The sequence below is a fragment of the Desmodus rotundus genome, chromosome 11 (genome assembly GCF_022682495.2).
Source record: "Desmodus rotundus isolate HL8 chromosome 11, HLdesRot8A.1, whole genome shotgun sequence".
NCBI classification, from domain to species: domain Eukaryota; kingdom Metazoa; phylum Chordata; class Mammalia; order Chiroptera; family Phyllostomidae; genus Desmodus; species Desmodus rotundus.
In genome coordinates this window covers 4,213,297-4,485,979 of record NC_071397.1, presented here as the reverse complement: position 1 = coordinate 4,485,979, position 272,683 = coordinate 4,213,297, and the positions used below count along the sequence as shown (strand labels likewise).

Genomic DNA, 272,683 nt, shown 5'->3' with positions numbered 1-272,683 from the left:
GGGTTGCAGACCAGGTCCCCAGTTGGGGGCGTGCAAGTGGCAACAGCATATTGATGTTTCTCTCCTTCTCTTTCTCTTTCCCCTCTCTCTAAAAATAAATAAATACATATTTTTTTAAAATTATACAATTAAATCATTTGGGATTTACTTTAAAATAATTGAGGGATGGAGGAATGAATGGGGCATGATGAAATAATACTGGCCCAGCCCAGTTTTGATTACTGTTGAAGTTGGTGGGGAACCACTGGCTCATCCTATTCTCTCTACTTTTGCTGTATTTAAACAAATGCCATAAGGAACCATGGGGTAATTTCTAAATAATCTCGGAGCAGGCGCATCCTTTCTGGGCATATCACAGAGCATTAGAAGCCATAAAAGAAAAGATTGAGACATTTGACTATATGGAAATTTATAAATAAAAAAATAAAACAACTAAATAACAAAAAGTCACTATTGACAAATCAAAAGGCAAAGAAACTGCAAAGAAAATTCATGTCACAGAAAATAGGAATTCCTATGACAAGTTCCTATAGATCAGTGAAAAACCAGTAATGCATCATGAGAAATTGGCATCATGTATGAATAGACAAAAAAATTCATGCAGAAAAACTATCAGTTGTCTTTGGCTGGTCTGGCCCACCAGCCAAGTGGATTGAGTGCCGGCCTGCAAACCAAAGGGTCGCTGGTTCAATTTCCAGTCAGGGCACATGCCTGGGTTGCAGGCCAGGTTGCTGGTAGGTGGTGTGTGAGAGACAACCACACACTGATGTTTGTCTCTCTTTCTCCCTCCCTCCCCCTCTCTCTAAAAATAAATAAATAAAATTTTAAAAAGAAAAAGAAAAAATATCAATTCTTTAAAAACATGAAAAAATGTTTATCTTGACTTGTAATAAAAGAAATAAAAAATAAAACTACAATGTAGTTGTTAGGTGGGAGTCACTCAAGAAAGCGGACGGATGCAGCGAGCTAAGGAGAGCAGGGTTTATTAGCGGGAATAAGAGGGAAAGTGGAGCCAACTGAGGGAGGTTGGGATTTGCTCGGCTGTTCTTAGATCAGGGTTTTTAAGCACAAAAACCTGCAGTTGGGGTATCCGAGTCTGATTGGCCAGAGCTGGTTGCTGGGTGAACGCTGCATCTTTTTATGTTGAATAGGCCGACCCCAGACCCTAATAATCTTCATCTGTTTTTCCTGGGGAGGGTCCGCAGGCAGCTTTGCACAGTGTCATTTTCTCGCCTGGTGATTTTCATTCCTCCTAGGTCTGCCTAGATCTAACAGTAGTTATCCAATTAGTAAAACTTAATAAATAAATAAATAAATAAATAAATAACTTGCTGTGTAAAGGATGTAGGAAAACACTTTCTTACCGACTTTCATCATCGGTAAGAACATAACCTGGTATGTCTTCCATGAAAGGAAATGTCGTGAAATCTACCAACATTTAAAATGCAAAAGGTTTGCTCAGCAGTTTCACCTTAGTCACTTGCCGTACAGGCGATGCACGATATAAAATGATGACATAAAAGGATATTTATTACAGCATTGCCCGTTGTAGAAAAGGACTGGAAACAACCTAAAATTCATCACCAGGGAACTGCTGAAATAAACTCGGATATACAGCAACAATGGCCGGCTGTGCCGCTGCGAGGGAAATGAGGAAGGTCCAGGTGGACTCATGCAGAATGACTTTCAAGATCTGTTGTTGAATGAAAATAGTTAGGTGCGAAACAGTGAGTGTAGCATGCATGAAAAAAAAAGCATGTGTGTGTAGATGAACTGTACGCTATGTGAATGCACACGCATTCATACATGTTTGTAAGTGCATAGAATATTTCCAACATCACCAGACGGCAAGGGGGTGGGGAGAGGGTGGAGAGGGTAAAGTGGGGTTGAATGGTGATGGAAAGAGACTTGACTCAGGGTGGTGAACACACAATACAATATACAGATGATGGGTTATAGAACTGTACGCCTGAAACCCATGTAATTTAATTAACCAATGTCACCCCGATAAATTCAATTAAAAATAATATTTCTGACAGAATATGCAAGAATATACTGGGAGCAGCTGAGCTGAAGAGAAGAAGTGTTGAGATGAAGGAGGGAGATTCATGTTTCACTATTTATTTTGAACCGTCTTCACACGTTACCCATTCAAAAATATATTTAAGAATAACTTGTAGAAATTCAGAGAGAGAGTGATGAAGAAAACATGGTAAAATGTTAATTTTTAAGATGCGTTGATGGAGAGCACATGGAAATGGTTTTACTATTTCTGCAGCTTTCCTACGTGTCTGAAATGATTTCAAAACAAAAACCTTCAAAATGAATAAATTTAATGTCTAAATAAATATATATTCTCACAACCAACCATCCTTTTATCTCCTTTTTAGCACTGAAGAAATTGATACTCAGAGAGTTTCCATAGCTTTATTGAACTAAATGAGGCATTTATTTTTTATTCAGCAAATATGTATTGAGTACCTAATATGTGCCAGACCCTGTGCTAGACACTGAGAATACAAAAGTGGGGGAAAAATACCCTAAATAAAAACCCCATACGTGATGTAATGGCTGGTAGCAGTAAGTGCTATGAAGGAAAGTAAAGCGGAGTGAAGGAATGGAAGGGTGGGAGGTGTGTTTAGAGGGCCTGGCGCAGGACACCTGTCTGGGAAGGCGATGTTAGAACAGAGTATGTGAGGAGGAAGAGCGGGAAGAGTATTCAGGGAGAGGGAACAGTGAGCGCGGCGGCCCTGAGACAGGAGCCTGCTTTGTGAACCTGAGGAGCCTCCAGGAGACCAGTGTGGCTGGAACAGACAGCAGAGGGAAGAGTGGAGATGAGGTCAGAGGAAGCAGACCGCCCGACCTATCTGCGGGCCTCGAAAGGACCTGGTTTGAGTCTAAGTGAGATGGAGGCCCTTGGAGCGAGACGTGACAACGCAGGTTTTAAAAGAATCCCTCTTGCTGCTTCCGCTGTGGAGCACAGACTGTACCAGGCGAAGACAGAAGCAGGGAGAGCAGTGAGGAGGCTGCTGAAACAATCCAGACGAGCAGTGGTGGCGTCGGCCAGGAGGGCAGCGGTGGAGGTGATTGAGCTCCGGGTATATCCTGAAAGTAAGGCCAACAGATTTTGCTGCTGGATTTGGACAAATGCAACAAATCCAGGATATTTTTTCTCTCCAGCGAGGGTCTCTCTCCGCTTCTCTTTGACCAGAGTGAAATTAGATCTTTAAGACCCAGCCCCCAGGATCTCAAGGCAGCCTCAGCTTACCTGTCCACCCCACCCCCACCCCCATCACAGGGAAGGCGGGGATCACAGCCCTGCTGGCCCTGGAGTGCACAGCCTGGCTTCACCCTCTACAGCAGCCCGAGGGGGAAACTGGCCCCTGAGCCATAACTGGGCGTAACTGAATAGTACTAAGAAAAAAGTTAGATCCAGGCCTTTTTGGAAACAGTGGAGCTCATTTTAAAATACAGTGTAGCTGGACGTAAAAACACGGAGCTCAGAAACTATATTTTACAAAAACTGAATTAATGAACAAAGATCAAAGACAATGAGACCATTTTATGAATGAGACAGTTTTTGCATTCATGAATTCTCAATTTCCTGAAGATACATGGAGTCCCTTCATAGTCTAGTAAATCCCAAAGCAGGGTGCTCTCCGTTCTGCGGTGCAGTGGCAAGAGCTGGGTTCGAACTAGGAGACCTGGGTCCCCCTGCCTCCTGCTGCTGCCTCTAAAAGGAGTTTGTTTTGAAGTTGCATCTACATAGCACGCTTTACATAAGACTGAGAAAACCTAAGTCACAGCAAAGACCACAGAAGGTGACAGGTCCTCCCCAAGCCTCCTCTTAGAATGGTCGCAGTGGGGTGGCCCTGGGCGAGGCACTTCCCCTTTCTGGTTTACTGAGCGGGCAGTGTGGCCTTGGTCATCAGGGTGGATATCCTGGCTCCCCACCACTTCCTAGGGGTGTGACCCTAGGCAAGCGACGTAAGGGCTTGTTGCCTCAGTTTCTCCTCCATGAAACAGAGACAATAATGGTGCCCGCCCTGTGGGTGTGTTACAAGGATTTGATGCTATAATCATATCGAACATTTGGAGCCATGTCAGGCAGGTGATAATCAGTGTCAGCGGTTGTTATCTTTGGGACCCTGTCAGTTTGCAGGCGGCCTGTTCATGGGCCAGACTGACTGTCAAGTGATGAGAAGCAGGGGCCAGCAGCCACGGTGCTGGCCTGGGGCAGGGGTAGTAGGGTTGAGGACTGGGTCTGGGGTGGGGTTTGGAAGATGAGTGCTCAGGGAAGGAAGGAAATTCAAGCCATGGCGGATCGTTTGACAACTATTTATTGAGCACCTACTATGTGCCGGGCACTTTCTAGTTACTGGGATTCAGCAGCAAACGAAATAGGCAAAGACCCACCCTCACGGAGCTCCCATTTCTGTGGGCTGGGTGTGGGAGGGCAAAGGCCCAGTGATTTTTGCCAACATGCTGGCCTGGGCACTATGCTGGCCAAAGGGGTACAGTGGCCACTCGCCCCCCAGGCCAACATCTGTGTTCACCTGAAGCTTTGGCAGCTTGCACCCTTCTGGTTTTCTCCGGTGTCTCGGGAACTCGCTTCATCTGTGAGAAGTAACCTGAACTTGACCCTGGCGGCACCCCTCAGTCAGTGATGGGCAATTCTAGGGCACATTCCACGCGGCCTCGTCAGGCCCTGAGCGGGTTTAGGTCCCACCTGCACACATCCGAACTTGCTCAGCAACACCGTTGGTGGCTTTTCCTTTCCTCCCTCACAGTCTCCACGTAAGCGCCCTGCACACAAGTCCTTGTCTCAGGTTGCTTTTGAGAGGGAAAAAAATCGAGGACAACTGGTACCAGAAATGGCAGGTGGGCTTCTGAAAATGGAGCCCTTGCCAGTGAGATGCCTGTGGGGACCTGACCGCCAGTGGTAAGGAGGGTGGTGATCCCAGGCAGGCTGCTGCCTCTCAAGACCAGACTCAGCTGCATGAGGGGCCCTGGGGTGAGTTGCATGGGATTCCGGGGCAACACTGACCTAGGCAAGAGGGTGAACCCTCGAAAGATGTGGGCAATGCTAATTATGAGGACTGTGGGGCTGGCTGGCTTTTGGTAACTGCCCTAGAGGCCTTGAAGAAAGCTAACGACAGGCTTAACCCAGGGCAAGTTGTAGGAAACTAGAGAAGCCCACAAGAGCATTCTATTGCCTCGGCTCTTGTGGCCCACCGGCAGGCGGTGCTGATAAGCAGCTTCAGGGAAGCTCCAAGAGAGACTGAATGTACAGCTGCAGGCGGAGGGAAAGGGTCAGGCAATGAGGCCTGGGATGGAGATACTTGGATGTATGCCCTTGAGAACCTTGGACCCTCAGCTTTCCCTGAGCCCTCCATCCTGCAGAAGTGCCCCTCTCCCCTTGCTAGAGCAGAATCCTCTCCCATTACCTGCATCTGCACAAAGATTCACCTGGATGCCTCATAAGGTGATGCTTACCTTCCTCAAGAACCACCCCACCCCTTTCACTGCCTGCAGACCGGAGATAGCAAACGTTTTCTTCAGGGACAGAGTAAATATTTTAGGCTTTTGGGCCACGTGGCCTCTGTGGCAACTACTCATGTTTGCCTTTATACAACTTAGAATAATAGTGCAAAAACAGCCATGGACAGTAAGTAAGCAAATGGGTGTGTCTACATTCCAGTAAAACTTTATTCTAAAACAGGCAGCTGGCTTCTGAACTGCCCCTTCTCTAGACCAATAATTAGGGTTGAGTCTCAGCATTGCCCAAGAAGGAAAGTACAGTCCCTTCTACTAGAGGACATAACTTGCAAAAAAAAAAAAAAAAAAAAAACCCTACAGGTCTGGCTGGTATGCACTGGGAAGAATGGGGAAGCACATACGGGAGGAGATGTGGGGGTGTGGGAGAGTCGGGCCGGAGAGAGGAGGAGTACAGGGCTGGATAAAGACAATGTTTATGGAGGTCTCTCCCTCTTGATTCAGGATTGAACACCTGCAAGGCCCTCTGGTCCTAACACACTGCTGAACTGGTCCTTAAAGCTTAGGCACAGTGACAGTCTACAGGGGGCAATGCTGAAACTGCCTTGGAAGAGTACTAGGGAGGCTTAGAAGGCTCATAGGGGTGGACGAGATAGAATGGGCCTCCTGCATGAGAATCCACCAGCTTACTGTCTCCCCAGCTTACTGCCTAGAAGACCCTCCCTTCTCAAAGCAGTAAAGGGTGCACTAGTGAGAAGGAGCCAGTGCTGGCTGGGGAGGTGTGGCCAGGGAGTCCACGGCACTGTCTGTAGAGACACTAAGATCCACGAGGCGCAGAGGCCACTGAATCATCAGAGGCAAGGCGGGCGTAAAGCCTGAACGGTAACCAGGGGTCCTTGATCTGCAGAGCCCTGTGGCAGTGGTGTCCCCAAGGGTAAGGGAGGTGAGCATTTAGTGAGGATGTTGCTTGACTTAACCACAACAGATCGAGGTGGGTGAGCAGAGGCTATGATAAAACGTGGCAGCCTCCACTGGTTTCCAGGTTGGAGGCAGTTCTCAGGCCCAGACCCACGATGCCACTGAGAGTGTATCAACTAAATACCTCCTCAGTTCTTCCCCCCAAGCTGCCCTATTGCTATTTACCAGAATAGCCGTACAGTATGGAAAGGGTGTGACCAAGTTTTTTGAGGTCTATTGGATAGAGTTTGAGCTTACCCTGGTTCCAGGGAACCCAAAATAGCATTATACCCTCCTTTTAGAGTGGGGGACATATGGAGTCCTGCTCAGCTTCACCTCAGACTCCAGTGGATCTGTGAACCCACTCTGTGGTTATTTCCTAGCCCCTACGTACAAATTGGGATGAATAGACTCAGCAGATGGCAGAACCCTCACACCGCTTCCCTAATCTATAAAATAAAAACCATTATGGAAAGAAGAACCAAGTAGAAGTCTATACAATTATTCCACTAGTCAAGCTAGTAAATCAGAAGCAATACCACACATCCCGGGTGGACTTGCAGAGATCAGTCCTATCTCGAAGGACTCAGGGTGGCCCAATCATATCCCCCATCCAACCCACCCCATTCAGCTCCTGTAACAACCAAATGAAGCAACAGGGTAGCTCTAATTGCAACCACTATGTCACATACGGGATCTTTGCTAGAATCGTCTACCCAGCCTTTGACTGTGAGAATCCAACAATCGGAACACTGCATTCTTTCCAATCCACATCAGGAAAGGAACGTATCATGTCAGTTACGTTTTAAGTGGTCAATGAACTGGGGCATGCTGGGATATTCCTCTTATGGGAAAGGACAAGTTACTATACTGGGGACATTCTACCACTAAAAAGAGGCATAGCCCTGGCGGGACCAATGTGGATTTGGGGAGGCCATTGGCTTATACTCCAGCCCATCGACTGGATGACTTGGGAAGCTGCCCTGTTTGAGTGGAGTCGAGAGCCAAAGACCACTCTGTGACGGGCCCATGCTGAGGGACAAGCACCTGGGCAGTACAACCCAGCACTTCCCACAGAACCAGAAATCTACACGGGAGATGAGTGAGCCACGTGAAGTCTCCAGAAAGCCCCAATGGGAGAGCCCCATTCTGACCCCTAGGGTTCTGGAAGAAAGCCATGCCCTACAGCACAGAATGATTTAACATTTGAAAAGTAGCTCTTGGCCAAACTGCATAACCAGAAGGAAATAAAAGATTATTGTGTTAAGCCACTAAGTCTTGGGGTGGTTAATTATGAACAGATAACCAGAATATGTGTATAACAACACTTTGGTCTTGTAATGTTGTACAGTATCCCACTATATAAAGATACACAATTGACATTTCTACTCTTCTGTTATGAACATTTAGGTTGTTTCCAGTGTGAGTCTGTTAAGAAAAATGCTGCTGTGAACATGTATTTTGGTGGGCGTCTGTACTCATTTCTCTTGAGAACAGATACAGGAATAGAACTCCTGGGTCAGGAGGTAGGCAGGAGGGGAGGCATCTTTAGAAGATATTGCCAGCTTTCCATGCAGTTGAAATATATTCCCCCCAGCAAGGTGTGAAAGTTCCAGTTGCTTTATACCCTTGTTAACACTTTGCATCGTCAGCCTTTTCATCTTAGCCATGCTGGTAGGTGCCTAGCGGTATCTTATTGTGCTTTTAATTTGCATTTCCCTGATGAGTAATGATGTCAAGCTGCAGTATGTTCTTTACTAAAAAAACCATGCAACAAGCCAAAATATTGACAGGGGTGATCTTCGCAGAGGTTATGCTTTACTGTTTTTATTTTGTTCTTGTTTGTCTGTTTTGGTTTTTTGGGTTTTGTTTTTTTTTTTTTTTTTTTTGCCTCATGGCCCTGTTTGCTAAGCCTTTTGCATTTTTTTAATGTAAATGGTTAATTTTTAAAGTTATAAAAACCACCAAAAATATCCCATATACTTATTCTTAAAAATAACAAGGTATATTTACAAGTAAAGTCACCAAGAAATATTTATTGATTTATTGAGCACCTGCTGTATACCCAGCACTGGGAGGGGGAAGGGGGGAGGAGCGGGGAGACGGCTGTGAAGGACACAGAGCCATACAGGATGCGGCCCCTGCCCTTGAGATGTGTACAGTCTAGGTAAAGACAGGAGAACCAGGACTCGTGGGGAGCCAGAGAAAACAGTCCGGGCCAGGTGTTGCGGGAGCTGGAAGTCCTTTGGGGCAGCCCCACCCGCGAAGTGCTTCAGCACCTCTAGAGGCTCCATGTTCAGCATCAGGAAAGGTATCTCACGACTCCCAGGCCCATATTGGCCCCCTTGGCCAACCCGATCCACAGCCTCCACGCCCACCATTTAAAACACCTGACTCCTTGTTCAGCTGCTATTCAAAGTGCGAAGGAACGGGTTTGGGTGGAACAGATGGGGAAGGTCCCTGGACGAGTTCCAGGGGCTGGTGTCATGCTCCCCTCCCAGAAAAATCTGCTCCCCCCACCTATACACCCCTATCACAGACAGAGCCCCACTCAAGGAGGCCTGTCCAACCTCCCAGGACCCCTGCCCCCAGAGCTGAGAGGAGGGGGTGCTTGCTGCTCCAGCTGCCTGAGGTAGAACCAGGGAACCTACTTCTAGTGTGCCCCTCCCTTCCAGTCCACTGGGCTGGGGGGACGAGCACCCCAGAGCAGCTGCCCAGGGCTCAGAGGGGACTAGAGGGAAAGGACATGGAGGAGGGGAGAGGAGCAGAGGGGACTTGAGAGCCCAGCTGGAAAAGAGGGGAACCTGAGGCTCCTAGAAAAGTCCCAGGGAAGCCAACAGAGTGGCAGCCACCCCTGTGGTCAGCGGGGGGCCTGAGGGGAGGCGGGCACTTTGCTACAGGGCCCTACCTGCCCCGTGCCATCACAGGACAGAGTCAGGTGTCAAGGGCCAGGAGGGCGCCGGTTCCCCGCCCTGTTCCAGGCTGTGCCCACTTCAAGGTCACCACGCCCAACCTTGGAGGAAGTGAGGGAACTCCCAAGTTTCGATTATGTCCTCACTCTGCTGGGTCCTCTTCAAAGTGCTATCTCTTTACTTCTCAAATTATAGGGAATTTGGGTCTGAGAATGAAGGACGGGAGTGGAATTTCACACTGTCCATGAGACAGTGACCAGAGGGAACCAGGCCCCTCCAAAAAGCACCACCCACCAGGTGAGGGTCATGCCGGCCTCACCTGACCTCAGGGAGGAAAGAAACAGAGAGCATAGAATGAGGAGGTTTTAAATAAAAGTTTGCATAATAAAAATATCTGGCCATCTACTGAGTGTATCATTCTGCTGTCTAATGTTTTCTTTAAATAATTCTAATGCCAGCTGCTGGCAGGGGTGGGAGGGTGGTGACAAGCAGACTATGTACATGAGGAGGAGTTTAAATTAAAACAGACATAATAATTAAGACACACAAACTGTAGGACTAAGTCAAAAGATGTAGAACGGGCCTGAGGGGAGCCCACGTTCCCAGGAGCGAGAGGCTTCCAGCTGGCAGGTTAGGGCTTCCTCTTGGAGAAGATCAGCCGGCGTTTGGAGTGGTAGAAATCTAAGGGAAGGGAACATAAGTCAGCCAGGCCAGGAGGAGGAGGGCAAACTGCAGAGGGGCCGGGACCCCTCCCTCGGGCCAAAGGGACACATTGCCAAGTCCAGGGAAGAACTCTGGCAACTTCCACCCCATCTCCCAGGGCGTTTACAGAGCAACCTACTGCAGGCCCACAGTCAGATGTGACTGACTGTGGGCCTGCACCCCTGGGCCTGCTCTGACCCACACTGCCCAGTACCGTAGCCGCCAGTCCTGTGTGGTTATTTAAATGAACTAAAATACGATAAAATGAAAAACTCCCTCTCTTAGTCACCCTAGCCCCAGGTCAAGTACTCGAGAACTCTCTGGGGCCGGCGGCACAGTATATGTGCATCACGGCAGAGTTCTGTTGGATAGCACAGCTGTAAGGATTACCATCAGACCATCCACTACAGCGTTCTGCACAAGGCCGGGGCCACATAAACCTTAGCTGTTCCTATTATCCTTATTGTTAGCTCTGAACCAGCTGCGAATGTGCTGCGGGACTCTTGGCTGAGTCTCCCTGAGCCTCACCTGTAAAATGAGGACGACACTGGTATGCTGCTCTAAGGGTTGAATGGAATGCTCTCTACACAGGTTTTGGTCGAGGACCCGGCCTACTGTGTGCTCAATGTCAGCATCCCTCATTCATTACTTATCAAGCACCTACAATGTGCCATTCTAGGTGCAAGGGATTCGGTGATGAGCGAGACGGATATAGAACCCTTTCTCGTGGAGACAATATCCTATGGGGGGAGATGGGCAATATCAAGATAAGGAAGTAGCTGTTGACGGTAAGAAGTACCAAAACGAACAACATAGGCAGGGCAGAGGGACAGGAAGTGTGTGTACATGTGTGTGTGTGTGTGTGTGTGGAGAGGGGAAGGGGAGTTAAGTTTGGATAGGGCAGCCAGGAAATCATTATCATTAGTCTTCTCTTCATTGCAAATTCACTGTGTGACCTTAGGAAAATCACTCTCCCTCTCTGAACCTTGTTTCCTTGCCTATAAAAGGACAGCAGGAATGTCATATGGATTGCTGTAAGGACTAAATGAAATCCACCTAAGAAACGTAATGAAGGGCTTGGCATTTAATAAACATTCCCAATAAATGATAGCTAGTTCTTCTTGGCTGCAGACTGGCTGTGTGACCTCAGGCAAGTCCCTTCCCCTCTCTGGGCCTGTTGCCCCCTCATAACGAGCAAGTGGACCAGACAGGTCAGCCCTTGCACCATGAATTCTGAGTCTTGGTCCCTTGCAGTGTCATTCCCTGCATTTGTCCTCACCTGTCATGCTGGTCTGCCGCCGCTTCCGGCCCTGAGAGGTGCTAGGCCCACCTGGGGAGCCCTCAGGCCTCTCAGGGGAGCGAGGCACCAGGGTGCAGGACAGTGACAGGTCCAGGTGGTCCTCCTGAGCGGTCCCCTGCAGCAGGGCAGGGGAGCTGCTGCACCGCCTGCCTCCTCCCAGGTTGTCCTGGATCCCCCGAGGCCCCGGGGGCAGGTAGACCTTGGGCAGGCCCGGGCCCCACACACGCTCCCAGGCGAAGTCACCCTCCAGTGGCGTCTCCGTGACAAAGTCGAAGTTCCATCGCTCACACGCCTCCTGCACGCAGCTGGCCATTAGCGCGTCACAGTCTCGACGCAGCTGCTCGCTGTCCACTGGGCCGAAGAGGCGACGGCAGACCTTGCTGCCACGGGGGTTCGGGCGGGGATCCCGGGATGGCTCGGACATGGCACCTGCTGCTGAGACACAAGAAAGGCCCTGGTCACTCGGGAAATGGGACCCCCTTCCCAGGCCCTGCTCAGGTGAGGTCTTCCTACTAGAATAGGAGGTGAGAGGGTGTCCTTCTCACCTCTGGCTCCTTCCAGCTGATTTTCCACCACCTCTTTCCCACAGGGCCCCCAATCTCCCACCAACAGACACTGGGTGGGGTAGAGCTCAGCCAGCATGGCACCCCAGGGTGACTGGGAGAGCGGGCAGCTGAAGGGCAAGCTTATGTCAATACTTTATTGCAATAGCAGGGATCAGGGGTCTGTTTACCACCCGGTTTTATCAGCTAAAATCAATTTACTTTCCTGCCCCTGAGGTGTCCCTCATGGGTGTGAATGCCCCAAGTACATGCGAACTGTGAGTCCAGCAGTTTCCCAGCCTTGGCCAGGAGGTCAGTTCCCAAATGCAAATGCACGGACAGGCCGACAGCTCCTCCAGCCTCCTGCATCCCCTGCCCAGGTGCCCGTGTGCGGCAACCCTGCTCTAACACAAGTACCCGGGACTTCGGGATGAAAACCACCTGGGATCTAGGCTACCTTTGCTGCTTACTATCTAAACTTTACAAAGTCAGTTAATGCTTCTGGGCCTCAGTTTCTTCATCTGTAAAATGGGGCTTCGTGAAAGTTTAAAGAGCATGGCTGTTGAAGTATGACGGAGCAATTGGTCAGGAGTCCCTCTAGACAAGGCAGGCGGAACAGAGCTGGCAGTCTGTACTTTGTGGGTAGGAGCCAGGGCTCTGGAGCAGGACTGCTGGGGTGGAATCCAGGCTCTGCTGGCTGACCCTGGACAGGTGGCTTAGCTTTTCTGGTCTCTGTTTTACTCATGTGTAAAGGGAGACAACAGTAAATGTCTCAGAGGACAGATGGGAGGATTAACTGAGTGGGGAATGTGCTGAGAGCAGCACCTGGTATACAGAAGTGCTTGGAAAACAGAAGTATTATTGTTTCTCTCTGCCTTCAGTTCTGGCCGGGCCTCCCCAACCCACCCCGCCACCCCCCAGGCCACCACCTCCTTCAGACAACAGCTGACAGGTGCTGTAGGCTGAGAGCCTTTCACAAGGATGTCATCAGGCCAGTGGCCTGGGGCTGAGGAGGGGCTGGGCAGGGCAGGGCAGGGCAGGGCAGAGCCTTGGTTTCTCCCAGGCTGAGCCACTTCCTGCCAGACCCACCAGGTGATCTGAAGTCTAGACAACCTTGAAGGCCCTGCCCTGGTTTGCCTGCATCCAACGAACCTGAACCCGTTTCACAGGCAAAGAAAATCAAAGGTGGCTGTTCTACCCAGTCCCTCTCCTCCCACTTCAGCAGAGGGAACGCCAAGGGAGCACTGGCACCCACCTGCCCCGCTCCTGCCTGATTCCAGGGCTGAGTGGCTGCGTGACATCAGCAGGGATTAGATTTTCCTGGGGACAAGTCCCGATTTGCAGGTCTGAGGGTGAAAGCTCTGCTGAAGGATGTCCTGGGGCAGGAAGCTCTGGACCCGTGACACACTCACTGCTCACAATGAGTGCAGCTCAGGTCTCAGCTGATAGGGGAGGGGAGGCACTAGGTGACCTCAGACCAAGTTTAAAGGCCAAGATTTTGAACACGATACTTGCCCCCAAACCACACAGCTAAAAAAAGGCCACTGGAGAAGTTACACAGTGCAGAGCCTTCAAATAACCTTTGTCCACTGTCTCTAGGGCAAGGATTGAAATTTATTTATATATGTTTATGTGCCAGGGATGTTCTAAGAAGTTCATAAATATTAATTTTCCATAAAAAGTGGGTGTATTTAGCTCTTTTTTACAGAAGTGGTAACCAAGCCTCAGAGAAGTTAAGTAACTTTCCCAAGGTCACACAGCTCACACATAGCACATCCAGAATTTGAACCCAGGCCTATTTGCCTTGAGTTCTGTGCTGTGGTGTTGAACCCTACTCCCTCACTAATTTTGAGGTTTCTTAACCAGAAAATCCCACCCAAATCACTTGGAGAGCTTTTTACAAAAATGTAGGTCAACAAGCCCTTCCCTCCCCAGACCAACTTAATTCAAAATTCAAGGGGATTTAAGCAAGTATCTGGCAGTTCCCCAGACGGGCACACAAGAGAGGACACACAGGAGGCTGGAATGGACGTTCTTGGTCTCAGAGCCGTGGAGTGCGAGGAGGAGCTCCCCTGGGGCTTTATCAGGAAGCTGGATATTCCTTGGCTTCTGGGCGCTGACGATAGGACCAGAATCCAGGCGGGGACCCTCTCTCCTTCTACCACCCCTTCCCTTACGACTCTCACAGCGGCCCCATCAAACTCTGCTCTCGCGCCCAGTATCAGAACTCCCAGCTCAGAGGGAACTCACAAGCACAAACCCTTGTTTTACAAACAAGTAACCGAGAACAGTTTTCTTCGTTGGCCTTAGTGCCTTAGACTTCAACCAGTTTTAATTCCCAAGTAAATATTAAGCACTCAGCAAACACTGTTGAACCAATGGGGTACTCTTTTCAGGGGGCGTTAGAGGGCAGAGTGAAGGTGGGGGGGAACGACCTGGGATGAGCCCAGGAGTAGCCGCGGGAAGGAAGGCGGGTGAAATCGCGCTCCGCGGGAAGGCATGTGTGCAGTTCGCTCTGGGGCCGGCAGGGGTCGCTGGCCTCCAGGAAATCACGCGCGAGTGGGCGGCGCGAGGGCGGCGCCCGGGTCAGCCCGAGCGAGCTGCGATGAGTCAGTTTCCTGCAAAGCGCTCCCTGCCCGCCAAATCTTAGCTTCCACTCTGGCTGCGCGTCATTCTCAGCTGGGGAGGGGGGGGACGGGAGGGGACCGGGGGCCGCGAACACGTCACGCTGACCCAGCCAGGCTTCCGAAACCCCCGCCACTGTTGGGAAACCGCGAGCTCTCGCGCCGTCGCCGTCTGTCTCTCTCTCACATACACACACACACACACACACACACACACACACACACGCACACTCACGCACGCACACAGGCGCGCAGTGATCTAGTCCCTCCACCTTATCTCCACGCCCAAAGCAGGGGATGAGTCAGATCCCTGGAAAATAAAAATAGACGGGAGCAGAGAAAACAAAACCGCTCGAAAGTCCGCCCCGAAACGCGGCACGGAGGGAGGGCGCTGCCCGGGCACCGTAAGTGCCAAGCCCAGTTCCAAGATTCTTCTCCGCGGTGGGGCCAAGCGTCCCCAGCGGGCCCGGGACTGGGCGGCGGCACCCGAAGGGCGAGTAGCGCCCCTGCCTGTCTCGGCCTCGCCGCCCCGGGACAGGGAACCCCGGACGGGGTCCCGGACGCCCCGGAGCCCGACACAGCGGGCAGAGCAGCGTCGCGCCCCGGGAAGCCTCCCCACTCCAAGTTTCGGCCCCACCCCGCCTCCCACCCGGGCGTGGAGCGCACACCCGGTCGCCCAGCAGACCGCCGCCCCGACGCGCGGGCTGGCCCGGCCGGGGTCTTCGGGAGGCGGTGCCGGGGAGGCGGGCGGGCGCCAGCGCTTCCCGCATAGACTGGCTGCAGGGAGCCCGCCCAGCGCGCGGCCGCGGCCCCAGGTCCGCAGGGCAGGGACCGGACGCCGGGTCCTGGACCTCCCGGAGCCCGGGCTTCCCCGGGAACACTCTGTCCAGCCAAATAGGTCACCGTGCCGATGGGGGGCGGGGGCGCTGACAGAGGCTTCGGAGGGGCAAAGAAAGGAACTTCTGGGGCGCAACGGCCCCGCGGCTCCGGCCGTTTTCCGGGGTCCCCTTGTCACCGTGATCCGCCTCCTCGCTGGCCCTTAAAGGACATGCCCGGACTTGTTCCCAAGCTGGGGACACAGCCCGCGCTGACCTCAACGCCCAGCCGGGCGGCGGACACTCCGGCGTCGGCGACGCGGACCTCAGAGACCGGGGCGGACCCAAGAGGCGCCCGGGACTGGGTCCCCGATGGACCCCCTGCTGCGCCGGGCGTTCCCGCACCTGCCGGCCCTCGGCGGACAGCGGCTTCATCCCCACGCCGCGAGCCAGCCCTCCCCATCCACGCCCTCCCCGTCCCAGCCGCGTTTCCAGGGGAGGGGAGCGTGGCAACGCATCCCTCGGACGCGGGTGGCTCTCTGTGCTGCGAGTCTCGGGCACATCCCGACTCCCGTCACACGCGCGCCTCCACACACCCGTGCGAACAAAACCGGGACCCACGCACATCGTTCACCTGTGGGGCACAGCACGCCCGCGCCCGCAGACACGCAGGAGGACAGGCGCGCGCGGACGCACGCCCCCAGCCGCCCGCCCGGGCGCGGCGCGCTCCGTCCCGCCCCGGCTCGCTCACCTCCGGGGGTCTCTGCGTCTCGGTGAACCGCGGCCGGCTCCGGATCTGTGGGCCACTGACTCGGGCAGCGGCTTGCAGCTCGGCCGCGGCGGCGACGGCCCTTTTATAGCGATGACTGCGGTAGGCGGGGCTGGCCGCTCGGCTCCTGGAGCCTGGAACCGCCCTCGGCTGAGACACCCGCGCGTCCCCGTCCCCGTCCTCGTCCCGGGAGACGCCACTCCTTCCTCGCGCCCTCCGATCCCCTCCGCCCCGCACCCCGCGCTCGCGGGTCCCGCGCTTGACCACTTTCCCCGCGAACTGAGCCTCGAATGTGTGGGGGTGGGGGTGGGGGAGTGAGTTGGGCACACACCGGGACGGACGGCGCGATTAAGATAAGCCATTTTCTGGCCCTGCGAAGATCACAAGGAGTGACATTAATAGTAAATAAACATCCACAAATAATAATGCGTCTCACTTTTGAGCTCCCAGAAAGCCCCACACGATATCACCCCTAGTCCCGCGGGTCCCCCACTGCGCCACCTCACCCCAGCACCAGGGACGCCCAGACGCCCCACAAAGCCTCCTTCCTGAAGGCCCGAGGCAGAGTCAGCCCCTTTCTTTCCCAGATGAGGCCCACAGAACCAAAGGGGTGCAGAGCTGTTGCTTGGCGATGCCTCAGGAAAGGAGGGAACTGGGGGTGCCTCTCAGAAGGGGCATCCTGGTGGTCTCCAGGGGAAAATCCACCTGGAGCAGACCTCCCTGCACCCTCCTCCTCGCTCTGCACACTCGCCTCTCCCACCTCGACAGAAGAAAGCTCTGTGACTGCCACAGGCTTCATGGCTAGAAGGGCAGAAGGGCTTGGTGAGGGGTATTCCCCACACAGGCCCCACACACGGAGGAAACTGAGGCTCACAGAAGTTCAGTGACTTTACTCAGCTCACCCAGCAAATAAGTGGCCGTGGCTGGATCACAGGCAGGGGCCTCCTGCCCAGAGCTCTCTGCTTATTGCCCTCTCTATTTCAGAGGCTCTAGGATGAGGGAAACGCCCAGGACCCCTCATTTCCACACAGCTCAGGGAGGTGACACTGATGAAGAGCAATTCTGGAAATGCCCCCTGCTGCCTCTGACAGATACAGAAGCAACTGAGGTGCCCCTACATTCCCATGAACCTCCACATCTCTAGCTCCCCTTGGACCCCCACCTTTCCCTGCTTCCTTCACCTAAAACATGTGCAGTTCCTGCTTTTTAAAATGTGCAGAGAACAGTGTAATCTGAATAGAAATCCCACTAAAAAATAGAATCCAGGCTTAGAGCAGCTGTAATTATTGACATCCAGGGCTGTTCAGTGTCTGCAAATCTCTGCCCGGACATGCCCAGTCTTCTTCCTCCAGCACAGCTGACCTCAGAGAGGACAGAACTCCTTCTCCTTTTGCCTCCCTCCCCCCGCCCCCTGCCCCCAACACACAGACTCCCCCACCACCCAAAGGCTGGGTTGTCAAAAGCCCAACAGAAGACAGACACATCCTCCTACCGCCCGCCTTGAATCCCCTGGGCTTTCAGGCATTTCAAACAGACTTGACATTGTCTGGCTATTTACTTTGGGGGAAAAAATTTTAATGAAGGCTTGTATTGAACTACTTACAGTTTTGTGGCATGGAGCTTCACAGTGAAATAATTCTTTTTGTTGTTATTGAGAAGTGAGGTTTTTGGTGGGTTTGTGTGTGTGTGTGTGTGTTTTATAACTTCTAGCTCAATACTACCACCACCACAATAGAATTCAACAAATACTTATAAAGCACCTATTGAGGGTTTCCAGCCATACATTTGAATGGGTAGCCAGGCATGTTCTTGAAGGAGGACTTCTGCCCTGAAGAGGGCAAAGGAGCAAGTTGTTATAAGTCACACAGGAAATCTGACTCCCAACACAAACAAACAGACAAACACAAAACCACACACAGGTGTGTGCACACAGCAACACTCAGGCCATTCCCAAGGGATATGCTGAAAATCACATACTCTGTGCAGAAAAACTCAGACTAAGGTCTCCCTGGGGTCTCTGGGGTCTCCTGTCTCCTACTACCTACCCCCAAAGCAGGCAGCCCCAAAGACAAAACAGCCATCCGCCTCTTCTACAGCAGGTCTCGACATGCTGGGACATGTTCCTGAGGGCCAAGGGCCAGTCAGGGCCACTGCCTGCTGCCTGGGCAAGCTCCCAGAAAGCAGGCAGCTTAGGGCTGGAGCGAGGCTCAGCCAGGGGGACAAGAGGGTCCGGATCCGCCCCAACCTGGGAGGGAGCTGATGGAAAGGAAAAGCAGAAAGCCCAAGCCTGAACGAGGAGGATGTGAGGAGGACTCAGTGGGGGCTGCAGGAACTTCCCAAGAAGGGAGAGGAAGTGCTGGGAACCATGTCACCATTTCTCAGAAAAGGCCCGGGGAGTCCCAAATTGGGGCAGTCAGCTTTCAGAGAAATTTACCTCCACAATGGCTCCCGAGAAATGAGACCCCTTTTTTTTTCTTTTTTTTTTTTTAGGGAAGAATGAGATTGGGAGCCGCCACCGTGACCCGATGAGGACTTTCCCCAGCCAGTGAAGGTCAGGACCAATCATAGAGTGAGGCAGAAAAATTTGTGACAGAATTTGTGCTACACAAATATTTCCAGCCAGCATCCCTGAGCTGGATATTTCATCTTGCCTAAGCCTGAAATTTCACCATGAGAAATTCATTCCTTTGGCATTAATTCTGTTCTTTATTAAATGAGATCATATAGGCAAAGTGCTTAGTATAGTGCCTGGCACATAGAATCACTCTATGAATATTAGTTATTATTATTGCTACACAAACACCTCCAAGGAAGGCATCCGTTGAAATTTAGTAATTGTTTCACTTCAGTGGTATCTTTGGGAGGTTTCCCAGAATACACACTCTGAAGTGGAGACTTGCTTGAAGGACGTTTCTTGGAGAGTGCATGTGCAATCAGCACCTAGGATATAAAGGAAACAGGATTGGGCTGAGAGAGAGGAGTTGAGCTGTGATGGAGATTGGAGGCCCGAGAGGCCTCAGCTGATCCCATAGGGAGCTCTGGAGCTAGGATGGTCCTGCAGAGTTCCCTGAAGTGAAGCTAGAGGCAGGGCCTTTATACGCCAGTCATTGGATGTGGCTACCCCTGGAGTAGGGGGTGCATGACCTTGGGCAAGAGAGTGCCCTTATCTGTGACTGATTCCTAATAAAAGACTCAATTGTAAGCACTAGCAGCCAATACTCCCAACAGCCAGCAGGGACAATGAGTGCCTGGGTCCGCAGAGGGTTCTGGGCGGCACAGCATGATGTGAACGAGTCGATCAGACAGTTAAGAACTAGAAGATGGTGAGGAAATGCAGTGAACACAGGCCACCTGAGGAGTGAGGGGCTTGCACAAATAGTTCCCTCTTCCTGGAATAACTGTTCCTGACCCACCTACACCACCTTCATTCCTTTCTCCACTGAACTCCTATTGATCCTTCATGGCCCAACTCACATGACCCTTTGCGGGAGGCCTTCTCAGAGCTCCCTCTGGCTCCTAGAGCTCCTGGTGAGCAATCTGCTCCACTGGGCCTTGCTGGCCTGCTTGGTGTATGTGCCTACTGCATCAACTGAGCTGGGAACCTGGAGGGGATGAGCCCATATTTTATTCATCTTTGTACCTTCAGGGCCTAGCAGCCTCAGCTGGAGCTCCGTGAATATTTATGGAAGTGCTGTTTTGAGCCTGCACTCTGTGGTTAGGCTTCAGGGTCTTCGCAGATCACTGATACCTTCCTGTAAATTTCTCTCCTGTCCGGACCTCTTCCTCCCCTACCTTGATTTTTAGGTTGAACTTTCTTTTGTTTCCAACAATTTTATCACATGTGGCCAAGACAGTAATTTTAATACTTACCCATTTTTCTATGTGCTCTTCTACATTTCCCAGCAGCCCCATTGCAGGTTAGACAAGGTCATGTGACTCATTCTAGCCAATGAGATGTGAGCATAAGTGACATTGTCTCTTTAGGGCCGAGACTAGCAGAAATTCTCCAGCCTTTTTGTCCTCCATGGGTGTGGCAAAAGTGAGGTCTCATCTCACCATGGGGGAGCCTCCATCAGCCTGAGTTCCTGAGTGACTGTGTGGAGCAGAGCACCCCACCAACCTGTGTGGGGTATGTATGTGAGAAAGAAGGAACCCTTTGTTGTGTGACAGTCCCTGAAATGTGGAGGCTGTTTGTTATTGCAGCATAACCTACCTAAGACTGAAACATGTGGCTGTGGGTGGCTGTGATTTGGGGAAGTCTGCAGCACCCAAGGCAGTGCACTCTGGGGAGGTGCCCTCTTTTGCAGTTGCCCCCCCCCCCAGATATGTGTGACTTGTGCCTCCTTTAGCCAACAGAATGGGACAAAAGTAACCCTGTGCCTGTTCTAGGCCTAAGCCTTGAGAAGGTCTAGCAACTTCTGCTCTTGCATGTGTGGGGACCTGGGGCTCCACGTGAGAAGTTTGATTAGTCTGAGACCACCATGCTGTGAAAGGTCACGTGGAAAGGCCACAGGCAAGACCACAGAGCGTCTCCCCCTCAACAGGGCCAGCTGATCTCCCAGCTGACGGCCACAAGTGGGACCATTTTGAAAGCTGAACTTTCAGCCCCAGTTGAGCCTCCCCAGTTGAAGGCCCATGAAATGGGGACAAACCATCACCAATGAGCCCCGGCCTAAGCTGTAGAACTGTGAGCAAATAAATGGTTGTGCTTGCACTATGGTCTGTTATGCAGCAATACGTTACAAAAACAGGGGTCATTTTCATGTCATATTTAACATCCCATAATCCCTTCTCCTGTCAATGGGACTTAGTTTTTTCCAGTTACATATTGGGCTGCTATGATTATTCTCACCCATGTCTCTGGGGCACACGTGCAAGAGTTTCTCTTGCATGTACACTTAGGAATTGCAGAATTGCCCGTACAATTTCCTCTCATGCCCAGTGTTTGGGTCTCACTGTCTGTCACTTTGGGGATTATTGGAACAAGTCTAAAGCATTGAACACACGTTAAGGAGTATCATTGCCTGCATTTTTGTGGAGGAACAAAAAGGAATCCAAAGGAATGAAGTGGTAATGGTGGAATTTCAGATATTGGGACACCTGAGAGTAGATTTGGTGGCAAGGGGAACTGCTCGCAAACACTGCCCAGTCCTCTGAGCTGGCCTTTGAAGCCCCCAAGACACCCCTCTCTCCAGGATCTTTAGCTCAGAGCAGCTCCTGGATAATCCCAAAAGAGTAGGAATTATGCATTCTTTCATTCTTCTTCCCTAACTAATGATTTTTAAGCCCCTCCCAAGAAAAAGCCCCATACACATCAAAGTTCTGAGGGTCTTGGGTTTGGACCCTCTGATTGCATAGCAGTGTGGAGGCTATCAAAGTAACTTTGGGATTTCAGATTTATTAGCTCACTCTTCACCCTCCCACCCTCTCCTGCCCCCATCTGGGACAGGTGTTTTAGACTCACAGTACAGAGGGACATGGGGGCCCCAGGAGGGTCTGACACAGGGCAGACCCAGGGCTCCAGCTGTGGCCTCACCCTTTCTGCTCCCCATGCCCCATATCAGCTGCTTGTCCTTGTCTTGGCTTCCCTAGGATAGTTCTGATTGTCACACATGGTCACAATGCCACCAAAGCCACAGTGAAATGCAACAGCTGCAACCCCCAAACCCCACACGCTGGTGGCCCTACTGGAGCCAAGGTCAGAGCCGGGGAAGAGATGACAGCTCCCTCCCCCACCCTCAGTGGCTTGCAACAGAACAGCCTTGCCCTCTGCTGGGAGGAATGATTGCCAAGGGATCCTCTGGAGTGAATGGGTAAATGCCAGCAGCTCAGGGCCAGACTTAGGAAGAAAGGTGGTGGTATGTGTTAGGATGACACTGGCCGTTGTGACAAATACTCTCAGACCTCAGCGATAACCCAACGGAATTTTATTTCTTACTCACATGTAAACACAATTGAAGTGTTCCAGTTGGCTGGCGAGTGGCTGACCTCCAGGGGCTGATGCAAGAACTTTCCATCCTGTGGCTCCACCTTCCCGAGGGCCACAGGATCTCTGCTTCCCACTGGAAGGGAGAGAAGGTCCAGGAAGGCATGTGCATTTCTTCACACCTGCCTCAGAAGTCACTGGGAACCAATTCCCACCCACATTCCATCGGCAACAACTTGTCATGTGGCCCCACCTAGATGCAGAGGTCCATGTGGTCACACAGCAGGGGAGTGAGGTAGGGGAGGACCCTTCCTTTCCTCCTCCTTGGGTTCCTGCCCAGTGACCGGACACGGCCCCCACAAAAACAGTGCCCGCTGTAAGCTGAGTGTTCTTGGGCCTCAATATCTTCAACCCTGAGAGGCTGGAAAAAATGAAGTAGACGTGAAGTTCCTCCAGCTCCCAAAGGAGGAAACCAGGGACAGAGGACACAAAGAGACAGTGTGATTTGCCTGAAGGCACACAGCAGGACCCAGTGTCCCCCTTCTGGCACACAGGTTTGTTTTGTTTTTCCAAGTCAGCATCAAAGCCTGTGGAGAAGCCACTGGACTGCAGTGCAGGAAAATCCCTTCCCCCGCAAATCCATCAGAAGACGTCCTGGGGCCCAGGAGGATTAATAAGAAAAGGCTTTTTATTGCCCCAAACGCAGGTACAGAGACCCTGACAGGTTCCTGGTGGGGTGTGTGGGACCCAGCCCAGGCCTGGTGGTGGGGAGGGGCTTGCTGTGGTGAGACTTCAGGGAAGACCCGGTCATCCAGTACCACCTTAAAGACGCCTATACTCCCTCCCTCAGACCTTCCTCCCCTAGCTCAGTGATTCTCAACTTAGAGAGCAGGAGGAGAGGGAACCCCCTGGGTGAAATGCTCTGGTCCTGCAGGTGGACTCCCTCTGGAAGGAGACAAGGGAGACAATGAGGGGTTGCCTTTGGAGGGAGGAGCAGGCCCACTGTGTTGCTCACCTCCAGGGGTACCACTAGCACCATTGAGTCCGTGTGGACAGTGCCCCCTGGAGGTGTGCTGTGCAAAGCCAGCCTGTCTCAGGGTGCAAAGTAGGTAGGCTTATTTCTCATAATATAGTTCTTAAATAGTTAATACCATTTCAAATAATAATTAACACAATTTTTTAAACATTCAAATGTCTGATTTTATCTGAGCCTACTGAATTAAAATTGAGTGAGGGTCAGCCTGCGTCACGAGTGCACAGATATTTTGAAAAATCTTCCCAGCGACTGAAACCTCTTCACCCTCCACCCTCAGAGCTTTGGGAACCCTGACTTAGTCTATGCACGCTCGGGGTCCCCTTCTCACCTCTAGAACCTCTCAGCAGACCCTTCCATCTCGGTGAGATGGAGAGAACTGGGAATAGCTGGGGTGTTAGCTCAAGGCTGAGTGAGCAAGAGGCCAGCTTTGTCTCCGGGACAGTCGGGTCCTCCCCCCCTGCAGCCCTGAAGCAGCACCCTCCCTCCCCCTCTCCGCCACAGAGCCTGCATCAGCATCTCGGCAGCACAGCTCAGGCTGGCCTTGCCCGGGCTTGCCTTTCCTTGTGTCAGCCTCTGGCCTTGCCGAGTGTGAGGGGAGCAAGCCTCCCACTCACCGCAGGATAAAACCAGCTAATTATATCACCCAGAGACCCGGGGTGGGAGCACGTGGGTATTTTTCAGCTGACCTAGCCTGTTTCTACTTGTTGTGTATGATTGGTTTTGACTTTTCAAAATCAGAACTACCCACCAGGAAAGAGTCGCCTGGGGCTGTGGAGCATGCTGCCGAAGCAAGAGCCGGGGTCCATCCACCTGCTGCTGCTGGGGGAGAGACCTGCTCGAACTCTGAGCTTAGAAAACAAAACGCGAGCCTCCTGACTCCCTCTCGGGCTCAACAGGTGAGGAGGCCCTGAGGATGCACCCGGGTCAGCAGAATCTGAAAGGCAAATGTTGTTTTGACAGCATCAGTAACAGCAGCACAGTGATTTCTTTCTTCAAAAATCATTGAAATTCCACTTCCAGTTTGGTCAAAAGTGCAGAGTTTTGTTTTTCCTTTATTTCCTGTATTTATTTTTTGAAGAGATAATACATTCACATGGTCAAAAGATGCAAGACGATGCGCAGTAAAAAACAGCCCCCCCCCCCCCCCCCCGCCACTCATTTCCCTCCCAGAGACTGTGGCTGGTTGCTGGGTCTCCTTCCAGAGACAGTCCCCTCCTTCATCCAGCACCCTTGGGGACAGATGGGTTTCAGAATCCAGAACTTGTCGGGTTTTAGACAGGTAATAAGGCGCACAACGCGTTCCCTAACACCTCCGTCAGCTCTGCATACAGTGACCCATCGTGTTGCTTTGAGCAGTTCCGGGCCCAAGGAGCTCCGCAGTCCCCGGCAAACAGGACGACTGGCCCCCCAGGGTCCGTGGTGTGAGGTGTCCTTACTAATAGGGATACATAAAAACTGCCAACGGCTACACATCCTTTCAGCTCCAGTTTTGCTGCCAAATAAATTTGCCACACACCAAAGAAAAACCTTGGAATTGTGCATGAGGGATTGTGGACCTGTAAGCAGATACGCATATATATTCTTTTCACTTGCCCAAATGGAAACAGTGTCGGTACCTTGCTTTATTTATTTACTTATTTATTTGAGAGAGAGAGAGGGGGGAAGGGAGGGAGAGAAACATTGATTGATTGTGTCTCCCACATCCCACACTGGGGACCCAGCCCACAACCCAGGTAGGCGCCCTGACTGGGAATCGAACGGGTGACCTCTCGGTTTGCAGGCCAGTGTTCAATCCGCTGAGCCACACCAGCCAGAGCTCACTCATATTATCTTAAATCCATTCCACATTGGCACAGGAAAAGCCCCCAATTCCTTTGTACTGCTGCATCGTACTCCTTCCTGAACAAGAATAGTCAGACTGGATCCGGTCTTGCTATCACAAATGCACGTGGCTGTAGATGTAACTAACTACACAGGGGCTAGTGACAGAGGAGGAATGGGATGCTCACTTCCAATGCTTATTTGTGACCGAATGTTTAAGTCCAAGCCTGCTCGGCAGTTGGGGGGAGAGAGAAGAAGACCTCTGCGGTCTCCCAGATTGCCTACACCTCTCCAAACGCTTAACATCGTGAAAAGTCATTCACATCGAGGAACATTTTTCCAGGCAAGAAAACAACTTGCACTCACACCGATTGTGTTATGGTTCTCCAGAGAAACAGAATGCGAATATATGGATGCAATTGTGGAGCCTGGCAAGTCCGTCGCTGCGGGGCAAGCTGGCAGGCCAGCCACTTCGGCAGGAGTTGGTCTGAGGGCACTCTGAAGGCAGAGTCCTTCTTCCTGCTGGTTGGGGGGCACGAGTGGGGGTGGGGTGAGCCTCAGTCTTTTCTTGGGTCTTCAACTGATGAGATGAGGTCCAACCACATCATGAAGGGTAATTAGCTTTACTTAAACTTAGTGATTTAAATATTAATTACAAATCCCTTACATCACCATCTAGGCTGGTGTTTGACCCACAAATGGGTACTTAGTTGACACAAAATTCCCCATCGCACCTGTTCAACACCCCAGCTCCTCAGCTTTCGGTGTTTGTCAGGGTGGGATGTGGAAGTCCCCGCCTTCCCAGAGTTAATGGTCTCCGAGGACACGCTGGCCCGATGAAACAATCACACAGGGTATGTAGGCGGGTCTAGCGTGGGGTAAGTGGCAAGGTTCTGAATTCGGCCTGGAAAAGTTCTCTCAAATGTAGTCCAGAAAGCCAGAGAGACACTGGGAGTCCCTGCCTAACGTCGGTACAACCGGGCTCCCTCTCCTGTTGATTTTACTCACGCTTAACTAAAAACATACATTGTTAATAAAGTGCACCAGCAAAGCAGCATTCATAAAGCCCAGATGAAAGGAGAACAAGCTCTCAGTAAGGCCCCATGACAGTTCCTCAATTTCAGCTCCTGGACAAGTCTCTCCAGACTTAATCCATTTTCCCATGGAGATGCAATTGTGTGCCTAAACTTCAGTCACTCTGGAATCTCAGAGGCTTCTTGTTCCTCATCGATTTTTTTGTTGTTGTTGTTGTTCCTCATCGATTTAAAAGGCTTCCAGCTTCTCCTGTCTGCTGAGGGCTTTGTTCCACCCCAGGACTAAGCAATTTACCCTGCTGTTAATTTTCCTTGAAGAACAAAACAGACTCAAAATATATTTGTTCATTTGTTCTCTACCCCCAGGCATTGCAAGTTTGTTCATTCATTCATTCATTCATTCATTCATTCATATTAACACCAGCCCTAATGGTGACAGGTAGAGGCTGTAGCTCCTCCGGTAGCTACAGGCGGAGACATGAAATACTATGCATCAGTAACAAAGGAAAAGAAGTTCACATGGGCAAAAATGCCACCCGGATAAGTCCCTGGTGACCAGGGCCAGTTAAAGAAAGGGGCTGGATTTCGGCACATGGGGCCTTGAAAGTCTAAATTGGGAGTCCCCTTCCTAAAACCAAGGGAGGATCCAGTTGGGGTCAAAGCTGACGCAAAGATGGAAGTCTCCTACAAGAAAAAGACTCAAGTATAAATATAATACTGCTCAGGCATTTCCCATGCAAATAAAGAGTCCTGGAAGCCTCCCTTCATTAACTTCACCACATGTGCGCCTCCGTGTGTGCCTAAATAAGGATCAGGGAGGTAGCGGTGGGTTGAAGGAGTGGCACAGTTTTAAAATTTAAAGGACCAGAATACCCCAAGCTGGAGGAGGACACAGGAGAGGCAAGAAAGAGAGGGTAAGGCCCAGCTCAGCCCATCTCGTGCACCCTGGAGCCCCCTGCTGGCTCTTCACAGGGTGCTCTGGTGTTTCTCACCCCCATTCACTGCCTCCCCCAATAGTAATAGTAATAACTAATAATAATTAGTATTATAGCAGCTCCCACTTACTGAGCACTTCTTATGTGCTAGACACTCCTCTAAGTAACATATTTTATCCATAATTACGCAGTTAATTTTTATAACAAGTCTACAAATGAAGCACCATTTTTTTCATTCCCATTTTAAAGATTAAGAAACTGAGGTAGAGACAGATGAAATCATTTGCCTAAGCCCGATCGAGATAGAACATGGATTTGAACCCAAACAGAGTGACACCAGAGACAAAGCTCTTAACCACTAAGAAGCAACAGCTAACACTTCAGTTGTGATTATCCAGTGGCAGGCGCTCTGCTAAGTGGTCACGTGTACCAGCTCAACTAATCCTTGCAGGTACTGTTATTATTCCCATTGTACAGATGAGGCAACCGAAACACCGAAAGGTCAAGGCACTTGCTCGGGTCACACAGCTAGGAAGCTGCGGAACAGGGCAGAGCCCAGGCAGGGGCCACATTCCTTCTGCACGGAACCGTACCCCGGTGCTATGCCTGGATGTCAGGGTAATCTGCACGTGGTAGCCGTGGCTTCCATTTCTCTGCATGGCTGAAACTGTAGGATCTAATAAGCACTCGATTGATTTTCTTCTAAAATAACACTTTCAGATATGTAGAAAAATCACATTTCAAGTTCATTATAGAATATCTGGACCACACAGACAGGCTCCAAGAAGAAATGCAAGTCATCCTTACTGTAGCAGGGATAACAAGAGCTCATGTTCTGGTGTCTTTCCAGCCAGTGTTACACAATGGGGATCCCACTCTATGTCCCGTTTTGTAACCTCCTTTCTTCTCACTTATCATTACATCGCAAACATTTTCCCACGTTCTTTCTTCGGCAACTTCCACAGAGGAGTAATCTATGATTGCTCAACTGTCCTGCTCAGGGTGCCACCAGCATTGAACCCCACAAACAGCCCCCTGACCTCCCCACCCTCCACGGATGCCCACCCTCTAACGCAACCCTCTTCTTGCGGGCAGCGCTGGAAAGCTCATGGCATTCCCTCCGCCTTCCTCCTTAGACGAAGGGCCTCCTCCACTCCTGCCAACAGTGTGTCCCCATCTTTCTCAAAACCCCACATCTCTACTATCCTATCTCCCCCGTCCGAGTCACTCTGCACCCTCTCACGCGCTCCCTCAGTCACTCTCAAAGTTCCCCATCCCGTTCCCCATTCTCACAGGAATTGCTGCTACTGTCCAGTTCCATCAGCAAGCTGGCATTAGGCAACGTCTGTTGCAACGCGCAGAGTGGCAGGGGAGACAATGCCAGCTAGGGTACTGGAGGCTGCAGTGTGGGAGTCCCTCCTGGGGACACAGGTGACTTTTGAGCAGGGGCCTCCAAGGCACAATGCCTTTACCTAAAAGGGGTCTGTCTCTCCTGGTGCGATTCGAAGCTACCAGACAGGACCTGTGAGAGCTATTTTTGTGCAGGGAACTCTTTTGAAGTACTTTAAACCCTAAAAGGGAGGTGGAGGCCTAATCCACCCAGAGGGTGGGGCAACCTGGGCGCCTTGCCCCATTAGGATGGAATGAAAGGCTTTTGAAGGTGGTGGCTCAAGACAGGTGGCTTCTTGATTCTAGCCAAGGTGTCTCAACCAAGATGGGGGATGGAGAGGCCTGTGCAGACAGCTGGCAGGAGGGGGAAAGCCTGGGTGGGGGGACCAGAGAGCTGGGACGTCTTCCGGACACGTTCTGCCTGTGACACGTGCTGTGTGGCTTTAGGCAGGTGTCTGTGCTTCTCTGGCATCATCGTCATAATAGTACCTGTACTACCCACTTCACAGGCTAAGTTCAGTAAAAGTGCTTTTCAATGGTAAAACCCCAGTCAGGTGTGGTTAAACCTCTCTGCCTCTTTCCTTTTTTGGGAAGGTGCTGACAGCAACTTCGTTTCAAATTCCTCCCCAGCTGGACTTCCCCCCGCCCCCAACCCCAGACAAGGTGGAACCACGCCTGGGGCTCCTAAGCTCCTGGCCGCGGTGGCCGCCTCTCCCGGCCCCCGACCTGCTCAGACTTTATTACTGGTAGTAACTAGGGGTCCAGGCCTGATTCATTTAAATAATGTGTGGGGTGACTACTATCCTGGGTTGCCCGAGATTGAGGGGTTCCCCAGACGTCGGGGGAGGGAGGTGGCAGGAGGGCGGTAGCACCCTAAATGCCTCCGCGGCGGGTTCGGGGACGAGCCGCCACGACCTGCCCAACCTGGAGGTCTGGCCGCTGCGGCCGCCGCCCGGGGACCCAGCTGCGGGGCATTCTGGGAAGCGGGGCCGCGCCCGCCGCAGGGGCCGCTGGGAAGCGGCGGCGGCAGAAAAGGCGGCAGAAGAGGCGGCGCAGTCCGTCACCGCGCTGCTCACGTGCGGGGAGGGGGGGGCTGCCCTCTGTGAGAGCCGCAGGGGGGTGAAGTTGTCTTAGTCTTGGCTCCTGGGGGCCGGGCGCTGTGCCCGGGGCGTGTGTTTCCCGGTTTAACCCCCACAGCCAGACCCGCAGCGCCGTTCTTGCCCCACCGCGCCGGCGCGTTACCTGGCCCCTAACGCCCCAGCTTGCTGCGAGGGAGTTCACAGCGAGAAACATGGAATTCCCTGGACGGCCTGACCCTGAGTTTTCCCCCAAACCTGTCGAAAGGTGTGCTCCGCAATCTCTGCTGAGACCTTTCTGAATGTCTTGCCCCTGATGGAAAAGGAATCTCGTGCCTCGAAAACACGGTTGGGAGAATGAAGATGTTATATAAGCTCGTGTGCTATATATAATATGATACTTTCCAGGGAGTATGTAGTTGAATAATAAAGGAGCTAATTGTTCAAAATTATATTTCATACCCATTGCGGAGTGAAGGATTAGCATCTCTTTAAAATCCACACGGTCCCCCTTCAGATGTGCTTCTGGTGGGATTTACCTCCTCCTCCTTCCTTTCTTCTGCCGTTTTCCTGTGCATTCGATGTGTTAGGTAGGCTGTGTCACATGATATTGCCCTTGACATAGATCAGAACTAGTTACATATTGGAAGTTTCATGTGTTCAACTTAATACACTTTGGAAAGCTCTTTTGCATTGTACAACGTGCAAGGGAAATGTTTCTGTTTGGTTAGCGTTGTAGAAGTCCTGAGATTCCCACTGGTTGGAGCAGCTCGCAGTAGGTATTGCGGCTGGAGGAGGGAGGAGCACAGAGGAGTCCTGGCTCCCCACGTGGTTGTCAACTAGTCAAGAAAGTTGCAAACCAGTTTTTAAACCATTAGTAGTGAAATTGGCCATGGAGGGAGGATGGACGGTACACCGTGGAAAGTGGCTTCCCTCCCCACCCTCCTGGGATCTCTTAGGACAGGTGAAGTCAGTTTCCCCAGAAGCCTATAGATCCCCAAACAGAAATCGAGACTGCATGCTGGGGAGGCAGCCAACAAGCTCAGTAGTTGTGGGAGGAAACATTGAAAACGTGGGGATGAGCCATCACTCATAATTATAGTTCACGTTAGTTAATAATTATTGAGCATTTACCATGTGCCAGGCACTGACGAAGCACTTTATATGTGTTAACTCATTTGATTCCCCCCCAGTGACCTGGTGAGGTGGTGACCGCTAAGTATCCCCATGTTTTGGATGGAGAAACTGAAGGGCAGCGAAAGGACTTGGCCAAGGTTCTACACTCAGTAAGTGGCAGAGCTCGGCTTTGACCCCAGGTCGTCTGACTCCAGGACACATGCTGCTAACTACTATACTACCCTGCCTGTATTATATCCGTTAGGTTACGCTGCGGGGACAACCTCCAAATCTCAGTGTCTTAACAATAATAAAGGTGTATTCTTGCTCATTACATACTGGCTGTGTGTCAGCTCTGCTTTTGCCTTGCATGACTTGTTCTGGGATCCAGACTGAAGGAGCAGCCCCGGTCTTGGCCTTTCCCCAGGGAAAAAAGCAATTCCAGTAACACTGTGACCATTCTGAGGAGTCGAGTAGTGTGTAGCATACATTGCCTCTCGTCACATTCCATTGGTCTAAGCATGTCACATTGCCGCTTGACTCAGTGGGGGCTGAGAAATAGGTTCCCCTACTCCCCCAGACACTGCAAGTCATGTGGCAACCTGCTCAGCAGTGAGTGATTGGAAACTGTTTTAGGTTCCCGAGAAGTAGACCCTGAGTCAAGGATTAGTGGCAAACTGTTTATTAAGAAGTATTCCTACGAGAATCCAGAAAAGGCGTGGGGAACCAGGACAGGGAAGGAGACAAAGCTAAGGCTGTAATTTCAGATGGAGTCCTGGGCTAAGCCTCATCCTTCAGGGAGTTCTGGAGGGTAAATTATACCTCAGAATCTAGCCCAGCTCAAGGCAGTGGAGCTAGACTTCCATATGGCCACAGCTGTCAGTCATTGGTTGAGGACTGCTCCAGGCAGCTGGGCACTCGGCTTCAGAACCTCGGTGAAGCAGCTCTAGCAGCCCTGTGGGAGTAGCCCTGCACGGCTCTTCGAAGCAAAATCACGGAAATTGGGAGAAGGGACAGAACTAGAAAGGAGATCTGAAAAGATCTGTACGGAGCACCAGTCATGTCCACTAAAGGAACATTAAAGCCATCTGCCACACTGCCTTTATACTGCCGTATTCTGACATCAAAGGTATGACATTGTTTCTCCTATTGACATGTTCTTCTTTAAGATTTTATTTATTTGTTTTAGACAGGGGAAGGGAGGGAGAAAGAGAGGGAGAGAAACACCAATGTGTGGTTGCCTCTTGAGTGCCCTCCACTGGGGACCTGGCCCGCAACCCAGGCATGTGCCCTGACTGGGAATCAAACAGGTGACACTTTGATTTGCAGACTGGCACTCAGTCCACTGAGCCACGCCAGCCAGGGCTCCTACTGGCACGTTTTTGATGCAAGCAGAGGAGCCACAGTTCACTCCTATGTAAAGAACAGGCAGCCCTGACCAGGTAGCTCAGCTGGTTAACACATCCTCCCGACACACCAAGGTTGTGGCTTCGATCCCCAGTCCAGACACTTACAAGAACCAACCAATGAATGCATAAGTAAGTGGAACAACAAATCTGACATTTTCCTCTGACTCAAAAATTGGTAAATACAAACAAAAGAAGAACAGGCAATGAGGAGTCATTCCAGACTTCTCAGTAAATTAGCGTGGTATTTGATGAGCACATGTGTGAAACACTGAAATCTTTCCACAGTGAAGAAAGATGTGTGCAGTCCCGCAATGCGATTCTGCAGTAATAACCCAGAGTTGGCACAGCCTCCCCAGGAGAAGGGCACAGTCCCTAATAAGACTGCCCTACTCAGATCCAGCTGCAAGTTCAAGGTCCCCAAAGCCATCCTCACTTCTGACCAATTGGCTACAAATCTCATGACCCCCTCAGGTACCATAATTTGCTAGGATGATTTACAGAGCTCAGGAAAGTGCTATACTTACTATTACAGTCTTGTTGTAAAGGATACAAACCAGAAGCAGCTCAATGAAGAGACGCACAGAGTGAGGTCTGGGAGGGTCCCAAATGTGGACTTCCCATGAGCCTCCTTGTGGAATGAGGATGTGTCACCTTCCCTGCCCGTCGGTGCGTCACCAACCAGGAGGCTTACCCAAGCTCTGGGTGTCCAGAGTTTTTACTGGTGTTTCATTTATATGCAGGAGTGATTGTACTCGATCTCTAGCCCCTATCCCCACCCCAGAGGAAGTTGGGCTGATATCTGGGAACTCCCCAACTCTCTAATCACATGACTGGTCTTTCTGGTGTGATGAGCCCCCATCCTGAGTCATCATTAATGTAAACTTAGGTGTGGTCTGAGGGCCTCACCTTGATTAACAAAACACTCCTATCACTCAGGAAAATCAGGAAAGGTTCAGAAGCTCCCTTCCAGGAACCCAGGACAAAGACCCAGATACCTTATTAAACGGCATCATAGTGAACCCGGAGCAGAACTTTGTAGCTCCATGGGTAGACATACATGTAACAACAAATGCAGTACACCAAAGATGGGACAAATCTTAAATGCAGCCAGGGAAATAAGACAGATAACTTACAAAGGAACAAAAACAGAGTAACAGCAGACTTCTCTTCAACAGCAAGAGGCTAGAATATAATGGAATGATATCTCCAGAAGAATTCTAAGTAAGGTAGGTCGATCTTGCTTCTTGGAAGGTTACACATAAAATAATTACAGGATACTATAGTAATATTTATCTGTCATCATGAGGGACAGTTAATCTGTTATTGAAGTTATCCATTTGAAAGTCAAAACATTGTTAATGATTTTTGATGTAAATCATTCCAAATATGTCATCCCATCCCTCCATTCTTTTTTTAAGTATATTTTACTGATTATGTTATTACGTTTGTCCCACTTTTTCCTGCCCTTTATCCCCCTCCACCATGCACCACCCCACCAGAATTTACCCCCCCCCCCCCCCCCCCGCTTAGTTCATGTCCATGGGTCATACATATAAGTTCTTTGGCTTCTCCATTTCCAATACTATTCTTAACCTTCCCTTGTCTATTTTGTACCTACAAATTATGCTTCTTGTTCCCTGTACCTTTCCCTCATTCTCTCCCCTTCCCCTCCCCGCTGATAACCCTCCCTGTGATCTCTATTTCTGTGAATCTGCTACTGTTCTAGTTGTTTGCTTTGTTTGCTTTTGTTTTTAGGTTCAGTTGTTGATAATTGTGAGTTTGTTGTCATTTTACTGTTCATACTTTTGATCATCTTCTTTTTCTTAGGTAAGTCCCTTTAACATTTCATATAATAAGGGCTTGGTGATGATGAACTACTTTAACTTGACCTCATCTGGGAAGCACTTTATCTGCCCTTCCATTCTAAATGATAGCTTTGCTGGATAGAGTAATCTTGGATGTAGGTCCTTGCCTTTCATAAGTGCAAATACTTCTTTCCAGCCCCTTCTTTCCTGAAGGTTTCTTTTGAGAAATCAGCTGACAGTCTTATGGGTACTCCTTTGTAGGTAACTGTCTCCTGTTCTCTTGCTGCTTTTAAGATTCTCTCATTATCTTTAATCTTAGGTAACTTAATTATGTTGTGTCTTGGTGTGTTCCTCCTTCGGTCCAATTTCTTTGGGACTCTCTGAGCTTCCTGGACTTCCTGGAAGTCTGTTTTCCTTCATCAGCTTGGGGAAGTTTTCCTTTAATATTTTTTCAAATAAGTTTTCAATTGCTTGCTCTTCCTCTTCTCCTTCTGGCATTCCTATAATTCAGATGTTGGGACATTTAAAGTTGTCCTAGAGGTTCCTCGGCCTCTCCTCATTTTTTGAATTCTTGTTTCTTCATTCTGATCTGGTTGAATGTTTATTTCTTCTCCTGCTTCAAACCATTGATTTGAGTTCCGGTTTCCTTCCGGTCACTGTTGGTTCCCTGTACATTTTCCTTTATTTCACTTTGCATAACCTGCACTTTTTCCTCTATTTTGCTACCATACTCAACCAATTCTGTGAGCATCCTGATTACCAGTGTTTTGAACTCTGAATCTGGTATGTTGGCTATCCCTTCATTGCTTAGTTGTATTTTTTCTGGAGCTTTGATCTGTTCTTTCATTTGGGCCATGTTTTTTTTGGGGGGGGGGTCTCATTGTGCCTGTTATGTTGTAAGGGGCGGAGCCTTAGGTGTTCACCAGGGCAGGGCAACCCACTTCATTGTGTTGTGATGCTGTATGTGGGAGAGGAGTCTGAGAGGGAACAATGCCACTTGCTCCGCTCTCAACCAGCTTTCAGTCACTTCCCCCGATACCCACAAGCAAATCGGGCCCTTCTAGGGCTGAATCCCAGGTGGGTGGGCTTGTGCATGTTCTAGGACCCTGTGGGTCTCTCCAACAAACCCTCCTGTGAGTCTGGGGGTTTCTCCCGCTGCCGCCTCAGCCCCCACAGGTGTTTTCAATCAGAGGTTTTGAGGATTTAGTTTCCCGCTCTGGAACCCTGGGTTGTGTGGTCTGTCTCACTCCCCAGTTGTTCCTCCTGGTTTATCTGCACATGAATGTAGGCCCGCTTGATCTGGCAGCCATCCGAGTCTGGTCAGTCTGTTGCTATGCATCCTCTCTGCCCCCACTGCTTGTCTCCGCCCCTCCTACCAGTCTGGTGGAATGCAGACTTCCATACAGTTCGATTTTCTGGCAGTTCTGGTTGTTTTGGGTTTTTAAATTGACTGTTGTCCTTCTTTTGGTTGTACGAGGAAGCAAAGCATATCTCCTTATGCCTCCATCTTGGCCAGAACTCATCACTCCATTCTTAACAGAGGATTCAATTCAACATTAGTGTGCTGTTAATGATTAAATGGCCCCACACTGCTTCATACTTCTCCCTGCTTTTCACGATTCTGTCTCACTGCGGCAGCAGTTTTACTGAGCCTCTTGATCTGTTGCTGCAATTAATATGCATTTGTCTGACTAGGAGTCAGGGGCCTTATCCGTCTTCCTAATGTCTGTAGCTCACTGGTTATACACGACAGCTTATTTTCCAAAAATGGGCACCGCCGTGTAGCCCCTCCAACATGCGCTGCTTACAGTAAATGTTGACATTCCATCCATCGGGTACGCTTTATCCCCGTGAGTCTGAGTGGGTCCATGATGCTGTGTGACCAACTCATTAAGGTGATACAGCTTCCACGTGGTCCTCTTGGAATACTTGTTCTTGAAACCTAATCACCATGCCACAAGGAAGGGGCATGGGGCTTACATGGAGAGGCCACATGCGGGTGTCTGGCAGACAGCCCCGGCTGAGGCCCCACTCAACAGCCAGCACCAGTGTCCAGCCAGGTGAGCAAGTGAGACTTCAGGTGATCCCAGCCCCAGCCTTCAAGCCACCCCAGCTGACGCCCAGTGGAGCAGAAATGAACTGTCCCTGTTGACCCTGCCTGAATTACGGATTTATAAAAACAAGAAAGATGGTTGTTTTAAACCTGTTAATTTGGGGTGTTATCATTCATAGCAACAGATAACCGGAAAACTACGTGACCACTTTTTACTCGCCGCTTCATGGCTTCCCCATGCGACTGAGTTAGGGCCCTTTGGGAGCGCTTAACCCAAAGGTCTTCTTTGCCAATGGTAAAGAAGTTCAAACCTTATAAATTATTTCAAGTTTCCTCTTGCTCTAGACAAAGCTTCTTTAGTTTCAAGGAAGAGAAGAAACATTCAGTTTACCTCAGGAAAGGGGGTTTAATGAAAGGCTGCAGAGGGCTCACGGGGATCCCGGAGCAGGAACTGTGGAGGAGCCCCCACACGGCGTGGGCGCCCATCCGCCCCTTGGGGCGCACAGACTGCGCTTTCCTCCGCACAGAGGCTTGGCCTATTCGTTCATCCGCTCAGGAGGGGATGGCTGGTCACACCTTCCCCCACTTCCCGGTCCCCTTTCTACATCACAGCATTTACATTTCCAGTGTCTCTACTGATTCAGTGCCCAGTTTCCAACTTTTGGCAAGGCGTCTGATGGAAAGAGCTCCTCTTTGCTAAGCAAGGTCCCACAAAGCACAAGTAGCTGAGCTAATCACATCTGAACTGACCCAGGTCAGACGTCCATCTTGGGGCCATTTGCTGGGACCCTGGAGGGCAGGTTTTGAGGCAAGGAGTCCCCAGGAGAGGTGTGGGTGGGCCATACAGTGATTGACACTTCCAGAGCACCGCCTCTTTACAGCAGCTGACTCCTCCTGGCCAGAGAGTGAAAGCTGAGAGGGGCTGAGAGGGACAGCGTGACCTCCAGAGGAGAGCAGAACATAATCAGGACCGCCAGCCCAGGGGACCACCAGGGAGGAGGGAGGATGAAGAGAAGCCATGTGTGTCAGCAGGCGGTGGTGGGACCTACAAGCCTCGGTAAAGCTTGTAAGGAGCGTGTCGCCCTTGAAGGCTCTGTGGTGTCCCACACACAGTCTCAGGAGTTCAACAGATGCTGAGTTCAAATTCCAGGTCAGCTAATTTAAAAGCCATGGGACCTCAGGCAGATTTACCTGCTCCGGGCCTGGGTTTCATCTGTAAAATGGGGATAGTAGTGTCAGGCTCCCAAGGCAAGGCTGGGAGTAAAGTGAAATAATGGTTAAGTATTTCACACAGGGTCTGGCTCTTTGCAGCCACTTACTAAATATGAACTCCGTTTTTTCCTCCACTTGGAATTTGGAGTTCCCCCTTCCAAGTTGTGAAATGTGCTGGGACAAAGATCCTGTGTCCAGAGGTGAAAAGGCTTCTCACCCCAATTATTCCCTCCCTCACAGGAGTTCCCTGCCTCAGGGCTCTGCACCTCGCAAAGGTGCAACAAGCCTGCAGGGGTCCAGAGACACCCCGACAGGGCGACCAGCCTCAGCCTTTTTCGGTTCCTAAAAACCTGCAAGACAGAGAATGACACCACAAATGGTTTGGCGGCGTAACCGAGAAGTGTGCCCATCAGAAATCCATGGATAGAAACACATGGTGCACCAGCTCTGAAGCAACGCTCTGGGAAGAGCCCCGCTTGTTTTAAGAGTTCGCTGAAATTACGAAACCATCGAGAGATCACTTGCTGTCCTTAGGCCGTCCCCCAGCTCTGCACGGCAGCTGGAGGATGCCAAGTGCATCGCACGTCCAATGCCAGCACTGGGGCTGAAGGGAGGAGCCCTGGATCAGGAGGCCCGGGCCCGGGGTTCCATTCCACCTTGCTACTGACTAGTTCCTGTGTCCTTGGCCAGTCACTTTCTGTCTCCAAGCCTGGGTCTCCAAGGCTATAAAATTGGAAGCTTGGCAGGGAGTGGCGGGGGCAGGGGGAGGATGCTGGTATAAGGGGGCTACGTGGTAATAGAAAAAAATACAATAGAAATTAAATTAAAAAATAGGAAGTTTGGACCAGGGCTTCTAAGAGGCCTCCAACTCACACAGGGAAGGGGCATCTTAGTGATTAAAAGAACCCCCAGAGTCACCCACATGTCACTGGAAGTCCTGTCTCTCTCACTATCGGTGATGTGACCTCAGGCAAATTGCTTAACCTGTGTATGCCTCCGTTTCCTCATCTATAAACTGGGGATAGTTTATAGTAGAAGGTTGTTGTGAAGATTAGAAATATAATCCAAGAATGCATGTGACACAATGCCTTGCCCGTAGTGAGTTGTCAGTGAATGTTAGGTATTGTTGTTGTTGTTAGTGAATGGGGGTTTTTAAAAGATGTTTTGGGAAGCACAGCTGCATTAATCATGTGGGCCTCCGAAGCTCCGCAGGCCAGAATCGGTGGGTTTCTGGAGCGTCACAAGAGGAGCAAATTCCAGTTTGCACAGCAAAGTCATCGCTCTCCTTCAACCAACACGTTTCCCTTCCCGATGTTTAGGGTGGGGGTGCTCAGTCATCCGGAAGCCAGGCTTTGGGGAGGAGGAGATGACTTTACAAATGTTTGCAGCCTGGAGGAGTTGACCGCGAAGGTTGCTGTAAGCCAGGCTACACAGAACTCAGGATTTCTCTAACTTTCCTGGGAGGCAACCAAACACGGAATCTTGGGTCTTGCCCCAAACCTCCTTGATGGGACTCTCAGTGCCCCAGGGACTGCTTCTTCCCAGGGAAGTTTAGGAGACCCTGGCAGAGAGGCCCTGGGCATGGTGGGGACAGAAGGGCAGGTGCAGGAGAAGCAGCGGGCTCTGCGTGAGAATTGACTCCGATGTGGTGTGGGGAGGCTGGGGAGAGAAGGGGGAAGTGGCCCTATTATTGAGACGACTGAATATTACCTGTTAGATGCAGGTTCAATGGGAACTAAGAGGCCTAATTGACTAGTGTCCCCTCCCTTCCCAGCTCTGCTCCCTGAGATGGGGCACCAGAGGCATATTAAGCCAGTAACAGCTAAAAAAAAGGACCGATATCTTCTTTGCGCATCTGAGTGTCTCATGAATGAATTGTTGCTCTTACTTTGTCACGTCATTATTGTCATCAAAATGTCACATCATTGTCATCAAGAAGTCTCCAGCTCTGAAGCCTTACAAGTCTGAGGTCACTCAGGAGCTAAACCAGGGTTGGGCCCCTTTACATCCAGGAAGCTGCCCTTTGCCCTTGGAGCAAGAACCAGAAAGGCCGATTCCAGTTTGGCTGGGAAACAGTTCGGGGGGCAGGAGGCTGGGGATGAAATCTTCCCCGAGGGATCACACAGCCACTAAATTAAAGGGTGAGCCCACGCAGATGGATTTTGGAATCCCCAGATCGGTGTGCCTCCCTGGCCTTGGCATTCTGGGTTTGCTTCGGGCCTCCTGCTCCTGGGCTGAACGGGGGCTCTGCGCACATGCTGAGCGGGAGCGCCTTCCTTTCTTTTCTAGTCGCATCTCACCTTGCCCTGGCACAGATGAAGGACTCTGAAATTCTGGACGTCTAATCCTTTTGCTTATTAATTGTGGAAATAATCATAATAATAAACTCAGACTCCAATCATCATTTATACTTGTTACAGTGTTTTAAAGTTGTGGTGAAATACATGTAACAAAGTTACCACTTTAGCTGATTTTAAACTGTGCAATTCAGTGGCTTTAGTACAGTATTGTGCAACTATCATCACTATTCATCTATTCCTGCGTGTTTTCGTCACTTCAAAAGTAGTCGCTCTCTGTTCATCCCTGTCCCCAGCCACTGGCAGCTGCTTATCTGCCTTCTGTCTCTGGATTTGCCTGTTTTGGATATTTCATGTAAATAGGATCATACAATATGTGGCCCTTTGTGTCTGTCTGCTTTCGTAAGTGAAACGTTAGCATAATGTTTTCAAGGTTCATCCACATTGTAATATGTATCAGTAATTCATTCCTTTTTAGGATTGATTAGCATTCCATTGCATTGATACACCGCACTTTGTCCGCTCATCAGCTGACATTCTTTACACTTTCAAAGTACTTTTATATACATTACGTTACCTGATTTTTTTTTTCAAAAGCGCTGGGAGGTAGTCAGGACAGGTACTATTTATTATTATTGTGGTTCTTTCCAGTTTGCAGATGAGGAGCCTGAGGCTCATAAAGGTGGAATTACTTGTCCAAGGTGCCACAGCTGGTTGACGGCAGACCCAGAATCAGAACCCAGGTCTCCTGAGTTTGGATGACCAAACCTGTGTTGGGCAGTGTGCTTTGTAATCACTAGTGGTGTCCTTCCACGCAGCAGATTCTGCTTGGACACGCGCTCACTACGAAAAGGCAGGTGAGGACCACTGAGGGTTCAACCCTTGGACGGTCCTAATTTTGGACAGGTCTAATTTTGTCCATTGGTGAAGCTGGTCATTGCCTACAAGGCCAGATCTTGCCAGGCCTCTCCTCAGACCTCACCTTGGACTCCCCTCCCATCTCTGTACGAAATGCCCTTGCCTTAGAATCCCACAGGTGGCTGGAACCCAGAGAGGGCAGGGATGGGGGCGTGCTACCCTTTGCTCACCCAGCCCCAAGCCGGGCTGTTGGGGCTCCAGCAGTGTTTGCCCGCTAAAATATTTTAAGGGGCTAATAGTGCTCTGACTTTTCCTCTCTCTCCCCAGAGACATGTCACCAGCAGCAATCTCCCCTCGTCCAGAGCAACGGCTTTTGCTGTGTTACTTGGAATGAATAACAAGCAGTTAGGAGCTCTAGCTCTTTTTTGTTTCTTAAAGATTTTATTTATTTATTTACTTTTTTAGACAAAGGGGAAGAGAAGGAGGCAGAGAGGGAGGGAAACATCAATGTGCGAGAGAAACATCGATCAGCTGCCACTCAGACACCCCCAACTGGGGACCTGGCCAGCAACCCAGGCATGTGCCCTGACGAAGAATCGAACCAGCGACCTTTCACAGGCTGGCGCTCAGCCCGCTGAGCCACACCAGCCAGGGCATGGAGCTCTAGCTCTTTAGCACAAATTTGCAGGCCTTTCGGGAGTGAAATCCTGCTCTGCAACAACGAGGGTTTTATTCCTGCTAAAATAACAACAAAACCACATGATGAAAAGCTTGGAAAATGGAACGAGTCAGCAAAAAAGACCCATAATCTTACTACCCTCACATAACTGTTATTTTGAAGAATTCCCCTCCACTAGAATTCCTTCCTTCCTTTTGTCATGAAAACAATACAGAATATTTTAATATTTTAAAAATCACCTAGTATCTCACATCTAGAGACAACCACTGTGAACATATTTTATTTCATTCTTTTTCAGTGCCTTCTTTTCATAAATATGATTATACACATTGTATAATCATATACACAATTATACAAAATACACATGCAATTTTCTTAGTATATTTGTATATTCTGTGTCACTAATAATTTTTCAAATAATAAAAGCAATATCTATAACTGAAATTTCTGGGAAAATACAAGAAAAGAAGGAAATGAAAATTACCTAGAATGTTTCTTCCACAAATAGAAATTTCAATATGCATTTATTTTACATAGTTATAATCCTACTAAATACAGTTAAAAAAAATTTCCCACCTTCTCCTGGCTGGTGTGGTTCAGTGGATTGAGTGCCAGTCTGCGAACCAAAAGGTTGCCAGTTCGATTCCCAGTCAGGGCACATGCCTGGATTGCAGGCCAGGTCCCCAGTTGGGGGCGTGCCAGCAGCAAACAATCAGTGTATCTCTCACACACTGATGTTTCTCTCTCTCCTTTCCCCTCTCTCTAAAAAAGAAATAAATCTTTAAAGAAGAAAATATTAAAAAGGAATAAATCTTTTAAATTTGTTCCACCTATATTATAAGCATTTTCCCATGTTGCCTCATAGTCTTTAAAATTAATTTTATTTTTATTTTAATTTTTAATGGGTAACACATTTACATGGCCTAATATTCAAGAGATTCAGATATTCAGTGGAAAGATTTCATTTCACCTCGTTTCCCGTTTGCTCGGTTTCCTCCTGTGGCACTCACCGGGGCCCTTTCCTGTGAATCCTCCCTGCAGGGCCCTCCTGCGAGCATCTCAACAGCTACAGGTGTACTTACTTGTGTTTCTTCCCCAGCACACGCCCCCACCCCTTTTTTAAACAAAGAGTAATGAACGACCACATTCTTCCTCACCTTCCTTTTTAAATTAGGTGTTTCTCAGAGATCTTCCTTTTCATATTCAAAGAGAGCTTCCTCCATCGGTTTTTTACGTCTCAGACCGCACAGGCGAACATTTCAGTTGTTTCCAATCTGCGGCAGACAGCGCTGCGGTGACTGACACTCTACCTACATCACCGTACCTGTGTGAGCATTCACCTGTCAATACGCTCCTACAAGTGCAAGTGTGGGGTCAAAAAGAGAATGCCGGCATAATCCTGATGGTCATGGCCGCACTGCACTCTGTCGGCCGGCAGCTGAAGCTCAGTCTGGAGCAGTGTGTGGCCTATTCACTGTTCCCATCTTTGTTCTCCCTGAATAACAGAGCCAGGGCCAGCTTCAGGCATGAACCGATTTCCCTTTTAACCAGATGTCTTCTGCAGTGTACTGAAGGCCTGTTCAAGGATAGGCGCTTGCTGGGTGCTGAGAGACAGAGGCACAGGGGACACAGTGCAGGCCTTGGGAGCTGGTCTGGAGCAGGTGCGGGCTGGCAGGCTGGAGGTGCTGGAAGAGGAGGAGTTGGGTCTGGTTTTGCTCTCCTTACAACAGCACGTGGCTGAGCAGGGTGGGTAGCCATCGATCAATACGCATCAAGTGGATAAATGATTAATGAACTGAGCGTCTGATGTGGAGGATGGGCAGGGGCTGGGTTGAGTGGGGGCTTCGGTCAGGGCAGGTTGCACAGAGGAGAAGGAACATCTCAGGACCTCTTTTTGAAAGATGAATTTCATCAAGTGAAGTTCTGGGCCAGAGGGGCTGACTCTCTGTTGGCCTTCTGACTCTCAAAAGGACAGTTTGTTGAGGCAGTGCCAGGGGTGGCCTGGGCACAGGTTGACTGGGTGGGGTTTGGGAGTCCCGCTGACCAGGCCTGGACAATGGGCATCTCCAAAGTAAGGCAGGGGTTCTCTGAGTTGAGACGGAGGACAAGGGAGAATAGCTAGTGAGGGCTGCTAAGGAGAAGTTCCCCACTTGGGGGCTCTGGCACAGAATGCAGCTGCTGCGTGGGGAATGACCACTTTCCACCCCCACCCCAGACCCAGGTTCATCCCATGCAGGCCAGAGTGCACCCCTTGCTGGTGCAGGCTGCAGAAAGGACGCCCCCCTCTGCCCACCAACCAGACTGCAAACCCCAGAAACTGGTCCCATGGCTCAGAAGCTCTGGCTGCCTCCCCAGGAATGCAGGTGCCCATTTCTCTCTTTGGGACAGAAGCCTGCCCAGTTTCAGCTCCTGTAGTTCACTTCCTAGACTTTTAAAAAGACAGAACAGTTAAAGATCTGACTCGTAAGAAAATCAAGTAACCCATCCTCCACCAGCCCACCCATGGTACAGATGAGGAAACTGAGGCCCAGAGAGGTGAGGGTGGACTGCCTGAGGTCACACACAGTTAGAGGCGGGGCTAGGTCCAGAAACAGGACTCCCGATTCTGTACCCCACGTTCTCTGCTCCCAACAAGGGGACGGAGGATGGCGACTTCGACGTGACCCTGGGGCCGGACAGGAAAGATGAGGGCCGGAGCTGGAGGCAGAGTCGTAGACAAGGTGGGGGTGAGGGGCAGCCACGCTCACGGGTTTTGGTTGCGGCATTATAAGTCTTCTAGGAATTCCAGGTATTCCACTCATGTCCAAGTTCCCTGCATGGAAGCAGATTTGCCAACATGGGTTTCAGAGAGTCTGAAGAAGAAGCCCAGAGAAAAGGGGCTGGACTGAGGGAAGGGGTGGCCAGGACACAGGTTCAGGGAACCACCCGGTGGCGGGGACCTGTCCCCCCTGCCTTCACTCCTGGGGCCCCAGGATGGCTTCTAGCAATGGCTCAGGGCTTACAGGCACTGTTCCTGGAAACCCAGCCAGAGTACAGAGGGGCAGCAGCAGGCCAGAACTCCTCTGTTTCCTGGGCAAAGGGCCTCCTACAGCTCAGTCCACCCTCCCATTTCAAGGGTGAGGAAACCGAGGTCCAGAGCACAGGGCGTGAGGCACATTGTGTCTCTGCCTGTGAAGGGCTTGTCTTTTCCCTGTCCTCAAGGCCCTGCGGCGTTGCTGATTTCTTTGTGTTCCCATAGGCCTCTGCACGCCATTCAGAATGGAGATTCAGGTGTTTCCGGGGGACTCCAGCCAGAAGACACTGGGAGGAAATGGGACAGTGCAGGGAGGGGCCTCGGCCTTATGCCCTGACCTGTAATGTGTAAAGGTGTGCACCACACCTGAGGAAAAAGCAAGCACTCCTAGAGCACGAGCATGCAGGTTATGAGCATGCACGCGCACACACACACACACACACACACACACACACACACTTTTAAATTTTCACTCCGTGTTGCCCTTCAGCCAATATGGAGTCAGTCTCAGGGGGCCTTTCTCTCCCTGAGCTTCTCTTCCTCTTCTGCTGGCATCCACTGGAATTCTCCAGGTCCTCCCATGTTTCCTCAGGTTAGGTGTTGGCTAGACAAACCAATCTTTTTCGATTAAAATTAATCACCTTTGCAAGTGTCGGTTATTTTGCAGAAAGACCTGTCCAACGGTGTGCTAGTAAATGTTGAACAACCAGCTGTCCAGGGGAAAAAAGTAGATGTATACACAACTTTGAAAGAATTGATAATAGAAAACATTGTAATAAAATATTAGGAAGTGATAAGTTTTGAGTACATGTGACTTTTGTTTTTAATTTATTTAATTGTGAGTTTTTATAGCATGCATTCTCAACAGCAGTGACGATTGGTTCCTGGTGGGGGGGGAGTCTTATTCTTTTTATGTATAAAGCACAGATATATATCCAGTACATAAATAGACACACAGTATATCTGTGATTTTAAAGTCTCATGGGGAGGGTGGTAGGAAAAAAAATGTCTGGAAAGGCTCATTGGGAGGCAATAATGAACAAAAGGTTCATATAATTTAATTTTCAGTGGTGGCTGGGATTAACAGCCAGCTCACAAAATTCCTGAATATTTAACAGCTGGCTCTTGCAAGCCTGTGGGGGCCGGCTGCAGCACACCCCAGACCTGCCCCCCTAGGGTGAGGCTGGAGGGAACAAAGCAGAGAAGGGAGAGGGGAACCCCCTCTGCCACCCAAGAAGTACACCCGGCTGATGGGAAAGATGGCGTGCCACGGGCTATTGAAAGGACAAAGAGAGTCTCCGGACCTTCAACAAATCAGTGGCGCTGCCCCTCTGTCCCTGGGTCCTGGCCCATGCCATCTCATCGGGTGGTTCCCATGTCCTCCAACAGCCCCAGGGCCTAGTCGTTGTGGCAGGCGGGGGGTGGCGTCTTGCAATGCCCCCACCCGACAGGGTGCAACAGAGATTTGTGTGCACGCCCTCACCCTCGGCCCAGAAAGGAGCCTCAGAGAGTCAAACCATCTTTGTTCAATGCCTCTGGTGGAGTGGTTCTGCTGAAAGGAACTACCTCAGGCCGGTGTGGGGGCAGGAGGGGAGGGGCTCAGCTTCCCACTGGGAGCCAGAGGGGCCCATTTAACCGCGTTCCTCCTAAGATGTTCTCAGGGAGAGCAATGAGGATGACACAGCCCTCAATGCTTGATTACGGTGGGCCCCTGGAAACCTGATGGCTTTGGGAACCCTTTTAGTGCGGGAGGCTGGGGACCCCAGGCATGTCGTTCCCAACAGACACCAGCCCGGGGCCCCAGTGGGGCCTCCAGCCGCAGATGGCAGGATAGGGGAACGGGAGGCCCTTCCTAGGGGCATGGAGGGTGGCTGCTCTAATCGCTTCAGGGGAACCAGTCTGGAGTCAGCCAAAGGCACTTAGTTTCCTGCAAACAGAGCAGAAATAGTAACCTAGGAAGAGACAGTTCCCTCTTCCCTCCAGTCTGCCTCTCCCCCTTTCCCGGCCCATGAGGAAGCTAGGGTCTCGCCCCCTGAGTCCAGAGGCTCTCTGGGCCCTGCACAACACCTGTGCACAGTCCTCAGAACCTCATTCTGCAAAGGCCCGGCTGCATTCCAGAGGGCCAGGCTGAGAAGCCGCCCCACACAGCGTGTTCCTCTCCTGCCTTGCCTTTTCTTTTTCCTGCCTGTAAAATGGGCCTGATCATTGCCTTCCCACCCAGCCAAGGTGTAGGAGTAAGTGGCTGTGCATTGAGTGCTGTGGGGAGGGGTCCATCCATCATGGCCCATTTGTGCCCCCAGCTGCCCCGGGGCCTCTTTTTACAAAGGTCATTTATATGGTCATTCATTCACTCACTCTCCAAAAACTCCATGGGGACTTGCTCCACTCACTACCCATAGGACTGCCCTTGCCTATCCCTAGGCCAGCTTCCAGCTGTGGAGCTTTCTCAGGCCTCCCTCAGGAGTCCCCTGAGGCCAGCCTGTTGGGAGCTGAGGGAGGCTGGGACCCACACTAGCAGGTGATGGTCGGCCTCCAGCGTGATCTAGAAGGGTTGGCCATATGACTCCAGACTGGAGTGGTGGGGGTCCCAACAGGCAGGCTAGATGCCTGGGAGGGCTGGCCAAGGTCAGCAGGCCAGAATTCAGGAGCAGGACTTGGAATCTTGTACTCACCATGCCCTCCCTACCTCACAGGCTTAGCACAGGCTGTTCCCTCTACCTTCTTTCTTCTTCTTCATTTGATTAACGCCCATTCATCTTTTTGGTACTAGCTCAACCGTCACTCCTCCAGGAAGCGGCCTTCCCTCATTTCCACAGTTACGACAAATCTCTGTGATTAATGAGTTCAGAGCAAAGGGAACCTGTTTGAAGCTAACTTGTTCGAGTGTGGAAATTTGATTAATGTCCATGTCTTCACTAGAAGGCTCCCAAGAGCAGGTAGAGTGTTTGGTTTTGCTCATCGTTACACCTCAGTCTAAAGATGTATCGAATGAATGAATGAATGGATGAATGAATGAATGAGTGAAGGGAGCTGGCACCCTCCCCACATGAAGTTCTCCACTTTGCACTGCAATCAACTGTTTACGTGTCTGTCTGTCTCTCCAGGACTAGAGGCAACGACAAGACTTGGTGAAGAATACCGGGGGGTGGAGCCACACTGATTGGGTTTACATTTGGGCTCTGCCACTTACCAGTTAAATAATAACCTTAGACAAGTTACAAGTGTCTCTGGGTGTCATTTCCCCATCTGTAAATCGAGGGGAATAGTAAATGCGTTAATGCACGTGAGATACTGCAGCATTTCCTCTTTGCCTTTTCAATCCTTCAGTCGCTGATTGACAGTTCTTCATAGTAGGTTCTCTCTGTTGAAATGCCTGGTGCACTCTCTCTGTCTCCTGACGGCACCCTGGCCAATCTCATCATCAGATCCCTGGACCCGAGTGTAACACAGTCAGACGTGGGCGCAGCCCCGCGACACCTCGCCTTGCCTCCACTCAAAGGACAGATGGCTGCTTCGGCCCCTTGCAGGCGCTGCTGGCTGGAGTGCAGGGGGAGTATCTAATCAGACTGGAAAAGCGGGCCAGCAGTTAAACCACACAAAGGGGCCGCAGCTCCACATAAAACTGCCTGCTTGGGCAAATGCCCAAATAGTCGCATGCTCGGGGCCCCCAGGGAGGCGGCTTGAGCAGGGGCTGAGTCCCCAGAGTCTCTCCTTCCTGGACTCTGAGTCTCCCCCTGTCCCTTCAGGATTCTCTGCAGAAGCTGCCCTGTTCTACTCTAGAACCTTCTGGTAAAATGTGGAGTTTTCCTTCCTGGTACATGTCAGAGAGAGTGACGTGAACATGGGGAGCTTTCAAAAATACCCCAGAGGGTCAGGCCTGGCCCAGCTCTGGTATTTATTAAAGCTCCCAAGTGATTCCGCTGTACAGTCAGGATTGGCATCCACAGACTCTAAAGGATGTATTCGAACAGCAACTCTCAAACTTGAGAGTGCGCCAGGCAGGATTGCCACAGCCTGCCCGGCCTCCCCCAGGCTTCCCATTCAGGAGTTCCGGGGCGGGGCCTGAGAATGTGCATTTCCTTTTTTTAACTTAATTTAATTTTTAAAATATATTTTATTGATTATGCTATTACAGTTGTCCCATTTCGCCCCCTTCACTCCACTCCATCCCGCCCACCCCCTCCCTCCCACATTCCCCCACCTTAGTTCATGTCCATGGGTCATACGTATAAGTTCTTTGGCTTCTACATTTCCTATACTATTCTTACCCTCCCCCTGTCTATTTTCTACCTACCATTTATGCTACTTGTTCTCTGTACCTTTCCCCCCTCTCTCCCCCTCCCACTCCCCTGTTGATAACCCTCCATGTGATCTCCATTTCTGCGATTATGTTCCTGTTCTAGTTGTTTGCTTAGTTTGTTTTTGCTTTTATTTTAGGAGTGGTTGTTAATAACTGTGAGTTTGCTGTCATTTTTACTGTTCATATTTTTTATCTTCTTTTTCTTAGACAAATCCCTTTAACATTTCATATAATAAGGGCTTGGTGATGATGAACTCCTTTAACTTGACCTTATCTGGGAAGCACTTTATCTGCCCTTCCATTCTAAATGAAAGCTTTGCTGGACAGAGCAATCTTGGATGTAGGCCCTTGTCTTTCATGACTTGGAATACTTCTTTCCAGCCCCTTCTTGTCTGTAAGGCCTCTTTTGAGAAATCAGCTGACAGTCTTATGGGAACTCCTTTGTAGGTAACTGTGTCCTTTTCACTTGCTGCTTCTAAGATTTTCTCCTTATCTTTAATCTTAGGTAATGTAATTATGATGTATGTGCCTTGGTGTGTTCCTCCTTGGGTCCAGCTTCTTTGGGACTCTCTGAGCTTCCTGGACTTCCTGGAAGTGTATTTCCTTCACCAGATTCGGGAAGTTCTCCTTCATTATTTGTTCAAATAAGTTTTCCATTTTTTGTTCTTCCTCTTCTCCTTCTGGTACCCCTATAATTCAGATGTTGTAACGTTTAAAGTTGTCCTGGAGGTTCCTAAGCCTCTCCTCATGTTTTTGAATTCTTGTTTCTTCATTCTTTTCTGGTTGGATGTTTCTTTCTTCCTTCTGGTCCACAGTGTTGATCTGAGTTCCAGTTTCCTTCCCATCACTATTGGGTCCCTGTACATTTTCCTTTGTTTCTCTTAGCATAGCCTTCATTTTTTCATCTAATTTGTGACCAAATTCAGGCAATTCTGTGAGCTTCCTGATTAGCAGTGTTTTGAACTGTGCATCTGATACGTTGGCTATCTCTTTGTTGCTTAGTTGTATTTTTTCTGGAGCTTTGATCTGTTCTTTCATTTGGGCCATTTTTTTTGTCCTGGAATGCCTGTTATGTCAAGGGGCAGAGCCTTGGGTGTTCACCAGGGCGGCGTAATGCTGGTCTCTGCGCTGTGACACTATACGTGGGGGAGGGGCCGAGAGGGAACAATGGTGCTCACTGCACTCTCTGCCGGTATTCAGTCACTTCCCCCGCTACCCACAATCAAAGTGGGCCCTCCTGGTGCTGATTCCCTGGTGGGTGGGCTTGTGTACGTTCTGGGCCCCTGTGGGTCTCTCCAACGAACTCTCCCATGAGGCTGGGAGTTTCTCCCGCTGCTGCCTCAACCCCCACAGATGTTTTCAATCAGTGGTTTGAGGCTTTATTTCCCCGCGCTCGGTCTGGGGCCCCGTCCACCAGCTGCTGCCTCGCCAGCCAGCTGCAGCTTTGCCCATCCCACTCCACAATTTGCCACCTCGCTGGCTCCGCCAGCTGCTGCCTTGCCGTGAGTCCTCTCCGCCCAGCTGCCCATCTCTGCCCCTCCTGCTGGCCTGGGTGAGTGTTTCTTCTTTATCTCCTTGGTTGTTGGACCTCCATACAGTTCGATTTTCTGTCAGTTCTGATTGTTTTTTGTTTTTAAATTGTTGTTGTCCTTCTCTTGGCTGTGTGAGGAGACACAGTGTGTCTACCTACACCGCCATCTTGGCTAGAAGTCCAGAATGTGCATTTCTTACAAGTTCCTGGCTGATGCCCTTGGTCTGGTGACCACACTCTGAGAGCCCCTAGCTGTGGAGTCGGGCAGCCGAGGTTCAAATCCCAGCTCTGCAAGATGAGGTTGACAACCTACCTAAGGGGGCTGAAAGGTTGGATGAAGAGCCACGCACAGTACCTGCCCCTAATCATGTTCGATGAACTTGTTTTCATCTCGAATACAGTGATTACGAGGCGAGGCTACGGAAACCTTGAGTTATAGCATCATTTTAATCAGAGCCTCTGCTTCCCCATCTGTAAGATGGGAGTAACCGGCACCCTGGCTCAGCCCCCTGTACAGGTGGTGGAAGGATGGGAGGAGTTCCCTGGCATGAAAGTGTTTTGGATGCTGTGAAGCCCCGCAGAGTGTTTCATTGCAAGGAGTCGGCCCCACCCTGGAGCCACAGGCAGGGCTCACCAAGGGCATCTGAATCAGCAGCTTCAGCTGCCAGTGAGAAGGGATCCCAGGGCCTCCTCCCCCTCCCCCCGCTGCCTGCGTGCTTCCCTGCCACCCTCGGGCTTTGGCACGACTGGGTGAGGGAGTGGCTGGTATCCTTCAAATATCTAAGGGCACTGCGGGCACAGCCACCCCCACCTCACCGGTGCTTCTGCTAAGACAAGGAATGTGGCAGCAGAGACCAAAGTTGTGCTGGGTTTCTCTCCCCAGGCCCTCACCACTCAGTGGCCATCCAGCTGCCTTCCTCCTCGATCCTCCCGCTCCCTCTCCCACCTGCCCACCCAGGCATCTCTGCCCACCCGCCGCCATGGAGGGAACATGGGCAAAAGCTGCAGTCCCCAGAGAGCCAGAGGACTGGAGGAAACGGCTGTTCCGCTTGGGTTTGGAACTTGTCTGTTTGGCTCCATCCATTTTCGGTTCAACTCACAGATACATAGGGCACGTCTGCTAGGATGAGGCTGCAGGCTAATTAATATTAATGCTTCCTGCATTAAAAAAAAAAAGACGTATTTGGGAAGAATGGCCTCACATGGGCTGAGCGGGGGTGGGGGAGCTGGGGGCCATGGGCAGTGAGCACCTGAAAAGTGAGTCGCCCCCACACTGCCGGCGGGGAGGGGCAATCAGGCCTCACTCTACTCAGGGCGATTTGGCAGAACAGGTCAAAAGCCTCAAATGTGCTTCTCTGACCTGGGGGGTCAGGTTTAGGATTTGATCCCAAGGAAATACACAAAACGACCAGCCTGGGCTGAGTTTTGGCTCCAATGGTGGGTGATTTGGGGCAAGTTATGGCCTCGTTTCTAAGATGGGGCTAATACCCCCACCGCACGGGGGGGTGAAGAGGAAATGAGACAAGGCCTCGAATGCTGTATGTAAGTGATCGCCGACGTTAGTATCTTGGTTGGGGTTACCCCAGATGCAGACCCCAAGATGGGGTTTGGGAGGTCAGCCCAGGGAGCCACGGGCTGTGGGGTGATGTCACAGGAGGGAAGGAAGCCCCGCACAGCGCATCTCCCCAGCTGCACACCGGATGCTGCTCAGGAAAATGCCTGGCGGGGGTCAGGAAGGGGAGGGGACCTGGGCATCTCTGTTCCTTAGAGTCTCGCATTTAAAATGCTCAGGACTGTTCACCTCCAAAATTCTTTTACATGAGAGAAAAATACAGCTTTCATTGGTTTCAGCCATTTATTTTGCTTTTCTGTTACACACAGCTGAGTTTAATTCTTATGTGAAGCTGGAGGCCAGGGGCTCAGGGAGTTGTCCAAGACCCGATGGCACAGGCAGGCACTGTGGTGCCAACATCACATCAGGAAATGATCTCTCCAGGGGGCCCTACCCACCCTACCCCCTACCCCCTGTGGGCCTAATGCCACAGAGAGAAAGGTCCTGCTAGGCAGGGCTTCACCCCTTTTGCCCCAATCCCAGGGGTGTCTCACACCCCCTTGCTGCTCACAGCTGCCATGGCGCCACTCCAGGCATGTGGTCCATGCCCCCAACCCTTCCTAGGTGCATCTACACCACTTACCTGCGCGTGTGCCCTTGCCTGTGGTCTCTGCTCTGCTAGGCAGCAGCCAGCATGTCTAACAAGTGACTGGGTTAGTGTGTCGCTCTCCCAGGCAGCAAATGGGAGTTTTGACAGGGCCAGAAACAAGGCCACGCTCAGAGCCGAATGACGTGCAGATCACAGTCCGGTTTCCTGTTCTCTCCTGTTTCCTCCCGCACCCCCTCCCCTCCAGTGGCACAGCTGGCCCCAGCCACGGCTCCGACCTCAGCAAATGCCAGGGCCCCACCCTCCTCCTCCGTCTGGCCTGAGCTGCCATACAGAAAGCGAAAGGAGGAGTTGGAACAGAAAGAAAAATAAGCCACTGAAAGAGAAGAAACAGCTGGCAGAACATTGGAAAAATTCCCAAGCGGGAATTCCCAGCCCTCAAGGGCTCTGCCAGGCTGAGGACATTCTTAAAGGTTGATCTTGAAATTCCTTAACTTTGTTGCCAGTTCGTGGGAGTACCCACCCCAGAGGGGGTGGGCATATGTGCATGAAGTTGGAATTTTTTTGAGGGTCAGAGCAGAACTCGGGTGGGAGGGAGAGGGCAGGGCCAAAGGGAAAGTGGGGGGGAAGGGCTTGGATGCTGGAGGCGTGCCAAACAATGCCTGCGGGCCCAGGCCCTTTAGGGAGGCAGAAGGAGCCAGGAAGAGGGCTTGACAAAGCTGTGTGGCCAAGAGGGGGTGCGTGCAGGTGTGGGGAAGGGCTTTCTAAGAGGCTTTACTGGCAACAGTCAGGTGGTGGCAGCCAAAAAAATAAAGGTGGCTGCCCTCACCTAAGCCAGAGTGAGATCCTACATCCGTTCAGGAAACGCGCGTGAAAACTGGGGGAGACTGAATCGGGGGTCTGGCTTGTGCTCCCGGGCGTCTGGAGCAGGCAGGCAGCGGCGCCACCCAAACAAAAGCATGCCCCCAGCCACACGGGACCTGCAGGCTGGCCACTGGCAGGGGCTGGCACTGGGGTTCCCGATGAAGAAATGTGAAGGGTCCCAAGGTGCAGGGCTGGGAGGGGACAGGGGCTGGGGGAGAAGAGCAGAGGGTCTGCGGCTCACCTGAACACCGAGTTTGTAGGTTGGCTGACAGAATTTGAGAAGAAGGACCAACGCTGAACTTTGTACACACCACAGCGTCTTCTTGCAGAGCCTGGGAGACCCTTCGAGCCACCAGTTGTAGACTTTGGGCCCAGCACACTAGCAAGGCCCCTCATCCCTCACGAAGCACAATTAATGATACAGTGAACTGGTGGTCAGTCTCCTTTGATGGGAGGGAACGATCTCTGCCCATGGACTCTGTTCATGGATTCCAGGCAAGGTATGGCCTGAGGCATATTCCAAGCCCTGTCCACTGATTCTTCTGTCTTCACTTCTCTCCTCTTCCTGTGTGACGCCAGTGGGCTGCACAGCCCCTCAACCCCCAAGTCCCTTCAGCCACCAGCCCTGCAACTGACTCCATACGTGCCCCCAGATTGATTTTCCGAAAACCCTGGGTCCCCCACTTTCCCTGCCCAGAGTTCACCACCCTGCAAGCCACCTCCCAATACCTGCAACCTGACATCTCACCCTGCCTCACTGAAGGGAGTGGGGTGTCAAGGTCAGAGCACGGGCCACGAGTTGGAATTCTGCCTTCACCACTCTGCCTATGCTTCCTCGCCAGTGAACTAGAGATAATAACCATAACTACTTTATGGGGGTGTTTTGAGGATTAAATGAGTAAATAAAGTACTTCAAACAGTGCCAGGCATGCAGTAAGTGCTCAATACATTTGAGCTATTACTATTTATCTTGTTGTTACTCATAGAATGTCCACAGAAGACAGGTTTTTGCTTTGTTCACCAGCTTCATCTCGGTGACTTGATCAGTATCTAGTACCTAGTAGATGCTTAATGAGTGTGTGTTGGATTTATTTATTTATTGCTGTAAACCCTCTGTGCCAACCTGTAGCATATTTTACACGCCCTTACTTCCACGCCTTGGCTCGTGGCATTTCCGCCTCTCCAAGGGCCCTACGCTGCCAGCCCCGGTCTCCCCACCCTTAGAGACCCTCCCTGGACTCAGAACCTGCACAAAACAGGCACTCGGAAGAAGGCTTGTCCATTTGTGGCTGGCATTTTTTATGTTTGGCTATGAAACAGTTTCCTCACTGACTTGGGTGGCCCCCGAGAAGTGCAGCACCCTGACTACTGTACATATATGTGCTTTATCTTGTGGCTTTGACATTCAGAGGGGGCTTGTCAGGTGAAGCCACCTGAACAGCTAGACATCACCAGACACGTGGTCTCCAAACCACAGTTTCTGGGCTTCCTCGCGGTGAGTTGAGAGACATGGCATCTGTTCACCCAAGAAATACGAGCCCGGCAGCTCCACATCCACGGGCTGCTTTCCGCCCTGGACGGGGCCACGGCTGCCTCTGACTTGGCTGTTTATGTGCTAAAAAAAGAAATTCCATGGTGACCAGTTGACTCAAGCCAGCTCCCAATGTGAGGCGGTAGTTTCAAAGTAATCCCCGATGACACCAAATGTTTTCCACCCAGGCCTTAAAAAAAAAAAAATGAGAGCAAAACTTGAGCAGGAGGCTGTGTGAGTCAGTATGCTGTGGGCCTGGAGTGTGCCATGCTGGGAACTGGAGACAGATCTGGAGTGTGTTGGCCCAACACCCTCTCGGGGGCCCAGCCCCCAGCTTCCTGCGAAGGCCCATTCCACCTCTAGGAAGGCCCTGTCTGGAAGGCTGGGGGGCAGAGGACTGGTCCAGAGTGGCCGGCCTGCACCAGGCTATACCCAGGTCTTCTCGAATTGCACGATTTCACGTTTCCTCCGCAACCAGCAGGCGAGCACTCACCACATTCCAGGCCTCCTTCGAAGTGCATTACATACATAGCTGGCTTTTAATCCGCACACACAGCCAGGAAGGCAGGCCCCCTTTCCTGCCACTACACAGGTGGAGAAACTAAAGCCCAGGGAGGTTAACTGCCCTGCCTGCACCACTGGAAAATGGCCAGGCTGGGTGGAGCTTGGCTGGGCTGGGCCCAGCACCCCGTCTCTGAGTCTGGGGCTAAGCAGAATTTAGTGCTGACCCTCCGTTCCCACTGGAGCACTCCCTCCTCCCCTCCAATACTGCTGCCAGGCTTCACGCCTCCCGGTCCCCACTAATCTGCGTGAACTTTGCCCTCTACCCCAGTTCACCCAGGAGAAGGGCTCACTGATAAAGAGGACATCGCCCAGGTTTATAGTTTCCGCCTAGCCTCTCTGGCGACACCTGAGACTGCTGCTCCCCCCTTCCCCTCCCCCCACTCACAGTCACACTTCACACTCATGTAGTCACCCGGCCACCCTCAGTGACTCTAGGCACACACGACACATTCACACGTCACATATACATACTCAGAAGCACATGCGCACACACAGCCACCCACCCCGGGTGGTTAACGGCTGAGGACTAACAGGCTTGAAGATTTACTTTCTAGAAAATCATGCTTGCCTCTCCTTGCCAGCCAACCTAAACGTCCTTTGCATGGGGCAGGGTCAGCTCTTCCCCACACTGCCACCTTGTGACCTGAGCCCAGAACTGCAGGCTCTGTGCCCGGGGACGACCACTTGCAGGGAAGTTCCAGTAGCCAGGTGGGCGGTTAGGGGAGGTCAGTGTTTACAGATGGTCCAGCTGAGGGAATGAAGATGGGCTCTTCATTGACCTACATCCGTTGTCTTCTTGACACTCTTAGACTCATCCTAGTAGTGGATCTGGCCAATCCTAGGTGAGCAAGGTTTGACAGCAGGTGACTGTGTGGCCCCTGACCCAGGAGCCGCTCTTCCCTCCTGCCCTACAGTCTATGGGCAGGAGCTCGAGCTCACAGAGCTGTGACTGACTCTCACCTTGAACTCACTAGCCCCACCCAGGGACACTCCTCCAGGTCTCTGCCTTTGGTGAGGCCGCCCAGGATGTGTCCCCACACCTTTCCTCCCTGAGCTCAGAGCTGTGCATTTCAGGCAGAGTCACTTCATCGTCTTGTTTTTTACTTTTTCTTTTTACTCAGTTCAATTTTTGGCCCTTGGTGCAGTGAGATGAATGAACCCTACTCCCTGCTCCATGGGGAACCATGGGTCCAGCTAGCCCCCTTGTTTTACGTATCCTGCCTGCCCCCAGGGGTCACTGCCATTCCCCTGCCCCACAGGCAGCCAGGCCCGTAGACCCTCTGTGTTGTAAAGCGCGGGGTTCTGCGGGTGTGCGTGGTCACGTAGCACTAACCATTCTTCAACGATGTTATTTACTGTGTTTGGGGACAGGGTTGATAGATACACGTTAAAAAGTGACAGCACCTGCAGGTCGCTGGGACTCTGCACTAATGATTATGGAAGTGACTGCGCTGTATCTGAGTTGTCTCCTAGAACATATAACCTCTGGATTGTGGGCCACGGGCACCCCGACTGGGCATGGCTGTCGGATGCCGGCCCCTCACCTCAGCTCGGCCCCAGGCTTACTGAGACTCCTGAGGGTCTCACCCATTGAACAGCAGGTTACACTAAGGCTCCCCAACGTCCCGTCTACCTGGAATAATGTTTGCCACTAAGAAAGCTGTTGTCTAGGACTGACGAGCCCTAGAATTCACTTATTCATCTAATAGATTCTTACTGAGTGTCTACTCTGATGCCAGATGATTTCGGTTCCAATCCCAGCTTCCCCACTTGCCATGTGACGTTGGGCAAGTGACTTAACCTTTCTGTGCGTTTCCTAAAATGGAGATAAAAGCAGCACCTATTCTCCAAGGACTGCCGAGAAGGTCAAGTTAATACAGGTGAACGGTGCCTGGAACTCCCAAGCATTCAGTGAAGGTTTTTCCCCTTTAAACCCTATACCAGCCCAACAAAGCACTGTCCTGCTTTACCGATGACAAGAGCAAGACTCAAGGAGCAAAGGGCTTGCCCCAGCTGCATAAATGGTGCCCAGGAGCCAAGCCCGTGTCTCTAGACTGAATGCGGCGCTTTTCCTACCAGACGCACGCAGCCGCAGGGCCTCGATCCCCGACATACAACCTGCAAACGCTCTGCAAAGCCTCCCCGGAGCCGATCTGAGTGACAGGAGGCCACCCAGGGGCCACTGGGGAGACAGCTTTGGCGCCGGCAGTCTCTACTCCTCACGGATATCCTCCTCCCATACCACGACCTCTACACCCACTGGCCCTGAGAAAGAAACTGCTACCTCCAGGGGTTTGGGGGGACCCCCATCCACCAAGAAGCCTCTGGGGCAATGTGAACCCCGATGCAGGCCTAGTATTAGCATATCCACACAGCACAGTGCTGGGGGAGCGTGGGCCTGCGGGGTCAGGCCTTGGGTGTCGTCCCGGCTGTGGAAATCCTCACTCTGGGACTTCCTCCTCCTCTAAGCTTCAGTTTCCACATCTGCACAATGAGGGGAGTAACTCTTAATGGGGTCGTGTGATGACTACACTTGTGTGGCCCCTAGAACAAAAAGCCTGTTAGGTGGCCTGACGCCGCCCTGGACAACAGTCACCCACCGTATGCATTTAACATTGTTCCCTTCCCCTCCAGGAAAACGAGTCTGGACCCGCCACCCTTACAAAGAAAACCACCTTACTCTTCTTCTGCAGAGGCCAATCCTAGAATTTCAGTGATGGAAAGGACCTTGCAGGCCATCACGTCCCAGGGTGGCATTCTTGCCTCAGCTGGAGGGACACTGTGGTCCACCTGCTCCAGGGTGCAGGCCGCCATGTGAGGAACATGTCAGCGCTGGCCCAGCTGCCCCCGCCTGCAGATGCGCAAACCCACTAAGTGAAAGGAAGTCCCTTCTCTCACCTGATGCTCCGGACTACCGGATCTGACCGCCGTGCGGGCAGAGCCACGCGTGTGCGCCACCTGGCCAGCACAGGGCGTGGCCCACATCACACGCGATTATGTGCAGTCACCACATGAGGGTTCGTGGACTAATGTCTCTTTTCGGCATTCTTTAAAATTATACTGATAGATTTCGGGAAACAATCTGCCCACAATCCACTTGTCCTCCACCTCAAGGAGTAATTTTAACCATGAGAGCAGTGTTTATTTGTCACTTTAACCACTAAAAAGGTACCCATTTGCTTCTCTTAGAAAAGAATGGAAATACTCGCTGGAAGCCCAAGACAGCCAGCTCGGGCCAGAGGAAGCAGAGGAGAGAACGCCTTTTTCGGCGAGGGGAAAGCCCAGGACACCACTTCTGTAGAAATGGCAGCGGGCCTAGGGACAGCGCAAACCCAGGAGCCCCGGGAACGCAAAACTGGGGGGGCCTAAAAGCCCCACCTGCCCACTCCCAGGACGTTAGGGCTGGGTAGGCCACAAAGGAGGAGCTTGTCTTCGGCGGGGAATGGTCAGGACCTCAGGTTGTCAGGAGGGAAGACGGCATCGCGGGCACAGGCTCCTCACACGTGCGAGTTCAGGGGCAGGTGCGGGCACCTCCGCGGCCCCTCCTCCTGTCTGGCCCCAGTGCTGGGCTTGGACTCAGAAGCTGTGGGCTTCAAACTGGCTTCAACTTCCTACTATCTTCCCGACCTCCAGGGAGGCCCTTCCTCTTTCTGGAATTCAGTTCCTCATTCCCACGGTGGGGCCTATCACCCAGCGCCTGCTGCACACAGCCAAGAAACTCCCAACTCCCAGCACCAGCAAGGACACAGGACAGAAAGGACTACTCGTGAAAGCTGAAGCTATCGGGCCGCCTCTTCCCTTCCCTGTTCACATGCGTCCTTTCGTCTTCCTACCTTGCTCATACATGACCTTTGAATTCAAAGTGAGCAATTGAAGGGGATGAAGGGGAGCTAACACAGCGGGAAACGCTGAGCCTGTCAACTTCCAGCGCCTCCTCTGTGCCAGACACAGGTGTTGCTTCGCACGGTACCCTCAGGTTCTGGTCCCAGCAAGCCTGCAGAGGCGGTCGTGTGGCTGCCACTTCTCGGCTACACAGGGTGTGCGTACCTAGAAGTCAAAGGCTGCACTGTCCTCAGGCTGTGGTCACGTGCGGGCCGAGCTGTGGAGGCCAGCCCTCCAGCTCCAGGGAGAGGGGGACCTGCGCCCTCCCAGGCAACAAGGCCACAGTGCACAAAGCCCTCCCATCAGAGCCACACTCCAGGAACCTGCTTCTGGGGGACCTGCTCTGGGTCAAGGTCAAGTAAATTAATTATTCAGTAACAGCCTTGTGCCCAGCCAAAGTTTTCAGTGTATGAACTTACTTTTTAAATGTTTCTGTATAAAAACACTGTGCACACTTGGTATTCTTCATTAGTGGCAAAATATATTCTTTAGACAAAAATGTTAATTATATTGTGATAAGAAACGTCTCCTAATGATTTAGGTTTTTTTTATTGTCATCACATCAGCCAGGGAGCTTAACTGACCTAGGACTGGAGACACTAGATGTCTGTCACACAATGTAGTATTTCCTTTTCTGAAAAAGGAAAAAAAAAGGGCAAGTTAAATTTCTAAACATCCTGCAATTTCTAAGAATATTGCCTCTTTCCAAAGACAAATGCTGATAAGTGGTATTTTTGAAGTCCTGGGGCTAGAGCGTACCTGCTCTGCCATGCTCGAGCCACCACCCCCTTCGTGGTCAACATGCCTGCACCCTGGTGACACCAGCACCCCACCCCACGTCAACTGCACCGCGGGTAGTGAAACTGATGGAGCAATGCGGCAGAGCAGTCCCTCTGCAGCCTGGAAAACCCACCTTAAAAGACACCATTCTCACACTCACAGGTGGCCGCCTGTTGCTCAAGGAGCCCGATCTGGCGCAGTGAGGAAGGGGCAGAAAGGCGAGATCAGGGCAGTGCCTTTGGCCCAGGCACTGGCACAAACCACTGGGCGGGTCAGACGTGCACCACCCCCTGGAGCCCGTGCTGTTTGCGCTCCGTCTGCGGCTTTATCTGCCAGGGAGATGGGCAAGTGGCCAGGGCCCTCTCAGGTAAGGGACAGCACAGCCTGGCTGTGGCGTGCTGCCATACTGGACGTCACAACTGGCCACTCAGGAGCACTGGGCTGGAAGTCAGGAGGCCAAATGTGGACCCAGCTGGGTTCCAGGGGTCGCAGTGCCTGCATCACAACACCCGCCTCCCCGCCTCCCCACCTCCCCCGCCCCCGTCCTCCCTCTCCTTTGACTCAGGCTCTCTACCTGCAGAGCTACGGTGGGCGAGTAAGGAAGTCTCACACAGCCCTGCGCCAGCTGTTCACACATGATTGTCCTTAGAATACATACATCAGTCTCTCAATTTTCAAAAAACATCTTCTCAAACATAAAAACCTATTGAACCGTTATGTGTATTTTAACATAATGAAGTAAGTTTGTTCTTCTGGGTTGTTCTGGGGGAAGACCTTCCTATCTTGTCACTTCTGGGACTGCAAAATGATGTGTTAAAAAATGTTACCACTTGCCATTTACTTCTCTGTACAACCAAGATACAGGAGAAACTGGGTTCTGAGGTCAACCCAAGACTACGTTCATCAAAACATGTTTTCTAAATCAGTATTACCGACTAGATCTTTTTATAGCAGTATCATTTAAATTGATATTTTATATTTATGTATTTATTACATAAGTTTTCACTCCAAAAAAAGGTTTGGCTAGTTTTCCGGTCTGAAAATCACCATCCCTTAATGAGCTCTTAAGTTCTCCTCTGGCTCAGACCTTCTATTCATCTCCAATTCTAAACGCAGAACAAATTTATAGGGTCTTAAACTCGCCAGCCCACATAAAGCCTTGAAGTTTCTTCTCTTTGCTTTTGTACGCACATGGTTTTTTCCTGTATATAGCCAGCTTTGTAGCCAAAACCCATTTTCCAACACTTAGCTCAAGTACAACCTCTTCTACACAAAACACTTCCGTGGCTCTTGTACCTAATCCCGTGTTTTCGTTGGTATGAGATACCAGAATCTCCCACGTAGTGAGGTTTAAGTGAGCTGGTGGTTCGTGTATGTATGTAAAATGTTTAGCAAAGTGCTGGCCCATGAGTTCAAGAAATGCTAATTATTGTCATTCTTGTCATTATCACTGCCTTTACTGTTATTGCCAGAGTGGAAAAGACTGCAGTCAATGGAGACTCAATCCTAAAAGTGTGACTTCCGGTAAAGGATTTGGCCTCCAAGTCTCAATGGGGCAGTACTGCCTCCTAGTGGGTGGTTGGGAAACTGATGTGGGTTTTAAGTCATCACACTGGCCAGGGAGCCTAACTTTAGGGATGGATGTGCTGTTAGGTTGATGTCTGCCACCTAAGAATTGCCCACAACCACGGGACTGAACCTACTACAGGTATAAAATATTTAAAGTACTTGCATAGCCCTGGCCAGGTGGCTCAGCTGGTTGGAGCATTGTCCCATAAACTGGAAGGTTGTGAGTTCAATCCCTGGTCAGGGTACATACTGGAGGTAGCCAATCCATGTTTCTTTCTTTCTCAAATCAATAAACATATCCTCAGGTGAGGAGAAAAAAGTAAAGTAACTTGCCTAAGGCCGGATAGAACGACTAAATGGGATAAAGACACTGCCTAGATGTCACTGAATAATCCATGATTCTGTGCGTTTGCACTACTGTTTTTCCTAACCAGTTCTTCCCTTCTGTCAAAGGACGTATACTATTTAACGGTTTCACAGTATTTGGTGCCAGGAACTGTTCTGAGCACGTCTCATGTATCGATTCAAACCTTCCTAACAACCCATGGGACAGGCATTTCATTTTCTCCCTGCCCCATGTTATAATAGGTGAATTATTTTTAATAGTTTGCTTTTGAGAGAAAAGGGGAGGGAAATATTGATGTGTCGTTCCACTTACGCATTCACTGGTTGCTTCTTGTATGAGCCTTGATTGGAGATCGAATCCACAGCCTTGGCTTACCAGGACGACGCTCTAACCAAGTGAGCTACCCAGCCAGGGCCTTCACATAGCTTTCAAGGCCAGCTTATTTGTGAGAGTGTTATACTTCGTTTCTCCAATTCAGCAGTCTGTTATTTCTCTTGGTGTGTTCTCTACTTCAATTAAGCTTTCCCCCTCTCTCATCATATCCAAGTCAGTCTGTCTATTGTCCAAGGCTCTAGTTTTTATTTTGGTGTCTACATGTGCCTTAACTCTTAACTTTTCTGAGGGCAAGTATGAAATGGCTTCGAATCGGCTCAAGCAACAACTTATGTCTTCCAGTGGTTACACATAACACATATCCCTGGATTCAGAAGCCTGTTTCTTTAAATCTGCCCAGACCCCTTTAACTACAATGGTACCTCTCCTGACCTTGGACCACTCTTATCAGTATCCCCTCAAACTGGACAATGGACTCAAAAGTATGGTAAGAACCAGAGTTGGGGGAAACACGCTCCCAGTGTGCAGGGGGAATGCAAGAATGCACAGGGGGCACACTCTTGCCTGCCCAGCAGCAAAAGGAGTCAGTTTTGCTAAAAGCTTCTGTGAGTGCTTTGCTGCCTATCAGTTCCTGTGAGCCTGCCACACGACAGCCATTCACTGAGCACCGTGTCACGATGCTACATCCTTGCAGTATTAACAGTAGCAGGTAGTTGTTCCCTATGGTTACCCCTATCTGGCAGTTAGGAAAATGAAACCCTAGATATTATGCAGCTGGTCCAAAGTCACCCTGGCTACTAGCTTCAAAGCTGTAGTATCATACCGCTCCCCAGACTTGCACCTGGATTAGCTGTTGTCCCATTTCTGCCATGGTGCCCATGTGAACTTGGGCAAATCCACTCTCTCATCTCTAAACATGGGCTGAGACTGTGGACTCAAAGCCTTTTCCAGCTAATAGCCACCTGGTCCTGCAACCTACCATATTTTTCTAACTGTAAGATGCACTTCCCACCCCTGCCCCCGTTTTGGGAGGAAAATGGGGGTGCATCTTACACTCCGAATGTACCTTGCCTGGTTCGTGGAGGAGAGGGTGGCTGTGGATTCCCCCACCCCGTTTTCCTCCTCTGAAACCTAGGTGCGTCTTTTTAGCCCAAGAAGCACAGTAAGTTACGTTGTTCCAGTTCAATCACTGCTGGGCCTCGACCTTGGACAACTTGTCTAGCTTTCCGTGTACTTCAATAGTGACATGATCAAATCTGCTGCCCTGGCTGGTGTGGCTCAGTGGATTGAGTGCCAGGCCTGCAGACCAAAGGGTTGCCGGTTCATTCCCAGTCAGGGCACATGCCTGGGTTACAGGCCAGGTCCACACCCCCTCCCTGCCCCAGTAGGGGGCACGAGTGAGGCGACCACACATTGATGTTTCTCTCCCTCGTTCTCCCTCCCCTCCCCTCTCTAGGAATAAAATCTTTAAAAAAAGAAACGATTGCTCATCACATATGCCTCTCTGGAAGACAGATTGTAACAAGTTGCTTCCAGAAAACCTGAAAGAGGTCATTCTTTTCTAAGGTAGGTACAATTTACATTTTTTTTACAACTAAAAAGATGTCCTTTAAATCCTGACAATCACAGAATGGCAATTAAATGGCATTTTACCATTGAGCTGAGAAAGTAAAAATGTAGTGGAAAGGAAAACAAGGGCTTTAACATCAAGGCTGGCCTGGGTTCTGAATACACCACTTGTTTAGTAAAATGAGTAATTAATGTGAGAAATTACCTGGCCTCCCTTTACACGATACCTCTCAAGTGGTCATGTTTCACGTAAGAAAATAGGGCCTGTACAATATCTGGCAAAGTACTCGAAAATGAAACTTCCTCTCCTGGAGGCCACAGCAGGGGCAGGTCAAAAAAATTAAGATTTTATTTCTTTTTAGAGAGATGGAAAGGGAGGGAGAAATAGGAATATCAACATGTGAGACAAACATTGATCAGCTGCCACTTGCACACCCCAACTGGGGGACCTGGACTGCAACCCAGGCATATGCCGTGACTGGGAATAGAACCAGCCACCTTTCAATTCAGGCTGGCTGGCGCTCAACCCACAGAGCCACACCATTTCCAGCTAAAAAAAATGATAATAAAAAATAAAAAAAATTTTTTTAAATGAACTCTCTTTCCTGACTCATCCAACACTTCCTGGAAGCTTCCAGCACCCTCTGGCAGGTTTTTTTTTTTTTTTTTTTTTTTTTTGCCCTCACCCAAGGACATTTTTTCATCAATGTAAGACGTTTCCAGACACTGGCTTCCAGGACCAATGACTGGTTGCCTCCCATTTGTGCCCAGACCAGGGATCAAATCCACCACCATTCGGTTACAGGACAGGGCAGGCCACTACTTCCAAAGATTCGGTTCTTAGCCCTCTCCAAATAATCACTGTGGCTCATCTATTCCTTAATACTTACAAAGTGGGCAACTTCTGCTCTTAACCTAGCTTCTGGAAGCCCATTTCGTGTCAACTAGACAGGTATACGTTGTCAACACGAGTCCTACCAGGACAGCCAGTTCAACGTCTTGTCCCCATCAAACCCCAGAGAGCTGGCACACAAGCGCCAACCATTTCATCAGAGCAGTCTAACACTCCCAGCTCCTTGTCCTCCTGCCAGTACTGGTCATATCCCACACCTGTTATCTGGCAGTATGGCCAAAAGTCAAATCAGACCAGACTGGACCCACTTCAAGTTTTAGAATCCTTTTGGCTTTACCTGTAAAATCTGAGTGCAGATGCAAATTCAATTGTCCTGTCCTGTAAACTTCAACTTCAGATTCCTTATGTAACAGCCTTTCTGTGAGCTCTCCTTTACCACCCGGCCCCGTGCCAGGACTTACTTTAACTGGCTTCTAGCTAAGTGGCTTTTCAAAGGGCCCTCAACCAGATTTGTACCCCATCCCCCACTAAGTGCCTGTGTGTCGTGGACTGCCACGTAGAGAATGAAATGACCTTTAAAAACGGTCAGATGACAATCAACATTCCAATTTGTATTTACTTGTAAAGCACTCTTGTTGAAACTTAACATGGATGGTTTTATCTAAAAATAAATTTCCTCATAAATTCTGGTGGCACAACCAGCTGAAATGGGGTAAAGCTGCCAGTGGCCTAAGCTTTAAAGGATTACAAATTGCTTCCTAAGGGAAATTCTTTCAAAAGTTTTCAAAATTTACATTTTCATACTGATTATTTCCATTTTCTTATCCAAATAACAAATAGTAACCCCGCCCTACCCCAAGGAAGAGTGCATTCGGCAACTTTCTCCCTTGGCTCTGATTTGAAGTTTAGGAGCTTGTTAGGAAGTAACAAAATACTAAAAAGGATGCCTAACTGACCCCAAAAGAAATCTGAGTTAAGTATATACTAACACTAAGGCGCCTAATTCACAGAAGAGAAAGACTTAAAAAGAGGGGAAAGCCACCTAGCAGACTACTTTTCTGGAGGACTTAATTTTGCTCTGAAAATGAAATATTCTCCATCTCAGGATCTCTCTGAATGACCATCACAAAGCAGCCAAGTATCAACGTTTCCAGAGATTTTTCACTTCAGGACTAAGCACATACACATACTAACTCATAAGTAAAATAACTAAATGGCCAGATTCAGATTCTAAGACCTTAGTAGAACAGTCTTATTCAATGCTTTTTCATGTATGTCAGAACTAAGGAAAAACTGAAGATGAGGTAACTAATGTTCTATACAAATTTCATGTTAATCTGGGAAACTTGTTTGCAGTTGTTAAGTGTTCCAGAAAATTAAAGAACTGAGATACCTAAGTGATGTCTATATACTGTATTTTGAATTTCTGCAATTAGGGCAGAGTTGCATGAAAAAAAAATTAAGCTCTCACAAGAAATTTCCAATCTTTTCTCAGAACCTCACAAGTGTACTACAGTTGGACTCTTTTTGCGGTATCCAATGAGTCTTTAGCAAAACAGGATGGAAGAATTTGTGGACTATAAAATCGTTATTTCACACTATCAGATTGTTTTGGTAAAAATATACTGCAACCCAGTTTTTTCTTCAGCTACTTTAATTATAAAAATCTTTCATGCCCCCCCAATGTAAAACAGTCCAGTACAAAAATATACAACTGGAGGACATCACCAACTAGACCTTGCAACTAAATCACGTTCAAGATCCAGAAAAGTAAAAGCACGTAAGACAACAGCACTAAGGCAGCAGCTCTTACATAACCAGAGATTTTTGTCACCTGGGGGAACTCCTCCAAACACAGGACTTGAGACCACTGTGGAAAACTGAGCCAATGAGCCTGGAATCAGGCTGCACATGCCGTGAAAAACTTCTGTGGTCACCACTAGTGTTAAAAACCATTATACTAATGTGAACCACGACTCTACACTAAAAAGCGACCAGGACCCCCCACCCAGATATGAGCATGTCTAACTAAAAGGGTGGAGATGCCATCTTCTGATCACATGATGTTTTTAAGGAACTGTAAGAAGTATATGACCAGTAGGTTATCTCATAAAATTAAAAATTCTCTGGCTAATTTATCTTTGTCTATCTTTGCTTAGTTAGACATGGGAGTTCAGAAGTAACCCACAATAAGCTGAGAACCAGACTGTCACATGCTCCTGAAACCATAAAAACCAGTATAACCCTAAGGTTTCCTTAAGTCACCAACAGTGACTTCTAGTGAACACCTGTAGTCATTACACCACAAGTCAATTTTAGTGACTGCTGTTATCATTCAGGACACATGACCAAACTGGCTAACGGAACTCTTAATAGTAACTCCAGAACTTTTAACATAGCCACAAGCTGCAACCTAAATGTACAACTTAAAGAGTTTAACACTTTGTATCGTCCGTATTTTTTGCAAGCCATACATAGTATTTGTGCTGGGGCTTTTAATTATTAAAGTGATCGCAGATTTGTAACTGCCCAACCAACCCCCCAACCACAGCGAGCCCAAGACTGACTTTATCTCAGATCCTCCATCAGCTACATTATACCCATAATCTATTATCCTCTTTATAAAAGCTTTTCTTACTCAAGACTCTGGATGTTGTATATTGCCCCCAAAAGTCCATGTAAATGTCCATGTATAAGATCAGGGTGATTAATGACATACCATTATTACTTCCATGACTTTTTACAGCTATTTTGCCTTGTTCCTAACAGGGAACAGTATTTAGGCAATGAGAAATCACCAAAACACCAAAGCCCAAAACCAGAGCTTCCTGCAAATCAACAGGTAATCTGAAGTGTCTTCTGTAAAAAGACTCACACTGAAGTTCACTGATTACCAGCTCTCCCTTAGGACACCGATGACTCTCCTCTCTTGTTGACATATGCATGACAGGTAAAGGACCAAAGGAAGAAATCTGTTTAGGACCTCTATCTTATAAAATATTACTATAGATTCAACTCAACACAATGACTGCTTTTTTCACATTAAAGTCACAATAATCCAAAGCAATCATAAAATAGCACATTTAAGGAAACTAAGCCACAAGACTGTTGTATTATTATGATTTAATCTAATTGCACAAAATTTTGAAATTACAGCTCCTCTGGATTTCTAAGAGGAAGGTTATGCATGCCTCCATATTCAAGTCTGCACTGTTACATTTGAACCATATAGTGAGTTTTACATCATAATGGATCAATTTAGAATTCCCATGCAACACCTCAAATTATGTAAAATGGAAGCAATTTTTAAAGCTTTGTGGAAAGTTCTCATGCTAAGCTAAAAGCCTTTTAATGGGCAACTTTGGGTTATAATGTACTAGGTTGCTAAACTTGAAAATGTTAAGTCACTGAGTTATCACATGGACTTTTTGAACTGGCTTCCACTAAAAAAATAACAAAACAAAAAACACCCCCCCCCCCAAAGTGGTAAGAACTAACAATCACTTAGGTGGCAATCAAAAATTTCCTTTACTTTAAAGGCCTCAATTTTGTTTGTGAGATTTGTGTAATCAACTACTTTCCATGGGACACAAACTATGGTAATAGTGGGTTTGACTATTACACAGGTATGCTATTATTTTATTAATTCAAAAGCACTTTACAAGAAAATATAAGTATGGCTTCCAATAGGAATGTTACACCTGAACTTGATACCAAGCTCACAGATTTTAGTTTTGCAAGGAAAAACAGGCTTTCATGTTAAACAACAATTTGTAACCAAAACTTTAATCCCAAGGATTCTCACAAAACATATTACAAATGACAGCATGAAAAAAACTTTTGCACAGTAACTCAAAGTTCAGCTCTACAATGTACCCTTAAACTGGCAGGACACTGGTATCTTGAAGTCTCAAATTTCCAAATGAATAATGTTACAAAGAGCTATGTATTCTCATACAGCAATCACATAAGAAATTTATGACCTAAAGCAAAGAAAGGTAAACTAACTTTCTTGAAACTTCTTAGGTTCTACACTAACTGGACAACCTCTGCCCAGTGTAAAGACTAGTCGGATTTTTTTTAAACCTCTAATCTAATTTAAGGGTGCAGCTTTAATTTTTACCTGCTGGCTTCAGTTCACAGCAGCTTCTGAAGGCTGCTTATTCTACTACCGCTGCATGTTATATCCCAGCAATGGAAAGTCTTAAGTTCAATTTTTACAAGTTTAGTTTCCATAATACTATACATCACACTTTAGCTGGGAGGAGTTAAGAGATTTATTATCAGTCTATGCAAGACTAAAGTTCAAAGCAAAACCAATTTTGCTTAAGGGAACATTGTAAAGTAACAATTCTTGGTATTACATGCCTCATATGATCCATTTCAAACCATAGAGAATTACATCTTTATGTCACTGTTCCAAGACAAAGGCGAACAGCTAAAACATCTTAAAAATGCACCAAGCTTATGAAGTCTCAAACAAAACTTGAATTTTCTGTACATACTCCTGTCAAATGAAGTTATTTCCTGTACACCACTCCTCTTGAAAACTGGTCTTCTATTTCCTTTCGTTTGACCTAGATCGGCTAAAAAAAGAAAAAAAAAAACAAGTTCCACCTGTAACTTGGTGACAGGGACAAAACATCAAAACACTTTCATGGTAGAATAGGCTTAAGACCCATTTTCTTGTTTTTAATACATCATGTATGCAAGGTCTTAAAATGGCTCAAGTCATTAAAAAAATCTTACCTACGAGACCTAGAGAAAGATCGGGACGGCTTGTGATTTCTCTCCCGAGACAGTGATCTCTCTCTTCTCCTATCTCTAGAAAGGGACCTAAAAACAGAGAAAAGAAAAATACGACCATTAAGAATTAAACCCAACAAGTATTTGTAGTAAGTCTTTGAAAACTAAGAGCTGGTTCATTCTTACAACTTAATACTGGCTCCATGCACCACTTCACTCATTACTAAAGCCAACGTCTACTACCATGTATCAAGTCTTTTGGAAAACAGCTTAGTAATAGCAGTTAATACTGTCATTTCCCAGAATGTGACCAAAAACCATTTACCTGCTCCGGCTGCGGGAGAAGCTTCTCCGTCTTGGAGATCTAAAAGCAGAAACAAGAAAGTTAGGCTAATTGCCAATTAGTATTTATGGCGTGAGGCATTTCCCAACTTTTCAAACTCACTGTTGGGCCCAGTGAATGTGCCGGAAGAACTGGCACCCATCGTCCAAAAAAAAGAAAAAAAAAAAAAATAGAAAAAAAGGCACAGAAAGATTAAGGAATCAAAAGCTCAAGTGAAAAGCAGGTATTCCAACCATGGACTCACTTTAACAAAGAATGCTTCACAGCAGATCTGTCCAATGCAAAACTTCATGTCAAACTAACTTCAGTACCCAAAACACCACACCAAAATGTAGTCCCACAAGTAGTTCCAAAAACAGTACCATAAACCAGTATTTGGAACCCATGCAAACCTGTTAAGTCTATGACAAGACTTAGGTACCAGGTGGATAGTGTAATTTTGTGAAAACGCGGTAGGTGTAAATATTGATGCCATTAAGTGCTTACATTAGAACTGCATTTGTGATCGTCACATTTAAGAGTGTGTTTAGACTTATCAAAATTACCTTAGCTTGGCCCGCTTCACCCCCAAAATTTTAAAATTTTGAAAACTGTTAGTAAAACCATTTAAAGGTGATAGGAGTCAACAAAATTTTGCTAGAAAGGAAAGCTAAATCTGTTAGTTATTAAAATTTTTAGTTTGGCATCTCACACATGCAAATAAGTTTCATTTGAAGGTCTAAGTTACATTATGAGTTCCCTATCACCCTTAAAAGTTTTATTCAAGCAATATATATGTACATTACCATTCAATTATGCACAGCCAGCCTTTGATCCAGAAAAAAGAATTACTTTAAGCCGCTTACTCCTTATTTTAACCAGCAGTAAACTGTATTAAGCAGGAAAAACTTACTAGTTTTGGGTTTCAACAAGCTAGAAATGGTGAGGTGAGGCTGCCGGACTGACGGCCAGGAAGAATTTGCTGAAAAGGTTTTGCCAGATGTTGCGTTGGATTTAGTTGGTTGGCGAAGGGGGTGTTGTGGATTTTTCCTGCTTTTTTGTTAGCCGAAGGCTGCTGCTGTAGTTGTTGTGAAGACATTTGGTAAATAAACAGCTGAGCTGATTGGCCAGGAATGTGTGGGCGGTCGAGGTGGCTGCTGCCGATTTGGTTAAGGTTGGAGAGAAGGCTGAGAGAAAACAGCATGCTCGGGAACCAAAGGGCGGTGCAACCTGACGACTGGCCATGCCTGGGTCATGTGAAACGACACCAGCCAAGCTGAAATGGGGCGCGCTGGTCACATGACGCTGAAAGGGCTAGTTGACTGGCTAATGCAGACTCAGAGGGTGGTGAGAAGAGACATGATGGTGACTCTGTAACGGGGTTCATTTTTATTAATAGATGGACCAAAAAGCACAAAAAAAAAATGAAAAACAAGCCATCAGTACAACCATCTATTAGCTAACAAATACTCTTTATTATGATGGGCAACAGTGTGTTGTTTTTCAAAATAGCAAAAGGGGCAAGATTTTGAACTCCTATCTCCTAGAAGGACTTCACTCACCTGTAAGAGGTAAATTCAGTCCTATAGAAACTATTTTGGAGGTTTGAGGAGATGTGGAGTTAGCATCCAGACAACACTGCCTGGGCCAAGAATGATGCCATTTTCAATCATAAAAAAACTGATTTCTCTTCTATTTGGGTCTGAAGAATAGATGACTGGGATTACTTTTTTTAGCCCCCTTTATTGGTCAGTGACTTAAAGTTAGTTTCAGAAAGATTGCTATTTTACCACTTGTAACATTAAAACAGCTGCCTGATTGATAAATATTACAATCGTGCTAATAGTAGAAAACACATTTTTGTGAAGAGCTAGAGTTGAATGTAATGTTTGTCATTATGGAGTCAAGAAATGGAAAAAGGCCTAAATTGATGTATAAGGGAAGACTTGGAAAGATGCAACTAGAAGATGAACTAGAAGACAGATCCAAGACAGAAGTTACTGACTACCAACATGAACCTAAAGACAAAAGCCAACACTCAGCACAACTCACATACCCCAAACTACACCCAGCAAATGTTTCATAAAAACCTCCGATTCTTCAGTAAGTTTATAACCCACCAACAAACTTTAAGAGAAGTACCTGCTCCTATTAGCTACTCCATTACACCAAACCTCTAAACACGCTCTCAAGTACCTGCGACGAGGTGGAGGACTTCTTCTCCGATAATCATCTCGAGGGCGACGACCCCAAGAAGGAGGTGGGCCACGATTTCGACTCCTCTTCTCACCATTCGACAGTTCCACTCTTACTCGGCAGCCACATAGTGTTCTAGGAAAAACCAGTAAATTTAAAGCAGCCAAACTGACTTCCTAAGAGATGGGTATTAAAAATAAAGGAAAAAGCACTTCTAGTTAGCTTCTTAGCAAGGAATACTTTGATCTCACCCTATTATTTGCTTGTCTTCCCACCCCCACCGGTGTCCATGTAAACAGCAGTAAATAGGACACTAGACTTTTGGCCATTTACATCACCCTCCTCTTCAATCATCGCACGACAGTGTGTGACACAAAAAACTGCAACCACCATTAAGTTTAGATATGCTACCATATTTGGACAGTGATTTGGGAAGAGGTGGGGCCCTGAAAATGCTTCTGTCATCTGCTTGGGTAGGGAAGCTTTTTTATACAGCCAACCCTCAGACAATTTAATTTTAGGATCTTAAGGATTAAGTTTTCCTTGGTTTCACAAGATCCAATGGTTTCAAATGCCAAATAAAAGGGCAAAGACAATACCAGCTCACTATTAAGACTCAGGTATTATCAGTCAGCCAGTACCATAATTACTAAGGAAACCTGCACACTTCCTAAAAGCGGCGTGTCAAACACGTAAAGGTGATAAAACAAACCTCCATGAAACCTTAACTCGGCTACAATTAGTTCATAGCCTTATTTACTTATAGAAATAGGATCCCACAATTGTTTTTAGAAACAATTCAAAGGTGAGAACACAGTTGACACTAGAGAATAAGATTAAAATGTTTTGACCATTTTTTGGATGCAGCTACCCACTCACCAAAAATTGACTATTAAAAACTTTTATTATTTTCTTTAATGGCCAACTGAATAAAAAAAAACTTCCTACATCTCAACTAAAACTGTTCAGTCCTTTTTTTTTTTAACGGCAAATAAGGTTTACGTAAATCTGCAGTAACATCAACTTCAGATACTCAAGAAGCCACTCAGAACCACATACGCCTAGAGATCTTAGGGACTCAAGGAACATATTTAATATTAGGAACTCAAGCAACATATTCGCTGTTAGTATAAATCAATGATTAAATTACCTCCCATCTAGCTCTCGGACAGCATCGGCTGCATCTCGGGGATCTTCAAACTCAACAAAAGCAAAGCCGGGAGGGTTTCTAGCAACCCACACACTTCGGAGTGGTCCATAATAGCCAAAAGCTCGTTCCAATTCAGTCTTGTTACCGTTGTTTCCAAGATTACCTACATAAACCTTACAATCCAATGGACAGGAATCACGATGCATTTCTGTTTAAAAGAAAATTTAGTATTTTACCCAAATAATCCACACAATGAAAAAGAGCCTTGGGAACCATTGCCAAAATAGTAAAAACCAAGTAAGTAAAATCATCACCCTTGAAACACCCATTTCTCCCTAATTCAGGGGTGTCCAACCATTTGGCGTCCCTGGGCCACACTGGAAGAAGAGTTGTCGTCTTGGCCCCCACACATTAAATACACTGTGACACGTAATCACAAAAAATCTCATCGTGTTTTAAGTAAATTTACAATTTTGTGTTGGGCCGCATGGCCGGACACAACTGTTCCTGGTAACTGTCAGGAAGCCAGCACCAACTGCCGGAGGGGAAAAAGCCTCCGTGGAGAGTGAGGGGAAAATAAACACTGAAACGCTGGAGGAACATTTACTACAGTGTGGGCACTGAGTTAGGGACTTTACATGTTATTTCAATTAATCTCAAAAATAAAGCACTTCGACAAGGAGAATAAGCTGCCCAAAAGCAAATCCTGAGGCTCAAAACCAAAGGAAACAATGCAGAGACAGTAGATCATGGCTAAACCACTAGAAAAGTGATAAAAATGTGTCTTGTAAGCCCAAACAAAGCATGAACCAGCTTCATACCTCAAGCATCAAGACAGTGTTACGTTTTTTAGTTAACAGCAAAAAGATATTAGCCCAAATGTCCATCGACGGATAAGCAAAATCGACTATCCACACAACGGGCTACTATTCAGGGAAGTACTTATAAATGCTACAAACGTGGGAGAAAACATGCCAAATTATAGAAGCCAAACACAAAAGTGCGTATGTTACGACTCCAACCATTATTAACTGTCCAAAACAGGTAAATCCAGAAAAAGATTAGTGGTTACACGTTACTTAGGAATTAACTGCACTTTAAAGGCTTGTATTTAACTTCTTAGAGTCGCTAGGCAACGATCGCAATCGCCTTGCAGGCTAGTTTCAATTGCATTAAAAGAGCGGCCTCTTCAATAACTGGGCTCAAGGGCTTTTTCATAAACGCCACGTTCTTCTCCCTGTGGGCTTATCCAATTAAAAAACACACAACCACCCAGATACATCCTATTTGCGAGACCCCACCCTGTGCCCCGGAGTCGAGACCGAACCACTAGTTTCAGGGCTACGGATTAATGGGAAGCCGCTACAAGAAAAACGCTGCCCACAAAAAATTGGTTTAACGGGGGGGTGGGGGGGACTTAGGTCCAACGTGGAAAAAACGAGGTCAAATTAGAATAACATAAACACTTATATGCACCGAAATGCCCAGTCTTGATTAGGGACTTGAAGAAATCCTAGCAGCTTAAGAAAACGTGGTGCCAAAAAAGGCGCCATAAATTGAAAGACCGCGCGGCCTGGAGTACTGTACGATCACCGGCCCTCCTCCCCGCCTCCGCTCTCGGGCAATCGCAAACTACGGCTCGCCCCCCAGCAAAGATTTACAAACCCTACTCCTCAAGGCCGGGATACGGCCTTGGGTGGGCATTAAGCCCCCGCCACCGCCCCGTGCCGAACGTCACAAAATGGCGGCGGCGTCCCTTTGTCTCAATCTGGCGCCGCCATTGGGCCTGGCCCCACCTCGGCACTGTTAAGTCTTCTCTCTCCACTCGTTTGGACCCTGGCCTCTTACCGAGATCTTGAATCAGGGACGCGGCGGCTTCGATCCACACACCCTCCTACTGCTCTTCCGCTGCCCTCCGCCCGGCTCCCACAGATGCCGTCCCCTGCCCGGCGTCCACGAAATGGCGGACCACCGCCTTCTCCTTGCCCCAATTTATATGGCATGCTGGAATCACATGATTGGACGGGCTCGCCCAATCAGAGGCCGAGAAGGCCGTGACGTAGAGGCTACAAACGCAACGAACCGCCGTTGCTGGGAGCGCGCTCAGGCCGCGCCGCCCGAATTGTGGAGGTGCGAGCCGCCGCGGTGCCGTGCAGTTCCCCGGCGTTCGGTCTCCGAGTTATTCCCCGTCCCTCTCCCTCGTCTCCAAACAGGCCGGAGTTGTTAACACGACTGCCATCACTTCCCAAAGCTCCTAATTAGATGTAGCTATTAGATGCATTCATTACTTACCCTCGTCCGCGGTTTCGTCTAAGACCTTCGCGTTTACAAACGTGCTTCAGAGTTGCGTCCAAGGTCACCGAGTTAACGTGACCGAGCTGCCACCAGATTGTGCCCGCCACGTGCTACACGTAGGGGAAAAGCCCGATCCTGGAAGGTCTGCCCAAGTCTGGCCGGTTTCCCGCCTCTCACCCAACCTGCGGGATTTGGCAGAGACGGTGGCGTCGTCAGCCTGGCCTCTTAAAGTGCTTCAGAGAAACTCAAAAGACAAATGATCCCGCTCAGCCGTCTGGAAACTATCACCTTTGGCGAATAACAATAAAAATGAAGCTCCCGAAGAAGATTGAATGTAAACTCTGAGCTCCCGAACAAACGCCAGAAAGGCACCTGTGGGTTTCTTCCCGGAAAAGGGGGGTAAAAGGGTGGAGTCCGCGGGCCGCTCACACCGTGGCCCGTCTTCCACCCCCTAGGGAGACAGGGCCGCGGGCATAACGAACTATTAGGAGAGAAATTCTGCAATCGTGTTAGAGAAATCACCCGATCGCCCTCTTCCCCACCAGTGAGCTCAGCGAGGAAGTTTGTCCGGTGCCCTCGAACCTTCTCCCCTACCCCCTTGCAATACAGTCTGACTTACAGATTGCTAAAATATATTGAACTCTGCTCTCAAGAAAAAAAAAAAAGCAACAATAACCTGTATTTTCAGTCACTAGCTGAAAGGTATGCCAATTATTTCTCTTATCGTTCCTAGATGTGTCCTTTGAAGCCTTATCTCTCCGAAAGGTTTTTAGGTAGGGAGGGGGAAAACGTGAAGATTTAATCACACTGGCCTTCGTTTTCTCCCTGGTAAAGTGGGAGTTTCATACCGCAGAGGGGGAAGGGGACTGGGAACTCCAGTTGCTGAGCTAGGCCCTGTGCTGACCTTACCTGGGGTGTGGTTTTTTTTTTGGGGGGGGGGGCGGGATTCTAGCAAACCCTCTCGTTCACTTTTTTCTTTTCTTTCATTCTCCAAATGTTTTTCTCTTCTGGCTCACTTAGGTTTGCCTTTGCTTGCTCCCCTCCCCTGGGTAAGCTTTTCTCTTCTTTCTGATTTTTGCTTCTGCCAAAGCCACGTCCGCTAGTCCTGGGTGTGGACGACCTGCCCCGCTGCCCGTGATGCTGAAGCGTCTCGGAAAGAATCCCCGCACCTGACGGGTTGCGTTCCCTGTCTGTAAAATGGGATGAAAACGCCAGCCTTGCGGGGTTGGTAGGGGCTGTTGCCTCCCCCGGGAACCTCAGCTTTTGTCTCTCGTGGTCCCTGCTGCATCTCCAGGGCCTGCAAACACACCTGGCACACAGCACAGGCCGTCCATACAGATGTGCTTAATTATTCAGTTAATTAAAAGAAACACGGGTGTAAATCACGGGGTGCAATCCTTGTTCAAAAAATGCTGACTCTCTTTACACGTCTCAGTAAACCATCCTTTCCCACCGTTTTTCCTGGTTTTGTTTTTGTGCAATACTCGTCTAGCACGCATCCTTCAGTGAAGCGCTCTTAATCCCTCCAGCTGTGTTTGTGAATAACATTCGGAACCTCCTCTTAGCCCACATACTTTCCGTCTTCTGTTAACTGCGGCCAAATGAGTTATCCATTTAAATTCTGGAATATTTTAATGTTTCTGATTTTTTTTAATTATATTTTACCACTTATGCTATTACAGATGTCCCAATTTTTCCCTTTGCCCCCTCCACCCAGCTCCCCCGCCGACACACCCTCTGATCCTTTGATTTTATTTGATCACCAACCATTCTTGTCTAGATCCTAGAAGCACATGAAGCTTCAGGAGGACCTATCAGAATTTCTTGGTAGGGACCGGGCATGAGAGCACACGTTGTAGTGACCATCTCTCGATTTTCTTGGGGGAACTAACTTTCTCAAAAGTAGACCACGTATTGATTCAGGTGTGGCTGGGCCCTACCACCCGCTTTTTCATGGGTAGGGACATGACCATCCCTGGTTAATTAAATCATTCCGGTTCTTAGCCCCCACTTCCACCCCCATTAAAAACGATGACTAATCCAGCCCTCACTGGTGTGGCTCAGTGGATTGAGCGCTGGCCTTCGAACAAAAGGGTCACCAGTTCAATTCCCAGTCAGAGCACATGCCTGGGTTGCAGGCCTGGTCCCCTCAAGAGGACCAGGCACTCGAGAGGCAACCACACATTATTGTTTTTCTCCCTCTCCTTCTCTGTCCTTTCCCCACTCTGGAATAAATTCATAAAATCTTTTAAAAAAAAAAGATGACTAATCCAACAGAACAAAGGTGTGCTCACTTTCCCTGATAGTGGGGTCCTGAGCCAGGGCAGCCATCCTGTTTCTAGAAGGGAAGAAGCAGCCTGTGGTGGACCCAACCTAAAGGCAGGGAAAGCTGAGAGATGGGGAATGAAGAGCCCTGGACTTGTCCTTGACGAAGCCTGAACCTAGTTCCACTTTTGGAATTCCGTTATTTAAACATGCAAGTTCCCTGTCTCTTCCCCCAACTTGCCTAAGCCACTTCAAGCAGATTTCTCTTTCCCATCAAGCGCGTGCAGAAAGACTCCAAACACAGAAATTACTCTGACACACACTCTCTCACTACCTCGAGTTGACAACCATGGCACTAAGTTATCTTCCAATTCTAAAAAATTCACCCATTACAAGTAAACTCAGTACATTTTTAATTTAAGAAGAAAAAAGTGACTAATAGCCAGGCATAATACCTACGTCTAATAATTGACACTTTAAACACTGTGGTTAACTTCAAGGAAAATCCAGTAAGATTATGGAACATAACAATAGTTCAGCCCTGGCTGGTGGGGCTCAGTGGATTGAGAACCAGCCTGAGAACTAAAAGGTCACTGGTTAAGGGCGTGCAAGAGGCAATTGGTGTTTCTCTCCCTCTCTCCCTTCCTTCCCCTCTCTTTAAAAATAAATAAATAAAATCTTTTAAAAACCCTTACAAAAACAATAGTTCATTAACTACTTGGTTCAATGTCCTGGCAGGAAGCAGATAGCACAGTCAACAAAGGGTTGGTTACAGAGGTATGGGCGGGGTTAGGGAAGCCCACAAAGGAAGGGAGGGCTCCCAGAGGCAGCTCTTAGGCCAGAAGAGGCAAGAATGAGCAGGGTTACCAAAACCAGGCACAGTTCTTAAGCAGAAGAACTGTGGCAGGCCAGTTGTGTATGGGGGGGTAGCGGGGGGGGGGGGGGGGGCAGTGTTTGTTTTTGTTGTTTGTTTGGAAGGGAACAGGATCAGGGGTGGAAGAATTGGACTACTCTCTCCCCATAGTCCCATCGTTTAGTGGTACCTCCCATAGTCCAAAGCCACCTGGAAACCTGAGAGCAAGAGAGCTGGGTGACGCAAGCCTAGAAGGGAGCCTCCCAGGACGCAGAGCAGAGAAGACTGGAGAGCTAATCTAGGACTGTGCTTTTTAATACAGAAGCCATTAGGCACATGTGGCTGAGTCTGAAATGAGATGTGTTACATTGGGTTGGCCAAAAAGTTCATTTGGTGTTTTCCATAAAATGACTGCAGTAGCACTTAGTTGTCTTTAGCTTCATTTGAAACCATGTGGTTAGATTGTATTGTGACAAGTGTCATATCAGCATACATTTATTTTTTTTTTAAGATTTTATTTATTTTTAAACAGAGGGGAAAGGAAGGAGAAAGAGGGGGAGAAACATCAATGTGTGGTTGCCTCTCGTGCGCCCCCTCCTGGGGACCTGGTCCGCAACCCAGGCATGTGCCCTGACTGGGAATTTAAGCGGTGACCCTTTGATTCTCAGGCTGGTGCTCAATCAACTGAGCCACACCAGCCAGGGCAGCATTATAAATTTTTATATTGATACATATTGATATAATATTTTTGATTATAAAATATTCGATTTAACAACTATATTATTAAAATTAACCATCTATTTCTACTTTTTTAACTGTGGCTATTAGAACACTTAAAATTATATGTGTGGCTCACAGTATATTTCTCTTGGGTAGTGTTGCTCTACCAGGAAAAATGGAAAATAACCACACATGATTACAACAAATTTAAAAACTCATTTTAACTGTACAGTTTTACTTATATGTGGAATCTAAAAAAAAAAAAAACCAAAAATGAACAAACAAAATAAAACAGACTCATAGAAACAGGGATGGTTGCCAGAAGGGAGGTGTTGCTGGGGGGTGAGTGAAAAAGATGAAGGGGAAAATAGCCAAAAATATGCTAAGTTTAAAGATGGAGGTGTAGGTAGATACACTGTGCCTCCTCATACAACCAAAAGAGGACGACAACAAATTTGAAAACAAAAAACAACCAGAACTGCCAGAAAACCGAACTGTATAAAAGTCTGACAACCAAGGAGTTAAAGAAGAAATTTTCATCCAGACTGGTAGGAGGGGCCAAGACGGGCAGCCAGGGCGGAGAGCACCCATGGCGTGGCAACAGCTGAAGGACAGGGTGGGAAGGGGCTGGCAGAGTGGGCAGTCTCACATCTGCATGTGGATAAACTGGGAGGAACAACTGGGGAGTGAGACAGACCTCAAAACCCAGGATTCCAGCATGGGGAAATAAAGCCTCAAAACCTCTGACTGAAAAAACCTGTTGGTGTTGTAGCAGTGGGAGAAACTCCCAGCATCACAGGAGAGTTCGTTGGAGAGACCCACAGGGTCCTAGAATGTACACAAACCCACCCACCTGGGAATCAGCACCAGAAGGGCCCGACTTGCTTGTCAGTGGTGGAGGAAGTGACTGAAAGCCGGCTGAGAGCAAAGCAAGTGGCATTGCTCCCTTTCAGACCCCTCCCTTACACACAGTGCCACAATGCAGGGACATGAGTTGCCCTGCCCAGGCGAATACCTAAGGATCCGCCCCTTACAACATAACAGGTGCTCCAAAACAAAGAAATATGGCCCAAATGAAAGAAGAGATCAAAACTCCAGAGAAAGAACTAAGCGATGAGGAGATACCCAACTTATCAGATGCAGAGTTCAGAACACTGGTAACCGGGATGCTCACAGAATTGGTTGAGTATGGTAGCAAAATAGAGGAAAAAGTGAAGGCTATGAAAAATGAAATAAAGGACAATGTACAGGGAACCAACAGTGACAAGAAGAAAACTGGGACTCAAATTCATGGGTTGGAGCAGAAGGAAGAAATAAACATTCAATCAGAACAGAATGAAGAAACAAAAATTCAAAAAAATGAGAAACCTCCGGGACAACTTTAAACCTTTAAGCATCCGAATCATAAGGGTGCCAGAAGGAGAAGAGGAAGAGCAAGAAATTGAAAACTTATTTGAAAAAATAATGAAGAAGAACTTCCCCAATCTGTCAAAGGAAATAGATTTCCGGGAAGTCCAGGAAGCTCAGAGAGTCCCAAGAAGTTGGACCCAAGGAGGAACACACCAAGGCACATCATAATTCCATTACCCAGATTAAAGATGAGGAGATAATCTTAAAGCAGCAAGAGAAAAAAGACAGTTGCCCACAGAGGAGTTCCCATAAAACTATCAGCTGATTTCTCAAAAGAAACCTTTCAGGCAAGAAGGGGCTGGAAAGAAGTACTCAAAGTCATGAATGGCAACATCCAAGATGACTCTATCCAGCAAAGCTATCACTTAGAATGGAAGGGCAGATAGAGTGCTTTGCAGATGAGGTCAAGTTAAAGGATTTCATCATCACCAAACCCTTATTATACGAAATGTTAAAGGGACTTATCTAAGAAAAAGAAGATGATCAAAACTATGACCAGTAAAATGACCACAAACTCACAACTATCAACAACCAAACCTAAAAAATAAACTAAGCAAACAACTAGAACGGAACAGAATCACAGAAATGGAGATCATATGGAGGGTTATAAACAGGGTGGGGGAGAGGGGAGGATAGGAGGTACAGGGACTAAGAAGCATAAATGGTAGGTACAAAATAGACAGGGGGAGTTAAGAATAGTACAGGAAATGGAGAAGCCAAAGAACTTATAAGTAAAACCCATGGACATGAACTAAGGGGGGAGGGATGTGGGAAGGAAGGAGGTGCAGGGCGCAGAGGTGGATAAAGGGGAGAAAATAATGGGACAACTGTAATAGCATAATCAATAAAATATACTTTAAAACCCCTCACTGAGCCTGTAAAATAAGGATAATAGCGCCTCAGACCTGGTGTGAGCAGTTTGTACCAGGTGCTTTGATGTGTGAAGCATCTATAGAAGGCTTTAATCAAGCAGAAATTTGGGGAAGTAAAAAGTATAAAGAAGGAAATAAAAATCACCTGTAGTCATAACTAAAGAAAAAAAGAATTGTAATTAATTTTTAAAGAATTATAAGCCCTGGTTGGTGTGGATTGAGTGCTGGCCTGCGAGCCCAAGGGTTGTTGGTTCGATTCCCAGTCAGGGCACATGCCTTGGGTTAAGGGCCGGGTCCCTAGTAGGGGTGTGTGCAAGAGGCAGCCACACATCGATGTTTCTCTCCCTCTCTGTCTCCCTCCCTTCCCCTCTCTAAAAATAAATAAAATCTTTATTAAAAAAGAATTATAAGTCTATGCTTATGATTTTCAAGTCCCTATGTCTTAGAGATACATGCAGAAATACGTATACATGAAATGATATGATGTTCTGAATTTGCTCCCAAGTAATACAGGGATAGGGGAAGGGGATTGAGGGTAAAACAAGATTGACTGTGAGCTGGGAATCACTGAAGCTGGGTGATAGATAAACAGTGTTCATTATACTCTCCCGTCTACTTTTGTTATATGTTTAAAATTTTCCATAATAAAAAAGTCAAAAAGTGGGGCGGGGGGGCAGAGAGAAGCCACAAGAAATGAGCAGGAAGAGAAGGAGAAAAAGAATGATTATACTCTCGATGTCTTAATAGTGGAGTATTTTATAGATTACTGGACATTTACATTCAGTATTCAGAAGAGACAGGTTAACTCCTAGCTTCTTCCCTAACCCCTGTCCTGCCAGCCACACATCTCCGCCTGCTTCCAGAGGGAGGCCTGCCTGGCACAGAAGACAGTAGGTATTTATTCATCAGAAATGAGCATAAAAGCTCTCATTCCCAGCCCCGCCTTGGCCTTAGAGCGGAGCCAGACTCGGCTCCATGGGGACCACTGGCCCCTGCACCCGGTCCCTTTCCAGCCCACCAGGTCCAGGCAAAAGTGAAATATACCCAGATAAAGTCTCACTCCCCAGACAACCTACAGTTTGCTTCATGAGTTTCTGTTGTTTGCTTCTGTTTCTCAGTTTAAGGGGCAGCAAATGAACACTGTTCATATTGGTTACAGTTCATAGTTCTATTGGGGTTATATTTCCTCTCATTCACCATGTTGTGTCCTGGGAAGGTTTGGTCCTCTCAAAGTGTCACCGAATCAGAAAGCTTGGGAAACACTGGCTCAGCAAAGGAATTCTGTACGTAGGAAAATAGGCACGGCTGGTGGCCATTTTGCAGGTTTTAAAAGGATTCACTACTATTCTTAACTCTTCCCCCCCCAAAAAAAACACCTACAAGACCCCACACAGGTAACAGTGCAATGCAGACATGATCCGTTTTTCAAATATGTGTTTATTATATGTTGCATATAATATAGTGTGTGCATATATATATTAAATGAAAAATAAAAAAAGATATATCAAATCGATAGCATTTACCTCTAGTGATAAGATGGTTGAGGATTTTTAGCTATTTGTTTCTCTGTGTGGTCTAATTTTCTATAATTACATTTTAATGAAAATGAATAAAGTATCCTTTTATTGAAGAGCCAAAATACCTAAAATATAATTTGGCTTTAAAACTTTCATTTTAAATTGGTCCTCAGTTTCCAATAATCCTCAGTTAATTATCTAGTATCTTTCTAGTTCGAGCTAGTAAGTGACCCCTCAAGTGTGTGCGTCAGCGGAGAACATCTGAGCCATTCTGTTCCCCTCATGCTGCCCCCACCAAATATGTTCCTCCACACGCATCAACCACCACCAGCCCAGCACACACGATTTCCACCCTGTGGTTTCCTCTGGAATGTACCTGATTTATAGAGTGGAAATGCAGCACTCGAAACAAGTGGAAACTGGGATGCAGAGAGGTTAAGGAACTTGCCCAAGGTCGTACTTGTCAGGGATGGAGGTGGGATTGTGTCCCCAAGCCCCACTCCGCAGCCTACTGATAACTGGAGGAACGGGAAGCTGCAATGCTCAGAAATGTGGCCGTTTGGGAAGATTGTGTTTACCATTTCTGGGGTGTGTGTTTGTTTTTTCAGCTTCCCACATTCCTCCGGAACCCGAAGGAACAACATGTTAAGTGAACAGATGTCCTCCCTCGCTGTGCCCCATCCCCTGAGGCGCTCGGTTCTTGAGCCTCCTTTTCTGATTTCAGCTCTCCCCTCTCCCCCCCCACCCCCGTTGGTGGCCCTGAACTTCAATGCCTTCCACAGTGTGTTACCTTATTTGGTTCTAGAGCCACAAAGAGGTCTGGAAAAGGATCCGGGCCAGAATAAAGATTGCTTGTGCAGCCAGGGCTTCAGAAATCTTTTTTCAGTGACTCAGGCTCACGCTCAGGAAATCACAAACACAGGGAAACAAGCGTGGCCTCAGAAGCAACTATCAGAAGCAACTGAAGAGGGCAGAGTGGGGGGTCAAGATGTCAAATGCTAAATGTGTGCTTAATCCTGCGTTTTTCAATGGATTTGCTTTATTCAGCTCTCCTTCCTTCTTTCCTTCTCTCCTGAGTGTCTGCAGTTTACACATCAATCCAGAAACATTTAGGCAGCTGATGCCATAGCTATCATAATTTAGCATGTGCTCAGATGTAGCCTTTACAACCTTTTAAAGCTGATTCAGAGGTCTCTCTTCCTCCTTCTCCCCACCCCACCCCGTCCTCTCTTTTAATTCTGAAACTCTCCGAGGCAGATGTTCTTATGATCTCCATTTGATGAAAAAACTGAGGCACAAGAGGTGAAGTCACTTGCCCAAGGTCCCAGAGCTCAGAATGACCAGAGCCAGTGCAGCCCCCCGCAGTCAGGATGCTCACCACAGGTCCACACTGCTGCTGAGCCCCCCAGGTGTCTGCGTCCTTATCACTTGACCCATTGCATCTCAGCCTGCGGGTCCCTTCCTCTGTGATTTCTGTTCTCTCTCTTCCAGTTTTGGAGTTCCCAGCTCTGGCTCCGCTTCTCAGTGACCTTCCTAGTACTCATTCCTCTACTGCTTGCTGATGCAGGAGCCCTCGACTTCCCTCCTGGTCTCTTCCTGGCTCCCTGTGTATCTCTGTCCATGAGGGACCTAAATTCTTTGCTTTATCTTTGCTGGAGTGCCGATTCCTTTACTCCTGAGCCATGCACCCAAATGCACATGCTTCTTTCCTATGCCACCAGAGTTCCTCAGACTCCAGTTCACTATCTTTCCATCCCTGACTCCTCCCTCATCTGAGTCTCTCTGCCTCCAGGGCACACTCCACTACCATGAGCCTCAGGGTCTTCTTACCTGGCCCTGCTTATCTCCTAGTTTTTCCTTTCCAGAAACAAGCTGTGTACCTCCGCATAGAGTCCCTTTTGCCGGGAATGCCCTTGCCTGGGTTTTTCAAACTTCTGATCCCAACAGTAAGAAATACACATGACATCACACACCAGTGCCCACAAGCACGTGACCCAATCATAGGCAGAGACAGCCCAGTCTAGGCTGTCTCAACCGTGGTTGACAATATGATGTTCATGCTCGGTTACTATACAGGTGCCAGGTCACACTGTTACTGGACAGGCACTGGCCTAGAGCGGGTCTGCCTCAGGCCGGCCAGTAGTGCGTGGGCTCTTGACTTTGTGTAGGCGAGATTTCACACCGTGAGCCCAGGTGATTTTGAGAATCTGTTTATTAAGGCTAGGGACAGAGAAACTAAGGGAAGACTTAGGGTGAAAGAAGTAACAGGAGAGAGCCTAGGTGGGGCTGCTTTGGCTCTCTAGAAAAGTTACAGGAAAGGAGTGAGGCAAGGCGGGGCTGCTGTTAGCTTACCTGGAAGTAAGAGAAGAGGGGGCCCTGGAGACAGGATCGGGGCTAAGCCCGGGTAGAGCTGCCGGTGCCCACTGCTCCCCTGGCTACAAGTCTCCTCGAGACCCTTACAATTTAAGAAGAAATAAAAAGTTCAGGCTTCCAGTCAAGATGGAGGTATAGGTAGATGCGCTTCACCTCCTTGTACAACCATAAGAAGGTTCACAACTAACCTCAAAACAAAAAATACCCGGAGCTGCCAGCAAATCGAACTGTATGGAAGTCCTACAACCAAGGATTTAAAGCAGCCATATTCATTCAGATGGGTAGGAGGAGGGGAGACAGGGAGCCGGGGCAGGGAGGAAGTGGTGTGGTGGTGGCGAGGAGGTGGCCGCGGCTGGCAGAATGGCTGGTCCCACACACACGTGTGGTGGATAAAAATCGGGAGGGACACCTTAGGAGCAAGTGAGCCCAGCCCCAGGCCAGACTGCACAGCCCAGGGTTCCAGTGCTGGGAAAATAAAGCCTCATAATTTCTGACTATAAAAACCAGTGGGGGTTGGGGCAGTGGAAGAATCTGCTGGTCTCTCAGAAGGGTCCCTTTAAAGGGCCTGCATGGTCCTAGAATGTATGCAAACCCACCCACTCTGGGAACCACCACCAGGGCAGCAGCTAGAGGGACACCAGTCATATGAGAAGGGGGATGAAATGACTGGAAATGGGGCAAGTGCCCAGCGAGCCTTCAGAAGCCAGACAGCAGCATTGTCCCCTCTCGGACCCCTCTCCCACATTCGGAGCCACAAAGTGATGAAACGCATTGCCCCACCATGGGGAACACCTAAAGCTCTGCCCCTTACAACTTAACAGGTGCACTAAGACAGGGAGTCAATGCAGCTCTACCTAATACACAGAAACAAACATGGGGAGGCTGCCAAATTGAGGAGACAAAGAAATGTGGCCCAAATGAAAGAACAGAACAAAATCCCCGAAAAAAGTACTAAACGAAACAGAGGTAGCCAACCTATCAGATGCAGAGGATTGCTGGAGGGAAGGGTGGTACTGGGAAGAGGGGAGCAAAGGGGGAAAAATTGGGACAATTGTAATAGCATAATCAATAAAATATACTTTAAAAGAAGTTCATGCCTGAGAAGGGGCGTGGAGATAGGTGTTGAGCTATCTGCGTCTTTGTTCTTAGATCTTTTTATCTTTTTTTCTGTGGGTGAGAATCTTAGGGGAGTGTTTCAGCAGAGTATTCATTAACTTTCCAGGTGCATTTTTAATATGCCTCAAAATGAGTGCATGAGGAGTTTTGGGAATATTCTTTGGTCTGTTATACTGTTTTACTTGTATCTTGGGTCTGTCTGGGTTTTAATGGGGTTTTTGTTGTTCGGTCCCCTGACTTCATCTGTCCTTGGGTTTAGCTGGCACAAATGACAGTTAACTGGATCTCTGTTCTCTATCTTCCAGACCAGGGAGATTTAGGCTATGGTTCTTTGGTTAGGAAGGAGAGGTGTAAACCATTTACTCTTGAGTGTCCTTGGTTAGGGGAAATGCAGTAAGTTTTTGCAATTCACCGGCTGGCTGTAAGTTGCTCAAACTGTTTAATTTTCTTATTCCCTATTCCACTTGCCCAGGAATTTTCCTAACTTCTTACTATCCTACCTCAACGGCCATTTAAAATGGTAATCCAGTTTGTGTCCACATCCAGAATAGTTATTCAAAGTATTTTGCATCTTCAGCCTGGATTCTAGCTAATCACAACAGTCTGGGAGGGTGGCAAGGGAAGAGACTGGGGGCTGTGGGGTTGGAAGACACGTGGGGGTGGGGTTTCTCAGAGCAGCCGCTATTTACCAATGAGCACAGAAGTATTTGAATATTTAACAACTGCTACCTCTGTTCTAAAGCCTTCCAGCTGACCGCCAGCCCTGTCTACCTCTTAGCTTCCATGTCCCTGACTGACTGCACCATCTAAACTCACTTTCAGATTCACGGCTTTTCTGCCACTTGCTACTTTCCCCATCCTTGTTTGGAAAGGAGCCCAGGAGGTCACCCCTAGTTAATTCTAATTTCTGAAGGAAAAGCAGTATGCTCAGAAGGAAGTCAGTGAAGGGGGCTTTCATGGCAAAGGAATGTGTTGTGTTCCAGGACTGTTGGGCCACGTGTTCAGCTTCCGCCCCGTACCAGCAGGTGCTGGGCCAGGCCCACAGCTGCCTGCAGACACCGCGAATGCACGACCTTGATGCAAATGAGGGCATTAATGGCGGGGAGATGAAATGTTTCTCAGTAGACTCTGACCATATTTCTAGGAAGCAGGTCCCAGGACATATTGTGACAAGTCTTCAGTGTACATTGACTACTGAATCCATTTGTTTTAGAAGCAAACTCCTACCAGGTTTCTTGATTGTTGGCTGAGATTGAGACCCTGAACAACTTCCCTAAGCAGTTTCAGGTCTCACAGTCATATCTTTCGTGTTGCAAAATGGGAAAACAAGAGTGACCTATCTGAATCAAAAAGGTGTATGACGCCCTGGCTGGTGTGGCTGTGGATTCAGAGCTGACTTGCGAAACAAAGGGTTGCTGGTTCGATTCCCAGTCAGAGCACATGCCTGGGTTGCCGACCAGGTCCCCAGTAGGAGGCATGGGAGAGGCAACCACACTTTGATGTTTCTCTCCCTCTGATTCCCCCTCCCTTCCCCTCTTTAAAAAGAAATAAAAAAAATCTTTTTTGAAAAAGGTGTATGCGGATTACATTCTCAAGAGCATTGGGATCTCCTTGGAATGCCTTGGGGACTAACTCCAGTAGACAAGAGCTGAAAAAATTAAACACCTAATCTCCTTTTTTAAAATCCTCACCCGAGGATATGTTTATTGATTTGAGAGAGAGAGAGAGAGAGAGAGAGAGACATGGAAGTGAGAAACATCTATTGGTTGCCTCCCACACACACTCCGACTGGGGATCAAACCTGCAACCTTTTGGTGTATGGGACAACGTTCCAACCACCTGAGCATCCTGCCAGGGCTCTCTAATCTCCTTTTTAGTGGGAACCGCATTTAAGGTAACTACATAATCTCAGTTGATGAGAATAAGAGGAAGTTCTATTTTACTGAAGAATGTCAGCTAGTCCATGTAAAAATAATGTTAGAAATATAAAAGCATTTTGCAAGCTCTAATGAAATCGGTTCAAGCAAGGATTGTGAACTGGTGCTAAAATCATTTCATAATCCACCTATTAGAATGGCTAAAGTTTAAGAACCTGCCCACACTAAACGTTGGTGGAGATAGGGAGGAGCTGGAACCTCATTCGGTGCTGGTGGGCGTGTGAAATGTACAGCCACTCAGGAAAACAGCTTGGCAATTCCTTAAGAAGTGAAACACATGCACCTTTCATGAAAAAACAAGGGTGACTGGGAGGACGGAGTCTTGAATCCAGAGAACAGAGCTGAGAACCACAGTGGATTATTTCTAGGCCTTGGGACCTGATGGAGATTACCTGGCTGGATTGCAAAATTTTGAGGGGAATCAGTGATTCCTTTACATCTTTTACCTTTTTCTGTTTTGAATGGGAATGTCTATAACTGTTAAACCTATGCTAGACCCACCATTGCCTTTTGGGAACAGAAAACTTATTTTCTGGTTTCACAGATCCACAGATAGAGATGAATTTTGCTCCAGGATGGATTGTATCCAGAGTCCTACCCATATCTAATTTAGATGACTTCATTGAGGAGAAGTAGATGAGATTTTGGACTTTGTTAATACTCTAATGGCTGAGCCTTTGGGGGATCTCAGAACAGGTGAATATATTTGGTGTATGGGATGGGCACAAATCTTTGAAGATCACAGAACAAGTTGTGGTAGGCAGAATAATGGTCTCTTAAAAATATCCACATCCTGCTCCCTGGAACCTATGAAGCTACCTACATATGTTACATGGCAAAACAGAATTCAGGTAGCAGATGGAATTGAGGTTACTGATCGGGTGACTTTAAAATAAAGAGGTTATCCTGGATTATATGGGTGGGCCCGGTCCTTAAAAGTGAAAGAGAGTCATGTTGACTAGGAAGAATGGTCAGAGAGGTATAACACTGTTGGCTAGATATAATTTTTAATTTACAGTCAATCCCGGGTGCAAGAAACACACTGGCACAGGAAGTAAAAGTAAAATAAAAACCTGGAATGTTCTACAGGACAGCTGGCCTTTCTGAAAGTTAGTGCCGCGACAACGGGGTTAGAAGACAGGGCCGCAACAGGCAGCTCGGTGAGCAGTCCTGTGCCACCTCTGGGTCCAACACATCTGCTATAAAAGACAATTTGGGGGAAATTTGACAATGGTCCGGATATTAGACAAAATGAAAGCTTACAAGAATGAAAAGGAACAGCCCTGGCCAGGTGGCTTTGTTGGCATAACATAACCTCGTCTGAATGTGCCAAGGTCACTTTTCGATCGCTGGGAAGGGCACACATGGGAGTCAGCCAATGAGTGCATAACTGAGCAGGGCAAAAAATCGGTGTTTCTGTCTCTCTCTCCCTCTGTCTCTGTCTCTTTCTCCCCCTACCCCTTCCCCTCTCAAATCAATACATAAAATTTTTTTAAAAGAATGAAAAAGAAGACAATGTTGACGAAAAAAATATTATAAAATAATATGAAGAGCCCTGGGAGGTGGCTCGGTTGGTTGGAGCATCATACATTACACCAAATGCACTAAAAGGTTGTGGGTTTGATTCCCAGTTTCCCAGTCAGGGCACATACCGAGGTTGTGGATTCAACCCACGGGGTGGGGGAGTGGGGAGAGTTCAGTTTGTTGTTCCACTTATTATGCATTCATTGGTCGATTTTTGCATGTGCCCAACCAGGGGCTGAACCTGCAACCTTGGCATATTGGGACAATGCTCTAACTAACTGAGCTACATGGCCAAGGCCAGAACTATTGTTATATTAATTTTTCAGAAGAGGAAATTCTGGCACAGAGAAGTAAATAACTTGCCTAAGCACACACAGCTAGGGATGAAGTGGGAAGACCAGGACTCCAACTCAAGGAGCAGATCCAAAGCCTGGCCTTTGACCATGCTCTCACAGGGCCGGTCTCATCTGCCTAGCCACGTGGTGCTACAGGGGCGCCTGCTGACATCTGTGTCTGAGTCCCCAGAGGGGCGATTCAAAGAGTAGTTCAACAGAGCGCTCTGTTAAGGTTACTGGAGTGCTCCACCTGGATTGCAGCAGACTTAGGGAGGAGAAGTTGTATTTCCTGACTCCTGAATTCCATGATGAACGACAGTTCTGCGTGAAGAGCACAGATTTCAAAGTCAGATGATTCTGAGTTCAAACACTGGCTCCACACCAGGGACAGATCCAGGTTTTGTGGGGAAAGCTCCCTCTAGGGCACAGGTGGCAAACACAAGGCCCGTGGGTCAAATCTGGCCCTCCACCTTGTTTTATCCGGCCCGGCTCCTTGTTTTTACCTGGTGGCGGCACCGAGCTCCTTGCCCCTAGTTAAGAAGTAGTTACATGTACACAGTCCTAAAGTTACATTCGGCCCTTCAAAGGCAGCTGCGAGGCTGATGTGGCCCCCGGTGAAAATGAGTGTGACACCCCTGCTCTAGGGAGAGGAATAAAGCCTATGGACACAGAGTCAGGTACAGGACCTTGAAAGGGGCCCATAGCCGAGAAGGCCTATGGCCCGGGCTTCATTAGCTTCCTACTGAAGTAGCCTCTGTCTGCCCTTCATTGGCACTTTATTTCTGACACTCGATTCCTGTTTCTCCGGGATGCCAGAGGATCAATTGAAAGAACCTAGTTGAAGGGCCTGGTGCAATGTTCATTGAGTAGGTACCCAATAAGTGATTGTTAATAATAATGATGATTTAAATGAGAACACTTCAATTAGAAACCAGCTTTTAAGCAAGGTTTTGAAATAAAAACATGATATGGAGAAAAATTATTTTGTCGTTTCATTTAAGCCTCAACTTGGCAGTTCAGCTCTCCCTGGAGTCCAATTATTTGGGTTTCTCCAAAGCAATCTCTCCAAGGAGAAGTCTAAGCAACAATAGGAAAGAAGGGCCTCAAAAAACAAGGGTAGATGGAGAGAGTATCATGGGAGACAGTTGTCTACGGGGCCCCCAAAGGCGCTTACTGATTGCCACTGTGTGGATGTCAGCAAGAAGATATTTAACCATTTTAAGTCTTTCTCAACCAGCCAGGGGAAGGTGGATTTCAAGGTGCACTTTGGTGTTGAGAGAGAAGGCAGCTGGGGAGACTCCCTCCTGTAGTGTCAAATTCCAGTCACCTGCAGGCAGACAATGTGTGCTTGTCATTCTGTAGTGTCCTGAGTGATTATCAAAATGCCAGAGGCCTCTGGAACGGGCTTCCAGCCCCTGAAGAGCCAGCACTGTTTGCAGAAAAGCACGAGGTCACTGCCTTCCACTTCGTACCTAACATTCTCCTCTCGGGATCTGATCTTCTAAAACGAGGAGGCATGTTAACGCAGAGTGCCTTGAAAATGTAATGGCAACTTTTTCAAACGTGTCTTTTCTTGGTTATCTGTGGGCTTTTTGTTTGGGGTGGTGGTGGTGTTTCATTTAGATAACAAAAAATGAATCAGGATCTGTGGGAAGAGAAAGGTCAAAATATGGTAGGAAGTAATTGGATTAATTAGGTAATTAAGAGGAGATATGTGGGTGATTATTAACTTTCTTGCTAGCTACATTTAGGCACAAGTGCACATTTTATTTTTCTTAATGTTGACAAATGACTCATACCTTTTGCTATTCAACAATCCCCAAATCTTCACATTTCCCCCAAGAACTTCCTCTGTGTAATGCCAAAGATGAAACAGCCCTTCTTTTCTTACTCTCTGGAAAAGTGATTGTTTTCCTTCTGCTATACCTATCCCCTACGGATGTCAGGAGGTTCTGGGTTCATCTATTACCTCTGATTCCGCAGTTCCTAGATTCTCTATCCACAATACTGTCACGAGACTACTTCAGAGTAACCGCTGATGGCTTGTGCTCCAGGATTTTCTTTTCGCCATGGCCTTTTCCTCATTTCGTGTCCTAAATCTTTATTATCTTAACTCGGGGAAGGATAAACCCAGCGGGAGGGAAGACCCTGTGGGAAACAGGAGTCAGGTGCAGACAGCACGCAAGGCCAGCAAGAGTCGACTCCACCTCCAGATGGGCTCAGCATCCCTGGACTGGGGAGAAGGAGACGAGAGAGGCAGAATCCAGTGTACCCCAGGCCCTGTGCAGCGCCCCAGACCTGGGCCAGGTTCTGGGCTGGGAGTTAGGAACCAGGGTGAGAGGAATGCCCTGATGTAACTGTTTTGGTGCTTTTGGTGGTTGTTCGGTGAAACTTCATACAAAGAGTCTGTGTGGCTGTTACCAGGCCACCCTCAGGGACTGCTGCCTTAATCATTTCCAGTAATCACTGTGGACCAAGTGTGGAAATATGTGAGTAAAAAATCAACATGTGAGGAGAATGGAGGGGAGGCTTCAGATCCCTTTGTACGATTACTCAGGAGGCTCTGAGCTCTCAGTCTGTTTCAGCCAGGCCAGCATGACAGGTGATACTCAGGAGCAGAGGGCCACCCTCCCCTGTGTTTTGGCACCACAAAAGTCCCTGGAAATTAGATACAGCTCGGGAGAAAGCCTAGGGGTATAGAATGACCCTAACACAACTAATTGCAGTCTGTGATAACTGCTCCTGAGACAAAGCACAGGAAGCCTTGTGGACTGGCCTGAGGGGACAGGGAAGAGTGCCCTCAGTCCAGACCTGAAGGGCAAGCTAGAAATAACTAGTTGTTCATGAGGGTAGAAAGAAAATATGGTCCCTGGGCTGGCGATTCCCCACCAACCACCCAGAACCGTTTGTGAAATATTGTCGGGGGGAAACAGCAAGGAAACGAGGAGGGCCTGGTTAATAGCAGCAAATACCTACTTCAGAGAGCTCCAGCAATGTGAAGACCATTGGATTAAAGGATCTGGGAGACATTAGTGTTGATTTTGTCAAGAGTAGCTTCAGCAGACTGTGGGAAGAGAGCTCAATTGCAGAAGGCTGAGATGTACTGTGAAGATGGCAAACAGACAATTCATTCATGAAATACTGGCCTAGATAGGAGAGAAAAGCTGAGAATGGAAATGTCTAGATTTGGCTGCAGGAGGTTAGAGATCTGCCTAATAGTCTCCATGAAGTGGGAACTGTGAGATCTGCTCTTTGAGGTGGTGGGTTGGGTTGGTGGGTGGGAAGGGTTAGCAGATCAAAGCACTGAAGAAGGCGGAAAGATTTGAAATGGATACTAGAGTGGGTACTAATTCCAGATGCACGAGAAAAACGTTTTATTTCAGTTCCTTCCTTCCTTCCTTCCTTCCTTCCTTCCTTCTTTCCTTCCTTCCTTCCTTCCTTCCCTCCATTGTTTCTACAAAATTACTTTATCTGAAGGAATGGTACAAATGAAAGAGTGAAGTAGATGTTTTGGGACAACAGTACCTTTTTTCGATTTTCAGCTCTCATTCCTCTAGGTGGCAGATGCTTCATCTCAGTTGATTCAAGGAGAGATTACAGGACAGGCAGGCAATAGGATTCATGAGTCTGGAGCTCAGAGGAGGGTATGTGCTGAAAACATCAGTCTGGGGCTCATGGGAATACAGTTTGTCTCCAGAGTCCTGTGAGGCATTGACATAGCTCAGGAAGAGAGAAGAGCATGAAGAACCAAATTGGCAAAAATTCCAACATTTAAAGGCCCAAAAGAGTAAGAAGAATCAGCAAAGAGAATTCAGAAGGTAGGAAGAAAAGCAGGAGAATGTCGTATTGCAGAACTAAGGGAAATAAATACATTAAGTAAAATAAGAGGTCAAGTAGGATTAGGATTATAAAAATAATAATAATACCTACTATTTATTGAGTACATAGCACCTGATTATATCATGCAACCAACCCATCAATCAATCATATGAGGCTTTTCCAGAATATATCCAGCCATGCCATATGAAAAGTGAGACATTTATTGAAGACGATACAAGATACAAGAAACATTGCACAGAGGACAATGCTGCCTCAGTCCCCTTCAAAGTAGGCCCCTTGGGACCTCGCACAGTTCTCCCAATTGCCATTAGCTGCCCTGTTGTATTTTCCTGAATATCATCGATGATCTGAAATCTCTTCCCTTTCAAATGTGATTTTAGTTTTGGGAGAAGCCAGAAGTCGCAGGATGCGAAATCTGGGCTGTAGGGGGATGAGTCACCTGGGTGATTTGATGTTTCGCCAAAAACTCTGCATGAGATGTGATGTATGAGTGGGCACATTGTCGTGATGAAGCTGCCCATCACCAGTTGCCCACAGCTGCGGCCTTCTGAATCATCCGAATAGTTTCCGTGGAGGAATGTTCAAGCTTAACGCAAAATTTGATGCAGATTCACTGCTGTACTCACTCAGCCTTTTCGAATGCCACGGCCACACAGTACACATGCTCACTCAGGGGTATTTACCGCCCCCCGCTGACTAGTACAGTGAAGTCGTCACTGTTCACACATGCGCATTCCAGGCCACTCGCCTTGGCCGCCAGGTTACATCGATGGCACGCAAACCGTTCTCGTTATATTAACAATGGCTGGACTTTTTCCGGGCACACCTCGAATATTAACACCATATGCCAAACTCTGTGCTAAGAAGAGTGTTTCCTCTCATAGTGCTCATTAGAGCTTCTCGACCTTTCTGTCACACATGACAGACAGCAGTGTTTGTACATCCCTTGGGGTAAATGGATGACCAGGCTCGTCAGGGCCGCCTGATCCGCCTGGGCCACTCTGCGGGCTGGGAGATCAATGTCTCATGATCACCTGCCTCTGAGCAAAGTTCCTTCCTTCCTTCCTTCCTTGCTTCCTTTCTTCCTTCCTTCGATTTTATTTGTTTATTTTTAGAGAGAGGGGAAGGGAGGGAGAAAGAGGGGAGAGAAATATCAATTGGTTGCCTCTCTCACACATGTTGACCGCACCCTGACTGGGGACGAGGGACAAACCCACAACCCAGGCATGTACCCTGACCAGGAATCCAACCGGTGACCTTTTGCTTTGCAGGACAATTCCCAACCAACTGAGCCATACCAGTCAGGGCCAAAGTTCCTTCTGCTGCCTATAGTGAGTATAGTTCTAGATGAGTTTTATTGTTACCAGGGCAGAGCTGGGGACCAACTAGGTAAGAGTTGCTAGTGATTACTAGGGGTTAGTCAGAGCCTTGGAGAATGAGGCAGGTTTCAAAAGCTTGGTGAAAAAAAACAAACTACATTAGATTTTTCAGTTTTCAGTAACAGACGGAGGGAGGAGAGAGAGAGAGAGAGAGAGAGAGAGAGAGAGAGAGAGAGAGAGAGAGAAAGCGAGAGAAAGCTTGTTCTAAAGATTAGGAAGAGGGGAAAACTTACTCTGAAAATTAAGAAGATTAAGCTTTGAGGATCTTAGAGCAGTCTGAGCTTCAACCTTCATATTTAGGAGGCGAAAACACTTGTTTGGCACAAGCTGCTCGGCAGGCGCTGCGATGCCTGCTCCGACCGCGGTGCGCACCAAGGAAAACACCCGTGAGAGAATCTTGCTTTCTGCAGTAGAGAGCGGCTGGCAACAGGACTTCAGGGATCAAATCGGATTGCAAACAGGATAATGGAGTTCACTAATAACAAGAACCCCTTTAAGATCAATTCATTCTGGCATATACATTGTTGGAAAATTATACAACCCTCAAAAAGGAATAAAAACAAAATAGGAATAAGGCAGTTCTATTTGCCCTGATATGAAGGATTTCCAAAGTATCTTTTTCAGTGAGAAATACCAGGAGCAAAAACAGTGTTTGGAGTGCTATTTTGGAGTGCCCTATGTAGATACGTTTGCATATTCAAAGTCTCAGGAAGGATACACAAGAAGCCGAGGACAAAGGCCCACCGGAGGAGGGCTCGGTGACCTGGGATTAAGGTGAAGCCTTTTTGTTTTATGCTCTTTTGAATTTTGTACCAAGTGAGTATACAAACAGCCACTCCCTAATTTGCTTTGGAAATGTTGACATTTGGGTACTGGATTTTCTTAAAGCATGAAATACCAGAGTCTACAAACCACACCCTGCTTGCTCTCAGTTTGAGGTTACTGACTAAACCAGCCATGCAGGTGTGACTTTCCAAAAGGCCAAACGTTGTCAAGAGAGGCCGAGTGAGTGGCAGGGGGCTGGAGGCATTTGCAGCCTCCAAGAGTGTTAGGGGAACCTGGAGAGAGTTGGTACAATCCTTTCTTTATAAATGAGGAAACTAAAGCCTAAAGGGGAAGAAACTTGCTTGCCTAGTTAAGAGATCATGCCGTGTGTGTAAATAAGGGAGAAGAATAAGCCATATTTGCACAATAAACTCGGGAAGGACGCACAAAGCACTAACGTCAGTAGCTAACCTGTAGGGAAGGAAGGTGAGATGTAGGAGCACGAGGAAAAACAAGAAACTGGAGCATGGGAAACAGAGGTGGGGCTGAGATCTTCACTCTGAACCTTTTGTAAGTGAGAAATCTATTTACTGAACAATGCACACCTATTTAAAAACATTTTAAAGGGAGGCGGACCGTGACATTGACATGATTACAGCTGGGATTCCAAGGAAAACATCATGAGGCTCCCGGCTCGGGGGTAAATCAGGAATCCACTGGGGAAAGTCCAGGTCAAATCCTGCTGCTTCAAATGCCAGTGGCTGGATTGTTTTATCGTATTGAAATTTGCTTGACTAACACGGGTTATCAGCTGGGTTTAGACCTCATTTTTGATTATAGGCAGATTTGTCAACATCGTGCAGTCACAGCCCGTTGCCAGGCTGCGGCGGATTCAGTGGTGCGGAAAGGCACCACAGAGCAGGAGGAAGATCAGTGGACAGGAAGTCAGGAAAACCTGGTTCCAACCAAGCTTTGCAATATAATTCACCTGTGACTTCAGAGAATTCCTCTCCTGAGACCAGTTTTCACACCAGTAAACGGAAGGATTAGATAAAGTAATCTCTAGGTTCCCTTTTACCTCTGATGTTACTGGATTTTGAAACAGTTGGTAGTAATTTAGAACTAAAGGGGAATTTATGAGATTGTTGTCATTGGAAATCAGGCTCTTCTATGGATTCACGAGGAAAGCGTTCCAAGGACCTACATGTGGGAAGATTGTGATGTGGCAAGGTTTATTCGTGTGGACAGCTGCCCCTGGGCTTCCAATGTCCCATCTTCCTCTGTCCTGCCATGGAAGCAGTCCAGCCACATCTTCAGCAAGGCTAAAACAAAGACCAAGGTCCAGAGTTTCTGTTTCATATTAAAGCTTATTCCTTCGGAGCTTACGCAGGCTGCTGTGGGCTCTGGTAGCTGCTAGACCTGCATGGTCGAGTGCTCCCAGGCAAGAGAGCCGGCAAACCAACAGGAGCGAATGCAGGTCCCTGAGCTAGAGAGAACTTTGTTTCCCTGGGGTTATAACCAGGAACTTTTTCAAAATAGCCAATAAACTTCCCAAGCTTCTGTGGGCTTTTGATAGGTCTACGTCCTGGTTAGACGGAGAAGCCTCTATGATTAAGCATCTCTTCCTGCTCCCCACAACAATCAGGTACTGGAGTGGGGAAGGAGGGGTGTTATTCCTCGCTGGGGCAGTGCTGGGCCTGGAGTGTGTGAAGCTGTAGCTTCCTGGTGAAGTAAACAGGCTTATGCTTCCTGTTTTATTAAACTCAAGGTCTTGCCCTGCCGGGTGGCTCACTTTGTTGGAGTGCCATCCCGTACGCCAGAAGGTTGCAGGTTTGATTCCTGGTCAGGGCACATACCTAGGCTGTGGGTTTCATCCCTGGTTGGGGTGTGTATGGGAGGCAAACCATTGATGTTTCTCACATCGATGTTTTTCTCTCTCTGTCTTCCCCTGTAAAATCAATAAACATATCCTCGGGCGAGAATTAAAAGATTAAAAAAAATAAATTCAACGTTTAATTTCTTTTGCTCTCTTTCTTATTAATAACTAGTTAACTATCTATGGTAACAAGACCATCTTTCAAAGCCAGGAGGTGGTAACTGGCTGTTGGGTCTCTTTTTGCTTCTCTGACCTGAAGCTACACAAGAACCGCAAGTGCTTTTCTCGGCCCCTTTCTCCTACTACCCAGAGCTGCGCTCCTCGGAGCGAGGTTTGGTAAATGTTAATCAATGCGTCATAAAATATCTCTTAACAAATTTGGGTAATCCTACAAAATAAATGCTCCTGATGGAGAGGCACAATGCTAGTAAAGGTGCTGAGAAGTCCTGCAATAAAAAACTGACATAACTTTACTTAACCCGGCATTTTCCAAGAGTATGAATATGGAGCACTTTGGTGTGTCTGTTTACCTCTATTTGGAACCAATGGGATTCACATGCCTTCATTTTTAGGGAATTTATGAGATCAGCTGTCAGCTGGCAGTTAGGGTGGTTCTGGGGCCTCTGTAAATATGGGAAGATTTTTTAACATATTCCTAAGGGAGCCTGAGAGTCTTGTGATTCATACTGCTCTCCACCCTGCCCGTTGAAAGAAACCCTTTCAACACTGGAGCCTTGGAAACTGCCTCGTTTTACAGGAAGTCCCCATCTAAGCGCAATGAAGTCAGTGGGTATCTTATCCCTTTCACCTCTGGCTTTCAGATTTATTTTTGCTTTGTGAGCTTTTTGTCACTCTTTTTGTTCAGCAATTATAGCTCTCTTTCTCTCCTTGCTCCATAATGTTTGTGTAATTCCTTCCCTCCTAATAGTTTCATTCCCAAACAGGAAGGTGGGAAAAGTTTATGTATGATTTGGGAACTGGCCCTGCCTTGCTTCTCTTCCTCCATTAGTCTGAGATTTTTCACCCTCAATTCCCAGAGAAACATTGACTCATCATGCACACACACAGTCATCTGGGAATCAATTAATTTAAAATCTGTATTTCTGAGAAGTTCTCGATTACTTTGGCCCCATCATTAAGCATCCAGTTTAAAGAAAATGAAAATCTCTAAGCGGGCAAAATCGTGTGAGCAAAGCCACTGTTGTACTATGTGCTGCCGTATCTGTGGGTCTAAAACGAAGGCACACTATGGAAAGCCACTATTACATTGTAGCGCTTTCTTTGTTTGAGGTTTCCAGGTTTGTAGCCTAAGCATTAGGGCAAAAATGACCAGATAGATGTTACAGACCCAGCTAATTACATTAATGCTCCACTGAAGGATGGAGCTGCCAGTACATTCTCTCTCTCCTGGCCAGGCTTGGCTATTGGCAGTTATCCCGGAGAATGTGCTGTCTGAGCTCTGCACTCTCTCCTAGGACTGTGAGAAAGAAATGGAGAGGAGAAGGCTGCTGGGTGGGGGTGGAAGAAGTACGCACTGACTCTCCCGTCAACTTTGTCTATCCCAGCACACTTTTCTGATGGGTAGCTTTAATTCACCTGGGAAACATTTACAGAAAGCTATGGTTGGCCATGAAATTGAATGGGAGGGAGACTAAAGAGAAAAATTGCATGGAGAGGAGGGATTCCTTCGGAGGATGAAGGATGTGATGGTTAATTTTGTTCCACCTGGGTGAGGCTATGGTGCCCCGTTTGGTCAAACACTAGTCTAGACGTTATGGTGAAGGTATATTTTAGATGTGATTAACATTTACAATCCCCGGACTTTAAATAAAGCAGATTACCCTTCATAATGTGGGTGGGCCTCATACAATCAGTTGAAAGGCCTTACGAGCAAAGGCTGATGTTTCCCAAGGAAGAAGGAATTCTGCCTCAAGATGACAACATTGAAATCCTGCCCGAGTTCCCAGCCTACAAGCCTACCCTGTGGATTTCAGACTCAGGACTGCAATACCAACTCTTGCTGGAGTTGCCAGCCTGCAGCCTGCTTTGCAGATCCTGGACTTGCCAGCCCTGTCAATCACGTGAGCCAGTTCCTTAAAACTAACCAAGTTTGGATTTCTGTTCACGATGGGCATAGGTAAACACGACTTTCGTTGTCCCACAACCACGTCAACATTACAACTAAAATATAGAACAACCATCACTTAGAACTGTCAGAAATCAAATTGAATGGAAGTCCCACAGCTACAAAATTAAAGAAACCACATCCAATTATGATGGATGCAAAGAGGCTCACTCCAAGACACATCATAATTAAAATGCCAAAGGTTAGAGATAAAGAGAGAATCTTAAAAGTAGCAGGGGAAAAGCAGTTAGTTACCTACAGGGGGAGAAACCTGTAGGTAACTTACCAGTTCCCATAAGACTGTCAGCTGGTTTCTCAAAAGAAACTTCGCAGACTAGAAGGGATTGGCAAGGAATATTCAAAATCATGAAAAGCAGGGTCCTACAGCCAAGACTGCTCTACTTGACAAAGATATCATATAGAATCAAAGGGCAGATAAAGAGCTTCCCAGACAAGAAAAAATTAAAGGAGTTCATCATCACCAAACCATTATTATATGAAATGTTAAAAGGACTTATTTAAGGAAAAGAAGAAGATCAAAACTATGAACAATAAAGTGGCAAGAAATACATATCTATCACTAGTTGAATGTAAAAAAACAAATTAAGCAAACAAGAAGAACAGAGACATAATCATGGCTACGGAGAGGGTTTTGATAGTTGCCAGATGGGAGGGGAGTAAGGGCAATGGGTGAAGAGGTGAGGGGATTAAGAAGTACAAACAGGTAGTTACAGAATAGCATAAGGATGTAAAGTACAGCATAGGAAATGGAGTAGCCAAAGAACTTATACGCATGGCCCATGGACATGAACAATGGTGTGGGGATTGCTTGAGGGGTGGGGAGCTGGGTGGTAGGTGGCAAAAGGGGAAAAATTGGGGCAACTGTAGTAGCATAATCAATAAAATGTAATTAGAAATACAAATAAAAGCACTAGATAAAGAAAAGACGATTTCTCTCTGGCTGTAGCAAAAGTAGATTTACAGTTGTGAATACGTGAAATACAGAGTTTATTCTTGGATTATTATTTATTAGCTATTGTATTACTTTCCATATGAACGACTATAAACCTACTTTTGCCCTACCTTGTATATGTGTGGATCTCCTACTGGTTCTGTTATTGTGGAGAACCCTAACTAACACACAAGGCTCCAGAAGGATGACCCTAGAGAAAAAATATGGAGCTGGTAGACCGTGAGTTTGACCATAATCAGAAAAGTTTTCCATCCTGGCAAAATCTTACAGACAAATCAGTGATAGACACTTTAAAACAAAACTACACAAGGGAAAAAATCGAGGGAATTGTTAACTCTGAGAAAAACAAAGAGGGATATGAGAAGACAGTAATTTTTCTGTCCCACTTGGCTCAGTTGTAAACACTGAATATTGATTTAAGGAGAATGGTGGTGGTAGAAGAAGTTATGTGGAAGTTGTGGTGTGAGTTAAATCCTCACCTTCACTGAAGACATTAAAAAATATCTAAAACGGAAAACTTAGGACATAGCAATATTATTGAGAAACAAGGAGGTAAGTAGCAGAAGAAACAGCTGCAAGTGTTGAAGGCAGCTGCTTCTTCGGAGTCAACCCAGTTGGAACTGCTGTTTATTGTTCTGATTTCTAGATCGGTTAGTGTTTTTCAAGTCCTTACATGTATTACTTTGATAACAAACAACAGTGAAAAGTTATGTGGGTCCAATATGAAAAATTGGGGAAGTGCAGAAAAGTATAAGGAAGAAAACAATATGCATTCATAATTCTTCCACTCAGAGAAAGCAACTGTGTACATATTAGAAGAACAGGATTATTAAATGAATTTGTTGAGATTAAATTATCAAGCTTGAAGATTGAGAATAGTGTAATTTAGATATAAGTGAATACGTAATAAGAACACAATATCGTACGCAGAATGTGGTAAGCACAATTATGTACAGTATGACCACGTACAGTATGATTCTGTATGTGGTCACGTGTGTATTAGAAAGTAGTCTGGAGGGATACCAACCAACACGTTACTGGGCAGTGAGCAGGGCAGGCACTAGGATGGGTAAGTGGGGAAGGAGCCTGGGATGCACTATGTGAGGTGCTCACTCCCACGGTTGTGCAAGTTCGGGGGATGCACCACCTGAGCTTGAGTGCCTCCTTCACTGTCGTGCCCAAGGTGCCTCATCTGACTCATCAGTGTCTAGCCCTGGTAGGGACCAAGGGTTGTTGGATCAAGGACACTTTGCCCCTTCTTATTTTACACTTAGATCAAGTTCTTTTCTACTTTAAGTGCAGGACGTGGACCGGAAGCATTAACATCACCTGGGAGCTTGTTTGATGTGCAGGATCTCAGCTCTGCCCAGACCTTTGGATCAGAATCTGTACTTTAACTGAATCCCAGAAAATTTGCGTGCACATTAAAGTTTGAGAAGCACTGGGCTAGCTGGCACCGGACGTCATTGCCCCAAAGGGCAGGGCGCACAATGCCTGACCTTTAGAGGACTGTGGTCTCTGCTGACAGACTGAGCTTCTGCTGGTGAAGCAATGGAAGGTCAGCCTGATGGAGGATAAGCAGGTGACTGCCCTTGGGAGAAAGAACAATTGGGGGCAATGTTGAAAGAGAAGGGGAAGGCTAGTCGGTCTGAAACTGGAGAAAAGAACGAGACAATAAAGTGCTAATATTCAAACCAAGGAACTCAAGTCCCATGGGGATGAAGAATAACTTAGTATGCTATAAAAAAAGGTTTCCCCCAAGATGTGGTTAGAGAAATCTGTTATAAAATTGGGAAGCTCGGATTAGGGGAATTATACTGTAATTAAAATTATATAAGTGCAGAGATATTATGCTATAAGGCAAGGTGAGCAAGAGACTCACCTCCTCCTCTTCCTCCACCCATAAAAGAGTTATAAAAAGAATCTGGCCAAGTGTGACCAGATAGGTTGGCAATATAGAAAATATACAGGAATTGACTCCGTTCAGTGTTCCCGTTACCCAGAAGTCAATTAATAAGGATCCTGCTAAATGTTAGTTCTCCATTTATATTAGCAAGTTAGATTAAAAGAGAACAGCAAAGTAATATATATTCATTCTCAATCCCTTTCTTTCTTGCCTGCCTTCATTACAGAGCATAAAATAGGTGAGTACTGCCCTGGCCGGTGTGGCTCAGGTGGTTGGGGCATCAGTCCGAAAACTGAAAGGTTGGGGGTTGAATTCCTGAACAGGGCACATGCCTGGGTTGAGGGTTCAGCCCACAGTCTGGGGAGCATGTAAGAGGCAATTGATCAATGTTTCCCTCTCACATTGATGTTTCTCTCCCTCTCTCTCTCCCTCCCTTCCCTTCTCTCTAAAATCAATAAGCATGTCCTTGGGTGAGGATAAAAAAATGAAAGCTGACACAATTCTGGTCAACTTGGAAGTTGTTTGGAGCAGCCACCCCCTCTGCAGAACAGATTCGGAGTAATCTTCCCAGGACTTGGAGCAGGGTGAGGGAAGCAAGACTTCGCCTTGGTACAAGATTGATGAAGGCAGCAAACAACTCAGTGATCAAGATATTTTATTGCAGGTTCTGGCTGGGTAGCTCAGCTGGCTAGCCTGTCATCCTGATACGCCAAGGTTGTGGGTTTGATCCCCAGTCAGGACACATAAAAGAATCAACAAATAAATGCTTAAGTAGAACAATAATATTGATGTCTCTCTCTCTTAAATCAATAAATTTAAAAAATCATTTAAAAAGATGTATTTATTTATTTATTTTTAGAGAGGGGAAGGAAGGGAGAAAGGGAGGGAGAGAAACACCAATGTGTGGTTGCCCCTGGTGCACCCTCCACCGGGGACCCAGCCTGCAACCAAGGCGTGTGTCCTAACTGGGAATCAAACCAGCCACCCTTCAGTGTACAGGTCGGCACCCAGTCCACTGAGCCACACCAGCCAGGGCTATAAAATCATTTAAAAATATATTTTATTGCAATATTAAAACATAATTTGTAATGCAAGAAAACCCCACGATGGACAAAATATCAACATTTAAGGAAAGGCGAAATCTGGCACCACCAGTGCTAGAGCGAGGCAAGTGATGGCGAGTTCTGCAAGTGGGATCAGATCAGCCTCGGTCCGACTCACAGTCCGGGGTGGGTGATAGGTGGCACTTAAGTTTTGTGCCTGCTCCCTAGCTGCAAAGGAATCACGGAGAGTGGATATTTGGAATTTCTAGTTTTAGCGAGAAGCAGGAAGCACATACACGAAAGGTTTTCAGGTAGTCAGAAAGAATGAATGACAAATGTCCACTACACTTATTGGAGTCAGGGTAAAATGCCATTGTTTACATCCCTGCAGAGAGAGCAGCGTATTCTGGCTGAGCTATTTTGAGGAAGACTCCAGTAGTTATTAGAGTTGAGGTACAGATGAATCAATATAGGAATATAGTGAAGAGATAATGAAATCCCTCTTCTGAAACTGTACAGGCTCCAAGGAGAAGATAAAAGTTTGAACTGGGCTCTAGAGGGAGGGAAGGGGAAAGCAGAAAGAACATCGCTTTTGCAGTCAGAAAATAGGGTTCGCTCCTTCACTACTTGCTTACTAACTGTGAGAATTTAGGCGAATCATTATGGTTCTCTGAGTGTTACTTTATCTGTAAAAACTCACCCTAAATTGGACAGAGAAAGACAAATACTGTATGACTTCTCTTATATGTGGAATGTAAGATACAAAACAAATGAGCAAACAAAACAAAATAGAAACAAACTCACAGAGAGATCGAACTGAGGATGCTGCCAGAGTGGAGGGGCTGGGGAAAGGGCAAAAAAGATGAAGGGGGTTAAGAAATACAAACTGCACCCGGGCTGCTGTGGCTCAGTGTTTGAGTGCTCGCCTACACATCAAGGGGTGGCTGGATTGATTCCCAATCAGGGCACACGCCTGGGTTGCGGGCCAGGTCCCCAGTGGGGGGCACGCAAGAGGCAACCACACATTGATGTTTCGCTCCCTGTCTCCCTCCCTTTCCCTCTCTAAAAAAATAAATAAATAAACATCTTTAAAAAAAAGTACAAACTGCCAGTTACAAGTTGAGTCATGGGCATGCTATGTACAGCATAGGGAATATAGTCAATAATGTCGTAACAGCTGTGCACGGCGGCGGATGGATACTAGACGTATTGTGATGATCGCATCATGAGGTATATGAATGTCCATCCACTACGTTGTACGCCCGAAACTAATGTCAACCATAATTTAACAAATTTGAAAAATTGAATAAAAAACCCCAGAAATACTCATTCCATGTAATCTGCCCAAGAGCCATGAGGATCCACTGAGAAGAAAATGAGTGAGCGGGTTTGTAAACTGCAAAGCTTTACGCAAATGTCTTGCGCTGTAATGAAGTCCTTCAGGATGGCTAGGACTTTGACAGAAGGCGCTGAGCGAGAAGGGCCTCTGGGCAGAGACAAGGAAAGGAGAGGTGGTCTCTGTAGGAGCGTGGGCAAAGGGAAACCGGCTTTGCAGTTTAGTCACGTGAAGGCAGCCAAGGAAGGCCTGTGTTTTCAAGACCACTAAGGAAACAAAGCCTGGGACTCCAGGCTTGAAGAATAAAACCACGACCCATGGTCTTACAGTTACACGAGAGAGAGCACCGGATGTCACAAAATGCCCTGAAGAATCACTTGTACACACGCTTTCTCACTCCCTAGATAGCCTCTTGGGAGGCCGGGAGGGACCTTCTTTGTTTCCAGGAGGTTTAGGGCACTGTGCTCCTTTCTCAAGGAACGAGTGGCCAAAGGCTAGGTAAACTCGGGACCTCTCTACCCTAAAGGGTGGTACAGGCGCGGTTGAGTAGCCTTGAAAAGCAGGCTCTTGTGGGCGCACTGGGACGCCCTCCGGTAGCTCTTGTCCAAATCTAGGAGAGCAAGCCTGATCCCAAAGTAAGGCATGTTAAATCATTACTTTACTGAAGAGTAGGTGGGATCAAGGGCTCCAGCATGCTTGTGTTCCAATGCTGGAAAGTCGAGGGAGGGGCAGGGTACGACGACCGCACAGAACCACAATGGGGCGTGGACACGCGCGCAGGTACGCGCAGAAATGGGTGCATGCCAAACTGGTTAAATCCGAGTGAGGGCTGAAATGCAATGACTTGTATTGGTCTATTTAATACAAGTCAATTGTGCCAGTGTCAATTTCCTGGTTTTGATAGTGTAGTCTACGTATACGAGATGTTGAGGGAAGAGAAGCTGGGTGGCTGATGGGGATACGGGACCTCTTTGTACTGACTTTGCAACTTTTTGAGTCTGATTATTTCAAAACAAAAAGTGAAAAAGCAAAACACAAAGGGAACCTCCCCCCGGCCTCGCCCAAGCTGGGACCGCCCCCCACCTCACAGCCTTGCGCTCACCCGGACCCCGCGCCGCCGAGGCGGGAAGGTGTGGGTGGGTGGGGCAGGGCCGCGCACGCGCAGTGCCGAGGTCCCCCGCCGCGTCTCCGGGAAGTTACGCTTGCGCATCCCGGCCCCAGGCCTCCCCGCCAGCCCCTCGCCGCGGCGGGGGACCGCCTGCCTTGGCCCCTCCGTGCTGCCGTCTTTTCCGGCAGTTGGGGAGCTTCCTGTTGTTCTCGCCCGCGACCGTTCCGAGCGCCCTGGTTCGGAGCACCTCGGCCGTCCCCTCCGCTCCGCTCCTCAGGCCGGCCGGCTGCTGCCGCTGGGGCTTCTGTCCGCGCGTCCAGACCTGCGGCCCGGCTGGGTCTGCCGCTGTCCGCCGCCCGCAGCTCGGCCCCCGGCGGGGCTCTGGTGAGTGCTCGCTGCCGCTGTCTGCAGTCCGTGCCGGGCTTTGCCCTTCTCCGCTCCTCCCGGCTCCTTGGGACTCTCCCCTCCCGCCTGCGCCCTCCTCCCTGCCCTGCCCTCTCGGCCCCTCGGCTGCGCTCCGCGTCTCCCGAGTCTCCCGGTCCGCGCTCTCCACGGTTTCCCAGCCCCAGGCTCCCCACCCCGTCCCCTCTCTTTCTTCGCGTGCAGCTGGGGCGGGGAGCCAGGCCCTCTTCTTTGCGTGCCGCCAGCTTTGTCTGCTCGCCGCCGTCTCCCAGTCCCCTCCGGGATCTCGCTCATTGCCAGTTTTCACCTCCTTTTCCTTTTTTCTGGAGCCGAAGAACCCAAGAGCTGAGTGTGAGGCAGGGATGTCGAAAGTCCACCTTTGGGTGTGGTACTTTTGAGCCTGCCCCCTTTCCCTCGGTTAGCCTTTGGGTACTGGGCTTCAGATAATCTTAAAATCACAGGAAAATTTAGTGAGGACTCTTCTATTAAGAAGAGAGTAGAAAAAAAGGAAAGTTGATAAGGACTTACTTTAGTGGCAAGTCTGTGTCAGAAAGTGTGCACAAGGGCTGGTAGAGAGAGACCAGATCTCCCAGTTGCACTTTGAATTGGTTGAAAGACGCGAAGAGAAACTTGTTACTTTTGAAATGCACAGAGGAAGGCTGGGGTACAGTAGACCCTGGGCTCCCTCTCCCTCTCGGCCCCCTTGGCTCTGAATTAGAATCAGCCAGGCAGGAGCTGTGGTTTCCCTGAACATAAAAAACCGTCACAGTTACAGGTTCCACTCGACCCCCGGACAGGTATCAGCTTCCCGGTGAGAGCGTGGGAACTCTTATCCTCCGACTCTCTATGGAAAACCATCCCTGCCACACACATCCATATTCTTACTTCCTAGAAATGGACATAAACACGAGTGTTCTCCTGGTAAGCTTTTTATAAGGTGCTCGCTAAGTGCACAGCATTGCCCATGAGGTGGAGGAAGGCTATTCAGAGTTGGAAGATGGGATACTTGCTTTCCAGTGGCTTACAGTTTAGTAAGAGAAATTAATTAGGTGGGTGACTCCTAAGGACCAGTCTTAGCCCCACTATTGAATTGTCCAAATGAAAGATAATGGATTGTCCAGCCGCAGAGAGGTAAGTGAAGACTTGGTAACAGAAGAGGCATTTATGGAGATAACAGGGCCCTTGTAAAGTCACCAGGTGTATAACTCTCTATACTGAGTAAACAGTGGTTTTCATTTGATCCCCTTTTATGTTTGCAGTGCCTACCCCTGACTTTTTCTCACCTGCCGGTGGTTCCCTAGTTCTGCAGAGTTGGAGAACGTAACGAATAGACCAAGGGCCCCCTGGTCTGTAGGTCAGGGCATCAAGGCTTGGATTATCAAACTCAAGAGGGAAAGCCGAGTCTTACACACAGCGTGTTTGGTTGACCCAGTGAACCTATACATTGCTGTAGGGCAGGAGTCACTGTATCTTCAGATGAAAGGCCTTTAGAGTAAATGAAGAGCAGGGGAGGTTTTGGAAAAAGGTCAAAGACAAGGACAGTGCAACCTTTGCCTTGCGTTAGGAACTGCATGTGACGGTCAGAAGCCATTCTGCTTGAAAACTTACTGGCCCACTAACTACATAAGCATCTTTGAGTGACCTTAATCTCCTGTTACTCTTTTTAAAAGTTTAGTAAATCATACCGTGACTTAAATGGGTCAAAACGGTCCCCCGCCAGCTTTTATACACTCATGGATGGAAATGTAATTTTGTTCTTTTAGCTTTGTTGACAACTGAAAAATCACTCACTCAACTCACATTTATTAACCACCTGTTACATGTAAGGCATTGTTTGTCTCGGGCTTAACTCTCTCTAGTTGTATTTTTTAAGTTGAAGCAGTGTCAGTTGTTAAAATGTATAAGGGGTATCCAGAAATTTTCAGACATGGGAGGCGTGGAGTACAAAGTGCTTGCTTGCTTCAGACTTGTTTTTAAATCTGGTTTTAAAATTTCTTCACCAAACTTAGAGTACATGTGGTTTTCATTGTGGGTGGAGACAGGGTACAGGCTGGCAAATAAGGAACCACACCCAAGCCCCAAGCTTCACAAACCAAACAGGGTGTTTTTTTTTTGTTTTTTTTTTGTTTTTTTTTTAATTCTGATATCCTAAAAACACTTGAGTTTGCTTTGGTATTAGCAGGAACTTTCCATGAAAACAATAACATTTTATAATAAGGTAGAACTGAGTTCAGAGTCTTGAATTTGTGATTACTGATCATTTTGGCACATTGTGAATCAAGATGTTTGACTCTGAAGCAGAGCCCGGATTTTGAATCTCTTTGCTCCGAAAGGGTTAGTCTCTGTTTTTGTCCCCTGAGTGTCATTTTAGAAAATTGTTTAACGCTGTCCTTTTTCTTAGTCATAACAAGTGTTTGCACATTCCGTACAGGCCTTAGTTTGCTACACAAAACAGAAAAGCTACTAAAGTATTAAGAGGAGAACCTTCAGAAAATTTTTCAGGAAAGGCACTAACTTTGAAAATGGACCTTGGCCCCTCTCCTGATTTTTAGTCAGCTTTATGTTGGGATAAAAAGACAGGTTTAGAGGCGGCTGTGCGGGAGGAAGGAGGCATGATGAAGATATAATATTGAACATTATTGCCAGAGCGGGAGCGAGTCAAGGTTGGTGAGCAGTCTGGTCAAGTGCGACGATGCAGGTTGGCAGGAATTTCTGGGAAAAAAGGAAATGTAAATATAGGAAAACATGTTCAATCAGCTATTTAAACTTCGTTAGTATTGGCTTTCTCGTGTGTACAACTGGGAACTTAGGGTGCCTTGTTTTTTATGGCATCTTCCGTCACTAAACTTGGGATTCACTTTTTTCTTTGTAATATGTTTCCATCATAGGTCTTTGTTTTAACTTGTAAACTCACATAGATAGCAAGCATTTATCAAATAGACATGTCAGAGAACATATATATTACAGACGAGCATTTTAGTCAGATGTTTTTAAACTATGGAAATTATAAATTTAAAAGTTAGTGGTAACTTAACTGGTAATAGTACATGGTTATTGCAGAAACTATGGAAAATGTGGAGCATAAACAAAAATAAAATGATCCACTCTCACAGCCTAGAGTTAAACCACTAGTAACATTTTGATGCAGTTTTTAATAATTCTGTGCACATATAGTAAACACATAGACATAATTGAGATGGTATACGTTCTGTTTTGTAACTTACTCTTTTCACTTGGATTGGAAACATTTTCCCTGACATTAAACATTTTAACATATTTTAATTGTTTGCATATTATTTCATTATAGGACTTTTTGATAATTTAATCAGTTTTCTTGCTGGATATTCAAGTTGTTTCTAGTTTTTCTTTGTTTACAATGCTGCATCAAACCATCTTGCGTATGAATCCTTATGGTTCTTTGAGTTCTCCAAGGTAGATTCCTAGATGGCAAAGAATTGTACTGTGTCTACATTATATATTCTTTTAAAAAAATATGTTTTTTAGTAAAGATTTTATTTGTTTTTTAGAGAGAGGGGAAGGGAGGCCAGGAGAGAGGGAGAGGAACATCGATGTGGGAGGGAAACATTGAGCAGTTGCCTCTTGCACGTCGCTGACTCGGGGCCTGGCCGGCAGCCCGAACACATGCCTGACTGGGCATTGAACTGCCGACCTTTTGGTTCATAGGCTGGCACTCAACCCACTGAGCCACACTAGTCAGGGCTATATTACATATTTTTAATTTACACACATGGTGTTGTAATCATGTTCTTTTCCTTTTAAAAAATACAACTGTTTAAAGATACATTCATCCTCACTTTTAGAGGTAGATTTGCTTCTGACTGCTCCATGGTATTCCTTTGTGTGTATCCACAGCGTTGTATTTATTTCTTTACTGAATTTCCTCTAACTTCCCGGAACAAAACGGTGGCATGACGACCAGCTCCTGTAATGCACGTCCTTGTGCGCATCCCCGTAAGGGCCTGAGTGACAGTTTCTCTAGGCCTTTTACCTAGGGATGGCACTTGTGGGTCCTAGGACGTTAGTATCTACTTTTCACCAAGTGCTGTTATTCACGTGTTTGTCCTCCAGAAAAGTTGTCCCAACCTGTAGTCCTACCAGTAGGGGAGGAGAGCGCACAGTTGGTGGATTCTTACCCCAAGACTAAAACCACTTCTTTTCCTTTTTCTAGCAGCCATGGCAATGACCGGGTCAACACCGTGCTCATCCATGAGTAACCACACAAAGGAAAGGGTGACAATGACCAAGGTGACACTGGAGAATTTTTATAGCAACCTTATTGCTCAGCACGAAGAACGAGAAATGAGGTAAAGACCTTTGTTGAGGAAAACTCTGCCGCGGCTTTGGCGTTTATGTGTCATACGGTAAAGCACCTTCACAGCACCTTTTCTCTGAGAGGAGACAAGAGCAGCCGCAGCCGTGTTTAGCTTGTCCCATCAGACTGCAATGACCGTGTCAGTGGTGTCCAGAGCCCTTGCTGTTGCAGCCCGCGCGCCCTGGAAGTAGTCTGCTGAGTGTACAACATTGCCTGGTAGCATTAAGCAGTGGGGCCGGAGCCCGGGGGTCCTCGGGGCAGCGTGACCTATGGAAAGAGCAGCTCCTCCGTAGCCAGAATCTTCTTGGGTTCAGAATCTGCCTCCACCGCTGCAGTAGCTGTATAAGGCTAGAAGGAGTTCCCGAGTCTGTCTGTCTCTCCATTCCCGCATCTGGAAAATGAGGGGGTGGTTGTGGGGTGAGCGTGATGCGTGTGAGCACCTGCCGTAGCGCCTCACACATGGTGACCGTGTAGCTAACGGTGGTGGTAGCCGCGGTGTCTACTCTTCATGTAGAAATTCATACTAGAATTTATTTCTAGCGTTTTATTATGACAATATTCAAAGTGCAGATAAGTTGAAAGAATTGCACAGTGCATACCCATAAATACATGTAGATTCTACAGTTATCATTTGTTGTTTTATCACGTAGCCCTGTATCCATCCATCTGTCTGTTCATTGATCTATCTTAGTTTTTGCTGTACTTAAGGTATGTTTCAGATGTCGGTATATTTTACTTCTGAATATTTCTGCTTGTATAACACTCTAGAGTTCAATATTTTAAGGGAGTAAAATTTGCATGCAATGAAATGCATAGTCTTAAGACACAGGCGGCAAACATAAGGCCCACGGGCCGAATTCGGCCCTCCACCTTGTTTTATCCAGCCTGGGACCTTGTTTCTACCGGGTAGCAGCAAGGAGCTGGGTGGCACCATGCTCCTTGCCACTAGTTAAGGGTAGTTACATTTACACAGTCCTAAAGTACATTCGGCCCTTTGGAGGCAGCTGCGCGGCTGATGTGGCCCCCGGTGAAAATGAGTTTGACAGCCCTGTCTTAAGGGTTACCTGTACCCCTTTGGCAAATGCATGCACCTGTATAACTTAAACCCCTATCAAGATATAAAACATTGCCATTATCCCAGAAAGTTCTTTCATTCCTGGAAATGCTCCTTCAATCCCAGGCAATCACCGTTGTGGTGGTGTTTTTACCATTGATTGGTCTTGCCTGTTCCATACAAATGGAATGTGTAAACCAATTTGTATGGTGACTACTCATTTGAGAAAGGCATCTTTCACTCAGCCTAATGTTTTCAAGATACATTCATGTTGCTATTGTATCAATAGCGTATGTATATTGCTGATATAAACCATTCTGGGTTGTTTTTTTTTTTGAATGCATCCAAAATGTGTTTATTGGGATGGTTCTCCACTCATCCTGATCCTGATTCGGGGTGCCGTTAGTGCTGCGTTCTTCTGAAGGAGCATCCTTCTGTAAGCCTTGCTTTTCCTCCCGTGGGCTGACAGAGGACAGTGCATCAGCCAGCACACAAAACTACCCTTTGTGCTGGCCAAAGACGGTGGTGACTTTGTAGTACCCTGGGCATTGCACATCCACGAAGTGGGAGTTGGGGTTCTGCACCAGGTGGTTCTCCTCTTTTCTCCTCTTCTGGAGAGGGATGAAGCTTGTTGTCGCGGGGAGGTTTTCACCACCAGAAAGCCCATTCTGTTCTTTGACTAGAACTCAGTTTGTTTATACAGTCTTCTGTTGATAAACATCTGGGCTTTTCCAGTTCTTGCTACTTTGAATAAGTTTCTATTAACAATAACATTTGTTATAGATCTTTTCGTGAACATTTGTTTTCAGTTCTGGGGTAAATTTAGGAGTGGAATTGCCGGGTCATAAACATACATAGGCATATGTTTAGTTTTATAAGAAATTGCTAGACCTGCCCTGGCTGGTGTGGCTCAGTGGACTGAGTGCCGGCCTGTGAACCAAAGGGTTGCTGGTTCGATCCCCAGTCAGGGCACGTGCCTGGGTTGTGGGCCAGGTACCCAGTGGTGGACGCATGAAAGGCAACCACACACTGATGTTTCTCTCCCTCTCTTTCTCCCTCCCTTCCTGTCTGTGTAAAAATAAATAAATAAAAATCTTTAAAAAAAATTGCTAGACTTTTTTCCAAATATTACCAACAATGGATGAGAGTTCTAGTTGTTTTACATTTTTGCTAACATTTGTGTTGTCAGTCTCTTAGCTTTATTCTTGTGGATGTTAGTGGTATTTCACTGTTGTTTTAATTTGCGTTACTCTGATTATTAATGATGTTGAACTATTTTTATGTGCTTTTTGGCCATTGTATATTTTCCTTGTGAAAATTTAATCAAATTTTTTGACCACAGAGTTGTAGGAATTCTTTCTATGTCCTAGATACTGGCCCTTTGTCATCCATAGTTTCTCCCAGTCTGTTGCTGTTCTGCTCATTTTCCTAACGATGCTGTTCGATGAGCAGAAGTTTCCAGCTCAGCCTGCTTTTTTTCTTCCTTCCCAGTGTTTGCATCCTGTGACCTTTAAGAAACCTTCGCCTATCCCAAGTCATAAAGATACTCTTCTCTGTTTTCTCCTGGAGGCTTTATGGATTTGGTTTTTACGTTTAGTACCATGACCCATCTTGAGTTACCAAGCGTGTGATATAAAATGGGGGTTGAGACTTATTTTGCTTTTTATGGATAGCCGGTTACTTTAGCATCATTAGTTGTAAAGATTTTTCCTCTCATTCGATTGCTTTGATATTTTTGTCAAAATTTAAAACCATGTGAGTGCGTGTCTGTTTCTGGATGCTCTGTCCTATTTCATTGGTCTTTTTATCCCTATTCCGGTATCACACTGTCTTGATTACTGTTGGTTTGTGGTAAGGGCTGAAGCCAGGTAGTGTAGGTCCTCAACTTTGTTCTTTTTTTCCTTGTTTTTCAAGCTTGCTTTGGATATTTTAAGTTCTGTACACTTCCATATAAATTGTAGAGTTTGCGAATTTCTACAGAAAAGCCTGGTGGAATTATGATTGTAAGTGGATTGAATCCATAGATCACCGTAGGGGAGAACTGACAGCTTAACAATGTTGAATCTTCAGATGCATGAATATGGTACATTTTCCCACTTTGTTAGGTCTTCTTTAATTTTTCTCAGCAGTGTTTTGTAGTTTTTAGTGTGGAGATCTTATGTGTGTTCATCTTTCCCTAGTATTTTGGTGGTTTTTTGGTGCTATTATAAGTGGGTATTTAAAATTTCATTTTCCCAATCTTTGCTATAACACAGTGATTTTTTCAAATTGACTTTAGATAGAGAGAAGAAGGGGGTAGGGAGAGGAGAGAGAGAGAGAGGATACATTGATTTATTGTCCCACTTATTTATGCATTCATTGGTTGAGTCTTGTATGTGCCCTGACCAGGGATCGGAACCACAACCACAGCGTATCGGGATGGTGCTCTCACCCACTGAGGCTCCTGCCCACGGCCTCAGCAGCAGCAGTTTCCACCTGGTGTGCCGCCGCACGCTGGTGCGCCACAGCATGCTGGTGTGCCACAAGAATTTTTAAAACATGCAGTTTAGTCAGGGGCACTGACCTCTTTTCCCTTAGATTTTCAAATAAAAATATGACAACAACTAACACAACAATAGCCATCTGGTGTAAGTGAATCAAAATTATACCTATTATTTGTCAGATTGGCAAAAAAACATAGTATATGGAATTTTAGTAATTAGTTTATGTGTGCCATAAAATGAAAAAGGTTGAAAATCACTGCTGTCGCATGTGGAAATGTAACTGAATTTTGTATATTGACCTTATGTTCTGTAACTTGCTAATTTACTTATTCTAGTAGCTTATTTTGGTAGATTCCTTAGGATTTTCTATGTAAACAATCGTGTCATATTTAGAGTGTTACTTCTTTCCAGTCAATTTATACAGCTTTCTTTTCTTGCCTTATTGCATTGGCTGGAATTTCAGGTATAATATTCAATAATAGTAGAAAGACGCCTTTGTTTGGTTCCCATTTTAATGGGGAAGCACTCACTATTTCACTGTTCATTATTACATTAGCTGTAGGTTTTTCAAAGATGCTCTTTATACATTGGGGAAGTTGACTTATGTTCCTGTTTGGCTGGGAATTATTGTTGGTTTTTTTTAAGTCACGAGTGGGTGTTAAATTTTTTCAAATGCTTTTTCTGCATCTTGGGAATGATTACATTGTTTTTCTCCGTAGTCTTTTAATGTGGTGAGTTACATAGACTAATTTTTTAAAAAGATTTTACTTATTTTTAGAGAGGGAGGGAGAGAGGGAGAAAGGGGGAGTGAAACATCAGTGTGTGTTTACCTCTAATGCACCACCTAATGGGGACCTGGCTTGCAACCCAGGCATGTGCCCTGACTGGGAATCGAACCAGCGACACTTTGGTTCATAGGCCTGCACTCAATCCACTGAGCTGTACCAGTCAGGGATGTGGACTAATTTTTGCATATTAAACTAACCTTGCACTCCTGAGGTTAAAAAAAACACTCTTGCTCATAATGTATTACTCTTTTTATATGTTGCTCACTTCAGCATGTTGATATTTTGGTAGACATTTTTGCATCCTTGTTCTTAATGAGGATGTAAATCATAACTTACGTGGGATATATGATTTGACCTTAAATACATAGATCCGTATGCAGACTGGCAAACATGTCTTGTAGCTGGTGGTAGCTGGCTGCTGTGCACTGGGACAGGTGCTTGCCTAGTACCCGTTGTTAGGATCGTGGGGAATTAAAAGATAAATTTGCACAGTTTATCTCTAGCCGAGTGAGATCTGAGCTTCTGGTGTTGTAGTTACAAAGCAGATGCTTATGAGTCTTAAGTTATTTGTTTTAGTTGATAATAGTCCATTGGTTTCTAACCCTACTGGCTCTGCCCTGTGTATCACATTCCCCCGGAACAAGATGATGCGCGGTTTTATTTGCACTGTTAATGTGTTACATTGTGCTCTGCACTGATTGTAGCCTAAAATGGGTTGAAATTAATGCTTTTTTTGTGGGGGATTCTTAAGACGGAAAGAACTTCCAAACACCTTTGTGGCTTTTGTTTTTCTTTAAGACCAAATTAATCAAAAGACAGTAAGGAGAGAATCTTAGACATGTAAGAGAGGTAGAGTGTTTGTTTTTGGTAATTTTTGTGGTCCTCAAATCACCAGCATTTTTCGTTTTTACAAAAGCAGCAGATACCGCCCTGGCCGGGTGGGTCAGTTGGTTGGAGAGTCCTGGTTATGCCAAAAAAGATTTTGAGTTTGCTTCTGGGTCAGGACACATACCTAGGTTGTGGGTTCGATCCTCGGTCAGATGTGAGCAGGAGGCAACCGATACATGTTTCTCTCTCACACAGACGTCTCTCTCTCTCTCTCAACGCAATAAAAAACATCCTCAGGTGAGGATTAAAAAAAGTAAATAAATAAAATTAAAAAGCAGCAGATACTCTGAGCTTTTCAGAATCAATATTTCCATGTTAATCTTTTTTATTTAGTGCCCTCTTTTAAAAAAGATTTTATTGATTTATTTTTAGAGAACGGGGAAGGGAGGGAGAAGGAGGGGGAGAGAAACACTGATGTGCAAGAGAAACAACAATCAGTTGTCTCTTGTGCGTCCCCAACCCGCGACCGGGCCCCTGTTTGCCCCCAACCCGCGACCAGGCCTGTGACCCAGGCCCGTTCCCTGAGCCCGATCCAGCAGGAGGGTGGTCAGCCCACTGAGCTGCAGTTGTAGTCTGGGCTTATGCTCTCTTTTTTGGACATGAGTAGATGTTTGGTTTTGGGTTTGTTGATACAGTTTGGTAAGGTGATTATAGGTTTTTTTATTCCTAGAAAGTTAAAAAATCACAAAAGAAAACCAGTTATTGGCAGGATTTACTGAAGTGGAAGGTAAACTAAAATTAGAACTGTCAGAAATGGCTCTTTGATATGAGGGAAACATCACAGACACCTGCTAAAAAAGCAGAATTTTTATGATGTGAGACAATTGATAAGGAAATTTTATTATGAGTATATGGCTAATATATGATAAGTGGTTTGAAATAATAAGTCTTGGGCTAGTGAATGTTGAGACCAGGTTACAATACAAATTTTCATTTTGTTTGTATGTGCCTCATGTGATGCCTTTAAAACCTCTAGTCTTCCTGCTATGTAGATGTTCCTTTTGTGCTGCTCCATGTATGGGAGAGCTCCGTGTATGGGGCAGAGCTCCGTGTATGGGGGAGCTGCGTGTATGGGGGAGAGCTCCATGTATGGAAGAGCTCCGTGTATGGGAGAGAACAAAGGACTTCCTGCAACAGGAGACCAAAGCCTAGAAGTAGAGGGAAGAATAAAAGTCATTTTGTTACTGTTGCCTGTGTAAAAGTAGAGTATGAGAACATTGGTTGCTTTTACAGAAACGCTGCAGCAAGCTCTGCAGATGGATGGAAAAATAACTAGACCCCGAGTCCAGTCCCCATCACAGTGTTGCAGAGTCTGTTTGGTGCTCTCCTGGTGATGCTGTTGGTAAAAACTGTACACTGAGTCCGCCCGGTAGTGGGGCAAGTCATCTTTATTTAATCTGTTTTGCCTTTCATAGTGGCCTCTATGGTAACCTTCCCTAGGAACAGCATTTCTCCTATTTTCTCTCATGTGATGTAGGTTCCCAGTAGGTGTACATAATTGTCTAGTTATTCATAAAAAAATTAATGGTTTTAATAATTTATAGCAGCCTGAAACCAAAACTGAGGAAACTTCATTTCTTCTTACAGATATTCTGTGTTGTTTTTGTTCTTCATAAATACTGTTCTGCTGGATTCATTAAAGCCACAAAAACCTGATTTAATAGGCAGTGATGGTCTACATCTCCCCCTTCCCCAGAGTCAAATCAGAACTTCCTTACATTTTATTCTCTGAGAACCAGCATGTGCTGCTCCTCCTCTTAGATGTTGTTACCAGGTCTTCCTGACCGATCTGATGGTGAGTTGTAATACCTGGTTATCACTAATGAGCAAGGGTCAGTTTTAGTTAAGCCCCAGGGTTGGGTGAGTCTAGACCTTGTAATGGCATTCACTGACTAGATAGCAGTCAAACCAGAGTAATTTGTTGAGATTTTAAAAACATCTGTGTAATCACTTTTAGGGCATTTCTTGAGAATTTTCTCAGTTTGATCGTGGAGGTAACGACCACTGTTTATTTCTGCACTGTCTTTCCTGGTTTTAAGAGCCCCATCAACCGAAATCGTCTGCTGTCTTATAAACTGTATTTTAAATCTAAATTCAAAGGGGGAAGTTTTCCACAGCTTTACTGGAAGTGTGACTAAATGGGTTTCAGTAGAGTACCTGCCTGAGAGAGTACAGTTATCAGAGTCAGCTCCGTGGACACAGAGTCTCTCATCAGAGGGCATACCCAGACAAGGCCTGTCACACGGAGAATCATCCCTGGTGATCATTTACTGGGACCGAGTCAGCAAAGGCCTTGGAAACTCTGAACCAAGCTGTGCTGGGACAGGAGCCTAAATTAGGCTTAGAAACGGTGGCTAGCTGAAAATAGTAGTCAAGAATGGGTCTGCACAGTTACACATTCTGAGCTCTGACCTTTAAAAAAAAAAAAATGTAGCAACATACATTTCAAAATGTTAGTCTTACAAAGCACTATTCTTAGTGGAAGTAGAATTCAGCTGAGGTCCCTGCCTTCAAAGGAACTTACCTGGGGCCCCAGCCGGGTTGCTCAGTGGCTTAGAGCATCGTCCTGATATGTCAGGGTAGCAGGTTTGATCCCAGGTCAGGGTACATACAAGAGCCAACCAGCCCTGGCTGGTGTGGCTCAGTGGATTGAGCTCTGGCCTGTGAACAAAAGGGTTGCTGGTTTGATTCCCAGTCAGGGCACATGCCTAGGTTGTGGGCCACATCCCCAGTAGGGGACACGTAAGAGGCAACCACACACTGATGTTTCTCTCCCTTCCTCCCTCCCTCCCTCCCTCCCCTTCTCTCTAAAAATAAATAAATAAAATCTTAAAAAAAATCAACCAACAAGTGCATAAATGAGTGGAACAACAAATCGAAGTTTCTCTCTCCCCTCTCCCCCTTTCTCTTTAAAGCCAATAAATTAAAAAAAAAATACCCATGAGTTCATACAAAAATGAGCGGAGCTCACGGAAAGCCTTGCGCAGTGGAAGTGGCCTGTCTGCCCCCCAGGGTTATTTATGGTCTGGAACGTCGGAGTTGAGTGGAAGAGCGGCTTCGCTGAAGGCTGGAGGGCCAGCTAACCTGGCGCTGTGACCAGATACGGGCCTGCTTTTCTTTTCCATTGCGAGTGCTTCTAAATACACACGTAGGAAGAAAGACTGAGGCGGTCAGCCCCCATTTGGTCATCCCTCAGATTCAGTAACTGTCAAGACTTCGCTCAGTTTGTTTCATCTATTACATTTTATTTTTTCTTGCTGTTGTATTTTAAAGCAAACTTCAAATATCTGTCTTTCAATCTTGTGTACTTCAGTATGGTCTTCAAAAAATATGGCCGTTTTCTTGTGTAATCCCAATGCCACCAAAAATCTAACAAAGTTTGCAGTAATTCCATGGTATCATCTCACAGAGCATATCTCTCGGAAGCCTCATTTCAGGCTGTGCTTGCCGTTTTTGGTGTCTTCAAGGCCTTGGCTGACTTGGTCCCAGTAAATCATCACCAGGGTAACTCTGCATGGTAGAGCTTTTCTGGGTATCTCTAATGAGAGATCTGGTCGCCTTCAAGGAGCTGACTCTGATAGCTGTACTTTCAGGTAGGTATTCTACTGAAACCGATTTAATTAATTACACTTGCAGTAAAATGTGGAAAGCCGCTCAGTTTGGATTTAGGTTTAGAATATAGTCAGAAGGAACTGTCTCTGTGATACACCTTGTGTGAGAGCGCTGGGACTTCTAGCCCAGTCTGGTGTGGTCATTCAGAAAACGTGGTCAGAAGGTGTGATGGTGTTTGGTAATCAAGGCACAGAGAGAACTAAACATGGCTGAGTTTTCGTAGCTCTTGCCATTGACAGTTTGACTCTTATTCTTCCCTACTTCAACTATTTAACCACTGAAATGCAATTAACTTACACTTATGAAACTACCAATAATACAGCCTTTTCACGCCAATATGTGACCACACATACATGCACATCCCAAGATATTCTGGGAACTAGAAGAAGAAAAGTGGGCAGCCTAACAGTCACGTAGCTGCTTGTTTCTTCCCATCAGGGGCAGACTAGGTCTATGGATTTGTAATATTGTTTCTTAACAGTATATCCATGTAAACTCAATGTTATTGTTGCAGTCCACACTCACCGACCAGAATGAAACACATTACCTTTCCGTCTTCATTGCTGTGTGTCCTGTCTTGGTCAGGGCATCATTGTCCTTCCACACAGGAGGTTCTGAGACTTCCCTTGGTTCCTGCGGCCCACTGGCCGGTCATCTTTGCAGGGGCTCTGTTCATTTCACTCTGGGTGTCCAGCCCCAGTTCTGGGTCTTCACTGCACATCCGAATCCTCCTGATAGCTTTACATTTGCCTCAGTCTGTCAGGTGCTTTTCCTGCCAGTCCACTAGCTCATTGCTGCTGGTTGCCATTCTGGAATAGAAACCCATCACATCACTTCTCTGCACACAAGCCTCTGCCAGTTCTTGGTCAGTGACTCACTAAGAGCCAGGCACACACAGCAGTGCTGTGTGCGTCAGCCACGCTAGACCGCGTGCTGTCACTTCACGTACCCTTGTTCTTCCCTGCCCTGCTCGTGTGGCCTGTCTTCTGGAATGCTGATAAGTGGTGGAGGAGAGATTCTCGCCTATGTGCTTTCATTTATTATGCTGAATAAATAAAGGTTATAAGGAAGCTTTAATTGTTTCTTTTGGTTTTACCAAATCAATGTGAAATTGTAGATCAAAAATACTCTTTAAAAAACTCCCCCCCCCCCGCCCCCCCAGCTGGTGTAGCTCAGTGGATTTTGTGTGGGCCTGTGAGCCAAACTGTCACCGATTAGATTCCCAGTTGGGGCACATGCCTGGGTTGCCCGCCAGGTCCCTGGTGGGGGTGTCAGAGAGGCAACCACACATTGATGTTTCTCTCCCTCTCTTTCTCCGTCCCTCCATCCCTTCCCCTCTCTCTAAAAATAAGTAAAATTTTTTTAAAAAAACCAAAACTTTTTTTATCCGTCCCAGAACATTTTTTTTCATTGCTTTGAGAGAGAGGAGAGGGCAGAGGTTGGGAGAGAGGGGGAGGGAGGGGGGAGAGAGAGTGGGTGCACGTGTGCTTGAGAAAGAGAAGGAAGCAGCGTCAGTTGCCTTCTCCTGCGCTCTCTCGCTCTCTCTGACTGGGGGTGGAACTTGCAGCCTGGGTATGGGCCCTGACGGGGGATTGAAGCCGCCATCCTCTGGTCTACAGGACGATGCTGCAACCAACTGAGCCACACTGGCCAGGGCAAAATATTCTTTTTAAAAAAAAAAAGATTTTATTTATTTATTTATTTTTAGAGAGAGGGGAAGGGAAGGAGAAAGTGAGGGAGAGAAACACTGATGTGCGAGAGAAACAGAGGTGGGTTGCCTCTGGCACACCCCAGTCAGGGACCTGACCATGTGCCCTGACCAGGAATTGAACTGGAGTTTCGGTTTGCGGGGTGGCTGCCCAACCCCCTGAGCCACACAGTCAGGGCCAACAATATTTTCGAATACAGTTTCTGCAATGCAGTACTCCAAGGGTTTAGAGTCCTTAAGTTTTGTAGTGATACCAGTTACCTCCCTTGAATACCCAAATTCTGCCTTTTACCTTTGTTGTTTATTACTCTTTGTGGCAGGGAGGGGGGGGTGTGAAAGTAAAGGAAGTAGATTTCAGCAGAGAGAGGGAGGGAAACACCCTGATAGGAGGTTATCAAACACCAGCTGTTTTGTGGTTTGTTGAGGAGGAAATAGTTGTGTCAGGAAAAAAAGAACTTCTCATTTCAAAATAAGATTCTTTGTTGCATTAATGTCTTACACATTCTGTTTCAAAGTGTAAAACTAACAAAAAAAAGTAAGAATCTTCAGTTGTCTTAGTAACTGTAATTTATTGCTTTAATGAGATCTTTTAAGATTCACCTGTTTTTATCATTAACATAGTAATTTTTATATTTGTATAGACTTCCCAGAAATTATCATTTAAATGTTGTTTCACATGTCTTTATTTATTTTTAGACAAAAGAAGTTAGAAAAAGTGATGGAAGAAGAAGGCCTAAAAGATGAAGAGGTAATTAAAATCAGCATTTTTTTTCCCCTTGAAACGCAGCACGGCAGGCCACATCTCGTTCAGCAAATTGATGGTCTTGGTGCACGGGGGAGGCTTTTGGCTCAGTGACAGAACCTTAGGGGGGCTAGTGTGCTTCTGGGTTTAGGTGTTCTTGCAGAGGGAGAAGTTCGGTACTGAGCATTCAGGAGAGGAAGATTTCTCTAGTTCCATAGTTAAAATAAGTTCATTAGAATTAATTTAGAAACCCAAGAAGAGGAAGAGATGAAACCAAATTAAAAAGTTAAAAAGCAAATTATAGCATTCCTGCAGAATTCATTGAAAAGGCTCCACAGAAATGGGACGAATTTCTGAAATAATTATTACGGAAGAAGATCTCCCAAATTAGCCCTTTCCTCCAGTGCCCGCAGATGTGGTTGGAGGAAACCCAGTTAACAAGAGCCTGTGTGAGGAATTGGAATGGCAGAGGAAACGCTTTCAAAAACAGGAATGAACCACAGGACCAGGGAAACGGGGATGAGCCTCAGGACCCAGAGAAGTGGTGCAAGACATCCCGCATTTATAGGGAGGATAGGAAACTAGAGTGTAAAATGAACTGCAGTGAGTAAGAATCCCGGAGGGAAATTTAAAAGCGCACACTTTTATTTTCTGTAGCAAAGGTTGAAGGAGAATGTGGATCGTTTACCCCCCCTTCATGAGCAGGGCTAGGCCAGTGGGTCGCTGAGGAGGCGCCCCTCTGCTGACCACGGTACCTGAATGCCGGGGACGGGAGAAGTGACCTGTGTGGCGGGCCCTTCTCTGATGCTTTCACGTGTGAGGGATTAGGCTTCCTCCCAGCCTGTGTTCCAGATGGGTCAAATCACAAATAGGACTTTGTTGCAGAATTTCAACTCCTCACCCACCCGTTCCTCTCTCCTTTTATTTAAATGTCAGAAACGACTCAGGAGGTCAGCTCATGCTCGGAAGGAAACAGAGTTTCTCCGTTTGAAGAGAACAAGACTTGGATTGGAAGATTTTGAGTCCTTAAAAGTAATAGGCAGAGGAGCATTTGGTGAGGTAAAAAAAAACAAAACCAAACCCCACAGCTACAGTTACTTACCCAGTACAGAAATACCACGGGACTTCAAAGCTTCTAATATACCAAGAGCTTATGATTGTTGATGGACCTGCATGTGGGGAGGTGGGTCCAGCATGCCAGCCCCACATCCTACCTGCTCTGCTGGCCTCTCTTCCCTCTCCGCTGTCCCAGATCTCTGATCGTTGTTCTCTCTTTTCCAGAGATGATGTTGATGCTCTAAGTATTGACCTAGAGGGAGAGTTGGGAGGTGGGAGGAAATGAGTAGTTACTATTGACTGTGTTTTCTGCTGTAATCACGACAGTAACTCATCATAGGTGCCCTGGGCCGGTAGTGTTGCAGCCTCACACAGCCGCGGAGCACGTGGGGCCACAAGTTGGCCCAGGCTTCCTGATCTTTTTTAAAAAATTCTATTTATTGATTTTAGAGGGAGAGAGGAAGGGGGTGGGAGGAGAGAAACACTGATTTGTTGTTCCACTTATTTATGTATTCATTGATAGATTCATGTATGTAATGTGACCGAGGATCGAACCCTCAACCACGGCATGTTGGGATGATGCTTTAATCACCTGAGAGCTACCTGCCCAGGGCTCAGGTTTCCTGATCTTAAAGCTCTTGTTCCCCAGTACCACACTGCCTCTCCAGGAGTGAACTAACAGGATCTCTCCACCCTTTATTTCTTCGTGCCTGATTGGTACAGCCCTAAAAAGAGGGCCCTAGGAGACAGGATTTGTAGGAATGAGTTCTACAGGTAGTGGTAGAGAGTTGAAAGAACTCGTAGCTTTGTCCCAGCCAGTCTTGCAAACACGGCCTGCCTGGTCACATGAGTGATCTGGTGGGCGGGATTTGCAGGAACCCATGCAAGGTCATTCCCTAAAGGAAAGCATCCAAAGTGGTTGACTTACTGATGCAATAGTTTCATTATCTTTGTATAAAAGGAGCATCATATTATTGAAAACCCATACCGCGGGGAGAATATAAGCGCATACAGAAGCACAGGTGGGAGATTAAATTGATCCCTCAGCATTGAGAATCCCTGTTGGCCTATTAAGATAGGGAAACAGACAGTACCCCCCCTAAATTGCTTTCTGTTCAGTGAGGAAGGGACGTGGGATTCAGCGAAGAAAACAGAGGTTCAGGAAGGAGAAAAACATACATAGCTTGGGTGAGGAAGGGGAGAATGTGCAGGAAATTGCCAAGAAGTTTTTTGGGGAGTTTGTACAATAGACCATTAATTTTATTTTCACCTATTTATCTATTCTCTCTTAAAAACATTGGAAAATTGAAAGGGAAACTGCATAAATCCCTATTTCCCTAATTATACATTTTAGATTTTTTTCCTTCTAGACATTTTTTTCCTACACATGAGCTTTTGATATTGTTTCAAACATTGTGGTAATCATTTACTTAGGTTGTCTGAGCTGCTGCATGACATGTGCCATGGGTTTAATGAGCCCTTAAGTTAGAAAATGAGGGTTTTAAAGTAGATGGTTTTGTTCAGCTAGGGAGCCGTTCCCGTGTGGAGGTGTCTGAGGGCGTCTCCGGCACTGACTTCACTGGGCGTAATATGTCCATTTTAATGCAGCAAAAAGCACTTTCTCCTGCTTTGTTATTGCTAGTTGCTTATATAAATTGTGATACTTTTTCAGTTTAAATATTACTTCCTATAACACTTAAAAGGCTTAGTTTGGCATTGTAAACTTTTAACTTGGCATTTTTTAAATAACTTTTAGGTGCGGCTTGTTCAGAAGAAAGATACAGGGCATGTGTATGCAATGAAAATACTCCGTAAAGCAGATATGCTTGAAAAAGAGCAGGTAAAACACAATCGTAGTAGGGATTTGAGTTAGTTATGAACTTGTTGTCTCCTAAAACTGTTCTTTTTGCTTAATGGGAACGTATATTGTTATTACAGTTTTCTCTAGCTTTGTCAAGTATGTGTATGTATATGTGTGTGTGTGTATATATATATATATACACATATATGTAGTATTACTTTTCTTATCCAACAAAGAAGCAGTTACATATATTTTAAAAGTATAAATAATGCCTGTACATTTTGTGCAGTCTTCCTAAAGTTGAGAACCTTCAGAGAGCACCTGCTGCTTGTGAGTCCCAGCTGACCACAGGTTGCCTTGCGAGCCTTCTTTGAGGTAACAATTGATGCGGTAGCACGGTCCTTACTGAGTGCTGAGAGAGAAGTTGCAGGTGCACTTCAAAATTGAGGCTTAGGAATTAGAATTTGGAATTTGCAAGCTAAAGTGTGTATTGCTATACTTTATTTTGTACACTGGAACCAAAGTTGGGTCTCCTGAGTAGCTCATCATTACCTTAAAGGGAACAGTCGTCTTCTTGAATGAATTTGAAAAACATGTAAACGGCAGGGCAGTGCACATTTTTCATTAATGATTAAGAGCACTTTTTACAACCTAAAAAGATACATAAGTAGTTTGTGCAAAATAAGCTTTAAATATTAAACAATATATTGAAAACGAGAATGCAGAGTTTCTATAAATCTAGTTTAATTTAGCCGGTTACTTAAGAACAAGTTGTGGTGAGTGATGCCCGTAAATATCCCGTAAAAGATCAGACGCTGCAGGAGGGCGACGAGAGGCCCTGTGACCAGGAGGGCTCTGGGCACAGAGCCCAACAGTGGGGGAAGCTGCTCCCACACTCAGTCCTTTCTGCCTCTGGAGAGGAGGTGTAATCACTGAGGTTTCATTTAAATTCCAGCTCCATACTTGGAATTTATATTTTCTCTTTAATTTTCATGTTACCCAGAAGCTTTAGACTCCCAGGAATTTTGACTGAGAGTATCAAATACGCTGGCAGTAAATCTTCAGACATTATAGTTTATGCTAACACCAACCTTACTAAAAGTGCACAACAGCTCTATTTATGTGTTACCTAAAAATTAGTGTGTGGTGTGGGTGTAGGCACCGAAAGAGTTCCAGCTGATCTTGAAAAGGAAACTAAAACTGTGTTGATTAGTTAGTATATTTTGTATTTCACAAGTAAGTTTTATTTTTACAAGCCATTTTTCCTATAGGTTTACCAGGGCTCAAAATCTTTTCTTTATCAAACAGTTACACTCAGAATGAGATTGTGAAGAAGCGCCCGTCTTGGCCCTCACTTATTAACCCTTGATAACTTGTGCCAGTTCCCAGCATGGTGACAGGTGGTCCAGACATTGTGTAAAAACATGTTCTCAAATATGGTGCCTCCTTCAAGATTAATTCCTAAAGCTTTTCTAAATGAAAGTAAAGGAAAATCTCTTAGGATTAGGGTTTGAGTCCACCTTGCCATTGGACTCAGCTCCCTGGGTTGGATCGCAGTGCGGTCCAGCGAGGGTTCCGGGCCGCAGTCTCTGTGGGTCGCCGTCTTGGACAGGCGAGCAGCCGTCGCGCTAGGTGAGCGTGGAAGTAGACCAATGCAGGTCCGTCACTCTTGGGTGCGGCTGACAAAGTTTAGATTCAGAGCCTAACTTCTTGTAGGTATAGGTGCCTTTTCAGAGGGAAAGTTTTTTGTTTGCTTTTATTAAGCCGAGCAAGAAGGAAAGCTACCCATGGAGAGTTCAGGTTGCTATTTTGTCCCACAGGGTGGAAATTTTTGCCACCTGGAAAATTTTAAAGGATAAGAGACCAGCATTTAGCTAATTTCTTCATGTTTCTCTTTCAGTGAAAACCTGTAATTGTGATGCCGGTCCTAGTGTTAGGATGGGACAAAAGACTGACTTGTATCTGCTTCCCTAGTGCCCGGGGTAGCAACTGGCATACAATTCCCCACCCCATTAAATATGTATGGAACAGGGGGCAGGAACTGGAACCTCTGGTGTGAGTTGTACCTACCCTCACCCTACTGTACTCCTGGATTTAAAAAAAATTTTATTTATTTAGTTTTAGAGGGAGGGGAAAGGAGGGAGAAAGAGAGGGAGAGAAACATCTCAATTGGTAGCCTCTCGCATTCCCCCACCTGGGAACCTGGCCTGCAACCTGGCCTGCAACCCAGGCATGTGCCCTGACCGGGAATGGAACTAGTAACCTTTTGGTTTGCAGGCCGGTGCTCAGTTCACTGAGCCACACCAGCCAGGGCTCCACTCCTTGATCTTGAGGAGCCTAGCTGCTAATTCGGCCCCAGGAGAGAAGGGCAAGGTGAGCTCAAGTGGCTATAGCTTTCCCCTTGACAAACAGGGAATGCCATAGTCACCAGTCTGTCCTCCAAGATGAGTGACAAGTGGTAACAGTAGTGCCTCACCTTTTCTCTTGCTCCCTGCGGTAGGGACAGGCCTTAACGGGAGCCAGGGGAGGCAGAGGCAGGCGAAGGCTGCCTTGTACCATATTCGTGGCTGGTAATGGCTTGGTCAAAGCCATGGCTGCCGTTCAGCAAGTGGCATTAGTGTTTCCCAAAAGGTTGCTACTGTATTAAACCTCAGTAAAGGCAGAGGCTTTACTGGACTTGGCCATGGTTCATAGCACTGTTCTTTATCACCCTACGCTCCATTTTTCCCACCTCTGTGCTGTTAGTAGAGGTGTAAAAATGTTTCTGCTATTTAAAAATTTATGGAACAATTTTAGCAGCGTTTGGAAACTCAGTAAGTAAACTCAAATGCCTTCAGGCCCCTAGGAATTAGCATGAAAGAATGAGGCAGTTTAGGTCTAAGACAGGAGAGGGGTAGGATTTGTGTCCAAATGGAAGACTGCCTGGCTTTGCTAAAGACATTCCAATAAAAAAAAGCAGGGAGAACATTGTATCTAACAAAACAACACCCACGAGCGGCGTTGCGAAAGGAGCGCTGGTTGGTGAACTTCGATGCATCTTTACCTCCGAAGACGTCGTAAACTCAAGCCCTGTGGCATCTGTTAAGACCAAACCCTCTCTTCAAGGACTGGACTGGGCTTTATACGTTTAGATTTTATGCGGTCCAACTTTGCGTTCTGTGATGCACGAGAGGAAAGGGGGCTGGATTTGATAATGTGCAGCACAGTTTTGATTACCATTATACATTACAGGTAGATAAGGTAAACTTTACAGTAAAATGTTTTTTAATGAATTCTGCCTGTTCTCCCAAACCTTTGGCAACTTGGCCTTCTTAGCTGGATATTTCAGTAGGAGTAGAAAACTGGAAATGCCATAAATTTGAACCTAAAACTTTTCTGTGGTACTCACGTGTTCCAGTTCAGTAAGAATGGTGTGAGCGCACACTCCCTGCACAGCAGTGACCTAAGTGCTGTGGTGTCAGAGTATTCTGGAATCGTCAGCGAGGGCACTGGCATTGCACAGACGTCCGCACACCTGAGCCAGGACTTCTATTTTTAAAGATTTGATTTATTTATTTTTAGAGAGAGGGGAAGGGAAGGAGAAAGAGAGGGAGAGAAACATCAGTGTGTGGTTGCCTCTCATGCACCCCTTGCTGGGGACCTGGCCCACAACCCAGGCATGTGCCCCAACTGGGATTCGAACCGGAGATCTTTGGTTCGCAGGCCTGCACTCAGTCCACTGAGCTACACCAGCCAGGGCTGAGCCAGGACTTTTTAGAGTCTCATCCTGAGATTACTTTTATCATAAAAGATTATACTAGTCCCCCCTTATCTGCAGTTCCACTTTCCGTGGTTTCAGTTGCCTGTGTAAACTGTGGTCTGAAAATACTAAACGGAAAATTCTAGAAATAAACAGTTTATAAGTTTTAAACTGAGCACCGTTTTCCGAGTAGCACGGTGAAATCAGGCACCATCCTGCTCCGTCTGCCTGGGATATGAGTCCCTTCGTGTGTTGTATCTACACTGTCCATACTCCCCAACTGCTGGCCGCTTAGTGGCCATCTCGGTGATGAGATCGACCGATGTGGTGTCCCAGCGCTTGTGTTCAAGTTCAAACCATCCACATAACTCTTTTCACAGTGTATTGTTATAATTGTATTTTATTATTAGTTATTGTTGTTAACCTCTTACTGGGCCTAATTTATAAATTAAACCTTATCGTAGGTGTGTATATGTAGGGAAAACACTGTACAGATAGGGTTCCATGCTGTCCTGGGTTTCCGGCTTCCACTGGGGGTCTTGGAAAGTATCCCTCTCTGATAAGGAGGGAGTACTGTATTGGAACACAAAGGTATGAAAAACAGTGGTAATTTTAACTAATCACAGGTTCGATTTTGAGTGCCGTTAAAGTTACCGTTTGCATGACAGCCATTCATTTTGCCATTTTTTAAGCCTTTCATCACTTCAGTTTTCATTACTGAATGCTGCCAAGTCAATGTCAATGCTGAGTTAAGGTTGGCCTAAGCATAAATTAGATCTTTTGCATCATCACAGTATAATACGCAAAGTAGTATTTGAATTGTTTAAACAAATACTCAGTCTAACGAAGCAGAGCAAGTCTTGTCATTAATCCAATGCATATACCTCCAGGTCGGCCACATTCGTGCGGAGCGCGACATTCTAGTGGAGGCAGACAGTTTGTGGGTGGTGAAAATGTTCTATAGTTTTCAGGATAAGCTAAACCTCTACCTAATCATGGAGTTCCTGCCTGGAGGTAATTACTTGTGATGAAAGGTCATTTTTCCTTTTTGTTCTGTGGCTTCTTTCTCACCTCAATTAACCCTCCTTTCTAATCCGTGCTCACAAAGTTACTTTCTATGTCTTTTTTAGGTCTGTAAGAAAGTCAGTAACCTGTCTGGTACTGGGTGCCTTTCTGCAATTCTTAGCGCCATAAAAATAACCTTCTCATTCATTCTTATGATTTCAGATGGACATTTCTTTCCTTTTTTCTTTCTAAATGCATAAGATTAAACTAGGGACTCTGCCCGCTCTCCTGTCAGTGGGCATCATGTATAATCAGTTTCCCAAGTGACAAAATGGAAACTGTAACATTCTTTGCTTCAACTCTTTGTTTCTTTTTCTATAACATATTAATGAGGAGGGAATTTCTCACTACCTATACTAGTAGCCAGAATCAATTCCTCATTTCTGAGACTTTTAAGTTTCACGTAACTTAGCATGTGCACCTCCTAAGACAGCTCCAGACACACCCAGAACAGGGCCTACCATCTTTTCTGGGAAACACAGCCCATTTCCCCGCGAGCACATGAACTGTGAGCAAACTCTGGTGGGGAAAAAAGAAAACTTTTTCTTTTTTGGTTCTATAGCAAAGCAAATACAATTGTGGCATAATATTTTGATCTTGTGACAACCTTTAATTTAAATCTAGGATCATCAACAATTTTTTTTATTAACAATTGATGAAGTTTAAAAAGAGATACAGAATGAGGGGAAACTTTTTACTATTTAGATGCCAGTTCTTAAATAGGGTTAAGAACCAGCTCAGTCACCAGCCCCTCGACATGTGTCAACCTTACCGGCACCAACTTCCATAGCTTCTCATGTCTCCTGGACCCTGCCCTGTGCACCTGGTGGAGCTGGCCTGCGGAGCCTCAGAGCACCTGGCCTGAGCTCTCTGATCACCTGGGCAGGCCAGCCCAGGGGAGGCCACCGGCTGCCACGTGGCTGCCTTAGAGCCGGCCTGGGCGCGCTGTCCCTACGTCACTAGTGTGCCTCCAGACTGTGTGTGTGACTGCCAGGGGTGAGCAGGGAGTCGTAGTTTTCATGTCTTGGGTCAAAAAAGAGAGCATTTTAATAAAGGCTTGAATTTCTTTTGCATGGGGTAAAATATCCACTTTTCTCTAAGAATATATATAAAAATGCCCAAGTTATAAATGAAATTAAAAACATAGCATGATGCTCTGTTAAAATCAGTTTTCTTTCTCTTTTCCCTATTTTCTAACATAAATGGCTTTCCTGCATTTCTTACCTTTAAACTACACATTAGACATACTCGCTTTTGTCTTAATTGTTGCATTAGGATCAGAATCTTTGTTTTGCCATTTTATGTTGCTCGTATAGTGAAATTTTGACTTTGCAGAAAACAGGGAAGTTACCTTTTAATTATTAAACTATTGATAATGTGTTGTAAAAATTGCATAAAGCATATCAGTGTACCTGTAATAAAACACTGCAGGAAAAAAACGCACTGATCCGGGGAGGTGTTTAGTGCGTGCGCACTTTGGGGAAGCAGCTATCGCGCTTCCAGTTTAGTTTTTCAGTTTCGTTTTAGTTTTGCTGACTAGAACTTTGCTTCCTAAATCCCACTTTTTTGTTTATGTTCTAGTGCTTTGTGCATAGAAATTGGAGAGTTCGTTTTCAGCCTCCCCAAATGCGTATTGTTTGGCATTTCAGTCTCTCCGTATAACAGTGGCAACACAACTTATGTGAAAATGCCATTTGGTTCTAGGAAGTTTGCAGACATTTGTGCAAAGTTTAAAAGGAAAGTAGCTTTTATCCCCAGGTCAAAAATTTATCATAAGCAAACTTACTTGTTTTTAGGTGAGAGAAATTTTCTTTTTCTCTCAAAGTAAAATGGAAATCATAGCTCAGTGGTGAGCGTCAGCGAGGCTAGGTGACAGTGCTTTGCTCTCCATGGCTATGAATTTTACCTTTTAAGTGTCGCAAACTGCCTAGCATTTCTGCCCGTGGTGGCAGTGCGGCCGGTCTCTGGAACAGAGCAGAGGCCTTGTGTCGGCAGACAGGGAAGACATACCTGAAAACTGGCACTTACTGATGTGTTTCGTGTGTGTGGTGGTTTTATCTTCTTGTTTCCAGGGGACATGATGACTCTGCTGATGAAAAAAGACACCTTGACAGAGGAGGAGACGCAGTTTTATATAGCAGAGACCGTACTAGCCATAGACTCCATTCACCAGCTCGGGTTCATCCACAGAGACATCAAACCAGACAACCTCCTCCTGGACAGCAAGGTGCGGTGGGTGCTGGGGTAGCAGCGTGACCGAGTGTATTTCCCAGTGTGGGGGGCCTCTGCCTGCGCTGCCTGCGGCAGTCCCACTAGGGAAGCTGTGGAGCTCTAGACCACCTTGTGTGTTTCTCTCTCTCTCTCTCTCTCTCTCTCTCTCTCTCTCCCCCTCTTTTTTACGGGTGAGTTTGCTGTTACTTCCTTTCTTTGAAAGTCTTATGATTCTCTCATTTGGTTGCATGTTCCTCTTAGAAATAACGGACATTTTGAAAATGATTAAGAGTAAAATTTATTTAGAAGGTTATTTTGTAATAAAGCCAAAGATAGTCATCCTCCCTTGGCATGCAGTTCTACTGAGGCGTCACCCCTGCTGGGCAGCCTTGTCAGGTGAGGGGTCCAGCCAGGAACCAGGAAGCAAGGCACAAGAGCAACACACAACCCTCTCACAAGGTGTAGGTTCCAGGTCTTATGCCATCTGTCTAAAGACGAGGCCTGCTCAGCCTCGGAACGGCCTTTCTGTATGTACCAGTAGATGTGCAGATGAGCTTAGTTGCTTGGCTCTTAAGCTCACAGCAGATTTGAAGAGAATCCTTTGTGCTGCTGGATGTTTTCTGGAAGTCTTTACCTTCTGGACCTCACTTACCTATAAAGTGAATATATTGATTCAGAGAAGTTCCAAAGCTCCTTCCAGCCCTAAAATTGTAGGGTGTTGCGTGCTGTTACACAGAATTGTTGTCTAGACTGAAATTTTCTTTTAAGTAGAAAAGTATTGGATTGGCCAAAAAGTTTGTTTCTTTTTTTCTGTAAGATAGTTCCAGTGGCGCTTAGCCATCTTTAATTTCATTCAAAACAATTTTGTTAGATTGTACTGTGACAGCTGTCATATCAGCTTGCATTAAAAAAACTTATCCACCCTGGCTGGTGTGTGGCTCAGTGGATTGAACGCTGGCCTGCGAACTAACGGGTTGCTGGTTTGATTCCCAGTCAGAGCACATGCCTGGGTTTTGGGCCAGGTCCTGGGCAGGGGTCGTGCCAGAGGCAACCACAAATTGACGTTTCTCTCCCTCTTTTCCCCCCTTCAAAATAAATAAATCTAAAACCAAAACATCCAAATTGGTGAATTTGTGTAGCTGTTTTAGTGTTGAAGATGGGAAAAATAAGTAACCCTTCAGCATACTATGCTTTATTATTTTAAGAAAAGTAAAAATACAACTGAAATGCAAAAAAAAGATTTGTCCAGTGTTTGGAGAAGGTGCTGTGACTGATCAAATATGTCAAAAGTGGCTTGTGGTGGAGGGTGGGGGAAGAAAGGCAGAAAACTGTACTTGAACAACAATTAAAAAAATAAAATCTTAAAAATAAATAAATAAAATAAAATAAAATAAACCCTCATCTAATAAAAAAAAAAGTGGTTTGTGAAGTTCCGTGCTGGCGATTTCTCAGTGGATGCTGCTCCGTGCTCGGGTAGACCAGATGGCGATCAGGTCCGAGATGTTAGTTGAGAACAGTCAGTGTACGTGATGCGGGTGGTGGCCAACATACATAGTCAGAATATCCAAATCAGTGAAGTTGTTGGTGAAAACGAAAACTGTCTTTTCTTTTGTGGAAAAAACCATACAAACTTTTTAGCCAACCCAATACATTTAATTCTAGAGTATTTTTCTTTGTTGCTGTCTTTTGACAGTTATCTTGCTACTGTTGAAAAACCTGAATTTTTTTCTCTAAAAACCTGTATCTTTCTGTGTTAGGAGGGCAGGAGAGTTGCGAGCTGATTTCTTGCGGTTGGCAGCTGTTTGTTCACTGTGAGAGTAGTGCATGTGCGTAGTAGAACATTTGAACGGTACGGGGAGTACGAAGGAGAAGTGTGCCAGTAATCTGACCCTTCAGAGATAAGCACTGTTCGGTATAATAGCTTCAGTACTTTTTCTGTTTCTGTCAATGATTTATGTATAGTTAGCATCCTTAAAGTAAATAGCTTGGTATTTAAAATGTTAAGGTATATGAAAGTGTTTTTCTGTGTTAGTAAGTTCAGATATATTTTTAATGAGGCACGGGCTTTACCTTGTTGGTCTTGGGTTCGCGTGCCCAGCCCTGGACCCGAGGTGCCTCAGTACTGGCTTAGTTGTCCCCTGTAGTCAGGGGCCAGGTTCAGCAAATGTCGAAGGCTAAGGACTTGGGAGTCAGTCTCGCTGAGGAGGAATGGGGACCCTGCTAGGTGCATGTCTGCTTTCTGTGATATTCTAGCCCAGACTTGTAGAATAAGTGTTCTCACAGGCGAGCTCATTCGTGTATTCAGCCGTGTATTGTAGAAGTGAAAATACAGAAGTTTTGAGTGACTGCCGTGTACTCGGAATAGCTGCAGAATTCCTCGAAAAGCTAGGCTGGAACAGCATTTGCCCCAGGCACTGCTCTTTAAGACACACTTCTGTCTTAGAGGGATCCAGGAAAAACATGTAATTATGAGACTACCAGTTAACCTCTGTTCCTCCACTTGTAGAACAAGTTATTTGCAAATCTGAAAAAAAAGATAGGGTAACCGGCTCAAAGCTGTCTTTGTTCGGCAGTTTACCTTGTTGCCTGCTTGCACACGCGCAGTTGAACTTAACGGGATTTCTTGAAAAACAGAACGAAATAAAGCCTGACCCATCTGAGCAGGGCTTCTGTAGCCTTGTGCCCTGGGCAGTTTGCGTGTTAGGGCCTGAAGGAAGGCGGCGTCATGGAATGACCACACGTGTGGAAGTCTTTGGGGCGCAGACATTGGCCACAAAGCTTCTATTGAGTAGCTCTGTGCCCTGGAGCAGCGTACATCCCTGAGCACCAGGGTTCCCTCCCCTGTTTCTGGTTTTACCTCCTGTACTTAAAATTTAACCACCCTAAGAACACCTACCTCTTTCTTAGGGCCAGTTAGGAGCCCTGTCTGCATTAATTCTCACCATGCCTACCAGGGAGATGTCATTATCCCCAGGTTCCAGGTGAGCTCAGAGGGTTGCAGAGGTTAGCTACTCCTGGTCTGGGGAGAAGAGCGTGTTGGTTTCTGGTTTGGTTTTGCCATGTGACCAGCCAGCCTTTTCTGGAGTCTTGGTCTGTGGAGTGTGGCTTCAGAGGTGTAAATGAGACAACACATTTAAAGCGTGGTGTGAATTTTCCTTGAAGGGGGTGATAGAATTGGAGACGTAAGATTGAAGTGCAGTCTGGCAACATTTATTAAGAACTGTGTAGTAAGGTTTATTCCTTTTGTCTTTGGAATAGTGTACTCCTTGGAACTTACGCCAGTGAAAGAATTCAGGAGAAGGAGAAGCTATATGAACAAAGATTTGTTCATTATTTAACAACCACGTGTTAAGACTGTCCTCTGGACCGGGCATGGTTGGGGAGGGGAACAGAGGCCCTCTGGGTCACGGGTGCGTGTGACCTGCAGCACAGCGAGAGTGAGGGGATGGGGATGAGTGAGCGTGCGGCGTGAGGGAGTGTGAGCTAAGCAGTGATGTACTAAGTCATTTGGATATTATCCATAAACATTAAAAATGGTAATTTAAAAGACTATATAAACAGAAGAATATTTGAGTTAGTTTAAGAAGTAAAATTATCTTTAGATGCTGTGGAGGGTTCAACTATGTTTAAAAGTTTATGTTTGGACAAAAACAAAGATAATATGCAAAAATGAAAATACTTTGTTAGTACAGTAGAACTTGGGGTAATCTTCTAAAAATGTGTATTATGTGTATTGCTATTATGTGTATTTCCCTGTAATGAGAGAAAAAAAGGCGGCGTACTTTGGCTGTGGAGCTGAGTGGATGCTGCAGGGAGCTGGAGAAGGTGATGCTGCGTTCTGCACCCAGGAGTGTTTCTCATTACCTTGCTGCTGCTGCTTCCCCGCAGGGCCATGTGAAACTTTCCGACTTTGGCCTTTGCACAGGCCTGAAGAAAGCGCACAGGACAGAATTTTACCGGAATTTGAACCACAGCCTCCCCAGTGATTTCAGTAAGTGTCAACAGTGATGTTGGCCTTTTTGTTCCTTAACTGGGCCTAGTAAAGCTGCCCCCCGGCAACTAAACGTGCAGGACGAATTGGTAGAGTCTTCCTTTGAGGCTTTAGCGCACTGACGGGGTTGTGGTCAGTTGTGTCCTGCGGCCGGGCGCGTGCTGCAGACCTGCGACGTGCGATGTCGGAAAGGGCTGGCTTTGGGGCTCTGCTGGAGGTCGGGTCCTGGGGAGGCACTTGGGGCGGTGCAGGCAAAGCCCTGGGCACAGTTCCAGGTCAGCGTTACCCTGCCTGCTGCTTTCTGCCGCAGCAGGAAGAAATCTACCTTTAGGAGTGCTCCTCTTCACTTGAGCACATCAAACTGCTGAAATTATGTGGTGAAGTTACAGTTCATCTGGGGGAAGCTTATGTCCAATAATGTATCCTAAACTCAGAAGTCTCTGATTGACAGTTACGACTCCTGAAAGTGTGATGGTAATTTTGAGAAGTTGTAAATGTGTTAGGTCCACTTTGGGTCCTTTGCTTCTGATGAGACTGATTCCCGTAATTCTGATCAAGGCCTGCCCGTGTCCTCAGTGGCCACATGGTCACGTGGAAGTGCTGCTTAACCCCGTGTGCGGGTCTCTGGACAGATGCTTTAGAGGCTCTGATTTGGGCTTAGGGACGTGCTGGGACGTGTGGCAGACTTTGGGGCCTCCTGGGGTTTGAGCCAGAGCCTAAAAAAGTGGTCAACGTTCCTTTCTGGACTTTGATTAGAACTTGTTTTCTCTGCTCTCAGCTTTCCAGAACATGAATTCCAAAAGGAAAGCAGAAACCTGGAAAAGAAATAGACGTCAGCTAGTAAGTAATAGCTGTAGCTTCTTAAATGCTACAAACCAAGTATGAATATGTTAAAATACTATGCGCGTGAATTTACATTTGAGAAATGGCTGCAGCATGTCTGTCCCTTGCGTTTAGGATTACCTTCACAGAGCACTGTTACGGAGCACCAAGTGATCGTTTGAAGGCAGATAATTAGGTTGTTTTGGTTGTGACATTTTCAGTAGATGACCTCACTCTTGACCTTTTACACTGATGATGACCCCTTTTCTTCCTGTTCCCCCTTTTCCCTATTTTGATGGTGGTAAAGGGTTTATATTAAAGCTGCAGGGCTTTCAGAACAAAACTAAGTACTGATACCTACCCAGAGCTTTAAGGCAGTGGTTCTCAAACTTTAAAAATTTCAATTCACTTCAGCAAGTGAAGACCCCTCAATTTCCTCAATTTACCTGCCCCATCCTCTTCTACTTTGCGATGGGAAAAGGACCAGGTGTTAAAATTGGAGAGAAATTCAAGGGAAATGTTCATTATTTAGTTTATAAATATTTAAGTGAATACACATAAAATTATGCCCCACAAGCTTAAAAAATAACATTGTGGGACTTACCTTGCTAGTATGTTGGAAGTTAATTTAAATAATACAGATGCACAGTGAAACACTGCTGTCTAGCAAACTTTCATTCTGACTCACTGGTTCACATCTGAAGCGCAGGGTACGCGTGCTGATGTCTAGTGGTTGGAAAGCTCATAGGAATGTGGGTCACTGCGTACGTCGGCGTGGCTAGAAGCCCGTCACAGATGCAGTTGGGGACGGTAAAGCTGAACTAAACGCTGTCATGGGAAAGCAGCAGCAGCAGCAGTGGGAAACCACGACTAACTCGGAGTGGTGGTCGCGCACACTTCTTACCTAGACATGCGGCACTTCTGCTCGTCAGTGCACACAGACCCAGCAGACACTCGGCAGGTTTGCCAAGGGTTGTTTCTCAGCCCGTTGTCTTAGTAAAAGACTGAGTTGGAGTTCTCTATAGTACCTTTAATAACTTATTGGGTTGGCCAGAAAGTTCGTTTTTTTTCTGTGAGATGGCTCGAGTAGCGTTTAGTTGTCTTTAACTTCATTTGAGGCAATTTTGTTAGATTGTGTTTTGATGTCCGTCATATCAGTGTGCATTTAAAAAAACTTACCAAAATTGGTGAATTTTTGTGTAGCTGTTATTAAAGATGGAAAAAATAAACAGCCTTTCGGCATGTTATGCTTTATTATTTCAAGAAAGGTAAAAATGCAACTGAAACACAAAAAAAGATTTGTGCAGTGTATGGAGACGGTGCTGTGACTGATCAAACGTGTCAAAAGTGGTTTGCGGAGTTTCGTGCTGGAGATTTCTCGCTGGACGGTGCTCCCTGGTCGGGTAGACCAGCTGAAGTTGATAGCAATCAAGTCGAGACATTAATTGATAACAATCAGTGTTATACCATGCAGGAGATAACTGACATACTCAAAATACCCAAATCAATAAAGTTATTGGTGAAAATGAAGAATATGTATTTTATTTTATGGAAAAACCATACAGACTTTTTGGCCAGCCCAATACTCGGTAGGCTCACTAGTAAGCAGCTGTCAGTCGTGTGAAAATGGAAGCCTGTAGAGTTGTTTAAGACAGACTCAAAGGAAAGACTTGCTTGGTTTTTATATTTGAGGCTTGTGTGTGGGCCCAGGCTGTGCTTTGAATGTTAATGATTTTTGTGTTAAACCTGGGCCCTGGGAGAGGCATTAACTTAAACCAAACACTTCTGGAGATGCAGTGACCGAAATTAATCTTTGGTAATCTTTCTCTGACTTTCACTTGGGGATACTTAAGTTTGGTGTAGTTAGTCACATCCTAGTGTCCTTCCCTGGCAACCGTGATACTCTTTAAATGTCTAAATTCTGGATGTGGTTGAAAAGCTCTGTACGTAGCTTGTCGAGGGTGAAGGAGTGTCTGGGACAAAGTTGGCCGGGTGCATGTGCTGTGCCCCTGCTCAGAGCAGCTTTTAGCCTTAGCTGCACATCGGGGTCACCTGGGAACTTCAGAACGTCCTGATGTCTGGGTCTCACCCCCAGAGATTCTGATTCCGTTGGTTTGGGGTGTATAGTCTGGATGTTTGATTTTTAAAAGGACTGTGGGTGATTTTACTGTGCATTGAAGATTGAGACCCTCTAAGGAAGAGATGATTTCATAGCAATAGCTTCTGCGTTGTTGGGAAATTGGTATTTACCTATTTTGGAAGCTAACAAAAGGTTAGGAATCTTCTTTGATTTTTTTTTTTTAACAAAGTAAGATTTAACCTTTGACTGCTATACAAATATGTATTTGGGGGTAGTTAAGCTTAAATACCTTAAATTATCCTTGTACTTTGAGACAGCCTTTATGCTCTCTGACATGCCCCAGAGAGTCACAGCAGACTCACTGGGAACCCTTGTAGGCCTGTAAGGAAGGAGATGTCGCAGTTTCCGTATTTGGAGCTCAACATCCTTTAATAGCTTAAAATCTGAGTAAACCAAAGTTCGTACACTCTGACTAATGTCCTTGCCTTTTATTTTATCTATGGTAGAAATGGAAAAAATTTTCAGGTCATCCTCTCCTACTTGTTTCGATAACTTGAAGAAAAGTAAAAAGCCCCTCTCAGTCTTCAGGTCAGTTGATCATGTGCTCTGACCTTTCATAAGTGACCCCATTCAGCTAGTACCAAGCAGAAAGTTCACGTCGAGGCTTAGTGTAAACTCACTGCTCTAGGTTAATAAGCCTGTCATGTCGCTCACCCACGCTGTTACTTCTCAGTCCACTGAGAATCACTGAATAGAGAGAGGCTTAAGGTTTACTCCTTGGCTGCTTAAATCATATTGTAACGTTTTAAGTTGCTTTGTGGTGTTGGGTAACCTTAGGCCTCAGTAACTGGTTAGGAAATAGCTATGTGTCAGCTTTAAGTTACTAAACCACAGAGGTAAAAGATGAAGTACGATCTAGGCATCCGATCTTTGTCAATTTATTTATTTTTTAGTGTAGAATTTACAGAACTGATTGAGTAGGAAATGAAACTGCTTTCTTTCCCCTGAAATCCTAAGTTGCAACATGTCACGAGTTTGAAATGACTACTAACAACCAACAAAGCTCTGGAAGAGCGCGGCGTTGACTGACACTGTAAACACCCAGACAGCACAAGGAGGAAGATGTGAGGTGTTCAGAGCTCAGAGATGGAGGGCACCTTGGTGAGGAAGACAGACAAAAGCTTGGGAGGGGACCGTCCCCAGGCTGGAGACACCCCCCTCCAGTGTGTTGGGAGGGCAGCGACCACGTTGCTTACATCACAGGGTGTGCTTGCTGTCCACAGTGTCTCATAGTCCGGGGTTTTTTTAGCACGTTAGTATCTTGAAGTAATTCTTTTCCTGTGACAATATATCTCTGATTTCTTAATAGAAATCTTTGAACAAATAAGATTTACTTAATATTCTGCTTTGCTGGAATAAATGTAGTCTCTAGTTGAAGGGTTTCTGTAGTTTCTGAAACTTGAGTTAGAATGAAAATATTTCTGCTTCTTGCGGTGGGCCCAATCCACGTTTCAGGCTTACAGCTTTATAGACGCCCCCCGCCCCCGCCCTGGCATTTAGGTTATTTACTATGTGCATTTAAAAGAAAACAATGCAATTAGGTATGTGGAGAAATGGGTTTCTGCCTTACAGTATACACAACATAAATTGTAGGTGGGAAGTAAAACTCTGAACATTTTAGAAGCAAATACCTGCAGTATCTTCCTGACCTCAGAGTAAAGCACCGTTTCTCAAATGGGATACAAGACGTACGAATCACACGGAAAACCATGTTTTATTTTACCACTTTAAAGAAAAAACCTTTCCGTATGTTGAAAGACGTACATGAGAAGATAAATCACAAGATTCTGCTCCTTCCAAATGATCTTGTAGCTCACGGACATACCCTACAACCCAGCAGTCCTACCCCAGTCGTGTGCCTTGGAGAAACTCTTGCACCCGCGAACCAGAAGCCACGTCAAAGAGTGTTCATTGCGTTTTTGTAATAGCAGAGAACTGGGAAGGAGGGAGTGGCTCCTGCCCGCCAGCAGGAAGAGGGCTGCGTTCTGGAAGGAAATGTTTACCGTAGTGGAAGTAACTGCACTGCAGCCACATACGTGCCATCGTGGATCGACTCAGAAAAAAACGTTGAGGAGTCAAACAGCAGAAGACCGCACGCAAATGGTGCTGTTTTTACAAATCAAAAACAAAGCCGGAAGGATCACATTTAGAGACACGTGGCGAAATTAAATTTCTTTTTAAAGGCCGAGGAATGATGAACATAACATTGAGCTTACAGGGGTTAGAGGCACGAGGTGGGATGGAACGGGGGGAGGAGTACGTGTTTAGTTTTAATGATACTGGTAATATTTCGGTTCTGCAGTGAATCATGGGTATTCATTTTCATTATGCTTTGTAATTTAATAATTACAAATATTTGGTATGTGACAAATTTACATCATTTAAAAAGTCATAATAAAATGATAAGCCTCAGATTAGGAGAAGGTATTTGCAATATGTAAAACTATAAAGGATTCATGTCCTGAATCAGGATTAATACCGAGGATTTACAAAAAATTCCTGTGAATCAATAAGAAAAGAGGTTAATGCAACTAAAAAAAACCAACAACAACTAATGAGCAAAGAAGCTGAACAGGAATTCACAGAAAAAAGACCTGAATTGCTAATTAATACATGACTATGCACTCAGCCTTACTGGGAATAAGGGAAATGCAAATTAAAACAATGAGATCTCATTTCATATTCCTCTGATTGGTAAAAATTAAAAAGTGCAAGAAAGCCAAGTGTTGGTGAGATACGGAATATTCATCCCCACTGGGGGTGTTTAAACAGGCATAACCGCTTTCAAGGACGATTGGAAGATGTCTAATTAAGTAGAAGACCCAGCGATACTGTTTCCCTACTCTAGTGAAATTTTTGCATAATTGCCCAGGAAGTGTTAAAAGAATGTTTGTTCGGATGTTATTTGTTACAGTGAAACAGTGGAAGCAGTGTGAGAGTCCCTTTACAGGAGAATGGGTTAAGAACACTGACATTTGTGTAATGGAGTGGTGTACACAGGAGTAAAATGGGCGTGCTGGAGCTACAGGAGTTACTCTCATTTATAATTGGAGTTAAAAAAAGCAAGTTGTAGCCTTGTAGAACGATACAGAACAGCATGAGACCCAAGTTGAAGTATACAAGGAGTTCGTGTTACGTCACATGTCCATGTTCACACAAGCATCACATAGCACCTTCGGGGAGGTTCTCACCTCGGTGGAGAGGGAGGGAGGGAGACCATCAGGCTTTCATCGTTCTAGTTTTATTTCTTTTAAAGAGACATAATCTGAGACAAATATGGCATTGTTTAACCTCTTTTTAACGGGTAGTGGTTACCTGTGTGTTATCTTGTCTGCGCTGTGCTTCTGTGTGTTTGCAGTATTTCATGGTAAGTAGTTGAAAAGGAGAACACAGCTGTAATCTTTCAGTCTCGAAGTTGTGTGGTATCAACACCTGGATTAGAGCCTGCCCTGCTGAGCACGCTCAGGCTGGGACGGCACCTCCCCGCCGTAACAGTCTTGCTTTATGAGAAGAGATTACTTGGATTTAGAAACCATTCCTCTAAGAACTGTTTACATAAAGAGTTAAGTTTGGTAAATAGACACTTATAAACCGTTGACCTATAGGATATAACTTTAGCTTTTGATAATAAAACTTCCCTTAATAATTCTCTCAAAGAATGTGTGTGGTGGAAAGGGATGATTTGGAGCAAGGTGATTTCCACACTGCACTCCGCCACTTCCTTAGTTCTGAGGCCCTGGGCAAAGCCATTCTGGGCATCAGATCTGCAAAGCTGGGTTAGTAAGGCCCTCTTTGCCAGGCTCTGTCAGGAGTAAACAGTCTCACAATCACATAGGAGAACAGAGCCAGGCCTCACCGGATGCTCAGTAAGTCATGGCGCTAGTCGCCACGGCAGGTGCCGGTGGGTCCCTCGCCTCCCTGCTGAGCGTTGTTTCTCGCTTGGGAAGGGCTCCGGCAAATCAGGTTCGCCATGAAGCAGCTAGGCCTTCCTGTGTGTTTAGCTCGTGGGTAGCTCCAGGTGGTGCTGGTGGCCTTTGGTCTGTAGACCAGAACTCGGGGCACCCTCCCGCCTGCTGGGCCTCCCTGACATGTGGCACGTGTTTCAGGCCTTCTCCACAGTAGGTACTCCTGACTACATCGCTCCTGAGGTGTTCATGCAGACCGGGTACAACAAGCTCTGTGATTGGTGGTCGCTTGGAGTGATCATGTATGAGATGCTCATCGGTAAGTAGCATGCTTTCACGTGGCTTTTCTGTGTAGCCAGGGAAGATTCCTACATTGATGAATAATAAACTCTCTTCAATCTGGGGTTGATTTATGTTCCCTGCCCTCCCCCATCTTTCTTGTTTTTAATTTTTAAAAAATTACCGATTTTAGAGAGGAAGGGAGAAAGAGAGAAACAATGGTTTGTTGTTCCACCCATTTATGCATTCATTGGTTGCTTCTTGAATGTGCTGTGACCAGGCATCGAACTTGCAGCCCTGGTGCATTGGGACGATGTGCTAACCAACTGAGCTACCCGGCCAGGCTCCTCCTCCCTCTTCCTTCAAAGTTAAGCTTCCCAGGTAGAAAACTCTGGGCCAAAAAATGGATCCTGTGTTCTGTGGCACACTGACGTCCTGCGGTTGCTTTGCTGATCATTTATCGTGGTTTTTCCCTGTGTTTTCATCCTCTCCCTGTAGCAGGTCTTTCAGCCACTGGCATTTATTAGACGTCCATTGTGTGCAGAGAGCTTTACCTGGGCATCGCCTCACCCACTCTTCTTCTTTGCAGTCCCCTTCCTCTCTCAAGGCCTTCAAAGCATGGAACTCTGACCTCTCTCCCTCTTACTCAGATTGGCAGTGTTCATTTAGGGGACATGTCAGTGCGGTAGCCCTGCGCTTGAGAGGACTAGGAGAGTCGATGTGTTTAGTGTGACAGCGAGTGCATCTGTGCAGATGACAGGCGTGGCATCTGTCTGGCTGTGCGGTGTTTGGGAGCGTGGGTGGCTGTGGGGTGGCTCTAATCTGTGTGGAGGGCAGGTAGAGTGATTCAGTATGTGAATATTTATCCTCTTGCCTGCAGTTCTCAGAAGAGGGGTGGCGGTCACTTTTAAAACCCATGCTTTTTTCTTTTTTTTTAAAGATTTTAGCCCTGGCTGTATGTGGCTGGTGTGGCTCAGTGCATTGAGCGCCGGCCTGCAAACCAAAGGGTTGCGGGTTTGATTCCCAGTCAGGGCACATGCCTGGGTTGCAGGCCGGGTCCCCAGTAGGGGCACATGAGAGGCAACCACACATTGATGTCTCTCCCCCTTTCTTCTTCCCTTCCCCTATCTAAATATAAATGAATAAAGTCTTTTAAAAAAAAAGGAAAGAAAAAGAATCACTTTTCTTTTAAAGATTTTATTTATTTACTTTTAGAGAGATGGGAAGGGAGGGAGAGAAACATCAATGTGTGAGATACATGGATCTGTTGTTTCTTGCTTACCCACATCTGGACCCCTGGCCCGTAACCCATGTATGTGCCATGACTGGGAATTGAACCGGTGACCTTTTGGTTCACAGGCCAGCACCTCAATCCACTGAACCACAGCAGCCAGGGCTAAAACCCATGCTTTTTTCTTACTCAACCAGTTTGGCTCTTTACCCACATAAAGATGTTCTTAAAGTGGAGTCATTTCTTACTGATGTTTCATCCTTTTCTTCCTTCTCTGGTCACAGTGGTCCCCATATCTGCAGCCCTGCTGATGCCCTCCTCCCTTTTCCCAGCTCCCGTGGTTGGGTGGCCCCCTCGCAGTTCCAGGAGCACAACTTCACTTTGCGTTTAGGAGTTTGGGGGAAGATAAAAAATTTGTTCAGGTGCTTTCTGGGATGAGTGGAAATCCTGTCTGTGTCATGGAGGGAAGGGCAAACAAGGTCATTAAAGATACATAGAATCATATTAAGGAGAATAATCTCAGATTCAAAGTTTTGCGTTGATAAAGCTCCAAGTTCCTTCTTTACTGCAGGCTACCCACCTTTCTGTTCTGAGACCCCTCAAGAGACATATAAGAAGGTGATGAACTGGAAAGAAACTTTGACTTTTCCTCCAGAAGTTCCTATCTCTGAGAAGGCCAAGGACCTAATTTTGAGGTATCAGTCAGAGAACATTCCCCTGCCCTAGGCTTTCTGACATGAGTGAATCCATTGTTTAGGCTTTCATTATTTCCTGGATTTGTCATCCCCTGCTTCCTCCCCTTTCTTCTAAAAAAGGGGAGGTTATTCCTTTTCTTTCTCGGAAGAGACTACTTGAGATATGCTGAAAAGGCCTCTGTCTTTTCCAGATTCTGCTGTGAATGGGAACATAGGATTGGAGCCTCTGGAGTTGAGGAAATCAAATGTAATTCTTTTTTTGAAGGCGTTGACTGGGAACATATCAGGTATATCCATATAAAAGCTTTTAGGGTTATTTCAGAAAGTCTAGTTCACTTAATACTAATTTGGAAGCATCATTATTGGCAAACCGTGTCATTAATTTCCGCTTAGAAACTGAGGGTATTTTAATTCATGGTAAGGACCGGAAGTTGGAGGTTCCTGTTGGCCCTGAGCCGTGGGGTATGTTGGACCTAGCAGTTTTTTCCACGGTGAAGTGAACTTGGGCTTCCATGGTGAAGAGAATGTCTAAGAAGCCTGTTCTTTTACCCGGAACCCCAACCACTCTGGTGTTGGGGACCACCTGCAGGACAGTCCCTGCCCGGAGGTTAGGCACTGCCACCGGGAGATGAAGAAGGAGAAGGGGTGGAAGGACTGGGGCGGGCAGTGGTGCAGGGGGTGGAGAGGAGGTCCTTCCGGTCTGTAGTGGGCCGCTGCCCAGCGGGAGCCGCTGGCCGCTTCCTCAGCGCTTGCTGGTTGCTGAACAGAAGGTGAGGTTGTCTGTCTCACAGCTGAGTTCTGGCTTGCATCCTCGTGACTGTCACCTCTGCCTCCCGTGCGCCGCATTTCAGCCCCTGCTCATGGGCACCTCTGATAGAAGGTCCAGGTTCCCTGGTAGCAGACAGGGCAGGCCGTCAGTGGGAGTGCCCAGCTGTGGACTTTAATATCTCCTTATTGCTCTTGTCTTCCCAGCTGTGAATAATTGTTCTGTATATTTTCTCATTGTAATTTATTTTGTTCGGCTCTAGCCAGTTGGCGCAGTTGGTCCATGGTCAGGAGCTCTTCAGAGAAAGTAAATGCTGCCTGTCGGGCTAGTCTTCCCAGGCCAGGCCAGGGGCCGTCTTCGGAGAAGGCTTGCTTAGTTACGACCCACACGATTGCAGCCATCTAACCATAGTGATTTTTGGCCTGTCTGTTCTTGGCAGAGAGAGACCTGCTGCAATATCTATTGAAATCAAAAGCATTGATGATACCTCAAACTTCGATGAGTTTCCAGAATCTGATATTCTTAAGCCAACAGGTAATACCACCAACACTGCCTCCTGCTGCCTTACAAATGCTTTATTTACCCCCCAGCTTTGGGGTGATGTTTACAAATCAGGGTGGAGAACATGGAGACGGACCTCAGTTCTTCGTAAGTATTTCCGGTGCTGACGCTGGGCGCTAGCGAGGCCTTGTCAAATGAAAGATGAGTACAAACTCCCGTGTTTAACCTGCTCAGCTGGCTGGGTAAATCCCAAAGATCTCTTTTCTTGTTGTTGTTTATTAAAGGCTAGGTAACCTGAAATGACAGAAATGGGAAAATAATAAAACTTTTAAAGTACATGTGAAACAAATGAGGTTCCAGGAACGTGCAGGCAGGCAAATGTACAAAATTCACACGGAGTGGAAAGTAACTCTTCCCAAGTAGAAACCGGTGTTTTCTTCAGAACGGCATGTCCTCAGTCCCCAGAGGTCCGTGGGGGTGAGACGGTAAATCAAGTCTCACGTCTGTTTCTTCCCCAGTGGCAGCAAGTAACCACCCTGAGGCTGACTACAAGAACAAGGACTGGGTCTTCGTCAATTACACCTACAAGCGCTTCGAGGGCCTGACCGCGCGGGGGGCGATTCCTTCCTACATGAAGGCAGCGAAGTAGCGCCCTCGGGGTGCAGCCCCAAGTGGGGCAGAGCCTCTCACACTCTCTGCTGTGAGAGCTTCCAGGGAGCTCGTGGGACCCACCAGTGTGTCCTGGCAAACTTGCCTGCGATGCGTAGACCCTCTTCATAGCGCCGTCTGAGAAGCTGGAAAACAAAGACAGCCATTTCTACTACGTCGCCATAAGCAGTTTCTGTAGAAGCGTGTGAGCCAATCTGATACATGTTTTCCTAAGTTCCTCAGAACGAAGGGGAAAGAACAGCCATCGTCCCACGTTGCTGAAATTGTAATGCATACTTACACCGAGTAACAGCCAACTCCCGGGATTCTGTGATACGCTTTCTGCCAAGCCCACCAAGTATTTCTTTTCCTTCACAGCTGAAAGTTCCATAGTGCTAAGGAAATAAAGCAATCAGGAAAGCCTCAGCAGCCAGCACTTTGGCTGAAGAAAACGATCCACCATTCTCTGACGGGGCGGTGATGGTAGTTTCTCCCCGTGCCCCACCCCAGGCGAGTGGCTTTTTACAGCCTCCGTTCATGGTGCACTTTATTTATGGTACTAGGCTGAAGACCCTCAGTCCATTGATTTTTATCTTCCCACCCGTCTGAAATACTCATGCTGCTTTTCTGAGTGCTGATGGGGGGCACCAGCGTGATTCACTGTTGCTCTTAGAAGGCCCCTAACGCCATTGGGCATTGCCAAGGAGTCCCGGGTCCCGTGGAAAACCCTCACTTTCTCTTCACGGCTGTATCAGAAAATTCCTCAGCTGGATGTGGCCGTGAACCAGCAATACCTGCAAGTGCTGCCGACGGGAACTTGGTTTATCCTGGGAACACAGCGATGAGAGCCAGGCGGAGGCAGGAGGCTGGAATCCTCTTGGCTAAGGTGCTGCTCCTGCTTGGTCTCCAGAACCTCCTTTGAAGTGGGGACGGAACCAGCCCAATAGAAGGTGCACTGCAGAGCCAACCTACAGGTCTTTGTCAAGTTCACTGCTCAGTCCTCGGTGCAGTTGTGTTTGTTTTCTCTTTCTGCGTTTGTATTTCTTCTTCCCCAGCTTTAAGTTCCATTTTGCCTTGGGATCACGATTACAGAGTTTTCCTTTGCAGACGCCTTCCTGGGGGATGTTCCTCTCCGCTGGACAGGGTGGCCCACAGCTGGGGTTGCCCGGGCCCTGCTGTGACATGCTCCCGTGAGACACTCTCTGAATTTCAGCACAAAGTGCCTTCTCTTTTACAGCTGCCACCATCTTTAAAGGAATTTTGCAGTGTCAGATAATTGTGGAGACTCCATGTAAATGCATTATTACTTTTTAAAATCTCGATAACTCTGAAAGCATCATTTGCACCTGTGGGGTAACTTCACCCGTTGTGGAGTGTCATGGCCAAGCGCCAGCTGGGGGACTGCTTCCTGCTAGTCTTGCCGCTGTTAAGATCAGCTGGGAAAGTGTGTCCAAGCTTAGCCATTCAGAAAAGAAAAATGGAATTCAAAGTTGTAGTAGTAAGTGAAACTGCTTTGGACTTTCATGTCGTAGAGGAAGGAAAAAGAACATTAAGGAAGTATTAACTCTGGATGAAGGCAATGTGTCTGCCCCTTAATCTTTCACTCATGATCTGTTAGTGAGAAGGAAGTCAGTGAGAGTCTTGTGTAAATTTGTAGTGTCTCTGTATTACCAGATAGTTGGGGTGTTGACCCCCACGTGTTTTGCAGGAGTGTGTGGTGAGCGTGGGCAAGGGGATGTAACAGGAGTGGTGATAGTGTGTGTGTTGGGGAGTGGCAGGCGATAATTTGTTTAAGGGGGAAATGTCCACCTTTTAACTTTGAAACTTTTGAATAAACTGTTTAAAAACTGAAAAGAGTCAAATACGGTTTCTCATTCAAAGAGGTGGAGAGCTTACACCGCATCACCATCTGCAGGAAAGGGCTTTTCTGTCCCGGGGAAGCTGGGGCCAGAGTCTCCTGAGTTGCTCTTCATATAAAGAGACTGTCTTCTGTTGGCCCCCCACGTGTTCTTTCTGCCCGGTTCCGTGTTACAGGGCAGTGGGCGCGCTCCTTGCAGTAAGGCCCAGGGGAGAGCTTCTGACAAAGTGCTCTCAACTGGCGGACCCTTTGCACATCTGTTTACAGCCCCCGGCCTGGGGTTGACCGGCAGTCTCAAAAGCTTGCGGGACTCATCCACCTGTGTCCACCAGAGCAGGGTTCGGTCTCCAGATCTTGTGCTCTCGAGCGCCATTGGGTCCCACTTCTTACCCGTCCTCTGGGTTAGGGAAAGGAGCCTCAGGAAGGGGCAGGACAGGGCAAGACTAGGGTAGGGCCTGCAGGCAGAAGGCAGCGAAACGCAGTCAGGATGTCTCTGCTCCTCCCCAGACTCTGGAAACGTGCCGGGTCGGCTCACTGTCGGTCCTGGTCGCAGCAAGTCCTGCCTCCCACTCTGTTCGGAACTTGACCTGTGTACGTAGCACAGTGAACCTGAACTAGGGGTGTTTTTCTTCTTGATTCAGAGTGCATCAGAATTTTCTTCGGTGCCTGCTTCTTTTTAGAATTATTTTCAAAAGTAACACAGATGAATTCCTTTGGGACTAACCTTCAAGGTTTGACTAGCAGATTGCCAATGTCAGAGCTCATCTGTATGGCATAATAGGAATCCTCTGCTATTACTAACTTGTCTGGATCATTTCCCTGGAAGGCACATATCCTGGATCCCGTTTGCCTCTCCTGGTCTTTTGTGTGTTATCTGAGTGGGGTTTTTAGGACTCAGGAGGATTCAGTGAATGGTACTTTCCCTTCCCAGGTAGCATACATTGACCTGGGATTACCTGTCAAAGCCACACTGACTTAAAGCCAAGCACCACGTGCTTTTCCAGGCATATTTCCGGAGAAAAACATCTTATCCAAATAACATTTACGCACCCATGATATACAGAGGTCAGCACCAGACACTGGGGGGACGCAGGGAGTGCTGTGTGACTGCAGATCAGTTTGAGGGAGAATCCTACCCACTAAGTGGCTTAAATGCAGCACCAATTGTAAAGTCGGTGTTTTAGTGTCTATGTAACAATGCTGTTACACAACCCAGAGTTGCTGGGAAGCTTAGGGAAGTTTGCAGGGGATGTTTGTAAGCAGTGATTAGGGGAGGGGAGCAGTCCAGCACTGTGGAGGCTGGTAGGTACGGCCTTGTGTGTGATACGGGCACGGAGCTCCGGGTAATTGCTTCATGGGGAGCACGGCAGCCACTTTTGTTACCTCATTCCCTCTCCCACTTCAGCCCACTCCAGCCTGCTTCCGGTCCCTGGTGTGAAATGTTGGCATTACTATGCCATGTGTAAGCATGCTAGCATTAACTTTTAGTGTTACTCCCCTGGGCACTGGTGCCCTGCCGCTGCTCCGTATCACTCACACTGTTGACCTTAAAAACTGCTCCTTGGTAGTCCCTCTGCCACCCCTTAAATGCTGGCGGTGCTCCTCAGAGCAGTGACTTTTGCCCCCTTTTCCCTCCATCTGCCCCGCACCGGGGCTCCCACTGCCATGTTTTTGTGGTGAGGTCTTCCAAGTGACCAGCCCACCCAGACTGCTCCCCAGAACTCTCTAGGTCTCACGCAGCCGACTGCCAACTATACGTTGCCATTGGGGGGGGGGGGTGCTTCACGCTCAGACTAAAGCTGTCCAGAGCTCCTCTGGCGCCTCCACAGCCTTTTCCCCAGGTGTCTCCCCAGCTGTCCAAGCCAGACACTTCTCACATGGCTCCTGTCAGTAAGCACGTCCAGGGCCGGGGCATGGCCACCTATCCTACCAGTGCCTTCATCACCCCTTACCGAACCCGGTGCAGTAGCCTCTTAAATGACCTCTTTGCCCTTGGTCCTTTGTCCAAGTCTGTCGTGCCCCCCTGCCGCCAAAGAAATTCTTTTAAATTTCAAGTCTGATCATGTCATTCTGCATAAAACCCTTGTGGGCTCCCGGTACACCTTTGTCCAAGGCACACCCTCACTCTGACCTCACATCCGCGTCGCCCCACCCACTTCCCCGATGGCGGCAAGCAGTTGTCACTTTTGCTTACAGTTGATTTGGCCTGGGATACCACCTACCTTTGTACTCATGGATCCAAATCTAGTATTTATCCTTCACAATTTGGGTCATGTGTCACCTCTAGAATTCTCTTGGGAACCTACCTCTCATAGTAAAAACCGGCTGCTCCACCCTTTTGAGGTTCCTGAGGGAGCTGGACTGTTCATAGATGCCCATGTGATTATAAAAGGCCTTTTGAGGGGAGGGACCATGTCCTGCACAGCTGGGCACAGAATATACTCAACAGGCCCTGTCTTCGGAGCGTGTTCTAGCCTGTGCTGATGAAGGCAGGCCTGCTCGGGAGGCGTGGGCTTGCTCCAGCACCCTTGAAGTTGTATCACCAGCAGGCTCCCAGGCCAGGTGAGCCGAGGGGGCTCAGCAGATACCAGACCTGAGCAGGGCTCGGTCGGATACCAAAGGATGAGAAGTCTCTACAGAGGTGTCTCCAAGGGACCGGCCTGCACGCTGCTCTACCTTCCCACCTGCTTTTCACCGCTGCCATGCTTCTCACTTGCTACAAACCAAACTGGGACATCGAAGTCTGAGTCCTCTTACCTCTCAAATCACCAGTTTCACTTTGCGGGATCCTGTTGAGTTGAGTTTGAGGGCGTGAAGGGTTGGGAGTGCAAGGTGCCCAGGAACTGGAGAAGAGACCATGAGGGCTCTGGAAGCTGCAGGTGCGAAGAAACAGCAGGACGGGAAACACAGGCTTGAGGCTAGACCCACCCACGCCGCTGCAGGGAAGGAGACTGTTCTGCGCAGGCCAGTGCTGCTGCCCTCGGTCCCTTTTGAAATCTGGACTTCTAATTTTATCTTCTTCCAAAACAACAACAACACAGACACAGTGATAATATTTTATTAAAAAAAAGCATCCCAAGTACAGGATTTCGTAAACACTGGTAGGTGAACGTGTGCAACTTGAAACAGAGGCAAACGAAAGGCGTTTTGCCTTCAGGAGAGAATGTTCCACAGGTGGTCCCTCCCCGGCAGGGCTGTCGCTCAGTCTCCCACGAAGGCATCGCACTTGCTTTCTGAACCCCGCCCAGTTTAACTCAAAGTGATGGCTGGAAGTGGCCCTGAGGAAAGCACTCAAACCCCTCCGTAACTCCACTTTCCCTCGATGAAAAAGGCTCCGTACCACACACTGACGGGTGATTTAAAGCCTGTGTTCTGCTTGTTTTTACTTCACACAAGGACCTGTTGGAACACCTTTTGCAAATATATCCATTCTTCCTGGGCTTATTCAATAGTATTTTCATAGACCTGTATACATTAGATATCACAGTTCTCTGGGATTTGTTGTTGTCATTCATTCTTTCAATGCCTTTCCTTCCACCACTTCGGAGAAATCGTTGATGTCACCAGACACATTTTAACACTGTCTCCTTGTCCACTACTCTTCTAAGTCCTCAACGGCAAATGCTTCCCACTCGTGTGGTATGATGCGGACACAGCCCTGGATTCTAAAGATCAAATTCAGGTTCGTCTTGGCTTGCTGAGATACCTTGGAGTAAGACAGCCTGCGTTAAAACCATTTCCTTACGAAAACATTTCTGTATAAACCACCTGGCTTAATTATTTAGGCACTTAGAAATAACGCCAAACCTGAGTCCCGCCTTTTTTGTTAGAAACACCTCTTGCCCGGGGGCCAGTACCTGACCATGGGGACCGAGCAGCTATGACTGAGGGGGCCACAGCTCACAGTGACGCTGAGCTCCAGGCTGGGAGGCCATGGGGTGCAGGAAAGACGTCCCTCTCCAGCAGAAGCAGCCTGAGGGCCCAGCTTTTTCCCCAGTCCCACCACCTGGTGGCACTGGCAGATTTACCTCCACAGATGCCGTGGGGTTGGGGCCGAAAGCACTAACCCAATACGGGGGGAAAAAGATCGAGTTCTTGAGAGCCTGAGTAAGTGAATCGTTTACACAAGAAAAAGTGTTAAGTACATGCCATACTTTCATACCTGGCTTTCTACCTAAGTGAGACTAAATCGGAGTATAGCTGCAGCAGGGTGACACTAAACAGTGACGACATGTGAGTTGTTGAACAGAAGCCACACAGACAGACTGCAGATTTCCTTTGCGATGACGAGGACGTCAACTGAAAAGTGCAAAGGGAGCACCATTCAACAATTACCGGGCTAGTCAACTACAAGAGGGCATGAATGCTACTGCCGAGGTCACAGCCACCCTGACAGCCAGTACGAGCCAAGTTTCACAGGAATAAAACTACCCTCTGGCTACATACAGAACAACTAACCCCAAGCCCTGGCCTTTGGCCTCACGAAGGGAATCAGAAGTCTGAAAGGGGGACGGTTCAGTTTAACCCCTTTTCCTCTTGCAGAGTGGGAAACAGGGCACCGGTTCCCCCTGTGATGCTGACCACACACACGGAGGACACACTGCTTCACACATTCTTATCCTTCAAGTGTGGAAAGGGCAGCCTCCAGCGCCCTTCTGACTTCGCCTTCGGAGGGCCGGGACCAACGCAGTCGTGAGACAGAATCAGCTACAGTGTCGTGCGCGAGTGGGCCTGAAGAACACCGGCCTTGTTCCTTCTTAAAGAACTTGACTGTGTGGTTCTCTGCAACCTGTGAGGAGTGTATTCTCCGGGTAGGTGATGGGAAGGCCACCCTGCACACGAAGTGGGAGATACTCCCAGGGCCCGTCGGGCTCTAGCCACGGGGCCACGGGGCCGATCCGGGTTGTGGCACACCGTGCGCTACTGACACGCAGCCGACAGAGCAAGCGCAGTTGCTAGGTCTCATTTCCCTTCAACTCACCCTTCCTTTTGGGATGACATTGGTATGGTTTCTTATCCAGTGTGAGCAGCTGAGAGGCTATTTCAAAAACTGAAAATACCTTGATACCCCAAAAAAGTCCGTAAGTATGAAAAGAATACACAAAGAAAAACCCTGTACTGGCACCAGGCCTGGGCAGGTGAAGCTTCCCCACCCAGCTTCATCCCAAATGCTCCCTCACTGGAGCTCTTGTAAGTCTCCCACTGAGAAACTGAGCCCTTTTGAGAAATTTCTGCTCACATCCCCAAAGCCTTTCAGTTCTATCTGAGGCCCCCCAGCCACACCACGGCGACAGGCTGCTCCAGGGTGAAGACGACCTGTGGCTTCACACCTGAGTCCCGCCAGGATCACTGAGGTGGCCGATCTGGAGAGAGTCTTCTACTTGAGTTGCGAGTTTCCTTCAAAATTAGTAATTTATTTCGGCTCGAACACCATGACGCTAAGGTTTCGTAAATACTGTTACGCCATTACCCTTCCTGTCACAGAATCTGCGTGGTTTGGGATTGTGCACCGCATTAATGAAAAAACAAAACTGAACTTAAGCGCCTCCGAATTTCCTTTCAGATGTTTTGAATGAGAGCCTACTTCTTCCCTGACGCAGCCTGGGCACGGATGCCGCCGGGAACAGCATCGTCATGAACCCCGATGAGCACGCCGTTAGTGCCTGTCTGTGAAAGGTAGAGGTTGTCTCCTCCTAAGTTTGGTCCCGCTGCTGCCAAGTAATGTGCCTGGCATAGAGCAAAACGCACAGAAGCCGAGAACAAAGCGCAAAGGGTGAGGACCGCTTTGCTGAAGGAGGCAACAGGAGCCTGGGCTTCCTTTCCTGCTCATGCAGTTACACAGACTCAGTGAACAGCACCAGACCTAAGTTCTCGAGTTACCAGGGCTGCTGCCACGCTGGTAGCTGGTGACCAGGGAGTGCTTTTTCACGCCTGCTGGAGGTGCACATACACCGAAAAGGGTGCACATTAGTTATGGCAGGAAGGGAAAAGAGTGGGAGAAGCATGTCTCTTACGCATGGGGAGGATCGGCTTTGGGCAGCCCAGACGGAGAAGAACGTGGAAGAGGGGTGGACCCACAGCTGGCCCTAATCCTGAAAGTCAGAAGCCATCTGAGAAAGTGGGGCATTTAGCCGATCGAGTTCATCCACTTGGGGCGGGTGATGCATTAGGATCTCCTGGTCCTCCGAGACATCCTCCCCAGCAGCCACCAGATTAGTGAGGGATTTACTCCGAACACACTGGAAATCCACATGGCGGCTCTTTCCTTCTTCCTTTTCCCATGACATCTGGATAAAGGGGCGCTGCACATAATTATAGATTACTTCCGATCGACCACCAGGTCTTCTCTTAATTTTTTCTTTACAGGTAGGGTAACCTGAAACAGAGAAAGGCCATTCTCATGACTTCAGCAAATGCTCTCTGGCTTCCATCCTTCCTCCTTCTGCACCACATCCATTTCCTCCCAAACCCAGTGACCACGCAAGGAAACTACTAGGGGAGCGACCGGCCTCTGGCCACGTCCTCCCATGTCCTCCCAGCCCCAGCCCCCTACATGCTGTCTTCCTTCCGGCTCGGCTAGTTGGCCTTATCCCTAGAAGGAAGTAACAAAAATTCTGTCCCTTCTGGTGGAAGGGAGGGAAGCCTCTTACTAACTTCAGGAGCCTTAGTTGCTGGCAACAACGCTGTAGAACAAAAACCCTGCTAGGGCCTGGCTGCTCCAGTCTCCCATTCTCCTGCTTGGCAGGCACACTGTATGAGAACTAGTTCGGGGGATGTGGACTGCCTGAAATAGCTGAAAGGTGGTCACGTGGCAATAGGAGGACTCTCATTCAGGCAGCTTCAGAGTCTAGACAGAGCAGGAGGCGGTCACCTCTAAGACACGTAGAAGGACGCTTTGAGGGCGGAACAGTCTGGTGTGCTGCTCTGGGAAATGGAGGTCCCTATCGCCTGTCCCTGGGGTCTCCAGACAGACAAGGGAAGTGCACAGTGGAAAGAGGTTTAATAGATCTCAAAAATCTCTTCCAACTTAAATTCCAACCCAAGTCAGACCAAGGAAGGTCTAATGGGTTCTGAGCCAAGACTGAGACAGTAAAAGTAGCAAAACCCAAGAGTCAGAGACTCGTGGAGGGGAGACCAGGGTGGTGGCTTCGGCACTTGCTGGGATTCAGTCTCTGAGACCCTTCCATGGAGCCCACAGGTTGGAAGTCATTGTCAAGGTCATTCAAGGCAATTCTGTCAATACACCCAGGCATTTCTCAAAGGTATACAGCAGAATAAAGTTAAATTTTCAGTCTCCAAGCTATAGCTTTCAGAAGGACCCTTCCAGGTCCCCGAAAGATGCACACCCAAGACTGTTGGCAGAATGGCCCTCCCACTTTGTGAGCCCACAAGACCTGCTCCATGTACCCACCAGAAGAAATAAAATGAAAAGGAAGTGTAAGGGCAAACAGAAAGAGAAGGATCCTTCAGACTTGGGTAGAAAGGTAGTTCACATGTGTGTCCATTGTCTGGGAGCTCTGGAAGCTGGGTGTTAAGAACATAAGCTGGGCCATTGTTCCAGCCTATTCCGTAAGCTACATACTGACTGACTGGGACATTTTTACCTTCAATTCCGATGCGAATGTTTTTTAGGCCCCGTTCCTTTAACACTGTTTTAGCAACATCCCGATTCTCGATATATTTGAAGAATCTGTAGAGCTTGGAGCTATAAAGAACTGGGGCGGGGGGAGGGGAAGATGTGGTTAGTTACGGGGCAACAACTTCCGTAGAGGAAAGAGATGAGCTAACAGAACCAGACTAATGAAAGTTGTTTTTCTTTTCACCCTGAAGGAAAAAAAAAAATCCAGATGGATCACAGATTAAATGTTAAATAATAAATTAACCATAAGAAAGAAAGCACACAAGATATTTTTATAATCCCAGGATAAGGAAGGCCTTTCTGGGTATGACAGAAAACCTAAAGCAGGAAAAGCTGATACTACTGACTGCACAAAAATACACTTCTACTCCGTCAAAACCACTATTAAAGCTAAAAAGACAAATGATCAATTGGAAAAAATATCTGCAACTCATATTACAAAGGGCTAACTTCCTTAATATAGTGACAAATAGAGAGCTGCCACAAACCGCTAAGTAAAAGACTAACAATCCAACTTTCTAATGGGTAAAAGGCACAAATACAGTTAACAGAAAAGGAAATGAAAATGGCTCTTAAAAATTCAGATGTTCAATCTCATTCATAAAATGAGGAATGCAAATTAAAACTCAAAGAGCAAATATAAAAGTTTAGTAAAACATTGTTTCGGTAAGGGTGCAGAAAACCTTCATGTTTTGTGAGTGTAAACTGGCTCAGCCTTTGTGGAGGATAATTTGGCAACATCCATCCCAATCACGGAAGTACAAGGCTTTGACACGGGAATTCCATTTCTAGCAACGTTCTGCTAGAGAGAGACGCATGTGTGAAAGACTTTACGAGGCTATTCACTGCAGCCTCGTTTGTAATTCATAGCTCAGACGTCCCTCAGCCGGGCTGGTTAAGTCAAGGACAGCACAGTGCGAACGAAACACAGTGCTATAAAGAAGACCGCGAGGCTTTCGATGTCTGAAATGGTGCACAACGGTCTGTAGTGATGCGGGGTCGCTTGAAAAAGAGGGGAAAACATGTAAGTGCTTACACGCGCACACTGAGTACACCCGGAAGAAATGGGGAGACCGGGTGGATGAGGCAGGGGGTGTGAACAAGACCTTTCGGTGTATACATCCCTTTGTACTTTTTGAATTCTGAATTACTACCAATTCAAAAGAATTTAAAATGCAGGGTGCGGAGAGAAGAAGGACACCACCATTCATGTGCTGCCTCACAGCCAGCCAGTGCCACACACCAGCCGTGGCACCGTGCGCGCAGCACGGCAGTTGGACCGCATCACTAGACTGAACAGTGGTCCGGGCAGCATGGTTCCTTCTGAAAACATCTACATTATGCAGGTGGCTCCTACTTTGGGAATATTCCTCCCCCATGGGTGGTGGGTGGTCTTCATCCCAGTCCACAGAATCCTCATCCGTCAGCACGACGATGTGGCACTCTCGCTCCCCTTTCTTGGCACAGCCCACCATGATGGGCAGGATCAGCTCTTCGAGGTAGTGGTCAAACTGCTTGTGAGCCCCGTCATTCGACAGTTCATGCAGTAAGGCGCCTGGGGGAGAAATGCAGGTGAGCGTCCTCTCTGCCCAAGAGGGTCTGTTACTGGAGTGAAAAGACTGTTGGGTCCTAGCTGTTACCATTGACAAGGCCCAGAGAAGTGACCCACTGAAAGGTGATAGCTGAGATGGATTGGTTAGGTACGCTTCACATTCTGCCACGCTTCCACTGCCTCACGCTGAAAACCCCTGAGCATTCTGATCAGAGGTTTTGTTGAACACACAGTGTCACACCATAAACGGTGATTCTACAAGAAAACGAACCATCACTCGGGGATGATTCTCTGTAGTACTTCTTCTGAAGGTGCTCTGGATCTCAATTTCATGGAGTCAGAGTACCAGAGAAGAGGAATAATTGGAAGTTCGGTGACACCAAGGGACTTGCTCTAAGTACATACTAGTCCTGGAGAAACCACAAGTCCAGAGAACTTTATGGGGTCTGCAGGGCCAAGTGCATCAAGGACAATTTCAGGAAGCCTAGGTAACGATAAGGTCATGGGATTTGTAGTCAGACAAGTGGCTCTAATTTCAGCTTTTAATGCTTAGAGCTTTGAACAACCCAATTTCTCAGTCTCACTTGCTAAACAGGTTATCCCCCTTCTTTCACGGTTATTTTAAGACTTACACCAAGTTCACATCTGTAAAGCACTTAGTAAACACTAAGTTAATAATAATGATAAAAATAACTGTATGAACCCAGCTGATTTATGCTGTTTGACTTTATTTGTGAGACTCCCCGCATATCTGAGAATCAGTACCGTTACCTGTTAAAAGGTTGAAACACTAAGGCCGCAAGAGGGGAAGGAATTAGCTTGGTGACTCACGGTCAAGCTAGATTTACCTACTACCCATTCTCTTTTGCTTGCTCCGCTTCCTCTCAGTGCTTTGCAGCAAGAGAGGGGACAGGACAGTACCATGTCCCTGCCTCTGCAGATGATTTTCAACCCACACTTCAATTCCAGGAAACTCCGTTCAGCAGCTCCGGTACTTACTCAGATCTTGACATCGGATAGTGTTGAAGTCGAAGTTAATGCAGAGATAATCACACGTATCCCTAAGGTCTGGAATGGAGATGCCATCGGGACAGTTGATGATGCCGGTTTTATAATAATCCTGTAAACAGATCAGGAAGAGGAAATAGGCAACGAACAAGATGAAAAATTCTCTCTTCAACACCCTATTCATTGCTGGTTCTGTTAAAGTGATGGGCTGTTAGCACTATCACCAAGGTGGTTGATTCACTGAACAGCGAAGTGATTCCTGGCTGTCCTGACATACTTAACAGAACTTGATACCTAGTGAGCTCATACAGAAAGACTGGAGTTACAGGATTAAAAAATAAAGTGGAAAAGTCAGTAACTGGAAACTAGAGACCCTGAAGTCAGGAGCACAGGCTGGCAGAGCTCTCAGGGCTTCTGACTGTGGGGGTCGAGGACGTAACACAAAGGCTCCTTCGTACCAGCACTGTTCGAAAGACGGTCGCGCTGATCCCTTCCGCAATCTCATACTCCCCCTTCTCGTTGGGCCGTGTGAAGTTGTACTCTCTTCCTGGTCCGAACATCCTGAAAGACACCGGGCAACAACGTGACCTGCTCCAGCAGGATTCTTCAGAAGCAGGACTTCTTTCTCCCCTTCATTCTGGGGACATTACATTTCACTCTCTCCTAGTGCGACTTCCTTCCCTAACCTGCTGGGAAGCCCTGTTGCTCAACTGTTCAAAACGGTCAACTTCTACTCTGAACTGGCTGCTTCTCGAAGGTCTGCGGAAGACTCCGTGTCACACGCTTTCCAAATCATTAGACCACACGTAGGAAACCCATGCTGATAAAAGCTGTCTGCAAAGAATGCCGACACCGTCCTGGAACGTTCTGGTTGCAGTCTAGCCGAGGCAGTTATGACCCAAACAGTGAACGACACGCCATAAATACAACCCTCCCTCCCTGTCCCTGTCATCGGCAGGCCCCAAACTCGGGGACAGTTCTCTGGTAGTGGCATAGATCTGCATTCACCCAGTCTCAGCTTCTCAGTCTGTCCCCTCTGCGACCAGTGGTCCACATTTGTAAGCTCACTGGCTGGGCTTATGAACACTGTACGGAGCCACAGGACACAACAAACCTGAGTAACTCAGAATTCGCGGTCTCGGCCGCCTCAGCTAATGAGCCATTTAGGTAAAGAAACCAGACTACCGTCTTGGAACAACCCACTCCTAGATTCGAAGAACCACTGTCACCTGAGACTCTATTACCTAGAAAACGCTTGCCTTCTTCTCTTTGTCCTACTTTCAGAGGAAAGCTGCTGCGAACAGCCGGCCTGCCCTGAGGAACACTTCCAGGGGGCGGGGCAGGGGGACTGGAGGCTGGGCATTAGCAGTGGTATACCTAGACTGAGTACAGTTAGTCAAGTCTGATTAAATACAGGGCCAATTTGGAAAATGTTTTAATGTAGTTTAATGTCAATTGAGATGTTTGAGAAATATATAGGTTTGGTTTTGACTAGACATGGTTCACCGTGACTTTGTATCTATACGTTCAAGTAAACACGTATTTGAATAGCTATATCCCATTTAGCCTAAAATCCGGACAATCCGTGCAGTCCACTCTGATTTCTGATTCTGTTCAGATTAGTTCAATATCCGGAGTGAAGCTGGAGCTTTAAGTAACATCTGCTTCTAAGTAGATGAAAATCCTCAAAAGCCAAACGTGTGTGTATATGTATACACACATCATTACGATTTTTCTCTTATTCCATTTGCTCTTCCTCACGTTAAGGTCTACGACCTCCTAACCCCCAGCCCGCACTCCCGGAGGACTTCTGGCCAGGGCTCCTCCTGAGCAGTCCCCTTCCACTCTCTAAGTTCTAACCCTGAAAGGCTGGGGAAGAGGTGGCGGGAGGAGGGTGAGACTACAGTCCGAACTAAACATGAGGAATAAAAGGAGCAACCGGGGAACAGCAGCACAGCCGGGTAGGGGGACACAGTTTCAGAGCACAAACAGCGAGGGAGGCTGCGGGTGGTACAGGGCCTGTCCCCAGGCACGGCCCACACAGAGACGGCAGGCGAAGGGATGCTTTTCAGTGAAACGGCTGTGCGTTGTGGCATGTCAAACACCTGCCTGATTCTCTTTTTTTAATTAAAAGACAAAAGACACCCCCCAGCCCTACCAAAAAACGGAAAAATGTGATTTACAGATCGCACCTTACCCCAGTGTCTTCGGCTTGTGGAACTTAGAAAACACTGCTTTTGTGAGGTTATGCAAATTGTGAATAGAAGAAATTAGGTGTCTGGCTTCTGTGTTAGAGTGAGTGTACAGAGGACTCGGGAATGAGATTTAGCAGATTATTTTACATAGTTCTAACTGATCGCACTCCCTCTTGTGCATTATATTGGCTTTATAAACAAGTACTCAGCCCCCGCCCCCCGAATCACCAACACATGTAAGGTTCTTTACCAGCCTGCCCTCCCTGTCTCCCCAAGTGGGAAGACAGAGAAATCAGCAATGCAATGCTTTTATTCTCCTATCTGTAGCACGATAAACGGCAGGCACGTGCAAGGAGGTCACCATGGATTACCTTCCCAGCATGGTGTCCGGATGAGCAGTGAATATTTGTGGATTCACCACGAAACGCGCGCCATCCACCAGAAGCGTCACTTTCTCCGGCGCCTGGGAGTGGACGACGTTACTGCCAAAGCCCACAGCACTGTTTCCAAACCGTTCCGGAGGGAAGGCGTCATGGTTCCGCTTATTCCCACCTTGGAAGCAAGAGCCTTTGACGTCTTCGGGAAGCGGCATTATGTGAGGGAACTGAAGATTTGCTGGCTGAGAGGCATAGTCAGGTGGAAGGTCTAAAAGATCATACAAACAAACCAAATAACTCGACAGAAAAGCTTCTGGGGAAAAAATAAACCCAGTCTTCTTAAAACAAACAAAAAGTTAAACAAAAGAACCCCAAAGATTTTTAGAGGTTAATAGGCAAAAACTCTTTCCTAGAGAACATAAAGAAAAAATACAACCAGAGACTTATACTGGATCCCCCCGAGCTCTTTCCTGTGTGTGGGGGTAGAGGGGGGAGGGAAAAGGGATAAAGTAATACCCACATTTTAAAATAAGATGATTAAAAACTTTAAAAGTAAACTGCTACATGCTTTAAAACCCTGAACACTAGGCAAGACTTTCTGTGGAACACCAGAACCCCCGCCACCCCCCGCAACCGCCCCCGGCTTGTCCACCGAGGTGGTCACTTCTGCTTCTGTGTGCGCTTCCCTCTCGAACACTCTCACACTGCCTGTGTTTTAAGGACCTGTTGCCGCCGTGTGCCTAAACTGTTTGTTTTCCGCACTCTTCACGAATGTTTCCAAACTTTATTTTCCGGAAAGATAACGATAGACTCTAATTGTCTAATGTATCCCTTTTCCTAGAAAAGTCACAGAAAAATGCATGTGCACTATGCACAGGAGAACCCTAACACCAGCACCACTTTCTGAACCGGCAGATCCTGCTATCAGCAGCAAGACGACAGTGCAGATGGCCCTGCATTAGGGTTCACGCTTGGCATCTCAGTTTCTGTATCACCAGAGAGCCATGTTCTTCATGTAATTTATTTCCCTAAACCTGTTTCATCCTGTGCAACATGAGAACGATGTTCATCGCACATTGCCACACAGTCCACGGACGAGCTAGAAGACACCTTCATCACCAGGCAGGCCTTCCCTCTGGCAGTGCCGTTTCCCAAACGAAAGTGGGTGTCGGAGTCACTAACTCAGCTCTCTAGAAAGCTTGATTTGCCCCCCAGCAACGCAGCAATTAAATTAGGTAGATTCCTGAAGGATTCCTCAGGTTCCACCCTTAAATGGGTGAGCAGGAAAAGGGACTCACTGCACAAACTCTCCCTAACGGTACACTGTAGGGTGGCAGTCGCTCTGCTTTTCTGTCCGTTGATATATATAAATATAAAACAATAGCACAGTCTCATCAGAAGGACACAGGTTCAAATCCCAGTCCCCTACATCTTAGCAGTATGAACCTGAGCAAGTTACCTAGGCTTTTAAAGCCCCGCCGCCCCCCCCATTCCTCATTTTTACAAGGAGGACTAATCTAAGCAGGGATCTGCAAACTTTCTGTAAAGGGCCAGGAAGCACCGTATTTTTCAGACTATAAGATGCACTGGACCATAAGATGTACCTAGAGGTACATCTAGAGGATGTTTCCTTTAGAGGAAAATAGGAAAAAAAATCCCGCTCCACCACAGGGCTCCCCACCACCGCCTGCAAGCCAGGCAGGCTACATTCGGACTACAAGACACACCCCCATTTTCCTCCCAAATTGGGGGGGGGGTGTCTTATAGTCTGAAAAATACGGTAAATAGCCTGGGCCTTGTGGGTCATCGTCTCTGCCTCTGCAGCAGGAAAGCAGACATAGACAACATGTAAACAAATGGGAGTGATGTCCGTATTTCAACATTTTATTTATAAAACAGGCAGCAGCCCAGATTTGACCAGTTTGCAACCCTTGATCTAAAGAGATGTATGTAAAATTCCTACTACAATGTGCCTAAATTATTGTTGCTATAGTTTTTATTAGAAGTTAAAAAGAATCTAACAGTTTATCAAGAGCTTTCACATCCATTATCTTCCATTCTTGTGAGGTAAGAATATTAATGCCCCTGTTTTCTAGCCCTGGCCAGTGTGGCTCAGCTGGCTAGAGTGTCGTTCCATACGCCAGAAGGTTCAGGGTTTGATTCTTGGTTAGGGCACCTACCTAGCTGCAGGTTCGATCCCTGGTTGGGGTGCGTGTAAGAGGCAACCAATCGATGTTTCTCTCTCACATCAATGTTTCTTTCTCTCTCTCCAAAATCAATACACATATGTATTTTTTAAATTAATTTTAAAAATCTGCTTTCTAGATTAAAAAGGCAGGGCTCAGAAAGACGAAGGAGCTCACTCACAGTTACAGCTGATGGGCAGCAGAGCTATAACTTCGATCTGTCTTCTGCCCGCACACCCACGACTATTTTTCTTACACCATTATCGCCAAGTTAGATGTGCCTGGCTGATTAAATGAGTGGAGATTTTCTCTGATGTTTTACCTTTATATAATTGTGATATGTAAGCTAAGCCAATTAACTGGAGATTTTATTTAGATTAAGAACATTTACGCCTTCTGGGCAGAGGACATGCTCAGGTGTCAGAAAGCCCTCCAAACTAAGTGAGGATCCAGTCACCGTACCGTCACTCCTGGGACCTAGAGGGTAGGAAAGGTTTTGAAGACCAGAAGAAGCCAGGCTATGTGTTTCTTTTTCTTGGGCTGCAGCTGAGGTTTCATCCATCAGGCAGCTGGCCTCCTGCCGTGATAACCTGTCGCTCTCACTGCCACGGTGAACGTTCATCCTTGGGCTCTACGCAGCTGAACTGTCTGCTCAATCAGGAAAAAATCCTGCAAGACAGCAATACGCATGATTTAGAACACGTTCAGAACAGGTTTCCAAGGGCTCCCACGGCATGCAGCCAAACCATAGAACTGACAGCTCTATGCCTCTCATTCTCGTTCTGAGAAGAAACGACATCTTAAACATTTCTGTGATTTTACACTGAGGGAAACCATTTATTTAAATGGTCTGCTGATAAACCTGTTACTAGGGAATAATTTCAAGCTTTGTCCGTAAACAGACATTGAGTGCATTAACTTTAGCCACATTCATGATCAATTCTACATATTTAATGGTGGTGCAGTAATTTGGTGGTGTTTATACTGAGACACAGGAGAGGAAGAGTCCAATTGGCCACTTAAAGAAAACCTGCCCACAGATTTTAAAAATGGAGACACACACACTCCTGGCAACAATGAAACACTAGAAGATGTCAAACAATCACAATAATGCTAGTATGAGGGCTGAAACTAGAAGTCACCTGCACTAAAAAAAGCAAAATGTAGCCCTGGCTGGTGTGGCTCAGTGGCTGAGCATCCGCCTGCGAATCAAAGAGTTGCTGGTTCAATTCCCAGTGAGGGCACATGCTTGGGTTGCAGACCAGGTTCCAGGTAGGGGGCGCGTAAAAGGCAACCACACATTGATGTTTCTCTCCCATAAGGCCAATAGCAGTGCACAATCATCATGAATAACACCTACTGGGTGGGTGTCATGTGCAAGCTATTCATTAGCTGATTAGGCAGAATGGAGAGATCAGGCAGGAGGCAAGAAGCCCCACACCTTTCCTCCAGGTGGTCAGCCCTGCAGCCCTTCTCCCTAACATTCCTGAGGTTCATCCTATGCAATTCCTTCACAGTTTACACACTGTACTGATTTCCACTTGGTGTTTTGGTGGAAGAATTATCTGAAAGAATTATCTGACATCCCCAGCCATTTTTTATGCTATGCATTGCAGGCTGACACCAATTTAGGAAGAAGTTAGGTCACTAAGGGCGGTATCATATTTTAATACTCTGAGTTTTCCTGACATGCAAGCATGTAAAGGTGGCAATAAACCTTTGTAATGTGAATTAATCCTGAATCTCTCCATAACCTGTATTAATACATTTTTTAGCATAAAATTAATCGATCAGTTAGTACCTGTTTTAACTTGGAGGAAATATAAAAATGACTGCTTTGGAAAGATGAGTCAATATATGTGACTCAAAACAAATTATTTTAAACTGGAGATAATTTCAGTTGATGAAATATTTTTTTTTCAGACAATGGCTCTTACATTAGGCAAATTGAGGCAACAGGTGAATGTTCCAATAGAAAACTTGGTATAGGGGCACAGCTTTTTCACAATTACCCTTTCTTAAAGAAAAAAGCCTATTTACACACAAAAAATGCAGCCACTTAAAATTTAAGTGGAGATTGGTAAAGTCAAATGGAACCACTGCTGCCCTCAAGTTAGATTCGGAGGATGTCAAGATCAGCTCTACAGAACAGGATGGAGAATATCCATGGAACTGGAAAGAGCATTCTTACTAACACTGGAAAGACCAAAAGAGGATCTGCTTCTTTAAGCTTACCTGGTTTGAACTACAATGTTTCACTCAACCTATAGCTGCTGCTTCTGAACTCTTAACTAAATGCTCAAGAACCAAGTTCAGCTCTGACTGGTGTGGCTCAGTGGATTGAGTGTGGACCAAAGGGTCGCTGGTTTGATTCCCAGTCAGGGCACATGCCTGTGTCGCAGGCCAGGGTCCCAGTAGGGGGCGCATGAGAGGCAACCACACATTGATGTTTCTCTTCCTCTCTCCCTCCCTTCCCCTGTCTAAAAATAAACAAATAAAATCTTAAAAAACAAAACAAAAACCAAGTTCAAACTTCTCTTTGTTGCTCTCCAAAGACCTCTTAGACCAAGGAGTAGAAATCTCCAATGAGAGAAAAGAAAGTTGCTGTGCATTAACAGGCATTTTATTTGTATCCAGTTAATTCTTATTACAAATAATACATGACTACTTCCCTTCTTAAACAGGACCCTTTGATCATTATCCCCAATCCTTTTAGACTTTATCCTACACAGATATACTGTTAAAAGCACATAGCTGTTTCAAAAACAAACTATATTCCATATGCATCTCCCATTCTGTAATATTTTTCTAAATTAATGTTCTTGAGATCCATCCATGTGGAAGATCAAGATCTAGTCCTTCCCTTTTTAACTACTATATATGTAATACTGTATGAGTCTATTCCATCTACAAATATTTGTCTTTGCTTACCTACTACAAATTACACTCAATAAACCCTCAATAAGACCAGAGTGTACTATGAAACTCAGGACAGGCCCCAGTTTGCAAAGTCTTCCCAAGTGAATCTGGTTGCAGAACAACTGTTTTCAAGAAGTCATCTCAGGATGAATGCTTATTGGCACACACGTGAAGAAATCTCCTAATCAATCCAACATTTCCGCCAGTCCCCTGTGAACGAATTCTTCTATAATCCTAGAACAACAGAACTCTCTTGACCTATGAAACCAAAAAGGTAAACAGACTGACACAAAATTCTTCAACGTACACCAGAGCAGCTAGTTTGTTTATTTTAAGATTTTATTTATTTATTTTTAGAGAGAGGGGAAGGAAGAGAGAGGGAAAGAAATATCAATGTGTAGTTGCCTCGTGTGCGCCCCCTGCTGGGGCCCAAAACCCAGGCACGTGCCCTGACTGGAAACTGAACTGGAGACCCTTTGGTTCGCAGGCGGGCGCCCAATTCACTGAGCCACACCAGCCAGGGCCAGCCAGTTCAAATTTAAAAGTCATGGTCTATTCCCCTTCCCGGACAGATGTTTCATTCAACTCTGAATGTATATTTTTATTGCCTACCATGGTTCAATTCTGTAACCATCCCCCAAATGAATCTCGGTCCTCAGAACAGATCTAAGAAAAAAAAAAAAAGAAAAGAAATAAGCAAAGTACTCCAACAGTAGAGACCTCTATTGCTACAAAACCGTGTTTGGCCAACAGTCCTGAAAGTCACAGTGATGTATAAATAATCCCAAGAAGCAAAGGATCAGGACACCCTGGCACCCCGAACAGCGGCTGAAGAGCCTGCTCGGGGAAACAGCCGGGAGTTAGAAACACACCAGTGAAACACGGCAGAGCTATGAAGCAAAGAAACGCAGTACCCAGCAAGCCAGCTCCAACCTCACTTCCACACCTCACGTGAAAGCATTTTTATAACACACTGTGAAGGGCTACACAAATATTTTTATCATTTATTTCACAGGTCTCCTACGAAGGCCCGTATTTTGTTAAGTCTTGATTTCGCTGGCCCGGGACAGCACATCGTTTGGAATCATAGTCTCGCTACCTTGGAAGGTTTACATACAATCTTCGACAGTGGAGCTGCCTCCACACGTTTCGTGCACCCACATACGGACACACTGGTTTCTCTCTAGAACACAGTCATCTCGAGCATTAATCCAAAATAATCTCTAGAGAACATACGTATTTTCTTTACTTGCAATTTCCTCCAATTAATTATTTCTGAAGAAAGTAAGGTAATTAAACAGATCACTGTTCCATTAAGTTCCATATCTTGCCACTGCACTATTCAGATTGTTAAAATCCCGATGGAACGGCGTTGGGGACAATGAACCCAGTGGGTGCACTGCAAAAGCATCGTGCTTTCAGCCTGTTAACGGGACGAGGGTCTGCTCTCTTACTTCAGGGCCCTGTCTCTTCCCTGTAAGCGCTGGGTGGTGATGGTGTGGTAGAATGCCACAGGCTTTGGTAAATAAATTATCTACCCTACAGCTATACTTCATAGTTAAATTCAGAAAGTAACCATGTTTTTGCCAACCCTTCATTTCAGACAAATCCCAGTCCTCAGTCTGTCCTTCTGTGAAACAACTCCTTTTCCTCACCCCCTCTAATTGCCCATCACTGACTTTGGTCCAGTTCCATGATGCACGGCAATGAGAACCCTGCTAATGCCGTCTGTAGAGGTGAACAGATTCCATTTGCTTCACACACGTTCTCTGGTGATACCCGGGATTTCTGGTTAAAAGAGGGAGAAGGTGGAGGAAGAGACAACAGAGGTACGGACACAATCTAAAATGCCTACGCCATCACCTAGGACACCAGACTGAGAGTTAAGAGGCTGCCATCTTCAAAATGTACTGTGGGTGCCCGCAGGCATGTGAGTGTGTGTGTGCATACACGTGCGTGTGCTTATTTATGTTTCTATCCTCACCCAAGGGCACACTCATTGATTTCAGAGAGAGGGGAAGGGAGGGGGAGAAAGAGAGAAAAACATCAGTGGTTGCCTCCTGTATGCACCCTGACTGGGGACCGAACCTAGGACTCAGGAATGTGCCCTGACCAAGAATTGAACCCTCAACCTTTCCATTTATGCAACAACACCCCAACCAACTGAGCCACCCAGCCAGGGCTGTGTGTGTGTGTGTGTGTGTGTGTAAGAAACAACTCCACTGATGTATTTGTGCGACGTTTCCATTCACTCCATTTGCATGCACCACCCTAAAGTTCCAATATCAGAAGAAACTGTCTTCTGACTAAGGCTTTCTGGTTTTCCATTCCCAGATTATTTCTAAAAATATTAAGACCTCTCCAGTATTAAGCACATATAAACTTTATTTTTTGTTTTCTTTTAAATACATTTATTGATTATGCTATTACAGTTGTCCCATTTCCCCCCCTTCACTCCACTCCGTCCTGCACACCCCCTCCTTCCCACATTCCCCCCCATAGTTCATGTCCATGGGTCATACGTATAAGTTCTTTGGCTTCTACATTTCCTACACTATTCTTACCCTCCCCCTGTCTATTTTCTGCCTACCATTTATGCTACTTGTTCTCTGTACCTTTCCTCCTTCTCTCCCCCTCCTACTCCCCTGTTGATAACCCTCCATGTGATCTCCATTTCTGTGGTTCTGTTCCTGTTCTAGTTGTTGGCTTAGTTTGTTTTTGTTTTAGGTGTGGTTATTAATAACTGTGTTTGCTGTCATTTTTACTGTTCATATTTTTTATCTTCTTTTTCTTAGATAAATCCCTTTAACATTTCATATAATAAGGGCTTGGTGATGATGAACTCCTTGAACTTGACCTTATCTGAGAAGCACTTTATCTGCCTTTCCATTCTAAATGACAGCTTTGCTGGACAGAGCAATCTTGGATGTAGGTCCTTGCCTTTCATGACTTGAAATACTTCTTGCCTGTAAGGTCTCTTTGGAGAAATCAGCTGACAGTCTTATGGGAACTCTTTTGTAGGTGACTGTGTCCTTTTCTCTTGCTGCTTCTAAGATTCTCTCCTTCTACTTAATCTTGGGTATGTAATGATGTGCCTTGGTGTGTGCTTCCTTGGGTCCAATTTCTATGGGATTCTCTGAGCTTCCTGGACTTCCTGGAAGTCTGTTTCCTTTGCCAGATTAGGGAAGTTCTCCTTCATTATTTGTTCAATTAAGTTTTCAATTTTTGTTCTTCTTCTTCTCCTTCTGGCACCCCTATTATTCGGATGTTGGAACGTTTCAAGATGTCCTGGAGGTTCCTAAGCCTCCTCTCTTTTTTGAATTGTTTCTTCATTCTGATTGGATGTTTCTTTCTTCCTTCTGGTCCATACCTTTGAGTCCCAGTTTCCTTCCCATAACTATTGGTTCCCTGTACATTTTCCTTTGTTTCTCTTAGCATAGCCTTCATTTTTTCATCTAATTTGCGACCAAATTCAACCAACTCTGTGAGCTTCCTGATTACCAGTGTTTTGAACTGTGCATCTGATAGTTGGCTATCTCTTCATTGCTTAGTTGTATTGTTTCTGGAGCTTTGATCTGTTCTTTCATTTGGGCCATTTTTTTGGTCTTGGATTGCCTGTTACATAAAGGGGCGGAGCCTTAGGTGTTCACCAGGGCGAGGCAACGCTCCTCGCTGAGCTGTGACGCTGTACGTGGAGGAGGGGCCGAGAGGGAGCAGTGGTGGTTGCTCCACTCTCTGCCAGATTTCAGTCACTTCTCCCACTACCCACAATCAAGCCAGGCCCCTCTGGCGCTGCTTCCTGAGTGGGTGGGCTTGTGCATGCTCTAGGCCCCCGTGGGTCTCTCCAACGAGCTCTCCTGTGAGGCTGGGAGTTTCCCCTGCTGCCGCCTCAACCCCCACAGGTGTTTTCAATCAGAGGTTTGAGGCTTTATTTTCCTGTGCTGGAGCCCTGGGTTGTGAGGTCTGTTTTGCTCCCCCGCCATTCCTCCTGATTTATCTACGTGCGAATGTGGGGCCACAGGGTCTGCCAGCTGCAGCCTGGCCCACCCTGCTCCACAATCCGCCACTTCGCTGGGTCTGCCAGCCACCACCTTGCTGCGAGTCCTCTCTGCCCTGCTGCCCATCTCCACCCCTCCTACCGGTCTGGATGAATGTTTCTTCTTTATCTCCTTGGTTGTCCGACTTCCATACAGTTCGATTTTCTGTCAGTTCTGGTTGTTTTTTGTTTTTAAATTGTTGTTGTCCTTTTGGTTGTGCAAGGAGGCGCAGTGTGTCTACCTATGCTTCCATCTTGGCCGGAAGCCCCATATAAACTTTATTCTTAACGTTTCTAAATCTTGGAATTTTCCTACCTTATATCCCCAAACCTGTAATAATTTAGTTGTTTGAATCTGTAAAGAGAATGACCCTTGTAAGTAAGTTCTTTCCACTGGGCCCCCGCTTCCCAAGTGCTTGCTGTCTTCCTCAGAGAAGGCTGGCAGACTGGTGAGACACAAATACTTCTTAGAGACTTCTTGCTACATTGCTCCCCAAGGTACAACCTTCCATTTTGACTCTACAGCTGTGGCCCCGGCAGGTTCCTAAGTCTCTCTGCGTCTCAGCTTGGTCACTTGTAAGGGTAATAACCATTAACCACAGAGGCTGATAGAAGGATTAAATGAGGTCACACATGTACACATCACGCTCAGTACGATGCCTGCACACAGCATGCAATAAATGTTGATTATTGTTATTATTCCCGAACTACAGAGTCTACAGAGTCTACAAAGCTATTACAAACCTCATCTTATTTGATACAGACACAACCCTGGAGAGATATTTTAATTATTCTCACTTTACTTTGAAAAAAAAAAATCAAGCTTTAGAAAGGTTAGTAACTTGCCCCAAATCACAACTCTACCTAAGAGGCAGGCAGAATCCAAACTTAGGTCCTTGGAGTCCCATGTTCTTTTCAACCAATCACACTGCTTCTGCCCTCTTGCCTTTCATCCATTACTGATTGTAAAAGTTATTCCTTCTATTACTTGTCAGAAATGAAAGAGAAAACCAGTAGCTTCCGGGATCTTTGCTGCTACAGTTCTTATCAAGTAGGAGTTACGGAAGTAATGCAAGAATCCTGTGATAGATGGTTTCATTTTTCCATCAATAAAAACAGCATTATTAATGTTTTACTGCTTATAAAAGCAATGTGCTCATTGAAAAAAAATCAGTCAATACAGGAAGCTATAAATACTTTAAAAATCAACAAAGTTGTGGTGAAGTCTTTGTGCACATATCTATGGGCATCTACCCCATTGTATCCTTGGAATAAACTAGAAGTAAAACTGCTATGGCAAAAGGACCAGATTATCCTTTATAAATATTTCAATTTACACTCCTTCCAGCAGCACAAAGTGTCCATTCTCCAGAACTCCTGCTAACAGTGTTTCAGTCTTATTTTTGCTTATCTGATATGTGAAGTAGGATTTCATTCTAATGTAGTCATTCAAAAAGTCATTTATTTTCCACAGTGCTTCCAGAATTTCATTTTTGACAGCCTTAACAGTTTTGGGTGGGTAGGGAAAACCCCTCACTCTACGCTGCTGGTTGGATACTGGTCACAGCATGATTTATTCCTACTAGGTTTGTCAGGCAGGACCAGAATCACTGGGTGTTTCGTGGCCTGCTTGCATCTCCCTGGTGGTCTGTGAGATAACGAGACGGCACGATAGGCCCTGGTCGGGTTGCTCAGTTGGTTAGATTCGTCGCGGTACACCAAGGTTGTGGGTTCGATCTCATCAGGGCACATACAAGCATCAATCAATGAAGGCATAATTAAGTGGAACAACAAGTCAATGTGTCCCTCCCTCCCTCTTTCTAACATTTATTTAAAAAAAATTAAAAGACAGAATGACGGGACCACCCACTAGACTGAAGCAAAGCAGGTTAAGGCTTTGGCTTTGTTATTAACTCGCCATGTCACGGAGAAAAACGTCCTTTAAGCCTCAGTGTTTAAAGCCATAAAAATGGATGCATGTACCACTACTAAGTCGGACAATCCTTTCTCAAATCGGATGTGTGGAAAAGCCCTCAAAAAGCATGAAGCACTATATAGAGACAAGAGATAAACGTGGGTATGGGCATCTCCCTTGTACGACTACTAATCATTGACTCGACTCTAAGTTCATCGTGCTCCTTCCACTCAGGGAGATATTTATGTTCTATTGTATAGTTTCCCTGACTTCAGCTACCTTTCCCTGTCTGATGTAATGAAATCACATACTGTATTGCTTTTGGAATTCTCTGAATTATTATTATTTGCCTCAGTTGCCTAACTTTTTGTTTGTACCTGATCTTCTGTGTCCTTCCACTTTTCCCTCAGGAAAATGCCACATTCTTTCTCTTCTCCTGCCAAGCTGTCCTTTTTTTTTTTTTTTAAAGCCCTTTTACTGATGTAGAGTTTTAAAAAATGAAGACCAACAATGATCCTGCACTTGGGTAGTATGTGTTCATTGTTATTGGCAGAAAATACTAAAAAGACAAAAATCACCCATAAGTCCTCTTTCTGACTTTCCTAAGTATAAATACATAAATATATTTTATTTTTACAATTTGAAATTCTGCTGTAAATACTATTTTGTATTCTCAGCATCCAACAAACATGATTGTATGTCAATAATCATAGTCTTACATCACTATTTTCTGAATTCTCAACTTTAAGAAAAAAAAGATTTTATTTATTTATTTTTAGAGGGAGGGGAAGGGAGGAAGAAAAAGAGGGAGAGAAACATCCATCAGCTGCCTCTTGCACAACACCAACCGGAGACCAGGCCCACACCCCAGGCATGTGCCTGACTGGGAATTGAACCTACCACCTTCCAGTTTGCAGGCTGGCGCTCAATTCACTGAGCCATACCAGTCAGGGCTTATATCATTTTTCAGTGGTACATAATTTCCATTATATGGCTGTACCAAATTTTACTCAACCCAGTACATATATATACTTTTTAAAAATTAACCTTTAACCTGTATATAGTTTATTTTGACATTTACATTAAGGTATAGATCTGAGAAGATTCAAATGGCTAACCAACTAAGTGCCTTAATAATATATTCTGAAGAGCCCATTTTTTCCCCCACCCTAAACTGAGATGTCAATTTTATCAAGTGCTAACATATAATATACGCTTGGTCTAGTTTTTAAACTCTGTTCCACTGATTTACCTATTTCTGTGCCAATGGCATGTATAATGTAATATTTTGCCATTGTTTTTCTGTCACTTATTAGAAGTTCTGAAAATTTTTAAGTTGTCAGCGGGGACATGTTTTCTTCTAATCTTTAAAATTATGTCGTAACTACTCATTCACACTTTTTCTTCTGCACCGAGTAACTCCGGCTTTATTAGTTCTAGAATGACTGTGGCAGTCTTCACTGAACATCAAATTTAACGAGGACGGCAGCCACACCCATTCAGACTCCCTGCGCCAGCTTACACCCCAGAATATGGCTTTGTTGTTCCCTCAGTGGATGGAAGTAAAAATTTGCTTTACTTATTGCTGCCATGACTCAATCCAATGAAATATTAACAGAAATATGTGTGGATGATTGAAACTACTAGAACTAGAGCAATTTTGATGTTTCCTGTTAAGAGACACTGTTTAATAAAATTTTTAACTCAGAAAGTAAAACGTGAATTTACTGCAGCTATTTTAATCCACAAACACATTATATACTTTGAAGACAGATTATATATTTCTAGATTAATATTGCAGCTATACCAGAAGACTTTTTTCTATGTAGAAAAAAGCTCACGGTACTGTGCTTCTTGAATAAGGTCAAGGTGTCTACACATGCCTTCCTTACATATTCTCCCTGTGAGCCTAAGCAATGGCATGATTAATCCCTAGTAGAGGTCAATCCCCTTCCCCAGGTCCTTTCTCTATTATTTCTTTTTCTTTTCAAAGAACTGATGCTATAAAATATTTTCCGTCTGCATTACCACTTCCTCACAAAGTCTCAAGTGAAGGAAAGCTCTGTTTAACCGCCGGCCACCCTGCCTCCCATATTCACCAGCAAGTGCTCTGGGACCAGATCCCCTGGGTTGGTTCTCATTCCACCACTTCCTAGTTGTGTGAATCTGGGCGCATGACTCACTTCCCTGAGCCTCAATTTTCTCACTTGTAAATTAAGAATAATAATAGTATCTATTTGGGAGAACTGTTTCAGAAGTTACAAATACTTCAAATAAAGTACAGTCTCTGGCATAGGGTAAACACTGAAAAAGTGTTAGCTGTTATTATATTAAATATCCAAAACTAGTTTCAAGCTTACAAAAATCATATTCAAAAACTTTATTTAAAAAAAATATCTGCTTGTTTCTCCTTTCTTGCCTTAACACCTAACCACCACATCATCCCTCATCCCAATCCTAATACCAAAACCCCTCTACTTACAATATAGCTCTGGGAATCTGTATTTTTACAGAGTAAGTACTGGATTCTGAGCACACCCACTTGTGGAGGCACTAAAACAATTACGATGCCACTGTTAACTCTTAAACATTTGCAGATAACAAGCATGTTATTTTTGTAAACCGAACCTGTACTTTTATCACTTTAGAACTACACTTTTATCAGTTAGGTTTTTTTTTTAATCTCTCAAAACTATAGTTTTTGGTGGTGTCTTCAGATCGCCAGCAAATTAGCCACCATACAGGGTGGGGCAAAAGTGGGCTATCAACCAAGGAATGCACGAATGGGTGGAGCAAGGAACCAACGTTTTTTCTCCCTCCCTCTCAAACTCAGTAAATAAAAAAAGTAATATAAAAAAAGAAGTAAAGGTATAATTTGGATACAAAAGTTTCCCCAAGAAAGCATTATATTAACATACACTGTAATTCTTCAGTTCGCACGTTAGTACTTTTGACTTCAGGATGTCTTAAAATCATGTATATATTTAATGTGGGAGTGTTTCTTTTTCCTAGAAACCTGTTATTAGATTGATGTCTTAGTGTCCAGTTCTTTAAAACTGGTTACGTGTGTGATCGTTTGCATTGCCCTCACTTGTGCTAAGAATCCGTGGAAACCTTCGACACTAACTGGAGCCAGTCCTTGAACCATATTCCGACTCGGAAATATGGACTGCCTCCGGAACTTTCCGGAACTTCCCACATACAGCCCGGCGGGAGTGGCTTACCGGGCTGGGCACCGTGCAGCAGACGGAGAAGCTGGAGGCAACACCTCACAGCGATGTTTCTCTCCCTCCTCTCTCTAAAAATAAAGAAAATCTTTTTTTTTTTAAAGGAGTTTTCAACATGTACTAATCCATCCTTACTCTACACACACTTAGCTTTTTCCTGTAAAATGCCCTACTCTGTTGACTAATACATTTAAAAAGTGTTTTAATTGTACTGTCTCACACTGTTCCTTTTAAGATATTACTACTGTTAGTATATCCCTTGGCTATTTCCTGGAAGTTTGCTATTAAGGAATCTTTACAGCATCTGTGTCTCTTCCTCGGTTTAGGTAACAGCAGGCACAACAGTGTCCTGGATGTTAGGGACCTCACCCCCGAGATTCAGTCGTGTATTGACTGGCTTTTTCTTAGGAATCACGATGTTAATTCGAATGACCAAAACTAGCTGAACCAAATCAAAAGACAAAAGCACCCTATATGGAAATTACAGAATTTCATCTAGCTGATGTTTAGGGAATAAAGCTGAAAGTACAGTGGAATTGGCTAAGACTTCAATTTGAACTTAGTAAAACCAACCCTCCTCATCTGGAGGTGACTGATTTATTAGAGGTCCTCTCACAGCAACTACTTACACAGAAAAGGTTCCAGATGTGTCCATTACCAGGTTCTGTGTCCTGGCCTCAGAACTGGGGCTTGGGCCACAGCCCCAAACTGCGAAACTTACGCAGTAGTCAGGAAGTAAATGTGACCCAGAAGGCGAGGTGACACAGCGTAATGGTAACAGTTACAGACTCTGAGGCCAAAAGTCTGGGTTGGAAGCTTCGCTCCACTATTTTTTAGCTATGTGACCGTGGGAAATTCCCCTACCCTCTTTCTTCCTCAGTTACCTAAGCTGTAAAATGGGGGTAGTAATGGCACCTACTTTGTAAAGTTTTTGACTGTTAAATAACATTTACAAAGTAGTTAGAACAATGTATGGCACACGAAATGTGTTAAATCAATCAAATAAATCCATCTGGATTTCAGATGTACGTTTTAGGTAATCTGACATATTGGAAGAATCTCAGCTGGTTAATCTGTGATTACAAAATGTGTCCTTGAGTAATTAAACTTGATTATTATTACTTTAAGGATAAAAGAAAAATTTGCTAAGTTTGAAAAGAGTGTTACAATATTTAAGAACATCTTGAGATATGTTAGATTCATAAGTTTACATTTTTAAGATTTAGAGTTTTTTGAGTACTTAAAGATTTGCTTGGTAGGCCACTGAAGTGCTAAAACAAGAAAAGAGATTAAGATTATTGTTGTGTTGACTGTTGTCATTTTTTTATTTGACAATATAATTCACCACATTAAAAGACTAAAAAAAATAGTTTTAGAATAATAAATAGCATGACCCAATAAATTCAATAAAAAAATAAAATAGTAACTAAAATAGCATGAAACAGCACTGACATATTAGATTTTAAAAAGGCAGGTTGAAATAATAAATATATTCATAGAAAAAAGATTAAAAATATTATTTTCCCTTAATTGTAGGCTCATACGTGATTTTATTTTTAAATTGTGTTTTATCGAATATTCCAGCCTCTAAAATGAATGTTATTACTTTTAAAATGAGGAAGAAAATGTATCTTTAAACACAAGGGACTCTTCAAGAAAACGTTGGAATTTTTTTCTTTTAATAAAAGCTTAGAACAAAAAAATTAAAAAAAAATTCTATAGATGCTCAGAGAAGATTCTGCTGAATGGGGAATATTTTCAATTCCAATTTTTTTCTACTGAAATGTTAGAATATTTCAACTAAAAAAAGAGAGAGAAAAGCTTAGGAGAGTTTAGGACAGTTATGGCAGCCCTAGCAAACTAATACACAGGTGACAGCTGCCAAAATTAAATTTCACTCTCTCCCACCAAGAGATTTAAGCCAAACATATGGAAGGAGTCTAATATGGTTTGATGGTATAGACCGTGACCTTCATATAAGAGCTATTTTATTCTAAGGAAGTTGGACATTTCTTTTATCAATCTCAACAGTAATTTATTTTCACTTTCCTTCAATTTTAATAACAGTATTTTACACTTGTACAGCATACAATTATTCCATTCATATTTGTTACTTCATGTGGTTCGTATGACCTTCTCCATGAAACAGACAGGAATGCAGTAACAGAGACAACGGAAACCAAATCCGCTGGCCCGGGTCTCAGATCTTTCCACTACGCCTCGATGCTCCCAAACTTGCAATAGGGCTCCCTGTCGTAGTAAGAACAGAGATAGTTCACTTTCCACCAATACTTATCAGAAACCCTTACAATTTCAACAGTAGAAAAGACGATCTGAATCTAAAGAAAACGTATCTTCCTATAAGTTAAATTATAATATTTCCAAGAACAACGAACAGCCAGCATTTCCTGAGAGCGTTCAGTGCCCCAGGCACGGTAGTGAGCACTTCACAGGGATTAACTCAATCCTCACAGCTCTCCGAGGGAGGGAGGCACTATTACAGTCACTATCCCTGAGACTCAGGCACTGATGAGTGCTTTACCCAAGTCAGCAAATGGGGGAGCTAGGGTCTGAAACCAAGGCAAGGAAAGGCTGACGCCAAACCCCACATTTTTAACCACTACCCCATGGAGCACAGCTGACCCTTGAACAATGCAGGTTAGGGGCACGACCTCTCACACTGTACAAACTGTAGAGGCCTCCACACACTCGGATTCCCAATCGTGGAGCTGACCCTTGGATAACGCAGACTTAAACTGTGCGGGTCAACTGAACCGAGATCATTTGAGAAAAATTCCAGGTATGTGAAAGCGTGTGGTTCAAGCCCAGGTTGTTCAAGGGTCAACTATATAAAGAGGGCGCTTTTGAGCAAAAATCCTCATGGCTTTGGAGTCAGCCAGATTCAAGTTTGAACAGTGGCCACTTACTAGGTTTATGACTTTTGGCAAGCTTAAGATGATTGTGTCTTCGATTCCTTGGTTATAAAATGGAGATAATAAAATGAGACGACGAACATAAACGCATTTAGTACAGCATCTGGTATATCATAATGCCTACGAATTAGTAAGTCCTTACTACAGTATTTCTCTTTCTGCCTTTCATGAGTATAAAAGAGCAATCCAACAATGTCTAATTTGGGGACTCGAAGCAAAAATATCAAAAGGTTCTCTTCTTTCATCCATATGTCTTTCCTTCCCGCTATTCCAGAAATGCATACACTATTCCAATAATCTCACTTCCTGTAGGGACACCAGGATATACTGAATCACATTAGTAGTTACATCCGTCTTACATCCTGTCTCCCACAGAGATACCTAATAACTTTGGTAAGGACAACAGTACAGTTATGTGACAACTTCAAAAGATTCTGACATTGCTCAAACGTCTAACATAATAAAAACTAATCAACATACTTAACCTTTACTGAATCCTTAAAAAAGCATCTCGTGGGATTATAAGAAAACTACCTATGTGCTCTTATTTTTCCTTTTACTATTTATTTATTTCAAGCTTCAGAGGAGTTGCTTATTTTAGTATTCCCACTCTTCATAATTTATATGGTTCGATCACATTCTCCTTCAATCTCCATTTTCCCCAAATAATCCTGCTTTTGTAGTCATGGGAAAGGCTCTCCATTTTCTTCATCTCCTTATAATTTAATTTCTCTGGACCTTTCTTCCATTTCTGCAGCATTTTCTTGAGATGACTTAGTGGGAAGAACACTGGGCGAGGAGCCAGGAGTCCTCACTCTGCCATCTCATCTCTCAGATTCTTTATCTGAAAAACGAGAGGACTGCACTAGATAAATTTGTAATAGGCCTCCTTATATCTCTAAGCTTTCTACTTCCATGACTCTGGGTATTCCAACTAGAAATCAGTCACTTTCCAACAATTTCCCTAAATTTTTTACTCCAGTTAGCCAAGGAGGGGCAGGCATGTTCAGACTTGGGGGCAGAGGAAGACATGATTCGTAATCAGGAAGCCCAGGACTGCAGAAGGAAAGACGACGTTTTGTGAACCAACAGAAAAAGATGGATTACGAAGAGAAATCAGACATTAAAAAGATACCAAAGAAAGAAAAAAGGTCAGAAACACGTAACTGAACTCTAACCTCACCCTTACGCATCTATTTGAAGAGGGACTAGGAAACAGAAAAAGCTTCTGGCAGCAGAGGAGGTGATCTTGCCCTGCCTCAAGGGAGCAATGGAACCCTGTGCTCTCTCCCCACCGTTGCGGCTAAAAGGGCCCACCCCAGCGCTTTGCACAGAGCGCTGGGTAAGTGAGGAGGGAACTGAAAGCCCTCCTAAGTGCTACTGGTACTGCTACAAGCCAGGAAATCCGAGAGCTAGGGGCCCTGGGAATCACTCGGCAGAGGCTGGCCTGGTTCTAAAGGGAAGGAGACTTCGGAGAGAGGGGGAAATTGGCCGTAATGGCATTGCCGGTCTGATAATATTGAAAGTAGCCTCCAGAGGGAAACAGCACAGATTATAAGGCGCTGGCTATCTCTGAACACCAGGGCAGCATTAGAAACATGTATGAAGTCATTTCCTACCCTGGGGTGAGTCCAAGAAAACACTCTTTTCTGAAGTCCCCTTCCTTGGCTTATGACTGGTTAGTGGGCAGGGGACAGTAAATCAACAAAGGGGTCAGGGAGCTGGGCCGTTCGAAAAGTCCGCAGGCCAGCCCTGTGGCGGGGGTGTTGCTCCCTGGGTGGTCCCTGGGCCACCAGGAACAGACCGGGGGAGGGTGCTCGCTCAAAGTGCACACGCAGGCACCCATCCCAGACCTCTAGGAGCAAATTTCTGGGCGTGGTACTGGCGTTTTTAAGGAGCAAACTTACGTTTGAGAATTTGAGAATTACTGCGCCAGAACTTGAGGGAGGGGACGGAGCTAAGAGTGAAGATCTTTGACTCTGGATTCATCATATTCCACTGGTATTACTATAACTTTGTTTTGAGAGCCATCCAAAAAAAAACCCCTCCATTTCTCAAGTAACAGCTCCAGCTAGCTGGTTGTTTAGCAGCCAACGAGGGCACAGGGAACGGGCCTGGAAAATGCACGAATTGGTTAAACAGTTCCTCCACAGCCGTGTTGATCCTGTAATTTGTTCGCTGGTTTGTTTATAAATAAACCGGTTCGACCCAGGAATTTTCTGAAAAAGTCACCAACTCCAGAACAGAGAGGTTTTTTGATGGTGTGGACCTAGGTGTGTAAACCCGAAGACACTGCTACAAAAAGTAAGGTTTTATCTGAAAGAAAATGACCTGGTGAGGCTCTCCCAACCCTTTTGCAGGCAGAGCCACTGATGAAAGCTAGTTGTTTGTGGGTGGCAGAGAAGGAAGACTGAAGCTGGGGTGGAAAAAGCGAGCAAAATACACTCTCTGCTCGCGTTTAGGAGTGAGTCCGACCAACTACATAATGAGTTCAATTAACTGCCAGGAAAAAAATCGTGTCTGCCAGTGTCTTATCAATAAACATTCCGAAGTTCTCCTCATTTCTGGAGGGATAAAAACACCAAAGGCCTTCAGGAAACGGACAAGTTATACTTCGGCTGTCCCCACGACTGTATTTACGACTTCCCTACAGGTAAACCCTTCCCGGGATCTCCGCACCTCACCCTGCGCACGATCACAGGCGCCCAGAACCCATCTGCCGACATTTCTCCTGCTGATGACTTCAGTCCCGCAGCCTTCGCCCTGGGGCGGGGGGCGGGCCCAGCGGACTTCCGCCCGAGCGGCGCCCCGAGCAGACGCCCCCCGACACAAAGGCAAACCTGGGGGCCTGCCCGCCGCCACTTACCTGCCGCTCCCTGCCTGCAGCGATCCGGTCCCAGGGGCCCGAACCCGTGCGGAACACGCGTGCGGACCGCACCGGGACAAGACACCGCGGGGACCGCCCGTGCCGCAGCGGCGCGCGCCCCCTGCCCCGGCCGGCGCGGCCACGCGGCTGAATCACTCAGCACTTCACGTTAAAAGTCCCCTCGGCGCGCGCGGGGCACGCCGGGAAGTGAGCTCTGGGCCGTGGCCCGGGGCTCCACGGTGGAGGGGGCGGTGTCACCTTTCCTCCCCGGGGACCTACCCACCCGTTGTCTGGGGGACGCGCTCACGCCTGCTCCGCCGGGGTAGATTCGAACGCTGGGCTGCGGATACCCTCTTTCAATTATTGAAGGTATAAAACGGAAAAGTTAGTAATCTGAGTTGTGACAGCTAAAGCTTATAGAAAGTCGTGGATCCCTGATCTCCCTCCCTGCATTTGAGAGAAGGAGGTAGTAAAAACAATGGCATTGTTTAAACACGTTTTGCCTGGAATCCTCTGTCCTGGTTATGCATTCTGATCAAAAAAGGGAGGAAAAACACATTTTTATCAGACCTTGACTTTTAATGAAACGATGCTATAGCAAAGTTGATTTACAAATTTTAAGTCAACTGGAAGCAAATTATTGGAAAACTGGTTGTTTTATGGGAAAAATATTTCAACATCCAAAAAAACCCCTGTAAAACTAATGCTAGAAAACCTAAAAGGAAAGAAATAGTATTAATCCTGTCATGATTTCTAATGGCTTTTGTGCTTTTAAAAGTTATACTAATTAAATAAAATGCTATACTGGCCATGCAAACTTTTATTTTTAAAATGTTGAAAACCATATAAGTTAATAATAGCGTGATTTCTTAAATTCTGAGTCAACCTTTTTGTTACAAAGGTCTCTAAAAACTAATTTGGGGGCTAAGATTAGGATCAGAATTGAAATATTAGTAATATGAGAAAATAGTTTGACTCTCATTCCAATAGGTTGCAAATGGTTGCTGGGCATTTATATAGCAAAACTGCATTTTCGCGGTCAACAACATTAATTTTAAAAAATTCAGAATGTTTTCATTACAATTTCATCTCAGTGGCCTAGCCATCATTCCCCATTTCTACTCTTTCACTTCACTTTAAATGACTGTAAAGCATCCAGTGCTGTGTTTGAATGAGGATGGGCTAGGTTATGATGCTGCACTAGTCACCTGAAGGGAAGGTGAGGATAGAGCAGCTTACCTCCAAGTGGTGACTCAGCAGTCTCAGCACTTCCAACTCTGGCTCCCTCAAGCCAACACTAGATTGGCAGAAGAGCTAGACTGGAGAATGAGCTTGATTGGAGAATCCTGCCAAGGCTTTTCTTTGTCTCATCCAGAAGTGAACCTTTCACTTCTGCTGACATTTCATTGGCCTGAACTAGTTACATGGCTCAGCCTGATTAAGAAGGCTGGGAGGTATCACTTCCTGTGTGCCTGGGGAAGAGGAACGTGGAAAATGGTCTGGTGAACACATAGCATTATGTCTGCTACAGTGTTCAATAGTAAAAATAAATAGAAGTAATTTAAGTTGAAAAAATAAATGTAAATAATAATAAAAATAAACATAAATTATTAAAAAATTAATAATTTAGTTGAAAAGTTTGGATCCTTTTTCTAGGATCCAGACTTTTATAGGATCCTATAAAAAGGATCCAACCTTTTCAACTAAAGTAACATGAGGATTATTCAAACTAATGCCTTTATTTCCATTTCTATAAAGTACAGTGTTATGGTCTTCATGTCAAGGGAAAGAAAGAAAAAAAAACCCACCTTTCTAATGTAAGAATTCTTAAAACAAATTCTTCCTTTCTAGACAGGTTTCTCTCTGCAGAATTGTAATGTACAAAACTCTGGCGCAGAGGTTGGAGAACCAGGCGAAGGTTGTATGGTTCTACTTTTGTCTATAATAGCGTATCAGACCTGATACTTTTCTTTAAAGTAGACATCAAGGAGATGGACAAATGCATATTCACAAAGCACAGGTGTATGCTGATTTTATCATTTTATTTCTACTTCAGTTCATCTCTAAAACATGAGCCTCTCAGATGTACTTATATGTGAAGCTGAAACCCTTCTAATGTCAGCTTGGCAGACCTGGAATTTTCAGTTGTCTTAATGGCCAATATCAAAAGGCAATACAATTCATCTCACTAACTGTTATTTAAGTCTCCTTAAATATAACATCTATCAACAGTAATTATTACAAAGCATTTTCCCAGTGTTTTACATCACTTAAATTTCTCAGCAACTCAGGGAGATAGATTTGATTACTCAGATTTACAAATCTGAAAAAAAGCAAGACAAAAACAAAGTATCTAAGGTCATTAAACTACCAAATGAGGCTGAAGAACTGAGAGCCCAGACCATCTGACCCCAAATTTCTTGCGGGACACTCAGTGAGGTATGGCACGCCCACCTACCTGCATCCTGGCGAACTGAGCACTTCCAGGCGGCACCGTAAATGCCTTCGCCTCTTAACACTAAACAGCTAATTTTTTAAGGTTGACTATCTTAAAATGAAAATATTTTTAAAGCCATGGCTATTATCAATTATCATTTAAGAAACTAATGATTATTTCTACATACTACATCATATGTACAATAGTAAATATAAAAAACCCCAAATCCCAAGATTTTTGAACTCTCAATGTCATTATGTTTGCAATTTTTTAAACTAAATATTTGGGTTAGTTGTACGATCTCTAGATCACTGCATAGCAAATGAGAATATTTGAAAGAATAATCACTTTCATTTGCAGTCCAAATTGTGCTGATGTAGATTGAAATATTTAATTTCCGACTTTGTATGGGGAAGCCAGCCAGAACCCTGCATACTGACCCAAAATAGATCCACAAGAATCGTTTTTACTTCACTTCCATCAGTTCACCTTTGTTAACAATCTTTTCATGAAGTCACAAAGGCTTATGACCAGCAGGAAGCAGGCTGGACCTTGAACAAGAACTTTAAGTTTCTTAGTGGCTGGAATTTACTACTAAATCTTTATTAATATACATTTGCTTTACATACAACTTCAGTGTAGCTCAGTCTAATTTATAGGGAGGGTCTCATGTGCAAATTCAACAAACAAGCGGTCACAGTCCAAAGGCACAGGACCCCAAGAAAACGACATAAATGGTGATGGCAGGATCTCTCCTCTAGAGGAACTTTAAAAAGTTAAGTTTTGTCATTTGGGTAACCAAATAAGATAAAAGGGGAAGGGAATCGACATAAAAGTACTCCGCTATTACGTAAAAGAGAAATGATAGAATGTCCCAATTTTGCAACCTCCTGTGAATCAGCAGGCGTTATGCATCAACATTTTCAAAGACCATAGAGAGAACTAGGCATTCTGTGCCTCTTGGGGAAAAGCCATACCACCACCTAAAAAGCTGCTAATGGGATTGAACCTAAATCTGATCGAGACTTGAGATCCCGCAGCCAGTTTATAGGAAACACAGGGAACAAAGCAGCATGTTGAACTGCACCGTGGTCATTAATTTGCAAAGTCCTGGCTGTGGGGGACGCTACAGGTCAGAAGACCTCTGCTCTTTAAGAGATAAATTGTAAAGTTAAAAAAAAAAAACAATATATATCAGAAAAATTTTAAGGCGTGTGTATGTGTATGGGGGTGAGAGACTATACTGCCTAGGGGTAAACATTTGGTGGTGAAACCATGGAAGGAAAAGGGAAGTGAAAGGGATTACTATGAAAGTTAGGACGATGGTTACTTATTAGGTGGTAGTGGTAGGGAAGGAGTTGTGATTGAGGAGGGACGCGTGGGCTTCTAACGGTAGGTAGTGAAGTCCTGTTTTCTGACCTGGTGGTGGGTACAAGGGTGTTTGCCTTTAAAAGGTTCCTTAAGGCAAACATTGCCTTTGGGTTGTCTTCTGTTTCTGTGTTTTATTTTATGATAAAAATATATATTTTTTAAAGTTTGGAGAGTGAGCCCAGTCCTACCTAAGAGCTGAAATATATTTTCTCCATGCAGAGATATTTGCGAATACATCCATTTGGTTTCCTGGAACAATATTAAGCTTCAATTACTTTAAAAAGAAAAATAACTGCTTAAAAAAAACCAAATCCTTTGAGAGATATTCCACGTTGTAATATAATTTTGGGATTTTATTTATTCTGTCTTTTTTTAGAAGATGATGGACAGGTAGGTGGTAGAGTGGATTTTGAGTGGTAGAGGAAAGGAAGGTGAAATGATGAAAGGTAAGAGACTACAACATTTTTTTGAAGCTTAATGGTTAGATTTCAGTAGCGGTCAGGAGCGTAATCTATGCACATTTCCCCCTGAGACCTTGATCGGGCCATGAGCTCCCCTTCATTCCCCCACCTGCACGCCAGGGCAGTGTGTCAGGACTGTGGGACTTTGTGAAAGGACATAGAATGCTCAGCTTGAAATTCAAGAATCAAATGAACCTGTGTGAACAGAAGTCCTGCGAGGAGCCAGAATGGGGAGTCAGAAAATGTAGGAGTATGTTACCCTGGACTTAGGCAGAGGCCGGGTGTAAACCGATAATATGTTTATCTGTCATTCCTCCTGTTACTAGTTGACCAACAGACTCTGACCTTCCCAACCCATGCCTGGCTCTGCCGGCTCACATTTCCTGTGTTTATGAACACTATACTTGAACCCAATACTGAGAATGCTGGGAAGTTTTTTTTTAAACCTTGTATGAGTATTAAACTGCATTTGAAAAAAAAAAATAGACAAGCCCCAAAGTATATATTCTTCGAAGTAGGATTTCAACCAGTGGACTTTGGGCTTACAACGAAATAGATTCTACTCGCTAACTGAGCCACCACAGAAATCCATGAGATGCTTTTACCTTGCTCAAATCACACCTCCTCCTTTCCCCAAACTTTCAATAACTGAGGAAAGGCAAAATCTGTTTGCCAAAGCATGTGTCCTGGTCCCTTACGTCTGAGAAATTACTCTCTGAGAAATTTTATAATGAAAAACAAATTAACGGGAACTAGGCATGTTCAGAAAGATTTCTTCCGATTAACCAAGAGCCCAAAGTGTTCTTGCTTCTTTGGAGTTGTGATGCCTACTCGGAAATAAGTCAGTGTCTGTGTGAGTACAAGGTACGTGAAAAGGAAAACATGAAGTGATATCAGATTCATAAGGCAATACGATGTAGTAAAAAAAACCCCAACAACAACATTTGGAAAAAGAGCCAAATGACTTGGCGTGAGGTCATTCCCCCACTCACGGAGCAAGTTGCATAAGCTTGGGTTTCTTAATCTGTAAGGTAATAACTGACCTGTCTTTGCCATGAGGTGGTTATGAGGAGGAAAACATAATCAAAATTATGTAAAAGTATTTTATCTCCTTGAAGCACTAGAGAAATTTAAGGTACTATTAGTATTAATGTTATGCACATGCTCCATCCAAACCAATATTGTCCTTAGAAGGAACACCCAAGGACTTTTTTATGAGTTACAATTGCCTTCCTTAATGTCAGCCCTAAGTTGTTTGTATATTAAAATCTACTGGTTTCCTTAACATTTACTATTATGCAATTTGAATGGACATAAAAACATGTTGCAGTGGCAAATATTTTCAACATTTCCTCCTTTTATCCATAATCACTGATAACGATAGTATTTTAAAGAGAATTTGACATCTTTTCTTAAGGGGACACTTGATTCTCTATCAAATGTGCCCTTGGCAGTGCATTTTTGAAATGGCGCCGTAAGTATTTGCCCTCATGGATTCCTACTCTTAAGAGTTTTCCAAACACACACGCACACACGCTCCTGGGCTGGATCTGGAAGGCATTGCTAGCTCAGCCCTTCCTTAGCTGCTCTTTGATTTTTAACCGTATGAGAGCAACATCTGAACAAAGTTGAAGAGAGCCATTTCAGAAAGCTCCTCTTCTTGCTCTGAATCTTTAGAGCACTTAACACTTGTTTAACTAGACATTTGGGGTGTTCTCTCTCGGTTTTTATTTATTAGAAATGGAGGTAGGCCCCCTAAGATGCTGAAGAGTAGTAGATGTTCAGCTTTGCGGTCAAAATCATATACTGAAACTGACTTTGCGAAGGATTCAGGTGAGAGAAGGCTGAACAGGGATTAAGGAGATCTGACATCGGGGACCAGCCTGGTCACCTTTGGGTCAGTCATTAATGACCTCTCCGTCTAAAAATTAGGAAGTTTGGACCAAATGATAGCTGTCATTTGTTGAATGTCTTTCATATGGTAGTGATGAAAGAGAAACTGAGGCATGTTAAACATCTTAAGAGTTTATTTGAGCGAAATCAATTTGAATAGGGCAGCATCCAATCTGGCAGAAGATTGGAGGTCCAAGGACTCTACGACAGGGAAGACTTTCGTAGGCGGAAGGGAGGGGAAACAGGGAAGTTGGTTATTGCAAGGTTACTTTGCTTCAGGGGATGGCAGGCTCTCTGTCAGACCAGTGCTGATCCGGGGTTCTCAACTGACCGGTTTAAGATCTCTCTCTGGGAGAGTCCACACTGTAGTTAGGTGTCGGTTTGCTGACAGGGGGCTAAGCACAAGCGACTTCGTTTGGGCCTGTTGTAACGGTAAGCGGGTGTTAACGCCAGTTCTCCTAGCCGCCTGGCGAAGCAGGCCTTGTTAGTCTCCCGTTACAGGTAGAGACCTTGGCTCTCAGAGGTGAAGTTATCATTTCAGGTCACGTTAGGTGAACGCCACGGACCCATTCGAGCTTTGCGATTCTAGGATTCCACAGAGGGAAAACCTACTGCCCTTTGGGCTATACTTCCCTTTTAGAAATTGTTTCAAATTCACTTATAAAATACCAAATGTGGAAAGACCCTCCAAGATCATCCGTGCCAGGGTTTTCACTTGTTAAAAAGGAATTTAAGGTCCAGAGAGGTTCAGTGACCCACCCATGGTTGTGATTTATTTTCTCTTTCAGGTTCGCCCATAATGCTCACTTTAACCTGATTCTACCTGGACAGAGATATATATAGGAAGGTGCAGTGGATTTGGCCTGTCCTCCTAAAGCTTCCTAAAGATGGCCTTGGTTCTGTTTGCAAATATTGTCTGTCCAAATAAGTGGAATTTTCAAAATTTGAAGGTCACTGGAGAGCATTCCTTTTTTTTTTTTGGAAAGGTATTAAATAAGGGTGGTGAAACTTTTCCACCCAGAACCACTGAACCACAGAAAAGTCAAACAAGATTCACATATAATTAAAAAGCAACTTAATTTAACTCTTAATGCATTATTAAAATAGTACATTAAGTTCTTTTTTTGAAATACATTTCTTTTTTAAAAAGATTTTTAAAATTTATTTTCAGAGAGAGAAGGGAGGGAGAAAGAGAGGGAGAGAAACATCGATTGGTTGCCTCTTGTTCACCCCCTGCTGGGGACTTGGCCTGCAACCCAGGCATGTACCCTGACAGGGAATCAAACTGGCGTCCTTTCGGTTCACAGGCCAGTGCTCAATCCACTGAGCCACACCAGCCAAGGCAAAATAGTCCTTAAAAATTAAGCACAAATATAGATATATTTTTATATTTTAAAATTACTTAAACACTGAAAACAGGATAAATTTCTGTAAACAGTACACTTTCAATAAATAATGCTTAAGTATTTATTATGGCTAGTTAAGGGGGAGAAATTTCATGGAAGGAGGAAACAGGAGAGAAGAAAGAAAAGGGAACGCAATTCCCAATTAAAGAAAAAAGGGGGCCACTCTGGCTGGTGTGGCTAAGTGGATTGAGCATCGACCTGCAAACCGAAAGGTCCCTGGTTCAATTCCCAGTCAGGGCATGTGCCTAGGTTGCAGGCCAGGTCCCCAATTGGGGGTATGTGAGAGGCAACCTTTCGATGTAGCTTTCGCACATCAATGTTTCTCTCCCTCTCTCCCTTCCTTCCCCAAGAGTTAGGGAAAGGGGAGGAAGAATCAGAAAGGGAGAGAAACTGGGAATGGGTGAGAAAAGTTGGAAACCCGTCTTAGAAGGGAGAGAAAAGACTAAGAACAGAAGACAATTGCTGTGGAAGCCTGGAGAGATGAATTATGGGAGTTTATTTTTTCATTCAATAAGTATTTATTGCCTGCCCACTGTGTGCAAGGCACTCTGATAAATTCATGTCCTCGGAGAAACAAATATGCTGCAAATAGAGTTAATGATTTCATTTCTTTTGTAACCCTCCACTTTTTTATTTTTTATGAGAATGGAAAGTAATTCATGCTCATTTAGAAACTTTGGAAAATAGTAGAATAAAGAATTTCTAACTCTCTTTCTCTGGGTGACAGAGGGGAGAAAAAAAGGACCTCTCATTGTAGCCTATTGATATTTTACTGTCTTCTGTTTTGCATTCTTTCTGGTGCTCAGTTTAAAGGGCTGCAGCCACCCAGGGAAACCTCTTCTCACGGAGATGGCAGGGGTTAAAGGGGCAAACAGAAGGGCACCAGCCTCCTCAGGCCTCCGCTGGGACCTCACACACTGCCACTCTAGCCCCAGGCTCATGAAGCCTTTGCAGAGACGTGGGTGCAGGGTAAAGAAATGGGGCCAACAGTCATACCCCTAATTTTTTATCAGATAAAAAGTGTAACTGTTTAAGTATAACATAAATTTAACTTTGTACTTTTACCTCTTGGGGACAATTAAAAGTGAATTTAAAAAGTGACTTTCAAAAGTGACTTTGAAAGTCACTTTTTAAAACACATAATGTTGTCAAACCTTCTCTTCTATCCCGGAATGACGTGTATGATTAATAGAAACTACATACAAATCCAATTGAAAAATCTGTGTAATGCCCTTGCCATAGAGGAGAATGAAAAGGAAGCCAATTTATAATAGTAGTCACCACAAAACAATACATATTTCAGTATGTTAAAGCTCAAGCATGTTATACAAGAGAGGACTTCGATGAAGTACTCGTGCGCTTGCACCTACGCATGGAATCACTGTGAGTGCGGCACGCATATGGTGGGGCGAGGTATGTGAGATGAGTACACAGTTAGCATGTGTGGTGGTACAGTCATCTGGCTTTCTGATATAATAAACAAATCCTGGTAAAGTTTAGAAAAACAAAGTAACATAAAAGAGCAAGTTTCTCTTGATTCCTCAATTTATACTACAGGTGCATATTTAGAAAATCCAATGTAGAGGGCAGACCCTCCAGAAAAACCAGAATTATGTTCTGGAGGGCAGGTCCCTTGTGGCACAGGCTTTCCCTGTTAGGTGAGTATTCTAGGAACCCATCCGTACCAGTGGACCAGCTGGAGGTGTTGTGAGAGGCTGCATTTAGCTTCAGTGAATTCGTTTGAAGGCGCTTTCAGTGTGGTTGCCCGTTTCCCGATGGGTGATTAATGAGCACACCTGTCCACACCACGCTGAGTGTTCAGTAGTTTTGGACCAAAACCAACATGACCCCTGTGCCCTGCCTCCCTGTTCACCTGATCTCACCCCAAATGACTTTTTTTCATCCCCCCGTATGCAAAAAGTCCTCAAAGGGAAACATTTTGCCAATGTGGGAGAGGTGAAACAAAAAATGACAGAAGCACTAAAAAGCATCAAAACTGATGAATTCAAAACTGTTTAAGCAGTGGGGAAAAAAGCCTTGACAGGTTTATTGCATCGAATGGAGAGTACTTTGAAGGTGACTGAAGTTTAAACATATAAAAATAAATATACAATTTTTTATAAATAAATTCTGGGGTTTTTTTGGTTCCCCCCTTGTATGAAACCGATGCAAAAAATATTTGTTTGTCTGTGTGAAACAGACTTAAGCTCTAAGATAATTACACATGGTTTTTGTTTGTACTTTACCTACGTGAATATCCAGAGGAGCAAGACAGTCATATAGGATGTAGGACAATTTGTGTGTGTGGGGGGGGGCAGAACCTTGAGACTGGAATAGGTCTAGGTACCTGATTCTACCTATTAACCTAAATATAACCCCCTATTAATATAACTACACAAATGCACTCCAACCTTTGCAACAACATCCCCTGTTGTTCAACAAAGCTGAGGGACTGGTACCACCCTCAGTGAATCTACTTACGAATCTTGCACCATAAAGTTTTCGCTCATTATTATAAACTGGCGCCTAGCACTGTGCCTGGCACATAGAAGGAATTTCATGAACTTTAAATGAAAGGATATGAACTTTCATATCTTTTCTTTTAAATGCTTTGGTTTTTTAAAAAGATATTTTTTATTTAGTTTTAGACAGTTGAAGTGAGGAAGAAAGAGAGGGAGAGGAACACCAATGTGTGGTTGCCCCTCGTGCGCCTCCTACTGCGGACCCAGACCACAACCCAGGTGTGTGCCCTGACTGGGAATCGAACCTGCAACCCTTTGGTTCACAGGCTGGCACTCAATCCACTGAGCCACACCAGCCAGGACCATAAACATATCTTCAGTGAATGAACACATGTGTGTTCTTTTTACTTACACAGCATTTTTCACCTGCTCTATGACGATAACTCACAAATTTAAATTTCCATCCCTGACCTCTATTCGGAGCTCTAACTTGTTTTGGCAAATGCTCACCTAACATCTCCACTGGGATGATTTTCAGATACCTCAAGCACTGAACATAGCCAACTCCATTTCCTGCTGTTGCAGCTCTCTCCCAAATAAAACCCACAACCAAACAGGCAAAATAACCTATTCTGGTATTCTCTGATTCACTTAATGCCACCATTAACCCACTTATTTGCTCATCAAAAACCTGGGCATTATCCATAATCATTCTCTCCCTATCATCCCCTTTTCTAATCAATCAGTTCTCGTTCTTCAGTCTTCTCAAATTTCTACGCCGTTCTCCATCTCCAGGGCTCCCATGCCTGCAGGTTACAAGTTACTATAATGGTCTGTTGCCTGCTTCCAAACCATCCTCCACCCAGGAGCCAGAGTAATCTTTTCAAACAGGAATCTGATCATGTCACTCCCCTGTTTAAATCCTTTAAAGGAGTTTTCACATCTTTTGGGATAAAATCTAAAACCCTTAGCAGGGCATAGAAGACCCTGCATGACTTGGCTCCTGCCTATGTATCTTTTCTTATTTTGGCCTTGCCCACTATTCTTCAATCACACTGGCTTTCTTTCACTCTGTTTCTTTAATTTTTTTTAACTAATCCAAACACATAATTTAAAAACCAATTGCTGCTAAGGAGGTCTGACAAAAAAAATTTTCCAGGATCCCTGCCTTCATCTCTGTTGGTTTACTCCTTTCTTCTGGTAGAGTTCCCCTTTTCTCCGTAGTTTCCTGAGAAAGGATGCTTGGAGGATAATGTTTTGAGATGTTGCAGGAAAATGGGGCTTGTTCTAGTCTTGCTGGTTAAATAGTTACATAGTCCTGGATTAGAAAATATTTTCCGTCAAGTTTTTGAAGGTTCTGTTGTCTTCTAGTGCCCAGTAGTGCTTTTGAGTTTGTTTTAATTCATTTTTTTTTCAGTCTGGAAGTTTCTAGGATCTCCTGATGTTTGAAATTTCAAGATCTGTGTGTGTGTGTGTGTGTGTGTGTGTGAGAACATTGGCATACTTCTTTTCATTTGTCATTCTGGGAACTCAGTGGGCTTTTTATTCTGGAGATACAAGTCCTTTGGTTTTGGGAAGTTTTCTCTCATTTATTTATTTGATAATTTCTTCTCTAAAGATTTGAGGTTTTTCGTTCCTTTTTTCCCCACCAGGACTTGCTATGAGGCAGGCACTCTACCTTCTAGGTCCTCTAGTCTTATCTTTTTCTTCTATTGTCCATGTGTTTGTCTTTACAAGTGAGTTTTTTGAAACATCTTCAAGGATGACTCTCCCAAGCTGTTGAAAGAAGAATAAAGAGAAAATTATAACATTCTGCTGATGCATTTCATTATTTTAGTTAAAAGTAGCAAATTTCAGCAATTAATTGAAAAGGTGCCTTTGCCAAGTAATGAAATACAAATCTTTTCAAACCGCATGCTTTTAAAATATTTTACTTCTTTTTCACATAACTTCATTGTCCCCTGACAAACCTTTTCAAGCACATATTTGTAGTAAAGCCTAATAAACTTATAAATACTAGTGATTGTTAGTTCTCTTATATGCCAAATTCTCTTGGATTTTACTTGGCCTTTATATACCCAAACTACTCCACCAAAACTAGGGAGAATTTCAGTTATATCATTAATTAATTACCCCCATCTGATTAGAGCCTGTAATAGTTACCTCACTTGATTAGAGTCAACCATTTATTTACTGCTTCATTGTGTTTTGAAGTCTTTTCAAAATAGGCCGCAATTCTTACAGATGGTAACATAAAATCCTATAAAATTTTAGATGTCTCTCATGACTTTTCTCCCTAAAGTTTTTATTATGAAAAACTTGAAACAAAGAAAAGTCGAGGGTATAATATATTCAACATGAGTATACCCACTACCTAAATACAACAACAATCAACATTTTGACATATTTACTTTTTTTAAGGTATTTATTATGAACTGGTTCAAATATAAAGAAATGTTGAGAGAAATACTGTGATCAACACTATTAGTTTAAACACTAAACACTGTTTTTTAATATATATTTTATTGATTATGCTATTACAGTTGTCCTAATTTTTCCCCTTTTGTCTCCCTCCACCCAGAACTCTCCTTCCCTCCAGCATTGCCCCCTTAGTTCATGTCCGTGGGTCATGCATGTAAGTTCTTTGGCGTCTCCATTTTCTATACTATTCTTAACCTCCCCCTGTCTATTTTGTACCTACAAATTATGCTTTTTAATCCCTGCACCTTTCCCCCCTTTCTCCCCCTCCCTCTCTCAGCTGAAAACCTTCCAAATGATCTCCATATCTATGATTCTGTTCCTGTTCTGGTTGCTTGCTTAGTTTGTTTTTTTTAGATTCAGTTGTTGATAGTTGTGAATTGGTGGGCATTTTATTTAATTTTTTTGTTGTTCTATTATAGTTGTCCCACATTGCCATTTTAATGTTCATAGTTTTTATCTTCTTAGATATAAGTCCCTTTAAATTTCATATAATAATGTCTTGGTGATGATGAATTCCTTTAGTTTTACCTTGTCTGGGAAGCACTTATCTGCCCTTCTATTCTAAATGATAGCTTTGCTGGATAGAGCAATTTTGGATGTAGGTCCTTGCCTTTCATGACTTTGAATACTTCTTTCCAGCCCCTTCTTGCCTGCAATGTTTCTTTTGAGAAATCAGCTGATAGTTTTTTGGGAACTCCTTTGTAGGTAACTCTCTGCTTTTCTCTCTTAAGATTCTCTCTTTATCATTAACCTTTGGCATTTTAACTGTGATGTGTTTTTGTGTGTTCCTCTTTGGGTCCAACTTGTTTGGGACTCTCTGTGCTTCCTGGACTTGTATGTCTATTTCCTTCACCAAAATAGGGAAGTTTTCTGTCATTATTTTTTCAAATAAGTTTTCAATTTCTTGCTCTTCCTGTTCTCCTTCTGGCACCCCTATGATTTGGATGTTGGTACATTTGGAGGTGTCCCAGAGGTTCCTTCCACTCTCCTTGGTTTTTCTAAATTCTTCTTTGTTCTTGTTGTTCTGGTTGAATGCTTATTTCTTCCTTATGTTCCAAATCGTCAATTTGAATCCCAGCTGCATCCCCCCCACTATTGGTTCCCCGTAGATTTTTCTTTATTTTTCTTAGTGTAACCTTCATTTCTTCCTGGGTCTTTTTTATATTGTTGCTGTACTCAGTGAGTTGTTTGAGCATCCTAATCACCAGTGTTTCGAACTCTGCATCTGGTTGGTTGGTTATCTCCGTTTCATTTCATTCTTTTTCTGAGGTTTTGTTCTGTTCTTTCATTTGGACCATATTTCTTTGTCTCCTCAATTTGGCCACCTCCCTGTGTTTGTTTCTGTGTATTAGGTAGAGCTGCTTTGACTCCCTGTCTTAGTAGCATGGCCTGTAAGAGGCACCTTTAAATTGTGTGGGGCGAAGACTCAGGTAATTGTCAAGGTGGGGCAACCTGCTTCACTGCTTTGTGGCTCTGTGTGGGTGGAGCACTCAGAGAGGGGACAGTGCCTCTGCCTGGCTTCTGGAGATTTGCCTGGCACTCGCCCTGTTTGCAGTCACTTCACTTACTCCCTTTATGCAACCGGTGCCATTCCAGTTGTTGCCCTGGTGCTGAATCCCAGTGGGTGTGGGTCTGTGTAGGTTCTAAGTCCATGTAGCCTCTTTAAACGGAGTCACCTGTAAATCTGGGAGTTTCATCCACCGCTCCAACCCTCACTGGTTTTTACAGCCAGATTTATGGGGATTTATCTTCTTGGCACTGGAACCCTGTGCTGTGCAGTCTGGCCTGGGGCTGGGATCACTTGCTCCCAAGGTGTCCCTCCTGATTTTTGTGTGCCACATGTAAATGTAGGACCTCCCCTCCTGCTGCTGCCACCTCTCTGCACCACACCGAGTCTCCGCATCTCTCCGCCTGTCTCTGCATCTCCGCCCCTCCTCCCAATCTGCGTGAACATGCTTCTTTAAGTCCTTGGTTGTCAGACTTCCATACAGCTCGATTTTCTGATGGGTCTGGGTGGTTTTTGTTTTGAGGTCCAGTTGTTATCCTTTCTGTGGTTGCATGAGGGCCTGAAGCATGTTTACCTATGCCTCCATCTTGAGCGGAAGTCCTTAAACACTGTTTTAAAGTTGCGATCATTTTCCCATGTTTGCTTTAGTTATTTAACTATTTTGCTGAACTCTTTGAAACTAAGTGGCAGACAACATGACATTTTACCCCAAATTCCTTAAAAAAATAAAGTCCTGAAAATTAGGATGTTTTCTGTATGCCTATAATATCATTATTGAACCTCGGAAAAGTAACAAAAATTCCTTCATACCATTTTCTTATAGTGTTTTTTAATCTTTTCAGCTTCTTTTATCCCAGAACAGTCTCTCCATCTGCCCACCATTTTATCCCCATATAATACGACATTTTTAAAGATACCAGACCAGTGATCTTATCAGAATGTTCTCATGATACTTTCCGACAGAACAATTTCCAAGTGTATTCTGCATTGGAGGATTTCATTGTCTTTATCTTTGAATATAAATTTTTTTACTGAATTTTGCTTTGTTATATTATTTGTAATTTCCAACTGCTCTTTCTTACTCTTAGATTATTCCTTCTTCTAGCATCCTGTTCTTCTTCCCTAGATACAGTATTTCTCTGATGATACTTTAATTTTTTTGAAGTATTTTTATGCCCCTGCACTGTCTCTGTTTCCCGTGATTCTCCCCCCGACACACACATCCTTATTCATAATGTTAGAGTTTTATTCTTTCATGTTAAAGGTTTTCCTCTGGTATCTGGTGATTTTTGCTCAATCATATTTTGAGTGAAGTCCTAAAAGCTGATGGAATGCTCTGAGCGTGTGTTTGCAAATTGTCGATTGAAGGGATTCACTGCAGGCTTTTCCTATGAGAACCTTAAATGCCAGTGTCTGTGGCTCTTTTTTCTGGTATGGTACATTCTTTCCTGAGAAGTATCTTACATGTTCTGCTGGAGAAGAGAACCGAGCAGAAGAAGAGGCCTGGGTATCTGGTTTTCCATTTCGAATTTAATTTCTCTCTTTTCAGTAAGATGACTTGTTACTGAACAGCAAGTAAGGGCCTGCTGTCTGCTGCCACCCTCTAGGCAAAATTCTGGAGATAGAGGTTTGCTGAAAAAGGAAAGAAGTCTTTATTTAAAAGCTACACAATTTTGGAGGAACAGCTTTCCACATGCATTAGTCACTTAAGCCCAGCAGCTCAGGCTGAAATCCTTAACTCTTGAGTTCCAGCTTTAATCACTTAAGACTATCAATTAAGGCTAAAATATTTAATTCTTGAGTTCCCCTATCATTTCCCTTGCTTGTTTTTAATTACCTTATTTCTATAAGATAAGTTTACAAACTAAAACAACATCAGATACAAAAGCTACACAATTTTGAAAGAATGGCAGACTTCTGCCTCAGAGACCATCTCCTCTAGAACACCCACAGAAGAATAACCCCGCCATCCTCTGCCAGGCCAGACCAATTCTAGGCTGCACCCAGGGTTCCTTCTGCCATTTAAAATACCTTCCTTTGGGGAACGCAGGCAGCTACAGCACAATCTTCCAGACATCCTCGAGGAAGAGACAGAGCGCCGTCTCTGCCTTCCTTCTGTGTAAGTCTTCCTGCCCATAATTCCACGTGCACTGGAGGCGGTCAGCTTCTCAGCCCATCCAGGGTTAGACTGTTTACCATTGCTTTGGGCAGCCTCCTTCTACGGCCCCTCCCTGTTCCTCTCCAGTGATCTGATCAGATCTCTCTGTTCTCAGTCTCACTCCCACTCTTCTATGCCTGGTGTCTCCACATCTAGAACTCCTTTGGCTTACTTTCCCCACAAGTGACATTTCCTGTTTCCTATGGAGGTAAAAGTAGTAGCCTGATTATATTAGGCGAGGGTGGGGAGGTGGGGAGCTGACCACTTAGTAAATAGGGTTTCAAGCAAATCTCCCTATTCAGCACTATACTTGTTGAACCTTCACTCCTCTAATTTCTCTCTGCACTGACCTACTTTTGATTCTTGAGTCTCTCCAAGGGTCTTCAGTGTGGCCTGCCTTGCTTCTCCTTGGCTTCTGCTTCTCCAGACACATAGGCTTGATCTTCTTTGGGTCTGTTAAGTTCTTCTCCATTGCCCATCCATTTTCTATTTTCATGTGTTGTGGTTTGGAGTGACTCCTAGTTCAGTACAGATAAAGTTTGCCCTTACTGGTGTGGCTCAGTTGGTTGGGCATCGTTCCACAAAGCAAAAGGTCACTGGTTCGATTCCTGGTCAAGGCGCATGCTTGGGGCAGGACCAGGGTATTCTTCCCTGGTCAGCGGCTCTTATGAAAGGCAACCAGTTGATGTTTCTCTCTCACATTGATGTCTCCCTCCTTCCCTTTCTTTCCCCCTTGCCCTCTCTCTAAAAATAAATAAAATCTTAGAAAAAATAAAGATGAGATTTGTGTTTCTGGTTTTTCTTTTCCTCTTTGTTATTTTTGAGAGAAGATCTCAGCTATCTTGAGTTGGAGAGTAATCAATGTTTTTTAATTTTGTTCCTCAAATGCTTTGAATCCCTTACTGCCTTTGAGCACTGGGTGTTCCAGCTCTCTGATATCCTTTTTCCCTTCCTCAACCACCCTCCTGGGCAGTTCCAAGTCATCTTTTAGGTCTCAGCTTAAACATCACTCCTAGATGAGTCCTTCCTGACTACCTGGACTAGGTTAGGCCCACTCCCCATGATTTGTTCTCATAACACCTACCACCACTCTAATTAAGTATACAAGGTCTGTCTAGAAAAAGCCCAACCATTGTTAATGTAACAAGAATGGTTTGCGTGACGTCAACGTAACCTGGCAGCCAAGGAGAGTGGACTGGAATGTGCATGTGTGAACAATGACAACCTCACTGTACTTGTCAGTGGGGGTGGTAGACACCATTGAGTGAGCACGTGTACTGTGTAGCCATCACGTTAAAAATAACTGAGTAGAGCAATGAATCTGCATCAAATTTGGCATTAAACTTAAACATTCCTCCGCGGAAACTATTTGGATGATTCAGAAGGTCGCAGCTACAGGCAACTGGTGATTGGCAGCTTCATCACAACAACATGCCCACTCATGCATCGCAACTCACGCAGAGTTTTTTGGGAAACATCAAATCATCCAGGTGACTCAGCCCCCTACAGCCCAGATTGGACACCCTGTGCCTTCTAGCTTTTCCCAAAACTAAGTCACCTTTGAAAAGGAAGAGATTTCAGACTGTCAGTAAGATTCAGGAAAATACGAAGGGGCAGCTGATGGCGACTGGGAGAACTGTGTGAGGTCCCAAGGTGCCTACTTCATGGGACGGAGGCATCGTTGCCCTATGTACAATGTCTCTTCTTCAATAAATGAAGATATTTTTCATATTATGTGGCTGGATACATTCCGGACAGACCTCATGTGTGCCTATTTCCCCTGCTAGACTGTCACCTCCGTGAGGGAAAGGGAAGGGACCGTTTCTATCTTGTTGACTGCTGTATGCCCAGTGTCTTGAATGAAATGCCTGACATTCAGTAGGGGATCAATATATATTTTCATTGTTGATCAACATTAACTGCTTACTGTGAAGACTTGTATGTAGCTTAATATATAGTTGCCACTGCCAATAAGTAGTTATTTAGAATATAACAATCCTAGTTGTTATTACTGTCTAGTTATTGTTAGAGACGCACTATAATATGGGCTCTTGTCTATGTCCAAGTTTATGTTACAATGAACACATTTAAAATGACAATGTACCAGCTAAAATTTAGTATGTACTCAGGTTAACACAGTGTACACATTTGCCACTGCAGTGGTAAGTTACAACAGACGGAGCGACCTGAAAACCACGAATGGACCATCTTACAGTTCTGCAGGTCAGAAGTGTGAAATGGGCTCGCAGGTTGCATTCCTCAGTTTCCCTGCCTTTTTGAGCTTCTGGAGGTCACCTGCATGCCTTGGCTCATAGAGCCTTTCTCACATCGCTCTCACCTTTACGTCCATTGCCACACCTTCTTCTCTGGCTCTGACCCTCCTACCTGCCTCTTATAAGGGCCCAGAGCATTAGGATGGGCCCTGTTAGTCCAGGATCATCTCTGCTTCTACAGCCTTAATTCAGTCACATCTGCAAAAGTCCATTTTGCCATGTAAGGTAAACTATCGCCTCGTCCTGGGGACGAGGATGTGGACATCTTTGGCGGGCATCATTTAGCCTTCCACACAGCGACCGTGAAATGTGAGCCACAGGTGAACTGATTGCTGAAACAAATGATAAAATCTTCACTCAGATACTTTAAACTTCGCATCAGAAAAACCTCCAAACAAACAGATAAAAATAACAATATACAGGTCTTGATCATAGAAATGTGCACTTGAAACCTACATGATCCTATTAATCAAAGCTACCCCGTAAGTTTAATTTTGAAAAAATGCATTATCTGAAAAATGAAACACACTTTTCTAGACTTTGAAAAACATAACTTTATTAAGTGAAAAATACCATCTATATATACTGAAATAATAATACAAGAAAATCTAGCGTAAACCAATGATTGTTAATTAGACCACATTGTCGACTCAACAGTAGCCCAGGCTTCCATGTGCAAACTCATTGTCATGCTTTCGAGAATTCTGAGATTTCCTGGTGCTTTCACGTAGGCACACCATTTCCTAAATGTGATTATTCAATAATACTAACTACATAAAAAGTTTTTTTATCAAATATATTTAAAAATAAATTGTAGGCGAAAAATAGGTTATAATTAGCATTGATTGCTTTTTTCAATAAGTACCTCTTAACATCCTGCAGGCTTGTGTGGGGGAGATTGTAATACCCTATTTGGGGATAACCAAGTCCAGCATTCTTAATAATTGATTTTAAAAGGCCATGGTTTGATATTTTACGTTCTCAGTTACCTGGCGATGCCATGTCACAATGGGCTGATGGGTAAAGCTGCCAGCTGGCAACTGCATCTTGACTATCACCTTTGCCCAGTTAGTAATTTAACAATTTTATTCAGGGCTGAGCTGGCTCTGATGCATTAGCTGGACAGCATGTCCTCTTCCCAATGGAAAGTTTACTTGAGAAATTAATTTAAGGTCAGAAAGTTGCCTGGCGAGTGTAGTTAAAATGTCAGGGTGTTCAAGCACCAGAGATGCCAAGGAACTCACAACCCTTCATTCCATGGCTCCCTCTCCCTTAATCTGGCCCACATTACAATAATCAAAATATTGATGCTCCACTGGAAAATGTGATACACTTGAAAAATGATGAGTCAGAATTCTACCTGATGATTTCCCTTGCCTTGGCTTGTATAGCTGAGACAGCTGCTTATTGCCTTTCTCTCAAATTTCTCTTCAATTCTTCTTTCTTCCTGTAAAGCTGAAGTACTTAAAAAGCAAATATAGCTTTATTGTATGTACTTTCTCATACAGTAGCTCACTAGCAACATGCAGCTACTGAGCGTCCGAAATGCATCTAGTCCAAATTGAGATGTAAGTGTAAAATGCATACCAGATTTTGAAGACTTACTTTAATGAGAATGTAAGATATTTCATTAATAATGTTTATATCAATTACCTGTTGAAATGATAACTTTTGGATTTATTTTGGGATATATTTAGCTAAATAAATGTTATTATTAAAATTAATTTTACCATTTTGTTTTTAATACTAGAAAGCTTAAAATTACACGATTCACATATTTTTATTTTTATTTTTTACTTATTGATTTTAGAGAGAAGGAGGAAGGGGGAGAAACAGAGATAGAGAAACATTGATTTGTTGTTCCGCATATTGATACATTATTGGTTGATTCTTATATGTGCCATGACCCGGGGATTGAACCCGCTCTGAGCTAAGCGGCCAGGGATATATATTTCTGTGTGTGTGTGTGTGTATGTGTGTGTGTGAATCCTTAGGACATGTTTTTATTGATTTGAGAGAGAGAGAACCACATCGATGTGAGAGAGAAAAAAACTGATTTGTTGCCTCCCATACACGCCCAGGCTGGGCTGGAACCCAATACCTAGATATATACCCTGAACGGAGAATTGAACGCTCAAACTTGGTGTCCGGAATGATGTTCCAACCCACTGAGCAACCTGTCCGGGGCACGGTTTATAAAAAATAAATATATTTTTATTGCATAGCACTGATCTAAGGCTCCAGGAGGCCCCCCCTGTTACCTTCTTTACTTGTTCTCTGTGGTCTCACCTCATCCATTCCTTTTCTTTCCAGTAGCTGCGTAGATTTAGAAGGTAAAATGGAAAATCAAACTCTGTGACAAACCTTTAAGTCAAGAGAATTAAGTGCATTGATAGACAATGAAAGTCTTAGTTCAATTCTTCAATTTTTTGGATTGGTGCTATGACATTAGGAAAAAAGGGTGTGGGGGTGGAGAATAGCCTTCATTAGGGTCTCTGGAGATTGCAGGGATGGACGGGGTGTATATGGAGGACTGGAGAGAGAAAACAAGTATCGCTCTGGGGAGGAAACACACACAGAAGGCGCAGGACAAGGAATGTATTCCATCTCTCACCCGCACCACCTCTCTAGGTTTTTGATCTGTTTCTTTTGGCTGCACTAGTTTGCCTCTCTCTTCCTACATGTGCTAATTGGACTGTTCCATTTATGGAGTGTGGCTATTGAAGAGGTGAAGGAAAGCTGCTGGGTGATGAGGGTGGGGGGTGGTGTAGCAGATCCAAGATCTAAACAACACAGAGAGATGTTTACCTACATAAATAAGACCTTAGAGATCACCCTGTTCCACCGTCCACCCAAATCTGTAACCCTTTCATATACGGAAGAAAGGCTGCTTGCATTGTTAGAACATCGATATTTGCCTAACATACCCACTAATACTGAGAAATGAGGGAAATCTTCTGAAAAAATGTTTTTCAACAGGGCAAAAACATGAAGAAGAAAAAAAGTAATCCTATTGTTTGTGAACCTAAAGAACTCCTGAATCCCTCTTCCAAAGTAACAAATTGTTGCAAATCACTGTGGGTGAAATATAGTTTTCAGAAGGCGTACATGACCAGACTTGCCAGCAGCCAGCCAGTTGCAGCCATGCCAAGGAACCCAGGTAAGATATTTGTATTGAACGAAGAGAAATGTTCTACTTAGCATGTATTTTTCTTGGTATTGGGGACACAAACTTGGGCATTAAATAGATTACTGAAACATCAATTGTAAGAAGGTGGTGGTAAATCTATTCATCAAAATTCCATATGCTAAAAATCTAAAACTGACTTTGTTTTTTTGCTTCACGGTATTACATTTCTTAGTTTCCATTAGCCCTGAGTCATTGACAAGGCAACTAATTAAGATGATCTCAAAGCAACTTAAATAGGGTCAAATTTATCTTTTAAGAAAAAGTTGTCTTTAAACCTGCCCTGACAATGTCTGCATTTTTAAGGTAGGAAAAAATTCAGTTTGCATTCCTTCTGATTTTACCAGTACAGGAAACAATTGAAGGAAAGATAAACTTGAGATTTTGTTTTGCAAAAATGTATGATTTCTCAATGTCCCAGACTGTTGGAAAATTGAAGTCTTATGTTTTGAAGAGTATTATGGGTTTTTAGACTTTAAGATAAAAATATGCTAGACACATAAAAGGTGTTATTAAAACTAATCTTAACTAATCTCCAACTTTAAAAGAATCACATGCCCCTGAGAAACTGGAAATTTCAACGTTGTGTCTGGTCACCATACCAAATGTGGCATCCACTTTCCTGAAAGAACTCAATTGACTAAAATACTGAAATTTTCAACTGTGTAGGTGTCAAAAATTCTCAGGGCCTGAGATTCTGTCGCCTGTGAATAACAGATAGTTTTTAATTGAGATGTAATCCATACACTGCAATATTCAACCTCTTAAAGCACACAATTCAGTAGTTTTTAGTATATTTACAAAGTTTTCCAACCATTACTAATCTAGAACTTATATTTTACTGCAAACCTTTTCCAGGATGTTTTCACACTCACTGTACCACTTGATCCTCTGCGAAGCTGATGCCCTTCAGAGGTGCTCTGTGGGCGGTTGCCATACATACCCAAAACGCTTTTCCAATTTCACCCCAGAAGGAGAAACAGGGAAGAAGTAATAATGCCACTACCTGTGGTTTATATAGTAACTGCCTACCACCGCATCTCTACGTTTGTTTTCGTGCCTAGAACTCTCGTTTTACTCCGTATGCAAAATCTTATTGGTGACAGGTATTTCACCTGGTGGGCCACTAGTGTGCAGACAACGGGGGCCCCCCAGTTTAGAGGTGGGAGCCCACACCAGCCTCCCATTTTCTCTGCATACTCCCAGGCCCAGAGGGCAGCAGCGCGATTCTCCCCTGCGTTTTAGGAATCGCGGAAGAAATGTGGCGTGTGCGGGCTGAAAGAGGCGGTGTGAGGAAGACACGGGGTTGTTACTCCGGCGTCTAGAACGCCGAAGCTAGGATAACGGGAGGCGCCCTGCAGGGCGCATTCCCAGTACCAAGTTTCCCTGCTTCCCAGGGCCCTGGGCGTCTGCAAGGAGAGCAGCCCTCCGCGGCGGGCGGGGACGGCCTCCGGGCGTGCTCGCTTCCCATTGGCCACAGCGGGTCCATGTGACCTCTCTGCCCCGCGCCGGGGAGCGCGCGATTTCCCAGAAAGAAGCTGACTCACGCTGCACAACTGGACGTGGGGGTGCGGCGCAGCGGGAGGGGTGTGGTTTAGTGGACTAAGTGCAGTTCTGAGAACCAAAGGGTCGTAGGTTCGATTCCCAGTCAGTGCACATACCTGGGTTGCGGGCCAGGTCCCCAGTGGGGTGCGCCCGAGTGGCAACCACATATTGATGTTTCCCTCTCTCTCTCCCCTCTCTAAAAAAAAATGATAATAAAATAAAAATTCAAGTATGGAGAAGGCCCTGTTATCCTACCTCCCAGGTCCCAAGACCTGGCAGAGGCTGAAAATGGAATCACTAGCCATTATTGCCTGGGCAGGGCCTTGCTGTCATCTATTACTTTGGGGAAGTCTACACGTAGGAAACTCTGGGGAAAAAGAAAACAGAATTTTTGTATAGGGAACTAAAAGCCAATTTTTCTTAGAAAAGTTGAGGGGTGTGGGTAGAATCTTGGAAAGTCCAGAGAAACCATCCTAACTTGTCATTTAAGGGAAATTAGAAACTCTTGGGAAAACAAAAATGAGTAAAAACAAAAAGATCTTGCCCACTTCTAAAAGTGTAATAATTATTGATAGGAAAGGGAAGAAGTTCCAAAAAATCTATATATTTCAATATATTTATAGGTGTGTCTGTGTATAACAAGCATAAGTGTAACATACTATTGTAAAGGTCAGAAGAGAGTCTAGTGATTTAGCTGCTTGCTTCCTTTGAGAGTGACTGGATGCTTATTTTTCCTCTTTTTTTTTTTTCTTTTAAGGCTCACCAACTCTCCCTCTCCTCCTCCAGGAAACAGCTTCCTTATTCTTACTTATAGTGGCAAAGTATTTCATTGTGTGGATACACCATCACTTATTTAAATAGTTTCCTATTGATGTACATTTGGGTTGTTTCCCATCACGTAATATTGAAACCAATGCTACAACCAAATAACCTTGATTTGCAAAATTTGGCAAATAGATAGGTTGCCCCCTAGAGATGTTGTACCATTGTATATTCTCACCACCAATTGTGAGAGTGTCTCCAGGCTTTTGATAAGGTTCTATACCAAGAGTTCAAAATATGTGAATGTGCCTTATTGTTGCTATTTTACAACTTTAAATGAAAGGAGAGCTGTCTTCAAAACAAACTAAAAGGTAGAGCTGTCCTTAAACTTAGAGAGTAGCCAATGCTTTCATCTAACTCGAACTCTCTTTTCCGTCTCATTCTCTCCACCCACTTCTGCAACTGCATCTGTACAATCACAATCCACAATATCTGTTGAGCACCCTCTGTGTGCAGGGCACTGGGCTAGGGCCCAGAGTTATGAAATAGATACGTGACCTCAAGTGTTTCATCGTTTAGTTGGTCGGGCATAATAAATAGTTACATGTTGAGTTCCAGAATGCAAAACACACCTCTTGCTTTCAGCACACTCAGTCGAGTTCTTTCCTTCTCTGCGCCTCTTGTAATCCAGCTTCCTAATGCAGATGATACACTAGACTTTGTATTTCCCAGCTGACAATGAGTTAATCAGTGAAATAGCTGCGAATCGCATTATGCAGTTGATTGGCACAGGCAGGGGTGGCCCTAAACTCTTTCTGAAGTAAGTGACATTTGTCTGGAGGGTCTCCCCACTTGGTTCCCTTTTCTTCTCTCTGGCACCTTCTCTCCTGGGTGAGCTCTCAGCCCTCACCGGTGCCCTCGCTTTTTCTTAGGTTATTGTCAAATAATCCTTGCTGGAGTGTTAACTAATCATGTGTTATTTCAAAATGGCTTGAGGTAAGGCTGCAATTTTGATCAAAGGGTCATATATTTCACTCACTAGTTAAGCAGCCTGTTTAGGAGCTTACTCTTGGCCAAGGTGAATTAATGCATTGAGACCTTGTCCCTTCCTGCCCCATTCTATCCTCTCCCTCCTACTCTTTACTCTGCTGTAGGGTCCTGGAGCTCTGGGACCGTCGTCCTCAGAGCTCTTAACGTTGAGACTCAGCTGGCAGCCCTGGCTCAGTGGCATCTTGTGGTAGGAGAGGGTGCTAGGGAATGGGTTGCCCGTAGGCACTCTTCCCATTGTTTTCTCCCAGTCAGCTTGCAACCTGGTTGCCCAGTTGTGGAAGGTTGTTTTCCCAAGTGTATCGCTCTGCATCAGTGGCTGCCCTTTCCACTCAGGCTGCAGTGGTTCTTGCTAGTTGTCCAGTGTATTTAAAAGTGCGGATTCAGGTAATGCTGATGCTTTTTTGTTGTATTAAAAAAATTTAATCAGCCCTGGCTGGTGTGGCGCAGTGGATTGAGTGCTGGCTGGCGAACCAGGGGGTCGCTGGTTCCATTCCCAGCCTAGGGCGCACTCCTGGGTTGCAGGCTAGGTCCCCAGTGCGGGGGGCAAGTGAGAGGCAGCCACACACTGATGTTTCTTTTAGTCTCTTTTTTTCCTACCCTCCCCTCTTTAAAAATAAGTAAATAAAATCTTTTAAAAAAGTTTTTATCAAAGCAACTTGCATGTTTATGGAAAGACATCTAGTACTGGAGAGCTTATGGTGAAAAGGACTAAGGCAGTCAGTGCCTGAGTCCTTTTCATAGGACTCATAGAAGGCCTTCCGTAAATATTTGTTGAATGAATGAATGAATGAATGAATGAATACGAAGTTAGTATTCAGCCTCTCCTTTTTGCCTCTACCCCATCCTGCTGTCTCATTCCCAGAAGGGACGCTTTAATTGGCAATGTTTTCCAGTTTCCTAGATCAGTGATTCTCAACGCTGGCTGCATGCTAGAAGCACCCTAAGGAACTTAAACACACACACACACACACACGTGCGCAAAACCTATTTGTTGTTTTATTTCCAAATCAAGAAAATTCTTTTTCTTTCTTTTTTTTTTTAGGTTTCCAAACTGATAGTCATGTACAGACAGAGTTGGGAACAACTGTTTTACTCCCCTCTATCTCTTCATTTATTTATGCCATCCACTGATTCCTTTTCATGACAGATGAGGTTTAGCCCATAGCATACCTTCTCTTTTCATGTTTGATAGTTACATTATTATTTTAATACTTCTGTTTTATTTAAAACAAATAATTTAAATGGCTATTTTTTATTTCATATATTTTCAGCAATATCAGATGACTCAGCGTCTGCTTTCTTCTCACTCAGCCTTCCACAGCCTGCTGTTTGACTTGTATATCTTTTTATTGGTCTGTGGACAAAGTTGTTAATATATACACTTAAAAAAATTATTTATTTAAGCCCTGGCTGGTGTAGCCCAGTGGATTGAGTGTGGCCTGTGGACCGAAGGGTCGCCGGTTGGATGCCCAGTCAGGGCACATGCCTGGTTTGTGGGCCAGGTCCCCAGCATGGGGTGTGTGAGAGGCAACCACACATTGATGTTTCTCTCCCTCTCTTTCTCCTTCTCTTCCTCTGTCTCTGAAAATGAATGAATAAAATCTTTTTAAAATTATGTATTTATTTATCCTTACCCAAGGACATACTTATTGATTTTAGAGGGAAAGGAAGGGAGAGAGAGAAACATCTATTGGTTGCCAATCAGGGACAGAACCCACAACCCAGGCATGTGCCCTGACTGGGATTCAAACCTACAACCCTTCAGTTTGCAGGACAATGCCCAACCAACTGAGCCACACTGGCCTGGGCTACATTCTTTTTCTTAAATTAATTTTTAGAGAGAGAGAGAAACATGGATTTATTATTCCACCGATTTATGCCGTCATTGGTTGATTCTTGTATGTGCCCTGATCGAGGATTGAACCTACAACCTGTGCATGTAGGGATGATGCTCTAACCAACTGAGCTATCTGGCCAGGGCAATATTTACATTTTTACCTCCAGCCACAACCAACACTTCCATACTTTGTCCATCAGTTGATTTTAAAGTTAAAAACCAATAACCCTGGTTTACATTATTGTATCCATGTAAATACTAACACCAAGTCCAGTAGTAGTAGCTAAGACACATAATTGGGGCTCTTTGTATACTAGGTACTTTGTGAACATCACTGTTTAATGTTCATTATAATATTAAATTCTCTTTTAACAAATGAGGAAACCAAGACACAAAGAAGCTAAGTAACCTGCCTAAGAACAGGAAATCAGGAAGTAACTGAGCCAAGCCTTGAACCTCCCATGTGGGAGAGTAGGATACATTTTTCTTTTCTTTAGGTTTAGGACCCTTACCAGCTAGAAAGAGAAGGCACATCAAGGTCAAATACATTTTTTTATCTCTCTCTCTTTTTTAAAGATTTTATTTATTTTTACTTTTAGACAGAGGGGAAGGGAAGGAGAGAGGGAGAGAAACATCAATGTGTGGTTGCCTCTTGCGCACCCGCTACGGGGGCCCTGGCTCGCTAACCCAGGCATGTGCCCTGACTGGGAATCGAACCAATGACACTTTGGTTCACAGGCCAGCACTCAATCCACTGAGTCAGGCCAGCCAGGGCTCTTTGTTTTTTTTGTTTTTTTTTTTTTAAGGGGTTGATGGTTGTGATCAGCTCCTATTATACAACTCTGATCAGCTTTCTTCCCCCCCCCATTTTTGTTAGTGACTAATTTCAGCCACTTCATCATTCCTCTCTGTCTCAGCAGATGGCCTCATTTTCTGCCCCATGCACAAAGTTGATGTCATCACAGGCAAACAGCGGAATCTTCTTTGCCTTTGCTCCCGACTTCCTTGTGTGAGCATCACAACTTATCTCCTTCTATTCCATCTCACGGGAAGGGGGCCATGGCCCTCCTGTCAAAGCTCGTCCTTCCACATGTTTTCTTTCTGGTCCCTGCTAACCCTTGGAGACTTTGCCCCAACAATTTGGCCTACACTGTTGTCTGCTTTCCATTACTCCTAATTTCTCTCCTCAACCAGCACACCTGCTCGAGACTCTCAACTTCGAAAATTCCCTCAACACACCTCCTCTTCTCGCTCCTTCCTGCCTTCCTCTCTTGTTCCTCCATTAGGGTACCTCTTGGAAGAGCAGTCCGTACTTACCAATGCCAAATCTAGTCTGGCGGCTCAAATTCACACTTCACCGCCCTGCAAACTTTCTTTGACCTTTACCGCATCCTCTTCTGTTATTCTTCAATCTCAGCAATTTTTTTAAACGGCCAATTCGTCCCTGCTAAAAGGTTTGGAGCCTTCCTGAGACCGATTAGTAGTTATGCTAAGTTTAAGCAAATTACTTTGAAGTTGTGATTCTGATTAGGGATTGTTAGGGATTGCACATTCAACCGCAAAATGTTGGATTGATTATGAGAGAGGCAAAGTTGAGATGAGGCAACTACTGTTGATTTTGTATTTAAAATATCTAAATAATCAAATTGATTAAATTTAAAGCACTAGCTAATGCCCTGAAGTCCTCCTAAAGGAAGCCACTTGCCTCAACTAAAAGGTTACATGACTTTGGGAAGAAGCCTTGAGTTTTTTCTTTTTTATTCCTCTCCTCTCCCCTCCCCTCCCCTCTCTTCTCCTCCCTTTTCTTTCTTTTCTTTTTCTTTCTTTTTTCTTCCTTTCTTCCTTTCTCCCTTCCTCCCTCTCTCTCTCCCTTTCCTTCCTTCCTTCCTTCCTTCCTTCCTTCCTTCTTTTCTTTCTTTCTTTCTTTCTTTCTTTCTTTCTTTCTTTCTTTCTTTCTTTCTTTCTTTCTTTCTTCCTTCCTTCCTTCCTTCCTTCCTTCCTTCCTTCCTTCCTTCCTTCCTTCCTTCCCTTCTTCTTCTTCTTCTTCTTCTTCTTCTTCTTCTTCTTCTTCTTCTTCTTCTTCTTCCTCCTCCTCCTCCTCCTCCTCCTCCTCCTCCTCCTCCTCCTCCTCCTCCTCCTCCTCCTTCTTCTTCTTCTTCTTCTTCTTCTTCTTCTTCTTCTTCTTCTTCTTCTTCTTCTTCTTCTTCTTCTCTCTCTCTCTCTCTCTCTCTCTCTTTTTCTTTTTTTTTTTTTAAATTTGTCTCTGAAAAAGGGAGGCATGTGTTTTCCAATCTGGAAGAAGATGGTGGTCCAGGATGTGGAGAGGCCAAGACGTGGAGTACCCTCATCCTCATTTTTGTCCACCTATTCTATCAGTATTCCAAAAATAAAAGATTATGCAAATTCCCTTAAATGCTCTGAGATTTAGAGGTGGTGGCTACCAGAAATAAGGACTGTATAGCCCTGGCCAGGTAGCTCAGTTTGTTAGAGTGTTGTGCTGATACACCAAAGTTGTAGGTTCAGTCCCCAGTCAGGGCACATACAAGAATCAACCACTGAATGCATAAATAAGTAGAACAACAAATTGATGCTTCTCTTTGTGTGTCTGTCTCTGTCTCTCTCTCTAATCATTTTTTTTAAGACTTATATGTACTGGAAGGATTTTCCCTGAGAATAATCACCTCCCAGTGATGAGACAAGGATTTAAATTGCAATAGCTTAAAATTATTCCTAGTCATATAATTGAAGTACTGCAAAGTTTAGCCCTTGCTGGTGTGGATTGAGTGTGGGCCTGCGAACCAAAGGGTCACTGGTTAGATTCCCAGTCAGGGCACGTGCCTGGTTGCAGGCCAGGTCCGCAGTTGGGGCGTGCATGAGAGGCAACCACACATTGATGTTTCTCTCCCTCTCTTTCTCCCTCCCTTCCCCTCTCTCTAAAAATAAATAAATAAAATCTTTAAAAAAAAAAAGTACTGCAAAGTTTAACACAGAGGAATATCATTTTAGAAAAACCATAAAACAATTCCTTCAGTTTAAACTTAAGCCACATTTTAATTTGCTTCACATATGGACCATATACTTCCTATATGACCTTTTACTGTTTCCTGGACTTTCTCATTGCCCTTTCTCCCCTCCCCCACATGCTTTGTAATTTCCCCAAATTTTCAACCATACTCTCTTCTGTCAAATCTCCCTATCACCTGGGGGCTTCCCATCTACGGTTGTCTTGCTCCAGTCTAGTTACTCTGTCAGCCTATGGTGCCGTCACCGTTCTGGGACTTCCCTGCGTGTGATTTGGATCCACCTTTTGCTAAGTCTTCTGTCTTTTGTCTTGGTTTAGTCACACTCTGCAGTAAACTCTTTTTTACTGGAATGCTTCCTCAAGAGGTTTCCTAAGAAATTGTGTGTGGAAGAAAAATTTCTCCTGGTATATCTGCAAATATCTTTATTCTCACATGTTCTTGAGAGTTTAGCGAGGTATAGAATTCTAACCTGAAAATGATTTTTAGAGGATATTAATCGTTTTGCTATCTTCTAGTATCTATTGTTGATGGGAAGTTAGCTGCATACTAATCCGTGTTTCTCTTTGGAGATTTTTAGCATCTCCATACGCTTGGTGTTTTGAAATTTCAATATGTTCTACAGGTGAAGTTTTTATTTCCCCATTTGTTGTCCTGAGCATTTGGTGGGGGCTTTTTCTTTTCTTTTTTTCCTTCCTTCCTTCCTTCCTTCCTTCCTTCCTTCCTTCCTTCCTTCCTTCCTTCCTTCCCTCCCTCCCTCCCTCTCTCCCTCCCTCCCTCCCTTCCTTTTGTGGGATTCTCTAATCTGAAGTTTGGTGTATTTTAGCTCTGGGAAGCTAAAGGGGAACAGAAGCCCCTAGACCTTTATTTTTAGTGAGCACAGTCAAGATAATAGAAGGATTACCACCAGATGAGAAAATAAAATATTCACATTGTAGCTGGCAATGGAAAAGCACTTATAAAACCTTAAGTGCATGTTTGCTGAAGAGTTTCCCTACATGCAACGGAAGGGACAACTGGTTGAAGTTAGGGTTCTCAATGTGCAACAATATTATTAAAAGTTTCCGTGCATTGAGGAATTATTCTTACAAAAAGATTAAGCATGGGATTATTTTCCAAGGTCCCCTCTAGGCCATTTAGGCTGTGGTTTGATTGTCAGAACTCTGCATGGACATATACACATTCAGACAACTTTCCAGCCTAAAGTGAGATACTTTTTTTCCATTGGATATTAAAAATTCAATACTTGGAAAATAATACAGAGTTTTGCTTTTTTATTTCACTCATTTTAATGATCTTATCACAAGGCTTCTCACTTCAATATAGTGAGAAGTATAGTATCACTTTAGAACTTTGATTTAATGATTTATTTCCTGGTATCTTAAAATATGGTGGCATACTTACCATATTTTGCTGTGCAGAATGCTCACTCTTTTGTCCAAATTTTTGAGGGAAAAACAAGGATGCACATTATACATGGGTATAATGATTACATACCATGGGTATAATGATTACATACCATGGGTATAATGATTACATACCACGGGTATAGTAATTCTGTGTATAATGCACAAGAATGTAGGTGCACGTTGTACACGACAAAATATGGTATTTTATTATGTAAATGCCTGTAGGGCAGATACACCAGCCCTCTTTACTCAGCAAATAATTCCATGTACAGGTTGAGTACAGGAGCTCAGTCCACTCTGCAGTCAGCTTTTACTAGGAATGGATTAATGGCCAGAGCCTAAAATATAAGACACCTGTATCAGGAACTTAATTTTTTTTAAAGACTTTATTTATTTATTTTTGTTTTTATTTTTATTTTTTTTAGAGAGAGGGGAAAGAAAGGAGAGAGGAAGGGAAACATTGGTGTGTGAGAGAAACATCAGTTGGTTGCCTCTCACATTTCAATTGCAGACCTGGTCCATGACCCAGGCATGTGCCTGACTGGGAATTGAACCTGCGACCTTTCAGTTTGTAGGACAATGCCCAATCCACTGAGCCACACCAGTTGGGGCAGGAACTTAATTTTTAAATTTCACTTTCAGAGCCTCTCCTGAAGTTGATTTATAGCCAACACAATCTCCTACACAATTTGGGGGACATGGACAGTTCTGGACAAAGATAATTAATGTAGCATTTATGATTACTTGCTTGGTTGCAGGGAAGAGAAACTTATTCTAGTTAGCTCCAGAAAGCTGTGGTTTCTGGTGAGGACACTTATGAAAAACAACTGAACTTGGAGGTTCAGGTTCTGAGGCTGCTGTGAGGACTAACCACCTTCCCTCCTTTTTTAAAATATTTTAACGATATTTTATTAATTATGTCATTCCAGTTGTCCCAATTTAACCCCTTTGCCACCCCCCCCCCTTTTCTGAGTCTTGGTGTCTGAGTGTCTGCTCGGTTCTTCTCTATCCGCCAGCTTCCCCTGCCTCTCCTTTAACTGTTTCCTTCTCCTTCGTAATTTTCACTTGCAAATGACTTTGACTTATTCTGAGCCCAGCATAATTCTGTGGCATTCCTACTCCCACTGTTAACTCTTCTCAGTTTCCTGAGTCTTCATTGAGCTGAGAGGAAGCTGACATTGAACAGAGAGAAGGGGACCCTGTTCCATCTTGACTGTAGGTTCTGAGTACCCAGCCAGCCAAAGGATTATTGGGTCTTGGGTCAGATGTCCACCTCTGATCCGCTCAACTGTGGCCTGCGGGTGGGGCACCGCCATGTAGGAAAGAACCTGATTGCTTAGGCAACAGGTCTGGTTCTCTTGGAAAGGGGTGTGGGCAAGTCGGACAATCACCGGAGTCTTCCATACAGGGGTCCTAAGGCGTGTGTCAGGGTTCTGGAGCCGCAGCAGCAGCAGCACACGGAGTTATGTTCTGTATACCACAGTTAACCGAGAAACAATGTCCAACAGTGTTACACATTTTAGAAGAAAATTTTCAACAAGATTTGAGAGATGGTTAGGAAACACCACTTTTCCTGATTCCACTTTTATCCTTCTATTCGTTCTCAGTCATTTTTGTGGGTGTCTGTTCCTTGCCTGCCTTGTTTACAGTCACCTTTACCCAGAGGTTCTATCTTCAGCTATACAAACTGAAATATCTCATCTATTTTCCTGCTTTTTTTTTTGAGTAATCAAATGAATAATGACCTTTCAATCTTTAAATTCTGATATCCCGAGCTTCAGATATTACCCAGATGCCTGCTAAGGTGTCCTACAGGTACCTTACATTTATGAAGGAACTCAAATTTTGTTTTTTCTCTTTCTACTCGTCTCCACTGCCTTCGACGCCTGTCCTTCCCTGACCCCTGTATGGGCTGATGGTGCCGTCTCCTTTCCAGTCTGCAGGGCTGGGAAAGTAGGAGTTTCCCTCTCCCTCAGCTTTCTCATCTAATCTATTACCAAATTCCAGAACATTCTGCTTCCTAAATATTTATGGAATCTGTTCTCACCACTCCACCCCTGTTAGTACAGCTTTAGTTCAGACCTGGGTTTAAGTCCTGCCTCTCACACTCATTGACTTTCAATCCCTAGGCGAGCCACTCAACCATGTTATAAACCACTGTCTTTAAACTTGGCTTCAAATGGGAACCACCTGGGGAGCTTTAAAAGAAAAAGTACTGATGCTTGGTCCAACTCCCAGGAAAATGATTTCTTTGGAATGGGGCGAGGCTTGTGCATTGGGAGTTTTAAAAGCATTCCCTCCCCTGACCCCACCTCCTGCCAAGGACTCTAAGGTGGAGCTGAGACTGAAAAGTACTCTCTAAACCACAGCTCTCTCATCTATAATAGGGGGTAAAACGACCTCATGGGGGTCATTGTGAGGGAGTGGTCAGTAAAATAATGCATGTATGGCCTGGTGTGTTGTAAGCATGTTAGTTATCGTTAGGCAGCTCCTCATCATCCCTCCTCGGGACTTCGTGGTGGCTTCTAAACGTTTTCCCGCCTATCCCACCATTCTCCACTCTGAGCGCAGAAGGAAATAGCCAGAAAGCAAATCTGACCATACCATTTTCTTCTTAAAACCCTTCATCGGGTCTCCTGCTCCGCTGGGTAAAGTCCAGGCCCCTTGCTGTGCCTTCATGATTTCGCTCTTGTCTGCTCTATTGGTTGTCCTGTGACTCCCTGCTTTTCAACACCGCTTAGAGTCTGTGTACAAAACTTCTCTGCCATCCCCGTGTCTTTGCTCGCGGGCTCCTTCTGCCTGGAATGTTCTGTGTGCCACTCCCTCCGAGCCGGCTCTGGCCCCCATCTCGGTCTTCCTCTCCTGGTCGACTCTTACTTATCTATCCTTCATCCTTCCAGGCTGGCTCGCACTGTCATCTCCACCCGGCTGTCTTCCCTGGCCTCTGTGCAGGCCCTGTCCTTACTGTAACAAGTTGAATTGTAGTTCGTCTCTCTCTCCTACCAGCCTCTTCGAAGACGGGGCTTGTTTTCTCAGCATAAGACCTGAAAAATCAAAGCCCTTAAATTTTACCGGAACCAAGTAGGTTCAAAGCAACACTTGCCATACTTATGAGGCCATATGTGTGTCTACTTTGGCCCAAATGTTTCCTTCTCTGAATTCTTAAAGCGCCCGGGTGTTGGTTCATCCCACCCAGTGCACTGTGAGCAACTCAAGGACAGAAAGCATGTCTTCTAACTTTTTATAAGTTCCCCAAAGCACCCAGAAGAGTAGTTTACTCATAGTGTTGCTTAAAAACACTCCTTGGTTGCTGGAAGTAAACAGCACTTGGAAGAACTCATTCGAGGACAGTGGGTTAGAGAAATGGACAAATGCACTTGAAAAAGCTGTGGAGACCCAGACCCCACACAGTGCCTGGCGGTCACAGCTGGTTTCCGGGCTCTTGAAATGCAGCCAGTGCAGTTACAGAGCTCAGCGTCAAGTTTTACTGAATTTTAATTATCTTTAAAAACAGATACTTAGTTTAGTTGTTGGAAAACTTTCAAGCATGTTTGGAACAACTTGAATATGACTCTACTTTTTAAAACGTAAACTTTGTGAAATCTAAATACAGGTCAAGGTTTTCCAACGACAAGTTAGCTCCTGAATCGAGGCTGCCGTAAGGCCAACTTAACGTTAGATGTTGAGGACTTAGGTATAATAAAAAGAATGCAAAACACATAATTTATAATTTTATGTTGATTATATGTTGTAATGATAATACTTTGGATATGTTGGCTTAAGTAAAATATATTCCTAATTAACTTTATCCGATTTTACTGCTAGAACATTAACATTTGGTACGTCGCTTGAGCTATATTTCTGTTGAGCAGACCCGACCTATTCCAGCCAAGGCTTTGTTTTTTGACAGTGTTACGATGACGGCTTTTCCTCCCATCCCACCATTGTCTAGGACAGATTTTAGTAACTAGTGGTGAATAAGTTCACAGACAGTTCATAGAGTATCTTTCTTGACCTCTTTTAACGCAGATCACAACTCTGCCTCTCCGCCCAAGGAAACCAGCGTCCGCCAGAACCATCACCAGGAGGAAATAATCCACAAGTTGGCCATGCAGCTGAAAAACATTGGAGACGGCATTGACCACAGGATGGTTCCAGAGGTGAGACCTCCGTTTGTCCGGCAGGCAGGGGAAAAGGCAGACAGAACAATGGCTGTGAAGGGGCTGGGATGCCCAGGATCAGTACTGTCCTAATTACCGAACATCTGCTCTGAAGATTGTGACCGTGACTCAGGGTCCCTGTTTGACCTCACACTTGCCACTCAAACTGTGGCCCATGGACTGGGAGCCTCAGTGTCACTGAGCAGCCAGATGGATGTGCAGAATCCCTGCCTGCGACACTGGAATCACACACAGTCTCGTACCTTTTACCCCGCCCCCCCCCCCCGCCCCCGAGGGTTTGCGTGCACATTCAAGTGTGAGAGACTTTGCTCCACACCCTTAAGGTGGGATGCCTATTAGAATTACCCGCGGATTTTTAAGAATTACAGATGCCCGGGCCTTGCCGTGAGAGATTCTCCTTAACTGGCATGAGGTGTGGCCTGGGCATCAGGCATTTTCCAAGCTCCCCGGGTGAATCGAATGCTCAGTCGCGGAGGACAACCTGCGCCTTAAATTGCAGCAACCCTCCCAACCAGCCCAGGGGGGCGACCTACGCCCACTCCCACGGACCTCTGAGTTTCTCCTGATTATGATAAGAGATGGCAAGGGAAAACAGGGAAGGATAATGACTACTCCTTGAAATGTTAGGGGGGGTGAAATCCATAGCCAACTTAGTTTTCCTCAGAGCGAGCTGTAGTTGGCAGCAGAGAGAGAATGATCGCGTGGGGCTCGGTGGCTGCCCCTCAGGGCCCCACTTCTTGCCCTTATAGTCACCTCTCCCTGGATGACTTGTTACTCATCACTGCTGCAGCCACCACGCTGGCTTCAGGGACTGCCACTTCTTCCTTCATGTCCTGGCCCAAATGGGGGCAGTACACAGCCTTTCCCTCAAGTAAAACATTCCCTGAGACAAAACATGAAATGATCAGATTCGGGGTGAATTTTACAAGTAGAGCCTGCAGGATTGGCTAATGAGACGGGTGTGCTGAGTGAAAGAAAAAGAATACGTTGCCTCAGTGGTTTTGGCCTGAGCATCTGAATGGATGGTAGTGACGTTTGCTGAGCTGGAGAAAGCGGAAGGACAGAGTTGGGGGGAAACCCAGAGTTCCGTCTGGGGAACGCAAGTCTGAAGTGCCTATCAGATATCCAGACTGAGATGATGGAAGCTGAGTTGTGAGGACCAGACTGGAGTTAGCGGAGACACTGAAGCTCGAGATAAGAATTTGGATTATAAAGGGTTGCTTTCCCCCTGGGCTCACAGGGCCAATAATGACCTTGCTCCCAGCCCAGCTCTACTTGGAGGATAAGCTAAAGCTATGTAATAATAGCTAGTGCTTGTTGAGGGCTTGCTGTTTGCTAAGGGCCATGCTAAGGGTTTCCCTTGCATTGTTTTATTTAATTCTTACAACCACCAGTGAAGCTGGGACTATTACTGTTCTCACATTCCAAATGAGGAAGTTGATGACTTGGAGAAGTCAAGTAACTTCTCCTAAATTACACAGCTGGTAGGTTGCAGAATTAGGACCTGAACCCATGTCCGCTGGTTCCAAAACACACGCACGGCTCCAATACTGTCTACTCTTTGACTCTCTTTCTCCCAGGGGCACCCCAAGAGCCCGAGGCCCAGAAGGAGGTGGGAGTGCCTTCTGTACAAGACCCCTTTCAGAGGCCTCACCCGAAAGCCTTCCCCTCTGGCCTCAACGGACAGCCCCATCTGAGTCTGCACCAGAAGCTTAACATGCGTAGAAGGCATAGTTACACAAGGACTTGCTGCTCGCTGAATCTTCAGCTGTGGTGGGAGGGGTTCGATGTGCTGCTTTTAGGGCCCCAGTACTGGGTCCAAAGTCTGACTCCCCACTATTTGCTGTGTGAACTTGAGCACGTTACTTAGCCTCCCCGGCTGTCATCTCCATGTAACGTGGAGATAATAACAGTACCTACCTTAGATGGCTGTGAGGGAAATTCAATGAGAGAATCTCTGTAAATCACAGAACAGAGTCTGGCCCACAGAAGAGGGTCAATAAATGTCAGGTAACCCCCCAAATTTAATGTTTTCTGTCTTTGCCTTTTCAATATTTGGAGTTGAATATCCCTTTGCTATGCATCATTTCTTACAGCATATTCGTGTTTATCCTCTCCCTTCTAGGCTACAATTTCTCTGTGGGAAAGTTTTCATTTTCATTCCAGGAAATTCTGTAGTTCAACTTTCCTGTTGCTGGATCAGCTAATTCTGAGTATTTTGGGTCTGGCTAATATTTTTCTCAGAAAAGGAGAGGCCAGAGTAGGACAAATCACAACCAATGTTTTCTGTTTGGCCCAACCCGATCGAAAGGTCGCTGCCCCGGGTAACGTCCTTATCCATTTTGCCTCCTTTCCTTCCTTTCCTTTGTCTTCTAAAGTTATAATGGACTCCTAAGCCTTAAATTTATCTCTGCAGCTGAATAAATCAACACTGAATGGTATCAGCTTTTCTTTCTTAAAAAAAATAACTTCATTCAGAAATAAAATTTACATACCATACAATTCAGCCATTTAAAGTGTACAATTAATGATTTTAGTGTATTCACAGAGTTATATAACCATCATCACAATCAATTTTATAACATTTTTGTCACCGCAGAAAGAAACCCCAAACCCAATCCCAGTCACTACTCATTCCCCCGTCTTTTCCCTCCAGCCTCACCAATCTACTTGCTGTCTCTGTGGATTTGCCTGCTCTGGACATTCCATATAAGTGGAATCACACAATATGTGGCCTTTTGCAAATGGCTTCTTTCACTTAGCATACTGCTTTACTTTTCTTTTTCTTTTTCAAGTTATTTTTAGAGAGAGAGGAAGGGAGGGAGAAAGAGAGGGAGAGAAACATTGATCGATGGCCTGTCTCACACTCCCCGACTGGGGACAGAACCCGAAACCCAGGCATGAGCCCTGACGGGGAATTGAACCAGCGGCCTTTCACTTTGCAGAATGACACCCAACCAACTGAGCCACACCAGTCAGGGCAACATAAGGGTTTTCAAAGTTCATCTATGTTGTAGCACATGTCAGTACTTCATCTCTTTTTATTGCTCAACACTATTCCATTGTACGTATATCTCACATTTATTCATCGGCTGATGGACGTTCGGGCTGTTTCCACTTTGCTATGAGCATTTGTGTACGTGTGTTTGTCTAGAATATGTTTGCAGTTCCTTTGGGTACCTTCCTGGGCGTGGAATTGCCGTGTTGTATGAGAAGCCCGTGTTTGACTTTTGGAGGAACACCCAGACTGGTTTCCAAAGCGGCTGACCTGCCTTCCCTCCCCAGCAGCAGTGTGCAAGATTCCAGTCTGTCCACATTCTTGTCTGCACTTGCTGCTCCCTGTCCTTTCGACCAGAGCCAGCCCAGTGAGTCTGAAGGGGATCTCCTTGCGGTGTGGACGTGTGTGTATGTCTTTGGAGAATGTTTATTCAGGTCTTCTGCCCATTGAAAAGTCTTCTACTACTGAGTTGTAGAGTTCTATGTGTATTCTAGATGGAAGTTCCTTATGAGAAACATCATTGTCTTCCATTCTGTAGGTTATCTTTTCACGCTCTAGATGGTATTCTTTGAAGCACAAACGTGTTCAATTTGATGAAGTTCAATTTCTTTTTTTTCCCTTCTGTTTGTAGTGCTTTTGGTGTCTGTCATGTGTAAGAAATCATTGCCTGACCCAAAGATATGAGGGTTTACACCTGTGTTCCCTCCTAAGAGATTTGTTGTTTCAGCTCTTGAAGTTAGGTCTGTGGTCTACTTGGAGTTAACTTTTGTATGCGCCATGAGTTAAAAGTCCATCTTCAGTCTTTGCATGTGCGTTTCCAGTTGTCCCGGCACCGTTTGGTGAAAAGCCGACTCTTTCCCTGGCACTCACGTTGAAGAGCCATTGACCATAGATGTGGGGGTTTGCTTCTGGATGCTGAGTTCTGGTGCATCCATCTACCTGTCTTTCCTATACCTGCCCTACCACTTCTCGCAGCATTTTATAAAGCTGGCTTTGACCTAGACTTTTAAAGGTACCTTGTCCAGTTCCACAAAATTGCCCTTTAGAACATTTTTAAATAGACCACATCATATTTAGAAAAATAATTTTAGAAGTTTCTCCTAAGTCTGGCCCTAAAATGCTGACAGCTTTACTCTGCTGCTTCAAGGCTTAAGTCAAGCAGCTCTAACAGAATTTCAAGTCTGGCATGGTGCATTCCTTTTACGTAGAGTCATCATTTATTCACCTTTTGAACTCTGTTTAAGCAAGTGGTCACACTGAGTCTCCAGCTCCCTCCCTGCTTTTGATATATTTAAGGAAACTTTTAGTTTTGCCCTTGAACCACCCTCGCAAGAGGCTCACCAGGTCACCAGGTGACCAGGTTTTTGTCTGCTGAACCAATTGCCCTTGAGCTGCCACACACCTGCTTTCTCGTTCTCTTCACTTAAGCAAGGATTCTGCTTTTTCAAATAGGCCTGATTCTCAAAATAACATCTGTTTTGCTATTTAGTTATATAGGGTTTTGATTCAAGGACCTCATCTTTTTAAACAAACCCAGGTCATGTCATTTTCCTAGACATAAAGTATGTTTTATAATAGTCTTCCCATCACTTTCAGGATCTTAAATGTGTCTTTGAAAGTGTTCTCTGCAGGAAGGACTCTTTCCTTTTGGGTTCCAGAAGCTGCCCCCTTCCTGTCCCTACAGGGCTAAGCTTGGCAACAGTTCTATGGTCACCATCCCTGGGGATTGTACCAGCCCCTGTGGTCCCCTCCCCCCTCGGTAGATAGTTCCTTTATTGGACCTCCCTGAATTTCCCTAATTTGAGTGTGCCATCTGTCTTCTCTGGGGCCCTGATACAGCAACATATAGGGAACTTCTTAGTTTGTTAGAAAGAGGGGAGGGAAACTAATGTTTATTAAATGATTTCTTCCAGGTACTCTTTGAAAACACTCTCAGAGGGCAGAAGGAAAACAGAACTTTTCCTTTAACTTAATTCTCCCAATAACCCTATCAATTAGTGGGACAGGTATTTCAGGACAAGCAGCAAGCAGCTGAGGTTCGGAGAGATTCGGTGACCTATCCCAGGTCACTCAGCAACTAAGTGACAAAACTGGAGTTTAAATATATGAACATCCGACTCCACACTCATTTTCTTGTCTGCCTTGCAGGAAGGAAATTCATTCAGTTTTCCTAACTGATACAAATTATAAAAGGAAAAAAATCCTTTAGTAATTCCCAGTTACTGACAAGACAGAATCTAAGTTCCTTAACCTGCTGCTAATGATTCATCATTCATTCATTCATTTATTCAGCTAGTGTTTATTGAGTGCCTGGGGTGTCGGGCTCTGTCCAGCACGGGACATGGCAGTGACCAAAAGGGACAAAACTCCTGATCTCATGAAGTTTATATTCTAAAAGGGAGACAAGTAATAAATGAGTAAATAAGTATATAACTTATCAGACAATCATAAATATTTTGGAGAAAAATAAAGCAAGGAAAGGGACGAGGAAAAGTTGAGGATTTGCAATTTTGAGTAGAGGAGTTTAAGGGATGCCTTCGCTGAGAGGGTGACTTCTGAGCAAACCCTGGCTCAGCGTGGGAGGGAGCCGGGGATTTCTGGGGAAAGCAGTGGAGACGGGCAGGTTTGAGGAACAGCCAGGAGGCCAGCGTGGCTGAAGCTGAGTAAGGGAGAAGGTAGTAAAAGATGTGGGTGGACAGGCGGGTTGGCGGTAGATTAGGTAGCGCCTGCGGGTCACCACGAGGATTTTTCTTCTGAGTGAGGCTGAGCCATTGGAGAGTGTGAGCAGAGGAGCCTCATTTCAACAGTCTCCCGAGGCTGCAGTGTTGAGAACAGCCTGGAGGAGGAGGGGCAGGGACCAGGAGAGCCCTTTGTAGAGGACCCTCAGGCTCCTTCTCTGGATGCTCCCATATAAACAGTGGCGTTTACTTTCGGCTCCACAAACCTGCTGTGCTCTTTCTCACCTCCAGCTTTGCTCCTGTTCACTCCTCTCTCCACCCGTCTAAGTTTCCTCTGTTCTTCCAACGCCAAAGCTAACTTCCTTGCTTCTTTGACAAGGCTAAGAAAGTGCCCCGGGAAGCGGGAGGAAGTGGTCATTAGCCCAGAAAAGAGGGTCCCCGTTTGCTGACAACTGAGATGGGAAAACACACCCCGAGGAAGACTTCCCAAGGCGGTGCAGAGGGTATGGAAGTGACCAAACAGGTCAAGATACTCCCCTTCAGCTCGGCCAGTTTGTAAAGCAGCCCAAGAAGCTTGTTTGGGGGCATCGATTGAATTAATTCTGAATTTCTACTTTGGGTTAATCTGCTGCCTTTTTTTAAAAAAAACTCTGTCTCTCCCTTTTTGAACAGGACCTTCGATGGGAAGGCAGAGATGCACTGGCTCATTTCGTCCTAGTTCTCTTCGGAGGAGCTTACGCCCTGCTGCGCTTTCTCTGGAACCACCATTTGATGTAAAAGGAACGCACATCAAGTCCTGTTTTCCTTCCACCCTCTGAGAAACACGAATCCCACCGGCACAGATGGGAAGAAGACCCTTCCCCATCTCCCTCTCTTCCCCCCCCCACCACTGTTGGTTTATGCCTGGTTCCTTAGAGAACTGCGGACTCACTGACTGTCTGTCTGTCCAGAGCGGCTGGCCACGAGATGGCAGCGATTGCCTGGTGGTAGAGCCCAAGGCGCACGTAGGAGGCGCTGTGGATGGCCTCAGTGCTGCTGGTGAGCAAATCTTGAACGTTTCCTTCCCCGAGGGAAACTGAACCTCATCCTCAAGCCAGAGATCACAGAAACGGGTGCGTTCTCCTGGGCGCCTCCCTGGCACCCAGCCACCTGCTGCGCCCGCTCTTGGTGCTCAGTCCAGATCCACGGTGCCGCGTTCTTCCTCCTTCCCGTCTACCTTGTGTTCCCTCTCTCCCTCCTTGTAGAAGCATTACAGGTATTAAGAAAGTTTATTGTTACAATTTATAAGTTCTATATGTGTTTGAGTTCTTTGTGAGAAAAGTGTTATTTAAAAATAAACCATTATTTTATTAAGCATGAAAACCTGTGCGTATTTCGTTTGTGAAGGAGGGATTCCACTTACTCCTGCTCATGTGGGTTCATAATATCATAGGCTTACGGCACACGGAGCATCGCCTTTGTCCTTCCAAAGGGAAACACCCCCATTTCTTTAGTTGGCTTCACACAACACCTCCTAGGCTTTGGCTTGCTAACATGAAACGGATCCTTAAAACTTTATTCTTTCTTTTTTACAAAATTTTAAGCAAAATTTACTGATTTGAGAGAGAGAGAAATGGGGGTGGGGGGGAGAAACATTGACTTGTTATTCCACTTATTCATGCATCCATTGGTTGATTCTTGTATGTGCCCTGACTGGGAATTGAACTTGCAACCTTAGCATACTGGGATGATGCTCTAGCCAACTGAGCTGCCTGGCCAGAGCCCTCTTTTCCTTCCTTCCTCTCCCCCTTCCTTTTGAACAGGTATTTAATCATATGACATCAAAACAATTATTAAAAAGTTTGCAATGAAAACCCTCGCTCTTATTTTCTAGCTTGAATCCCAGTTGTGTTGTTTATTGTACATCCTACCAGAAGTGTCTTTGTACAGATGTGTATGCACACACACAAGACAGTGAGTAACACTACCATTGCTGGTAAAGCTGGGTGAAGGGAAGTGCATTTGTAACTTTGTGGATCCCGCGGCGCTGCCCCCCTGGGGTCGGTCATACCACTTTGCGCAACCAGTGAAGTGCTCTCAGCCTCTCCAACAGATTATGTTATTCAACTTTTGAATTTTTGTTAAATTAACGGGTAAAAAATTATATCTCAGAATAACTTCGATTTGCATGGCTTTTATAATGAGTGACTCTAAGCATCTTTTTCTAAGTTTAGGGACCACTGGGCATTTTGTTTTATGTGGACTGCCTATTTATATCCTTTGCTCATTTTTCTGTTGCATTTCTGGCCTTGTTCTTATTGGTTTCTAGGAGCTTGTGATATATCAGTGCTAAGGCTTCTTTATATTAATAACGGCAGCTACACCCTCAGCCTATCCATGGAAGGTTACTAGGGCTTCTTCCCTCCTTTTCTTTTGTGGCTATGTTGGTTTAGTGCTTACAGCCTCTTTGGGTTTCCCCTCAAGACGGAGGGAGCTGAGGCAGGTGACCACGGTGATGGGCAACTGGGCACCCCGCCTGGGGCAGCCAGGGGCCTTGAAATGGTGCCAGTCAGGATCCACTGAGTACTGGGGTATAGGTCAAGAGGAGCACCATGCCAGCTCTGTTGGTGGCTCTCGGGCTCAGGGGCTTGGGGCCTCCTCCCAGCCAAATGGCATGTGGACAAAGGTCATCCACCCCTAAGGGGAGGCAGCTGGTCCAGATGGACAGCATGAGGGGGGCCCCTCCTATCCATCTGCGGAGACGCACAAAGGCGGCATGAGGTTGGTCTGTCCTGATCCTGAGCCCTGGACCAGGAGTTCCCTCGGCTCCCCAGATCCGGTAGAATCCCACCCTCATCTCCCTGGAAGCCAGAGCCAGGCTACCGGAGGAGCTGTCCACCCGGCGGGAGGACGTGAGCCACAGCGCCCCGGAGCTCGGCTACCGCACGGGCTGGCCCCTGCCCTCCCACAAGCCCGCCGGGGTGGGAGTGGAAGCCGGATCCCGCTCTTTCGTTTTCGTTTCCCGGAAGGATAGCGATTACCGGAGCGCCCTGCACGCCTGCTCGTCCGGGGGACGGAGCGCACACCATCCAGCACTTCTTGAAAGAGATTCCTCCCGAGAGACATTTCAGTTTTCCGGGCCGAGTTAGGGGATTGGGAAGGGAGGGTCTGGAAGCGCTGGCCTAGGGCCCAGCAGCGGCAGCCTTTGCAGCGCTCACAACGGACAGCCGGGTGGCTCCCACGCCTCCACCTGTAATGCAGGTAAGAGCCTGGCAGCTGAACCACTCAGCAGAGCCACCTGCCCCATCCCTTCTCCGCCACCTCATTTTCCGTACTCCTTTATCAGACCCCCCCCCTTTTTTTTCCTGGCTGGGATCTCACTTTCCAACACTTTCCCCAGCCTCACCATCCATCCCTTACCACCCCTCACTCCCCTCCGCGCACTCACCTCCAGTCCCTCACTCTCTCTTTTTGAAACTCCGTGTGCTGCGCCTTCTTTCCTTCTCCTCACCTCTACATCAACCAGATGTGAAGTCCCTGGAAGTTTCTGCACAAGCCAGACTCTCACCGCTGGCACACGCAACCGCCAGACAGGAGCCCTTCTCCTTAGCAATCCCTGCCCATTTGCCATATTTCCCTGGGACCCCTTCCCCCCCAACCCCCCCACCGCCAGCCCCCCAAGGCCTTTCTCTATCACGCTCTCCCCAAGATCCATATCCGTATGTCTTTTATCACACTCCTCCCTGGTCTTCATGCTGAAACCCAGAGCTCTAACTCACAGCTCCCCCGCTGGCCTTTCCCAGGCATGCAGTCCCAGCCCTGGGATTCCCCGTCCTCTTGCTTGGAAGAGGGTGGAGAAGACTGGGGTCTTCCTGGAAGTCCTAGGCCAGTCCTAGGCCTTGAGCCCCTCCCCAAGCTTGGCAAACCCCCCACTGCCTCTGAGGCTAGGTTACCTGGGAAATAGCACCAAGTGGGGCAGGGTGGGGAGCAGCCAGAAATAAGGTGGGAACTACCCCAAAAGGTGTGGAATCCTCTCCTGCAGTGACCAAGGCTTCTGGGGTTTGCTTTGATGGCCTTTACTGCCGTCTTTTACTGCAGACTGCCCCCCTCAGGCACCGAGGGAGGAGCGAGGGATGAGTGCAACCGCTCTTGAAGATCCTAGAGTGAGCAAAAGACTCTGGCTGGGGCCGGTTTCGCTTTCACTTTTTACGATATGGCAGCCTGTGACAGGGAGTGCGTCCCCAGGGGCCTCCTGTTTCCACCAGATCCTGCCGCTTCCTCCATCTCTACATCCTGACGAATGAGCTCTGAGGACTAGGCTGATCGTGGGACTTCGGGGATCGGAACTTTATCCTTTCTTTTTCTCTTTTGAAAACACCTTTTCATCGTTTGTTTATGTCTGATTTAAGGTCTTTTTATTCTGGCCCCTCAGGTTCCCAGCTGAGTATCATTAGACCCTCAGATTTCCAGCTTACAGGTCAGGTCTGGGCAGGGCAGCCTTCTGACGGGGTTAGGCACATGCCTGAAAGCTTGACGAGGAAATTCGTCAAGTGCCCACTAAGTACAAGGTGTTAACGGCATCGAGCTGAAGACATACATGGTTCCTACTTTTATGAGACACGAGATAGATGCTCTTTCCCTTGGAAAAAAAATTCTTAGTACCTTTAGGGATGACTGAGCCTGAACACCAAGACGCTCACACTTGACTGCCCTGGTTTTCCTGTCTAGGAGGGAGCCGTGGCCGCTTCTCCTGTGAGCCCCGTGGCAGCCACGCCACCTCCAGGCACCCAGGCCCCAGCTAGACGTGAAGCTCGGGTGGACCTGCTGGGCGAGGGGGGGATCTGCGAGCTGCCGGGAAGACTCCGTGAGTAGAGGGGAGGAGAAAGGGCGATGTGTGGAAAGGCCACAAATGTGCACAAATGTGATGCGTAAACTTTTCTTGTCTAAGGGTTTGATGTCCCTCCATTTGCTATTTCTTCGCTGGGTTTTCTTTTAACTGCTCCTGGGTGAGGAAGTCAGAGGAGGGAAGTGTGGATTCTCCTTGCGGAGAATATAGATGCATGGCCAAGCGTGAGGCGCCCGCCTCCTCCCTGGGGGGGGTGGTGAGGGCTGGGGTCTGATGAGCAGTAGGGCCGCTTCCAACCTAAAGGCCAAGAGTTGGGGACGTGGCCGGTGAGGAAGCCAGATGGGGCTAAACAGTGAACAGTTGTACGTGTATAGAACTCTCCTTTAAATAATTATGTTTACTTTTTATTGTTACAGAAGTAGCATGTGCTTATTACCCAAAATTGGGAAAGAACAGAGAAGCATAAGAAGTATACATATAGAACAATCAAATCCACCCCAAAATTGTGGTGATTGTGGGGGGGATGGGGTAGTTGGAAGTGGAAGAGGGTATAGAGGGGATAAATGGTGATGGAAAAAATAAAAAAAAAATTTAAAAGAACGTAAGTTGTAAAACAATAAAAAATCCCCAACCTATCAAACAAACAAAACATTCCACCCCCAAAATAACCACAAGAAATATATTGGCCACGTCCTTTCATTTCATTTTCTAAATACTGCTCTTGCCTGAGGAAACCCGTAACCATGGAGAGGGTGTTTCAAACAGCAAAGCCGAGGGGTAGGAAAGCTAAGTGGCATGTTGGAGATCCCACAGGCTCTCCATGTTAAGGCTAAACCTTGGTCCTGCTGATAATCCTCTAAGAGATTTTTAAACGCACTTCCTAAACTGTTCAAGCCCTGGCACAGGCAGCTAGCTGAGGGGCGGCGGGACCTTTGACTGGGCAACCTTTGACCCTTTGTCTGGGCAGCTGTGGGGAGGCCTGTCTGGCCTGGGCTGTAGAGCACCGGCCTGCTTCCTGCTCAGCTGGCCCATGGCTGGAACGCTGCTGCATTGACTTCATGGCCTCCTGATTTCCTGGCCTCACGGTGCTTTCTGAGGCGCCGCCAGGACTGGGCAGAATGTGGGGTGGGGCTTCACCGTCCTTGGGATGACCCTGCTGCCCCCTCGTGCCTCTGTCCTCTGAGGCCTGGCAGTTTTGAACGGGGAGCCAGGCCTGTCTTCCCATGACTTGAGGGAAGGTGGGGACCACGACGTGGACGCATGGACGGGAGCGAAGCCCAGAGTGTGGGGTTGGCTGTGGGGCCTCCGAGCAGTGTAGAGGGAAGTGGGGAGAAGGGCAGGAGCTCTCTGTCAGGAACCTCTGCTGTTTCATTTGGCCCAGATGCCAACCCTGGCCGGTTGGTAAATACAACTCTGCGAGCCTTTTCATTTTTGGAAGCCCCCCTTCAGCGGGGCCTCTTTATGCACATTTCTAGTGACAGAAATTTCCTGCCCTCTTGAGCCAGCCTGTCCCCTGGTTACGCAGCTCAGACCACAGGGTCATGTGACCTATTTAGGGCTCCTAAGGTACTAGTCCTGGTGCCTTGGGTTAGATCTCTCCAGAAGCAGACCCAGAAGTACTCCACAGAGGAGAGAAGGGATTCAAAAGAGTGTTTTCTCGGGCCAGTTAGCTCTGTGGGCAGCTGGAGCTCAATCCCAACGGGGACCTGAGTTATCCCAGCCCAGGGGTAGGAAAGCTGGGTCTTTATCCACTCATTTCTCGTCCTGATGGGACAATGGCTGCTTCCAGGGCTACGGAGTCCCCCGCTTTCCAAGCTGCCCTGTTCACTGGCTGAGTCGGGAGCAGAGCAAAGGGCAGCATTTGGCCACATTCCCAGTGTAGAGGGGAGAGCCGAGGGCCTTGGGCGGGGCACCCCCAGCATCTTCTACATTTCTCATAGTAGGGTCCGTGACTCATAGCTACTTCTGAAAATATTCAGGCAACACAGTTCTGGCCCTTAGTAAATATCTAACAGTCTTAAAAGATAGAGTACACTAAATGACTCATTTTCCTGTCAACAACATCCCAAAGAAGCAAAGTGCTGACACCTAATGAGGGTTTGACCTTTCGGATGGCTGGGGCAGTGTCGGCCCGATTCTTGCATTGCTGGAAATTGGGCTTCCCTTGCTGGGCATCTCTCTGACATTTATTCCTCGTCCCCCGCCCCATTCCCTCCTCCACCTCCAGCTTCCGTTCTAATCATCAGGCTGATTTGCCTCAGCAGGAAGGTGAACAAACAAAACAAATCTGATTTAGATTTGTGAGTCAGTGCCAGCCCAGCACAGGAGCTAGGGCCCCATTGGGCTCACTGTCTGTGTTTATTTGCCTGACAAGAGGGGCAGTGGGCAGTGGGACATGCACTCTGAGGACGACTGTGATGTCTAGTGACAGGAGGTGGGCTGGGCGGAGGGATGGGATCACGGCGTTGTGTCCCTCTGTGCAAGTGGAGAGAGAAAAGGTCTGCCCAAGGCGGGGTGGGGCGGGTGGAGTCAGGAGCCAGGAACCAGGCCCTGTGACCCCTTCCGGGACCAGGCTGAGGTCACAGGGGAGTGAGCTTGGGAGGAGGCGATGCCACTTCAAGGGACAGCTCGGGGGATTTCGAGAGGAGGCAGTTTAGATGTGATCAGCAGCACAGCCTCATTTGATGACAGAGAAACCGAGACTCCTTGAGACGAAAGTCATCTTTAAAGCCAAATACCAGATGGGGCCCGACCCAGGGCTCTTAGTTCCTGGTCCAGAGTCTCTTCATTTTCCAGGAGCTTATCCCTGGAAAAAAGCTCCGTGGACTTCCCCTCTATCAGATGTAGAGGGATTGAGACATCTTTGTGTTTTGACATTGACTTTCAAAGCTCCTAGTTCTGGGTAAGCCACAGAAGGAGACATGAGCCACCTCTAATTTTGAGATGTCGGGCAGAGGGACAGCATCGCCCTGCAGCTCCCTGGCAGGGTGAGCGAGGGCAAAGGGCCCTAGGGGAGCTCCAAGAGAGTGTTCACGGCCCTGCTCAAGCTCCCGGCCTTCACTTCCAGCAGAGTCCCGGGCACTTATTTCAATAGATACGATTCTAGCAACTGTGGCTTCCTGGCATCCTAGAGCAGGGCTTTTCAAATGTGAATCTCCTAGGTTCCGTAGGTCCCGGGTGGGGCCTGGGATTCTGCATCTCTAATGAGCTCATCTCTAATGTGCTGCTGCTGCTGGAAGTGCATCTGAGGACCTCATTTATGCAGCTAAATCCTAGCAGTGATTTTCAAAGTGCTGGTCAAGAGCACGACGGAGGTGAAATGAACTTAGTGGGTCAACATAAGCATGTTCACAAAAGGAACTAGTGCATATCACAGTACACCGTAAGGCAGCTGTGACTTCAGGAACTCTTCCTTGTGACTGTTTGCATATCCATGTCTGTGGGTCACAACGTAAGACGCTTTCTCCTGTGGGTTGAGGTCCGAATGGTTTGAGAAACACCACCCTGGATGATGGTGTATCAGAGGCGGTAAGCCAGGTGGGTTCAGGTGTGAAGGCACAAAGGTGGGGTGGAGTGGGGAGGATGGAGACTGGCAGGGAAGGTTCTGGAAGCTGTGAGTGTTGACGGTGCCTCTCGTCACCTGACAGAGGGAGGACTGTGGCAAAGAGCAAACAGATGGGAGATTCCCAGAACTAACAACCTGAGGACAAAACCTTTCCTTCTAAACTCAGGGCGTGGGCTGGGCCGAGTGAATCTTTGAGCAAATGGAAGAGACGCCTCCTTTGGGAAGAAACCAAGCTGAGCCCTAGCTGGGCTTCACTCCACTCTCCCATTCCGCCTCTCAGACGTGCCTCAGTGCCAGACAACGCAGCGTCCGCTCTGGCCCTGCCCCGCAGTGAGGTGACGGCCATAAAGCTGGGCGTGATCACCAAGGAGAACAGTACTAGTTTTTCTCAGTAATCACTAACAATGGGGCGACAGATTAGAGGGGCCCCTGGCCAGACAGTGTCACGAAATAACTAAAGACGATGTTGATGCTAAACCACAGTTTCGGTGGCAGAGAAACAAGCTAGTCCCGCTGTTTTCAGGCAGCCTCCCCCACTGAGGATGCTGCTAATCATAACAAAGGCCTTTGTTAAGTTTTTACTCTTGGCCAGGTACCGTGCTGGGCACATCCCATAAATACACCATCTGATTGAATGTACTCCATAGACCTGGGAAGTAGGTTGTTACTATCCCCGCCTTACAGACGTGAAAACTGGCCTTAGAGTGGGGCGGATGATTTTGTCCGTAGTCAGCCACTAGAACAGCGGTGAACTGGGGTTCGAAGCCATACCCTTCAGACCTTACAGCTGTCACTCACAGCTCGCATTTTGGGGGACCAGCCAAACACTTTACACTGTGTCCTGCCTACATCCTGGAGGCCCTGCCAGGTAGGTGGAAGCCAGTTGTTAGTTCTGATTTGGATGGTGAAGGTGGGTCCAGCTCTGTGGCTCCTGGAGGTCACTTGGCCTAGTAACCTGCAGGGAGTGGTGAGGAGTAGCAGGAAACAGCTTTGCTCCTGTGAGGAGGGGCAGCTCGAGGGAGTCCTGAGAACAGTGTGGGGGGGTCTTGACTTAATGGGAGCCACTTGAGTTTCTTAAATAAGAGAGCGACAGGGATGCTGTGGGAAGAGAGACCTGGTTGGTTGGGGCTGGGGGGCTGGCAAGGGGGTTACTCAGGATGCCCAGAGGCCATTTTGGCCCTCGCTGATGTGCTCAGCTCCCTCATTTAGGCAACTTATATTTACTGAGCATCTACTATGTGGCAGGCGTTGCTCTGGGTGCTGGAGACTGACAGTCTGTGCTTCATGGAGCTGACGTCCTAGCGGGGGGTGCAGGGGCTACATGAGGAGGCAGGAAGCCCAGTGGCAGGGCAGTGAGGGCAATACAGCTGGGGGGAGGGGCGCCCCCACATCCAGCCCTGCTCTGTGGGTGGGGGATGGACTGTTGACACTTCAGGGAGACACCTGAGCCCTCTCGGCATATCCTGGACAGGCAGCTCCTCCAGCTGCCCCAGCCAGCTGGGTGTCTGTTCAGATCTGTCCAAAAACTGGGAGCCAGCCAAGCTGGAAATTCCCAGTGAGCAAATCTTGGGGCAGGCAGAGTAAGGCGACATCTGGCCAGAGTCTCGAGAGACAAAGATGCTTAGCGTGAGGGGACTGAAAACACAGTGGGTCACTGCCGAGGGGGAAGAGCCCCAGAGGTTTGCTTAGGTTGGTGGGGAGACCCAGTCAGGCCCACCCCAGTCACCAGGTCAAGGAGACTTCTCAGGGGAGTTGACACCGTAGGTAATGCTCACCGGCTCCTGTTGAGGTCTTAGGTGTGCTGTGCCCTGTGCCACCCATTGCACACGTGTGACCTCACCTAACATTAAGAGGGCTGTTTGTCTCGGAAAGCACGTGCCACATGCCAGACACTGGACATTAAATGGGCTCTCTCACAGAGTCCTCGTGCCGGCCCTGTGTGGCTGGCACTGTTTGTTCTTGCTTTGGTTGCTGAAGCTGGTCCAGACGAGGCAAGTGAAGCACAGCCATTCAGGCCCCTGCCGGCCTGGCACGGCCAGGGCACTTTTTGTCATGTGTTTCCACTTCTGCTTGGTTTTGGGGGTAGAACTTTCGTAAGGTCAAGGGGAGTGACCTTAAGCATCCAACTCCGTGGCTTTTTACGTTCGCATACACCTGTGTAGCCTCCGCGCTCATTAAGGTCTAGACCATTTCCAGTGCCCCAGAAAGTCCCCTTGTACCTCTTCCCAGTCAATTCCCTCCAAGGGGCGACCGCACTGCTGATTTCTCTCCCTGGGGGAGCACTGCCTCTTCTAGACCATAGTTTTACGTCTGGCTTCCGTCCCCAACGTGGTATCTTTACGCTTTATCCACGTGTCCTGAGTAGCACTTGGTTGTGTTTCTGATTCGTTTCCGAGCAGCATGCATTGCCTGAAATCGTCACAGTTTGATCGTCCGTTCTCTGGCCGATAGATGTGTGTGGGGTTTCCGTTCTCGTCTGTTGCGAACGGAGCCACGGCTGACATTTGCATACGTGACTTTCGGCAGATCTGGTCACTGTGTCTCTTAGGTTTTTTACTTAGGAGTGGAAATGCCGGGCTCCCAACCTTCACACCGCTCTGCCCGTCATACAGCACCACAGCCCGGAGAGGCAGTGCTATTACCCCATTCCACAGAGGGGGAAACTGAGGCTGAGAGAGGTCGACGGTGACTTGGTTAGTAAGGGGCTGAGCTGGAACCCAAGCCCTGAGCTTGGGGACTTGGCCCCAAGCTAGGTGGCTGACCCACTGCTTGGAAGCTGCCCTTTCCTTGGGCGCAAGTTCTATTTGATAAGCCTTTTGACCTTCGTATTCTTTGAAGACATGGGATGGAAGGTCCCTTTTCTTATTACTGGACTGGAGATGCTGGCAGCAGTGGGATGAAAGGGGAGGGTGGGGGTGAGCACGGTATGATGGAAGGACAACCAAGTCACACAGCAGGCAGATGCCAGGCTTCCAGGTCACAGGTGCTGCTGTGGGCTGTGCGTGACCTCAGGTCCCTCGGAGAGAGCTCGGGATGTCTCCTGCCTGTCTCCATGGAGCCGGGGGCAGAACCCCATCTGTGGTTGGTGGTTGGAAAACCCTGAGATGACCAGGGTTTTCCCCTCTTAGTGTGGTCAGTTCTTCTCAGAGGCAGAACAGCCGGGAGGGCGGTGTCGGGGTGGGGATGGAGTCCATTCCCACACTGTGGCCAATGGGCGCCTCTGACTCAGGAATCATAGTTGCAAATCTTCAGACTGACAGCCTCAAGTATTATAAAATAGGCAACGCTGCAGAAAATGCAGTTGCCACTTGGCCCTCGGAGCCCGGACTCCCGGATGCAAGCTCCGAGTGCCGCCCGCCCAGCTTTCTGTGCCTCACTCCGTCGCCCGGCCGGACTCCCACCAAGGCTCTGAATTCCCGTTTCCACCAGCGAGGCGTCGCTTTCCCTGCATTCCCGCCCCATGCAGGTGTTATTAAAATGGCATCTCAACCTTCTGTGACCGCGCCTGGCCCTGACTAGTGAGGCGACATCTTCCCACAAGTTATTCGTGGGGCTGCTCTACCGCAAGGGCTCTCCACCGGCAGCGACTTTGCTCTCTGCCGCCCGGGGACACCGGGCAAGGTCTGCAGACACCTTCTGTTGTCACAGCTTGTGGGGGTGGGTGTGTGTGTGCCCCTGACTTCTACTGGGTAGAGGCCAGGGATGCTGCTACACTGCCTACAATGCTCTGGACAAGCCCCACGGCAAGGAATTCCAGGCCCGAAGTGTTAATAGTGCTAAGCCATCCCACTCCACTCTGAACAGGGGTGAGACTTTTGTGTCTTAAAAAATATTTAGAGATGCTCTTGACCAATGATAAGCATTAGTCTTTTATCTGCCGTTTGCAAGTATTTCCCCGAAATCTGCCCTCTTTTAGCTCTGTGCACGCTCTTTGTCACACACACACACACAACCCCCCAATGCTGTCGTAGCCTCTGAGTCTCCTGTCATGGCTGAGGCCCCCCCACCCCATTTAGTGAGTGTGGTTTTTTATTTCTACTTCCACTGAGGTCTCCATGAGGCCCTAATTCATCGGGAAGTGATTTTTGTGATTTTTGTGATTTTTGTGAATTGGGGGGAGGTGAGAGTCCAAATATATTTTTCCACGTGGAGAGCCAGTAGTGGTTCTACCATGTATTAAATGAACTGTCCTTTCCCGCTGAATTAAAATCCCACCGCTGGCATATTTTAACTCTCACACACCCACAACCTTCCGGCTCCTTCTTCTCTTCCAATGATTCTTGTCAATCTTGATTTAATAGGATCAGATCTTAATTACATGACTTTGTAGTACGTGGTACCATGAAGGTCACTTGTCACCTCTGTTCTTTTTCCCCCTCTTAAATAACTTCTTGGTCTATTTCCCACATTTATTCTTTTCCTTGTTATTCACTCTTAGGGCCCCAAATAAGGTAAGGGAGGCTTGTCCTTCCTTCCGCACTGGGCCGCCCTGCTTCCTGCGACCGGAGCAGGGCGCACGTTCCCTGTGCGGCCAGTCCCCGCTTGCTGGGGTCCCGCCCTCCTGCCAGCCTTGCCCTGTGCCCTGCCCCCAGCAGTGGCATGGTGCTTGCTTGGCACATGGCTGGTGCTTGCTGGATATTGGCTGAATGAATGAATGAATAAATGAGCAGATGACGCCCATTTTTGTAAAACATAAAATACCTCTATCTCCTGTGTTATTTTGGGGGCAAGGCAGCCAGAGGTTGGCTCCATCTTTGTCACTGTCAGGGTGTGGGGTGAACAGTTGCTTCTCCCCTCTGCCTCGGTTTTCTTACCTGTCACACTGGCGCGGGAGCCCTGGGCTCCTTCCACTCTCACATGGCCCTGAGAGGGACGCAGAGCTCTGGGTGGGGTGGGGCGGAGGGGTGCGGAGTGCCACGCAGAGCAAAGCCCCAGGCTGACTTATCACAGAAACACAGTGCTGGGGCCCCCGTACTTTTAGGAGCCCACGAAAACATTCCAGTTTCTTTTGAAATCAGAAGGAAAAAAATGTAGGTAAAAGAAAATGTTTTAATATATACAATGTACTGACCTATCAATGCAGATAAAATGTAATTGGAAAATCTTTTTAGTGGAGGAAGGGGTCCACGAGGTCACGAGTGCCAAGGGTGAGTCAGGCTCTGCCCTGCTAAACAGGTAAGGTTCAGGGAGGTACATAGCTGGCATTAGGAGCACGCAGCCGAGGCAGAGCAGAAGCGCTGGGGGAATGAAAGCAGGCGGTGGCTGGTCTGGGTCTTGCCAGAGATAAGAACACACCCGCTGAAGGTGGGTGGAGCCTCCTCTGCCCCCTGGGCTGCTCCCTGAGCAAACCAAGATCTGAGCTGGCACCACGGAGTGGAAGCGAACGGCAGCCAGACAGACCTGCTTCCACACCTGGCTGTAGCTCAGCCTTCTAGGTCACCTGACCCCCGGGAGCCTCAGTTCCCGTATCTGGAAAACAGTAGCAGTAACGCCTTCTTTGTAGGACTTGCTGGTCATGCGTGCAATCATTGACACGGGTTTATCGAGCACCTGCTCTGCGCCAGCCACTGTCCTGGAACACACACGCGCAGTGCGCCCGGCACAGCCGGACCCGCGCCTGGCGCAGAGCAGTTCCTCAGCAAGCATTTGCTAAAAGAATAATCGGAAGACAGGCTGGGGTAAGGGGGCAGGAAGGGGTCCCCAAATACATAAGTGAATACATCCATAATGCATAGATAATGATAAACATAAACATATAATTATATCTAATGTAAAGTGTAAATAAAAAGAAAGTAAGGTTCCAGGAAGGGAAAGAACAGGACGCGGTGATAGAGACGATCACTGATCGTGGAGAGCAGGACAGGAGAGCATCTGCTCAGATGCGGTGTTCAGGGTGGGCTTCTTGGAGGAGGTGACATTCAAGCAAGGGCCTGAATAGGAGGATGAGCGATTGATGGAGGAGGGCCTCGCCCTGGCCGGCTCCCGCCCCGCCCCCAGCCGGTGTTCTGCGGTTGCAGGGATCCAGCCTGCGCTCTGGAGCCGGGAGGACGTGCTGCACTGGCTGCGCTGGGCCGAGCGGGAGTACTGTCTGCAGCGCACCAGCGAGCACGGCTTCGAGATGAACGGCCGCGCCCTCTGCATCCTCACCAAGGACGACTTCCGGCTCCGCGCGCCAGGTTCAGGTCTGGAAACTCGCTGGCTTTGCTCTAAACCGATGGACACCCAGGTAGGCCCAGGGAGAGAGAAGGAGGGGGTGTTTGTATGAGGATCATGCTCACCTCCCAGCGCGGCTGACACCACTCTTTCCATAAATGTTTGCCTGGTGGTTCCCACCAGAGCCGGCCAACAGCAGAGAAGTCAATTTGGCTGCTGCTTTTCCAGCCCCAGGGGTCTGACCTGCCCCTCACTTTCCCAGCCCGTTCCCTGTGGCCCTGTCTCCCCTACCACAGTACTGCCTCTCACCTCCATCAGCATGAAGCTTGTGACAGGACATGCAGCCACCCAAGAGGCAGGTGACTGCGGGGTAATGAGGCGGTGCCTCCCCACCCAGCCTGGTCAGCAGCCCCCCTCCTGCCCCACCCCAGGTGATGTCCTGTATGAGCTGCTCCAGTACATCAAGACCCAGCGGCAAGCCCTAGTATGTGGCCCTTTGTTTGGAGGGACCTTTAGGCAGAAGATGCCCAGTCGGTACTGCCCCTACTCCCTGGAAGGTGAGGAGGCCCTTAGTGGAACTCTGAGACCCTCTCCCAAGTCGGCCTCATCGGGAGGGCAGGGCTTCCTCCAGGCAAAGTCCTGACGGAGGCAGAGGTGTGGGAGCTCCCTGTCTGCTCCCTGCCCCCTCAGCCACCTCTGGCCTTCTGGGATGCTCTGACAGGTAGCCCACGGTGCAGCCCTGGGGCTAACAGGCCTTCCTCTCGCCTCATTTCTCTGCTCTCCTCCGCAGCAAAGGGTTGTTTGTATGGTGTTTCTGTTTGTTTTTTTCCTGATCTCTCCTTGGAAACGGCTCTCGTCAGGGTCTCCAGGGACCTGAACTTAGGGATGACCAGTCCACTCACTGTGACCTCTCATAGCCTCCCACCCCGTAGGCTGTCCTCCATCCCTGCTCTTCCTTTGGCCTCTAGGATGACCCACTGGTCATTCCTTCTCGGTCTCCTGGTTGCTCCTCCTCTCTCCTACTTCTGCGTGTTGGGGCCCCAGAGAGCTCAGGGAGCCTTTCCTCCATCTCTGCTCAGCCCTGGGTAATCTCGCCTGGTCTCGGGTGGGGAGTACCATCTAGTGCAGGTGACTCCCATGTATCCCTGGACCTCTCTGGACCCCAGCCTGGAGCACCACACACCACCTGCCCCCCCTCCACTGGGACGTGGAATATGCATCTCAGCTCCAACAGCGAGTCAACTCCTAGAGCAGGCACCTGATTCCTGCCTCCTTCCAACCACTCTGGGCAGAATGATGGCTGTCTTCTTTGTTTTCTTTCTCTCCCAGCCTGGAACTGCCTCACTGGTCTCCTTGCTTCTACTCTTGATATTCTATGATCTCTTCTCAACAGAGCAGCTGGAGAGATTCATTAGGTCGTGTGACTTCTCTGCTCAAAATCTCCCGATGGCTCCCATCTCACTTGGAGTCAAGGCTACAGCCCTTACAATGACCTCCTGACCCTCAGCTGCCCACTGCCACCCCCCCCCCCGCCCTGTCCCATCCTTGCTCATGCTGCTCCAGCCGCACTGGCCTCCCTTACTGAACAAGACAGAGACACTCCTGCCTCAGGGCTTTTGCACTTGTCCCCTCTGCCTGGCAGCCCCTTCTCTAGATGCCCACATAGCCCACTCCTCTGCCTCCTTCAGGTGTCTGTCCAAACGTTAACACGTCATCGAGACCTTCCCTGACCAACACGCACCTGTGCCCTTCCCAGGATTTCCTGTCTGCCTCGTGGTGCTTTGTTTTCACTCTCCATGTTATACACTGTTTCTACTTCGTTTTTCATTTTAACCATATATCTCTTTCTACCCCCAACTAGAATAGAAGCTTCATGAAGGCAGGGGCTTTTGGGGGGTTCAGTGATGTGTCCCCAAGATTCTTAGAACAATGCCTGGCTCATAGAAGGGTCTCAGTAAAATACTTATTGGGTGGATGGAGAAGACAGTGGACTGAGCTCCAGGGCACCTGGGCTCCGGGCCTGGCTCTGTCACCCCTTGCTTTGGGCACAATTTTACAGGTGAGGGAACAGGCTTGAGAGGTGACGTTACTTGTCTGGGAGCTGGGGTTAGCACCGGGGCTGTCTGGCCCTCACCTTCACTGCCTCCCTGACCTTCAAACCGGGGGCTGGATGGAGGAAGGTCATTAGGAGAGCTGCCCCACTGGGCTCCCAGGCAGGTCATTATGGGGGCCTGGGCTGGGGGAGGCTCTGGTTCCACAGAATCAACGGTGATCATTTGCTTGCAGAGGAGACCAGGCCTTCCCAGGTGGGCCCCCAAAGAGGCCTCCTGCAGCAGCCACCAGACCTGGGGCTTACCAACTCCTTGAGTCACCTGGATGCCCCTGGCCTGGCCAGGTGCCCCCTCAGCAGGGAGGAGTCCCTCAACTTATGTCACTGTGCGGAGCTCAGCTATAGGGCTGAGGGCATCTGCTCCTTCCCCACGATGCCGAAGGCCCCCGTTGACGGCAGGATCGCAGGTGGGTAGGAGGCTGTGCTCCCCTGGCCTGGGGCGAGGTCACAGGTGACAGAGACGAGGGAGGGTTTGCTCTGGGGGATGAGTGGGTCTGTCTGTGCTGGGAGGGAGAGGTGTGGGGTGACTGTCTTGTGTTCTGGACGCAATCTGGCCACGTGATCAGTGCTGCCCGGGATCGCCAAGCCCTCCCTGTCACCAGAGCAGAGACAGGCCAGTCAGTCAGACCGCCAGTCAGATTAGCCATTAAAACCTGATTCATTTTTAAATAGTTGAGCACCTACTACGTGCCAGGAATGGTTCTTTATTTAATCCCACTACAGCCCTTGGGGTTGGTATTGTTATTAGCCCTGCCACAGATAACGAGGCCCAGAGAGGTGGCGTGACCTTCCCACGCTCACACAGGCAGCAAGTTGGGATGTGAACCCAGGCGGTCTGGTCCAGCGCCTGAGCTCCAAGCAGGTGATACCCTTCCGTTCTGCATTGGTTGTTAAAGGATTGACGAACAGACAGGCAAGCAGACAGACTGACAGATAAGCACCAAAGGGTGTTTTCTAGCCACACTGGGGCCACTGTATTTATTCCATGCCACCGCAGAGGGGGAAGAAGCTTGGCTTCTGGGCTGGAAATGACTAGGAATCTCTAAAGCACAATTATTTGAGCTTTTAAAAATAGTAATGCTTAACATTCTTTGAGTGCTCACTCCGCAGCAGGCGGAGGGTTGTCGCTGCTGTCTGCTCTGTCATTTCGTGCCCACCTCACCCCTGTGAGGAGATTGGCTCGGAGGCCCAGGGAGTGGAAGCGGAGTCTCAGTGCTCCTGGGCTCCCTCTGCTGCTTGTCCCCCGCAATGGCACGTTTGATTTTCCTGACTCCTGTTAGGGTGGAGATGGAGGCCAGAGTCTGATCTAGCAGAGCCCAAGGGGCTGAGTGACTGGCGCAGGTGCAGAGGAGGGCCTGGAGAGGAGGGCATTGGCTTTGCGGTCCGTGGAGCTAGGTCAGACGCCCTGCTCTGCCTGCAGGAGCTGGGTGCCTTGGGACACATCTGTACCTCTCTGAGCCCTTTGGCTCATCTCTGCCTGGGGATAAAGGTAGACGCTCCCTAGAGTTTGGGTGATTGAATGGGACAATGGTAACCGGCCCCCCCCCCCCCGTTTCTGTTAATACCATCATCTTCACCATCCTGCTGCACATGGGGGCCCCAGCCGCAGCCTCTCCAATGGCCATCCTCACAGCTCCCGGGAAGCACCCTGCCCACACCCCTGTGCTCCATTGCAGACTGCCGGCTGCTGTGGGATTACGTGTACCAGCTGCTCTCTGACACCAGGTACGAGCCCTACATCAAGTGGGAAGACAAGAACGCCAAAATTTTCCGAGTTGTGGATCCTAATGGGCTCGCCAGGCTCTGGGGAAACCACAAGGTGAACTTCAGCCAGCAGGCGGAATGATCTCCACACACCCAGAGCAGGACAGGGCCGGGGGTCAGAGTGGACCCCTTAGCACTAGGGCAGAGTCCTGAACTGATGGGGCTTCACCAGCAGCTCCAGGAAGGATTGGGGTCCTTTCATTTTGGGACATCCTGCGGGACAGACAGTTACTTCTTGACGATGGTGACTATTCCTGGAACTTGGGAATCTCGCCTTCTAATCACTTAGTCCCACCTTTGCTTGGCATTGCAACCTTTCCAAGCAGGTTTACATGAATCGCACATTGTATGTATGGTGGGGGGTCCCACCCTCCCCCAGATGAGGCAGCTGGTTCCCTGGGAGAAGCCAAGACAGAAACCCAAGTCTCAGGCCCCGCGAGAGTGTCCCGTGTCAGCGCCGGAAAGGCCTGGGAATCCTGAGTCTAGCATTCCCAGTGCGAGGAACGTCCATGCCTAAATGGGTGTCTGCCGGGGGATTCTAATAGCTAAGTATTTACTTTAGTAAGAACTAGGATTTAAAAATTTAACTATCATGCCAATCTCATGATTTACAATGGTGATATAAAGCGAGTGTCCCTATCTATAAATTCATTTCAGTAAAAATAACGAGTCTTTCACAGACAACTGTTAACAATAATGATAATGTACATTATGCAGCATGTCCTAAGGTGGTGCAGCATCTGACCGGCTGGAGCTGCTCTGAGGGCTTTACCTGTGTTAACTCATTTAACCCTCCCACCCGCCACGTGAGAGTAGGCATTATCGGATGGGGCCACTGGGGCCAGATTGGGTTACCAACTTGTCTGCAGCCAGCAGGTGGCCGAGTGGGTCCTTGAACCCAGACTGTAGCTCTGTCCTCTATTTCGTCCCCTCTCAGTAGTGCTGGTGGCTGGAAGGATGCAAACGACTGAAGTTTGGGTGTGCTTACCTGCTCCAGTCCCCGCATAGCACGGGGGGAATCTGAGGCTCAGAGAGTAGCAAACCCGTGTAGTGAGTGTATAGTGTGTGCCAAGCACTGTGCTAAGTGGATCCGCAATTTAATTCTTCCCACAAACCTGTGAGTCAGGTGTCCTTATCCTCATTTTATAACCAGAGACACAGGTTCCGAGAGGTAAAGAAACTCATCCACGGGCACACAGCTGCCCAGTGGTGGAGCTGGGGCTTAAACTGACCCCAAAGCCCAGCCGCTTTGCCCCTACTCTGCACTGCCCGCCCCGCAGAGAGGAAGGAGGGACTTGGCCCTCGCGGCCCCTCATCATGCTGTCTCTCCGATTACATTTCCAACTAAATGTATATTTACTTGTTACTGCTTGTGACATTTGCTATTTAAAAGCGATGTGTGATTCGTTCCTGCCCCATGGTTCTCAGACAGATAGATGAGAGAATCACCCCATTTCTTCCCTGACCTTCCTCTGACATCCTCCTTCCAAACTCAGGAGGACTCTCGTGTGCCCTCACAGAACCCCGGCTGCTCCCTTCCAGGTGTGGAAACCGAGGCCTGGAAGGAACGGGGTGGGGCGCGGGGGGTGATGTGGGCTGCTTTGCCTTCCAGAACCGGGTGAACATGACCTATGAGAAGATGTCACGTGCCCTCCGCCACTACTATAAGCTGAACATCATTAAGAAGGAGCCCGGGCAGAAACTTCTGTTCAGGTGAGTAGCTTCGGGGTCCAGGTGCGAAGGGGAAGCAGGGCTGCGGGTTGGGTGGGCTGGAAGCCTCCACAGCTGGGGCAGCGGCTGATTTGCAGCTGGGGCCTGAATTCCAGATTTCTGAAGATACCTGGGAAGATCACCAAGGACAGGGGCAGCCGCCTGGAGCAGCTGGAGAGCCAGGAGCAGGACAAGATGGATTTCAAGGAGGAGATGCTGGAAGTCTCTCCGTGAAGGGCGCGTGGACTCCAGGCACCGACGGACCGGAGACTGAGTCTCCTGTGAAGGCAGCAGAGAGCTGCACGGCCTCCTCCCTCCCCCCAGGGCAGCAGGAACCCCAGGCAGGTTTTATACTCACAGGATCACAGCTGTTGTCTCGGTCTGTAACGCTGCCTGGGGGACCTGGCCCTGCCGGGAACTGGGAGGCTCACATCCCCGTCACTGTGGAGGCACCATTCTTTGGGTCGGGAAGCCCTGGGGCTAGGTGGGGGCATAGGACATGAACTTTCTCCCTTCCTTACCCCCTGGCTCCCTGCCCAGCTAGGGCATCCAGCCCGACTGCTTCGATTTATAGAAGAAGGAAGCAGAGTTCTCTTGCTGAGCCTCAGCTCGCCTCGTCTGTCAAAGGGGCATGCCCGTGAAAACCCGCCCCAGGGGTCTGATGTATGAAACAGACAGAAGAATAATTGCTTTGTCAACCTTTAGTAACAATAACAATAATTTTACCGGACATTTAAGTGCTTACGGTGTGCAGGCCTTGTGCTCCGGGTCCTACCTATAATTCATCTCATTCAATTCACACGCCAAGCCCGTGAGGTTTAACGATGGGAAAACCGTCAGAGGCTCGCAGAGCTGGGTGTCTCTCCCGAACCCGCTGCGGTTCCCTGTGTCCTGTGAGCGACTCTCCGTGTCTTGGGCGCTTCTCAAGCAGAGGCCATGGCCCTACCTCTCCGCCCCTGGCATCTTTGAGGAACAATCCCCGTGTCTTCAATTTTCAGTCCTTCGGCGACTCTGTGACTTGGGCCCAGTGAAGGTTGCCATGCCTCTACCTGTGGCTTCCTACGCTCCTACACCCGAATCTGCCATGTGACTTGGGGCAAGTCGTCCCACTTCTCTGGGGCCTCAGGTTTCTCGCCGGTACAATGGGGATGCCGTCCTGACCGGCCTCACAGGAGAAGCAGAAAACTTCAGTAAGACGACATTTGTGACGTGTTCAGGGTACACCTGCTCTGTAAGAGTGCTTACTCGTGTTAACTAAGAAAACTGCCAGCCGAAAGCTGCTCTGAAGTGTAAAAATGCCTCTGACCTGTTGGCCCAGCTTCTCCCATCTGCCCTCCCCAGCCCCCAAGTCCTGACTGGGGCCTCCTGAGGGGTCGGAGCCTCTGCCCCTGCACCCCCGGGAGGTTGGGGACAAATCAAAGGGAGTGTTTTCACATAATCAAAAACAGAACTTCTTGGGTTTGCATCTGCTTTCTTGGAAGGAGGAACCGCCTCTGCCACTTGCCTCCCGCATGTCAGAAAACCCCCCGTCTGGCTGAGCCCGAGTTGGCCTGAGTCACTGCACAGGGGAAGCTGATAAGGATGCTTGGACTTTGGGACTCAAAGCTCGTGAGCAGGGAAACTCCTGGCTGAGTCTCATCTGGGGTTCTCGACAATTCCACACCCAAAAGGGCCAGGCACGGGGTCTTAGTAAACAGTTTCAGCAGGAAAACCCTTGTCCCTTCCATCTTCCCTGAGACTGTCTTCTCTCTGTGACCTTGGTCCAGGGTGGACCCACACCCCGTAGCCTTTCTCGTCAGCTCCAACCCACAACTGCGTAACGAGTGGGAGGGGCTGTCTAGATGAACTTGTCCAACTTCTCCTTTTGTAGACAACACAACTGAGGTCAGAGGCGGGGAGTGACTTGCCCAAGGTCACACAGCCCAGCGTAGCCTGCTGCCCCCTAACGTTGCCTCATTTCTTCTTGTCTCACATCTTTTTCATAGATGTGAGGTTTAAATAACAACAGAATCTAGGTCATTTCTGCCAGTTACGATGTTGGCTTTTGCCTGCTGGTGTGCTAGTGGTTGAAAACACCTGCGTATCCTAGGGACTGCGTCTTCGCCCCACACTGGGACTCTCGGGGCCAGGAGTGGGCGGTGGGCTCAGCCAGAGATCACCACCCAGGTCCCCAATCCTTGGGCTCTCTGCTCAGCTCCACCCACTCCCCACCTCTCAGGAACATTAGGCCGTGCTCTGGGCTGGACACCTGGGTGCTGGGAATAGAGGGATTCTTCAGCTCCTCTTTCTGTGTGCAATAATTGAGCACCTGCTGTGTACCTGACATCAGGTGAGGCTCCTGGTTGAACTCCATTTTTTACGGATTAGATTCCCGAAAAGTCACAAGTCGCTGAAAACAATCCATGTGAAAGTGGACTTCCTCACAAATAATTATAAAAAGCAGAGAATATATTGGCATGGTTTGAAAAAGTAGCCAATCGTGTCTTTTTTGCCAGATTACATTCATGTCAACAGTAAATAAAGAGTTTATGAAAAAAGTGTATGTTAAGAAGTTCATGAATGAAATAAATTATATCAGTCGCTGTGTCCATCCAGTTAAGCCATTTACAGCATCATCCCAGGATCACGGGCTTTGTGCTTCTCCATCTTCTCCTTGGCATGGATCCTTTTTAAAAAAATTTTTTTTAAATTTTAATTTTCAATTACAGTTTACAATTCGATATTATTTTGTATTAGTTTCATGTATACAGTATAGCGGTCAGAATCCTATACTCTACAAAATGTTCCAGCACCCACCCAGCACCATACTCACGATAGTTATTGCAATGTTATTGACTGAATCCCCTGTCCTGTGCTGTGCATCCCCAGGACTATTCTGTAACTGCCAGTTTGTGCCTTTGATCCCTTTGCCTTTTTCATCCAGTCTCCCGACCCCCTCCCCTCTGGCATCTGGCGTCTGTTCTCCGCATCCAGGAGCACCACACGGATTCTTGCTGAGAAAGTCCTTTTCTCTCCACAAAGAAGCTCCAGCTCTAGCACTCCCCCAGCACTATTGCCATATGATTGACGTAGCACACTGTTTACGTTTAAGGTGAACAATGTATATAGCACTTGACCCTGGGGGCCCTGCCAGGTCTCGGATTCTTGCTGCAGGAAGTTGGGTTGATGCTGGTGACCCACTGTTGTTCTTGAGCAGGGTCCCAGTGTGACAACCTTTTTTGACTTCTTCCTCTGGTCCCTCCCCACGATGTTAATCCACATTTTCTTTTTCGTTTTTTGAGTATATTCTATTGATTATGCTATTAAAGTTGTCCCCTTTTTTTCTCCCCTTTCTCCCCCTCCACCCTGCACCCCACCCTCTAGCATACCCCTGCCTTAGTTCATGTCCATGGGTCATACATATAGGTTCTTTGGCTTCTCCATTTCTTATACCATTCTTAACATCCCCCTGTCTATTTTGTATCTACCATTTATGCTTCTTATTCCCTGTAGCTTTCCCCCCATCCTCCCTGCTCCCTCTCCCGCTGATAACCCTCCATGTGATCTCCATTTCTGTGATTCTGTTCCTGTTCTAGTTGTTTGCTTAGTTTGTTTTTGTTTTTTTGGTTCAGTGGTTGATAGTTGTGAGTTTGTCACCATTTTACTGTTCATATTTTTTGACCTTTTTCTTAGATAAGTCCCTTTAACATTTCAAAGAATAAGGGCTTGGTGATGATGAACTCCTTTAACTTGACCTCATCTGGGAAGCACTTTATCTGCCCTTCCATTCTAAATGATAGTTTTGCTGGAGAGAGTAATCTTGGATGTAGGTCCTTGCCTTTCATGACTTGGGATACTTCTTTCCAGCCCCTTCTTGCCCGTAAGGTCTTTTTTGAGAAATCAGCTGACAGTCTTATGGGAACTCCTTTGTAGGTAACTGTCTCCTTTTCTCTTGCTGCTTTTAAGATTCTCTCCTTATCTTGAATCTTGGGTAACGTAATTATGATATGCCTTGGTGTGTGCTTCCTTGGGCCCAATTTCTTTGGGATTCTCTAAGCTTCCTGGACTTCCTGGAAGCCTATTTCCTTCACCAGATTGGGGAAGTTTTCCTTCATTATTTTTTCAAATAAGTTTTTAATTTCTTGCTCTTCCTGTTCTTCTTCTGGTACCCCTATGATTCAGATGTTGGAACGTTTAAAGTTGTCCTGGAGGTTACTAAGCCTCCCCTCATTCTTTTGAATTCTTGTTTCTTCATTCTGTTCTGGTTGAATGTTTATTTCTTCCTTCTGCTCCAAACCATTGATTTGAGTTCTGGTTTCCTTCCCATCACTGTTGGTTCCCTGTACATTTTCCTTTATTTCGCTTTGCATAGCCCTCACTTTTTCCTCTATTTTGCTACCATACTCAACCAATTCTGTGAGCCTCCTGATTACCAGTGTTTTGAACTGTGCATCTGGTAGGTTGGCTATCTATCTCCTTGTCACTTAGTTGTATTTTTTCTGAAGCTTTGATCTGTTCTTTCATTTGGGTCATATTTCTTTGTTTTGGCACACCTGTTATGGTGTAAGGGGCGGAGCCTTAGGTTTTCATCAGGGCGGGGCAACCCACTTCCCTGTGTGGTGGTGCTGTCTGTGGGGGAGGGGTCTGAGAGGGAACAATGCTGCTTGTTCCGCTCTCTGTGGGTTTTCAGTCACTATCCCTGATACCCACAAGCAAATTGGGCCCTTCTGGTGCTGATTCCTGGGGCGGGGGGGTGTACATTCTAGGACCCTGTGAATCTCTCCAACAAACTCTCCTGTGAGTCTGGGAGTTTCTCCTGCTGCTGCCTCAACCCCCACAGGTGTTTTCAGTCAGAGGTTTTGAGGCTTTATTTCCCCATATTGGAGCCCTGGATTGTGCGGTCTGTCTCACTCCCCCTTTGTTCCTCCCGGCTTATCTGCACACGAGTGTGGGCTATCCCTGTCCACCAGCTGCTGCCTTGCCTGCCTGGTGCACTGCCTTGCTGCATGTCCCTCCGCCCTGGCTTCCTGTCTCTGCCCTTCCTACCAGTCTGAATGAATGTTTCTTCTTCAACTCCTTGGTTGTTGGACTTCCATACAGTTTGATTTTTCTAGCAGTTCTGGTTGTTTTCTGTTTTGAAATTTGTTGTTGTCCTTCTTTTGGTTGTGTGAGGAAGCAAAGCATATCTACCTATGCTTCCATCTTGGCTGGAGGTGACTGCTAATCCACATTTTATACTTAAGTGTTCTTTCAACCTCCCCCCACCCCCCCTTCCCTCTGGCAATCACCACACTGTTGTCTGTGTCTATGAGGTGTCTTCTGGTTTGTTTGTTTAAACCCTTCACCTTTTTCATTCAGCCCCCCAACCCCCCCCCTCCCCCGCCGACAGGTATCAGTCTGTTCTCTGTATCTATGAGTCTGTTTCTAATTTGTTAGTTTATCTTGTTTATTAGGTTCCACATATGAGTGAACTTGTGTATTAGATCGACAGTTTCAGAGATGCACAGAAAACACATACATTTACAGAGCAAGGGCTTGGTGTCTGCAAACCATTCGGCGTCTGGGGGCAGATGCAGAGGTGGTGCTGGCTCATCTGGAGTCTGTCCAAGGCTGGGGTCAGGTTCCCTTCTCCGCACTGGCTTGGCCACTCCTGGGACCTCTGAGCTAAGCTGCCACCAGGAGAGCCCCAAGGTTAGGGTGAGGACTTTAAAGTGGGTTGTCCTGAAATCAGAATATGCATATTTTAAACATTTAAAATCATAATCTTAATTTTAAAAAATTATTGATTTTTAGGGAGCGAGAGGGGAAGGAGAGTCAGAGAGAGAGAGACACTGACTTGTTGCCCCACTCAGTTACTGGTTGACTCTTATATGTGCTCTGACCAGGGCTCGAACTCACAACCTTGGCCTATTGGGACGATATTCTTATCGGAAGCTACTGGACCAGGGCATGACCTTAATTTTTTAAATTCCCAAGTCCTTGTAAGTTAACTGCCTGTGTGAGGAGGGGTGAGGGCCCTGCCCTTGGGAGTTCACTCACCAGTGGGGAGGCGGAACTGATGAGCAGATGTTGTGAGTGAGGAGGAACAAGACGCATGCCCACTGGGTCAGCAGTGACAAAGTGGCACTGGTGGATTCTGCTCGGCAGGTCCAGGGAAAGTGTCCCTAAGGAGGATCATCCAGGCTTCTGCTCTGCTTTCCCCTGTCCCTTTCGGAGGGTGAGGTGTGGAGGTGGGGAGGGCAGTGGGTCTTCCGATGCCAAGGGCTCAGGGAGAATGCAGGTACCGGAGACCAGGAGGGGGCTGACTGCAGAGGCCTGTCCTGGAGAGAGGACGAGGGGCCCTGAGGTGTGTGCTTGGGTCAGCTTGGCTCCCTAAGATGGGGAAGGGCTGAGACTCCCGAGGGGGAGGAGGGAGCCTTTCAGGAGAGGGAGGGGCTGTCCTGTGTATGACCCACAGAGAACAGCAGGAGGAGACTCCCAGCAACCCCACCTCACATCCCCCACTTCTTGGGCAGCTGCTCTGTGAGGAGAAAACCACACTATTGATGCCAGTCCACAGGGAGCCTGCTGTTGACCCAGCAGACTTGATGGAGAAGCATGGTCCCAGGCCCTGTGCTGGGGGCTTCCCTGTACCACGGGAGCCCAGCTTCCTCTGATGCCCAGGTCTAGGCTTGGGGTGATTAAAATGATGCCCTTAGGAAGAAGTGAATCCAGAAGGAGAAATGATGAGAGGAGCAGCTGGCTTGGGACAGGGGGTCTGCACAGGCAGGGAGCATGCCCCTCCACTCAGGGCCCCACCCCAGCATGTTAGTGTGGGGGGAGGGCCAAGCAGGACCCCACATGCAGCCCAGAGGGGCCGCACCGGCACACTGGGCTCTCAGGTGTCTTCGTTTTTGCTCAGATTTCATGAACTCCATGAGGAAATGCTGACGCACAAGGCTCACCATGGCTTCTACTGAAGTGCGAAGCCTTTGATGACAACAAATGATGCAATAAACAATCAACACAAATAATAGTATAACAAATATACTGAAAATATGTACTTTGGTAGACAAAATCTTTCAGAATCTGATGTCCATGGGGCAAAAACGAAGAGGTTTTTGGGGGGAGGGTGGTATTTGTGTGTGTATTTTTGGTGATTTCATGGAGGCTTCTGCAGGACTGAACACAGCTGGGAACTTTTAGCTCTGGGCAAGGACAATTCAGGGTCCCTCCCAAGTAACAGAGACGAGCAGAATGAACAAGTGAGTCTTCTCTTGCCCTCCTCCAGGCAGCTTCCCAGGTTGTCACTCAAAAATCTGAAATGAAGTTTGGGAAGGATGTGTCCCTTCCAATCCCAGGGCACTCCTCAGCAGTCAGCAGCCCCTGAGTCCTGTTAATAAATCCTCCCGGTAAGAGCGACCTCTCCGACGCCCGCTGGTGCCTGGCCGTGGGCAGGTGCCGGGCTGAGCTCTCACAAACTGTGCGGGGGCCTTCTGAAGCTGTAAGAGACTGTAGTCTGGCTTCATTGCCCAGGATTCCGGGGACACAGGCTGCTCATTGGGTTCTCTCCATGGAGGGGTCTGCAGTTTAAACCATGTCCACCAGGTGGCGCAAAGCCTCTTGCGCTGGTGACAGCATGCCTGCCTCTATTAGGATGTGAGTACTACTCTCCAGCTCAGGCACAGTCCATAAATAGACATTCAGGCCTTGCTTGAACACCTCCAGCGACAGAGAGCTCAGCACCAACGCCCCCAGGGGCAGGGTAAGATGCATGAGTAAGGGTGGAACGGAAGGCACCAAAAAGCCACCTGTTCCGTGATATTACCTTTTCCCAGCCCACAGGTCGATGGTTTCTGAAGTTACCATCTTCCCAGCCTCTTTGCTGGGAGTCACTTATGCCCTTTGATTTTCACCGTATCCCTGAGTAGTTTATTTAATTTCTGAGCAGAGGCCCCAATGGGATCTTTTATTTTTTTCTAAATTAAATGAAATGTTTTTCTTAGTTTAAGGTTTTATTTATTTTTAGAGAGAGGGGAAGGGAGGGAAAAAGAGAGGGAGAGGAACATCGATGTGAGCCCCCAGCTGAGGACCTGGCCCGCAACCCAGGAATGTGCCCTGACTGGGAATTGAGCTGGCGACCTTTCGGTTCATAGGCTGGCACTGAGTCCACTGAGCCACACCCGCCAGGGCTTGTTCTAAATTTTTTAATTGAATCTATTAAGGTGATATGGTTAATGAAATTATATGGGCTTCAGGTGTACAATTCTACAATGCATCACCTGTACATTGTATTCGGATGTCCAGTCTCCTTCCATCACCATTCATCCCCCCTCCCCCTACTCTACCTTCCCCACTCCCTTCCCTCTGGTCATCACCCTGCTGTGAGGTGTTTTTTGTTTGTTTGTTTAATCCTTTCACCTTTTGCACCCAGCCCCCTAACCCACCCACCCCCCCGCCCCCGACAGCTGTCAGTCTGTTCTCTGTGTCTATGAGTCTGTTTCTATTTTGTTTGTTAGTTTATCTTGTTTATTAGATTCCACATATGAGTGAAATCATATGGTACTTGTCTCTCTCTATCTGGCTTATTTCACTTAGCATAACGTTCTCCAGGTCCATCCATGTTGTCGCAAAGGGTAAGATTTCCTTCTCTTTTTGCAGCTCAGTAATATTCCATTGTGAAAATGTATCACAGCTTCTATATCCACTCGTCTACTGATGGGCACCTGGGCTGCTTCCAAATCTTAGCTGTTGTAAATAACGCTGCAATGAACGTAGGGTGTCTATTGTCTTTCAAATCAGTGTTTGGGTTTCTTCCGATAGATTCCCAGAACTTGAATTGCTGGATCATAAGGCAGTTCCATTTTTTATTTTTATTTTTAGCAATTCCACAGTGCTTTCCACAGTGGCTGCACCAGTCTGCATTCCCATCAATGGTGCATGAGGGTTCCCTTTCCTCCACATCCTGGCCAGCACTTGTTGTTTGTGGATTTATTGGTGACAGCCATCTGACAGGTGTGAGGTCATTGCATTTCCCAGTAAGACCTTTCACAGGTCTGGGACACAGGCCAAAGGTATGAGAAGCCTCTCCACCCTTGTCCCATACACAAAGGCCCTGATTAGGGATCAAAAGGACGGAGGCTCCATCCATTCCCTAGCGCTTTTAGTGAAGTCAGACTTCTGGGCCTCCGTTTCCACACCTATGAAATAATACCAGCACCTCTGCCCTGTGTGTTACATTAAGTTGTTGAGAAATAAAAGAATGTATTCATTTATTTAACAAATATTTATCGAGCATCTACTACAGGGTGGGGCAAAGTTCGGTTTACAGTTGTTTGTACGGAAAATAATACAATAATTAATAAATAATAATACAAGAATAAACTGTGTTTTGGGTACTCACAACTGTAACCTACTTTCGCCCCACCCTGTGTATGCTAGGCATCGTTCTAGAAACTGGGGAATACCGTGGCACCCAAGTCAGAGGAATAAATGGGAAGTGACAGCAAAAGTGCCCCGAAGAGACGTAAGAGAGTCATGTGAAGGGGCCAACGTCAAACTGAGCTGCCAGAGACGTGAAAAGCGCGTGAAAGCAGGAGCAAGTCACCTTCCCCTACGTTACTTTTCCCCTGTAGTCTCTGTCCCCCTTCCACGTGGCCTTGGCTCCCTCCCGAAAGTCGTGCCCGAGAGACTTGCTGCTGTTGTGTGCAATCAAATGCGATCTTAATGGGCGGGCGCACTGTCGACCGGAAGGCCGGAGGGAGACCAGTCGGCCCCGAGCCCTCCCTTTCTACGCCTGCCCTTGGCCTGTGGAGGAGCCACAGCTAAGACCAAGGAGACCCTAAAGTCTCCTGAACAGACCTCAAAACACTCCAGGTCAGGCCCATCTAAACACCCCAATTCAAGGACGTGCCCGTGTATTGTTGAAAGTGCGCTGGCTGGAAAGCCCCAGCATTCCCCATTCGACCTTGAAATCCCAGCAAGTCCAATCAGAAAGGAATTCCCCTGGTCACAGGATCACAGTGTCCAGGCAGTGACACGCTCAGGTCCTCAACTTGTAGGGTGGGGTGGGGTGCGGTGCATATCAGAATCTCAGGGAGCAGATGCCTGGGGCGGGGGCTGGGTGTGGTGTGTGCATCTCCAGAGAAATTCTGAAACACCTGATGAGGCCTTTTCTCCCCACCAGCCCTCGTGGGCATCACGGTCCGACCTAGTTTCAAGGATGGGGAAACTGGAGATCAGAGATGGCAGGGGGAGCCCGAGGGTCCAGGATCCCGGCTTTCATCCAGACCCCCTTCCGAGCTGTGGAACAGGCCCTGCCAACAAAACTCTAAAGTGATTTTTTTTTTAAAGTTATGTTTTCCCGGCTGAACAGTGAATAATTCACCAACCTGGGTCTTGTTCAGCCACAAAAAGGAAAACAGGAGGAGGTCTGCACTAGAGCTAACAGCAGAAGGTCCCCAAAGGAACGCATAACAGAAACGAAGGCTCGAGGCTCAACTACACCGTCATCGTGAGCAAGGTGAAGGGCATTTCTGATCATACAAATTCATTCTTCCGACTTTGTAGTGAGGGAGACGTGCCCAGACAGACATCGAGCTCCCCTCCTAAGGCAGCCATTCCTGATGATCCTGCCTGCCCCGGGGGAACAAAGGTGGCTAACACATGCCTCATAGCTGTCGCAGACAAATGAAAATCTCAGGGACCTCACATGATGGACGCCCGTTTCTCAGTCGTGCCAGGGCTGGTTGGTGGGGCAGGGATGGGACCCTCTCCATGCAGTCATTCGGGGACCCAGGGCGATGCGGGCGCTACTCTCTTCTTCACGTGGTTTCCATGTTGGAGGTAGACCTCCAGCCAGCAGGTGGGGGAAGAGACAGCACAGAGGACTGGGAAGGTGTTTAAATGGGCCAGACTGAGAGGGGAGGCATCTGTCATCTCTGCCAACATTTCACTGCCAGAATCAGGTGGCTGGAATACCAGATATGTTCCTTGCTCCTTCTGAAAGATTTGCCATTTTTATTGATACTACTCTCCACCCCTCTTCCTCCTGCTCCATGGCCAGGAGGCTCCTTGCCTGTGTGGACTGTACCGGTGGGCTCCCTTGTCCTCTGCTTCTAGGTGGGTTTGTCAAGAAAGCCACTGGCAGAAGATGGGAGGACAGTGTGGCTGAGCACCCCTCAGTACCCGCAGTCCCTCACCGGCTTCCACGGGTTGGCTGTGCTCCTCCCTCTACTGAAGGACCAGTTTCTGTCACCCCCCCAACCTCACCCCCCTCCCGCTGCAGTCACTCCCTCCAAGCCCTGTGTCCCTGTTTTCTCCCAGTGTCGCGGGCCCAGGAAAGGGCATTGCCATTTGTTTTGCCTTACCTTCTGCCCTCACCCTTGTAAATGGCTTCATTGCTAACTGTACATGTGGCACAGAACGAGTGCGCCCGCTGTCTCCTTCTGTGACCGTGGGCACACAGACATGCAGAGGGGCGGGGCATGGAGTCCCAGCCTGGCCAGACACTCCCCAGGGCTCGGGAAGGTCTTTTTAGTGACAGCTAGCTGGCTCTGCCCCTCTCACTCCGGCTTCTATGCTTTTTGGCCTCTTTGTAGAAGCTGTTTGTGTGTGTGGCCGTGGGCAATGTCTCTTCTCTGCACCCCTGTTTTCTCATCTGTAAGATGAGGGGCTGGGCCAGGAAATGTATTCAACCGACATTCAGTTGCCCCTCCAGCTGTAGCTAGTATCTCCATTGCCCTGAGCTGCTTGGCTCCTCACCTGTGAACTCCAATGCAACCTTCTCTTTCTGGCACCAAAAGAGAGGTCATCCCACTATCAGTCACCTGTCCCGCATCCTCTCCGAACTCCCTTTTATGGACTGGATTGTGCCCCCTCCGAATTCCTGTGTTGAAGACCGAACCCTCAGCACCTCGGAATGTGACTGTATTTGGAGATGAGGCCTTTAAAGAGCTCCTTAAGCAAAAACAAGAGCATTTAGTGTGGCCCGAACCCAATCGGACTAGTGTGTTATAAAGAGAAGAGATTAGGAGACAGAGAGACACCAGGGGTAGGTGCTCCCGCAGAGGAAAAACCGTGTGAGGACACAGCGAGGGCAGCCGCCTGAAAGCCAGAGAAAGAGGCCTCAGAAGACACTAAACACCTTCACCTTGAACTTCCAGCCTCTGGAATTGTGAGAAAGCACATTTCTGGTGTTAAAACCACCCAGTCGTTGGTACTTTGTTGTGGTAGCCCAGGTGGACCGACACTTGTCCTGTCCTGAGTTCTAGCCCTTTACAGCTTCTCTGTGCCATCTCTGTACTTTGATAAATTAACTTGTGATGTCCCTCAGTCTGTACTTGAAACATCCATCTTCAACGCCGAAACCCTAAGAGAGATCGGCAATGAAGTAAAACAGGTATCAGCCCCTCTTGCCATCCTGCTAGTACTTGATTTTGCCTATGGGAAGGGCTCCTCTCACATGCCAGCCATCCTGTCCCTGGCAATGGCTGAGGGCCCTGTAACCCAGGCAGGGCCACTGATAGTGGCCCATTCCCCCTGATCACTACCATGAGCGCGGATATAGTTCACAACCGATTAGAGTCCGTCCCTGGGATTTTTCTGTTTCTGACAAGGAAGCTATCCCTGAGTTGGTGGTGGCCATGTCCTCTGCCATGAGGGGAAGCCAGAGCAGTGGGAAGGTGGCCTGAGGTCCCCACAGGGTCTGGCCTCCTAGCTCCGATCCTTGGGATTTCTGAGCCGTCCCAATCCTGTGGATGTCCCTTCAATGTTTGACAACCCCAGTTGCTTTCTAACAGATGTCTTCCCCCTTAAGGTGGTTTGAGTTGGGGTCTGTCTACTGCAGATGAGAAAGCTCTGACTTTGTTTGGAGGAGGAGGTACAACTTTTAGTCAAGGGATTGTTTGGAACCCTTCGAGGTCACTTCTGGGCCTGACACACATCTCCATCCCAGGAGGTGAGTTCCTCGTCACTAGAGGTTTTCAAGCAGAGAGGGAATCTCCTCTGGGATGAATCAGAGGGACTTGCTGCTTTGGAGCTCAAGAGATTTAACCGGGTGGCATCGAAGATTCTCAGTAATAATCAGTGGTCCCGTTGTGTACGGTCTCCACCTGCCGGGATCAGTGGCCTGGAATTTGAATACGATTGTGGTTTTCTCAGGCGTGCCTGGATCAAGAGTTTGTGAACATCGTGGTCATATACCACCTTCCTAAAACCAAAGACAAAATCCATGTGATCCTCTCAATAGGCCCAGAAGAAACATCTGACAAAGTCCCAATTGTTTATGATGAAAATACTCAACCAACAAAGATCGGAAGAAAACTTCCTCAACCTGATAAACCCTGTTAACAAGAAATAACAGGCACCCAGATTGTTCACAGGGGACGTGGTGTTATGTATAAAAAGTCCTAAGGAAAGCAGTCTATTAGAGCTAATGAGTGAGTTCAGCAAGGCGTCAGGATGCACAATTAATCTACAGCAGCCAATCGTCTGCACTAACAATGAAGACCCTGAAAATGAAATTTAGAAACAATTTTATTTATAATAGTATCAAAAGAGAAAATACTTAGGAATAAACTAAACAAAGTGCAAAAACTAGGCTCTGAAAACCACAAGCCATTGTGGAAAGAAATTAAAGATCACCCGAATAAACGTGCAGACACCCCATGTTCACGTACCGGAAGACTTAATATTGTTAAGATGGCGACACTTTTCAAACTGATCTACGGATTCAGTGCAATCCCTATAAAAATTCTAACTTCTTTTTTTTTTTCAGAACTAGAAAAGCTGGTCCTAATACTTATAAGGGATTGCAAGTGACCCGGAACAGGTAAAATCATCTTGAAAAGAAAAACAAAGTCGGAGGACCGACATTGCCCAGTGTCAAGGCTCACTGTAAAGCTACAGTAATCAGAACAGTATGGAACTAGCATAGAAGAGACACACGGACTGATGAAATAAGATTGAGAATTCTGAAATAAACCCATTCGTCTATGGTGATTGATTTTTGAGAGGGGTGCCAAGACTATTCAATGGGGGGAAATAGTTTCTCCAGAAACTGGTGTTGCGACAACTGGCATTCCCGTGCAGAACAGGGAAGTTGTGCCCTCACCTCACACCGTGTGCAGGAATTAACTCAAAATGGATCAAAGACATAACTCTAAGAACTGAAACTATAAAACTCTTAGAAGAAAACATAGGAGTAAATCTTTGTGACCTTGGATTGGGCAATAGTTTCTTAAATATGACACCAAAAGCATAAAGAAAAAAATAGACAAATTGACTTCATCAAATTTAAAAGAAACTGAGAAGATAACACAACCATTGGAGAACATATCTCTAAAACATATATCTTACAAGGAACTGGTGTCCAGGACATATAAGGAACTCTCACAACCCAATAATAAAAAGCCAAATAACCCAATTTAAAAGTGAGCACAAGACTTGAATAGACACATCCCAAAGGAAGATAAATAAATGGCCGATAAGCACATGAAAAGATGCTAATCATTAATCATTAGGTAAATGTAGACCAAAGCACAATGAGATGCTACCCCACATCTACCGGGAGAGTTATAATGAAAAAGATGGACAGTACCAAGTGTTGGAGAAGATGTGGAGAAATTGGAACCCTCGTACACTGCGGGTATGGATATAAAATAGAGCAGCTTCTATGGCAAATGGCTAGGTAGTTTCTCAAAAAGCCAGTGTAGCTTTACCATATGATCTAGTACCCTCATTCCTAAGTACACAGTCAAGAAAATATACATCCACAAAAATCTGTGAACAACTGTTCGGAGTGGTATTATTCATAATAGCTGAAGGTAAAAAACAACCCAAGTGTCCATCAACTGAGGAATGGACTAACAAAGGTGGCATAGCTATACAATGGAGCATTGTTTAGCCGTAAAAAGGAATAAAGTTCTGATACATGCTATGCTGTGAATGAGCCATGAAAACATGCTACTGTGTGAAAGAAGCCAAATATTGTACAAAAATCCACATATTGCATGATTCCATCTATGTGCAATGTACAGCACAGGCAAATCCACATGACAGACCATAGATAGTGGCCGCCAGGGCCTGGAGGCAGGACGCATGGGGAGTGACTTCATAGGTATGGGATAGCTTCTCACAGTGATGAAAATGTTCTGAAGTTAGGTGGTGATGATTGATACACAACTCTGTGAACATATTAAAAACCATTGAATTGTACAATTTAAAAGGGTGAACTTTATGACATGTCTCTTTATGAATTAGGTCTCAATAAAATTGTTATTAAAGAGAAAAACTGAGCCCCTGTAGCGTTTCACCCTCCCCGAAGACAGCGGCAGGGCAAACTGTAGGCAGGAGATGCAGCTTAAGGACGAAAAACCCAGGCTTTGAATCCTGATGGCCGTGAGTTAGAACTGCCTGCTTTCACCTCTTATGAAATGTGGGATGTTAGGGCTCTGAGCCTCTCATCTGAAATGAAAATAATTCCTACCTTGTAGGGTTCTTATGAGGATGAACTGTTTGGTAGCTTAAAGTACTCAATAAATGACAGCTACTATAATTATTATTTTCTCTTGGACACAGAGATGAATGAGGCCCACAGAAGGCAACTTTGGCCTCGGACAGAAGGTGGGAAGAAGAGGCCCAGCAGTCTCGTGTCAGATGTGAAGTGTTTGCACCAAAGCCAGCCCAGGTTCCCCTTGTCTGGGCTGATGATTCTGCTTTCAAACAAACAGCAGCACCTGGCCGATTGGGACCCACATCTCAGAGCGACTGAACGTTTTTTTTTTCTCATTAATATTTGACTCTTGTATAATAACAGATGATTTCATTTCTTTCTTTCTGCCTTCGTTTTGTACTTTCCAAGGTTTCTACCAGGAAGAGGCATCTGATTAAAGTGTTATTAGGCAACATGATTCATGGCATCATTGCCCTTTGTCTAGATTTTCTTGTCTTGTGTCTTGAATGGCTCGGTCAAGGTAAGTATTTGTAAGCACCAGTCAGGTTGGGTTGGAGGAAATGGACACTCCACCAGCTAATTTTAGCAGAAAAGGAATCAAGGGTTTACAAAGTCATTGGAAGGGTTGGAGGAGTGGGTTCCAAGTGGGGCTTCAAAGAATGTTCTGGAACACCACCACAGGACAGCAGGGGTGGTCCTTGCCCCATGAAGGGGTGCCCACATGCTGGAACGCTGCTGAAAAGTACATAACTTCTCTTGACTCTGTCCCAGCAGCAGCTGGGTCCACATGAAGGTAACCAACTCCATCTCACTTGCTCCTCCCACACCTTGGGCCAGGACGTCTAACTGTCAGGTCCAAAGTCACATCTGAAGCTCTAGCTGCAAAGGAGTCTGGGAAGTGAGCTTTTCTTCATCCCAGCCCCTGCAATAGAGGAAGGGCTGCTTGCCTGGGAGGAGATTGAGGTGGATGTGCACCGAGTCGATCCATCAAGGCTGGCCTCCCTATATCAAGATTTTAGCATTTAATTTGGTTCCATACTTACTGGAGCTAAACAATGGATGATTCTTTCCTTTGTATAAAATTTGTATTTGCAGTGTGAAGTGACTCTTTTCCCATTTGCGGAGTCTGTACGTTTATCTCTGAAGCCCTGTCTGCGATCCAAGCCCTGGGAACCCGGAGAAGGGGTTTCCTTTGAGGAGTCCTGGTACAGAACTCGGACTGCTTTACAATTGGCCGCGGCCAAACTGCAGAACCGCTTTCTCCACAGGGCGGGAGTGAGGCGCTCCTGTGTGGTGAGGAAGCAACAACTTCCGTGAATTCCCTCGAGCATAATGAGTACTTCCTGGAGGAAACCATATACTTGGTAAGTTGAGAATTAAAAAAAAAACAAAAAACACCCAGCTGCTCAAGAACAAACTCAGAGGCCAAGAAGCATTTGAGAAGATGCTTATCTTCACGAATAACGAAGAAAGGCAAATACAAACAACAGTGGCTCATCCGATCCTCAACAAGGAACAGGCTCAGTAGGCCTCTGTGGGACCCACCCACAGATGACAGCTGGGGGTAGAGCGCTGCAAACCTTTGGAGGGGAAATTAAATGTGTCTCCCCTGCAACCCAGACACTCTATTTCCGAGAAGACACCTTTCAAAAATGTTTTCACATACAGACAAAAATATGTTTATAAAGATACCCTCTGAAGCACTGACTTACTACCACAAAACCGTGGGGGAAATCCAAAGGACAAGCAGTGGACTCGGATGAATAAATACAATGGATGCTAGGCAGCCAATGGAGAGCGTAGATCTGTAAGTCCTGGCGTCACGGGACATGCGGATACCCTTGAAGGTGCAGAGCTGGGTCTCTTGGCCCTTTGCCAGGTGGTGATGCCACCCTTGCCCGTGGACATTGGGAACTGGTGAGACCGGGATTCAGAGAACATGGCACAGCGAGGCTTAGGATGACTTTGTTCTGTAAGATAATGTGTATAAATTGTATCAAGGAGTTAGACTAACGGCCTGGGATGTTCCCTAGTCTCTGTGTCTTCCATTAAGTCACGAGAGTTTTACTTAACTCACAGTGCCCCCGGTGAGGAAAGGGAATTGAACCTGATGTCCTGGCTGTCAACAGCCTTGGGTTTGAAAGAGGTGACCTAGCTGTGGACAAGCTGATTTTGGTCCACCTCCTCGTCCCCTCCCTCCTCCCTGCCTGCGTAAGATGAGGTGGGAGGGGAGCTGCAAGTTCCACCCCAGTGTATGAAAGTTTCAAGGACAGAAGTCATCAGCTGATGGCTGAGAAGCCAGTGTTGGTAAAAGGCAATTTTCTTAATGTCACTCTGCATAAAATACAGGGTGTGGCTGAACATTCCTCCTGAGTGTTGACTGTCTCTCAGAATTTGAAGACTCACTCTCTAAGTTAACGAAAGTAACCATCTGGGGCTTGGAAGGGAGAAGGGAGTCTCCCTGACTCTTTGGCTAAAAACTCCCTTAAGACAATGTTTATCGTGGAGCTAACACAAGAGCATAAACAAAAAAGGAAAGAAAGCAAATTGTGGCACAGCATATATGAATGTTTCCATCTCTGAAAGTGACGACGATGATGATCAATGATGCTATTTTCTACATAAAGGAAACCAGAAGAGCTTATCCAAAAACAGTGACGACCTCCAAGGCGTGGGGTGTTGTGGGGTCCCTGGTATTTTAAGTTCACACACAGACCTGTGTTATCGTTGTGGTGCAGCAGAAATCGCCCAGTAGGCTCTTGTTTTGATAAGACAAGACCTTCAAGTCTCATTTTCTGGTTCCCTGCTGGGAGGGGAGTGATCTTTCTTATCAACTGCCAGGGCAGCCACTGGCAAAATCCACCTCCTCCCTGAAACTCGGCTCCTCTCCACTTGGGCCTGGTGCCTGGGGTCCTGCCACGGGATCACATTCCCAGGATTTCAGGACGGCCAGAAGAGCCTGACTCTCCCGACCTCATGGACAATCTCTGCGGGCGGAAACCTGGCCCTACCCTGGACTTGGAAGTCGGAGCTGACTAAGAATGGCAGTCACTAAGGCAGAAAAAGCTGTGAGTAATGCTTTAGGAATCAACCTCGACTTCAGTTTCCTTGTTATTGACTTTACATTTTTAATTTCGAGATTAATTAGTGTCTCTTTTATTTCACTTGATTTGCTTATTTTTTTAGGGCCATAAAGGGAACACTTTGAAAGTAACACGCACCCCTTCTGCTGGGCAATCAGTGGGCAGCGAGGGCGGCCTGCCGCTGGGAGCTCCTTCCCGGACCCAGGGGTACTCCCATGGGTCCCTGACTCAGAGGAGACGGCTGCCCAGTGTGAGCCGGTCGGGGGCCAGGACCTGGACACCCCCACTGCTGAACAGCTGTTTGTGAAAGAGTGTATATTAGTTTCCTGTTCTATAACAAATTACCACAAACTTGGGGTCTTAAAACAACAGAAATTTATTCTTTTACAGGGGGCCAGAGGTCCAAACTCAAGGTTTTGGCAGGGTGGGTAGGCGCCCTCTGCAGGCTCGGAGGGAGAATCCATTCTGTGCCTTTCCCCTGGACCGTGCTGGCTGTTGCCCACAGCCCCAGCATGTCTTGGTTTGCCGAGGCTTTGCTCCAGTCTCTGCCTCCATCCTTACCTGGCCGTCTTTTCTCTGTGTGACCTTGGCAGCCTCAAATCTCCTTCTGCCTTTCTCTGACAAGGACATCTGTAGGTGGACTTAGGGCCCACTGGAAGCCCGGGATGATCTTATCTTGAGGTCCTTAATTACACCTGCAAAGACTGTTTCCAAATAAAGGCACATTTACAGATTCTGGGGGTCAGGGCTTGGACATAGTCTTCTGGGGGGTCATTATTCAGCCCACTGCCGAGAGGGGTCAAGGGGACTGAGGATAGTTGCTGCTCTAATTAGCTATGACCTGTTGCAGATCTCCCTTTGCCTAATAAGTTGCATAACCCACATCCGCCACAGAGGTCCCAGCTGACTAAATTGCATCCTGCCCTCGAGTTGCAACCTGGCTGGAAGCTGGGTGTAAGGAAACCCACATTTGCAGAAGAAATCATTCCTCCATGGAAGGAGGAATAAATGGGCACTTTGGAGAAGGGGGTCAGCCCTCAGGAACAGGAGACCACTCCTCTCTCGTCAGCTTGTTGTCACTCCCAGACCTCGTGCTGGTGGGGACCCCCACCCAGATGGGAAGGCTTGACTGGGCTTGTTCTGTGTCTGGAGGGCTGGAGCCACTGCTTCGCATTCTCTCTGGGAGGGAGGTTGTGGCGGAGAAGGCCTGGCCTGCAGCTTGAGCTCCTCTGTGAAACCGAGGACCCAGAGTGACATATCTGAGGCCCCGGGCGTACAGGATGGAAGTTTTCCAGGGGGCACAGCTGCATTGGGGGACATACTCCCAGAATCCTCTTTTCAAACCCCCTTTGCCAAAAAGGGGCTAGCCATTTCTAGAATTCACCTGGTGGGGGGCCAACCAGAGAAATAATGTTAATTAATTTTCAAAAATGGAATATATAAATAATACATATTTACTATAGAAAATTTGGAACATTTGGCAAAGAATAAAATAAATAAATAGGGCTTCCAGTCAAGATGGTGGTGTAGGCAGACATGGCTCATCTCCTTGTACAACCACATCAAAATTACAACCAAAATATAAAACAGCCATCACTCAGAACCACCCAAAATTGAGTTGAATGGAAGTCTGACAACTACAGAGTTAAAGAAACCACATCCATCCAGACTGATAGGAAGGGCACAGGAGCAAAATGGGCTGGTCTCTCACCCATGTGTGGTGGATAAAAATTAGGGAGGGAGATCTTGGGAGCAAGGAGTTCCAGCCCCACACCAGGACGCCAGTCTAGGGTGCCAGTGCCAGTGCCAGGAAGATAAGTTCCCACAACTTCTGGCTGCAAAAATCAGTAGGGATTGAGTTGGTGGAAGAAACTTCTAGAGCCCCAAGCAGTTCCTCTTAACCCACACATGGACTCACCAACTCAGACTCTCTCCCTCTGAGCTCCAGCGGAGGTTGGGGCAGCTTGAAGGGCACCAGTAGCATACTGGGAGAGGGTGAAGTGTCTGGCATCGGGCAAGCAGAGGCCATTGTCCCTTTTCTGAGCCTTCCTCCTGCAGAGCCATGGAGCTAGCAGGCTGGTGCCATATTTGAGATTCTGTCAAGTCTGTCTAACACTGTTTGACCCACTTCAGAGATGCCCAGAGACTCCACCCCACCCAACTTAAGGGTCCAACACAGCTGCTTTTCCATATAAATGGCTGGTCTTGGCTCATGCTTCATAACTTCCTAAATCCAATCAAACAAGCAACAGTTGGCTTCTGTGAGCTCCAGGCAAGGCAATAGTAGCAGCCAGATTAATTTCACAGCTTGGCTTTGCCTGGGAATCTCCAAGATCAGCCCAAGTAGCAGCCTTCTCAGATAGCTTTATAGCTCAGGAAGGGAGACCTCAGGCAAATCACAGGTGGGGTCTGACCATGGGCTGCACCACCAGGGAAACCCCAGGGCCAGTGCACCCAGCTACAGACCACTTTGAAGCACCACTGCCCTGCCCCTGCACAGCTGATCCTCCCCAGAGGGTGGAGGTTGGTGGCAAGTGGTCACAGCCAATCCTTGCAGCTGACTGGCCTGGGTAAATCCCTTCTATCGATCTGCCAACAGCAACCAAGGCTCAACTACAAGAGGAGGGTGCACTCAGCCCACATGAAGGGTGCACCTCTAATACTCAGCTTGGGTGAGAGGGGAGGCTGTGCCACTGGACCATATAGTCCACCTGCTACATTAGGCCACACTACCAATACACGGAGTCAAAGCAGCTCTACCTGTCACATAGAAACACACACAGGGAGGCTGGCAAAACAAGGAGACAAAGAAACATGGGCCAAATGAAAGAACAGAACAAAACCCCAGAAAAAGAGTTAATGAAATAGAGATAAGTAATCTGTCAGATGCAGAGTTCCAAATGCTGGTTATGAGGATGCTCAGGGAACTCAGCGAGGAACTCAGCAGCATAAAAAAAGAGCCAAGCAGAAAGGAAAGATACACACTAATTGAAATAAAGAACAATTTACAGGGAATCAACAGTAGAGTGGATGAAACTGAGAATCAAATAAATGATTTGGAACATAAGGAAGCAAAAAACAATCAATCAAAACAAGAAGAAAAATGAATTAAAAAAGATGAGAGTAGTATAAGCAGCCTCTGGGAAAATTTCAAGAGGTCCAATATTCACATCATAGGGGTGCCAGAAGGAGAAGAGAAAGAGCAAGAAATTGGAAATCTATTTGAAAAATAATGAAAGAAAACTTCCTTAATTTATAAAAAGGAAATAGACATGAAAGAGTCTCAATCAAGTTGGATCCAAAGGACAACACAAAGACACATCATAATGAAAAAGCCAAGAGTTAAAGATAAAGAGAATATTACAAGCAGCAAGAGAAAAGGACACAGTTACCTACAAAGGAGTGTCCATAAGACTGTCAGCTGATTTCTCAAAAGAAACCATACAGGCAGGAAGAGGCTGGAAAGAAGTATTCAAAGTCATGAAAAGCCAGGACCTCCATCCAAGATTACTCTCTCCAGCAAAGCTATCATTTAGAATGGAAGGGCAGATAAAGTGCTTTCCAGATAAGGTAAAGCTGAAGGAGTTCATCATCACCAAGCCCTTATTATATGAAATGTTAAAGGGACTTATCTAAGAAAAAGAAGATCAAAACTATGAACAGTAAAATGATAACAAACTCACAACTATCAACAACGGAATCTAAAAAATAAAAGCCAAAACAAACTAAGCAAACAAGAACAGGAACAGAATCATAGGTAGGGGGATCATTTGGAGGGTTATCAGCTGGGAGGTGGATGGGGGAGTAAGGGGGAAGTGGTACAGGGATTAAGAAGCATAATTGGTAGGAACAAAATAGACAGGTGGATGTGAAGAATAAGATAGGAAAGGGAGAAGCCAAAGAACTTACACACATGACCCATGAATGTGAACTGGGTGGGGGATTGATTGCTGGAGGGAAGTGGGGTTCTGGGCAGAGGGAGCAAAGGGGAAAAAATCGGGACAACTGTAACAGCATAATCAATAAAATATATTTATCAATCAATCAATAAATAATAAATAATTAAATAAATAACTCACCTATAATTCAATTCCAAATGGAAGTCATTAAAACATTTAGGTGACTGTACTTCCACTTTTTAAAGATACATGAGCATAACTTAACTTGACATGATTTGGATTATTCTGCATACGCAGTTTCACCTCCTGATTGTTCTACTAAATGTCATGTCACAACAGGCGTACGTGGAAGTAAACTGTGTATATGAGGTGTAGTTATACACCAACAATGAAGTTATTCATTGTTATTCAATGTGTTTACTGATTATTTTAAATTTTGTTTTTATTTTTGCATTTATTTACATTTGCATCCTTTATAAAATAAGGACAGTAACCCTTTGCCTGAACTACTTGTGGCAAATAATTTTTCCAAGTTTCGTTGTTTGCTCTTTAACCTTTTATAGTGTTTTTGATATGCAGAAGTTTATAATTCTGATTTACTCAAGCTTATCATTCTTTTCTCATGTGACTTCTCTCATTATTGTTTTTATTCTTGAAAAGCCCTTCACCCAAATTTAGTTATGCACCTACTTCTTTAGCTTTTTAAAGTGGCATTATTTTTAGCCCTGGCTGGTGTGGCTCAGTGGGTCGGGGGTCGTCCCACAAACCCAAAGGTTGCGGGTTTGATTCCTGGTCAGTGCACATGCCTGGGTTGAGGGTTAGGTCCCCAGTCGGGGCGCCCACGAAAGGCAACCTCTTGCGTTCATATTTCTCTCCCTCTTTTTCTCTCTCCCTTCCCCTCACTCTAAAATCAATAAGCATGTCCTCAGGTGAGGGTAAATAAATAAATACATACATAGATAGATAAATAAATAAATGAATAAGTAAATAAAGTAGCATTATTTTTACATGTAATGCTTTAACATACCTGGAACTTATTTTATGCTACAGTGTAAAGTGTAGATCTAAACCCATCAGCCAGTTTTTCCAACCTCATTTGCTGTGTAACCCACCTCTTCCTGTTGGTTTGCGAGCTTTCTTTCTCATACATGAACTTCATGTTCCTCGTAATGGTCTCAGGGCTGTTTTTTCCCATTGATTTGTCCATCGATTCTTGTTAGCACAACATTGTTTTACTTCTTCAGCTTTATAATACATTTAACATCTGACAGAGAAAATATCCCTTCCTCATCCCAAATAGTTTTCTTTTCTAAAAGTTTTATAGTATTCTCACCAGTTAATTTTCCAGGTGAAATATAGCCATGAAAATTTTTGTCAGTTTCTAAATTCTAATTGTGTCAGATTCTTTAGGATTTTAATTGGAAGTGTGGTGAACAATGAATTAACCAGGAGAGAATTAAAACTTTTTTCATAAGCTTTCCATTCAAGTGTATGGATGTTTCCATATTTTCCTCACATCTCTTACATTGTTCATAGGCCCCATACACTCCTTCTTAGGGACAGTTAGAGTACCTTGTAATTGTTACTGTGGAAAAGCTTTTGAAGGGTGATTTCAGAGCCTGCTTCTTCTTTAGTCTGAGTTTCCACAGCCAAATACTACCACACAAGTGACCCTGGACACTAAAAAAAACAAATAAAAGCCCAACCCAAACCCTGCCACAATCAAAATAATTACTTTGGAATCACTAAGCCACGGCCTCAAAGAAATTTACTGTTAAAGGGGCCAACCAGGGACCGAACCCACAACCCAGCTATGGGTCCTGACCGAGAATCAAACCTGCAACCCTTCTGTTTATGAGATGACGCTCCAACCGAATGAGCCACACCAGCTAGGGCAACACTGAGGACAATTTTAAATTAAGTAAGTGAAATTGGCTGAAGGCCAGTTGGAAAAAGACGCTGAATTGAGAGTCCAGTCAAGATGGAGGCGTAGGTAAACACACTTCGCCTCCACACACAACTACAGAAAAATTACAACTCGACTACAAAACAAATATCACCCAGACTTGTCAGAAAATTGAGCAGTATGGAAGTCCAACAACCAAAGATTTAAACAAGCCACATTCATCAGGATGTGTAGGGGGGTTTGGCGAAAGGGGCAGCCACATATTCACGTGTGGTGGATAAAAATCAGGAGGGACACCTTGGGAGCGAGTGATCCCAACCCAAGACCAGACCACCCAGCCCAGTGTTCCAGCGCAAGGAAGATAAGTCCCCATACTTCTGGCTGTAAAAATCAGAGGGGGTGGGACAGCAGAAGAAACTGGGATTCTCAAAAGACTCCTCTTAAAGGGCCAGCAATGGACTTAGGACTCACCCAGACCCAACCCCTCTGGGATTCAGCACCAGGGAAATAGCTAGAAGGGCACCAGTGGCATACAGAGAGAAAGGGAAGTGACTGGCAAGAGGGTGAGTGCAGGGAGAGAGCTTCCTCCTGGGCAATGTCCAGAGGCCAGGCAGGAGCATCGTCCCCTCTCTCAGCCCTCTCATACAGAGAGCCACAAAGCAGTAAAATGGGTTGCCTCACCTCGGTGATTACTTAAGGCTCTACCCCACCCAATTTATAGGTGCTTTTTCTATAAAAGCCATGTACAGGGAGTCAAAGCAGCTCTACCTAATACACAGAAACAAACACAGGGAGGCTGCCAAACTGAGGAGACAAAGAAATATTACCCAAATGAAAGAACAGAACAAAATTCCAGATAAAGAACTAAACTAAATGGATATAGCCAACCTATCAGATGCAGAGTTCAAAACACTGGTGATCAGGATGCTCAAAGAACTCACTGACTATGGCAGAAGCATAAGGGAAGAAATGAAGGCTACAGTAAGTGAAATAAAGAAAAATCCACAGGGAACGAACAGTGAAGGGAGGGAAGTCAGGGTTCAAATCAACAATTTGGAACATAAGGAAGAAATAAACATTCAATGAGAACAGAAAGAAGAAACAAGAATTCAAAAAAACAAGGAGAGTATAAGAGGAGTCTCCAAATGTGCCAACACCCAAATCACAGGGGTGCCAGAAGGGGAAGAGGAAGAGCAAGAAAGTGAAAACTTATTTGAAAAAATAATGAAAGAAAACTTTCCTGATTTGGCAAAGGAAATAGACATACAAGTCCAGGTAGCACAGAGAGTCCCAAACAATTGGACTCAAAGAGGACCACACCAAGACACATCATAGTTAAAATATGGCCAAAGGTGAAAGATAAAGAGAGAATCTTAAATGCAGCCACAGAAAAGCACAGTTACCTACAAAGGAGTTCCTATAAAACTGTCAGCTGATTTCTCGAAAGAACCTTTGCAGGCAAGAAGGGACTGGCAAGAAGTATTCAAAGTGATGAAAAGCAAGGACCTACAACCCAGATTACTCTATCCAGCAAGGCTATCATTTAGAATGGAAGGGCAGATAAAGTGCTTCCCAGACAAGGTCAAGTTAAAGGAGTTCATCATCGCTAAGCCCTTATTATATGAAATGTTAAAGGGACTTATCTAAGAAAAAGAAGACCAAAACTATGAACATTAAAATGACAACAAACTCACAACTATCAACAACTGGACCAAAAAAACCAAAAACAAACTAAGCAAACAACTAGAACAGGAACAGAATCACAGAAATGGAGATCACATGGAGGCTTATCAGTGGGGAGGGGGCGGGGGGAGAACAGGGGAAAAGGTACTGGGAATAAAAAGCATAATTGGTACATACAAAATAGACAGGGGGAGGTTAAGAATGGTATAGGAAACGGAGAAGCCAAAGAATTTATATGCGTGACCCATAGATAGACATGAACTAAGGGAGGGAATTGCTGAAGGGAATGAGGGTAGTGGGGGAGAGGGGCAAAGGGGGAAAAATTGAGACAACTGTAATAGCATAATCAATAAAATATACTTTTAAAAAGTGTTTATTTTATAAACTACTTTTATCTTAGAGGAATCTTTTAGCAAATAAAATCTAATAAGGAAAAGATATTTGAGGTTCAACAATTCCTTACATTTCAAATCAGCTTCTTTTTCTTTTTTAAAGTATATTTTATTGATTATGCTATTACAGTTGTCCCATTTTTTTCTCCCCTTTATTCCCCACCACTTACATCTCCCCTCCCACCAGTATCCTCCCCCCCCCCTCCCCAGTTCATGTCTATGGGTCGTACATATAAGTTCTTTGACTTCTCCATTTCCATAATATTCTTAACCTCCCCCTGTCTATTTTGTATGTACCAATTATGCTTTTTATTCCCAGTACCTTTTCCCCTGTTCTCCCCCCGCCCCCTCCCCACTGATAAGCCTCCATGTGATCTCCATTTCTGTGATTCTGTTCCTGTTCTAGTTGTTTGCTTAGTTTGTTTTTGGTTTTTTTGGTCCAGTTGTTGATAGTTGTGAGTTTGTTGTCATTTTAATGTTCATAGTTTTGGTCTTCTTTTTCTTAGATAAGTCCCTTTAACATTTCATATAATAAGGGCTTAGTGATGATGAACTCCTTTAACTTGACCTTGTCTGGGAAGCACTTTATCTGCCCTTCCATTCTAAATGATAGCCTTGCTGGATAGAGTAATCTGGGTTGTAGGTCCTTGCTTTTCATCACTTTGAATACTTCTTGCCAGTCCCTTCTTGCCTGCAAAGGTTCTTTCGAGAAATCAGCTGACAGTTTTATAGGAACTCCTTTGTAGGTAACTGTGCTTTTCTGTGGCTGCATTTAAGATTCTCTCTTTATCTTTCACCTTTGGCCATATTTTAACTATGATGTGTCTTGGTGTGGTCCTCTTTGAGTCCAATTGTTTGGGACTCTCTGTGCTACCTGGACTTGTATGTCTATTTCCTTTGCCAAATCAGGAAAGTTTTCTTTCATTATTTTTTCAAATAAGTTTTCACTTTCTTGCTCTTCCTCTTCCCCTTCTGGCACCCCTGTGATTTGGGTGTTGGCACATTTGGAGACTCCTCTTATACTCTCCTTGTTTTTTTGAATTCTTGTTTCTTCTTTCTGTTCTCATTGAATGTTTATTTCTTCCTTATGTTCCAAATTGTTGATTTGAACTCTGACTTCCCTCCCTTCACTGTTCGTTCCCTGTGGATTTTTCTTTATTTCACTTACTGTAGCCTTCATTTCTTCCCTTATGCTTCTGCCATAGTCAGTGAGTTCTTTGAGCATCCTGATCACCAGTGTTTTGAACTCTGCATCTGATAGGTTGGCTATATCCATTTAGTTTAGTTCTTTATCTGGAATTTTGTTCTGTTCTTTCATTTGGGTAATATTTCTTTGTCTCCTCAGTTTGGCAGCCTCCCTGTGTTTGTTTCTGTGTATTAGGTAGAGCTGCTTTGACTCCTTGTGTTGGTGTACCTGTTAGGTTTTGTGGGTTGAAGCCTTAAGTAATTACCGAGGTGGGGCAACCCATTTTACTGCATTGTGGCTCTGTGTGTGGCAGAGGGGTCGGGTAGGGGACAATGCTGCTGCCTGCCTTCTGGAGGCTTGCCCAGCATGTGCCCCATTTCCAGCCACTTCACCCACTTCCTGTATGTGACTGACGCCCTTCTCGCTATTGCGGTTCTCAGAGTGGGTGGGTTTGCACACATTCTAGGTCGTGCGGGTCCTTTAAACAGAATCTCCTGAGAAACCGGCAGTTTCTTCCACTACCCTAACTCCTACTGGTTTTTATATAGATGGAAGTTATGAGGCTTTATTTCTCAGCGCTGGAACCCTGGGCTGCTCAGTGGCCTGGGGTTGGGATTACTTGCTGCCACGGTATGCCTCCTGGTTTTTATCCACCACATGTGAATCTGGGACCACCCATTCCTCCACTGCTGCCACCGCCTCTCCAGCACCACACTGTCTCCCTATCTCCGCCCCTCCTACCCATCTGGGTGAATATGGCTTCTTTAAATCCTTGGTTGTCAGACCAAAATACAGTTTGATTTTCTGGCAGTTCTGGGTATTTATAGTTTTGAGGTTAGTTGTGATTCTTCTTGTGGTTGAGCGAGAAGGCAAAGCATGTTTTCCTACACCTCCATGTTGACCAGAAGCCCCTCAAAACAAGATTTTTAAAAATCGTTTTAAAATTGTTATTGTAGCTGAGATATTTTCTGCTGTCACAACTTTTAACTGATTACATAGAAATAAAGTAAATAGAAAACATAGTAAATAACGTTAAATTTAAAATCTTGATTTTTTTGTATTTATTTTGTATACAGCCTCCTTTGTTTTATTAATTCTAACTTTCATAAATAATTCAGTCGATCCCAGTTTTATGGCTGTGTAATTATATTTTTACAAGTGACAATATTGCCTTCCTACCCATATCTATATCTATATAAGGAATTCCCTTGACTGGGAATCGAACCAGTGACCTTTTGGCTCACAGGCCGGCACTCAATCCACTGCACCACACCAGCCAGGACAAAATTGTCCAACAGTTTTGTTTAAACTTAGCGACATGGTTCCCTGACAGTAACAGTTCCTTACTCTTAAATTATCTTGACTTGTTAAAATACTGTCTACTCCCTGGAGAATGGCTAAGTCATTTCATGTACTTTTCAAGTTTAATTTATGCTTGACATTAATACTGTTGTGTCATTGCTCTAGGTGACCTTGCTGTGCCCTGAGAGCGACCTGGAAAACCTGAAGCCTGTGACTTGGTGATAATGAGGGTCAGCACATTATGGCTTGTCACTTGCTTTGGTATGTCTCAAAGCCAAGAGCCTTTGAGAATGGTTTTTACATTTTTAGATGGTTGAAGAATATTTTTTAAAGAATAATACTTCATGTCATATGCAAGTTACATGAAATGCAAATTCAGTGACCAGAAATAAGTTTTGTGGGAACTCAGCCACGTTCATTTGTTTACATGTCATCTAAGGCTGCATTCTCACGCCAGCCGCGGAGTTAGATAATTGCAACAGAAGTCACATGGCCCACAGAGCTGAAAATATTTGCCATCTGTCCCCTTACATAAGAGTTTTGCTTTTTACCTCTGGTATAAATGATCCAGTCATAGAAGATTTTGGAGACTCTACTAGAGAAGACTGTGCCCTTCTGGTTCCCCTGGGTGTTTATTATGCCGCTAATGAGACAGGTACAACCCAGGGTGGTGAGTGCTAGGTTGTGGGGATCGGGAGGACTGGCAGAGGCCTCGGAGCCACACCAGGGAGATCAGAGAAAGCATCTCAGAGGTGGTAACGTCTAGGCAGGCCCCTAGAGAGGGAGAATGAGCTGGCCATGTGCAGATGGGTGAGGGAGGTGGAGGTGAGGGAAGAATGTTCTGGGCAAAGAGAACAGCATGTCTAATGGTCAGAGGTATAATGGCTTGTTGGAGGAACTGGGAGATATTTGCATTATAGGCTTATTTGTGGTTAACCCAAGTTTAGTTTGCATATGAATAAACAAT

The 272,683-nt window shown here is 46.4% G+C and overlaps 6 protein-coding genes and 3 long non-coding RNA genes across 17 annotated transcripts; 3 read left to right on the top strand and 6 right to left on the bottom strand.

Moving 5' to 3' along the window:
- Positions 1 to 8,469: 8,469 nt before the first annotated feature.
- On the bottom strand, positions 8,470 to 16,211 carry CDKN1A (cyclin dependent kinase inhibitor 1A). Of its 2 annotated transcripts, none has more exons than XM_024557892.3 (3): positions 16,100 to 16,211; positions 11,347 to 11,799; positions 8,470 to 10,046 (listed from the first exon to the last, which is right to left on the bottom strand). In XM_024557892.3, the coding sequence occupies exons 2-3, from the start codon at positions 11,789 to 11,791 to the stop codon at positions 9,997 to 9,999; spliced, it is 495 nt and encodes a 164-aa protein (XP_024413660.2). In that variant the 5' UTR covers positions 11,792 to 11,799; positions 16,100 to 16,211; the 3' UTR covers positions 8,470 to 9,996. The 2 variants fall into 2 exon arrangements, with proteins under 2 accessions (XP_024413660.2, XP_045049331.2); XM_045193396.3 differs by having other exon boundaries at positions 11,347 to 11,802; positions 16,100 to 16,206.
- A 51,458-nt stretch (positions 16,212 to 67,669) lies between these two features.
- SRSF3 (serine and arginine rich splicing factor 3) lies at positions 67,670 to 74,478 on the bottom strand. The gene is made up of 6 exons (XM_024557861.3): positions 74,320 to 74,478; positions 72,472 to 72,679; positions 71,322 to 71,456; positions 69,129 to 69,167; positions 68,807 to 68,893; positions 67,670 to 68,643 (listed from the first exon to the last, which is right to left on the bottom strand). The coding sequence occupies exons 2-6, from the start codon at positions 72,675 to 72,677 to the stop codon at positions 68,616 to 68,618; spliced, it is 495 nt and encodes a 164-aa protein (XP_024413629.2). The 5' UTR covers positions 72,678 to 72,679; positions 74,320 to 74,478; the 3' UTR covers positions 67,670 to 68,615.
- Positions 74,479 to 88,570: 14,092 nt separating this feature from the next.
- On the bottom strand, positions 88,571 to 95,509 carry LOC123479504 (uncharacterized). Its single transcript, XR_006655144.3, has 5 exons — positions 95,141 to 95,509; positions 93,214 to 93,389; positions 92,665 to 92,791; positions 91,658 to 91,921; positions 88,571 to 91,333 (listed from the first exon to the last, which is right to left on the bottom strand). It is a non-coding gene; the product is annotated as an uncharacterized lncRNA (long non-coding RNA).
- Positions 95,510 to 106,105: 10,596 nt separating this feature from the next.
- STK38 (serine/threonine kinase 38) lies at positions 106,106 to 148,753 on the top strand. Of its 4 annotated transcripts, none has more exons than XM_045193188.3 (14): positions 106,106 to 106,423; positions 110,634 to 110,766; positions 122,004 to 122,055; positions 122,986 to 123,108; positions 124,862 to 124,945; positions 129,536 to 129,659; positions 131,783 to 131,937; positions 135,810 to 135,912; positions 136,691 to 136,752; positions 142,981 to 143,098; positions 144,861 to 144,984; positions 145,176 to 145,271; positions 146,190 to 146,284; positions 146,770 to 148,753. In XM_045193188.3, exons 2-14 carry the CDS (start codon positions 110,636 to 110,638, stop codon positions 146,898 to 146,900), a joined length of 1,398 nt encoding a protein of 465 aa, XP_045049123.1. In that variant the 5' UTR covers positions 106,106 to 106,423; positions 110,634 to 110,635; the 3' UTR covers positions 146,901 to 148,753. The 4 variants fall into 4 exon arrangements, with proteins under 4 accessions (XP_045049123.1, XP_024413712.1, XP_045049125.1 ...); XM_024557944.4 differs by having other exon boundaries at positions 110,631 to 110,766; XM_045193189.3 differs by lacking the exon at positions 106,106 to 106,423 and adding an exon at positions 106,674 to 107,362 and having other exon boundaries at positions 110,631 to 110,766.
- On the bottom strand, positions 116,737 to 123,874 carry LOC128779520 (uncharacterized). The gene is made up of 4 exons (XR_008425532.1): positions 123,698 to 123,874; positions 123,264 to 123,358; positions 120,147 to 120,408; positions 116,737 to 118,648 (listed from the first exon to the last, which is right to left on the bottom strand). It is a non-coding gene; the product is annotated as an uncharacterized lncRNA (long non-coding RNA).
- A 3,046-nt stretch (positions 148,754 to 151,799) lies between the features above and the next one.
- Positions 151,800 to 181,759, bottom strand: KCTD20 (potassium channel tetramerization domain containing 20). Of its 3 annotated transcripts, none has more exons than XM_053913811.1 (9): positions 181,611 to 181,751; positions 167,246 to 167,299; positions 164,177 to 164,383; positions 161,523 to 161,796; positions 159,415 to 159,517; positions 158,948 to 159,068; positions 157,754 to 157,951; positions 156,362 to 156,472; positions 151,800 to 155,133 (listed from the first exon to the last, which is right to left on the bottom strand). In XM_053913811.1, exons 3-9 carry the CDS (start codon positions 164,334 to 164,336, stop codon positions 154,844 to 154,846), a joined length of 1,257 nt encoding a protein of 418 aa, XP_053769786.1. In that variant the 5' UTR covers positions 164,337 to 164,383; positions 167,246 to 167,299; positions 181,611 to 181,751; the 3' UTR covers positions 151,800 to 154,843. The 3 variants fall into 3 exon arrangements, with proteins under 3 accessions (XP_053769786.1, XP_045049126.2, XP_053769787.1); XM_045193191.3 differs by lacking the exon at positions 181,611 to 181,751 and adding an exon at positions 181,424 to 181,522; XM_053913812.1 differs by lacking the exon at positions 167,246 to 167,299 and having other exon boundaries at positions 181,611 to 181,759.
- Positions 181,760 to 181,871: 112 nt separating this feature from the next.
- Positions 181,872 to 223,937, top strand: PXT1 (peroxisomal testis enriched protein 1). Its single transcript, XM_024558085.3, has 4 exons — positions 181,872 to 181,979; positions 203,039 to 203,219; positions 216,899 to 217,029; positions 223,399 to 223,937. Exons 2-4 carry the CDS (start codon positions 203,048 to 203,050, stop codon positions 223,501 to 223,503), a joined length of 408 nt encoding a protein of 135 aa, XP_024413853.2. The 5' UTR covers positions 181,872 to 181,979; positions 203,039 to 203,047; the 3' UTR covers positions 223,504 to 223,937.
- A 1,879-nt stretch (positions 223,938 to 225,816) lies between these two features.
- On the bottom strand, positions 225,817 to 226,861 carry LOC123479475 (uncharacterized). The gene is made up of 3 exons (XR_006655103.2): positions 226,659 to 226,861; positions 226,154 to 226,252; positions 225,817 to 225,955 (listed from the first exon to the last, which is right to left on the bottom strand). It is a non-coding gene; the product is annotated as an uncharacterized lncRNA (long non-coding RNA).
- ETV7 (ETS variant transcription factor 7) lies at positions 225,827 to 245,406 on the top strand. Of its 3 annotated transcripts, XM_024558043.3 has the most exons (8): positions 225,827 to 225,966; positions 227,434 to 227,569; positions 237,134 to 237,298; positions 237,701 to 237,826; positions 239,556 to 239,786; positions 241,056 to 241,198; positions 242,756 to 242,856; positions 242,970 to 245,404. In XM_024558043.3, the coding sequence occupies exons 1-8, from the start codon at positions 225,961 to 225,963 to the stop codon at positions 243,085 to 243,087; spliced, it is 1,026 nt and encodes a 341-aa protein (XP_024413811.3). In that variant the 5' UTR covers positions 225,827 to 225,960; the 3' UTR covers positions 243,088 to 245,404. The 3 variants fall into 3 exon arrangements, with proteins under 3 accessions (XP_024413811.3, XP_045049178.2, XP_071075783.1); XM_045193243.3 differs by lacking the exon at positions 237,701 to 237,826 and having other exon boundaries at positions 242,970 to 245,405; XM_071219682.1 differs by lacking the exons at positions 225,827 to 225,966; positions 227,434 to 227,569 and having other exon boundaries at positions 237,203 to 237,342; positions 242,970 to 245,406.
- The last annotated feature ends 27,277 nt before the right edge of the window (positions 245,407 to 272,683 follow it).

Coding starts and splice junctions, on each gene's coding strand:
- KCTD20 (XM_053913812.1), bottom strand. CDS start 164,336: ATGAACGTTCACCGTGGCAGTGAGAGCGACAGGTTATCACGGCAGGAG. Junction 156,473..157,753: donor GGGGGAGGAATATTCCCAAA/GTAGGAGCCACC, acceptor CCCCCGCCCCAG/TTCTTTATAGCTCCAAGCTC. Junction 155,134..156,361: donor CATTCGCATCGGAATTGAAG/GTAAAAATGTCC, acceptor TCTCTGTTTCAG/GTTACCCTACCTGTAAAGAA.
- CDKN1A (XM_024557892.3), bottom strand. CDS start 11,791: ATGTCCGAGCCATCCCGGGATCCCCGCCCGAACCCCCGTGGCAGCAAG. Junction 10,047..11,346: donor GCGGCAGACCAGCATGACAG/GTGAGGACAAAT, acceptor CCCTTCCCTTAG/ATTTCTACCACTCCAAACGC.
- ETV7 (XM_024558043.3), top strand. Junction 227,570..237,133: donor CGAGCTGCCGGGAAGACTCC/GTGAGTAGAGGG, acceptor CTGCGGTTGCAG/GGATCCAGCCTGCGCTCTGG. Junction 237,827..239,555: donor CTGCCCCTACTCCCTGGAAG/GTGAGGAGGCCC, acceptor ATTTGCTTGCAG/AGGAGACCAGGCCTTCCCAG.
- PXT1 (XM_024558085.3), top strand. CDS start 203,048: ATGAAGAAGAAAAAAAGTAATCCTATTGTTTGTGAACCTAAAGAACTC. Junction 203,220..216,898: donor AGCCATGCCAAGGAACCCAG/GTAAGATATTTG, acceptor CTTTTAACGCAG/ATCACAACTCTGCCTCTCCG. Junction 217,030..223,398: donor ACCACAGGATGGTTCCAGAG/GTGAGACCTCCG, acceptor CTTTTTGAACAG/GACCTTCGATGGGAAGGCAG.
- STK38 (XM_045193188.3), top strand. CDS start 110,636: ATGGCAATGACCGGGTCAACACCGTGCTCATCCATGAGTAACCACACA. Junction 131,938..135,809: donor ACCTCCTCCTGGACAGCAAG/GTGCGGTGGGTG, acceptor GCTTCCCCGCAG/GGCCATGTGAAACTTTCCGA. Junction 143,099..144,860: donor CATGTATGAGATGCTCATCG/GTAAGTAGCATG, acceptor TCTTTACTGCAG/GCTACCCACCTTTCTGTTCT.
- SRSF3 (XM_024557861.3), bottom strand. CDS start 72,677: ATGCATCGTGATTCCTGTCCATTGGATTGTAAGGTTTATGTAGGTAAT. Junction 69,168..71,321: donor AGTCCTCCACCTCGTCGCAG/GTACTTGAGAGC, acceptor TTCTGCTTTTAG/ATCTCCAAGACGGAGAAGCT. Junction 68,894..69,128: donor TTCTCCCGCAGCCGGAGCAG/GTAAATGGTTTT, acceptor CTCTGTTTTTAG/GTCCCTTTCTAGAGATAGGA.